Source organism: Styela clava, chromosome 10 (assembly GCF_964204865.1).
Source record: "Styela clava chromosome 10, kaStyClav1.hap1.2, whole genome shotgun sequence".
Lineage (NCBI taxonomy): Eukaryota > Metazoa > Chordata > Ascidiacea > Stolidobranchia > Styelidae > Styela > Styela clava.
The window spans coordinates 13,902,138-14,145,930 of NC_135259.1; the positions used below are offsets into that span (position 1 = coordinate 13,902,138).

The following is a 243,793-nucleotide window of genomic DNA, read 5'->3' on the forward strand; positions in this document are numbered from 1 at the left end:
AAGTCGTTCAAGAGGGGCTGGCAGAAAAAAGTTTGGGAAACACTGATTTAGACCGTCATATTCAACAAATACGTAACGAAAATTAGCATCATCTGGATGTACGTATTGAAAACACATTCATTCAAATGCAGATGGTATTTCACCAGGTAAAACTGCCCAAGAATCATATTCATCAACATACATAAATTCGGAGTTGAAATTGACATTGAATTTGAATTCACCGACGCTTGACGCAGTAAGATCGAAATTTTATTTTTCGTTCAGGCGGGATGATGAGAGTATACACACAAAATTAAAAAAATACTGTTGAACATATAAAATCAATTTTGCTTGAGAAAACATATTTATTTGCGATATTATCACATCGGTGATATTTGACGGTGATAATGACCTTATTCGCCGGACTTAGCCCCTTGCGATTTCTTTCTTTTTTCAAAGCTGAAAGGGATTCTCATAGGGAAAAAGGCTTCCAAAAAGTCGAGGATATCAAGACCAGCGTGACGAGGCACCCCAAAATAAAAAAGAATGGAAAAGTGCATCAAAGCAAATGGGGAATATTTCGAAGGGGACAAGTAGAGATGACTTAAGACTTGTATGTGTTAAACAATGTGGACATTGTACGATATGCATATAAATAAACTTCTAAATTCAATAGTCCCGTTTCATCAGGTTAGTGAATTTGTTGTCTGATAATTCTTAAGTCCCAGGTTTCGGTAGTTCGTAGTTAGCAGCTGAGAACCACATAACAGTTTAAAGTCAGGTGGAGTGCATTATTGTTTTTAGAGCATTATTTACTCATTATTGTTGTTTATTACTAACTAATATATCATTTCGAATAGAGAAATTTATGTGTCATTTATGACTCTAATGTGGTGAAATCATGTAATAACATAAATTAATTATTCCTGTCTCATTTTATCGAAATGAACTGATTTTCGTCGTGAAGTTTAGATCACAATGATGCCAAAGAATATATATCACTCCAAGGAGTAACGAAGAAAAAGCGAAACAAACGAATCCACAACTTCACGATTTCATTAAATTTATCAAAATATTTTTTTGGACTCAATATTCGAATTGTTTGAATGATTGAAGCCGGAAAGAAGAAATATGTATTAATATACAATTTGTAATCACTAGTATAAAATAAATAGTTATAAGAAAGTTATTTGAACCTTTTTAAAACAATTGAGAGATCCTTATCTATCATTCATTCCTGTATGTTGTTTTGAAACATCGTTGAACTAAAATTTCTGTCCAGTTTGCTATGGTACTATATCTATGATTCATATTTGCATATTTTTTAAAACTTTCTTTCGTTTTCGAGAATTAACATTTGCGTCAATGTCTCTGAGCATTAGTCTTTTGTTTATTTATTGCAACCATAGTATTTCATAACCTGGTGATAAGGTACAATCACATTTGCTAAAATCCTAAGAAATATTGCATTTGGTTCACAGTTGTATGTGAGTGTATTGGAAATAAAAAAGAAAATCAAAATTTATTAAATAAAACGAGTTTTAAATTTAAACAATGTTTAAGGATGAAGGGCATCCTTATGGTACAGACGAAAAAATATTTACTGATACAAAAAGATTTAGGAAACATACAAAATTGCATAATTTTTATATTTATAAAAAAATACAAAACATAAAATATAAAACAATAGTATCAAATACGAATGCAATCTTTGTATCAAAACGTATGGTAATGTAATTTGTGTATAACAAATATTAAATAGTGAAATTATCTGTGTTATATTATGTATCACAATTTGAACTCGACGTGCATATGGAAACTTCAGCCGCATTTTCTTTATTTTGCAGCTCTAAGTATGTTTCAAACGTCACATTGGACAGCACTGTACCAACTGCTCTTTCGTCAATGTTCGATTTCAATATATCTTTTCCAGAATTCTTATCATGCACATGTACGAATACATGATTGTTGTCAATATTTGAAATATCCATTGATTCACTGAGCCCGAGATATCCTTCTTTTTCCATCAAAAATTTATAATTTTGACCTTCTTCTTTAGCAAATGCGTAACGAAAAATAGCATCATCTGGATTTACGTATTGAAAACACGTCCATTCAAACGCAGATGGTATTTCACCAGATAAAACTGCCCAATAATTATACTCATCTACATCCAAAAATTTGGAGTTGAATTTAACATTGCATGGTAAATTTTGACGTAATTCATTTACATTAAATGAAGATCTCTGAATGCTGATGTCGGGAATTCTCGTGGAATACAAGAAAACACAGACTACCAACTGAACGATATATGTTGCACACTTCATCTTATAATTTGTTTAGTAGTTTTGATGTTTTAATGTTGATTCGTCTGTAGTAAGTTGGTATAATAACTATCTTTGCATTTCATGCTCTTTTTGTATGTTTTGTACGCAACAAATAAGTATTTTTATATCAGCAGGGTTTTGCTGATTATTTATATGTTGAATTAAATGTTGTTTCCAGCATCTAATTTTACATTTATTTTCACTTTTATCGACTTAAAAGGGCATACTTAAAAACTAAACTCAAGTTATTTCCTGTTCACCAAAGGTTGAGTTGGTTTCTAAAAGTTGAGTCACGTTTCCATACTATGAATAATACTAATTTTACATCTAGAAATTAATTTTAAATAGGAGTGGAATGAAAAAAAAATCTATGAAATATTTCATTTTCGAAATATATATTCAGTATGAGATGTTGATATTTAAATACTATATGGTTATATTTTACCAAACGAAAACAAATTAATCTAAACCATCACGTGAAATAAATTGATTTGATTTGCCGACACCGTGAATGCGATCAAATATGTGTTTTGATTAACACATTTTCGCGCAATGTTTCAATTGTCACACAACATAATAAAAAATGAATATATTTCAATAAAATACAAATAATGATATTTATGCGGTTTTATGGAAACGTATAACTGATTTTTATTAATTTTATCGATTTTTATTCTGATTGAAGCAACTATAAGATGTAATTTTATTTTGTATCAATTGTCCGAACGTTTTTCCTACATTGGAATACTATGTTTCTTTTAATTAAACATGGTTTGGCTGACTTTACCAAGTTAGTCGATTTATTATTTCATGTGGACGTCATTTTAAATTATCTAGATTGGTAAGATGAAATATATTATTTGTCATCTGGCAAACGAATTGACCAGGAAATAATCTATACGATGTATATCATACCATGCCCTTTCTAGCTAGCATTATGGCAGTTCAAAGCACAGTCAATAGCAGGAAACGAGATTGTTATGATCCATAAACATTTTATTCAATACCAATGCAATTAAAATGTTTGTAAAAAGTGTTTACGTAAAAAGTCTGAAAAGTGCCCAAGAAGTAATGAAAGCCCACACCTGAGATTTCACCGATCATACCAAAGCAATGACAATGACATTAGCTTTGAAAACTATACAATGTAAATAATATTTAACGCTTGTCGGCAGCTTGAAGCTACACGTTCCCTGGCATTTCAGTGAATTTTTCGATAAATGGAGGAAACCATTTTTGTTTAAACTTGCATTAAAAAAATATTTGATTTGACAAAACTTCACAATGAAACTATTTTCTTATGAATCTGATGAGATTCTGTTTGATTGAACTCAAACCATTATAAAAATCAAAGAGTCAAAATGGTGCAGATGGCGTGTTTACTACAAATTCAGCATTCTGTTTTCTGTTTGTTTAGATTGAAAGAATGAAATATATTATTTGTTATCTGGCAAACGAATTGACCCGGAAATAATCTATACGAGGTTTATCATATCATGCCCTTTTTAGCCAGCATTATTGCAGTTCAATTAGTTCAATGCACTGTCAAAAGTAGGAAACGCGCCTTTATAATCCATAATCGATTCAATGACAATCAACAGTATAAAAATATTTAAGGTGGCGCAAAAGCTTGAAAAAGTGCCCAAGGAGCAATGAAAGTCTTCACGTGAGCTTGTACCGATGATACCAGAGCAATGACTATGGCATTTAAAACAATAAACGATACAAGGAAGGTTGAAGCTACACGTTCACTTTTATGTCAAAGAATTTCCTGATAAATGGAGAGAGACATTTTTACTTGAATAATCGATTTTCTGCAACATTGTCAATCACTCTTCTTTGGGTATTTCTCTATTTTATTTCTGCAATTGCAGCCTTGAGTTCACCAATCGTTTGAAATTGTCCTGAAACAAATTTTCCTTTGATCACCTTGAATATCAAAATCTGAGAGGTTTCACTCCGATAATTAAGGTGCCCACTGGATGTCATTGCTGACTTTTCTCTCAGGAAAGCAAACGTCTGATTTGATGTATTGGGGGTCGCCTTGTCATGCTGAACTACTGCTGGTCACCGCTATCAATTCCTAAAGTCATGTGCATATTTTTCTTGGCACGACCACGTAATGTTCTGTATTCACCGTTTGAAATCATTCATTTTCCATGTCCTGACAGAAGGTGCGCTGCAGCAGATAACTAAGTGAGAGGTTCAAAATTTTGCCAAACTTGTTAGATTTATCATACGCAAACAGGAGTTCAAGCGCAAATAACAAACATTAAATGAGTTTTTTGAAGATAGTTAGTAAATTTTTGGTTTCCGTTTCTAGATAACCCTGAATGTCCATAAGCAAAAATGCACCACTATCATTGAGTTTATACTTTTAAACCCATATTCAGTCCTTCTGTGTTTCATCTTTTTGGCAACAGAATCAAACTGAAATATCTTCACGTGTGGGACGCGGGTCAAAAGTTTTTTTTATTGCTCTTGTCTGCTCATTCTTGATAGAGTGTGTTATTAGTGCAGTGTCTCCACTTTTACATATCAAGACAGATTCTCTCGACAGTGTCAGACGAGACTCAAGACTATTTTTGACTGTTATGAAGCCAGATATTATCAAGCTGGTGGTATTTCACTAAGCTCAACCTCCACATTATACTAATGATAAGTGAACAATAAAGTTGCTTTGACTTGAGGGGCGCTGGCTAGTTAAAAAGTCGTTCAAGAGGGGCTGGCAGAAAAAAGTTTGGGAAACACTGATTTAGACCGTCATATTCAACAAATACGTAACGAAAATTAGCATCATCTGGATGTACGTATTGAAAACACATTCATTCAAATGCAGATGGTATTTCACCAGGTAAAACTGCCCAAGAATCATATTCACCAACATACATAAATTCGGAGTTGAAATTGACATTGAATTTGAATTCACCGACGCTTGACGCAGTAAGATCGAAATTTTATTTTTCGTTCAGGCGGGATGATGAGAGTATACACACAAAATTAAAAAATTACTGTTGAACATATAAAATCAATTTTGCTTGAGAAAACATATTTATTTGCGATATTATCACATCGGTGATATTTGACGGTGATAATAACCTTATTCGCCGGACTTAGCCCCTTGCGATTTCTTTCTTTTTTCAAAGCTGAAAGGGATTCTCATAGGGAAAAAGGCTTCCAAAGAGTCGAGGATATCAAGACCAGCGTGACGAGGCACCCAAAATAAAGAAGAATGGAAAAGTGCATCAAAGCAAATGGGGAATATTTCGAAGGGGACAAGTAGAGATGACTTAAGACTTGTATGTGTTAAACAATGTGGACATTGTACGATATGCATATAAATAAACTTCTAAATTCAATAGTCCCGTTTCATCAGGTTAGTGAATTTGTTGTCTGATAATTCTTAAGTCCCAGGTTTCGGTAGTTCGTAGTTAGCAGCTGAGAACCACATAACAGTTTAAAGTCAGGTGGAGTGCATTATTGTTTTTAGAGCATTATTTATTCATAATTGTTGTTTATTACTAACTAATATATCATTTCGAATAGAGAAATTTATGTGTCATTTATGACTCTAATGTGGTGAAATCATGTAATAACATGAATTAATTATTCCTGTCTCATTTTATCGAAATGAACTGATTTTCGTCGTGAAGTTTAGATCACAATGATGCCAAAGAATATATATCACTCCAAGGAGTAACGAAGAAAAAGCGAAACAAACGAATCCACAACTTCACGATTTCATTAAATTTATCAAAATATTTTTTTGGACTCAATATTCGAATTGTTTGAATGATTGAAGCCGGAAAGAAGAAATATGTATTAATATACAATTTGTAATCACTAGTATAAAATAAATAGTTATAAGAAAGTTATTTGAACCTTTTTAAAACAATTGAGAGATCCTTATCTATCATTCATTCCTGTATGTTGTTTTGAAACATCGTTGAACTAAAATTTCTGTCCAGTTTGCTATGGTACTATATCTATGATTCATATTTGCATATTTTTTAAAACTTTCTTTCGTTTTCGAGAATTAACATTTGCGTCAATGTCTCTGAGCATTAGTCTTTTGTTTATTTATTGCAACCATAGTATTTCATAACCTGGTGATAAGGTACAATCACATTTGCTAAAATCCTAAGAAATATTGCATTTGGTTCACAGTTGTATGTGAGTGTATTGGAAATAAAAAAGAAAATCAAAATTTATTAAATAAAACGAGTTTTAAATTTAAACAATGTTTAAGGATGAAGGGCATCCTTATGGTACAGACGAAAAAATATTTACTGATACAAAAAGATTTAGGAAACATACAAAATTGCATAATTTTTATATTTATAAAAAAATACAAAACATAAAATATAAAACAATAGTATCAAATACGAATGCAATCTTTGTATCAAAACGTATGGTAATGTAATTTGTGTATAACAAATATTAAATAGTGAAATTATCTGTGTTATATTATGTATCACAATTTGAACTCGACGTGCATATGGAAACTTCAGCCGCATTTTCTTTATTTTGCAGCTCTAAGTATGTTTCAAACGTCACATTGGACAGCACTGTACCAACTGCTCTTTCGTCAATGTTCGATTTCAATATATCTTTTCCAGAATTCTTATCATGCACATGTACGAATACATGATTGTTGTCAATATTTGAAATATCCATTGATTCACTGAGCCCGAGATATCCTTCTTTTTCCATCAAAAATTTATAATTTTGACCGTCTTCTTTAGCAAATGCGTAACGAAAAATAGCATCATCTGGATTTACGTATTGAAAACACGTCCATTCAAACGCAGATGGTATTTCACCAGATAAAACTGCCCAATAATTATACTCATCTACATCCAAAAATTTGGAGTTGAATTTAACATTGCATGGTAAATTTTGACGTAATTCATTTACATTAAATGAAGATCTCTGAATGCTGATGTCGGGAATTCTCGTGGAATACAAGAAAACACAGACTACCAACTGAACGATATATGTTGCACACTTCATCTTATAATTTGTTTAGTAGTTTTGATGTTTTAATGTTGATTCGTCTGTAGTAAGTTGGTATAATAACTATCTTTGCATTTCATGCTCTTTTTGTATGTTTTGTACGCAACAAATAAGTATTTTTATATCAGCAGGGTTTTGCTGATTATTTATATGTTGAATTAAATGTTGTTTCCAGCATCTAATTTTACATTTATTTTCACTTTTATCGACTTAAAAGGGCATACTTAAAAACTAAACTCAAGTTATTTCCTGTTCACCAAAGGTTGAGTTGGTTTCTAAAAGTTGAGTCACGTTTCCATACTATGAATAATACTAATTTTACATCTAGAAATTAATTTTAAATAGGAGTGGAATGAAAAAAAAATCTATGAAATATTTCATTTTCGAAATATATATTCAGTATGAGATGTTGATATTTAAATACTATATGGTTATATTTTACCAAACGAAAACAAATTAATCTAAACCATCACGTGAAATAAATTGATTTGATTTGCCGACACCGTGAATGCGATCAAATATGTGTTTTGATTAACACATTTTCGCGCAATGTTTCAATTGTCACACAACATAATAAAAAATGATTATATTTCAATAAAATACAAATAATGATATTTATGCGGTTTTATGGAAACGTATAACTGATTTTTATTAATTTTATCGATTTTTATTCTGATTGAAGCAACTATAAGATGTAATTTTATTTTGTATCAATTGTCCGAACGTTTTTCCTACATTGGAATACTATGTTTCTTTTAATTAAACATGGTTTGGCTGACTTTACCAAGTTAGTCGATTTATTATTTCATGTGGACGTCATTTTAAATTATCTAGATTGGTAAGATGAAATATATTATTTGTCATCTGGCAAACGAATTGACCAGGAAATAATCTATACGATGTATATCATACCATGCCCTTTCTAGCTAGCATTATGGCAGTTCAAAGCACAGTCAATAGCAGGAAACAAGATTGTTATGATCCATAAACATTTTATTCAATACCAATGCAATTAAAATGTTTGTAAAAAGTGTTTACGTAAAAAGTCTGAAAAGTGCCCAAGAAGTAATGAAAGCCCACACCTGAGATTTTACCGATCATACCAAAGCAATGACAATGACATTAGCTTTGAAAACTATACAATGTAAATAATATTTAACGCTTGTCGGCAGCTTGAAGCTACACGTTCCCTGGCATTTCAGTGAATTTTTCGATAAATGGAGGAAACCATTTTTGTTTAAACTTGCATTAAAAAAATATTTGATTTGACAAAACTTCACAATGAAACTATTTTCTTATGAATCTGATGAGATTCTGTTTGATTGAACTCAAACCACTATAAAAATCAAAGAGTCAAAATGGTGCAGATGGCGTGTTTACTACAAATTCAGCATTCTGTTTTCTGTTTGTTTAGATTGAAAGAATGAAATATATTATTTGTTATCTGGCAAACGAATTGACCCGGAAATAATCTATACGAGGTTTATCATATCATGCCCTTTTTAGCCAGCATTATTGCAGTTCAATTAGTTCAATGCACTGTCAAAAGTAGGAAACGAGCCTTATAATCCATAATCGATTCAATGACAATCAACAGTATAAAAATATTTAAGGTGGCGCAAAAGCTTGAAAAACTGCCCAAGGAGCAATGAAAGTCTTCACGTGAGCTTGTACCGATGATACCAGAGCAATGACTATGGCATTTAAAACAATAAACGATACAAGGAAGGTTGAAGCTACACGTTCACTTTTATGTCAAAGAATTTCCTGATAAATGGAGAGAGACATTTTTACTTGAATAATCGATTTTCTGCAACATTGTCAATCACTCTTATTTGGGTATTTCTCTATTTTATTTCTGCAATTGCAGCCTTGAGTTCACCAATCGTTTGAAATTGTCCTGAAACAAATTTTCCTTTGATCACCTTGAATATCAAAATCTTAGAGGTTTCACTCCGATAATTAAGGTGCCCACTGGATGTCATTGCTGACTTTTCTCTCAGGAAAGCAAACGTCTGATTTGATGTATTGGGGGTCGCCTTGTCATGCTGGAACCACTGCTGGTCACCGCTATCAATTCCTCAAGTCATGTGCATATTTTTCTTTGCACGACCACGTAATGTTCTGTATTCACCGTTTGAAATCATTCATTTTCCATGTCCTGACAGAAGGTGCGCTGCAGCAGATAACTAAGTGAGAGGTTCAAAATTTTGCCAAACTTGTTAGATTTATCATACGCAAACAGGAGTTCAAGCGCAAATAACAAACATTAAATGAGTTTTTTGAAGATAGTTAGTAAATTTTTGGTTTCCGTTTTCTAGATAACCCTGAATGTCCATAAGCAAAAACGCACCACTATCATTGAGTTTATACTTTTAAACCCATATTCAGTCCTTCTGTGTTTCATCTTTTTGGCAACAGATTCAAACTGAAATATCTTCACGTGTGGGACGCGGGTCAAAAGTTTTTTTTATTGCTCTTGTCAGCTCATTCTTGATAGAGTGTGTTATTAGTGCAGTGTCTCCACTTTTACATATCAAGACAGATTCTCTCGACAGTGTCAGACGAGACTCAAGACTATTTTTGACTGTTATGAAGCCAGATATTATCAAGCTGGTGGTATTTCACTAAGCTCAACCTCCACATTATACTAATGATAAATGGACAATAAAGTTGCTTTGACTTGAGGGGCGCTGGCTAGTTAAAAAGTCGTTCAAGAGGGGCTGGCAGAAAAAAGTTTGGGAAACACTGATTTAGACCGTCATATTCAACAAATACGTAACGAAAATTAGCATCATCTGGATGTACGTATTGAAAACACATTCATTCAAATGCAGATGGTATTTCACCAGGTAAAACTGCCCAAGAATCATATTCATCAACATACATAAATTCGGTGTTGAAATGGACATTGAATTTGAATTCACCGACGCTTGACGCAGTAAGATCGAAATTTTATTTTTAGTTCAGTCGGGATGATGAGAGTATACACACAAAATTAAAAAATTACTGTTGAACATATAAAATCAATTTTGCTTGAGAAAACATATTTATTTGCGATATTATCACATCGGTGATATTTGACGGTGATAATAACCTTATTCGCCGGACTTAGCCCCTTGCGATTTCTTTCTTTTTTCAAAGCTGAAAGGGATTCTCATAGGGAAAATAGCTTCCAAAGAGTCGAGGATATCAAGACCAGCGTGACGAGGCACCCCAAAATAAAAAAGAATGGAAAAGTGCATCAAAGCAAATGGGGAATATTTCGAAGGGGACAAGTAGAGATGACTTGAGACTTGTATGTGTTAAACAATGTGGACATTGTACGATATGCATATAAATAAACTTCTAAATTCAATAGTCCCGTTTCATCAGGTTAGTGAATTTGTTGTCTGATAATTCTTAAGTCCCAGGTTTCGGTAGTTCGTAGTTAGCAGCTGAGAACCACATAACAGTTTAAAGTCAGGTGGAGTGCATTATTGTTTTTAGAGCATTATTTATTCATTATTGTTGTTTATTACTAACTAATATATCATTTCGAATAGAGAAATTTATGTGTCATTTATGACTCTAATGTGGTGAAATCATGTAATAACATGAATTAATTATTCCTGTCTCATTTTATCGAAATGAACTGATTTTCGTTGTGAAGTTTAGATCACAATGATGCCAAAGAATATATATCACTCCAAGGAGTAACGAAGAAAAAGCGAAACAAACGAATCCACAACTTCACGATTTCATTAAATTTATCAAAATATTTTTTTGGACTCAATATTCGAATTGTTTGAATGATTGAAGCCGGAAAGAAGAAATATGTATTAATATACAATTTGTAATCACTAGTATAAAATAAATAGTTATAAGAAAGTTATTTGAACCTTTTTAAAACAATTGAGAGATCCTTATCTATCATTCATTCCTGTATGTTGTTTTGAAACATCGTTGAACTAAAATTTCTGTCCAGTTTGCTATGGTACTATATCTATGATTCATATTTGCATATTTTTTAAAACTTTCTTTCGTTTTCGAGAATTAACATTTGCGTCAATGTCTCTGAGCATTAGTCTTTTGTTTATTTATTGCAACCATAGTATTTCATAACCTGGTGATAAGGTACAATCACATTTGCAAAAATCCTAAGAAATATTGCATTTGGTTCACAGTTGTATGTGAGTGTATTGGAAATAAAAAAGAAAATCAAAATTTATTAAATAAAACAAGTTTTAAATTTAAACAATGTTTAAGGATGAAGGGCATCCTTATGGTACAGACGAAAAAATATTTACTGATACAAAAAGATTTAGGAAACATACAAAATTGCATAATTTTTATATTTATAAAAAAATACAAAACATAAAATATAAAACAATAGTATCAAATACGAATGCAATCTTTGTATCAAAACGTATGGTAATGTAATTTGTGTATAACAAATATTAAATAGTGAAATTATCTGTGTTATATTATGTATCACAATTTGAACTCGACGTGCATATGGAAACTTCAGCCGCATTTTCTTTATTTTGCAGCTCTAAGTATGTTTCAAACGTCACATTGGACAGCACTGTACCAACTGCTCTTTCGTCAATGTTCGATTTCAATTTATCTTTTCCAGAATTCTTATCATGCACATGTACGAATACATGATTGTTGTCAATATTTGAAATTTCCATTGATTCACTGAGCCCGAGATATCCTTCTTTTTCCATCAAAAATTTATAATTTTGACCGTCTTCTTTAGCAAATGCGTAACGAAAAATAGCATCATCTGGATTTACGTATTGAAAACACGTCCATTCAAACGCAGATGGTATTTCACCAGATAAAACTGCCCAATAATTATACTCATCTACATCCAAAAATTTGGAGTTGAATTTAACATTGCATGGTAAATTTTGACGTAATTCATTTACATTAAATGAAGATCTCTGAATGCTGATGTCGGGAATTCTCGTGGAATACAAGAAAACACAGACTACCAACTGAACGATATATGTTGCACACTTCATCTTATAATTTGTTTAGTAGTTTTGATGTTTTAATGTTGATTCGTCTGTAGTAAGTTGGTATAATAACTATCTTTGCATTTCATGCTCTTTTTGTATGTTTTGTACGCAACAAATAAGTATTTTTATATCAGCAGGGTTTTGCTGAATATTTATATGTTGAATTAAATGTTGTTTCCAGCATCTAATTTTACATTTATTTTCACTTTTATCGACTTAAAAGGGCATACTTAAAAACTAAACTCAAGTTATTTCCTGTTCACCAAAGGTTGAGTTGGTTTCTAAAAGTTGAGTCACGTTTCCATACTATGAATAATACTAATTTTACATCTAGAAATTAATTTTAAATAGGAGTGGAATGAAAAAAAATCTATGAAATATTTCATTTTCGAAATATATATTCAGTATGAGATGTTGATATTTAAATACTATATGGTGATATTTTACCAAACGAAAACAAATTAATCTAAACCATCACGTGAAATAAATTGATTTGATTTGCCGACACCGTGAATGCGATCAAATATGTGTTTTGATTAACACATTTTCGCGCAATGTTTCAATTGTCACACAACATAATAAAAAATGATTATATTTCAATAAAATACAAATAATGATATTTATGCGGTTTTATGGAAACGTATAACTGATTTTTATTAATTTTATAGATTTTTTTTCTGATTGAAGCAACTATAAGATGTAATTTTATTTTGTATTAATTGTCCGAACGTTTTTCCTACATTGGAATACTATGTTTCTTTTAATTAAACATGGTTTGGATGACTTTACCAAGTTAGTCGATTTATTATTTCATGTGGCCGTCATTTTAAATTATCTAGATTGGTAAAATGAAATATATTATTTGTCATCTGGCAAACGAATTGACCAGGAAATAATCTATACGTTGTATATCATACCATGCCCTTTCTAGCTAGCATTATGGCAGTTCAAAGCACAGTCAATAGCAGGAAACGAGATTGTTATGATCCATAAACATTTTATTCAATACCAATGCAATAAAAATGTTTGTAAAAAGTGTTTACGTAAAAAGTCTGAAAAGTGCCCAAGAAGTAATGAAAGCCCACACCTGAGATTTTACCGATCATACCAAAGCAATGACAATGACATTAGCTTTAAAAACTATACAATGTAAATAATATTTAACGCTTGTCGGCAGCTTGAAGCTACACGTTCCCTGGCATTTCAGTGAATTTTTCGATAAATGGAGGAAACCATTTTTGTTTGAACTTGCATTAAAAAAATATTTGATTTGACAAAACTTCACAATGAAACTATTTTCTTATGAATCTGATGAGATTCTGTTTGATTGAACTCAAACCATTATAAAAATCAAAGAGTCAAAATGGTGCAGATGGCGTGTTTACTACAAATTCAGCATTCTGTTTTCTGTTTGTTTAGATTGAAAGAATGAAATATATTATTTGTTATCTGGCAAACGAATTGACCCGGAAATAATCTATACGAGGTTTATCATATCATGCCCTTTTTAGCCAGCATTATTGCAGTTCAATTAGTTCAATGCACTGTCAAAAGTAGGAAACGAGCCTTTATAATCCATAATCGATTCAATGACAATCAACAGTATAAAAATATTTAAGGTGGCGCAAAAGCTTGAAAAAGTGCCCAAGGAGCAATGAAAGTCTTCACGTGAGCTTGTACCGATGATACCAGAGCAATGACTATGGCATTTAAAACAATAAACGGTACAAGGAAGGTTGAAGCTACACGTTCACTTTTATGTCAAAGAATTTCAAGATAAATGGGGAGAGACATTTTTACTTGAATAATCGATTTTCTGCAACATTGTCAATCACTCTTCTTTGGGTATTTCTCTATTTTATTTCTGCAATTGCAGCCTTGAGTTCACCAATCGTTTGAAATTGTCCTGAAACAAATTTTCCTTTGATCACCTTGAATATCAAAATATGAGAGGTTTCACTCCGATAATTAAGGTGCCCACTGGATGTCATTGCTGACTTTTCTCTCAGGAAAGCAAACGTCTGATTTGATGTATTGGGGGTCGCCTTGTCTTGCTGGAACCACTGCTGGTCACCGCTATCAATTCCTCAAGTCATGTGCATATTTTTCTTGGCACGACCACGTAATGTTCTGTATTCACCGTTTGAAATCATTCATTTTCCATGTCCTGACAGAAGGTGCGCTGCAGCAGATAACTAAGTGAGAGGTTCAAAATTTTGCCAAACTTGTTAGATTTATCATACGCAAACAGGAGTTCAAGCGCAAATAACAAACATTAAATGAGTTTTTTGAAGATAGTTAGTAAATTTTTGGTTTCCGTTTTCTAGATAACCCTGAATGTCCATAAGCAAAAATGCACCACTATCATTGAGTTTATACTTTTAAACCCATATTCCGTCCTTCTGTGTTTCATCTTTTTGGCAACAGAATCAAACTGAAATATCTTCACGTGTGGGACGCGGGTCAAAAGTTTTTTTTATTGCTCTTGTCAGCTCATTCTTGATAGAGTGTGTTATTAGTGCAGTGTCTCCACTTTTACATATCAAGACAGATTCTCTCGACAGTGTCAGACGAGACTCAAGACTATTTTTGACTGTTATGAAGCCAGATATTATCAAGCTGGTGGTATTTCACTAAGCTCAACCTCCACATTATACTAATGATAAATGGACAATAAAGTTGCTTTGACTTGAGGGGCGCTGGCTAGTTAAAAAGTCGTTCAAGAGGGGCTGGCAGAAAAAAGTTTGGGAAACACTGATTTAGACCGTCATATTCAACAAATACGTAACGAAAATTAGCATCATCTGGATGTACGTATTGAAAACACATTCATTCAAATGCAGATGGTATTTCACCAGGTAAAACTGCCCAAGAATCATATTCATCAACATACATAAATTCGGAGTTGAAATTGACATTGAATTTGAATTCACCGACGCTTGACGCAGTAAGATCGAAATTTTATTTTTCGTTCAGGCGGGATGATGAGAGTATACACACAAAATTAAAAAATTACTGTTGAACATATAAAATCAATTTTGCTTGAGAAAACATATTTATTTGCGATATTATCACATCGGTGATATTTAACGGTGATAATGACCTTATTCGCCGGACTTAGCCCCTTGCGATTTCTTTCTTTTTTCAAAGCTGAAAGGGATTCTCATAGGGAAAAAGGCTTCCAAAGAGTCGAGGATATCAAGACCAGCGTGACGAGGCACCCAAAATAAAGAAGAATGGAAAAGTGCATCAAAGCAAATGGGGAATATTTCGAAGGGGACAAGTAGAGATGACTTGAGACTTGTATGTGTTAAACAATGTGGACATTGTACGATATGCATATAAATAAACTTCTAAATTCAATAGTCCCGTTTCATCAGGTTAGTGAATTTGTTGTCTGATAATTCTTAAGTCCCAGGTTTCGGTAGTTCGTAGTTAGCAGCTGAGAACCACATAACAGTTTAAAGTCAGGTGGAGTGCATTATTGTTTTTAGAGCATTATTTATTCATTATTGTTGTTTATTACTAACTAATATATCATTTCGAATAGAGAAATTTATGTGTCATTTATGACTCTAATGTGGTAAAATCATGTAATAACATGAATTAATTATTCCTGTCTCATTTTATCGAAATGAACTGATTTTCGTTGTGAAGTTTAGATCAAAATGATGCCAAAGAATATATATCACTCCAAGGAGTAACGAAGAAAAAGCGAAACAAACGAATCCACAACTTCACGATTTCATTAAATTTATCAAAATATTTTTTTGGACTCAATATTCGAATTGTTTGAATGATTGAAGCCGGAAAGAAGAAATATGTATTAATATACAATTTGTAATCACTAGTATAAAATAAATAGTTATAAGAAAGTTATTTGAACCTTTTTAAAACAATTGAGAGATCCTTATCTATCATTCATTCCTGTATGTTGTTTTGAAACATCGTTGAACTAAAATTTCTGTCCAGTTTGCTATGGTACTATATCTATGATTCATATTTGCATATTTTTTAAAACTTTCTTTCGTTTTCGAGAATTAACATTTGCGTCAATGTCTCTGAGCATTAGTCTTTTGTTTATTTATTGCAACCATAGTATTTCATAACCTGGTGATAAGGTACAATCACATTTGCAAAAATCCTAAGAAATATTGCATTTGGTTCACAGTTGTATGTGAGTGTATTGGAAATAAAAAAGAAAATCAAAATTTATTAAATAAAACGAGTTTTAAATTTAAACAATGTTTAAGGATGAAGGGCATCCTTATGGTACAGACGAAAAAATATTTACTGATACAAAAAGATTTAGGAAACATACAAAATTGCATAATTTTTATATTTATAAAAAAATACAAAACATAAAATATAAAACAATAGTATCAAATACGAATGCAATCTTTGTATCAAAACGTATGGTAATGTAATTTGTGTATAACAAATATTAAATAGTGAAATTATCTGTGTTATATTATGTATCACAATTTGAACTCGACGTGCATATGGAAACTTCAGCCGCATTTTCTTTATTTTGCAGCTCTAAGTATGTTTCAAACGTCACATTGGACAGCACTGTACCAACTGCTCTTTCGTCAATGTTCGATTTCAATATATCTTTTCCAGAATTCTTATCATGCACATGTACGAATACATGATTGTTGTCAATATTTGAAATATCCATTGATTCACTGAGCCCGAGATATCCTTCTTTTTCCATCAAAAATTTATAATTTTGACCGTCTTCTTTAGCAAATGCGTAACGAAAAATAGCATCATCTGGATTTACGTATTGAAAACACGTCCATTCAAACGCAGATGGTATTTCACCAGATAAAACTGCCCAATAATTATACTCATCTACATCCAAAAATTTGGAGTTGAATTTAACATTGCATGGTAAATTTTGACGTAATTCATTTACATTAAATGAAGATCTCTGAATGCTGATGTCGGGAATTCTCGTGGAATACAAGAAAACACAGACTACCAACTGAACGATATATGTTGCACACTTCATCTTATAATTTGTTTAGTAGTTTTGATGTTTTAATGTTGATTCGTCTGTAGTAAGTTGGTATAATAACTATCTTTGCATTTCATGCTCTTTTTGTATGTTTTGTACGCAACAAATAAGTATTTTTATATCAGCAGGGTTTTGCTGATTATTTATATGTTGAATTAAATGTTGTTTCCAGCATCTAATTTTACATTTATTTTCACTTTTATCGACTTAAAAGGGCATACTCAAAAACTAAACTCAAGTTATTTCCTGTTCACCAAAGGTTGAGTTGGTTTCTAAATTTGAGTCACGTTTCCATACTATGAATAATACTAATTTTACATCTAGAAATTAATTTTAAATAGGAGTGGAATGAAAAAAAATCTATGAAATATTTCATTTTCGAAATATATATTCAGTATGAGATGTTGATATTTAAATACTATATGGTGATATTTTACCAAACGAAAACAAATTAATCTAAACCATCACGTGAAATAAATTGATTTGATTTGCCGACACCGTGAATGCGATCAAATATGTGTTTTGATTAACACATTTTCGCGCAATGTTTCAATTGTCACACAACATAATAAAAAATGATTATATTTCAATAAAATACAAATAATGATATTTATGCGGTTTTATGGAAACGTATAACTGATTTTTATTAATTTTATCGATTTTTATTCTGATTGAAGCAACTATAAGATGTAATTTTATTTTGTATTAATTGTCCGAACGTTTTTCCTACATTGGAATACTATGTTTCTTTTAATCAAACATGGTTTGGCTGACTTTACCAAGTTAGTCGATTTATTATTTCATGTGGCCGTCATTTTAAATTATCTAGATTGGTAAGATGAAATATATTATTTGTCATCTGGCAAACGAATTGACCAGGAAATAATCTATACGATGTATATCATACCATGCCCTTTCTAGCTAGCATTATGGCAGTTCAAAGCACAGTCAATAGCAGGAAACGAGATTGTCATGATCCATAAACATTTTATTCAATACCAATGCAATAAAAATGTTTGTAAAAAGTGTTTACGTAAAAAGTCTGAAAAGTGCCCAAGAAGTAATGAAAGCCCACACCTGAGATTTTACCGATCATACCAAAGCAATGACAATGACATTAGCTTTGAAAACTATACAATGTAAATAATATTTAACGCTTGTCGGCAGCTTGAAGCTACACGTTCCCTGGCATTTCAGTGAATTTTTCGATAAATGAAGGAAACCATTTTTGTTTAAACTTGCATTAAAAAAATATTTGATTTGACAAAACTTCACAATGAAACTATTTTCCTATGAATCTGATGAGATTCTGTTTGATTGAACTCAAACCATTATAAAAATCAAAGAGTCAAAATGGTGCAGATGGCGTGTTTACTACAAATTCAGCATTCTGTTTTCTGTGTGTTTAGATTGAAAGAATGAAATATATTATTTGTTATCTGGCAAACGAATTGACCCGGAAATAATCTATACGAGGTTTATCATATCATGCCCTTTTCAGCCAGCATTATTGCAGTTCAATTAGTTCAATGCACTGTCAAAAGTAGGAAACGAGCCTTTATAATCCATAATCGATTCAATGACAATCAACAGTATAAAAATATTTAAGTTGGCGCAAAAGCTTGAAAAAGTGCCCAAGGAGCAATGAAAGTCTTCACGTGAGCTTGTACCGATGATACCAGAGCAATGACTATGGCATTTAAAACAATAAACGATACAAGGAAGGTTGAAGCTACACGTTCACTTTTATGTCAAAGAATTTCCTGATAAATGGAGAGAGACATTTTTACTTGAATAATCGATTTTCTGCAACATTGTCAATCACTCTTCTTTGGGTATTTCTCTATTTTATTTCTGCAATTGCAGCCTTGAGTTCACCAATCGTTTGAAATTGTCCTGAAACAAATTTTCCTTTGATCACCTTGAATATCAAAATCTGAGAGGTTTCACTCCGATAATTAAGGTGCCCACTGGATGTCATTGCTGACTTTTCTCTCAGGAAAGCAAACGTCTGGTTTGATGTATTGGGGGTCGCCTTGTCATGCTGGAACCACTGCTGGTCACCGCTATCAATTCCTCAAGTCATGTGCATATTTTTCTTGGCACGACCACGTAATGTTCTGTATTCACCGTTTGAAATCATTCATTTTCCATGTCCTGACAGAAGGTGCGCTGCAGCAGATAACTAAGTGAGAGGTTCAAAATTTTGCCAAACTTGTTAGATTTATCATACGCAAACAGGAGTTCAAGCGCAAATAACAAACATTAAATGAGTTTTTTGAAGATAGTTAGTAAATTTTTGGTTTCCGTTTTCTAGATAACCCTGGATGTCCATAAGCAAAAATGCACCATTATCATTGAGTTTATACTTTTAAACCCATATTCAGTCCTTCTGTGTTTCATCTTTTTGGCAACAGAATCAAACTGAAATATCTTCACGTGTGGGACGCGGGTCAAAAGTTTTTTTTATTGCTCTTGTCAGCTCATTCTTGATAGAGTGTGTTATTAGTGCAGTGTCTCCACTTTTACATATCAAGACAGATTCTCTCGACAGTGTCAGACGAGACTCAAGACTATTTTTGACTGTTATGAAGCCAGATATTATCAAGCTGGTGGTATTTCACTAAGCTCAACCTTCACATTATACTAATGATAAGTGGACAATAAAGTTGCTTTGACTTGAGGGGCGCTGGCTAGTTAAAAAGTCGTTCAAGAGGGGCTGGCAGAAAAAAGTTTGGGAAACACTGATTTAGACCGTCATATTCAACAAATACGTAACGAAAATTAGCATCATCTGGATGTACGTATTGAAAACACATTCATTCAAATGCAGATGGTATTTCACCAGGTAAAACTGCCCAAGAATCATATTCATCAACATACATAAATTCGGAGTTGAAATTGACATTGAATTTGAATTCACCGACGCTTGACGCAGTAAAATCGAAATTTTATTTTTCGTTCAGGCGGGATGGTGAGAGTATACACACAAAATTAAAAAATTACTGTTGAACATAAAAAATCAATTTTGCTTGAGAAAACATATTTATTTGCGATATTATCACATCGGTGATATTTGACGGTGATAATGACCTTATTCGCCGGACTTAGCCCCTTGCGATTTCTTTCTTTTTTCAAAGCTGAAAAGGGATTCTCATAGGGAAAAAGGCTTCCAAAGAGTCGAGGATATCAAGACCAGCGTGACGAGGCACCCCAAAATAAAAAAGAATGGAAAAGTGCATCAAAGCAAATGGGGAATATTTCGAAGGGGACAAGTAGAGATGACTTGAGACTTGTATGTGTTAAAAAATGTGGACATTGTACGATATGCATATAAATAAACTTCTAAATTCAATAGTCCCGTTTCATCAGGTTAGTGAATTTGTTGTCTGATAATTCTTAAGTCCCAGGTTTCGGTAGTTCGTAGTTAGCAGCTGAGAACCACATAACAGTTTAAAGTCAGGTGGAGTGCATTATTGTTTTTAGAGCATTATTTATTCATTATTGTTGTTTATTACTAACTAATATATCATTTCGAATAGAGAAATTTATGTGTCATTTATGACTCTAATGTGGTGAAATCATGTAATAACATGAATTAATTATTCCTGTCTCATTTTATCGAAATGAACTGATTTTCGTCGTGAAGTTTAGATCACAATGATGCCAAAGAATATATATCACTCCAAGGAGTAACGAAGAAAAAGCGAAACAAACGAATCCACAACTTCACGATTTCATTAAATTTATCAAAATATTTTTTTGGACTCAATATTCGAATTGTTTGAATGATTGAAGCCGGAAAGAAGAAATATGTATTAATATACAATTTGTAATCACTAGTATAAAATAAATAGTTATAAGAAAGTTATTTGAACCTTTTTAAAACAATTGAGAGATCCTTATCTATCATTCATTCCTGTATGTTGTTTTGAAACATCGTTGAACTAAAATTTCTGTCCAGTTTGCTATGGTACTATATCTATGATTCATATTTGCATATTTTTTAAAACTTTCTTTCGTTTTCGAGAATTAACATTTGCGTCAATGTCTCTGAGCATTAGTCTTTTGTTTATTTATTGCAACCATAGTATTTCATAACCTGGTGATAAGGTACAATCACATTTGCAAAAATCCTAAGAAATATTGCATTTGGTTCACAGTTGTATGTGAGTGTATTGGAAATAAAAAAGAAAATCAAAATTTATTAAATAAAACGAGTTTTAAATTTAAACAATGTTTAAGGATGAAGGGCATCCGTATGGTACAGACGAAAAAATATTTACTGATACAAAAAGATTTAGGGAACATACAAAATTGCATAATTTTTATATTTATAAAAAAATACAAAACATAAAATATAAAACAATAGTATCAAATACGAATGCAATCTTTGTATCAAAACGTATGGTAATGTAATTTGTGTATAACAAATATTAAATAGTGAAATTATCTGTGTTATATTATGTATCACAATTTGAAGTCGACGTGCATATGGAAACTTCAGCCGCATTTTCTTTATTTCGCAGCTCTAAGTATGTTTCAAACGTCACATTGGACAGCACTGTACCAACTGCTCTTTCGTCAATGTTCGATTTCAATATATCTTTTCCAGAATTCTTATCATGCACATGTACGAATACATGATTGTTGTCAATATTTGAAATATCCATTGATTCACTGAGCCCGAGATATCCTTCTTTTTCCATCAAAAATTTATAATTTTGACCGTCTTCTTTAGCAAATGCGTAACGAAAAATAGCATCATCTGGATTTACGTATTGAAAACACGTCCATTCAAACGCAGATGGTATTTCACCAGATAAAACTGCCCAATAATTATACTCATCTACATCCAAAAATTTGGAGTTGAATTTAACATTGCATGGTAAATTTTGACGTAATTCATTTACATTAAATGAAGATCTCTGAATGCTGATGTCGGGAATTCTCGTGGAATACAAGAAAACACAGACTACCAACTGAACGATATATGTTGCACACTTCATCTTATAATTTGTTTAGTAGTTTTGATGTTTTAATGTTGATTCGTCTGTAGTAAGTTGGTATAATAACTATCTTTGCATTTCATGCTCTTTTTGTATGTTTTGTACGCAACAAATAAGTATTTTTATATCAGCAGGGTTTTGCTGATTATTTATATGTTGAATTAAATGTTGTTTCCAGCATCTAATTTTACATTTATTTTCACTTTTATCGACTTAAAAGGGCATACTTAAAAACTAAACTCAAGTTATTTCCTGTTCACCAAAGGTTGAGTTGGTTTCCAAAAGTTGAGTCACGTTACCATACTATGAATAATACTAATTTTACATCTAGAAATTAATTTTAAATAGGAGTGGAATAAAAAAAAAATCTATGAAATATTTCATTTTCGAAATATATATTCAGTATGAGATGTTGATATTTAAATACTATATGGTGATATTTTACCAAACGAAAACAAATTAATCTAAACCATCACGTGAAATAAATTGATTTGATTTGCCGACACCGTGAATGCGATCAAATATGTGTTTTGATTAACACATTTTCGCGCAATGTTTCAATTGTCACACAACATAATAAAAAATGATTATATTTCAATAAAATACAAATAATGATATTTATGCGGTTTTATGGAAACGTATAACTGATTTTTATTAATTTTATCGATTTTTATTCTGATTGAAGCAACTATAAGATGTAATTTAATTTTGTATTAATTGTCCGAACGTTTTTCCTACATTGGAATACTATGTTTCTTTTAATTAAACATGGTTTGGCTGACTTTACCAAGTTAGTCGATTTATTATTTCATGTGGCCGTCATTTTAAATTATCTAGATTGGTAAAATGAAATATATTATTTGTCATCTGGCAAACGAATTGACCAGGAAATAATCTATACGTTGTATATCATACCATGCCCTTTCTAGCTAGCATTATGGCAGTTCAAAGCACAGTCAATAGCAGGAAACGAGATTGTTATGATCCATAAACATTTTATTCAATACCAATGCAATAAAAATGTTTGTAAAAAGTGTTTACGTAAAAAGTCTGAAAAGTGCTCAAGAAGTAATGAAAGCCCACACCTGAGATTTTACCGATCATACCAAAGCAATGACAATGACATTAGCTTTGAAAACTATACAATGTAAATAATATTTAACGCTTGTCGGCAGCTTGAAGCTACACGTTCCCTGGCATTTCAGTGAATTTTTCGATAAATGGAGGAAACCATTTTTGTTTAAACTTGCATTAAAAAAATATTTGATTTGACAAAACTTCACAATGAAACTATTTTCTTATGAATCTGATGAGATTCTGTTTGATTGAACTCAAACCATTATAAAAATCAAAGAGTCAAAATGGTGCAGATGGCGTGTTTACTACAAATTCAGCATTCTGTTTTCTGTTTGTTTAGATTGAAAGAATGAAATATATTATTTGTTATCTGGCAAACGAATTGACCCGGAAATAATCTATACCAGGTTTATCATATCATGCCCTTTTTAGCCAGCATTATTGCAGTTCAATTAGTTCAATGCACTGTCAAAAGTAGGAAACGAGCCTTTATAATTCATAATCGATTCAATGACAATCAACAGTATAAAAATATTTAAGGTGGCGCAAAAGCTTGAAAAAGTGCCCAAGGAGCAATGAAAGTCTTCACGTGAGCTTGTACCGATGATACCAGAGCAATGACTATGGCATTTAAAACAATAAACGATACAAGGAAGGTTGAAGCTACACGTTCACTTTTATGTCAAAGAATTTCCTGATAAATGGAGAGAGACATTTTTACTTGAATAATCGATTTTCTGCAACATTGTCAATCACTCTTCTTTGGGTATTTCTCTATTTTATTTCTGCAATTGCAGCCTTGAGTTCACCAATCGTTTGAAATTGTCCTGAAACAAATTTTCCTTTGATCACCTTGAATATCAAAATCTGAGAGGTTTCACTCCGATAATTAAGATGCCCACTGGATGTCATTGCTGACTTTTCTCTCAGGAAAGCAAACGTCTGGTTTGATGTATTGGGGGTCGCCTTGTCATGCTGGAACCACTGCTGGTCACCGCTATCAATTCCTCAAGTCATGTGCATATTTTTCTTGGCACGACCACGTAATGTTCTGTATTCACCGTTTGAAATCATTCATTTTCCATGTCCTGACAGAAGGTGCGAGGCAGCAGATAACTAAGTGAGAGGTTCAAAATTTTGCCAAACTTGTTAGATTTATCATACGCAAACAGGAGTTCAAGCGCAAATAACAAACATTAAATGAGTTTTTTGAAGATAGTTAGTAAATTTTTGGTTTCCGTTTTCTAGATAACCCTGAATGTCCATAAGCAAAAATGCACCACTATCATTGAGTTTATACTTTTAAACCCATATTCAGTCCTTCTGTGTTTCATCTTTTTGGCAACAGAATCAAACTGAAATATCTTCACGTGTGGGACGCGGGTCAAAAGTTTTTTTTATTGCTCTTGTCAGCTCATTCTTGATAGAGTGTGTTATTAGTGCAGTGTCTCCACTTTTACATATCAAGACAGATTCTCTCGACAGTGTCAGACGAGACTCAAGACTATTTTTGACTGTTATGAAGCCAGATATTATCAAGCTGGTGGTATTTCACTAAGCTCAACCTTCACATTATACTAATGATAAATGGACAATAAAGTTGCTTTGACTTGAGAGGCGCTGGCTAGTTAAAAAGTCGTTCAAGAGGGGCTGGCAGAAAAAAGTTTGGGAAACACTGATTTAGACCGTCATATTCAACAAATACGTAACGAAAATTAGCATCATCTGGATGTACGTATTGAAAACACATTCATTCAAATGCAGATGGTATTTCACCAGGTAAAACTGCCCAAGAATCATATTCATCAACATACATAAATTCGGAGTTGAAATTGACATTGAATTTGAATTCACCGACGCTTGACGCAGTAAGATCGAAATTTTATTTTTCGTTCAGGCGGGATGATGAGAGTATACACACAAAATTAAATAATTACTGTTGAACATATAAAATCAATTTTGCTTGAGAAAACATATTTATTTGCGATATTATCACATCGGTGATATTTGACGGTGATAATGACCTTATTCGCCGGACTTAGCCCCTTGCGATTTCTTTCTTTTTTCAAAGCTGAAAGGGATTCTCATAGGGAAAAAGGCTTCCAAAGAGTCGAGGATATCAAGACCAGCGTGACGAGGCACCCCAAAATAAAAAAGAATGGAAAAGTGCATCAAAGCAAATGGGGAATATTTCGAAGGGGACAAGTAGAGATGACTTAAGACTTGTATGTGTTAAACAATGTGGACATTGTACGATATGCATATAAATAAACTTCTAAATTCAATAGTCCCGTTTCATCAGGTTAGTGAATTTGTTGTCTGATAATTCTTAAGTCCCAGGTTTCGGTAGTTCGTAGTTAGCAGCTGAGAACCACATAACAGTTTAAAGTCAGGTGGAGTGCATTATTGTTTTTAGAGCATTATTTATTCAATATTGTTGTTTATTACTAACTAATATATCATTTCGAATAGAGAAATTTATGTGTCATTTATGACTCTAATGTGGTGAAATCATGTAATAACATGAATTAATTATTCCTGTCTCATTTTATCGAAATGAACTGATTTTCGTCGTGAAGTTTAGATCACAATGATGCCAAAGAATATATATCACTCCAAGGAGTAACGAAGAAAATGCGAAACAAACGAATCCACAACTTCACGATTTCATTAAATTTATCAAAATATTTTTTTGGACTCAATATTCGAATTGTTTGAATGATTGAAGCCGGAAAGAAGAAATATGTATTAATATACAATTTGTAATCACTAGTATAAAATAAATAGTTATAAGAAAGGTATTTGAACCTTTTTAAAACAATTGAGAGATCCTTATCTATCATTCATTCCTGTATGTTGTTTTGAAACATCGTTGAACTAAAATTTCTGTCCAGTTTACTATGGTACTATATCTATGATTCATATTTGCATATTTTTTAAAACTTTCTTTCGTTTTCGAGAATTAACATTTGCGTCAATGTCTCTGAGCATTAGTCTTTTGTTTATTTATTGCAACCATAGTATTTCATAACCTGGTGATAAGGTACAATCACATTTGAAAAAATCCTAAGAAATATTGCATTTGGTTCACAGTTGTATGTGAGTGTATTGGAAATAAAAAAGAAAATCAAAATTTATTAAATAAAACGAGTTTTAAATTTAAACAATGTTTAAGGATGAAGGGCATCCTTATGGTACAGACGAAAAAATATTTACTGATACAAAAAGATTTAGGAAACATACAAAATTGCATAATTTTTATATTTATAAAAAAATACAAAACATAAAATATAAAACAATAGTATCAAATACGAATGCAATCTTTGTATCAAAACGTATGGTAATGTAATTTGTGTATAACAAATATTAAATAGTGAAATTATCTGTGTTATATTATGTATCACAATTTGAACTCGACGTGCATATGGAAACTTCAGCCGCATTTTCTTTATTTTGCAGCTCTAAGTATGTTTCAAACGTCACATTGGACAGCACTGTACCAACTGCTCTTTCGTCAATGTTCGATTTCAATATATCTTTTCCAGAATTCTTATCATGCACATGTACGAATACATGATTGTTGTCAATATTTGAAATATCCATTGATTCACTGAGCCCGAGATATCCTTCTTTTTCCATCAAAAATTTATAATTTTGACCGTCTTCTTTAGCAAATGCGTAACGAAAAATAGCATCAACTGGATTTACGTATTGAAAACACGTCCATTCAAACGCAGATGGTATTTCACCAGATAAAACTGCCCAATAATTATACTCATCTACATCCAAAAATTTGGAGTTGAATTCAACATTGCATGGTAAATTTTGACGTAATTCATTTACATTAAATGAAGATCTCTGAATGCTGATGTCGGGAATTCTCGTGGAATACAAGAAAACACAGACTACCAACTGAACGATATATGTTGCACACTTCATCTTATAATTTGTTTAGTAGTTTTGATGTTTTAATGTTGATTCGTCTGTAGTAAGTTGGTATAATAACTATCTTTGCATTTCATGCTCTTTTTGTATGTTTTGTACGCAACAAATAAGTATTTTTATATCAGCAGGGTTTTGCAGATTATTTATATGTTGAATTAAATGTTGTTTCCAGCATCTAATTTTACATTTATTTTCACTTTTATCGACCTAAAAGGGCATACTTAAAAACTAAACTCAAGTTATTTCCTGTTCACCAAAGGTTGAGTTGGCTTCTAAAAGTTGAGTCACGTTTCCATACTATGAATAATACTAATTTTACATCTAGAAATTAATTTTAAATAGGAGTGGAATGAAAAAAAAATCTATGAAATATTTCATTTACGAAATATATATTCAGTATGAGATGTTGATATTTAAATACTATATGGTGATATTTTACCAAACGAAAACAAATTAATCTAGACCATCACGTGAAATAAATTGATTTGATTTGCCGACACCGTGAATGCGATCAAATATGTGTTTTGATTAACACATTTTCGCGCAATGTTTCAATTGTCACACAACATAATAAAAAATGATTATATTTCAATAAAATACAAATAATGATATTTATGCGGTTTTATGGAAACGTATAACTGATTTTTATTTATTTTATCGATTTTTATTCTGATTGAAGCAACTATAAGATGTAATTTTATTTTGTATGAATTGTCCGAACGTTTTTCCTACATTTGAATACTATGTTTCTTTTAATTAAACATGGTTTGGCTGACTTTACCAAGTTAGTCGATTTATTATTTCATGTGGCCGTCATTTTAAATTATCTAGATTGGTAAAATGAAATATATTATTTGTCATCTGGCAAACGAATTGACCAGGAAATAATCTATACGTTGTATATTATACCATGCCCCTTCTAGCTAGCATTATGGCAGTTCAAAGCACAGTCAATAGCAGGAAACGAGATTGTTATGATCCATAAACATTTTATTCAATACCAATGCAATAAAAATGTTTGTAAAAAGTGTTTACGTAAAAAGTCTGAAAAGTGCCCAAGAAGTAATGAAAGCCCACACCTGAGATTTTACCGATCATACCAAAGCAATGACAATGACATTAGCTTTGAAAACTATACAATGTAATTAATATTTAACGCTTGTCGGCAGCTTGAAGCTACACGTTCCCTGGCATTTCAGTGAATTTTTCGATAAATGGAGGAAACCATTTTTGTTTAAACTTGCATTAAAAAAATATTTGATTTGCCAAACTTCACAATGAAACTATTTTCTTATGAATCTGATGAGATTCTGTTTGATTGAACTCAAACCATTATAAAAATCAAAGAGTCAAAATGGTGCAGATGCCGTGTTTACTACAAATTCAGCATTCTGTTTTCTGTTTGTTTAGATTGAAAGAATGAAATATATTATTTTTTATCTGGCAAACGAATTGACCCGGAAATAATCTATACGAGGTTTATCATATCATGCCCTTTTTAGCCAGCATTATTGCAGTTCAATTAGTTCAATGCACTGTCAAAAGTAGGAAACGAGCCTTTATAATCCATAATCGATTCAATGACAATCAACAGTATAAAAATATTTAAGGTGGCGCAAAAGCTTGAAAAAGTGCCCAAGGAGCAATGAAAGTCTTCACGTGAGCTTGTACCGATGATACCAGAGCAATGACTATGGCATTTAAAACAATAAACGGTACAAGGAAGGTTGAAGCTACACGTTCACTTTTATGCCAAAGAATTTCCTGATAAATGGAGAGAGACATTTTTACTTGAATAATCGATTTTCTGCAACATTGTCAATCACTCTTCTTTGGGTATTTCTCTATTTTATTTCTGCAATTGCAGCCTTGAGTTCACCAATCGTTTGAAATTGTCCTGAAACAAATTTTCCTTTGATCACCTTGAATATCAAAATCTGAGAGGTTTCACTCCGATAATTAAGGTGCCCACTGGATGTCATTGCTGACTTTTCTCTCAGGAAAGCAAACGTCTGATTTGGTGTATTGGGGGTCGCCTTGTCATGCTGGAACCACTGCTGGTCACTGCTATCAATTCCTCAAGTCATGTGCATATTTTTCTTGGCACGACCACGTAATGTTTTGTATTCACCGTTTGAAATCATTCATTTTCCATGTCCTGACAAAAGGTGCACTGCAGCAGATAACTAAGTGAGAGGTTCAAAATTTTGCCAAACTTGTTAGATTTATCCTACGCAAACAGGAGTTCAAGCGCAAATAACAAACATTAAATGAGTTTTTTGAAGATAGTTAGTAAATTTTTGGTTTCCGTTTTCTAGATAACCCTGAATGTCCATAAGCAAAAATGCACCACTATCATTGAGTTTATACTTTTAAACCCATATTCAGTCCTTCTGTGTTTCATCTTTTTGGCAACAGAATCAAACTGAAATATCTTCACGTGTGGGACGCGGGTCAAAAGTTTTTTTTATTGCTCTTGTCAGCTCATTCTTGATAGAGTGTGTTATTAGTGCAGTGTCTCCACTTTTACATATCAAGACAGATTCTCTCGACAGTGTCAGACGAGACTCAAGACTATTTTTGACTGTTATGAAGCCAGATATTATCAAGCTGGTGGTATTTCACTAAGCTCAACCTCCACATTATACTAATGATAAATGGACAATAAAGTTGCTTTGACTTGAGGGGCGCTGGCTAGTTAAAAAGTCGTTCAAGAGGGGCTGGCAGAAAAAAGTTTGGGAAACACTGATTTAGACCGTCATATTCAACAAATACGTAACGAAAATTAGCATCATCTGGATGTACGTATTGAAAACACATTCATTCAAATGCAGATGGTATTTCACCAGGTAAAACTGCCCAAGAATCATATTCATCAACATACATAAATTCGGAGTTGAAATTGACATTGAATTTGAATTCACCGACGCTTGACGCAGTAAGATCGAAATTTTATTTTTCGTTCAGGCGGGATGATGAGAGTATACACACAAAATTAAAAAATTACTGTTGAACATATAAAATCAATTTTGCTTGAGAAAACATATTTATTTGCGATATTATCACATCGGTGATATTTAACGGTGATAATGACCTTATTCGCCGGACTTAGCCCCTTGCGATTTCTTTCTTTTTTCAAAGCTGAAAGGGATTCTCATAGGGAAAAAGGCTTCCAAAGAGTCGAGGATATCAAGACCAGCGTGACGAGGCACCCCAAAATAAAAAAGAATGGAAAAGTGCATCAAAGCAAATGGGGAATATTTCGAAGGGGACAAGTAGAGATGACTTAAGACTTGTATGTGTTAAACAATGTGGACATTGTACGATATGCATATAAATAAACTTCTAAATTCAATAGTCCCGTTTCATCAGGTTAGTGAATTAGTTGATTTTGTCTGATAATTCTTAAGTCCCAGGTTTCGGTAGTTCGTAGTTAGCAGCTGAGAACCACATAACAGTTTAAAGTCAGGTGGAGTGCATTATTGTTTTTAGAGCATTATTTATTCATAATTGTTGTTTATTACTAACTAATATATCATTTCGAATAGAGAAATTTATGTGTCATTTATGACTCTAATGTGGTGAAATCATGTAATAACATGAATTAATTATTCCTGTCTCATTTTATCGAAATGAACTGATTTTCGTCGTGAAGTTTAGATCACAATGATGCCAAAGAATATATATCACTCCAAGGAGTAACGAAGAAAAAGCGAAACAAACGAAACCACAACTTCACGATTTCATTAAATTTATCAAAATATTTTTTTGGACTCAATATTCGAATTGTTTGAATGATTGAAGCCGGAAAGAAGAAATATGTATTAATATACAATTTGTAATCACTAGTATAAAATAAATAGTTATAAGAAAGGTATTTGAACCTTTTTAAAACAATTGAGAGATCCTTATCTATCATTCATTCATGTATGTTGTTTTGAAACATCGTTGAACTAAAATTTCTGTCCAGTTTACTATGGTACTATATCTATGATTCATATTTGCATATTTTTTAAAACTTTCTTTCGTTTTCGAGAATTAACATTTGCGTCAATGTCTCTGAGCATTAGTCTTTTGTTTATTTATTGCAACCATAGTATTTCATAACCTGGTGATAAGGTACAATCACATTTGAAAAAATCCTAAGAAATATTGCATTTGGTTCACAGTTGTATGTGAGTGTATTGGAAATAAAAAAGAAAATCAAAATTTATTAAATAAAACGAGTTTTAAATTTAAACAATGTTTAAGGATGAAGGGCATCCTTATGGTACAGACGAAAAAATATTTACTGATACAAAAAGATTTAGGAAACATACAAAATTGCATAATTTTTATATTTATAACAAAATACAAAACATAAAATATAAAACAATAGTATCAAATACGAATGCAATCTTTGTATCAAAACGTATGGTATTGTAATTTGTGTATAACAAATATTAAATAGTGAAATTATCTGTGTTATATTATGTATCACAATTTGAACTCGACGTGCATATGGAAACTTCAGCCGCATTTTCTTTATTTTGCAGCTCTAAGTATGTTTCAAACGTCACATTGGACAGCACTGTACCAACTGCTCTTTCGTCAATGTTCGATTTCAATATATCTTTTCCAGAATTCTTATCATGCACATGTACGAATACATGATTGTTGTCAATATTTGAAATATCCATTGATTCACTGAGCCCGAGATATCCTTCTTTTTCCATCAAAAATTTATAATTTTGACCGTCTTCTTTAGCAAATGCGTAACGAAAAATAGCATCATCTGGATTTACATATTGAAAACACCTCCATTCAAACGCAGATGGTATTTCACCAGATAAAACTGCCCAATAATTATACTCATCTACATCCAAAAATTTGGAGTTGAATTTAACATTGCATGGTAAATTTTGACGTAATTCATTTACATTAAATGAAGATCTCTGAATGTTGATGTCGGGAATTCTCGTGGAATACAAGAAAACACAGACTACCAACTGAACGATATATGTTGCACACTTCATCTTATAATTTGTTTAGTAGTTTTGATGTTTTAATGTTGATTCGTCTGTAGTAAGTTGGTATAAAAACTATCTTTGCATTTCATGCTCTTTTTGTATGTTTTGTACGCAACAAATAAGTATTTTTATATCAGCAGGGTTTTGCTGATTATTTATATGTTGAATTAAATGTTGTTTCCAGCATCTAATTTTACATTTATTTTCACTTTTATCGACTTAAAAGGGCATACTTAAAAACTAAACTCAAGTTATTTCCTGTTCACCAAAGGTTGAGTTGGTTTCTAAAAGTTGAGTCACGTTTCCATACTATGAATAATACTAATTTTACATCTAGAAATTAATTTTAAATAGGAGTGGAATGAAAAAAAAATCTATGAAATATTTCATTTTCGAAATATATATTCAGTATGAGATGTTGATATTTAAATACTATATGGTGATATTTTACCAAACGAAAACAAATTAATCTAAACCATCACGTGAAATAAATTGATTTGATTTGCCGACACCGTGAATGCGATCAAATATGTGTTTTGATTAACACATTTTCGCGCAATGTTTCAATTGTCACACAACATAAAAAAAAAATGATTATATTTCAATAAAATACAAATAATGATATTTATGCGGTTTTATGGAAACGTATAACTGATTTTTATTAATTTTATCGATTTTTATTCTGATTGAAGCAACTATAAGATGTAATTTTATTTTGTATTAATTGTCCGAACGTTTTTCCTACATTGGAATACTATGTTTCTTTTAATTAAACATGGTTTGGCTGACTTTACCAAGTTAGTCGATTTATTATTTCATGTGGCCGTCATTTTAAATTATCTAGATTGGTAAAATGAAATATATTATTTGTCATCTGGCAAACGAATTGACCAGGAAATAATCTATACGTTCATACGTTGTATATCATACCATGCCCTTTCTAGCTAGCATTATGGCAGTTCAAAGCACAGTCAATAGCAGGAAACGAGATTGTTATGATCCATAAACATTTTACTCAATACCAATGCAATAAAAATGTTTGTAAAAAGTGTTTACGTAAAAAGTCTGAAAAGTGCCCAAGAAGTAATGAAAGCCCACACCTGAGATTTTACCGATCATACCAAAGCAATGACAATGACATTAGCTTTGAAAACTATACAATGTAAATAATATTTAACGCTTGTCGGCAGCTTGAAGCTACAAGTTCCCTGGCATTTCAGTGAATTTTTCGATAAATGGAGGAAACCATTTTTGTTTAAACTTGCATTAAAAAAATATTTGATTTGACAAAACTTCACAATGAAACTATTTTCTTATGAATCTGATGAGATTCTGTTTGATTGAACTCAAACCATTATAAAAATCAAAGAGTCAAAATGGTGCAGATGGCGTGTTTACTACAAATTCAGCATTCTGTTTTCTGTTTGTTTAGATTGAAAGAATGAAATATATTATTTGTTATCTGGCAAACGAATTGACCCGGAAATAATCTATACGAGGTTTATCATATCATGCCCTTTTTAGCCAGCATTATTGCAGTTCAATTAGTTCAATGCACTGTCAAAAGTAGGAAACGAGCCTTTATAATCCATAATCGATTCAATGACAATCAACAGTATAAAAATATTTAAGGTGGCGCAAAAGCTTGAAAAAGTGCCCAAGGAGCAATGAAAGTCTTCACGTGAGCTTGTACCGATGATACCAGAGCAATGACTATGGCATGTAAAACAATAAACGGTACAAGGAAGGTTGGAGCTACACGTTCACTTTTATGTCAAAGAATTTCCTGATAAATGGAGAGAGACATTTTTACTTGAATAATCGATTTTCTGCAACATTGTCAATCACTCTTCTTTGGGTATTTCTCTATTTTATTTCTGCAATTGCAGCCTTGAGTTCGCCAATCGTTTGAAATTGTCCTGAAACAAATTTTCCTTTGATCACCTTGAATATCAAAATCTGAGAGGTTTCAGTCCGATAATTAAGGTGCCCACTGGATGTCATTGCTGACTTTTCTCTCAGGAAAGCAAACGTCTGATTTGATGTATTGGGGGTCGCCTTGTCATGCTGGAACCACCGCTGGTCACCGCTATCAATTCCTCAAGTCATGTGCATATTTTTCTTGGCACGACCACGTAATGTTCTGTATTCACCGTTTGGAATCTTTCATTTCCCATGTCCTGACAGAAGGTGCGCTGCAGCAGATAACTAAGTGAGAGGTTCAAAAGTTTGCAAAACTTGTTAGATTTATCATACGCAAACAGGAGTTCAAGCGCAAATAACAAACATTAAATGAGTTTTTTGAAGATAGTTAGTAAATTTATGTTTTCCGTTTTCTAGATAACCCTGAATGTCCAGAAGCGAAAATGCACCACTATCATTGGGTTTATACTTTTAAACCCATATTCAGTCTTTCTGTTTCTGTGTTCCTTTTTTTTGGCAACAGAATCAAATTGAAATATCTTCACGTGTGGGACGCGGGTCAAAAGTTTTTTTTATTGCTCTTGTCAGCTCATTCTTGATAGAGTGTGTTATTAGTGCAGTGTCTGCACTTTTACATATCAAGACAGATTCTTTCGACAGTGTCAGACGAGGCTCAAGATTATTTTTGACTGTTATGAAGCCAGATATTATCAAGCTGGTGGTATTTCACTAAGCTCAACCTTCACATTATACTAATGATAAATGGACAATAAAGTTGCTTTGACTTGGGGGGCTTTGGCTAGTTAAAAAGTCGTTCAAGACGGCGCTGACAGAAAAAAGTTTGGGAAACACTGATTTAGACCGTCATATTTAGCGAAAGCGTAACGAAAATTAGCATCATCTGGATGTTTGTATTAAAAACACATCCATTCAAATGCAGATAATATTTCACCAGATAAAACTGCCCAAGAATCATATTCATCAACATACATAAATTCGGAGTTGAATTTGACATTGAATTTGTATTCACCGACGCTTGACGCAGTAAGATCGAAATTTTATTTTTCGTTCAGGCGGGATGATGAGAGTATACACACAAAATTAAAAAATTACTATTGAACATATAAAATCAATTTTGCTTGAAAAAACATATTTATTTGCAATATTATCACATCGGTGATATTTTACATATTAGCCATAAATGTCACAAATAGTGAGGATTCATTGCAGTTTATCATCAGCAATCCGTGTCATGCTGCAATTTTTTTTAAATAGGGAAAATTGAGCAAGAAAGGTGAAAAATGCCAGATGCTATTCTGTAATAATTTAAATACTTGTAATATTTAAATTTTTGTGCCACAGTTCATTTACGTGTTTGAGTCTTTATATTATCAAATGACTTCTGTTAAAAGCAGGTAATTAAATTAAAATTCATGTCTCATATTTCAATAAGCTTGCTTTTTTGAGAATTGCTCACCACAAAAAACGACAACTCCCTATTTTCATGAAATTCGTCGAAATATTTTTTCTCTACTTAATATTCGATCTATTTGACAAATCAAGAATTTGAAATAAGTGTCCTAAAATGATTAAATATAAATATTCATTGGAATCACTTTGAAACAGTTGAAAGTGCCATGTCTAGCGGCTTGACTCGTGTCATTATGTATGTTATTTTATTACTGACCAGTTGGAAACCATATTCGCTATGCGATTCGCTTGATTTGCTTAATAAAGTTTGAGTCATATTTGCGGATTTTCCTGAACCTCACATCTTTCTTCGCGAATTAACATTTGCGTCAATGTATCTGGGCTTTGGAATTTTGTTAGTTATAACATTACTTTTTTCATAATTCGAAAATAAAGAACTATCCCATTTGCAGAAATAAAAAATTATTAAATTTTTTTGCAATTTTATTTATATCTAATAGAGTGATAAAGGAATAAATTTATAAACAATAAAAATGGTTTATGATCATGAGGTATTCAAGAATAATGAGTATTATTGCATAGTCGTATAAAGATATAAAAGGCATACATCGAAGAATACAAAATTGAAAAAATGGAACAAAAATATATTACAAAACCTCAAATATAAAACGTGGGTGCTCTTGAAGTATGAGAACCAAAATGGCGGACACCGGAACGTAGTATGTGTACCAGGTTGGAGTTAGGCCAAAATTTGATTCCAATTTTCCCTATTTTAGTTTTATTACCAGTTCGAGCACAAGCCAAATGACTCTGACTCGCAAAGTTTGAACCTAAAATTAAGGCCGAACCCCTTCCTGGTACACATACTACGTTCCGGTGTTCGCCCCTCTTGGTTCACATATTTCGAGAGTACCAAAACATGTTGTGCAATGCTATTAAATACAAATACATTTATTGTATCAAAATGCATGTATCAAAAATATTAAATAGTGAAAATATATGTATTCTATTGTGTATTACAATTTGAACTCGATATACATATGGAAACAACAGACGCCTCCTTTTTTATCGTCTTCAGCTGTAAGTAAGTTGGAGGATTCGGCATATCTTCGTACTGTTCGGTACCAACTACTCTTTCGTCAATGTTCGATTTCAATATATTTCCAAGACGTGACTCATCATACACATGTACGAATACATGGTTGTTGTCAATATTTGAAATATCCGTTGATTCACTGTGTCCAAGCAATCCTTCTTCTTTTTCCATCAAAAATTTATAATTTTCACCGTCATTTTTAGCAAATGCGTAACGAAAAATAGCATCATCTGGATGTATGTATTCAAAACACGTCCATTCAAATGCAGATGGTATTTCACCAGATAAAACTGCCCAAGAATCAGTTTCATCTAAATACAAAAATTCGGAATCGAATTCAACATTGCATTTCAATTCACCGTCATCTGATGGATTAATAACGAAATTTTGATTGTTCATGCGGGATGATAGTTTGAACGAAGACAGTCCGTTTTCAGGTAATTCATTTACATTAATGAAAGATCTCTGAATGATGATGTCGGGAATTTTCGAGGAATACAAGAAAACGAAGATTACCAGCTGAACGACATGTGTTGCACACTTCATCTTATAATTTGTTTACTAGTTTTGATTTTTTAATCCTGATTCTTCTGTGGCAAGATTGTATAATAAATTTCTTTGCGTTTTGTGTCACTTTTTATACGTTTTGTACGCAACAAACAAGTATTTTTATATCAGCAGAGTTTTGTTGATATTTATATGTTGAATTAAATGTTGTTTCCAGCATCTAATTTTGCATTTATTTTTACTTGTATCGACTAAAAAGGGCATACTTAAAAACTAAACTCAAGTTATTTCCTGTTCACCAAAGGTTGAGATGGTTTCTAAAAGTTGAGTCACGTTTCCATACTATGAATACTAATTTAAATTTAGAATAGATAGGAATGAAATAAAAAAGAATTGATGAATTATTTCATTTTCAATTTATATATTCAGTATGAGATAGTGATAATTAAATACTAAAATGATATTTTACCAAACGAAACAAACCTGCAAGTGAAATAAATTGATCTGATTCGCCGACACCGTGAATGCGATCAAATATTTGTTCGGATTAACATATTTTCATGCAGTGATTCAATTGTCACACAACATAATGGTTGTATATAATAAAATACATGTAGTGATATTATTTTAAATCTATGGGAGTGTAAAATCAATTGATTTTGAATGATTTTAGCAATATTTCAAACTTTGATAAGAACATCTATTTTAAGAACACAGTACTTTTCTTACATTTTTTCACATTGAAAACCAATTCTAATTATATTAAACCTGGTTAGATTGACTTTACCAAATTAGTCGATTTATTATTCCATGAATTTGTAATTTTGAATTATTTAGATTGGTAGAATGAAATATATTATTTGTCATCCGGCAAACGAATTCACCCGGAAATCTATTACATACGAAGTATATCATACCATGCCTTTTTTAGCCAGCATTATGGCAGTTCAATGCACAGTCAAAAGTAAGGAACGAGATTAATATAATCCAAAACGATTCAATGGATACCACTGGTATAAAAATGTTTATGTGTTACGTAAAAAGTATATATATTATAATGTAGTATACAATGTAAAAAATATTCAACGCTTGTCAGCAACTTGAAGCTACACGTTCACTTGCATTTCAGTGAATCGATAAATCGGAGGAAACCATTTTTGTTTAAACACTTGCATTAAAATATACTTGATCTGACAAAACTTTACATTGAAATTATTTTCTTATGAATCTGATGAGATTTCTTTCGATTACGGAAATATGTTGGACTCAAACCAATATGAAAGTCAAATAGTCAAATGGTGCAGATGGCGTGTTTACCACAAAGACAGCACTCTGTTTTCTGTTTGTTTGTTCATATCAGATTGTCATCAGAACAGAATTTACCATTGGACAAGGCAGCAGGTGGGAGCTAGCGCGCCGTAAGAATCACGGGCTTGGACATTCAATTTTGAAATACTATCCATTTTTCAGTAGTTCAATTTGAAAAGGCATTATCTTTAAAATTTGTTTAAAATTTCAAGAAATCGATATTTGCTTAACACCTTCGGATCACCTATGTCTTTTCTTAGGTGTGGCTAAAAAGAAACGGGACTGACGTCACAGATTGCGCAACACGATTAACCATTGGTAATCATCAACACAATTAACCATCATATTGTCAACGAAATTCGTCAAAAACGAAGAGCTTCCTGAGCAGGAAAAACTTGGATCTTGCATCATGACAATGCTCCTGCCCACACAGCCTTCAGCGTGAAACAGTTCTTTGTCTCAAAGGATATCACCACGTTGCATCATCCACCTTATTCGCCAGACTTAGTCCTTGCGATTTCTTTTTTTTTTCAAAGATGAAAGGGATTCTCATAGGGAAAAAGGCCTCCAAAGAGTCGAGGATATCAAGGCCAGCGTGACGAGGCACCTCAAAATAAAAGAAGAATGGAAAACTGCATCAAAGCCAATGTGGAATATTTCGAAGGGGACAAGTAGAGATGACTTAAGACTTGTATGTGTTAAACAATGTGGACATTGTACGATATGCATATAAATAAACTACTAAATTCAATAGTTCCGTTTCATCAGGTTATTGAATTTGTTGTCTGGTAATTTTTAAGTCCCGGGTTTCGGTAATTCGTAGTTAGCAGCTGAGAACCACATAACACCTCAAGTCGAGGTGGAGTGCATTATTGTTTTTAGTGCATTATTTATTCATTATTTATTGTTCTTTATTACTAACTAATATATCATTTCGAATAGGGAAATTTACGTGTCATTTATGACTCTAATGTGGTAAAATCATGTAATAACATGAATTAATTATTCCTGTCTCATTTTATCAAAGTGAACTGATTTTGGTCGTGAAGTTTAGATCACAATGATGCCGTAGAATATATATCACGCCAAGGAGTAACGAAGAAAAAGCGAAATAAACGAATCCACAACTTCACGATTTCATCAAATTTATCGAAATATTTTTTTTGACTCAATATTCGATTGGTTCGAATGATGCCAGAAAGAAGAAAGATGTATTAATAAACAATCTGTAATCACTATTATAAAAATAAATAGTTATCAGAAAGTTATTTGAATCTTTTCAAAACAAGTGGGAGATCCTTATGTATCATTCATTTGTGTATGCTGTTTTGAAACATCGATGAACTAAAATTTCTGTCCAGTTTGCTATGGTACGATATCTATGATTCATATTTGCATATTTTTTAAAACTTTCTTTCGTTTTCGAGAATTAACATTTGCGTCAATGTCTCTGAGCATTAGTCTTTTGTTTATTTATTGCAACCATAGTATTTCATAACCTGGTGATAAGGTACAATCCCATTTGCAAAAATCCTAAGAAATATTGCATTTGGTTCATAGTTGTATGTGATTGTATTGGAAATAGAAGATAAAATCAAAATTTATAAAATAAAACGAGTTTTAAATTTAAACAATGTTTAAGGATAAAGAGCATCAGTATGGTACAGACGAAAAAATATTTACTGATACAAAAAGATTTAGGAAACATACAAAATTGCATAATTTTTATATTTATAAAAAAAATACAAAACATAAATTATAAAACAATAGTATCAAATACGAATGCAATCTTTGTATCAAAACGCATGGTAAGGTAATTTGTGTATAACAATTATTAAATAGTGAAAATATCTGTGTTATATTATGTATCACAATTTGTACTCGACGTGCATATGGAAACTTCAGCCGCATTTTCTTTATTTTGCAGCTCTAAGTATGTTTCAAACGTCACATTGGACAGTACTGTACCAACTGCTCTTTCGTCAATGTTCGATTTCAATATATCTTTTCCAGAATTCTTATCATGCACATGTACGAATACATGATTGTTGTCAATATTTGAAATATCCATTGATTCACTGAGCCCGAGATATCCTTCTTTTTCCATCAAAAATTTATAATTTTGACCGTCTTCTTTAGCAAATGCGTAACGAAAAATAGCATCATCTGGATTTACGTATTGAAAACACGTCCATTCAAACGCAGATGGTATTTCACCAGATAAAACTGCCCAATAATTATACTCATCTACATCCAAAAATTTAGAGTTGAATATAACATTGCATGGTAAATTTTGACGTATTTCATTTACATTAAATGAAGATCTCTGAATGCTGATGGCGGAAATTTTCGAGAAATAGAAGAAAACACATATTATCACCTGAACGACATATGTTGCACACTTCATCTTAGAATGTGTTTAGTAGTTTTGATTTTTTTAATCTTGATTCGCCTCTGTTAAATTGGTATAATAACTATTTTTGCGTTTAATGCACTTTTTGTATGTTTTGTACGCAACAAGTATTTATTTTTATACCTGCGGAGTTTTGTTACATATTTATATTTTGAATTAAATGTTGTTTCCAGCATCTAGTTTTGAATTTATTTTTACCTTTATCAACTAAAAAGAACATAATTCAAAGCTAAACTCGAGTTATTTCCTGTTCAACAAAGGTTCAGTTGGTTTCCAAAATTGAGTCACGTTTCCAAAATATGAATAATACTCTTTTTTCAGTAAGAATTTAATTTAACATAGATGTGAAATAAAAAAAATCGTTGAATATTTTGTTTGCAATTTAAATTGTTAGTATGAGGTGACGATAATGAAATACTAAAGTGATATTTACAAAACGAAAACAAATTAATATAATCCAGAACTTGAGATATATTGATCTGATCTTACGACACCCTAACTGCGATCAAATATGTATTTTGATTTCGCGATTTCATATTTCCCTGCAGTGATTCAATTGTCACACAACATCATAATAAAAATTATATATTTGTTGAATAAAAAAATAATGAAATTTATGTGATTTTCTGGTATTGCCAAACTAATGCATTTTATTGAATTTAGCAATAATTATTTTAATTTGTAATAGAAAAAAACTATTTAGATATTTAAGTGTTTATTATGCAAATAGAATTATTCAAACATTTTCCTACATTGAGAAACATTGCTAAATTTAATCAAACCTGGTTAGATTGAATTTATCATTTAATATTATTCAGATCAGTAAAATGAAATTTATTATTCGTCATCTGACCGACGAATTCACCCGGAAATAACCTATACAAGGTATATCACACCATGCCCTATTTAGTGGGGCCGATTTTCGGATCCGAACTCGGATTCGAGTCGAATCCACGCATTTTTTGGACTCTTATTCGATTTCGAGTCCACGTAATCATTACCGAGTCTATAATCAATTCTGTTCGTACTAATTTGCGCCTATGTTTGTACTTTTATCTCTATAAATCTCAGTACATACCCTAACTGTTTAAAATTCGTTGTTAGATCTGTAACAATATTCTTGTATGTGTTATAAACCCTCTTAATGAAAACAAGAACAGATATTCAAATAATATAATGCATGTTAAAAACTACTGATCGCTCATAACAATGATGTCGCGCCAGTCGCTTCCAAACTATCTATCCTTTTTGGTATACATGTGGTACACAATAAAATATGTGTTAGCGCAATATTTTTGAGTTATCGATTCGCCTAAAAATGAAAATGCTCTGGATCAACCCAAGGTATAATTTCATCAATATCTCTTCTAAATCGAGTTTATTACGTGCAATCTTTTCCCTAAAAAGGGAAAAATGGAAAGCATGTAAAATTTTAGAACTTTTACACGAACTACTAAATTGCAACAGATGTACCTCATTGCATTGACGAGTGGCATCGCACTACCATTTGCGCACGCGACATGGTAAGTTTACGGCTAGAAGTATCGGGAATTATGGGGAAGCATTGCAGTCAAAATCTTTTTTTTTTTCATATTGAAATAGCCGCCCGGTATTACCGGAAGGAGATGGGCTGGAAGTCCAGTTCACAAACAAGGCGCATATTGACCCACGTTCACGTTTGTATTGTGACCGCCAAAAAAAGGGAAAAGATAATTCTAAAATGATTCAACAGCCATCTGCGGTACTATTGGGTAAAAAAATATGAGCTACGACGTTTGTTTGTGAGCGCACGTTACTGTAGCATGGTCAAAAACGTGTTTTTCTAATTTTCCATTGTGACGTCACGGACTCGGAAGATTTGATTCGAGTCCTTGACCTATTACTCAGATTCGTCGAATCTCTGTAATGACGGACTCGTCCCATGCCCTAGGTATTTAGCCAGCAATATTGTGGTTCAATGCACAGTGAAAAATAGGAACGAGTTTATTATAATCCATGATCCATTCAATGAAATTCAGTAGTACAAAATATTTATGTGTTACGTCAAAAGCCTGAAAAGTGCCCAAAAGGCAATGAAGTTTTCTTCTGAAAAACTTGATGAAATTCCATTTGATTTCCTAAATATGTTGGAATTAGATAATTACAAAGTAACAGGCAAATGGTGTCGTTAACAATTTGTTACTGAGGCGAGACTCATTTGCTGCATGTTCGTTCATATCTAATTGTGATATATAACATCTATTTTTAAGTATTGTAATAGATTTTTACTGGTTACTTAAATTTCAGTTTTGCTGACTGTTTTCAAAGACGCTTCTCAACGAGCTTGGTTATCGAGTGGTAGGATAGTACTGAAGTTCAAAATGGCTGAAATGCGGTCCAATTTAGCATTGTCTAGTAATGTGACTATACGGTAAATCGATCCAAACTTTATTGAAGTTTTATGAAAACTGAAATAGTATATATACGTATTTTCATGTCAAATATGTACTTGTCATACACCCCAGGCCAAAAATTACTTTGTTCATATCGCTAAGGACCACGTACATTGAAATATTAAGATTTCATATCCCTTTCGAAGTTTGAAAAAAGTTTAGGTGTTAGAAGTCCACAGAAATATTAAATCAGTCTAAAGAGGAATCTATGAATCTCAGGACTAATAATAATAGGCCTACTTGAGGAAGCACTAAATAGTTTATACGAAATTCCGAAAAGTAAAATTGAAATGTATACAAGGATTTTATTTCAGTGCTGAAAGATATCTCACACAAATGGCCTATGTATTATCACAAGCAACATGGAAATACACATGTGATATGATTTCATTTTAGCGAATTTGTTTTGAAAACTTTTTTTCTTGCACAACATTAACAATAAACTAATATCTAACACATACTCAAATAGTTTAATCCCTAGTATCTGACTACTTAAAAAAAACTCTGACCTGCGACGATGCCATGAAAAACAACAGCTTTAACGTAATATATTATCTGGAAATTAGTTAATATTCTTATAGCTTCCCGATACTCGATGCGATCCTATAACTCATTAACAAACTCTGTAATTAAGAAAACAGTTATATTCCTGGATTTTTAAAGCCTTAAGCCACAACATAGACTCACATTATCGAGTATTATTTATTATACAATTTCGGTATCATTACTGGGCCAATCTTTTAGTAACATTTCAATGGTCCCAACGTGTAGTATCCGTAGTACGATGATGAAGTTGTATAGAATCCATAGTGCATTCCAGTAACTGGAAGTACATTTTTATCGTATAGATATCCTGCATCCACTCGAATTGTTGAAGAACCCGCGTAATCACAGTTGCACTTGTAATAATAATAATTGCCAGGTTGACAGGATCCTGAAGTAAAGTGACAACGTTTTTGCTAGGTTTTTGTTCGGAGTTTGCAAAAAGTGCAGAATAAATTAGCAGAAATGGTACTGATACCATACTTTAACCAATACGATATTTAAAAAACTGCTCAAGTCAAGGCATGTGGCGAAAACTGTATCAATGAAATTCATGATAAAGAAGGAGTAATGAATGGCGAGATTAACATTGATCAATAGTCTATCTAGTACTCTAGTTGTGAAATTAACGATTTGAAATGTGGAAACAGCCCAAAGTAGCTTCGAAGATCGTGGTACCCACCTGTCTCTCCACAAGCGCAGTATCCATCATGAGTCGGATCAGCTCCACCCCAGTATGTCATTTTGTCTCCTTGTCTTGAAATCCACCAAGTGTATCCACTGTACAGCATTCCTGTTCCACGACATTGCCACTGAACAGAATATTCAATTTAAAAAACGATCCATGTGTACACTTTGTATCCAACAAGAAAGCACTGTCTGAATACATACATAAACATAGAAGTGTGCAATGAGTCTAATAGCATTTTTAATGATCTGTTTTTTTTTTGGCGGTTACTATACGTATGAGAGGGTTAGTGAACCCTGACAAATGTGGTGAAATGTACAAACAGACGGGTGACGCCCGCCTTAGTGTGGACTCCTCACTGATTATCTATTATAACATATATAGAAAATAAACGATACGAACTTGATACGAATTAAACATCAATTATTATCAATTCGAATAAAGTATAAACAGGTCTTTATTTTAGTCAGTACAAATTTCCCTCAACAACAGTATCCGCAAATGACCTTCGACTTGTTAAAAAGTCAAGTCTAACCTCAATGTATTGTTCACAGTTATTAGATCCGTTAATAAGAGCACCAATTTGAACCATAGTGGCATTGTAGTTGACTTCAATATCGTTGTCAGTATAGTAATAAAGTTGTGAACTCTGACTTTCTTTATCATGATGAACAACTGTTATCCCTGTAACAAAAGAAATAATGTGGTAAAGTCTATACAATAGCCCTCCTATAAATTGTGTAATTGCTGGTATTTTTTATCAACTTCAGAAGTCGAAAAAAAATCAAACAAGGGATATAATCAAATCAAGCTTTTGTGAGATGATCTACAATCTGTACTGACCTGTTCCAGGATAAGAATCCATATCGCAATAGACTTCAAACGGTTGAACACCAGCACCGGGAGCTATCGTATAGTATCCAGATGGGTTTCCGTCTGACTTGAGACCGGTACAATCTTTGGTGCTAACTGAAAATAGATAGAAATAGTCAAACTATGTGTTAAAATTGATTGTATTATATTAAGTACTTCTTCTTCTTCTTCTTGATCGCTAGCGTTTCTGTTGTTTACTTACGTTACATATAGAAATCACTAATGTTTTGCTGTAATCTATAATTTGACCAAAGATAGTAAATTTTAATTTAGTTTTAAGTTAATAATAATAGGAGGTTATGTTATATAAATATCTACGATATGTTTTTTTTTTCACTGCAGTTGCACTGATGTGAAAGTTTTTTTTTGTCGTATTTCATTTTAAAGCCTCAAATTTATATCAATCTTTTTTTTTTAATATGAGTTAGAATTATTTATTACGCCTTAAAATAAATAATGATAATCACGGGGTATATCGATAGTACATGTACACTAGATTGTGAATAGAAGTAAATATTTGGTCTCTTGGCGGCTAACTAGCGTTGTATAGTCCACGGTAGTTAGAGACGACTCCCAAGTGCCCACTAGTGGCGTTTTGTGCAACCGACAAAGTTACAAGTCTTTTTTACATGAAAACAAGTTTTACATGAAAACAAGCTGTATTGAGGTGAGTGTTTGGACTGCATATTCAATTGGCTTCACTGCTCTCCTACATTTTTATATATATGTAGTATATTAGAAACAACAGGTGTGTTGCTTGCCGAAAGGTACATATGATGGGAAAAAAGCCAACCCCAATACCCCCAACAACGATTTGCCGTGGCAGAGCAAAGCAGTGTTTGAATGTGCTCATTGCGATGTCTTCTAAATCTAATGTATAAGAGAAGAAGACAAAAATCATTGATATGATTGGCGCAATAAAGTTCAGTATTGGCGTTCAGTATTCATGCTTTTCATATTTTTTAGGCAATTAAACGAAAATAACACTACGCATTGTTTGTTTTCGTTTGAGTGTTCGCCGCTTCAAGAACTTGCGGGAGTAAGCGTGTTTGACGACGTTCTCGGAAAAGTGGCTTTTAGGGTTCAAAGAGATAATATTATCATTATATCAAATTGAGTACATGCCTTGTGTATGCTAAATAATACCTTCTCCCTTGCATTCCAATTTTCCAAGAGTGAAATACCCTCTTTCTTCAACTCCTAAAACGTCTCCAAAAAAGAGCTGAGTCGCAGGCAAAGTATCCTTTGACGTTAAATACCTAAAACATAAGTTTATAAATAAGCATCTGCCAACTACTAGTGTCGAATATCTGTAATCAGCTAATTTTTTAATTTATTTCTCTGGTTATTTAAACACGATAGCTTAAAAATGACGAAATAATTATGAATACTTTTAAACAAAACGTTTTGGGATGTAACATTCATTAATAATTCAAAATATCCAGGTTTATCCAAATAACAAATAGTCAGTTACAAAAATCACAATTATTTAACAAATTCATTTAAATTCATTACTTATATTTAAATTACATACGAATAAAACAAACGTAAGAAGGTCTTATATTTAACGATTTGAGATTGTCGAATATCAGTGAATTTTTGATATTTACGTATCATGTCATTTGACCTACCCGTCATCTTGTCTCCACACCAAGTCATTATTATCACAATTGCAAGTGGTAGCTTTCCCTTCGCATGTTCCCTTCTTTCCGCATTCACACATTTTGCTTCCTGTCAGATACAATATTAGCGAGCTTAATCAAATACTACAAAATTGCAACTGAATAAGCATAAATAAAATTTAAACCTGGATCAGCTCCAGCCCAGTAATGTTGCTCTTCGCCATCTCTTGACACCCACCACGCATAATCATTGTATGAAAACATCATTGATCCAAGACATTCGTACTGTTCGCAAACAAATAAAATAATAGTTTCAAAAATTGAAAAAAAAAGGAATTTTAAACACAGTTGTAAGTTACTATGTATGTATGCTTGTCATTGATTTCATTAGAATATAGAGAATGTAAACTTGCAACATAACTTATAATGACGAATCAAGAAAGTCTGAAACTCAGTTTTTCTGTAGATATTGGACACGCCTTGATTATTAATTGAATTAGTCAACTAATACAAAAATTACTCAGGATAATAAGACGCTTCATACTAAATTTTAGTTTGGGAAGTTCCGAATGAACCCCATACTACAACCAATGCTTGCAAGCTTAAAAGAAAATTGATACTACTATTTTATGTACATATAACTTTTCCTACAACTTACCGACAGATATTGTTGACAGGACCTGGATGTCCACATAACGGCTTGAATTTGTTCCCAAGTTTGATCGTATGTGACGTCATGAGAAAAACACCCCGGATCCTGGCACCCACGTACGTAAGTTCTTTCTTCAGAATCATGTCTAATAGAGTAAAATACAAAGTAATATGATTGAATTATCTTCCTAAAAAATAATAATCAATAAGACTAATCCAATTTACCCCAACATCGTAACCGCCCATTCTGGATCTGATGTCATGTCGCAGTATACTTGAAACGGTGGTATAGCACCATCGGCGCCGTCTGGATCTATTTCATAGTATCCGGAATCATAACTCATGAGTTTGTATTGTTCACACGATTGTTTCGCTGTGAATACATTCATACATATCATGAATGGTATATGTAATAAGAGATTGTCTCCACTAATTTGTAGCTTTATTAGCAAATATTTTTGAGAATTTCAACTGATATTTATAATGAAAAAATCGGACTAACAACGCTCCAATTTCCTGAGTTTGAACTAAAAATGAAGGAAAATATACTAATATATGATTGGTGCATTGCACAACTTACGACTTGTAAAGTTGATTGTCACTTCAATCTGTTCTACTTGATTTTGCAAACTTGATACCTGTGACTGCAATGCCGCAACCTGCAAGTTATAATTAATGGCGCGCTATAAACAGTTATTATTGTTTAAAAACAAAATTATGAATTGAACACACCAAATTGTAAAATGATCACTTCCAAATTTTGTATCAAAACATGTTTATTTTATTTTTATTTCAACACTCACCTGTCCGTTTATTTCATCGATCTGACTTTGCATATCGATACAGCATTGTTCGTCAATCGGTTCTGAACCTGCAATGGTGAGTGAACGTCACAAATGAATTCTCAGGTGCGTGAACATGAAAAGTCGGTCAGAAGCAGAGACAATTTCACAAAATTTGGTTACCGGTACTATAATGGACATTCTTACCAGAACCAAATTCTTCATACGACCAGAAGTTGTCAGCCTTTGCTTTCGTTGTCCAAAGGCATAAAGCAATCAGCAGAGTGCTGAATCGAAACATTTTATTTTCCTCACTTCTTCTACAGTGGTATCACGTGAATTCTGTAGATTATGTGACTTCTTGTAGTACTACGCTTACCTTTATACAACCTTACACGACGTTATTTATTTCATAATTCTATCCCATCTCAAGTTGTGTTGGTTGATAAAAAACCACATTTAATGATTAAATATTCCGAGGCAATACAATGTTTATTTTACTTCTATATTGGTAGCGTTATCAAGTCGATACCATGGTATCGGTTTAACAGTTGCAAGGATTCCCATTACCAAGCAAATATCGTCTCCAATTGCATAATATTAAACTTTTATGACCTCACAACCATTTACCCTCATTTTAAAGACTCTCGTAGAATGGCGCTTGTGCATTGAAGTGAAAGTGCATTGAGCTCTCAAATCATAAATTGACTCGAGACGAATCTCGTATAAGCTAAGTTATGCAAATCAATCTTGTAAATATTATTCTGAAATCTGCTCTATGTTTTATCCATTCGTAACTGACGCAAAGCGCTTTTGAATTTACTAATAAGATTGCGTATTCTGTATGACTGTTGAACTAGGTTTTATTTAGGAAAAACTTTCCGATTGTTTTGTGACTATTTTGTGGAAGAAATATATTCAATATGTGAAATTGACTTCAAATATTGCTTTGTATCGTATAATTTCAATATCTTTTTAGCAAATAAAATGTTATTTCAAACACATTATGCTATTTAACGCGTTAAATTCAAAATGCTGGAATTTTTAATAATTGATACATCTTTATCTTAGGCATTATGAATGTTTTACTGGCCTGTCCGTTCAACGCCAACAAAACAGGAGTAATACAATTGTTCCATTGCTAAACACATCATTTTCTAACTATTACGAAATAATGCTTTTATATATATTATTCATATGTTACGTATACGAACTATATTGTTCGAATATTTCCCAGTTGAGTTAGGAAAATTAAAATTTTACATAAAAGTAGACTATGGTGCAGAAACAAAGGTAGCATGTAAAATTTGCTAGATATGCCAAACTAGTATGTTTCGAAATATTTTCACTGTTTGTTTGTCACCATATTGTGTTTTCCGTTTCTCGTAACTGCGCTGAGAAAGTCTGCAGCTGTTTAGGTGAAACTCTAGTTTCTGGTTTTAAAAATACCCAATTTTATTTACCAGCGAGTGACACAAAACAATTTAGCATCTGTATATCATAATTTTTTCAAAGTAGTTACGTAATAGCAAGCAACAAAACGCCCGATCATTTTGAAACTTGTTTTAGTCAGCAAAAAGATTAACACAGACGAGTTCTCATTTCAACGGGAAAATGATGGAGAAGACTTTATTGCTGGCTTCCTTAGCACTAACGATCAACTATTGTTTAACAGCATCGGTGACAACCTCAAAACCAAGAACGACACCAAAACCAAGAACTACAACAGGCATGATATTTTTTAATTTGTAAAATTGATGAAAGGAGCCTTGAGTTTTTTGGCTTGTGTTAAGGTATCAATTTAGAAATATTATAAAATTGAACTTAGTTTAGCGGCCCGTTCGTGTCAGCTACCTCACAAATCAAGTTAAGTTGACAGAACGGGTATCTTAAACTACTAACGTTTTAGAATCGTAACTAAGCCTACATAAGACATAGAAAAATAATTAAGATAATTCAAATGTCGGAAGTTGATTGAGTACGGGTTGGAAACGTAGTTTAAACGTGATTTAAAAGCATATAGTAAACATAATGCAGTTTTATATTACATTGGGTTATAAAAGTTTGATAAAGCCTTAAAAGCATTGTTCGGTAAATTAATAAATGTTTTCCTGCAGCCGTTTCCACGAGTGGACCATGCTGTCCGGCATTGCAAACTGAACTTGACAGGCTAACTGCTGAGGTAATTTCGTATTTGATGTATATCTACAAGTTAGTTTAAATATACAGTAAATAACTTATATGTAATATATGTCAGCATGTTACCGAGTGTTGTTTTTCATTTTTCTATGTAATTTAAATTCGCCACAAACACACCTATGTGCAACACATTATTTGAAAAATTATGAGAACGAACAGAAGCCCACGTGTAAACATAATTAGTGAATCACGTAAATATAATCTGCTACACCAAAAATTTCAAATTCTTCCCTGTATTTTCACGCAACCTTATTTGTTGAAGGCATCAGCACTACAAGAAGAAATCATTTACCTACAAGATCAAGTTGATAGAATTGAAACAACTGTAAATCATCAGGATGGTAAGAAATTGTCGCCGTATGGTTGTGCTTACAAATTGTTTGTCAAAAAAATATTACTTTAATATTTTCTATTATTACAGCAAAACAATCCTGCGACGAGTTTAAAAAAATGGATTTTTCATCCGGTTATTACGATGTTGATCCAGATGGTCCTGATGGTGAAATGGTTCCATTTGAGGTTTATTGTGATATGGACTCGGATCCTGAATGGGCAGTTACTATGCTCGGGTTAGATCCGACTTGGTTGTATACATGTCAAGTTATTTTAAAATCTTTATTTTTTTGAGAAATTGCAAAACTAATGGTAAGAAAAATAAAGTTAAAACAATACCACAATTGAAACAGTTTGGTCTAATATTAACGTCGTTTATAATAAAAATAACATAAATGTATTGGTGTATAACTTAGCAAACATAGAGTATCTACAACTAAATATAGAAGCCCATTTTTTCAGGCATGACTCGGAAACGCGCACGCTCGTAAGTGGTTGTCAAGATCCAGGATGTTTTTCTCGTGACGTCACTTATCGACAGTCCTGGTCTCAGATTCAAGCTGTAATGTCAACATCGCAAACCTGCCAGCAATATCTTTCGGTAATCTAAAAATATATATGTGTGTCAATTTTCCCGATAGGTTGCCGCAATGCTTACGAAGTAAAAAAAGTCGTACGAAAAGTACGATTTCCAAACATAAGAGCAATAATCAAGTATTTGATTTCCAAGGTCGCGTACCGGTGCCGTTGAGACCGAAGCACCGAAAATTAAAAAAAAAAATACTAGTCTTTTATCCACTTCTTCGAGCTTCTTTGTATCGAAATTGATTGTTTGTATAGAAAAGCAATTTTTCTCAACATCAGCAACAACAATTTAGCAAAAACCATATGTGTCCGTCTCAAATAAACTTTACTCAGGCTAGGTAACAAGCACTCAATATCAATTGGCCCATATTAGACTAATGCAAGTATAGCAGCTATGCAAATTAAAGCCTACGGTTCCATCGTGAGCTGAGATCTCGATAATAATGTACGACTATCCTGATCTCTCTGATAATTCTCCGGGGCATTCACCAGGTTATAAAATATATACTCTATTTTTTCGATGCGACTTTTTTGTATTAAAATTTTATACAGTACGAATGCTACGGATCAATGTTATTCGAATACTCCGATTATGCTTGGTGGGTCTCACGAGATGGCGTAAATCAGTACTATTGGCCTGAGGCAGATGAAGGTATTAACTAAATTTATGATTGAAACATATTTTGCTAAAAAAGAAATATTATATTTGCGAAACATAGTTAAACTCTTGAAGCTCCAGAAGTATTTGTATCAAGATGGCGCACAACCTGAACACAGTATGTGTATCAGGTTAGGGTGCAGGTTGTGCGCCATCTTAGTGCCTATACTTCGGGAGCGCCAAACTCTTTGCAATCTGAGAAAATGTAACCGACTTATGGGTACTGCAATGTGTTTTTTTGCATTGCGTTAATTGATTTGCATGAACAAATGACAATGCACTAAATAAACGGAATTTTTTTGATGCGATGCCAAAAGTTCAGCATATTAAATTTAAGTTTTACTATAGTCTCGGCATCCTTGTACTGATTTTTAAATAATACTTGGTACATATTCATTAAAGGAAGCAGAATGTGCGCATGTGGAAAAAATGGAAATTGTAATGGGACATCAACAACTTGCAATTGTGACAACAACGACTTTCAGTGGAGACAAGATGATGGGTAAAGTAGCTAATTAGTTTATGTCCGTCATAATCGTTTCAATATCGCAATTCAATAATACTGAAGATAAATATATACAGTCAAGTTTAAGATCTTTTTTTTAATATTTAAATTAATGGCCTTTTTTATATAAGCTGACGTTAGTAAATGCTCTGATGTAACCCGTGGGAATGATTGGTTCTAGGTATCTGACAAAGAAGGATACTCTACCAGTAACTCAATTGAATTTTGGAGATGTTTTAGGAATAGAAGAAAGAGCTTATTTCACTCTGGGAAAACTTGAATGCAAGGGGAAAGGTATGAAAACATTAGTTTTAAATGCAGTTTGTTCATTTCTCTGCTACTACAATAACTAATGTAGTTCTAATACGTTTGGAAGTCTCTGTATATACGACAGACGCGAATGGAAGAAATGCCATTCACAGAAATGCCTTCAAATGGCTATTGTAGTTAATGGTTTCAGACTATCCTTTTAGAAAAAAAAATGCATGGATGTAAACTTTATACTCTTTAATGTTTGCTTGTACATAGGTAACTGCTGATTGAACGCCTGAATAACAACTCTTGTATATTCTCTCCCGGTTATTGGTAGAAAGCCTAGGTCAAAGTGAATATGTGAAAAAATGACGCTGGCGTAAAGATGAAAGTTTGTGATATAAAATCAAGTCGAATGTATGGATAAAAAACGACATAGATATGCTATCCTATATAATACGGTATATCTACACCAGGCATTATGAAATAGCATATATATTCTGTTTATTTACACAGCTGGGTAGGCCAATTAAATATATTGGCCGCTACAAATATAACAGTAATTTGCTTGATTCCAATTTTTAGCAAGCATTTCAACTTGTGCTGGTCTGAAAGAAAGTGGAAATCCGACAGGGTATTATGAAATTACTCCAAGCTCAACCGTTGAACCTTTTTCAGTTTATTGTGACATGGATTCGTATCCAGGAACAGGTTTGTGGTGTCCATAACATTTTTTCTCGGACCATAATTACTTGAATTATGTATATTCTTCATTATTAAACTATTATGTTATTATGCAGAAAAATTCTCCCTATACTTTATTATTGCAACATTTTAGATTCTCATTTTACAAGTGTTTTGGGGCGTTGACAATTATTAACTGATTTACATGCTCATAACCATTATTTTCATTAAAATACACAACCACGTGACGCTTACAAACAGTAATTGCTATTTTAAGCTAATTCAGCTTTTCCGGGATTAATTTTTGATTATGGCAACTAAACTAGAGATTATCGGAAGATATAACGACAATTAAAGTTCTTCATTCACAACTAATATTTGGAATCACAACTGAAAAATTCTTTAAAGATTACAATTGTTACGTCATCGTTGACCTTTTTCTGATTGGTCATCGTTACGGAAATAAACAACGAAATCGATGCTCGGGGAAACGCGCATGGTCATGACGTTAACTTAACTTAAGTTGGCAGTTTACCAATTCCATGGAACAAAATTTCATTCAGTATAGTATAGTTCAGTATAATACACTATCATCAAATGCTTTCAATTCTCACACTTCCAGGAATAACCGAGATCGACCACGATAGCTCGAGTGGATATATTGAATACTATGACAGTTCTTACAACAAAAATATACAAGTTGATTATGACGTATCAATGGATCAAATCATTGCCGTGATGAATGTTTCACAATATTGTGAACAATACATTGAAGTTAGTAAAAGCTGAATTGAATGTTCTATAATTATAATATATCTATCTTGTAAAAAACGTGAACAAACTCAAATATGGACACACAAAAGTCGGCTCATACTTGACTGGGCTGAAAAGATTGACAGTCACGTGTGACGAAGGCGGTCAATCGTGTAGGAATAAAAGTGTTCCCCCTTAAATAAAAATCGGCAAAATCTCGGGCGAAAAATTGAGTCCCAAAGATAATAGTAGTTAGTGATTGATATTCATTTTTTTCTGATTTATTTCAGTGGCGTTGTTCCAGAACCGGGATGTTGTACAATGACAAAAACTGGTGGCTTTCGCGTGACGGAGACAAAATGAACTACTGGGGAGGAGCTGCTCCCGGGCATGATGGATATTGTGGCTGTGGAGAAACTGGTATGAGCGTATCTTAATTGTGTAATATAAGCCGCCTACCAAAAACTAGGGCGTAACAAAATTCTTAATATTACAGGATCGTGTCTGCCTGGAAGCAGTTATCAATACAAATGCAATTGCGACTACATCAGTAAGAGTGACAGCACTTACCGTGTTGATGGAGGTTATCTATACGATAAAAGTACTCTACCTGTGACTGGCATGACATTTTCATCAGATTACTATACCTACGACTACTATTACGGTTATACTTATTATTACTCGAAAGGATACTACAAACTTGGAAAACTTAGATGCTATTAAACTACCAAACCGGCGTATATATGTCTTAATGCTCAGTGCTTTTGTTTGTATTGAATGTTGAGGTAAAAAAATATAATAAACCTGAGCTATATACAATTTGAATATATGTTGTTGAGTACTAAAAAATATTTCGGGTAAATGAACTGTGAAACCGATAGCCATTATATTCTGGGAGTAAATATTTAGACACCAAGGTTCAATGCCTAAAATCAATAATAGCCTATTCCGCCGACATATGAATATGATGGTTCACATCAAATTTAATCCAACCGCCGTGAGGCCATAGTGGAGCAATGGATTTGTAAAAAAGGCCGACGGATAGAGACGTAGTGGCGCATGATACATAGAACGACTTAAATTACGAGTTAAATATCGAGATCCATAAAAAAAAAGAATGATACCTTTTTATTTTATTACTAATGGGAATTTTAAATCTATAGGGTTATTAGTAAAGAAAAGCGATTTTCTTAAATTGTTTAGAAGTCAACTGCCGACGGATACCTATTCTTCAAAAGATATATTGTTATATAATATAATACGAAACCAGAATAAATGGTTGGTGCATAAGCAACATGCCTACGGCAGATACGAAAACTTTTCAAATCCCACAACTAACAAACAAACAAACCAAAAAAATGGAAATGTATGAAAATTTATAACTCTGAAGATAAGGTTAGCACACCGATACTCTACCTTACAATACAAAAAAAAGAATTTTTATGTCACGTCTTATATATCAATAAATTAAAATAAAAAAGTGTTGAAAAAATGGGAGAAAGGCACAATAAGAAAAGTTAAGCTACTCGCTAGCTCACTTTTTTACAAAAACAAAAATTAATTTTGTGATGGTCACAGACGAAAAGTAACTTTGGAAGTTTTGTGATCCTTCATAGTCAGAACAACAGATCCTTCAACTGATATGAAATATTTACAATGCCTCAATACGGAATCACAACAGTTTGAAAACGCAAATCTACGCTAAACACAGTGTACTTGATATGCAAAATAAAAAAATTTTAACTTTGTATTATATCCTAAAAAAGATAATACATTTCCTCTACATATATTTTGTATTCCATTCGTAGACCAGAATTTGAACCCATAAAAAGTAAAACGGGAAGCATACAAACTATTTTGAATAGACCAATTTTCTGATATTGATAGATTCCTCGGAAGCTTTCAGTCGTCGAAATCCGAAACAGCAGACATTCTGCCACCATCTATATCCCTGATTACAATTACAAAAAAACACTGATATCAATCTGCAAATCCTTCCTGTAATTCTGTGAATGCCGAAGTAATTCTTTTTAACTTAGCTTCCATATTTTTCTTCTGTCGATCAGCATCTCGTAACACTTCTCTCATTTCTTCTTCTACTGAGTGAACCTGAATTGTTAATCCCAAGGATAACATATTTCGTCGGTTGAACATAGCGAAAGTTGAACCAAGAATGGCCAAAATCGAATAATTTACTATTTCTAATTCTATATAGAAATTCGAATATAGAATATCAAATACATATTTAAAATTGCTTCATTTACATCAGAAAAATTTTACATAAATAATTTTTACTATTACGTTGTAAATTTCGAATTGTGTCAAAACATAATTTCTCACTATTTTCTCACTTCGCCAAAATTTAAAATTTCGAGAACGATACCTTCTGCAGAAGAAAATACTCTTCGGAAAAAAGGTGTTTTTCATCTCAATAAACCATAAACTGGGAATTCGTACCATGAAAAAATTTCTCAATATATCTATATCCTTGGTTAACAAGATTCAAATTACCTTTCTCTTCATTACTTCTAATTCATTATCATGATTCTTTTTCATTCTTCGCATTTCTTCTTCATGAGAACAATTTGCTGTTTCTAATTGTTCTCGGAATGCACCATCTACTCTTTCCATTCTTTCAGTGAGTAAGCTAGAAAAAGAAAAATTGTGATTTGTAACTATAAGACTAATTAGATTAAGTACAACAGCAAGATAAATTTTTGTACAATTGCTTCAATAATCATTCATGGCTTTGAATGTGTGCATATGTGGATAGGTTTTGTTAAATTGTTGTTGTTATTCGTCTTGTCAGTAGGCTTAGAACTGTTGTTGGTAAGTTGTTAAAATCGCTTTCAATTTGGTTTTGACCACAATGTAAGACCAAGAATGCCCGGGCTAATATGTGTCCGCATTTATCACTGAATCATTTGTATTTTTTGCTGCTCATGCGTGTATGCGACCGGCATGTATTATCAAAATTCTCGCAAGGTTTCCTAAACGGCGAAATTACCTATCTTATCAACTACCTCCAATTTTCCAGTACTTAAAGTTGAAAGAGGTCCATTAGATTTATCTCACCAGCCATGTACAGAAAGTAGATTCCAGTCAATTATTTGAGTAACGTAAGTTTATCACAACTTACTGTTTAGCTGAGATTGCATCATCTCTCTCTTTAATCAACTTCAACTCCTTTTTATCAAAGGTTTCTTTCATTTGTCGAACTTGAAGCTCAACTTGAGATAAAACTTGTCCTTTTTCAGCCCATTTTTTCACCAATTTGCTATTAAACAATTATAAATACAATGTCAAGGACACTTCGGTCCCAATCAAGACAGTAATCATGTTCAGCATCACAAGCAAATTGTATTTAATTTTGTAAGCTACGTCATGATTAAAATTTCAATCCCATAAACCATGAAATGATTTAGGGCCGTGAAGTCAGGAGTTGGGAGTTTTTACAGGGCACCTGGGGGTCCCATATTATCTCTGGTGGGGGTTGTTAGTTGGTTAGTTGCCAGGCCACCGATAATACAGTACTGTAAAAAAAAAAAATTTCCCCATTATGTATCAAGTTTAATCAGATATTACTCCTTTGAGTGTTGCTGCCAGCTTTTGTTCACTGCTACTTTCCTCACCCAGGGGAATTTCAGCAAAACTTATTAGGTTTCCATTACTACTAATTTTCCAGCATAAATTTATACTTCTAATTTATACAATTCCTAAAATAAAAGACAAAATCACACTTCCATGCAATAAAACTAAAAAAAATAAATTTTCCTGAATAATAAATCCCCTGATGTTTGACTAATCTCTTGCCTAAAACCTTGTTTAGGGCAGAAATGATAATTTTCAAAATCAAAGTTTCACAAATGTCACTCATTTACCTGTGAACTTGTTTTAAATTATCAAATTCTTTTTCAGAATCTAAAAGTTGTTCTTTTAATTCTTTCTTTCTGTCTTCTAAGATGTTGTTTCGTTCACTGAGTGATGCATTATCCTGTTGTATAAAAGTGCTAAACTAAAACCAAATACTTGAAAAATATTGCTAACCAAAAAAGGTGTTAGTTTAGGCTTAAAATGTAGGTGAACAAGTTTGACCAGTGGCGGTCAAGTATGGTGGAATAAAAAGTGTTCCCATTTAAATTAAATAAAACAGCTAAACTTTGTGTAAAATATCGGATTCCATAGGACAAAGAGTGAGTTGAAGAAATTTTAAAAAGTAATAAATAGCCTTCTGGTGACTTCTTTCATCTTTTAGTAAAAATTAGTTTCGGAGATCAGAGATTATTTCTCAGCAACAACAAAATATTAGCAAAACGATCCATAAGTCCACTTCATGTCCAATAATTCTAAATTATCAAACAGATTGGTCAAGAATATTCCTGACAATAATAGAAAATTTGCCACATAATCACATTTAGTATTTCCCCACCAAAAATCAGGAAAATCACAAAAATAAGCTCATTTATCATAACCAAATCATAATTTTTTAAGAGTTTTAAAATAAAATTCACATGTAATGCATCCTCGATATCTTGCTCGAGTTTTTTCTGCAAATCAAGACTCTCTTGTTGTATTCGAGACATTTCTTGATCTTTTTCAACGAGTGCCTAGCAAAACAAGAAATTTATTAGGAATCACAAAGGTGAATCAATTGTGTAGTGAGTGAGTTACTTGAGTGAGTTTATTTAGACATTTCATGCATATCTGCGTAAATGTGAAAACCAATTCTAACTCTGGATTGACAATGATTTTCACTCGCAGTCACCTTCATGTCAGAGTTTTAGAAATTAACTAATAAGTCCAATTTTATCTATGAGTAACATATTTTCGACAAAAAAACATCAATCCATTAGCCATTAGGTTTACATACTTGAAGTATACCAATTCAAAAAAAACATGAACGGTAATGAAAAAAGATTATTATATTCGAGACCAATATTGTCTCCAACAGTGGTTTTCAACATTTTTGTAGAGTGAAATAAATAATAAAACACTCCTCAGATTTGAATAGGAACCTGCGGCCAGAAACAGAACTGTACTGCCAGAACCCTAGGGTGTTGTGGAATCTAGATTGACACACTAGATAAATAAATACTACATGAATATACTTGAAACATTACCTCTTTCATATTATGGATAGTATCTGTTTGATCGTCGACTATTTTAGTTTTAATTTTCAGAGCGTCAAGATCTCTTTCATTTTGTTTTCTCATCGATAAAATCTCTTGCATCAAACTTTCTATTTTAGATTCCAATCTTCCACGATCTTGTGCTAGTGACGCACCTTGAATGGAAAATCAGGTGCATTTATTTATCTTCGCAATTAACAAGGATCAAAAATAGAAGAGGATGAAAGTACAAAAATTCTTGTATCAATTTTTAGTTTGCAAAAGAATAGATTGGAAAATCGAATGAACAATGTATTATTGAATTGCAATTGATAATGTCCCATATTCTCTGCAGTTGAATCGGACAAGAACACAAATCATATTTATATAATTACAGAATGACTGAAAAACCCAGAACTTCAAGAGAGAACAAAACATTTGAGCAAAGTGTTCCAGATTACTAAAATTTTTAGACACAGTCATACACAAACAGTTTTGCGGCGGTAAATAAATTTTCTTAATTGTGTCAACCTGTAGACATCGGTAGATATGTGTAGTTTATTGAAAATATGGTTATAGTGGAAGATTGTACACTGTTCCAGAAAACAAATAATGGGAAATAGCCTCAAAAACAAACTGGGCCACCCTCAGTCACAAAAAAGCTTTTATAAGGTTAATAAAGAAAATAGAGCAAAGTTATACCAGAAAAAGATATTAAAAAGATACAATATTAAACGCCACCTTTTACAGTTTTGAAAAAAAAAACTCATTTATGTAATAGTTTGATTGAAGGATTCGAACCTAATAATAAACATAAGCCACCACTTAAAATCAAACATAAAACAGGTACAGTTTTGAAACCCAAATCAAAAGATGGCGTCTGATCCATGATAAAAGAAGGTTAAAAAGTCTATTTCTGAAAATTGCGACATGAGGTACTTTGTTTTCACTGCGTTGTTATCAGATTATACAGAAAATATCAGATCAGAAATCAAAAAATGAAGATGAAGGAGAATAATAAATATCATGGAAAAACGGACATTCAGTGTGCCCCAAATATTAGATTTGAATGTAATAGAATAATATAAAAATAAATCAAGGAAAAAAAGTTTTCTATGGTCTGAGTGTGTACTAATACTAATATAGAACCAATTACCTTGTTGTGCAAGTTCATGACCCCATAATTTTCTCTCATCCCTCAAACCATCAACTACAGATTGTACTGCAGCAAGTTGTGAAATAAGTCTTGATTTCTCTTGTTTTACTAACTCTAATTGGACTCCTTTCTTACGACCTTCTTCAGCAGTTATTTCAAGGTTCAAAATTCTTTCCTAAAATGTAAAAAATTATTTTATGTTTGAATAAATTATATTAAGTAATGTTTGTTCGAACTTCACCCGCCTATACTCAGGAAAGCCTTTATGAGCGCACCTTATTTGCTATAAATCTTTCTTGAGAAGGAATTTTTCTTCACATTTCCTGTAGTATTACTAATATTCTTTAGTTGTTTATTATTACTATAATACTCTTTATACAATACTCTTTACACCTGTAAATTGTACATAAGCGGGAGTGCGACTTGCCCATATCAATAGCTAAGGATCCTTTAAAAATTGAACAAATAAAGTAGTTTTTATGCAAGGTGAGGATGGAGTAGAGAGTTCCAAAATAGGCAAGGATAGTAATTCAACAATAAGGTTGTGAACCACTGCTCTAACCACTAGACTACATCGTCACATCAAATTTTAAATATTATATTATAAATACTCAGAAAAATAAAGATAATCTTGATTCCCCCATGAATTAAGTTTTATATAATTTTGATAAAAAAAGGCATGATTATTCAAAGTGCACATATTGTTCAACAAAGTCGATTAGAAACTCAATCATTATGACAACTTTCAACAAAATGTTCATTATAAAATAAAAACTCATCAAGTCAGCAATAAAAAATTTCTATTTCCTTTGGATTTACTATATTCAGATTTACATATTTGAAGAAATTCCTATCGCACACTGTATAACAGAGCTGGATCAATTTGTAAAAATCAACCTTATATTGTTGCAGTATCTCTTGCTTGCTTTTTGATAGTTCCATAATTTTAATTTTTTGTTCCTTAGCAACAGCTGTCAGTTCAGTGATGATTGACCTTGATTTTTCCTCTTTTTCTTTAGTTCTACGATATGCAACCTGTATTCTTTCCAATTCTCCGGAACATTGGGTATATTGAGCATCAGCCTGAAAATACAGAATCCAAAATGTGTGAACACCTTCTTCATGTAGTTAAGAGCTGGAGAGTCCAGCAAAATTTAGCTCTGGTCGTGAATACTTGCGATGAGCAAGTTGATAAAGCTGTTTTTGGCAAACTTCTTTAAGTGAGGCCCAAATTTGAAATAGAAAAGAATTCAAAGCCCAACAATTTCATTGAAAATTTAAATTTAACCAAGAAATAAACTCGTTAGGGGACATTTAATTTATAATTGAAAATTAGTGCAAACGTAGCGGTACATGTTGTTAGCTTGCACAATTTTATCGATGCAATAAAATAACCGAATACGCAAGAATGATCATTCCAGAGTTTCCATCGCAATGTACGGTCAGTTGATAATTGAACCAAAGCCATTTGGCAAAAAATTTATATGTTATGTTGGAATTTTAGAACTTTTATGTGTAAAACTGCCCATAATTGAAATTTAATAGTTGAATTGAATAAAAGTAATAGCCGTCTAGTGAAAAATACAATCTTTAACCATTGGAAATATGAAAGCAATTGGTACAGTAGTTGATGAGAAAAGAGTTTTTTTCACCACAACAACAAGAAAAAAACTAACAAGATGAACATCAACAAAAAGAGCATAACAACAGAACGATCTACTATATGTATACTTTGTGTACAATAACAATATTTGTCATTGTACCTCACACATATGTATAAGTGCGTAACTAAAGTTTTCAGTCTTTTTGATCAAATAGTTCTATAAATCAGTACCATATATTAACTAATAAGGCATATTAGTTTAGACTAGTTTGACTATATAAATTTCAATATTCTTTATACCTTTTCATATCTGTTTGCTTCAATATGCAATGCTTGTCTGAATTCATCTTCCAACTCAGTGTATTGGTTTCGTAAAGTTACGATACATTGTTGGAGAGATTTGATTTCTTCTCGGTGTCGTTTTTCTTCCCTGTTAACTTCATGGGAAACTGCGTTTCGAAATTCCAAGCTATCTGCAGTGAACATATTCTCAGTTTCTTTCCTGTGTATATAAGGGAACACTCAATTTTTCTGCATGTAAACTTATTCCGAATTTGCAAAGTCAAGTAGTTTCAGAATTGAATTAATTAGAGTTGAATTTATGACCACACAGCAGTAAAGTTGACAATTTGCTGATTTGCCAAGATAAGTCGAGACAAATATAAGATAAGGCTATGGAATTGCGATCAATTTATCAATAGATGAAATTCCCAAAATTGATGATTCTAATCAGATGTCGATTGGATTTCATTACCATATTACTTACTAATCACAAGACACTGAAGACATGGCATTCATTTTCTGGCATTGTTTACTATAGCATTAAAATACCTTTATAAATTTGAAAAATTATTGCAAAGTCAAATAATGAGTAGAGATTTTATGGACACTCTGTATATTTCCCCAAAGCTCAGTTACTTTGAAGTTGATCACCACATTCAAAAACAGTTATCAAGACCCATATACCTATGTTCTTGTTCTCTTTTAATTAGAATTTCTTGTAATTCCTGTATGCGATGTTCTAATTTTGAATTCAATGATTTCTGAATTTCGACTTCTCTCATAGATGCAGACACTTTCATCTCGTACTCATGCATTTTCTTTGCCTTGGAATGAATAGTTCAAATTTAAAACTGAGATTAGCATTTTAGATTCATCCGAGGGGAGAGGAAAGTAAGACTTATTCATATGATGTATCAGGCCTCTCGTCCAGTTACCAGTGCATACCAGGTATGGAATTAGTTCACAAGTTATTTATTTCAGATGCATAGAATCATGGTGGAGGAAGCCGTAACCGACCAGCGGTTACATGAACCACTCTATGGCAGTGGAGAGCCAAGCAATCGTCTTACACATGAATATCCTCCACAGGATTCGAACTTGCATTCCTACATCAATGCCACAGCAAAAATATTCTGATCTTTACAGAAATTATATCGTCCTACCTGTCAGTAAACGATTGTAAATAAGAATTGTCTAAGAGTATTTTACTAAGGAATAATATCATTAAAATTAATGTTTTTTTGTGATTTTTGGTTTCCGATTTTTCAGAACATTCAATGCAAGATAACAGTTTCTGATACCAAATATTTGCATTTTTACCTGTGTTGCTGATATTTTTGATCTATCTGAGGAAACCTTCGCTAAATTTGTTTCCATTATGTTCAATGATTGTTGTTGTTCTTCTATTGTTTTCTTACACGATGCCATTTCATCAGACATTTCAGCCAGTTTTTCCTGCAAAAACAGTCCAAAAAACAAAGTTATAGTGTTCTATAAATATGATTGTTCAATAAAGAAGGTAGAGAACAGTATAAGTCCCAAAGAAACAACACTGGAACCCACGAAGTCCCAAATACGAGAAAATTTGTCATTGCTAACGAAAAGTAACCCAAAAGCTCCGCTTCAAAATATTGAAGATTAAAAAATGGAATATTTGGAATTTTAATTATTTTATTGATAAATCTTTCAAACCTAGTCAACACACTTAAGTGACTCAAACTGAGAAGTAAAGAAAACTCAACTGAGTGACTCACACTCATAGGTAGGTAGAGAAGACTCACCCAAGCGAATCACATCATAGGTGGAAATCACCTGACTCGCACTCAGAATAAATGAAACTCACCTTTAAACAACTCACTCTCTCTAAATGACTGTCCCTCAAAAAAGCATAAACTCACTCAAGTGAATCACACTCACAAGTTGAGGAAACTCACGCTTTAAAATGAAAAGGTAAATATGGCGGTATATCAGGAGTAGAACACGATGAGTAATTCAAATCAGTTTATGTAAACATTTGAGAAGAGGAAAATACTCTCAAAAGAATTTTTGGTCAAATATTGAAAATAATTTATGACAACATACTTTGTATTCTAATACTTCATTCTTCATTTCATCTGTATTTTCCCTTTCTTTTAATAATGCTTGCTTCAACCGTTCTGCCGTTTGTGCCGCCATTTCCTAAAATATTAAATAGGCCTATACATGAGCATACTTTTAATGTGTAAACAAGCGAGAGACAAACTAAACATATACTAGATTGAAAGAAGTTAATAAACGAACTCTCACCTGTAAAGATTTTCCCTCAATTTTATCCGAATTCATGTCTCGAACAAGTTGAGCTAATCTTTTTGCAGCTTGCTCTGATTTCCATCTTCTCTCTCTTTCATTTTCAAGCTCTTTCACTAAGTTCTGAAAAAAAGGAGATTCCCTTTGTTCAAATATGCATTCAAAATATACAGTGAATCTTTCCACTTGGATGCATATTATTAAAACATATATCAAGCATAACTTGAGGTTGGTAATCCAGAGATGGCAAATCTCAAGTCCGATTTAAAAAAACACACATCAATCTAGTAGAGTGGATGCTAAACCTTTTTTTATGAAATGTCTCACTTTGCCTATTTCGAAACTCTTTATTCCTCCTTAATAATACTGCAGCGAATACAAAACAAAATTGATGCCCGAAAAGGACAAAATTTCTCCCCGGTTGGGATATGTTGATCTAGAATTTTGCGTTTTGAATGATGAATTGTTAGCTAGTTACATACCCAACTGGACAGTTAGCTGTGACCCAGGGATGGCTGCGTTTTAAAGCAGGGGTCGGCAAACTACCGCCTGCGGAGTAAAATAATGTGACCCGCAAAGCTTCACTAAATTATAGTGACAAAACGGCAGTTTCAGCGTTGAAGTAAATTTATAATTCACGCTCGAGGCGTCGACTATATTCTTGGCGTAAAAAATTAAAACCTGACAATTTAGTGAACAGCGACTCATTTAACGAGCCTAAAACTTATCTATAAATAGACAAATGGCATCACGCAGAAAATATGATGCTATGTGCGAAGGGTTCAATGGCGCATGAAATATTCGAATAGAGCTACGATGCAATGCAAGGAGAAAATAAAATCCATATGCCATCCGACAGATGTATCACTGCTTGATTTTCATAAAAAGTATCCTCTTGAATGATCTAATCTTTATCCAAATTCGACAAACCATATGAAAAAATTCACATCGATGTTTGGAAGTACATATGTGTGCGAAGTGCGAACAATTATTTTCCAAAATTAACATTACAAAGAACAATCTGGAAACTCGGATTAGTTCCGTCCCCTCCCTCTGGATAAATATGTAAATCCTATCATAAATCTATAAAAACATTGAATAAAAAATATTCAACAAATGATATACTCTCAATAACTCACCAGATAAGTTTCTTTTTCTTCTGGACCAACATGTCGAGTGGATTTGGATTCTCCAGACTGTTTTCTTAGAGGTACTTTAGATTGTGTTTTTTTCTCTGAACTATTGGAACAAATAAATAAGAGAATCTAAATGAATATTTTCATACTCATACATTTTAGAATATTTATATACAATTTTAAATTAAAAGTGATTAATCTGCACAATAGAGTAAACGAGAATATCGGTCAGAGGCCGAAGACTTATCGATCGAAAGTTAGGGGATCCCCCAAAACAGCGCTCTTACTTCATAGTGACACCTTGTGTCCCATCACTAATTAATTAATAACTCGCTAATTATACGACATAATTGGCCCAAAATCAATAGGCTTCTGGTCCGAGATAAGATGAATGCACATGCAAAATCTGGAGCAGGTTCAATCTCGCTTTCGTGAGATATCGCGTGCATCTAACAGACAGACAGACAAATACCTATCAACATACTTACCGATTAGAATCGATAAGCAATTAGAAAATTTCAAAACGAAATAATTCATAGAGAATTTAAGAATACCAAACTATTTAAAATTGTACTACAAATGCCTCAAATGCAGGATAATTAGCATAATTAACATGTCCATTATTATACCTTAGTTTTTGTCTTGCACCGAATCCATGCTGCTGAAATCTTTTGACTGGTCTGATAATCTTTTGTTGGGGCGATGACGAACTTGCCTCCGTACTAGAATATACAAAGAAACAAACATTCAATGGCTTCAATTGAGCCTTTAATTGAGATAAAATAATATATTTTGTATATGAAAGTTTTTCTAAAAAAATAAAATATATTAGCCTTTCATGATTTGGTCGCTGGTCAGTTACCACCTCCACCACCAAGTCAATGCATCTGGAACAAATAACTGGCAAACTAGTCCCATACCAGACATGGACTGGTAACTGGATAAGCGTCTTAGCAGCTGTCCTTTCCTCCTTGATAAATATGTAAATCCTACCCTATGGATATCAAATTCACAGTTCCAAATAGATTCCAAAAAAAAAAATAAGTAATAATATTTTGAAAACTATAATTATCAGACATGTCATATTTTTAATCAGTCAAGAGAGGATAAAAGAATTATTATATATTTGAATATTCACTCCAGAAATAAACCAGTAATGCTCAGACTGCTATCCATGGACAGTATGTTTACATACTGCTATGCCTGTTTATATTAAAAAAAAAATAATTCATATGCACAAAGGAGGTCTAAAATATTCATCAATAGGATTTTTGAATAAATCACTACTATTACTAATACGATACCAGATTAAAATTTGCATCCCAATTTTTGATTCATTTGGAACAATATTTAATTGTATCATGAATATCCTGAAACAATGATAATATTTAACAATCAAAAGGCAATACTCAATAACTCAAGTATACGTGTGTTAATGACCAAATAAATTTGCACTAAATATCAACTACCTGATTATATTATTCCCTGACTGTGATTCAGTAGTGACCTGTTCTTTTTGAGTCTTCGTTGATTTTTCCTGTCTTGCAGCAACCAGATGTGCAAGTTGATCTTCGAGATATTTTAAACGAACTTCTTGATCTACCTGCACATCCTAATAAAAAGGCAGCAGTCATAAAAAATTGTATACTATATGACGGGGTGGACAACCTGCGGCCCTCGAGCCAAATGCGGCCCACAAAGAAAAATTGTGGAGAAGTGCCAATTTTGAATCATGCGGCCCACGAAACGATTTTAGTTTAACCTGGTACATGCAGGTTTATTCACCACATGATTCAAACCTGCAAACAAGCGCAGACTAACTAGACGTGTGATGGCAAGCATTTCCCTAGTGCCTAGCATGGCCCAATAACTGTAAAGTCCTTTGCAAAGTAGGAGAATTCAAATTTGATGATCATGTACAATAAGACTGGCCTTCCTTGTTCTCTTATCTGGAATCCATGATTTTGTTAGCTATACCCACAGTCAACCAGATAAACAGTAAAGAAATGGACCACATGATTACCTTTCTGCACCCACTTTTTAATATGATATTCAATGATTAATCAGTGTTGATACTTTTGAAAATAATATGGAATTATAATTTGTCAGGTTATTTTCATTTGAATATGTATCTGCTCGCAGAGCCTTTCATATTTTTTACAAGATATAATCTCCAATAAACCTAAAGTTACCTTTTCTGGTGTCAGTGTTGGGTTTTCTTCTGATGTAGGTTTATTGCAGACCATTGAAGAAATAATTGATTCAATTGAATCCTCATCCTTTGCAGCACAACTATTCTGAGGTCTGTTTGAATAATAACAACAGTTGTAAGTTATATTATCAGTCATTTCAATTACAAATCTTTATATAAAGTTTTCCCAAATTATAAGGATAGAGCCTAAAATAATAATCCCAGGATAAAATCCTGCTATAATATATTGTTTAGGTAATGACACACCAATTCCGGTTTTCGAAACCACAATCCTAATTAGAGCTCGACCGATATATCGGGCCGATATTGGGTGTTTGCCGATATATCATATCGCCGTAAACCGCCGATATATATCGGCCATACCCGGCAAGCGCCGGGCTGCGTGCTGCAACGGCTCTCGCCCCTGTGTATTTCTCTCGCTTTCATTTTGCGTTCGGTGTCTCTTCTAATTCCCGCTGTCCTATGATTAGCCATTCCATGCATGGTCATAACTGAAAAGTTATTATCTGGAGTAAAAATGACGTTTATAAAGTGACGTTTTTGAGAGAGTACACAATGAGAAAAAGGCAAATTTAGTAACAGCATTAAACGGTGGTTCTATGAATAGAATCGATTGGAAGCTGGTGAGTTAGTAATCATAGAAACATGGTACAGGTAGCTCAAAGCAATAATGTCAGTTCCGAATTTGTGACATCCACAAATTCAATTTTGAATTTCTGGGGTAACAGTTTTGTCTATATTGATGGTTATTTATCATTTTGCTGAAAGTTAAAAAAAAATCTTAATCCATTATTATTGACTAAATAAGGTATTGAGAGTCTCTGGAAACAAAGTTATTAAAAATTTCACATGTAACTGCACATATGCTATCACAATATCGAAGGATCTTATCACGATTCACTTTAAAATATATCAATTTATAATTTTTTATTACCCTCAACATATGTCCAGAATTATATTTAAAAACGTCTGATTAACAATTCTTTTTCTTGGAAATAGCTAGACTGATATTGAAGTAGCAGGAAAAGTTACAGAATAACATTTGTTCGAGCATTAACTGAAGTTAGTTAAATAAAAGTCTTGCTGCCATGATAACAAATATCAAAATGAAACTACAGACTCACAAGGTGCATCATAAAAGCGTGGCTCAAAATATGATTTATATTAATATCGGCATTGCGATATCGGTTATCGACCACCAGCTAGCTGATATATCGATATCGGTATCGGCGTCAAAAAGTGATATCAGTCGAGCTCTAATCCTAATCTAACAGCGGTTGCTTATGTAGAGCCTTGCTCGGGGTAGAAAACGCATAAAGATGTTGTATGAAAAATTTGAAAAATGAAAAACTAACAAATATCTCACCTTGATTTGACTTTACATAAAACTGCATCAATATTTGGAGTTTTCATTTTTATTGTAGATTTATCAGGAGATGATTGTGACTGGCTGCTGCTAAGAGGATCTGAAGTAAACTGACACAAAACAAAAAGAGCCAAGTTAAACCTTGTTTTATGCAATAAATACAATAGGATCAGTGCAGATATTGGAGTCATAATTTTTTTACAACCAGATGAACGTGAAAACTGAGAAGTCACATTCATGCATGACATACATTAATTTTTTTGTACAAACAGCTCTAAAAAGCAGGGATAATATGCCCATTGATCAATGTCTAGTCATGCCAACCTACCTAACATACTACAACAATGGTGATGGGGCATGGGTATAAATCTGAGACTTCAAACCTGTTATCAGGGCTGGAGAGCCGGAGCCTAAAGCTGTGGCATTTTTCGACATTTAGTTGGAGTTGTAGCCCAGTATACCATAATTGATGCAGATGAAGCTTAAAGAAATTTTAGTGACTTTAGTACATAACCATCCACTTATGTCACATTCATAAATTTCCAATATCAGATGAAAATTCAGAAATTTGAGCTTTTCAGAATAAATTTTTCTAAATACTTAATTTCCAATGCTAATTTAAAAGCTCATTTTGATTTGATTAATATAAATTTGCAATTTCAATTAGAAACTTGAAACCCTTAAATAATGATTTGAGTCCCTGTGCCTCAACATTGACTTTGGGCTGATGTTTTATGGTTGGGGTCATAATAAAAAACATCAATGGCTGTGGAGTTGAAGCCCAGTTTCAAGGTTAAAAATAGGCTGAGGTTCCACAGACAGAGCCATTGTGATTTTAAACCTGTCTGTCTCCCAGTGCTATCTATGATGACAATGACAACATACATAAAAAATTACCTCTACATCTCCCAATGATAAATCTAATCCTAGCATTTCCATTATATTGTCAGGAGTTTGAATCATAGGTAAATTGTTTCGATCCAACTTATCTAATGAAGATAACTGAGGTAGGAGATTTAAAATTTGACTTCTGTAATCTGAAAGCAAATTGAGATGTTTTGGTAAATAGTTTTAATGACTTAACTGGCTAACACATCTCCCAAAAATGATATTTCGAAATTATTTGGGCAGAATTCACAATTAAATAGGAAAAATATTTTCAAAAATTCCATATTTTTCAGGAAAATTTACTCCAAGCACAAAAATGCATAATCTTTTAAATGAGGCACCCATATCTTTGACTGAAATCACAATGGAGGGCTTGGATGTATTTAAAAATTTTCAGAATTTAATGTTTAGCTGTTGTGCAAATATTCATTGACACATTACTTGAAGCAGTTCAGATTGATATGGTAAAAAAATTATTGCTTTCAAAAGTACCATGCATATTTTCAATCTAAATTTGAGTTGTTAATATTAATATATCTCATTTGAAAAATATCCCTTTTTAAATAAACTTTTTCTAAAAGAGATATACTGTGCAAATGTGGCCAACCTTTTTCTTTGCACACTGGATTATCATGTTGATCATCAAAACTAAGAATGAGATGTCGTAAAGGTAATATTCCTCGTAGATGTGGTGTAACATCCGAGATATTTGAAATCTGGTTGCCATGGAGTTCAATTGATTGAAGTTTATATCCTGGACCTAGAAAATAAAACCAACAATTATCTAATTTTGAATCAAAACATAATTTTAATATGATAACTTGACATGATTAATTTGATAAAAGACATGATTTTTCATTTGGTAATTAAGGTAGCATTCGTAGCAAGCTCAAGAGTTTACACCCTTTCTCCAAAGCAACTAAGCTTATATTGATAATTAAGCAGATTTTTGATAATAAATATTATTAAACAAAGAATAGTACAAGTCATGAGTTCGATTTCGCTACTTACACCGCATTGCTACAAGGTGTGTATAACGCAAGAAAACAAATGAAATAGTGCAAAAAATTTTTTCCTCTCTTAATAATTATTAGAAATGAGTATTTCGATGGTCCAGGGCAGGGCTTTTTTGTCAGTGGGCCAAATAACTAACCTCAGACATACAGTCGGGCCACACATAAAAAATTGAGCAGGAAAGGCAAGAGAAAAGAAGCGGCTATCGCTGAGGCTTACAATAATAAATGCACGAGGCAACATGGCGATTGGCGAAACATTTAACCCAGCGACAAGAGCAACAAAACACATATTTTTATCTATGTGGGTGCCTCTTCAAACATAAACTGTCGGATTAGGATTTCATGCTTGATGGGGAAAAATCCAAGTGTTAATTAACAAGGGTCACACTAAATAGCTTGGCAGGTCGGGTTGTGGCTCGCGGCCTATTGGCTAGAGCGTTTGGTACCTCTGTGTTGGTATCACAGGTTTCAAACTACGCCAATTACTTCATTGGGGTCTAGTGAAGTAAACGCCGTAAATCTGTCTGGTGCTCAGTGACAGACATGTTTAGTTGATATTAAACCCAATCAATTTCCATTTAAGCAGGTATGTCCCATGCTAAATATGGTATAACGTTCCGCGCAAGACTGACTTTTATTTGAAAAAATAGAAATAAAAAACTGTAGCAGTATTTTCACATCACATTTTTGTTTGCATTATCCACTTGTGGCGGGTACTTCCAGTGTGCAATAAATGAAGTAGCTAATGACGAACTAGAAATATTTATATTCTCAATATTAGCTCATTATATTGTTACTAACTGCCTCGATTTTAGCCATTCATTCACTTACCATTCATTTCACTGAATCCTCTCAACGTTTTTATTTTGTTGTATGAAAGATTTATTGATGTTAAATTGACTAAAGTTCTAAGTCCTTGAAGATCTGAGATATGATTGCAGGCCAGATTCAACACACAAAGAGATGAGAGACTTTGTAAGCCTGACAAACTTTGTATTAGATTTGATGACACATCAAGATCCTAGAAAAGGAAAATTATATTTATAAACTTATTTCGACGATTAAAATATACTCATGCAAAGTATGAAATATCAAACCATTGACAATCAAGCAATCACAATTGTCTGAAGGCAGAAATGGAAGTTTCCACTCTTCTCATTCTTAAACTCGATAACTCTAAATAAGGATGGTATGCTCATACCTCAAGAGCCTGACATGGGTACTGGTATTTAAGTATTTGGGAAAGTTCTGGATTTTTAAATTGAATTTGAATGTCAATGCTAGCTTCCGTTGTAGTTCTTTGCTAAAAAAAATAAATTTTTCCCTTCTGTAAATCGGATTATTTTTTCCCCGAAGAATTCAATGATGACGTTATTAGATTGCGCTTTTTTGTAGCATTTTGCGTAACTTCATTATACTGTATTATTTCCAATATTGAGGGACATCAGTGTCCAGACGTCTCCCAAAGGAGGGTTGTTTGATCATCGGTAAAATGGGTTTATCTGAAACGAGACAATGTTGCGCGATCTGTATAGTGTGCCGTACTGGTGGAGGAAGCCGTAACCGACCAGCAGTTACCGTGCGTTGACCACTCTATGGCAGCAAAAAGTCCATTAATCATCTCGCACATAACCATCCCAGCCACATGGGATTCGAACCTTCATGATGAGCCACACCGTGAAGCCGCGTAACAGCTCAAAGGCCTAAAAATTAAACTAAACATTTCAAAGTTGAAACTTCCAATCACAATGACATGCCTGGTACCGGTATTGAAAATACTGACCTTCAATTTCCGAAGATTTTGCAATCCTGAAAAATCTTTGATTGAGTTGCTATGAACATTGATCGATGTAACATCCTCGTGCAAACACAACGAATGAAAAGCCGATATATTAGCTTTTATCGCGCAAACTTGACTGGATAACGACATTTCACTAGTCTATTTACTAATAAAACAATCACCTCACTTTAACTCAGCTGCAAAAGTGAAAGCAGAATGAAAGCGATTGTTTACAATTTAGTTTCCAAATCAACCGCCGCTGACTCTCTGGCGGTCTCTACTGACGATATATCAATAGGGAGAGAAGGGGAGATTTATTATTTAGTCCAGGTGTCCGAAACTACGGGGTCGCGAACCAAATTTGGGTCGCGAAGCCGTCCGCTCTGGGTCGCGAAACAATTTAAATTTTCCATAAATATGAGCATCGCGTTTGTGTAGCGTATTTATGTATAACAACTTTATAAATCTCCGATTATATTTGGGAATGTTTCCCCGAGTATACACTTCCTTATTTACTGCCGTAGGCCAATGGACCTTTCCCCGACCTTTGACCCCCGAAAAATTCTTCCTATACTTTACCATTGCAAAATTTTCGTGACTTTTTTAGGAGTGCTTTTGCGAGTTGGCGCCTGTAAAATGGGGTATGTGTTTCAAACCATCATTATGATTCATCGAATACAACAATCTGTTTTTTGAAAGTACCGGTAAAGAATTTCAGGCTAGTCTATCACAGCTATTTCTACACTAATTTTTATTACTGCAATCAAATTAAAACCCCTAGGAAGACAGAGTGATCATTGAATTATCTGATTTATATTTAAGTTTCCGAAACACAACTGAAAACTAACTAATAAAGTTCCAAAACGCGAAAACGAGGTACTGTTTACAACCACACTTGAAAATCTGTCTGAGGGAGAAAAGTGTCTGAGCGGATGCGAAAAAGGGGCATTGTTACGTCACTTTTGCATCTTGCTGATTGGCCAATGTCACGAAGTAAACAAGGAAAACGATGCTCGGGGAAAGGTCTATTGATCAGCATAAGTGCAAAATTGGAGTAACAATACACGTTTCAGAAGCGCTCAGATACTTTTTCCATTCAGACAGTCTTTCGTGGTTGTGAATATTATCTCGTTTTGGCGGTTTTCGCGTGTTGTGTGTTAGTTTTTAGTTGTGTTTTGGTAAATATAAGTCCTATACTGGCAAAACCATTCTTGAAATAAGTACCAATAATTTCGCAATGATAGAGTGTAAAGAGGAAGAATTCAAGAGAAATCAAAGTCGGGGAAACACTCGTTACTTAGTTGTTCGCATTGTTATACCCTACTACGTAGACTTTAGGTCAGGGTCATCCAAACCCAGGCCCGTGGGCCACATGTGGCCCGCCGCTTTATTATCTGTGGCCCGCGTCACATTCGAAAGAAAATCAAAAAATCGCATTTTGTGTTGTTTCATAATAAAATTAATCAGAAAAATCTTCTGACATATTGTTACATCAATAATGTCACTCAATGGACTAAGGTTATGGCTTGCTGCGGCAACTAGTGAAGTTGAATGATGTGCTTGGCAGTCTAAATTATTATCTGGCTTTCTATCTTTTAGGTCGGGAATATATGCTAACAATATAGGCATCATAGAAAACTAAAAATCAAATGCGGATTCTATTAGCCTGGGATCGCTATGTCTGATAACTATGTGTTTGCACAATGAAATTTTTTTTTTTTTTTGTATTGCACTGTTTACCTATTCTTGGCACTATTGTGGCCCGCGAACAATGCAAAAATTATTTTGTGGCCAGCGAAGCGGACAACCTTGGCCCACCCTGCTTTAGGTTCTCAAAGTGCTCCGTGCGGATCCTCATGACTCCGTTGAAGACACTTAAGGCCTCCGCGAGCTATTCGTTTACTTGAAAACTGTTCTCGACCCACTGCCCTATCTCAATCTACTTACCTCTATCTATCTTCGACCCACTGCTCGACCTCCTTCAGCTTTCTTATCCTCGACGCACTTCCCTATCTCCATCAACCTTCCTATCTTCGGCCCTCTGCCCTATCTCCCCAATTTTCCCACCCTCGCACCACCGCTCTATCTCCTTCAACCCTTTTCTTCTCCACCCCCTGTCCTAGTTCTCCTAACCTTTCTATCCCCTTCAACCTTTTTATCCTCGACCCACTGCCCTATCTTCCTCAAACTATCTATTCTCGACCGACTGCCCTATCTCCCACAACTTAAGTATTTTTGACCTACGGTGCTATACTATTCAATACCTGACCTAACGGCGCTTTCCAATGTGTTATACTGGTCGTGTATGCCAATGAGATGATTCAATCTTACGTCGACAAAACATGATTGACGGCATTCGTATATGTAGGCTGGAATTTCAAATGGTAAACAATAACCATAAGTGGCAGTTTGAAAATGTGTTACTAATTGGGCTGCTGATGGTTTCTTGTTGGAGATGACGGTTTTCTAAATTATAACAAGCCGTTTTGTGCCCTTAACAATCGGCCATGTCGTGGGTCTTGTGGCGATGTGATGCTGATCCGAAATAAGCGATGGTGCTCTGGTCCGTGAAAGGTATTTTTCTTAAACGTTTTATAGTAAAAGCGATGCCGAAGATTACGCATGAACTGCGTCCTTTGGAACTTCGGATAAGAAATTGCAGATAAGATAAGATCGATTTTGGGACTATACGCTGAATTAAAGGACAGTTGGCGACGCTAGCTACGACAAAACATTTCATGGCATACAAATAGTTTAGAAGGAAATATACTCACTGAGCGATTTATATTTTTGACTGTTTTTGACTTTTCAGCCTTCTCAGTCAAGTAAAAAAATTTGTATATACACCTATCTGATGAGTTGGATTAAAAAATGCAGGATATGGCAGAACATTCGTTGAAAAAGACCAAGCGTGCAAATATTTGAATATTTCCTCATCATTTTGCCCTGCACGAAAATACCGGCAACAACGAATGAGTTACTGAAAAGGAACTCAAATAGGTCGGTAATGAATGGCCTGTTAAAATCCTAAAAACAGTGACTATAAACCCGATGCCACCAGTAGCCTAATTAGTAGCACATTTTTAAGCCACTGATTATGGTTTTTGATTACCAATTGAGATTCCAGCCTACATTTACGAATGCCGTCAATCATGTTTTGTCGACGTATGATTGAATCATCTCATTGGCATATTCGACCAGTATAACACATGGAAGTCCCAACGTGGTAGAGTTTGTTTTGACTATTAGGTCGTGATTATAGCGCCGTTAGGTTAGGTGCCGAGTGGTATAGCGCCGTGGGTCGAATATAAGTAAGCTGAGGGAGGTAAGACAGTGAGTCGAGAGTGGTAAGTTTGAGGCAGAAAGTGCAGTGGATCGAGGATAGAAAAGTTTAGGGAGATAGGGCGATAAGTCGAGGGTAGAAAGGTTGAAGGGGATAGGAAGGTTGGGGGAAGTAGGACAGTGGGTCTAGGATAGGAAGGTTGAGGGGAATAGGGCGGTGGGTGCAGGATAGAAAAGTTGAGGGAGGTTGAGCACTTGGCCGAGGCGAGATGGACGCAGGGCAGCTTGAAAACTGTTCTCGACCCACTGCCCTGTCTCAATCTACTTACCTATCTATCTTCGACCCACTGCCCGACCTCCTTCAGCTTTCTTATCCTCGACGCTCTGCCCTATCTCCATCAACCTTCCTATCTTCGGCCGTCTGCCCTATCTCCCCAATTTTCCCACCCTCGAAGCACCGCTCTATCTCCTTCAACCCTTTTCTTCTCCACCCCCTGTCCTAGTTCTCCTAACCTTTCTATCCCCTTCAACCTTTTTATCCTCGACCCACTGCCCTATCTTCCTCAAACTATCTATTCTCGACAGACTGCCCTATCTCCCACAACTTAACTATTTTTGACCTACGGTGCTATACTATTCAATACCTGACCTAACGGCGCTTTCCAGTGTGTTATACTGGTCGTGTATGCCAATGAGATGATTCAATCTTACGTCGACATAACATGATTGACGGCATTCGTATATGTAGGCTGGAATTTCCAATGGTAAACAATAACCATAAGTGGCAGTTTAAAAATGTGTTACTAATTGGGTTGCTGATGGTTTCTTGTTGGGGATGACGGTTTTCTAAATTATAACAAGCCGTTTTATGCCCTTAACAATCGGCCATGTCGTGGGTCTTGTGGCGATATGATGCTGATCCGAAATAGGCGATGGTGCTCTGGTCCGTGAAAGGTATTTTTCTTGAACGTTTTATAGTAAAAGCGATGCCGAAGATTACACATGAACTGCGTCCTTTGAAACTTCGGATAAGAAATTGCAGATAAGATGAGATCGATTTTTGGACTATACGCTGAATTAAAGGACAGTTGGCGACGCTAGCTACGACAAAACATTTCATGGCCTAAAAAATAGTTTAGAAGGAAATATACTCACTGAGCGACTTATATTTTTGACTTTTTTTGACTTTTCAGCCTTCTCAGTCAGATAAAAAAAATTTGTATATACACCTATCTGAGTTGGATTAAAAAATGCAGGTTATGGCAGAACATTCGTTGAAAAAGACCAAGCGTGCAAATATTTGAATATTTCCTCGTCATTTTGCCCTGCACGAAAATACCGGCAACAACGAATGAGTTACCTAATAGGAACTCAGATAAGTCGGTAATGAATGGCCTTTCAAAATCCTAAAAACAGTGACTATAAACCCGATGCCATCAGTAGCCTAATTAGTAGCACATTTTTAAGCCACTGATTATGGTTATTGATTACCAATTGAGATTCCAGCCTACATTTACGAATGCCGCCAATCATGTTTTGTCGACGTATGATTGAATCATCTCATTGGCATATTCGACCAGTATAACACATGGAAGTCCCAACGCGATAGAGTTTGTTTTGACTATTAGGTCGTGATTATAGCGCCGTTAGGTTAGGTGCCGAGTGGTTTAGCGCCGTGGGTCGAATATAAGTAAGCTGAGGGAGGTAAGTTTAGGGAGATAGGGCGATAAGTCGAGGGTAGGAAGGTTGAAGGGGATAGGAAGGTTGGGGGAAGTAGGACAGTGGGTCTAGGATAGGAAGGTTGAGGGGAATAGGGCGGTGGGTGCAGGATAGAAAAGTCGAGGGAGGTGGAGCACTTGGCCGAGGCGAGAGGGACGCAGGGCAGCTTGAAAACTGTTCTCGACCCACTGCCTTAACTCAATAACTCAATCTACTTACCTATCTTCGACCCACTGCCCGTCCTCCTTCAGCTTTCTTATCCTCGACGCACTGCCCTATCTCCATCAACCTTCTTCCTATCTTCGGTCCTCTGCCCTATCTCCCCAATTTTCCCACCCTCGAACCACCGCTCCACCCCCTGTACTAGTTCTCCTAACCTTTCTATCCCCTTCAACCTTTTTATCCTCGACCCACTGCCCTATCTTCCTCAAACTATCTATTCTCGACAGACTGCCCTATCTCCCACAACTTAACTATTTTTGACCTACGGTGCTATACTATTCAATACCTGACCTAACGGCGCTTTCCAGTGTGTTATACTGGTCGTGTATGCCAATGAGGTGATTCAATCTTACGTCGACAAAACATGATTGACGGCATTCGTATATGTAGGCTGGAATTTCAAATGGTAAACAATAACCATAAGTGGCAGTTTAAAAATGTGTTACTAATTGGGCTGCTGATGGTTTATTGTTGGGGATGACGGTTTTCTAAATTATACCAAGCCGTTTTATGCCCTCAATAATCGGCCATGTCGTGGGTCTTGTGGCCATATGATGCTGATCCGAAATAAGCGATGGTGCTCTGGTCCGTGAAAGGTATTTTTCTTGAAAGTTTCATAGTAAAAGCGATGCCGAAGATTACACATGAACTGCGTCCTTTGGAACTTCGGATAAGAAATTGCAGATAAGATAAGATCGATTTTTGGACTATACGCTGAATTAAAGGACAGTTGGCGACGCTAGCTACGACAAAACATTTCATGGCTTAAAAATAGTTTAGAAGGAAATATACTCACTGAGCGACTTATATTTTTGACTGTTTTTGACTTTTCAGCCTTCTCAGTCAAGTAAAAAAATTTGTATATACACCTATCTGAGTTGGATTAAAAAATGCAGGATAGGGCAGAACATTCGTTGAAAAAGACCAAGCGTGCAAATATTTGAATATTTCCTCATCATTTTGCCCTGCACGAAAATACCGGCAACAACGAATGAGTTACTGAAAAGGAACTCAAATAAGTCGGTAATGAATGGCCTGTTAAAATCCTAAAAACAGTGACTATAAACCCGATGCCACCAGTAGCCTAATTAGTAGCACATTTTTAAGCCACTGATTATGGTTTTTGATTACCAATTGAGATTCCAGCCTACATTTACGAATGCCGTCAATCATGTTTTGTCGACGTATGATTGAATCATCTCATTGGCATATTCGACCAGTATAACACAAGGAAGTCCCAACGTGATAGAGTTTGTTTTGACTATTAGGTCGTGATTATAGCGCCGTTAGGTTAGGTGCCGAGTGGTATAGCGCCGTGGGTCGAATATAAGTAAGCTGAGGGAGGTGGGACAGTGAGTCGAGGGTGGTAAGTTTGAGGCAGAAAGTGCAGTGGATCGAGGATAGAAAAGTTTAGGGAGATAGCGCGATAAGTCGAGGGTAGAAAGGTTGAAGGGGATAGGAAGGTTGGGGGAAGTCGGACAGTGGGTCTAGGATAGGAAGGTTGAGAGGAATAGGGCGGTGGGTGCAGGATAGAAAAGTTGAGGGAGGTGGAGCACTTGGCCGAGGCGAGATGGTCGCAGGTCAGCTTGAAAACTGTTCTCGACCCATTGCCCTATCTCAATCTATCTTCCACCCACTGCTTGACCTCCTTCAGCTTTCTTATCCTCGACGCACTGCCCTATCTCCATCAACCTTCCTATCTTCGGCCCTCTGCCCTATCTCCCCAATTTTCCCACCCTCGAACCACCGCTCTATCTCCTTCAACCCTTTTCTTCTCCACCCCCTGTCCTAGTTCTCCTAACCTTTCTATCCCCTTCAACCTTTTTATCCTCGACCCACTGCCCTATCTTCCTCAAACTATCTATTCTCGACAGACTGCCCCATCTCCCACAACTTAACTATTTTTGACCTACGGTGCTATACTATTCAATACCTGACCTAACGGCGCTTGCCAATGTGTTATACTGGTCGTGTATGCCAATGAGATGATTCAATCTTACGTCGACAAAACATGATTGACGGCATTCGTATATGTAGGCTGGAATTTCCAATGGTAAACAATAACCATAAGTGGCAGTTTAAAAATGTGTTACTAATTGGGTTGCTGATGGTTTCTTGTTGGGGATGACGGTTTTCTAAATTATAACAAGCCGTTTTATGCCCTTAACAATCGGCCATGTCGTGGGTCTTGTGGCGATATGATGCTGATCCGAAATAGGCGATGGTGCTCTGGTCCGTGAAAGGTATTTTTCTTGAACGTTTTATAGTAAAAGCGATGCCGAAGATTACACATGAACTGCGTCCTTTGAAACTTCGGATAAGAAATTGCAGATAAGATGAGATCGATTTTTGGACTATACGCTGAATTAAAGGACAGTTGGCGACGCTAGCTACGACAAAACATTTCATGGCCTAAAAAATAGTTTAGAAGGAAATATACTCACTGAGCGACTTATATTTTTGACTTTTTTTGACTTTTCAGCCTTCTCAGTCAGATAAAAAAAATTTGTATATACACCTATCTGAGTTGGATTAAAAAATGCAGGTTATGGCAGAACATTCGTTGAAAAAGACCAAGCGTGCAAATATTTGAATATTTCCTCGTCATTTTGCCCTGCACGAAAATACCGGCAACAACGAATGAGTTACCTAATAGGAACTCAGATAAGTCGGTAATGAATGGCCTTTCAAAATCCTAAAAACAGTGACTATAAACCCGATGCCATCAGTAGCCTAATTAGTAGCACATTTTTAAGCCACTGATTATGGTTATTGATTACCAATTGAGATTCCAGCCTACATTTACGAATGCCGCCAATCATGTTTTGTCGACGTATGATTGAATCATCTCATTGGCATATTCGACCAGTATAACACATGGAAGTCCCAACGCGATAGAGTTTGTTTTGACTATTAGGTCGTGATTATAGCGCCGTTAGGTTAGGTGCCGAGTGGTTTAGCGCCGTGGGTCGAATATAAGTAAGCTGAGGGAGGTAAGTTTAGGGAGATAGGGCGATAAGTCGAGGGTAGGAAGGTTGAAGGGGATAGGAAGGTTGGGGGAAGTAGGACAGTGGGTCTAGGATAGGAAGGTTGAGGGGAATAGGGCGGTGGGTGCAGGATAGAAAAGTCGAGGGAGGTGGAGCACTTGGCCGAGGCGAGAGGGACGCAGGGCAGCTTGAAAACTGTTCTCGACCCACTGCCTTAACTCAATAACTCAATCTACTTACCTATCTTCGACCCACTGCCCGTCCTCCTTCAGCTTTCTTATCCTCGACGCACTGCCCTATCTCCATCAACCTTCTTCCTATCTTCGGTCCTCTGCCCTATCTCCCCAATTTTCCCACCCTCGAACCACCGCTCCACCCCCTGTACTAGTTCTCCTAACCTTTCTATCCCCTTCAACCTTTTTATCCTCGACCCACTGCCCTATCTTCCTCAAACTATCTATTCTCGACAGACTGCCCTATCTCCCACAACTTAACTATTTTTGACCTACGGTGCTATACTATTCAATACCTGACCTAACGGCGCTTTCCAGTGTGTTATACTGGTCGTGTATGCCAATGAGGTGATTCAATCTTACGTCGACAAAACATGATTGACGGCATTCGTATATGTAGGCTGGAATTTCAAATGGTAAACAATAACCATAAGTGGCAGTTTAAAAATGTGTTACTAATTGGGCTGCTGATGGTTTATTGTTGGGGATGACGGTTTTCTAAATTATACCAAGCCGTTTTATGCCCTCAATAATCGACCATGTCGTGGGTCTTGTGGCCATATGATGCTGATCCGAAATAAGCGATGGTGCTCTGGTCCGTGAAAGGTATTTTTCTTGAAAGTTTCATAGTAAAAGCGATGCCGAAGATTACACATGAACTGCGTCCTTTGGAACTTCGGATAAGAAATTGCAGATAAGATAAGATCGATTTTTGGACTATACGCTGAATTAAAGGACAGTTGGCGACGCTAGCTACGACAAAACATTTCATGGCTTAAAAATAGTTTAGAAGGAAATATACTCACTGAGCGACTTATATTTTTGACTGTTTTTGACTTTTCAGCCTTCTCAGTCAAGTAAAAAAATTTGTATATACACCTATCTGAGTTGGATTAAAAAATGCAGGATAGGGCAGAACATTCGTTGAAAAAGACCAAGCGTGCAAATATTTGAATATTTCCTCATCATTTTGCCCTGCACGAAAATACCGGCAACAACGAATGAGTTACTGAAAAGGAACTCAAATAAGTCGGTAATGAATGGCCTGTTAAAATCCTAAAAACAGTGACTATAAACCCGATGCCACCAGTAGCCTAATTAGTAGCACATTTTTAAGCCACTGATTATGGTTTTTGATTACCAATTGAGATTCCAGCCTACATTTACGAATGCCGTCAATCATGTTTTGTCGACGTATGATTGAATCATCTCATTGGCATATTCGACCAGTATAACACAAGGAAGTCCCAACGTGATAGAGTTTGTTTTGACTATTAGGTCGTGATTATAGCGCCGTTAGGTTAGGTGCCGAGTGGTATAGCGCCGTGGGTCGAATATAAGTAAGCTGAGGGAGGTGGGACAGTGAGTCGAGGGTGGTAAGTTTGAGGCAGAAAGTGCAGTGGATCGAGGATAGAAAAGTTTAGGGAGATAGCGCGATAAGTCGAGGGTAGAAAGGTTGAAGGGGATAGGAAGGTTGGGGGAAGTCGGACGGTGGGTCTAGGATAGGAAGGTTGAGAGGAATAGGGCGGTGGGTGCAGGATAGAAAAGTTGAGGGAGGTGGAGCACTTGGCCGAGGCGAGATGGTCGCAGGTCAGCTTGAAAACTGTTCTCGACCCATTGCCCTATCTCAATCTATCTTCCACCCACTGCTTGACCTCCTTCAGCTTTCTTATCCTCGACGCACTGCCCTATCTCCATCAACCTTCCTATCTTCGGCCCTCTGCCCTATCTCCCCAATTTTCCCACCCTCGAACCACCGCTCTATCTCCTTCAACCCTTTTCTTCTCCACCCCCTGTCCTAGTTCTCCTAACCTTTCTATCCCCTTCAACCTTTTTATCCTCGACCCACTGCCCTATCTTCCTCAAACTATCTATTCTCGACAGACTGCCCCATCTCCCACAACTTAACTATTTTTGACCTACGGTGCTATACTATTCAATACCTGACCTAACGGCGCTTGCCAATGTGTTATACTGGTCGTGTATGCCAATGAGATGATTCAATCTTACGTCGACAAAACATGATTGACGGCATTCGTATATGTAGGCTGGAATTTCAAATGGTAAACAATAACCATAAGTGGCAGTTTAAAAATGTGTTACTAATTGGGCTGCTGATGGCTTCTTGTTGGGGATGACGGTTTTCTAAATTATAACAAGCAGTTTTATGCCCTTAATAATCGGCCATGTCGTGGGTCTTGTGGCCATATGATGCTGATCCGGGATAAGCGATGGTGCTCTGGTCCGTGAAAGGTATTTTTCTTGAACGTTTTATAGTAAAAGCGATGCCGAAGATTACACATGAACTGCGTCCTTTGGAACTTCGGATAAGAAATTGCAGATAAGATAAGATCGATTTTTGGACTATACGCTGAATTAAAGGACAGTTGGCGACGCTAGCTGGGACAAAACATTTCATGGCTTAAAAATAGTTTAGAAGGAAATATACTCACTGAGCGACTTATATTTTTGACTGTTTTTGACTTTTCAGCCTTCTCAGTCAAGTAAAAAAATTTGTATATACACCTATCTGAGTTGGATTAAAAAATGCAGGATAGGGCAGAACATTCGTTGAAAAAGACCAAGCGTGCAAATATTTGAATATTTCCTCATCATTTTGCCCTGCACGAAAATACCGGCAACAACGAATGAGTTACTGAAAAGGAACTCAAATAAGTCGGTAATGAATGGCCTGTTAAAATCCTAAAAACAGTGACTATAAACCCGATGCCACCAGTAGCCTAATTAGTAGCACATTTTTAAGCCACTGATTATGGTTTTTGATTACCAATTGAGATTCCAGCCTACATTTACGAATGCCGTCAATCATGTTTTGTCGACGTATGATTGAATCATCTCATTGGCATATTCGACCAGTATAACACATGGAAGTCCCAACGTGATAGAGTTTGTTTTGACTATTAGGTCGTGATTATAGCGCCGTTAGGTTAGGTGCCGAGTGGTATAGCGCCGTGGGTCAAATATAAGTAAGCTGAGGGAGGTGGGACAGTGAGTCGAAGGTGGTAAGTTTGAGGCAGAAAGTGCAGTGGATCGAGGATAGAAAAGTTTAGGGAGATAGCGCGATAAGTCGAGGGTAGAAAGGTTGAAGGGGATAGGAAGGTCGGGGGAAGTAGGACAGTGGGTCTAGGATAGGAAGGTTGAGGGGAATAGGGCGGTGGGTGCAGGATAGAAAAGTTGAGGGAGGTGGAGCACTTGGCCGAGGCGAGATGGACGCAGGGCAGCTTGAAAACTGTTCTCGACCCATTGCTCTATCAATCTATCTTCCACCCACTGCTCGACCTCCTCTTATCCTCGACGCACTGCCCTATCTCCATCAACCTTCCTATCTTTGGCCCTCTGCCCTATCTCCCCAATTTTCCCACCCTCGAACCACCGCTCTATCTCCTTCATCCCTTTTCTTCTCCACCCCCTGTCCTAGTTCTCCTAACCTTTCTATCCCCTTCAACCTTTTTATCCTCGACCCACTGCCCTATCTTCCTCAAACTATCTATTCTCGACAGACTGCCCTATCTCCCACAACTTAACTATTTTTGACCTACGGTGCTATACTATTCAATACCTGACCTAACGGCGCTTTCCAGTGTGTTATACTGGTCGTGTATGCCAATGAGATGATTCAATCTTACGTCGACAAAACATGATTGACGGCATTCGTATATGTAGGCTGAAATTTCAAATGGTAAACAATAACCATAAGTGGCAGTTTAAAAATGTGTTACTAATTGGGCTGCTGATGGTTTCTTGTTGGGGATGACGGTTTTCTAAATTATAACAAGCCGTTTTATGCCCTTAATAATCGGCCATGTCGTGGGTTTTGTGGCCATATGATGCTGATCCGAAATAAGCGATGGTGCTCTGGTCCGTGAAAGGTATTTTTCTTGAACGTTTTATAGTAAAAGCGATGCCGAAGATTACACATGAACTGCGTCCTTTGGAACTTCGGATAAGAAATTGCAGATAAGATAAGATCGATTTTTGGACTATACGCTGAATTAAAGGACAGTTGGCGACGCTAGCTACGACAAAACATTTCATGGCCTAAAAATAGTTTAGAAGGAAATATACTCACTGAGCGACTTATATTTTTGACTGTTTTTGACTTTTCAGCCTTATCAGTCAAGTAAAAAAAATTGTATATACACCTATCTGATGAGTTGGATTAAAAAATGCAGGATATGGCAGAACATTCGTTGAAAAAGACCAAGCGTGCAAATATTTGAATATTTCCTCATCATTTTGCCCTGCACGAAAATACCGGCAACAACGAATGAGTTACTGAAAAGGAACTCAAATAAGTCGGTAAAGAATGGCCTGTTAAAATCCTAAAAACAGTGTCTATAAACCCGATGCCATCAGTAGCCTAATTAGTAGCACATTTTTAAGCCACTGATTATGGTTATTGATTACCAATTGAGATTCCAGCCTACATTTACGAATGCCGCCAATCATGTTTTGTCGACGTATGATTGAATCATCTCATTGGCATTTTCGACCAGTATAACACATGGAAGTCCCAACGCGATATAGTTTGTTTTGACTATTAGGTCGTGATTATAGCGTCGTTAGGTTAGGTGCCGAGTGGTATAGCGCCGTGGGTCGAATTTAAGTAAGCTGAGGGAGGTGGGACAGTGAGTCGAGAGTGGTAAGTTTGAGGCAGAAAGTGCAGTGGATCGAGGATACAAAAGTTTAGGGAGATAGGGCGATAAGTCGAGGGTAGAAAGGTTGAAGGGGATTGGAAGGTTGGGGGAAGTAGGACAGTGGGTCGAGGATAGGAAGGTTGAGGGGAATAGGGCGGTGGGTGCAGGATAGAAAAGTTGAGGGAGGTGGAGCACTTGGCCGAGGCGAGAGGGACGCAGGGCAGCGGATCGAGAATAGGAAAGTGGAGGGAGATAGGGCAGTGGGTCGAGGATTTGTGTTGGGATGACTGGATAACTTCACTGGCTTTAAAGTCTAAACCAGAGGTTGGCAAACTTTTGTCGTTCGCGGGCCAAAGTTGAAGGTTGCAAGTCATTGACGGCCGCACGTATTTTTAGAAAGTTAAAAACCAGGAATTGCCAATTAATCACATTTTTCACCCAGATTTCAGTTAAATTTCAAGCAGTGCGCGAAGACTGATCATTTGAATATTTTCAGCGTCATTAAACCATTTGCGCTCAGCATCAACTTTTTTTACGTTCTGTTGCCATTTTCTCTAATTATAATCAATTATAGGCTTGTTAGGTTATAGTATGATTTAGTTTCTCAAAACAAATTCTGTCACGTAAAGAATATAATCGTCAATAAAACTGTTTTGGTAATATAATTCAGTGAAGCATCGTGGGCCGGATCCGGCCCGCGGGCCGTACTCTGCCGACCCCTGATCTAAACCCTTCAATGGAAGTTTGATCATTTTACTGTGTCGGCCGATATTTGTCCCATCACTGCATCTAGAAATCACTGATACATAGACCAAATTCGATATGAAGGTATCAAATATAATTGGCTTTATAAATGCAAACTCTTAACAACGAGACATTGCGATAATCCTAAGAGCTGAAAGAGCAACTCAAAAATACGAGTTCAATTCATTCATTGCTAGTAGACGGTTGAACAAGTATTTCATGGTTGCCGTAGTATATTAGTCAACTCAAAGGCGAGAAACGATTAACACAATTGAATCAATATAAGAAGACATTTTGAATTCTCGGGTCGGCCATGGATTGAATATTTTACGCAACAGAAATCTCGTTATAAATTACGTTTTTTAACAAGTGGTCCAATCGCGATTAGTGTTGCTCGGGAATTTTCTATTCTGAACCCCCTTCCTTTTAGAAAACCATGGTTGCTGCGCCTTTAGTTATAGATAATGGTATATTTGAATCACCGTCGTCAAATTTTATTAGTGACGTTAATGATTCTTCACAGATACAAAATTAATCAAGTCAATTTTTTTAAGTGATCTAATAGCTCGCGGAACCTGAGGCTCCGTACGGAGCACTTATAGAAGTGGGGATCAACGTCCGACAAAAGACTCATCTTCTCACTCTCATCGGATAGAAATACATCACTCAAACCATACGTATAAGCGGAATAACAGCGAATAATGTATAAAGATTGGTTTCACGTGTATTCTCATAAATGATGATTCACGTCCTCAATGTGTTGTTTGTTCCAACGAACAAACGTTCCTCATGTTATTACCAACGAAAGCTTGAAAGCAGCGATATTGAAACGCCATCTTACAGCAAAGCATCCAAAATTCATTAAAAAACCAATACATTTTTCCCGCCTATCAGCGTTTTCATACATAAAATAAAATTACAGATCAAGGCTAGAGGTAGAAAAATATATTCGATTTGCCGTCTCCCAAATTAAACCTCGATTTGATACGTTGAGTATTATACACAAAGCTTATAATTTGCATTATTCATAATAAACGCTATTATTCACAAGTTTATGTGCTAAGTTTCACATAATTTTGTGCAAGAAAAATGCTAGTGTCGACAATAGTATTAAAATCGATATCTAATTACATGTTTACCCAAATGCTTGGGTCGCGAGAAGTTAGGAAAAAAAATTTTGGGGTCGCGCTAAAAAGTATAGTTGCGGATCCCTAATTTATACAACCTGAAAAATACATACTGTATACTGTCATTCAGTGTTTTTTATCGAAACAGGGACAGTATATTTCAATGAATCAGAAAATATCAAAACAATATCTTCCGAATCGAATATTTTTATATCATGCTGTCTGGGTGCAAAATAAATATAAGTAAATGCCATGCATTATACTTGTTTTCCCAGCATGCAAGACCGATTACGGAGATTTTGAAGTCAATTATTAGTATGTGTAAAATATAGGGGTGATTGTGCAATACTTTCGAAATGGTTCTGAAGAAAAATGTGATGATTTTCATGGGATTAAAAATGAGATAGACTTCAACGTTATACTTCGATTGCCTCCTCACAGCAGGGTTAATATTCTCGAAGTCGGAACATTTTATTGGTCAAAATGAAGGTCGGCTAAATGTTTAGTATATGAAAACGCCGAAATTTTGTGTGAAGAATTGCTTTATTTTCATGAAAAGGTATCGTAATAAAATCTTTATTTAGAATAATAATAAACTGAATATGAAATTGAGACAGTATAGTTCAAAACGAGGCTACTCTATCAACTAGCGTCAATTTCGGCTATTGGTATTTGATAACTTTCAATCATGCCTTGTTTCAGTATACATTCAAACATTATTTCGAGGCATTACAATAATCCAGAGCTTGAATAATCTCATCAAATACTATCATAAATAATATATTTTTTATAGATCAACATAGCAAAAAAACGTGGTCACTACACAGGATATTTTAATTTTTGTAATGAAGCCAAACTTTGGAACTCTCTTCCCTCAAATTTGAATATTAACTGACATACTTGGATCGTGTTTTTTTATGAATAGCTGTTCACTTTCTGAAAATTGCATGGTCATGCTTCTTTTATTGGTTTGGGATCATTCTTATTACACTGTATGACTTTTGTTTTCTGCGTGAGTGGTGATATATCCTGATGAGGGTTGTAGACAGCATGCTATAGTTCCTGCAAGATACCAAGTATTGTAACTAAGCGAGCAGTCGAGCTATATTGGATTCCCTATAATAAATTTTTAGTTTTGTGATGGTGATTTTAATTTGATGTGGTTTTCTAGCTCGTAGTGTAATGTAATGTAGTGTGATATGATCAAAGTTGTGTGTTTTTTGCATGGTGTGCCAATTGTGTCCCAAACAGAAATTGCTTTTGGATTCTCCAAACATCAATATAAAGTGATAAGAAATTAATGATCAATACCTCCTAAAATCAATTTAACAATTTCATTTATCTCATAATAATTAATAGGTCCCTACATATCCATATATGCAGTCTTTTAAACATCTACTCGCAGATTTTTTCGTTTTTCAGGCTACGTCACAATCATCGAATGACGTGAAATATGTGAACAAGTTTCGGCAGACTGACTCTGATGAATCTTCCGTATTAAGCTCAAAGGATCCTATGAAAAAACATCTTCCATTCCTTTATCCTTGCTCCCACCCTTCATAACCAATAAATTACAATACTTACCTCAGTAACAATCCCCCAATCTAATTGTATTATACTTAAACTGTTACCAGTAGTATTTAATATTTGATGTAATCTGGATTACAATTTGGCAATATTTTGGCATGTCTTTGGTGAATGAAAAGGTTTAGCGCACCTCTTCATGCACTCAACTTTGGCAACTTTGGTTGGGTAATTTGGCATTTGACTCCAATTATATTCAGCTTGGCGAAATCATTTTTTTGTCTATATACTAAATACTGTTCACTATTGTGTGGGAATTTTTATAAAATTATTAAAATGGTGTGGCAAACAATTCTTATTTTTTTTTCACATTTCATTTTTTATTCTAATTTCTATTTTACATGTTTATTTTTTATTTTTTGGTTACCATATAATTTATCTAAACTTCTTCCCTTTTCTAATTTTATTAATGCCCTATGATTGTGTGTGTGTGTGTGTGCAAGTGTGAATGATTTGATTCAATAGTTTTAGATGAGTGAACACGTACCACTTCTTTTTGGCAATACCTTCCATCTTATGGACCATTCCCCGAGCACCGACTTCCTTGTTTACTTCGTGACATTGGCCAATCAGCAAAATGCAAAAAGTGATGACACAATGCTCCCTTTTCTCTTCCGCTCCGACACTTTTCTCACTCAGACAGATTTTCAAGCGTGGTCGTCAACATTACCTCGTTTTCGCGTTTTTAAACTCTATTCGTTAATTTTTCTGTCGTGTTTCGGAAACTTAAATATAAATCAGATAATTTAATGATCACTCTATCTTCCTAGGAGTTTTAATTTAATTGCAGTAATAAAAAATTAGTTTAGTAATAGCTGTGATAGACTAGGCTAAAATTCTTTACCGGTACTTTTAAAAAACAGATTGTTGTATGCAATGATTCATAATGATGGTTAGAAACACATACTCCATTTTACAAGCGCCAACTGGCAAAAGCACTCTTGAAATAGCCCCGAAAATTTTGCAATGGTAAAGCACAGGGAGATTTTATTGGGGGCCAAAGGTCAAGAAAAGGTCCATATTCTGTACGTTTTAAACCTTGTCCAAGGTTTTGTCTACTCTCCTGATTTCATAATCAGTTCTTATTAATTTGTTTTGTCAACCCTTTTATCGCCGTTTTGCTGATTATGAAGTCAAAATAAACTTATCTTATCTTGTACCCAATGTGATTGACTATACTGTAGTCGTAGTTGACCAGTGCTCTTCTTGACGAGTTTGATCGTCATGCAGTCACAAAAATATTGTCTTGAAGGAAAAACCATATCCTACGCTTATACTATACATCTGAAGTGAACTATTTTTTGCTGCGCTGTATCTCCTGCATTTCACAGAAGATACCATTTTACAATTCGCTGTAATGAAAGTTGGACTTGATTGATCCTCTATATCAGAACACCTATCATGATTGGAAAAGCAATGATCAGTTGGATGGAGTTCATTGATGCTTTGCTACTTGCAGCAGTAGATGCTGAATAATGATTCAAAGTTGAATAATTCTGAATGTCCTCCGCGTATTCTGGTTTACAGTGTTCATCTTTGATTTATTTTATAAAAGTGTAATGTTGAATAAAAAAAACTATCTTTCCAAAATCTGTTGCGCATTGAATATTCATTCAACTCATTGGGAATTGAAAGAGAATTCAAAAACATTTAACAACGGGCATTTTAGTTTATTATCAATGCATAACAGTATCAATATATTTATAAAATCAGAACCATAAACTTTGGTCCCGAAAAGCATATGCTGTATTATTTTACATGATCCAATCTTAAGCTCGAATTTGAGAAGATTGCATTTTTTTTTGTACCATGAACATTGTTTCTCGAAACTTTATTATTTGCTAATTTATATTGACTTAAATAAACGTTGCTTTTAGTCTTGCACCATTTACATATAATGTTGTTGTGTATTCCACAACTTGAATTATCCACTTTCACTTAATTTATCCTCCAATTACTGAAAGATATGTAGAATTCGGCTAATACCACATTTGCCTATGACTTGATCTTCGTACTGTCTGTCTCTACTCTTCTGTCTCTGTAAGTTGTTAGCTACTTTGAAAACCCTCTCAAGTAAATAATGATAAATTAAACTATCACTGGAATTCTGATCTGCTATTCGTTTAACTTTTGAGCATTATAACCTGCTTAGTTAGACAAATAGATCTGTGCAACAAATTTTCTCAACAAATTATCGGATATATATTTTTTTTTTCATTAAAATTAGAAAAAGAAGTACGAAGCACATTGCAAGATAGCATTTCGTGCTGAACAATAAAAAATATGTCACCTACTCAATTGTGGTGAAATAAACATTTTACACTATTCTATCGCTGTAAAATCGCTGCTGTGAACATTCATGGATACAACAATTTACAAGTAGAATTAGTAACAATTTATACATTCGGTTTTATTGCACAAACTTGAATGCATAAAACCATTTTATAAGTATGCATTTTAATAATATTATTATTAGTTAAACAAACGCGAAATTAGAAACAGTTCAAGTGGAGGATGTTTGTAAAACAGTTAATGACATTCAAATGGACCTTCATAAAAGATTTATTCAGCTTGAAATTTGTTTGAGACAATCATATATAAAATCACATATAAAATATAAGAGCGTGATGAAGATGAATCACTATATGTTTATTCCATTGGATAGGATATACACATTTTTCCCGGGGAGAGGAGAGCCGATAAGACGGCTTATCCATATGACGAACCGCGGCCTCTCGTCCGGTTACCATTCCAAGTCGGGTATGGGATTAGTTATATTGTTTGTTTTCGGGAGCATGGACTTGGTGGTGGAGGGAGCCGTAACCGACCAGCGGTTACGCGAACCACCCAACGACGGCGAGGAGTCCAGCAATCCTCTCGCACATAACCATCTCCACATCGGATTCGAACCTGCGAACCCACGCAGAGTAATTAGAGGTGCGGTGGCGAGCGTATTCCTAACGCTTAACCCGTTGAGCCACACCGCCGTGCCATTCCCTAACTTTAAAATACGAAGATAACTTTCGAAGTAAGATTTGTTGAATCGCATATGTTATATCTTATGACTTATGGGATTAGCCAGGTATTTGTTTCAGATACATGGATTTGTTGGTAGAGGAAGCTGTAACCGACCTGTGGTTACGTATACCATCCCACGGCGGTGGCAGCAATCCTCTCACACATAATTATCCTCCACGGAATCAAACGTTAGAACCCATGAAAGTAATTTAATTTGAATGAGTTGCAATATCAGTTTTAAAATAAATAATGATTGAGCGTATAAAACTGGTACGTAATTATGGGCAAAATATCCTAGGATGTAGCAATTAGGACATTTAATCATCCAAACAGTGGCCATCTGATTTGATTCTCAACAAACCAGACATAAAATCTTCCTGGTTTTTAATTGTTCAGTATCCATTTTATGATTCGTCACGAACAGCTGATTAATTATCTTGTGTTACGCAACAATTTCTTTTAAATTTAAATACCCAACGGATGCATAATTTTCTTTGTTGCGTCACAAATAAATTACAAAATAATATCCACTTGGGGCGCTCCTGCTCTTCAAACAGACGTTGCTGGTTGCGCCTTTTAGTCTTTGTGTTTGAATTCTGGACTTTGTTTATTTTTTGCTCTACGATAAGTTGTAATTGTGACTATACGCTGTTGTATTTTATCGCCCTTCATGTGTTCGGCAGTGCTACAATACAATTTTTATATGGGTAATGTATATTTATTTTCTCCTATCGGAAATCAGACCATGCAATAATATTCTGAAACTTCCACAGCGATCAATTATTTTAACTGAAATTGGAATTAACAGGCAAAAATAATAATCGACAGGAATGAATTTCACAATTTAGCTTTGTTAATAGTCTGGAAAACATTATAGACTAACCTACAATCTTATGTCAGTATTTATTTTACGGCATACCCAGATATTGCTCCTCGTTTTACCCATTTTACAGTCTTAATGCTGTAATGTCACCGTCAGACGGTGTTTTTTTCATATATCAGCATATCAACACAGTCAGACAGTCATGGAATCTTCAGATCTTATGTGTCTGTGTGTGCCGTACTGTAATAAATTATATGTTCGCTCTTTGTATACATACTGAAAATACAGAAATATGTCCTTACATGCAGACAAATTCTGCAGTCATTCTTCTGTTCTCCAACACAGCGCAATATTTTTTAATGTCGTAGTCAGATAGTAGGGTAGGTAGATAATTTGCATCCGGGTACAGAGGTAGCAAATTTTAAGAGTTGTTCTTTTCATATGCCCCTATGCAGCTATGCCTGTATGCAGATATGGCTGAATGGTATAGGCTGGGATGGTCAGCTAATTTGCACTTTGAATCTGTGAATGTTTTACAAATAAAAGTATTACAGTATTATAATACTTCATTCGAAAAAATACCCTTTTATCAATTACTGAATTATTACTATGGTTGTTGGACAATTACAGAATTATCAATCATCTCTTTTATGTAGTATATATGATATCATTTTTGAACAGTTAAGCACTTTTAAATTTCATAAGTATTTCAATTGCCTTCACAGATTATAAATTATTCGTAGATCAAAATGACTAAAAAGATAGTTACTGCACATGATATTTTTATGTTTGTACCCAATCTGATTGGCTATGGGAGAATCGTGCTTGCTATAGTAGCATTCTACTTTATCAAAACAAATTATATTATTGCTGCCGCGTGTTATATTCTCAGTGGATTCCTAGATGCATTTGATGGTCATGCAGCTCGTCTTCTTAATCAAGGAACAAAGTTTGGTGCAATGTTGGATCAGTTGACGGACCGTGCGGCCACAGCTTGTTTATGTGTGGCACTTGCTACATTTTACCCTCAATATATGTTCTGGTTTCAAATGAGCTTAGCACTTGATATTGTAAGCCATTGGATGCACTTGCATGTTTCTCAGCTTGGAGGAACAAGTCACAAAAGCATTGGTTTAGAGGGGAACCCGATCATGCGGCTGTACTACACATCCCGGCCTGTATTGTTTGCAATGTGCAGTGGAAATGAATTATTCTTTGCCATGCTGTATCTCTTGCATTTCACTGAAGGCCCGTTGATAGAATTCGCTGGATTGAATCTCGGTCTTGTCCGATTGGTTCTTTACCTCAGTACACCCATCATGATCGGAAAAGCAGTGATCAGTTTGATACATTTGGTTGATGCTTCGCGAAGACTTGCAGAAGTGGATGCTGAAGAACGATCCAAAGCTGAATAGTTTGAAATAGGTTTGCTTATTCTGGTTTACTGTGTTGAAATCTTCAATGTATAAGAGTGCAATATTGATTGAAAAATTTGCGTTCAGGCAATTTGAAATTGGTTAATTCGGAGATGGACTGACATGACGTGTTGGAGCTGGGAAGCAATTTCAGTATAAAAATTTCTTTCAATCGAATCTGTATTTTTAAGTATGATTTATTATAGTAGCTCTATTGCCTCTGTATTTGTTCAGCAATTTCAGCAAAAAATAATTCGTTTATCGAATCTGTATTTTTAAGTATGATTTTATTATAGTCGCTATATTGCCTCTGAAATTTGTTATATCATTGCACAATGAATAATGGATCCCCGTTTTTTATTCTGCTATTTATTTAGATGATTGGTGGTTATAAACTGATTCATTATACAGCAAAATGATTCGTAATAATCAAAAATAATTTGTAAATTTAACTTATTAAATTAACATTTCAACTGATTTAAATTAACACTATAATTGGTTTATATATATATTGAGATCTTCAGATATAAAAGTAGGCACTGTGCGAATAACTGATTGAAACAAGAACATGTTTTAGTTTTTCAAACTAGAATGAATATTTCTGGTATAATATTTGTTTGAATTTGAACATTATAGAATCTTCCATAATATTTTGTAATTTAAATCTAAAAAACTTCCATTTACCTGAGCAAAATATTGTGCATAAAGTTTTCATTTTTGCACCTTCGTGGTAGGTATTGTTATAATATACATCTACTTTGTATTCTTCGTGCAGGAAGTCTTCGTTTATTCTACTCCTGTACATTACTACTCAACTATGCTATCATAATAAATACTGACATATTCGCGGGCTGTAAAGTTGTATTATACGTGTATCTGTTTGTGTTTATTTTTTTTGTTGTTTCTTAATCATGTAAAAAAATAGGACAAAATAATTAATTTTATATGGTATTTGAAATACAAATTACGTGCATAGATGGCAAAAACTGAAAAATTTGAATGTTTTGGAATTTTTGATAAAATATTTGTATACAGAATATGCTCTTATTAGATCATGTACCATTTTTAGTTATAGATACCATAGTTTCTATTTTCACAAGCATTTTGTGCTAAGCAAATCTCAGTTTCATTGGTAAAACTTTCTAAAGTTAATTTTTTTTGTTTAAATTTAAAAAAAATTCAGTGCATAATTTTTGCATATTCAAATATTTCATTTCATTTGGACATCTCCAGGTACTTTTATTTAAAAGATATATATATTTTAAGATCAAATATTTTTTCTCGAATTTTTTGAGATATGGCGAAATAACTTATTTTGGAAAATGTGATAGATTTCAGTTCCCGAAGCCTTGCTTTGAACAAACACCGAAATATTCTAGTCTACCTTTTTGTAACCTTTGTTTCAACATACTGTAATTTCTTCATTTTTGCTATATTTATTATTCTTTATGTTCGAGCAGTTGTTTTAACTTCTGTAGGTCAGATTGGTCCAGTTCCTATTATGTAGATGGGACAGCTCTTTTAGGTAAAAAATTCAAAACCTGAAAAAAAAATTTGTAATTTTTTCCATAATTATGTTTAATTTGTTTTATTTTATGTATGCAAATATCAAGCTAATGTAATCTGCTGTCTACCATGTCTCCCACAAATTGTTGGAATTTACGAGTGACTGCTGAGGTGAATCAAGGAGGAAGGAGATACATGGAAGATGTGACGGCAGTGCAATTCGAACGTGCAAAACAAAACAAAAAAGTTGTGGAATATGCCGCATTTGCTATATTTGATGGACATGGCGGCAAAGAAGCCGCACATTTTGCCAGAGACAATATTTTAGACAATATTAAATGTCAAAAAGGATTTTTTTCTAAAGATGTTGAACAAGTTAAGAAGTCAATAAAAGACGGATTTATCGCAACACATCACCAAATGTGGCAACATTTACCCACATGGCCAAAGACGTATAACGGACATCCCAGTACAGCAGGTTTGTAACATACCCCATAAATAGGAATCAATATCATGTTTGAATATTTCAATCATTATCATAGTTATTCATTATAACAAATGTCTTATCAATAACTTATGACTTAGCTGCATGCCAATGGGAAATTTATTTATAAATATTCAACAATAGAATGCGTGATTTAAAATCAGTATTATCGAACATATATGCTATTGATGCAACATGCTTTAAAAGTCAACTAATCAATAGTATTGATGTTTGATATGTTTAGTTACATAATTGTTATCTATGCAGGATGGCCAAAACAGAACCAAGTCTTTTGGAGCTTTCTAGAGAGACATAACTTTTGTGTCAAACGTCGTGAATTACTGAAACCTCTGGGTAGCCTACAATTTTATACACACAAGAGAATGTTGAATAAATTGTCTTCATGTTCTTAGAAGTTATTAAAAAATTTATGGGTTCCATTTCTGGGGCCACCCTGTGGTATTGCTTGTTGTCTCTGAGAACAGATGACCAAATATTTACCACTACTCACTGGAATATGTACAGCATCGAAATATCCTTATTTCACCAATCTGAGAATTATAAATCATGAATAAGGATGTTTAAATAATCTGATATGCTGGAAATATCCAATTAATTTCGGATGTCCATAGACCGTATGTGTAAATTTTTGTGGTTTAATTCATGTAAAATGACTAAATTTTACATAGAAACTAGCTATTTTTATATTCTGTTATCTTTTAATGTTGGTACATCTAGAATTAAATAAAAAATTCAATTAGGAAAAAAATATGTATTGTTCACAACTTGCAAGCCAGAAATAATTACTAAGTTAACTAAATCATTTTATACCAGCTGCCAATGTGGTATAGCTTATATTATATTGTGAGAAATTCTTCATCATATTAAAATATTGTGATACCTGCTTTTTTTGTTTTTAGGTACAACTGTTAGTCTGGTCCTTATCCGAGGAAACAAGATGTACGTTGCTAATGTTGGTGATTCAATGGTAGTCATGGGAACAAGAGAATATCGCTTCAAAAATAATGCCAGGGCTTTTCAGGTAAATTATTATTTTTCACAAAAACTTGCTGTTATGTTGACTTTTATACTATTAGCTTATATAGTTTCAGCCAAACTTACGTCTACTAATAAAATATACAGAAGTGATTCTAGTTAATATTGTTTATAGGGTGGTCATCAACAGATTATCTTTGTACATATTTCAAGATTTCTCGTTTCTGTTTATGATATACCAAAGAATTTGTTTATTTAGCACTTCAAAAATATTAATACTTTGATGGGTCATTCAAAGCTAACCTATACTAGTGTTGCATTACAATGTCGATGCTTTTTGTCATCGTATTAGAACCTTTGTTGACTGTGTGCCTACCTCTGTATACCATTACAGCTGTGTGGTGTAATTTAGTCAATTATTCTGTATATTGTGTAAAGAGAAAAGATGTCAATATACGATACTCCCATTTCACAAACCATTGCTCAAATTTAATAAGCAATTAGGCTGAGTCTGTATTGCAATTGCTTTATGTTTTGTTTAGTTTCTATTCTTAATTTACCATTTATACAAAACAATTTTATCAGAATGTTATATTTTTTTTATCTCGATGGTATTAGTATATTCTTGAATTGAGTGTTCATTTAGTTCAATATTTTCATTATTTCGTGGAGTTTTGGAATTTGCCACCTTCAATATTAAATCCAGTAGCTATGTACACTGAAACTTCATTTACTTATTAGGGATAGGTCACACTTCACTTGCACTCAATCAGAGTCATATCTGAGCAAATTTATGAGCAACCACTGAAACGCCAAGACCCACGAAAACGATCCTGGTGCCAATACACTCACACTTACCAATACTATACTGATTGGCAGAAGTATTGAAGCAGTTCAGGTCCATAACAATCAGTAAAAATGCTCTAAATGGTTCTGTTTTCCCAAATACTTATCACAGTTCATTTTGATTTAAAATTTTCGAATATTGTCCATAAGTCTTACACCCATGCAGATAGAGCAAAACCGTATTACGGACTTACAGTATTTCCGGAAATATGCCAATAGCTATGTGAATGATTGTGAAAAAATTAGTTGAGCAATGCTGAACTAGGAAGATACTAATCTTTTTATAATAGTTACTCCTTAAGTTATCAGTGGCTTTTTAATTAAAAGAACTTTATTCAGAAAGTGGGAAGGAAAACACCTCATAAATATGATGGTGCTATGTGCTGGTGATATCATTATATCATATCTATTCCAGGCTATGGAGCTGACCGTTGATCATAAACCTGAATTACCAGAAGAAAAAAAAAGAATTGAACACTGTGGAGGATGTGTTATGAATAAAGCTGGAGTAAATAGAGTCGTATGGAACAGACCTAAAATAACACACAGTGGTCCAATCAGAAGGTAAAACATTTACGATAAATATTATGGTGCAATGAGCCGAAATAAAAATAATGAACTTTTATAATCTCATACATTATTTTTCATTACTTTGTGTTGTTAAATACATGGAAAATCCCTGATATATACCAACTTTCACAATGCAAACAATCGTATCAGATGCATTTCAGTGAAATATCAGTATTTTGTGTTGTTAATTACGGTTGCTGAACTGTAGTATATACCAACTCTCACAATGCTAACATAGTATAATTTGTATTGAAAAATGACAAATTTTCCTTTTTCTAGAAATATATTTTATCAAAATTTATTTTTTAATATATTTCCTTCCAATTTCAGCTTGTAATACTAGTCAAGTAATTTTCAATAAGCTCAATGATCCCCCTTGTTATGTATTGTTATTTCTTGTTTAGAAGCACAAAACTTGACAGAATACCATTTCTTGCAATTGCACGTTCACTCGGTGATTTATGGAGCTTCAATTCAGAATTAAATGAATTTATAGTATCGCCAGTACCTGATGTGCATTGCTATGACTTAGTTGATGGAAGAGAACAATTTATTGTACTTGCAAGTGACGGACTTTGGAATATGGTAAATTTTGTATGAAGTTTACATCGATTCTGATGTGTTTCGGTAGAATATTAAAAAAGGCAGTTTTTTATCTGATGTGAATGAAGGAATTCTTTATCGTTTGTCCAAGGTATATTTGTGCAAGCACACATATTTTTATTAAAATGACAGTTTGTAATTCGCAGTTGACACAGCTTGCTCTAAACTCGGCTCTGGACGAGTTGTATCTCAAACGTGATAAGTTCGGTCGAGCTATTATCTTCCTGGTTCAGTATAGGTCATTAAATTTGTTGAACATGTATAATGCGCCGTTAAAAATCAGCAATTTTACATTTAAAATGGCTGTCAAACGATGTCAATAGTTCTTTCAGTTCGAATCTGGTATATTGAAATGGTTCCTCATTCAGAAATGTCCCAGTTTTGGTTTCAAATATGGCCCTAATCACTCAGTTAGATTATGTTTATCCTGCTATTCCAATAGAGTGAATGCAATTGAGATGACATGAAAACAAACCAAGGCAGCAGAAAAGGCCAATAAGAAAACCGGAAAGAAGTGACTGGAGGCATCTAGCGTCCATCAACAGCCTAAACCTAGAAATTAAGATCACATTTAATAGTTCATCATATATTAAGTTTTTTTGAATAACTAGGTTCGTCCTTATGAATCTGTCACGAGTGCTGGGACATTTGATCAAAGAAAGCAACAAAAATTAGTAACTGGTACTCCTGCACATGAATTAGTACAACTAGCATTGGATAGATGGAAAATGCGGGCGATGAGAGCAGATAACACAAGCGTTATTGTTGTTTATATTGAAAGAAAGAAAATGGAATCGACTGCTAAGAAAAGGTTTCAGAGAAAATATATTTTTTTAATGAAAATTGTTGTGCAAATTAGGTACATTGCGAAATTGGTTTCTGATTCCTCCATTTTAGGTACAGCCCAAGGCTGTGAAAAAAATTTACACAAAACTCCATGCTATATAAAAATGACTCAGACTTTCGACTCAGGTTGATGAAATTTGAGTCAGAGACTCTAACCAAATTTTGATAATGGTATTTTTTTGTATGGACACATTCTTTAATAGTCTTCTGAGAATGCTTTTTGACTTTCTGTGTGAAATTTTAACTTCCAAATTCTGAAATTCCAACAACGACTTCGAAGAATTTAAAATTTCCATACTCCCCACTCCACGTCCAACAACACGACTAATAAGAAAATCTTTTTAAATCAATACTCATATCTGAAAGAGACATTCATTTTTACTTATTATAATATGATCAATGTGAATATAGGGTTTTATATATTCCTATTATCCTCCTCAGAGGTTTGTCTATGTATGGTTGAGTATGAACTATCATTGTTGTATGATCTGATGGGTTGCCCTTGTGAATATTTAATATATTCTAAATTTGGTGATACATTGAAAATTTGATTGTTCAGAATGATAAATTGAAACGATTCGATTATTCGATTCATTCAGAGCGGGGGTCGGTCCAGCTCGCGATGCTTTGAGTAATATAATTCGGCCCGCTGAGTAATATAATTCGGCCCACAATGCTTCACTGAATTATAGTAACAAAACGGCTGTTTTGACAATTACCGGTATATTCTTTATGTAACAGAATTTATTGTGATGTGAGACATGTGTAGACTAAATTATATTATAACCTAACAAGTATATAATTCACTATTACTCGTTTAATGAGACTATAATTTGATAATAATTAGACAAATGGCAACAAAACGCAGAAAAGTTGATGCCAAGTGCAAAGGGTTCAATGGCGCCGAAACTATTCAAATGGAATTTTTTTAGTTGCAATGCAATGAGGAAATAAATCTATATTCTATTCGAGACATGTATCACAGCTTTATTTTTATTAAAAAAGTTTTCAACTTTCAACTTTCTTAAAATATGTGTAGCCCGCCAATGACCAATGACGAGGAACAAAAAATTGCTGACCACTGATTTAGAGCATCTAGAATTCTAGAGCATCGTTGCATTGAATACATCAGAAAGCACTGGCTCATACTTTAACACCCTACTCTGATTTTCTGTTGTACATCTGTCTATTGAAAACTAACACTCATATACACTTTTTGAAGGGATACTTATTCTGAAAGTTGGACAAGTGCAAGACTAGAAGGCTCCAAAACTCCAGATGACAACATGCCCTATCGAAATGCTGACAAGGAAACTGAGGTTGTTAACTCAGATCCACCTACACCAAGACTTGAAGATGAAACCAGAACTGGTTTGGTACCTGTTCCCCTTGGTGGTAAGTAGGCTTGTTCAATATTTATTCATCATATCTTCTTAGTTGTGAGTGAATCATTATTTTTATTTTAATAGCATTGTCCAAAACATTTTGAATAATGTAACAACAAACCTATACATATGAATAAAATATTTTTCCAATAATTGAAATGAGGAAAATTCACCCATCAGTCATAAAGTCAATCTACTTTGCAGCTAAATCAAGAATCTTTTTGGGTAAAATGTTGACATCCGAAGGGTTAATATATTTCAAATTATAGAAAATGTTACATATTATCTATTACATTATCACCTTATTACTTGGATATGAAAGTACCTATGAAAGATAGTAAATTTGACTGAAGAAAATTTTCTGAATCCTTGTGTATGGTTGATTTCATGCATTTCAATTCAATTTCCCCTCTTTTCAGCTCCCATTCCACCTCAAGTTGAAGCTGAATCATCTGATTTAAGTTCCAAAGGTATTGGCTAAAGTTTTAAAGACCTATATTTTTCAAAGGCATTGTCAACAATAGTAGAAAATGTGATTTTTTGAATGTTGTTTTGTTGCCAAGTTGGCAGAGCTGTGAGGTTGTAGGTCCACTGATATTAGAATTGGAGCAGACATCATATGGTGATAGATTTAATTAAAATTTTCGATAAACTCAAAAAGCATCAAGACTAAAAAAATTCAGCAGACAATTAAAGAAGGTTTCCATATTCTGAAGTTTTGTTGTCAAAAACTTTTCTTTGAGTTTGTTGCTGTGGAACCACTGTTGGAATTTTTCTCACGGAGTCTTGAGTTGTTCGTTGAATGACTCAGGATATTTTGTTATGTGATCAAAAACTCCACGAAATTGTAATTGGACCATTCGGTTACTTGGCGCATCTCGTTTTGTGCTGAAATCTTCATACACAAATCGTTTTCCAAATGCATTTCTTGTGTTTAGATGTGGAGCCGCTTCAGGACAGCAGCATATCTTCATCAAGTGGTGATATTGATGAGAATCGCATTTGCAAACCAATTCCAAAATTAGTTCGATCTAACAGGAGGAACAGGCTTGACGACATGATGTCAGAATCGACCAGTGAAGGTATGTACTCTGTAGTTCTGTACTCTTGCTCGGTGGGTTGGAATCTCCTTAAAATAAAAAGAATGAATACTAGTAGTAATGGAATTTCGAAGAAAAATAAATGGTATATTTAGAATCCATATAATTGCTGCATCAGTAAGAATACCTTGTTTTTCGATGCATTTTTGTCTTTCTGATATTTTGTATGTTGATGGTTACACAGTAGTATTGAATGACATAAAAATGAATAAATTAGAATCAGAGAAGAATTTTTTAATTTCCCACTCAATAATGGAAACTCACCCCCAGAATTTCCCACTCAATAAAGGAAACTCACCTCAGAATAATTTGACTTAAAACCACTTAAATGCCTTGGTCTACTGAAACCATACAGAATCGCTGTACCCGTATTACATACTACATGAATTTTACGGTAAATGATTGAACTGGATTATCTTGCTCACCCTACATGATTCTTGTATGCCAATCTTTAGTGTAAGCAAAGTACAAAATTCTCGTTTTTCCACTGTGTCTAGCAGTATTATTTTTTATTAATAATAATATGGCTAAATTTGTCATATGGTTAAATATTGCCCTTTCCACATAACATCAGCGCAGCAAAGCTTAATTAAGTCCTATAAATCATATTCGAAATCATATTCGAGTTTTTGGTTCAGTTAGTTTGGTATCATTGGTACCTATACCAATTTTTGTACAGGGGATGATATTGATAAACCAAGCAGTAGTAATATTGCCGAAAATCAATCTGGAAACGACGATGATACTTCAGGTCTGTGCAGTAAACGAGACAGTAGGTTTTGTGTCGTGGATTGTGTTGTATGTTATCGAATCCTAAAAGTTATATTTTTGTGTATGTTTTCACAAATTATGATTTTTACAAGATTGATATTGCAGCATGCTATTTCTTTGCCAGTTTTGGTGGAATTTAGGTTTGATTTCTAAAATCCTCTCATTAATATGTGTAATGCCCGAATTTTATTATTTTAGAATCAAAACCAGTACGTAGAGTTACAAGGAGATTATCCAAAGATATTGAAAAATCGACGAAGCGATCCACAAGGTACTTCTAAACTTAATTTCGAACAAACCTTTTTATTATACGTTTTTTCATGTTTTTTACCCCAAAAAGGGCTCTGTATATTTATATATCACAGGTTACTGCATCTGGAACAAATAAATGGATTAATTATTCCCATACCTGAAGTTGACTGGTAACTACACGAGGCACCGTGGTTCATCATGCGATTACCCATCTTAACGACTTTCCTCTTTCATAAGATAATATCCTGTCCCATATGTTAGGAACTCAGATGAAGTTTCTTCGATTTCAATTCTCAGCGTATTTTGTAACGAGAAGAAAATTCTAAACTTGTTTGTCTTATGTAGATCATCACACGGCAAGAACAACGATGACAAGGAAGGAGAAAAGAAAGCTGTTAAGCGTAGAAAATCTGAAGAATTTACAACAACGGCATCCAAGTGTCGCAAGATTGGTTCACCGTCGGAGAGGGCAGGACGAACTGAAACTCGTAGATCGACACCTGCACTTGCAAAAACAGCCGCAACTATCAAAAGAAGAACAGAAAAATTGGGAAAATCTGCACAAACGTCACTTCAAAAGAGACCAAACTCTGCTGAAAGACTCGCAGTCAAATCACAAACAGCTAAACCTGCTCCAAAACTAAACCCTGTTGCAAGACGTAAAAGTGAACCTGTCCTGGCGCGAAGAAGTACTCGTGTTCCTAAAACTCCAGCAAAAATTTCGAAATAAGCCGACCAGTTTTATCAATTTCTGCCAACCAAGCTAGATGAAGTCTAAAATGTACCAGTACCTTTTTTGCTTTTCTCATTACGAGGATGCTTCTCGAAAGTGTATAGAAATTATTTTTACTGCCAAAAGAATTGCAGCAATGGGAAGCCGTTCTCGCTTTTAGTAGTTATTTTAATATCGATTTTAGCTGTATTTTAAAATTTTAATTGACTGAATTTTCTTTCTATAAATATTAGACTAAAGAAAGTTTGAAAGCCTCATAGCTTTGTGTACTAGCTTTGATGACAAGACCCTGAAGAAAAACTGCACTTCATCAAGTTATAGACCAAACTAAACCATTTGATGACCAATTTTTATTGCTTGGTTATCCAATTTTGTTTTACTGGATGTCTGGAGCTATTATTTGTCATTTCGTTAATAAAAATCATTATCAGTATTCTTTTTGAAATGGATTGTTGCCACTCAAATTGTTGTTCTGTGTAATCAGTTTGTCTTTTGTCGATGAAAGCTTTTCATTTGTTTCTATGTTAATTTTAACTAAATTTGTAATGCTTATTATTTACTGTGGTAGAATCCTAATATAAGAATGAGCTTTTCATGCAAGAAAACAGGCCGTTTTTTTTTAATTTCCGACTTTTATGGGAATATCAGCATGACAATATAAATATTATTTCATCACTTAATTGAAGACGTTTATTCATCAAGCATGCATGGAAAACTATTTATTTTTAAGAAACATATTCTATCATTGACTTCTAATTCGGATATACATACTTTGTGTACTTCATTAAGTTAGGAAACTACTTTGGCTAAATTTGGGTGTTTGGAAACTTTTTTTCTTATGGCTGTTATTATAGCAACGATTACATATAATGATAGATTTTGAGTGATTTTCTACAAAACAGATCAGTTCAAATATTGGAAATTAAATCTGGTACAAAAATCTCCTCATGTTGAGTGTAGGTTAAAAGCCAGTGTTTTACATAGCTTTGGTGCACAATCAGTACTTTATGTGCTGTTCTGGTTGCGTATTTAAAGGTAGCTTTTGGTTCCTTTTATTTACAAACTTACGATTAATAGAACATTTTAATCTGTTGTTTTTGTGACTACGTTTTGTGTTTTATTTAAGAAATTCTTTTTATTCTTTTCCTGTGCAGGAGTTTTCTCTGTTTAATGTCGTTTTATATGAATGGATTTCCAACTGCACTCATTTCATCTCTGCTGACTGTAATTTGCTTTTTAATATTGAAATTGTTAAAATATGTTCTTGTTGCTTCATTTTTTTTTCGAAATGCTAAAAAAGTAGTGATAATGATTGACTAAATGTTCTAATGAAATTTTATTCAGAATTTTGTTACCGATGGTTTTATGTTCTCCCTCATACCTTTGTCTTTACACTATTGTAAACAGTTTACTCCACTTCATATTTCATGTGAACGTCTTTTATATTTCAATAAAACTAGGTTTAATCAATGCGAGTTGATAGAATCATCGACATCCTGCTATGCCACGCCATACAGGTGGCGATTGGGGCTATTATAATTATAGGATAAGTTCGGATATCTGTAATTGTTACTATCCGGATTACAGATATATCCGTATATGTCGTATTATAACTATCCGGTTAAACAGATGATACATAGCATACGTGGCGTTGATTGAACATGCGCTCATTTTATACCGGAAACCCAATGGCAAAAACAGCGACAGGAAAGTATAGTCATCAAGACTGCCCCAACCTTGCACCCAACTCTTCAAGGATATTCAACTGAATTCGTTTACAGCCTTGTCTATAGTTACAACCTATTTTTATAAAGCGAATGCGCTATTCTATTACATAATAATCACATTTAGCAGACTTGACAAGAAGTATCAAAATCACTAGTGAGCATATGTATTATTTACTCTTTTTTATTATCCAGTTAACAGTTTCAAAACTATCTGGATAATCCAACCCTAGGACAGGGTTTTCCCAATTGTGTGCCGCTAAGCGCGGTCGGTCTAAACTCTGTGTGCCGAGAGAGATTCTCGGGTGTGCCTTTGAGTTTTTCAAATTAACAGGATTTGTGTTTAGTCTGATATCGTGTCCGGAAAATTCACCGTATAAAAATAGCCGCAAGAGCATCTTGCTGTAAAGAAAGTATTCGTGATAAAAACAGTTTTCGAAGTACCCTTTTATTTAAAAAAGATTCGGTATTGAAGGGCTAACCCTATATAAACTGTTTTTATCACAAACACTTGTTGTACAGTGAAATGTCTTGCGGCGTTCTTCATGCTATCACAATTACGAAATCTCCTCCGGCAAAATTTTCTGTGGCGCATTTTCCTAGAACCGTCTAGCAGTATTCACTAAGTTTACTTGATATTTAGTTTTTCCAATGCAGGGAATTGTTTGTTTATTCAAAACTAAGTTTCATGTTGAAGCATGGAAAAGTATTTTGTAAAACATGATCATAAGCGAAGTGAGATACAGTTCGGCGAAAGTGTAAACGCTAATATAAAAATGTTTACATTCAGTACGAGTTTTTTGTAGCTTAGCTCCAAGGCTTTGCAAATGTGAATTTTCTGCTGTGATAGAAATTAGGAACAAAATCGGGGACAAGTTCTGGGAATCGACGCAATGCGAGTCTGCTTGGCAATGACGTACCTTTGTTACTTATCGATCTTGATCGGTAAGTATGTTGATAGGTATTTGTGTGTTTGTCTGTTAGATACACGCGATATCTCACGAAAGTGAGGTTGAATCCGCTCCAAATTTTGCATGTGCATTCATCATATCTCGTATCAGAAGCCTATTGATTTTGGATGAATTATGTCGTATAATTAGCGAGTTAATAATTAATTAGTGATGAGACACACGGTGTCGCTATGGAGTAAGAGTAGATGAATCGAAACCGCAGTTTCTGTTTTGGGGGATTCCCTGAATTTCGATCGATAAGTATTCGGTCTCCACCCGATATTCTCGTTTCAACCTTATTAGTTTATCAAATATATCATTTAAAACTTTTTTTGTAATAAGTGTGCCGCGACGTTGTATAAATTTTTTACGGCCTCGAAAGCTTGGAAAATTTGAGAATCGATGCGCTAAGAGGGTTCGGGAACCTTTTTGTTCAAGAGAGCCAAAAAAGTTCCTATTTTCAATTGCATTTTCATGTGAGCCATATAAAAAATTTTATCACCAAACTTTTCATCACCATGTCTTAAATTTTTACCCAAAAGTCAACACATACAATGTCAATATGTATTTCATGTGACTTCTGATGCTGCATATTGTCGCTGAGGGCCTTGAACGACTGACCGTTCACATGCAGCACAACTTTAAATATCGATCGGCTTTGCTAGTTCAATATAAATATTACAAATATACAGTACAAACGGATGTAAGACTTTTTTTATTGTGCCGCAACTCTATCGCTTTGTTATATCACAAAATATGTTTCAAAATCCTCTAGTTTTGTCACGACTCACGATGACAGTCGGGCAATTCTCTGATATAATATAGACATGCGCAGAGCGCGCGTTTTCAAACGTATTGGCAAATTTTTCGCCAAATTTGGCTATAAAAGAGTTTGAAATCAGGTAAAAATAGTAAGCTCAGCCTTGCAATATTAGATTTCTCTGGGTGCCATATGCCGTCACAAAAAGAGCCATATATGGCTCGCAAGCCGTTGGTTCCCGTCTTCCCGCTCACTGCACTAAGGTCTTGTAGTGTGCCGCCAAGTTGTATGTGCAAATTTTTTACCGCGCCGCAAGTTTGGAAAGTTTTAGAACCAATGCGCTAAAGCAGTGGTTATCAAAAAAATTTTGCTCGCGGCGCACTAAGCAAATCAAAAAAAAATGCGGCACACTTGTAGAAAAATAAAGTTAGCTTTAGACAAATTTATTCTGCAAATGTTCATGCGATGGGTGTGCCAATTTTGAGAAACAAATAAGATTGAAACGAGGTTCCGTCGCTGTCAAGCGCACCCGCATTTTGTAGTCAATTCAATGAAGTCGCTCCCCTTTTCTTTTAATTCAGTCAAAGCAGAAAATCGGTGTTTACAGAGCCACGAAGATGCAAATGACAGATTATTTTGATGGCTTTTGCACCGATAATTGAATAGGATTTGTAAGAAAGTAGCTTAAATTCGTCCAACCATTTTGGGGAAACAGTGCATAAAAAAACAGGTAATTTCGTAAACGAATAGCTTATTTTTAAAAATCTAAACGGCACACCTGGTAATCACTCAGTGCCGCGGGCACACAGTTTGAGAGACACTGCGCTAAGGTCTTGAAATTGTGCCGCCACGATGTGTAAATTTCTTACCCGCCGCAAGCTCAGAAAGTTTGAAACCAATATGCTAAAGTCTTGGAAGTGTGCCTCGAATTTTTTATGACATTCCCAAGATTATTACGCAATAATCAAGATGAACATTATTCTATAGCGATAGTAATGGGTGTAGTTTGGATCACACATATAAATATTTATAAATATGTATTGTGTGATACTTGCAATTTGTCTGATGCCAATTTGTTTACCCAGTACAGCTAGGTATTTTGCCAACGTGAACCTATGGATGGTTTTTATATTTAAAAGCTAAAAACGATGAATAGTTGTTTGCAATTGACCCCCGAAATATTGTTTTAATATTATTTACTGTCGAAACGTATAATGTTTGCGGATAACGTATTTGAAAAACTTTGATTTGTAATAAAGTGTATCGCGACTTTTTCATTTCGTTATTATTGTGCCGTAGGCCGAAAAAGACTTGGAACCACTTTCTTAGGGCTTTTTAATCATCATCATTACATCTCATTGTTATATCATAAACGTTATCGCAGCATTATTGCCTGTAGCTGCATAAAAGGTATAATACTGTAGTTCCCTTATTAGATTCAATTAATGCAAAGTGAGACGAATAATAACTTTATCTGATATTGGTGCAAGAGAAAGGACCAGAAAAGACCAATTCATCTTCGCCATACTACGCCCATATTGAATGTATTTAGTTAGAAAAATTTTGAAGGTATTACGAGAAATAAGAAACCGCACTGAGGCACACTGAATTATCGCGCCTATCGGCTATTAATGAAGTCACGGGATGTTGAGATTTCGTTCCTTTTTTGTATCCCCGCGGCCCAGAAAGTCCAGATACTGTACTTGTTGTCCGGTCGTAGGGTTCAAAAATACTGAAAACTTGGTATTTTTCATCCCGTGTTCCTTTGACAGTAGCCTCTGTGTTCCAAATTACCTATACAGTAAATATATATATATATATATATATGTTCATTCATTACGGAGTTGATAATCTGATAAACAAAATTAGGAGGTTATAGTATGAAAACACCATTTTGCACAAAAAAATGTAAAATTATGCACGCGCACTCTTTTTATGAACGTTTTGCCCATGACCAGATTGAAGTTCATTCTAATCGGCAGAACATGCTATTTCTATATGCTTCTATGAATAGAAATCAACGTCTAGTATTATTTCGAAACTTCTAGCTTCTAAACTTAAAATAACATTTTGTATGATGGCTATGAGTACTTGTAAAATTCTGGTTTTATTCAATGCCTTGTTTTACATTGTTTCCTGTCAAAACTGTGGCCTTCCGGAACCCCGGGACAAAATCGACTGGAGGAGATTGAAGGGAATTTGGTATAGATCCATAGTGGAGAGAAATGGCGCCAATGATTGTGTTGCAATTGAAGATATAAAACCCACAAGTGATGGTTTTAGCTCTAATTTTTTTAATGTGAAATATCCTCAACATTTGGTGTTTGTGGACTGGATTCGCACTGGTTTCGAAGTATACAGCAGACGTGCAGAATTTGAAAGTTATATCCAAGACGTGTGTCTGAATGGTGGTCAAAACCTTATCTTGCGTAACGCAACACGAAATTCGAAAATTATTGAATTCAGGAAACATGTCGTCTTAACCAACTATAAACATTACGTCATCGTGTTGGGCTGCGGTCAAGGACAAAGACACATCGTGGCCCATACTCAGCGCAAGCGTCCAACAATCAACGATATGCGCCTTATACACAACAGAATTGCAACCATCGGGCATGGCTGGAATGGAGAGCAGTTGTATTTTACTGGTTGTGTCAGTGGAACAACCGGGGCAAGCAATGAAACCCTTTTCCCAACTAAAAACTGATCTAAATGGAAAGAATTTCAATAGGTTATAATATTTACAAGCATTTAATGGTACTTATCTGGTAAACAAACTATAGGGATATATATATCTCATTGTTCTACCACAAAGTTGACATACTGTTTCCAATTTTAAGAAGTATGATCTTTTTGTAGATTCCCTTTTTTTACTGTAATACAAATGTAGAATAAATATTAAAAAATTTTTCAATTTCTATAAAGTGAAGAATAGACGTACCACTCTGTCAAGAAAAAAGTATCCTTGTATGATAAGCCATAACATTGCCTGGTCTTTGAATCACTTTTGTTTTACAAAAGATTGTTACACAATAATTGTGTTACATATCAATCACATTTGTTTTGCGTATTTTGTGATGGGATGGTAAAGTTCACTCTTTCACAGCCCAAAGGGCTCTCCAACATGGTCCAGGTGAACCCACAGGGATCCACAGCGCGATTACAGGCGGTCCACAGATAAAGTGCTAGGTATTGGACACGTGAGTGGACCTGTGGATCGTTTTAATATTTTGTTGTTGTTGTTCTTAGTAATTTTCGTCTTCATCATTATAAAATCGCTTTTCTCTTCGAATTTTGGACCAATTGCTTTGAAATTTTCAGTAGTTGAAGATTGATTTTTCTGCTAGAAGGCTATTACTTTTATTTCTTTCTAAATTTTCTATGAATCCTATGGGATCTAATATTTCATCCAATATTTAGCTGAATTACTTTTTAATATGGGAACACGGCTCATTCTACAAATTGTTGCTACTCGAAACTCGGAAGTTTTTGAGGGTACGGTACCGGTAACGTCAAAGGCAAGGACTGCTTCGCTCTGGGCCACGTGTCCATATATTTCACCCAAAGTGGCGGTTTGTCCACTTTCGTGTATTCCCCGCGGTCCAGACAATTGAGATGCTTTGAGGAGTTAACTTGCTGTATTGTATACCGACCCTTGGGCTCAAAGTTATTGAAAATTTGATGTTCCTGATCCCATGCTCCTTCATTTGAAGAGATCGTGCGTAAACAGGACTGCTGTGAAGATCATAATTCATGTAGCTACATTGTTGCTACAGTATCCATATCCTTTCAAATTGCATATGCAGTATATATATTAATTTATTACGGAGTTGATAATCTGATAAAATAAAACGACAGCAGCAATTGCCACTGCGTAATGGGAACAATTTCCGACCTCCGACGTACGCTATTTTTATGATCTTTTTGCACATGAAAAGAAATAATCGGCGGAATGAATATATTGTAATAAGTAGCCTGAGGATTAATTACTTTATCAACAGCATCTGCAAAAAAGAAATTACTAATGTGAGCATATGGGCGTGAGGATATTGGGACTCAACAACAATGATGTTAAAAAGGAAGTCATTATAGCAAATGCAGGAAGTGGAACCTAAAATGCGGGACGTCCAATAGAATTTTCAAATTTCAGCAAATCATTTTCAGTTGCTTCTGCAGTATCTAGCCAAAGAAGAATCAGTTTAAATTAATTTTCATATTTACTAAAATCGTAGGTTTAAATAATCTAGGAAGATGTTATAAAAGTATGTGTTTGCGAGTTTTATATAGTAAACTAAAAGACATTTATTGCAATTTTTCTGTGCATTATATTGATTTAGTCAAGACAGTTCATGATCAGTTATGCGTGATAAGAACAATTTCAGCCCAACAGTCGGTGCGTCTCTTCAAATCAATTAAAGCCTATAAAGTTAGTATGAAATCAGCATTTTGCAAAGATACCGGTTAAATTATGCTCACACGTTTTATGATATATAATACGCAAATTAAGAAATTTGGATATTTTCTTTATCAGCGGAAGTTCTTGTTATTATTACTTCTATATGATTCTAAGAATAAGAATGATTTATATATATGTTTATAGATCCTAGTTTCCAAACGTGAAATAGTGTATAATGGCTGTGAGAATTTCTACAATTCTAGTTTTATTCAACGCCTTGTTCTACATTGTTTGCTGTCAAAACTGCGGCCTCCCAGAACCTCAAAGAAAAATCAACTTCAAAAGATTGAAGGGAGTTTGGTATAGATCCGTATTGGATAGGGACGGGACCAATGATTGTGTTGCAATTAAAGATATAAAGCCAACGTGTGACGGTTTTAGCTCTAATTTTTTTAATGTGAAATATCCTCAACATTTGGTGTTTGTGGACTGGATTCGCAATGGTTTCGGAGTGTACAGTAGACGTGCAGAGTTAAAAAATTACATCAAAGAGGTTTGTCCAAATGGTGGTCAAAACCTTATCTTGCCTAAAGCAACACGGGATTCGAAAATTATTGAATTTAGGAAACATGTCTTCTTCACAGACTATAAAAACTACTTCATCGTGCTGGCTTGCGGACAGGGAAAAAGATTCACTGTGGTACATACTCCGCACGAACGCCCAACAATCAACGATATGCGCCTGATACACAACAGAATTGCAGCCATCGGGCATGGCTGGAGTGAAGAGCAGTTATATTTTACTGGTTGCGTCAGTGGAACAAATGGGACAAGCAATGGGACCTTTTTTCCAACAAAAACTGAAATAAATCAGGGGTAGTTCCAGGACAAAATAAAATTTACAAGAAACCAATGGCATTTATATGGTGAAAGTGATATATTATTCAACCACAAATTTATGATATTATTCTGAGTTCTATATAAAAACATGATTCTTTAGTATTCCTGGTTTGTCATACTGTATAAAAAATATGGAATAATTGTATGAGGTATTAATTTACAATTTCTACAAATTGACCACCCACGAGGTCTCACATTTATGGACTCCTTGTCTAATAAAGTGCTGTCCAATGCCTTTTCCAAAACTTCTGATTTATTTATAAGGCATAGCAGTATTTAACAGCACATTTCCTTGTCCTTGAGGTCTATTGAATCATACAACGAGCCTACTTTTTTGGCTTTTCGTTACGAAAGATCAAACTTAACACTTATATAGGAAGTATAGAATATTTTTCCTGATTGTTTCTTGTTTTTTGTGTGAAATCCAGCGATATAATGAAATCTATTATATCATGAAAATATATTCGGGCTATCATGATGTTGGTCAGCTAATGAAAATGACTAATATTTGGCGATAGTGCATCAATTACTGGAGCACCAACAAGTTTTTTGGAAATGATAAATTTATCGAAATCATTTTCTGAAAATCTCTGAAAAAGATGATGTATCAACAATTCCTAGTTTCCCTTTATACTGCAAATATATTAATCAAAACCAAAAGAGAAAAAGGAAACATAATTACAGCAATTGATTATGCAAACTAGTAAACAAATATAGTTTCACAAATCAAGTGCATTATCACAAAAAAAAAATTTAGTTGTTCTCTTTCAGTCTCTGTTTATATTCATTTAAATTGCATGGTAAAACCTACAAAATACTCCTAATATTTGGTTACGTTTGCTCCAGCTTAAAGGATTGATATTCAACGCAACCAATATTATTACATTAGGTCGGTTTCGCTTCCTTTGAAACAGGTAAAGAGGAGATGCTTCTAACAATAGCGTTCACAAACATGAAATTGCTCATGTGAGCATATGGGCTTGAACATGTTGTATTTCAAAATTTTAAACTCAAAAAGGAAGTTCCTCTGGGAGCATTAGGTTTGCTACTTTTTCCCTTGACGAAAAAAATGACCAAATATAGTTTAGGGTTGCATCCGAAGAGTCTTCATTAGTCAATCGTGAACACGCCCGTTCAGAAAAAGAACATGAGAAGATGTTATAGGATAACTCTTGCCATGTTTTTTAGGGCGAACGTAGTGAGTGTAAATATTGGTGTCGTGCGAGAGACTTTTATGATGACACCTCACAAATTTCATCAATTGCTTTTGCAATATATATACAGCAAAAAGAGCATCTGCTAGGATAACTTTTTTATATTTACTAGAAACCTAAATTTTGACTATTGATAATTACTATCTGAAATGAATAAATTCACGTGTCTTTTGGTATTCAACTTTTCGGTTTACTTCACACTATGCTATGGGTGTGGACTTCCAGAGCCCGAGAGAAAAATAAATTGGAAAAGATTGAAAGGAACTTGGTATAGATCCATGTTACAGAGGAACAACTTCAATGACTGCGTAGCAATCAAAAATATAAAGCCCACAAGTGACGGTTTTACTTCTAATTTTTACAATTTGAAATATCCTCAACGTTCGGTAATCGTGGATTATGTTTGAAATGGATTCAGAAAATACACGACAAGGTCGGATTTGAAAAGCTATGTCAAAGAAGTGTGTTCGAATGAAGGCCGAAGCCTTATAATGCCTGACGCAACACGGAATTCACATCTAGTTGAATTCAGACAATACGTCTTCTATTCTGATTACAAAAACTACGTTATAACTCTTGCTTGCAATCAAGGAATAAGACGTATAGTTGGACATACTCCACATAAGCGCCCAACAGCCGAAGAAATCCGCTTGATTCACAACAGAATCGCAAAGATAGGACATGGATGGAGTGAGATGAAGTTGTACTTCACTGGCTGCGTGAAACCGTGACAACAAGGATGCTATCTTTCCTATGAAAAAGATTTTCAAAAACGCTCACATTTCACAGTTTAATAAAAAGATGACATTATTGCTGTTTCTTGAGCATTTTACAGAAATATATGTTAAATTTTGGAACATGAAAATAATTGTCGCCAATGTGTCTGGTAAATTTTGTATGCCAATTTTACGGACCATAAAGCGCTCCCCAAATACGTTTTTTTCTCAAAATTCTATTCTGTGCCATAAGCCCGCGCACCTAAAGTATTTATGGATCAGTGCTTTATTGACTACATTCCAAAACCAGCACCAGTGCCAGTTACGCCTCATAGCCTGGTGATGTATGAATAAAAAACTAATCAGAGCCATTTATTGGCAGTGCGCCTCCTAACCCGGTGAGCCTTATGGTCCGTAAAATATTGTGATTTCGTTTTATTGTTGCTGTTCTATCAGTTTCCTTGTATGCTTGATTTATTAGCTTTGGATGATTTGATGACGTACATATAATTGAGTAATAAACGGAAATATAAATGAACTTCAATTATATGTTTAAACTCATATCGTCGCTGCGTTATGTCAGTAATTTTTACACATTCAAAGTATAAAGCAACAATTTGGAAGTTACTGCTGAAGATATGTTAGGGTAAATTGTATAATTTTTGAAAAAATTCACATCTTTAATTTTCTGTTTTATCCAGTTTAGAGAAACAAACCACTTGAAGGAAAAAATAACATGTAATATTGAATATCAGGGCCGAAAAAACTCCTTCAAATTTTGAAAATTCCCAATACACAATTTTTTCCCCTAAAAAATGAATTCCTCAGTACAATTTTTATTCCTACTTAACTCAATAAAATTTTATTAGCGCAATGGAATTTATTCAGCTATTTTACAACTTTTCAAAAGATAACACCCAATGTAGAATGACGACAAACCTTTTACGAGAGAAAGGTTAGAATACTAGCTTCACGTGAGAAAGGTGTACGAGTCCCTTTTTGTAACTATTGTTGAAGATCCGAGATTTCAATTTTAACCATGTCATTCATTTTTAAAATAACATAGAAAATTATAAACGAAAAATTGACAATGCAACGCATTTAGGAGTTTCGCTTATATCGAGGGCACTCGATTGTCTTACCTGATAATTAGTTAGTTCCGAGTTATTCGTGTATTTGTTAATTATTCATATAAACTTTAGCTACAGTCAAGACACCAAAACACTATTTTTTACAGAAAAACAGTCGCCTATAGAGATTTCTCAGGTGAAAATATTACCCAAATCTATCTTTTGTAAATGTGGATGCGCACATTAGCACAAAGAATGTTCCTAAATGTCGTTTTATTTCAAATAATACCTTTCCTTACCAGAACATTATTGGCAAAGCGCCTGGTTTACAGACAGCCTTGATCTATGGTAGGAACCACTCCCAAATCCAAAGACGACTGTGGAATGTCAATTAAAGCGTGTTAGGTAACGAATGCTAAATTGACTCACTGTCTTTTCATGGTAATCGACTGTAACCACCTACTTCCAAAATTTTTATTTCGCTCTATTGTGAGAATAGAAAGGTGTAACTCACTAAATATCTTTTATTTGCCACGTCAGATGCTTACCAGCTGTATACAAAAAGAAAATTGTAACTCACAAAACTTTTAGACTAAATGCAGTGATTTTATATTTGCTCCATACACATTTTTGAAAAAATTCAATTTGTAATGTTTCCTAAATTTCAAGTTTTCTCCGAATCTATAGTTTGTTTCATTGTGCATGAGCGCAAAACTTCTTCTCATCTAGTAATCTGTCTTGGGACGCTTCTTCACCCATGCAGCAATTTCAGGAATTTTGTTTATGCTTTCATAGAGCTTGAACAATTTTGGTGCATTCTTGAACGCATCTTTATTCTGTCCAAGTGCAAAATACCCGTATGCCACCAGTGTCAAGTCTGCAAGGCTGATCTAAAAAATAATATTGCGCCGTGAACAAATTGAATTTGGCTATTATTAGTTTGCAACGACTGAAAACAACTGATTCGGGACAGTTCGCCTTTTTAATTTTTGAGATAAAATTGTTCATACTTTTTCAAAGATGAGTTAAAAATGAGCTTACCAATATTTTATATCAACTAATCATCGCTTGTTTTTAAATGAAGTATAAGGAATCATTTTTATTATTTATTTGTGTAAACATGAAAATAGACTAGAGTTGAAACAATTTTTATTCTGAGAATATTTGTGACGGGAACTACGGGTTTAAAATATTCAAAAACATTTGGCATATTTTTCTCGACAAAAAACTAGATTTGCAAAACTTTTACCTGTAATGTAGTATATTCACTAATTTAGACGTCAAACTAAATTTCATTAAATCGAAATAGATTTTAGAGTCTAACAAAACCAAATCGACCATCCTTTTTCTGAAACTTATAGTTTTTTAAAAAATTGAAATAAAATTTCTCAGAATTTTAAAGTAGTTTTAAAATGGTATATATACTGTAACACTCACTTTCGTTCCGAAAAATCCTGTCTTGAAAGTATCTTCTTGGTCCACTATTTTTTCAATTTTGGCAAGCATACTGGGTATCGTTTCATCTTTGTATTCTTGCAGTTTCTATTGGTAATTGTAAACAGTATTGAGTGTTATTAATCTTAAATTCTAATTCAACAGCAAAATGTGTTTCGATAACCCGGTAACAACTGTTTCATTTGACGCATGCAGCATTTATATATTTCATTTTCAAATCATTAGAACAATCTAGGAATCTTTTATTTGTAATTCGACGAAGAAAAATAAACAACACTATATTTGTGAGCAAGTTTCAAATGAACGATTTAAACGAGTTTTCGTTGTGAGTTGACTTTATATTTGCCAAATTTTGACATAGGGCATATATACGATCAAGGGCAAAACAACATTTTATTAATCTACATTATTTTCACTTTTTTTGACACCGTTTTTCAATTGTACTCAACAACATACAGGTTTCCAAAAATACTGAACCAGGTCATCTGAAAGATATTCATTCTATCTAGAATTCTAGAGTTAACATAACTTTTATGCAATATGTCCTAAATTAAGGAAACTTCTGGGTTCAGTTAAAAAGAAATTTTCTTCATTTTCGTAGACGTAATTAAAAAAATTGATGGGTTTAGATTTTTACTTCTGTGCCATGCGGTACTGGCCTCCAATATTGCCAAAATATCCTTACCTTTTCGTCTCCTTGCGCCTTCACCCACTTGTCACCAAGGTCGTCCAAGCATCCACAGAACATGTCAACAAAGAATTGTTCCATGGTACATTCTGGAGTCAGCCCATATTCTCTGGCAAGATATCGGGCAATTGCCCCTGATTGGCCGTATCTTACACCATCAAGTTCAAGAGCCGGCATTTGTTCAAGTGGCATTGCTGCAATAAATTAAAATATTTATATATATTATTGATTGAAAACCACTAAAGTTGGCTTAGTTACAAAAAAATCAGTCGATGACAAATTGCAATTGTTATATTATAGGTGCGGATGTCAGCAAAGTATAGGCATCTCACATTCTTTGATTTCTTTAGAAGCAAAATCCTCCCATTTATATCTCTTATCTTCATATTCAACTCCTTTGTAAGCAAATATGAGTCTTATCACTTCGGCACGACCTCTGGCATCAAAATAATGAAGCTTGTAGGCAGGCATTGCTTAAAGACAGTTAAATACGATAATACGTGAGACCTACACGAAATAAAACAAAATCTATTTTAATAAATATTCATTGACTATTAAAATGACAAAACGTTATTACTTCTGAAATTAGGGTTTTGGAAGAGATTAAATTTTAAAATTTTTACAATCAAATGCGATTGCAGTAATTTAAAAAGGTAATCATGTAAACAGTTTTACAACTCGCAAGTTGCACCTTCGCGAAAGAGTGCTTACCAGCAGACATAATACCAAATTGTATGTGTTTTAAGATTTTCTGTTATAGAAAGAAAGAATATTATCAGATGATATATATTATGCAATGCCTAAACATATTCATGAGTTTCATTCAAAATTTAGTTGCTTCGTAGCAGCGCAAAGCGCGATAAAAACGCACGGCCCATCCCACCTCACGTTCTGTCTGTCTGGGTACATTCGAATGTTTCATCGACTTATATGCCGACCTGGGTGGAGTTTCCTTTTTTTAATATTGTCTACTTTAAGAAATGCACTCTTTTCATCACCTCGACCGAGACGATATTTCTTTCTCTTGAACAAAGTATTTTATTTAAGACGCCTGACAATGTTTAAATAAGTTTCTGATTAATTGTTTAGTTTAAGATTTTTGCTAACTAGTCCTACATCAACCTTCATCTTAAAATAACGCGTTTCCAGGTAGAGGATATATATTACAGTTATCACTGAGTTGCTGACATCTATACAAAAATGTAGTTATTATGAGCTATGGAAAACAAAATATAGTTGAAACGTTGCAAATGGTTACCCTGAGGTAAAAAAAAAAGTTGACAAAAGAATTTTTCAATATGAATTCAATTTATCGAATGCAAAATTCGAATACGTTACTTAAAAAGTATCTATTTTTACTTTGACCGCTGTTTCTTCTTATGTATTCATAAACTAATTTGGCTGTGTACCAACTACTAACATCTTCCATGGAACAATACCAATTCATTGTATGTCCATGCAAGTAATTGAGCTTGAATACTTATTTGAATTACCTTACAGTTTTACATAACAGAGGCAATCAGACATTTCATAATTACCGACAAATCTTTTTAAATAAAAGTATATATATATATAGTAAGTTATATGTACATCAAAGACGCTTGTTTGAAAATTGGACCCTTATTTTTGTACCTGATATAGGGTACATGCCATGGCCGAGAGTGTGTGAATAAGCTGTATAAATTTCATTTAAACGAATAGCAAATGTTCGTTATGACTTTCAACACAATGGGTGAATGTGAACAGGAATTTATTCCGTGGGCGTAGGCTAATAGTAAGGTGAATTGGGGTTCGTGACACCCTTGTGAGATTTTATCAAAGTTTGCATTTAGCCGTGAAAATCGGGTCACGGTTGAGCTGAAATTGCGATGAGTCAGCAATACGTATTCTTACGAAATAAATCAGGGAATAATTTAAGCACGGAACGATGATGAATATGTCATTGATTCTCCATTTTAATGGCCCTCTCATTCTTTATTTTAATTTACAAGTAAATCATACGGCAAAGAATTATTGCATACTGTGTGCCAAAATTATGTTATCGAATGTCGAAGGCCTAAGTTCGTAAAAGAATATAAGTAATATTTGTACATTTCACTCAGATATGGCAACATTGCACTTTCGGCATAAATATTACATAATACTGTAATAAGTATTAACTCAATATCTATATTGTTAAACTAGTACACAAGATTACTTCCACTGAGTGGTAAATACCCAAATAATTTTTTTTAAGAGAAATTGTTTCGTGCTTGTAGTTCTCATATATATTACAGTAGCAAAACGCAGCAACGCCCCAAAATTTCGCCTTTGAGGATAATAAAATTCTTGTGATTTTGATTTTTCCTCGTGGAAAACGTAATTATCGTTTTTATTTATTTGCGATATGTTGATGTGATAAAACTGAAAATTTTGAAACTAACATTTTTCTGAAAACATTATTGAAATTTGATTTTTGTAAGCTTTCTTTTTATTATTTTAGTGCGCCGTATTGGATGATTTTTTGCAATTTCACAAGTGTCAATATACAATATCGATCTCCATAAGATAATAACAAAGAATAAGGACAAAGTATCGCACATATTTAGCCAGTCGACAGATGTATCCAGTATGATTATTTTACATTGAACGCAACTTCAATATGAAGTCCGATCCGTCTTGTCAACAAAATTGGGTGCTCCAGAAGTATATGTACCAACATGTGGGTAACTAACTTTGTTTGCCTATTTTACATCAAGTTGTGTGAAGGGACTGAAATCTATGGACAAGGGGTATATTCACTTGGCTAACACAGACAGTCCCCAAACTTGTAAGAGAACTAAAAGAAGAAAAATCGGAATAAAATTATGGCCTTACCCTAACCTGGTACACATACTACGGGAGTACACAAAATTGACCCAAATAAAATCTATTAAATATTCAAATCAATTCATCTGATATGCAATTTAAAATTTTGTTTTTTTAGTATGAGATCATAATATAGCCCGATTTGTGGCTAGTATATATCATACATATATAAAAACAATAACTATAATATAAAAAGGCAAAAGGACTCATCAGTTTTATAGTATTCTAGAAATGTAGCCAGGTGATAATGTTAAGCGTTGACAGGCAGTCAGTGAGATATTTTCTAACAGAAAAATATTAAAATCTTTCCTCATAGTTACTTATGCTATTGATAAAAATGAACACACGTGCAATACCATTTACAAACATGTTTAAGCACATATTTTCAGCTATTTATTACCATAATCAGGTCTTGACTTTATATTGAAAGTGGCAGTTATCACCCTTTCCATCATTCAATCAACAATTTCGAATTCTTCAGTTCGCTCTATTACGACTGTTGTATCATAGTTCATCTGTGCCAAATCTGTTTCAGTCATAGTTGAGAATACATACGTAGAAAACAACATTTAAGGCCATGTCAGGAATTGCGATCGAACGAAATATATTAATTGTATGTAATACGGTATTGCATAGTGTCAGCAATCATTAAACATCACATAACTACTACGATATTTATTCTTTGATTAACTACAGTGTTTGAGATGGAAAAAAAGAAGTAACATTATAACTTTATTTTGGGTCAAAAATTAAGGTTAAGTTAAGAAACTATGATTATTTACAACGAGACAAGCTATTGCTAACGCGAAAGGGCTGTAAGCGATATTTCCATCTCACCATACTAGGCGGAACTCTTTGCTCCAATGACCTTGACAGACTAAACAAAACATTTTATTCGTTATGGATATGAATGAATTAGGCGTAGACCTGGTAATCAATTTCAATGTGTGGTAATATTGAATAGTTTCAAAATTTACGCGTCTTAATGGAACCAGTTAAATGAATATATTGATGGCGAAATATATATGCTCGTCTGAGGACCCAAAGCGCTATTTCATTTGTGATGTAAATGATCAACGCCAACTAAGATAAAGTATCATGCCAAACTAAAGCTGCCCAACCCGCGGTGTACGCCAGGCTAATTATTGTGGCCGTGCTATAGATGAGTTTGTACTAAACTGCACTAAACTGCTAAAGTATACTTCGAGATTTAGTTGTGATTGTTCCGGCCATCCACATCCAAATGTCGGTTCTCCTTATCACACAAGTATCAAGTCTTGCGTCCTGGTGGTATCGATGTTCATTTTTTTTTTATTTCTCGCTGATCTGTGCGTTTTTTTTCGACAAATTCGAAAGCTATTGTGTGTTTATTGGCTACGAGACGATGAGAAAAATCATAGGAATAAATTTTGAGACCCTAAATGAATTTTCTGGTGTGAAAGTGGCTCGCGACACTACAAAGTTTGTGCAGGCCTGTGTTAAAACTACGCATGGTGACTGGTTACTGTAGAACATGGACGTATTTTCAAGCATAAAGCGTAATCAATCGCAGTTAGTAGTATTTCTAGTTTTACTTTAGGTTGAGTCGGTATCAAACGCTTCATATCAAATATAAAACGTCTGGGAACGTTTTAAGTAAACTGAATATTTTATACAAAATACAGCTCTAATACCTGTAATTCATTTCAAATGTGAATGAAATTTTGTGTAAAAAATTCGACAATAAGTCATGATGAAATTAATGAATTTTTGTTTTAGTTGAAGTTCTGTTATAAGATGACGAGTGGCTCCCAAAATTAATGAATAATGTCACAACCAAGGCTGTCCAGAAGCATAGAAAATTTCCAATCAACTGCGATTTCATAGGCTCGGACACAATATCGGCCCAATTGACATTGTATTATCACAATAAATATTATTACAATGATATAGAGAACCACGAACTGGTCCGAAGTCAATTGCAATCTTTTTTAACCTTAACAAAAGTTTCATTCCAATGATTACCCAACGAATAGACGATATGGCTTTCAACACTATGTGGGAGTATAAACAAAAGTTGTTCAAATCCCTTTCTCCTATAACAAAAAGAAATCCTAAGTTTTTATTTCCGTGGGCGTAAGCAAATATCAGAGCCAAATATGATTCATAGTCACGTTGTGATGTTTTATTAAAGTTTGCTTTCAATCGTGAACATCGGGTCATGGTTGAGCTGAAATACCGATATGTTTTCTACAAAAAATTAAGTGAATTTTAAGCATGAAACAATGATAAATAAGGTATGACGGTTTCCAATGGTCGTCACGGCCCAACTGTCATCTCTATGCAACCAGCATGGCCAAAATTTTTGAAAAATTACGTGTTAAAAACTTTGCGCTATTTTAAGTTAGAATGCCAAATGTTATCGGCAAAAGGTTCTTATAGACAGACAATTTATATTTGATAATACACTGAGATTGTAACAATGCATATTTGACTTAACATTTTTTACAGAATAATAGTATTGTCGGTTCAGGAAGTACACTATACGTATGATTATTCCCATTGAAGGTCTCACTGTCTTATTTTCTCATTTTCTAGAGGAGATGAACATCGCATGACAGGGAGAGTTGACACGAGTTTGCATCAAGGTTCATTTCTCCAAACTCTCTTTTGTCACGAAAATGTTCGTCAAATCTAGACATCTGTTCTTTCTTGATGTTTTTATTTGCCTTCTTAACGTAAGAAAAGATGAACGTCCATGTTGGAACCTCAACCTCGTGCTTGTTTTATAGCAATATTTTAAATTACTAATCCGATTTATAAACAACTGTATGTAATTCAAAAAATTGTATCCTGCACATAAATGTCACATGTATTTTGCCGGCTGAAAGATGGCTTCAGTATGAATATTTATTCGCAAATGCTCATTCAACAGGATGCCTGGACATGGAACAGTACATTGTGATTTATTCAAACTTACGATAACAATACTTGTACAAAATATTTTTTTCTTGTTTTGCAATATTTGTAGTTTATTTATTTTTTTATCGGTGTAAGTTGAATAAGATCGTATCTAATTCTTTTCACGGTGAGTTTTATCCCTCGTTTAAAAGTAATATCAAATGCATCATGTTACATAGCCGACAGTGGAAAGATTTTTGTCCGGTTCTCACTCTACTTTATCAGTTTATTTTCGGGAAATAATAATAATTTCGTTCACAATAAAAAGAATAATTCTCTGCAAAAAAGTAGTTCAATTTAAAAGACTCCAAGGAATTTTTCAAGAGCCATGAAAGTAACTTATAAGGTAATATATTGGCAATATGCCCATACGCTCCTGTATTTCGTTTTTTCCATATCGATGCATTTCGTGCACCATTTTACGATATACCTTCACAATCAGGGCGCTCGCAAACTATTGTATCTTTGGCGTCCCCCGGGCAGCCAGAAGCAAGGCCATTATCTGACCGACAAAATCTCATTCGTGAAATTTCTCCAGATCCACAAGTAACGCTACATGAACTTGATATCCATGGTCCCCACGAAGAATGTTCTGAAAATATATATTTGCATTGAGTTGTGATTAATTTGCACTGGAGTATTAAAATATTTTTGTTGACGTCTGTATAATTGATTACATCACTTCAATCACTTTGCCATCGTGTTGGCATTGCAAAAAATGATAAATATATGCAAAAGTGGGTTACAGAAAAATCTAAGATATAATTGACTACAGTCGTGATATTGGAATCTGTTATTGTTTGGGTCGCCTGATTAGGCTTCTCTACAACAATCCAGAACATGATATATTAAAAATGGGGTACTCCTGAAGAAAGCGCACCAAGATGTCGCACAACCTGAACCATAACCTGGTACACAACCTGAGTTCAGGCTGTGCGCCATCTTGGTGCGAATACTTCAGCAGTTAGGCGATCGATTATATACAACGAAAAATGAATGGATATCGATTGTCTTATACAAATAGACAACAGAATATTAATTACTATATTATATACGTTATTGTGCAGTTCAAAAAGTCACTTAGATTATAAAAAGTAGTAATTTCTTGCTTTGGCCTAAATATTGCTCAAGGTTTTTCAAAAGCCTAGATAGTATTGACATTACCAACCATCCAAAAAAAGAATTCAACCAAATATCCTTCTCGAATGTTATTTTTAAGATTGCTACACAAATAGTGACAGTGTCTGTGCGAAATGGAAATACTTTGATACATGCGAAGGCATTAAAGAAGCAGGAAATAGCACCGCGCAAGTAGTAATGGCAGACGTGTGGATGAGTGTTTCAAGCCTTGGACGGGTTCTTTTTTTCTGTAATAATTACTGGAGAAAAAGTTAGGTTCACATTCTTCTGTGTAATCTTAGTTTCAGTGTCATGGAATGAATTATCGAAACTGTATCAAGATTAACTATACCCTCACATTCGGGATTTTCACACGCTATCTTATCTGTAGAGTCACCAAGGCAACCCACAGCTAATCCTCTATCAGATCGACAAAACCTTATTCGTGAAATTTCTCCAGTTCCACAAGTGACGCTACACTTGCCAGCTATCCAGGGTCCCCAAGTAAATGCCTCTGGGAAAAGGTTTAATGGTGTATTCAACGACTACTTGGGTTTTTACATTTTCCAATGTTTATGTATAATGTTTCATTTATTTAAATTGAAATTATAACAATTGAAGTTAAAATAAAACATGCAGTTCACATTGCGATATTGTTGGATTTTGCTGAATACAAATAATCGTTTTTGTTTCACTGGCATTTGAATTGAGGTCAGTGCTTACAATTCTTCTTTTATTGGTTAGCACGGGCTTGTCCTTTATCCATTTATGCACTATCTTCAAAAATAATAGAACCCGCTATCGCTATTTCAAGGCGATTCTCGAGAGTAGATAATTTCACTTAGTTTTATTCACCTTCACAAACAGGTTCTTCGCACGCGACTTTCTCTTCAGATATGCCAGGGCAGTCATCAGCCCTTTCTCCATTCAGCCTACAGTGTCGAAGTCTGAATATTTCCCCATTTCCACAAGTGACGCTACATCCGAACGACAACCAATCTCCCCAGGCAGATATTTCTGTCCACGAAAGTATACATTTGTTGAAATCCAATAATTGATGATTAAAATAAGAGTTCAATGTTAAACGAAGGTCAAACAACGAAGATCAAAAACGCACATTTTCTGATGAAAATCCCGATAGTGTGACCATTTTATCTTGAAAGAAGGCAAACTCTCTATATCACTAGAGTATTTTATTAACTCATTTACGTCAAAGTGAAGACAATTTTTAATGACATGTTAACATGTATTTGGTACATTCCATTTCGTGCTCACTTTCGAAATTAAAATGGGAAAAATGACGTGCCAGAGTAAAAAAAGCGAATTAAATAAGCTAAATTTCGAATATTGTAGGTCTCATGGGATATTGGAAAAAATAATAATGAATAATAAAAAAACTGCCAACGAGGTTTTGGATAATATGCTACAGGATGATGAACATAATTGTGTTATAGTTACCTTCACAGCTGGGCTCGTAACACTTTTCGAACATGTTTGTAATGCCTTCGCATTTTCCATTGTCCACATTCCCGAGCGGCGATTCACAATGTCGTATTTTGATAACCATTCCTTCTCCACACGATACACTACATTTCGAAGATGACCATGAACTCCATGCGTATGTAGGATCTATAAAAAGTATGTCTAAATTCATTTGCAAGTACAAGTTGAGTGATTTTGCTGAATTGGTCTCTATATATGTAGGCATATGCAAATATGGAGACGGGGTGTGGCAATTTTAAAATTCGATGCAAGCACTACTCATATATACATAGCTTAATTTACAGACTTGATATTTCTCCGCCTTTAGTCCATACGTAGCACTGTGCCGTATACGTATGTTTCAAAATTAGGTATTAATTAGTAGTAGACTATACATAAGTTAGTGAAACCATGAAGTATATTGCCATTGTAAAAGTGCTAACGAAAATGGAATATACAGACTGAAGCAAAACTAAATATATGATTCTTTGATACCAGTAGTGTTAACTAAAAGTATTTCACTTATTCCAATATGTTACATATTTTGTACTAATTACAATCAAAAGCATTCTTACCATAAAACACGATTGAAACTTCCCAATTTGAGTAGCGAATTGATGTAATTCCATTTCTCGTGGAACCTTCATACCTGGATAACCCGTCAGTTTTCCATACTGTAAATCTCCCACCCTCGTTTGCTATAAAATAATGAGGTATATAATGAGTTAATTTTTACCGATATTAGATTCTCAATTTACCTGGATATATAAAACAAAACACTCAACACTCTTAAAGTATACTTAATTCAAAAGAATAATATTAACTTTATCACGTTTTATATTAGTTTTTTAGATTTTTTCATTTGAATTTTATCGTCTGGCAACAGCACAAACTCACAACAAAAAGTTAAATGTAACAAAACAGAATTGTTTTCTAACTCCTATTCCCACCATTAATAACTCCACTGTGGGCAGCAGCAGTGCATATGTAGGAATCATCTGTATAAATATCAGTTCCCCATAACACAGGTTTCTCCCAAGTTGGAAGTGGGCATCCAGGTGGACAAATAACGTCAAACTTAGTTTCCAAGAATTCGCTCGATATTGAAGTACATGATACATTATCTTAAATACAAGAGTAATATATGAATATATATAATTCAGTTGATTATAATAAATAATTCTCATAATAATTGTTCATTATTTACTATTTGAGGTACAAGTCTTATTATCCCGTGATATAATGCGTTATGGTTATTACATACAACCCTTGAAAGTAAAGAGATATGTGGCAATCTAGCGACCCATAGCACTATTGCAAAACTGCATATTTTGCAAAACAAATATAATGTAGCAAGTGCTGTAAAACTGTATTAAACGGTTCTAGGAAAATTCGCCGTAGGAAATTTCGCCGCATAGGAAAAATCGCCGCAAGAGCATTTTGCTGTAAAACAAGTATTTGTGAGAAAATCATTTGGGTTCTTGAAGTCCCTTTTTATTTAAAAAAGATTTGTTATTTAAGAGCTTACCCTTGTTTTTATCACAAATACTTATTTTACAGCAAAATGCTTATGCGGCGATTTTTTATGCTGCGAATTTTCCTATGCGGCCAAATTTCCTACGGCGAAATTTCCTGCCGCGAATTTGCGGTCACTGTAATAGACACCATAATATCACACATATAAATTTTTGATCGTGAAAAACAGCTTCTAACGTTTTTGATATCTGCAATATGCACGAGAAAGCTGCAAAATAATACTGCAAAAAAATCTACACTGACCTGAGCATCTTCTAGAGTTGAAACATTTTGCGTACTCGATCGGCGACTCTTTTCCGCATAATCTTGAGAAAACGACTTTTTTTCTTTTCTCCAAACATTTTCGTGTTCTATTCATATAGCCTATGCCACAATTAACGCTGCATTCGCCTTCCCATGCAGACCATAAATATTCTAAAAATTGAATGCAATGTATTATTAATGGAGCATGTAAATATAAATATCAATTTTCAACATTTGCAATGGCTTTCTACTTTTCAATGCTTTTGCTCTTTACAAATTTACGAAACTGACGACAAAATGTTCAGCAAGAGTTTCCTTTTAAACGTTCAAAACATTAATTTTGTATTTAGAAGTAAGAAAATGTTATGATATATGACAACATGAATTATAGAACTAATTTTAACTTGTTTCAAAAAAAATTTTCATTCCAACTCATTCATTTTATGGAATATATGACTGATTTATTTATTGACTTTTGTGTTATTGAAATTATTTTTTGGATCCGGGTTAATATTGAGAATACCATTAGACTAAATCAATCGCATTATCATTTTGGTTTAATATGTAAGTAATTACCCATTCCCAAGAATATAGGTTTCAGAGAATAAAGTTCTTACTTTCTTATTATAAAACAACGTAAATTAGTAATATTTATATATATATATATATATATATATATAATATGATTTAATTTCTATGTAACCATACAGCCTGTAATGCATTCAAATATATATGTTTACCAATATATTATACTGTATTGAAACACAGAATTTATATTCCAGTCTTACTTGGCACTCCCATCGCATCACAATTTGGCAGAAAGCACAGGTCAATGTCGAAATCAAATCCACCACATTTATCAGAATCAATTGTGTCGTTATCTTTATCGAGACAATATCGTTGCATTATCATTTCTCCTTCCCCACAAGTAACAGTACATGTTTCATCCCACGAACTCCAATGATATCCTTCGTGAAAAGAGTTGATAATTTAATTTCTACGAGCTTTTATGAAAAACATACTAGTATTTTATCTGAATTTATTCTCACCTAGAGAAGCTTCTTCAATTGTTTCGTTGATCCAAGTCAAAAAATTTTGCACTTTTGTATAAATACCCGGTAGCTCTTTCGCCCCACAATGTATGGGCCCAAAACTAATTATGCCGTACAGAAAACTTGTACCACTTGTTTTGCATATCAAAGGACCGCCGCTGTCTCCTCCACACGTATCTGCACCGCCTTCTGTGTGTCTGTTGAAAACTTATTTCATCACAATTGCGATTAATTAAAGTGCGAATAAGTGAAAGTTGAAAAATAGCAAGTTGTGAAATAATTACAAAAGTAATTGTGTCCCAATGCAATCTATTGTAAACGATTTTCTTGAGTACGTAGTTTGTTGTTAAAAAAACAACTTTATTTCTGTCGGAAATTTAAAAAAATATTTATAACTTCAATATCGAACCTGGGTGATTGTTTGACTTGACTTTTGCCACCATGCTTTGTCAAAAATCAAAAAAAAAATAATAATAATTCACATCGATATATTTATATTGGGGTTTTACGTTACGATTGTACAGAATTGGTGGTTTCAAAAATAAGGGTATTGTGAAGTTATTTATCAAAGAAATGGGGGCAACACAGATTGTTTGGTACTACCGTAGTATGTTTACCAATTTAGGGTTAGGCCATAATTTTATTTTGTATAATCGAATTTTCAATTGCGCTTCAGTGTTTGATGAAATAATTAGAGTTGGTCTGACGACTCAAACCTCAATATTGTCTCCATTAAAATAAATTTCGCTTGTTTTCTCAAGTAACATCTTTTCCCTCTGTAAATGTTTGTGGTCATGAGAACTACTTTCAAAAAATAGCATAATTAATCATAATTTGGCCTTCAATCAATAATGAATCCTGAAACTGCATGTTTAATTTGAGATAACATGAAACACTAGTTTCAATATTATACTGTATATTATTATTATTAGGTACTTCTCATACATAGGGCACCAAAGTCTCAAGTGCCCGGGGTCTTTCAAAATGTTAAAAGCATGATCCGGCCCTGGACAGGATATACTGAACTTTTGAATTCTAGAAACCTTCATTACCGTATCGTCCACCATACAAGTATGAATACTGATAAGTTTATAACAATAAAATGAGCTCACAGAAGAGAATTAAGTATAGTCGGTGTGTTAACACTTTTGTTAATAAGTAACTTAATTAACACTTTTCTGCTTAGAGTGGTTGAGAGGGGTACAGCTACCATACCTATATCCCGGTATCGGTATTTCGGCAAAAAATCATTAGAAATATTGGGCGTCAATAAGTAACGGTACACTACATTTAAAAATACTGGTAAAGTATGTATAAAAAAACAAATATCGGATTTAGTGGCGACTGACGCCTTTTAAGTATTGAAGTTACAGTGAAATGCAATTCAAAACAATTAATCACTGATCTTTTCAACAGTAGTGTTAAAAAGCGTAAGTGGTTTAGCGTTTAAATGGCATTTCACAGTTACTTTCTGAAGTTACGAAAAAATGGTACTTAAAAAAAATTTAATGACTGACCGTTTTTAACAGTAACACTCAGTAACACTGTTAAAAAGCGCCATTCGTTCATTGTTTAAATGGCATTTTACCGTTACAATTCGAAGTTACTATAAAATTCTCTTTGAAACTTGTAATGACTGACGCTTTTTAACAGTAATACTGTTGAAAAGATCCAGTCATTCAACGTTTGAACAGCATTTCACCGTAACTGTAAAATGGTGATAATATTTTATTTCACTGAAGATATTAGTTTGGGTTACACCGCTCTAACTCAATTTTAGTGGTTCCCAAACGGTGCCAATACCTACAATACCCCATTACCTACAATAGAAAAGACACCTACAAAAGAATCAGACATCAACATTGTCTCGGTTGAAAAAATTTAGCTTGTTTTTCTTTCTCAAGTATCATCCTAAATGTTTATAGTCATGATAACTATTTTAAAAAAATATGAAAATAATCATAATTTGGCTCCAATCAGTATAAATACTGAAACTTACTTTCAACTTCAAATAAAACGGAACACTAGTTACATTCCTATTATTATATTTCATATATAGGACACCAAAGTCTTGAGCGCATATGGCCTCTAAAGGCAGGATTCGGCACCGGTTATACCGGGTGTACTCAAGCTTCGTTTACTGCATTGCTGCAGCACGGGTATGAGATAACCAACCTATGACCAAATGTCCTAAAAATCCGCATTTGTTTGTATATAATCATTCGTTTTATGCCACTTCGTGGTCAGGGTTACAAACGAGAAGGCGCCGGATCTTTTGTTACGGGGTTTCATTATTAATATTCACTCTCTTCTCTAGATTTTTAGAATATGGTTTAATTTACTAGAGTACCTAACGAAATATAAATATATAGTCTCTTGTTCAATATAGAAAACTGACCCGGCACAGACAGTGTTTGCTGGAATCGTGGTTCCGTGTTTTTCGTGCCATTCCTGACATTGATTATTGTCTATTATTTTTACTTCGGCTTCTTGTAAATATTGATGCAAATTTCCATCTGTTTTGAAAACAAGAAAATAATAGTGCAGATACAACTAGTAAATTGTAGAGAAAAGGTTAATTAGTTTTATTGTGACGAAACACTTTTGTATTTGTTGTTGTATTTGTATGTTAAAGATACAAATATAATTTAAAATCCTGAACGGGAAATTCTGTTCTATTATTTTTTCATTTCTCGTGTACATACGCTCATCATAACCCCATCCGGCAACGGTACACACTGTTCCTTCTGGTATATCAATTATTTCGTCAAATGCATACGGTACAGGTGAAGAGTATCCCATGTATTCTGGCCAAGGAATTTTGATGAGACAAATATCATTTGTTAAGTCCCTTGATTGAAAGCCTGAAATAAAGAAAACATAGCTAAAAAAATTTTCGAGATTTCATCAAATACAACACCATTCAATAACAGACGAGTAATATTAATATTTACCTTTGTGACAAATTACTTTTTCAGGCTTCGTATTAACTGCCGTGGCTTCTGGTGCGTCCTTGTCTTTAGTATTGAATGATATTCTTGTTGCAAGTTTTCTAAAAATGTTATTTTCGAAATGAGTTGTATAAGTTGTCAAATAGTTTCTATTTTAAGGATAAAACAACAATAAAATATACGTAATGTCATCGAAGTTAATATTCTTGCCCAACGAAACGACAAAAGCTATGTTTAATTTTTATTTACCCGTCAAAGCAATGAGCAGCTGTTAGTATCCAGGTTTCTGATATTAGACTTCCACCGCATTGATCTGCACCATTGTCAAGCTCGATAAAAACCTGCCAAGGCCACGATTCCGCAACAGCTCTGACTCCTTTTGCGACCGGAGATAAATCATTTGTACAATTTACTTCGACTTTATACGTTCCGTCACAGTGTATTTGTTCCACAGTTTGGTTTTTAACCAAGCATTGTCTTTGAGTTACTGTTACTGAATTCAAGTCAACTTTCCGGTAGGAGTCGCAGTCCGATGGTTTTAGCCATGCTCCCCATGTACCTCAATAAAAACAAACACTGAATAATGCTAATTTCGAACGTTTATGATTTGAAATGTAGACTTCTAAATACATATTCAACAATCACAAAAAAAATCGTGCTTATATTATAATAATTTTAGTATTAACTATTATCTTTTATCACAGTTAAAACACGCTCCAAATCATGTTGACCAAAGCCCATAAAGATGATAACAATTTTCTAAACAGAACACATCAGAAAAAACTTTATAATTAATATTATCAAAACGATATAATGATTAGCAGCCTACACACATACCTTGGGCAAGGTCAGGTTCCGAAGCAAATGAAAGCGGCAATTTGGAAATTGATGAGAAACACAGAAAGATTAGTAAAATATTAAACATTACAATATATATATCTCAATAGTAAGCTATGAAACTGAAATATATAAAATCTATTTATGAATTTGACACAAACGAGTTATGACTCATGCGTGTTCATCACTTTTAGCGGTATGCTTCAGTTTCAGTGTAAAATATTTGAATACATATTAATAGTCGTTACGTTGCTTAGAAGTGCAGTATGTGAATTAGCATTGAAATAAAATAACTTGTTTAATTGATTGATTACCCTCGCTCGGTGGCTCTTAACATGTTTCCCATTTTTGCTGCGCACTTCGCTTCTAGAGCTGCTTAGAAATAATAATGTTCTCAATCTTTAACGACTAAAACTTTCAAAGCAATTGGTCTGGTATAGTTGATGAGAAGCGCGATTTCTTCATAACGATAAAAAGAAAATACCAACAACAAAAACAACAACATCATATATAATTACAAAACGATCTAAAATACGTACATTTCGTGTCCAATAAATAGAAAAATTACATAAGTCGCCCAAGCATACTGCTGCCGTTGAAGCAATGAAACTCAGTGATATCTTGTTGCTTTTTTATTGTGCTGTTACTACTGACCTTACAAACTATACGAGTAGTTATCCTCTCTGCTCAGCCATTGAAATCCCTATAGAAGAATATTGGAACGAATATATGTTGTTTTCCTGAAGTGTTTTGTTTCTAATTTCGCCGTAAGCAACTTTTGAATATCAGGCAATGAATTAAAATTTAATCTTATTACAGAGTAACCGCAACATTTTTTGTTTCTTTCCTCTTACATACTTATATGTTGGATTTAGGCCAAGTAAAATGTAAACGTAAACGATACAATCTGCTAATAAGACTGATCTCAACATCGTCGCATATGAAAATTATACAAAATACAAAACAAATAAAAAATCACTCGTCCCACATTTATTCACAGAGTGCGATGAAAATACAGAATAAGTATGCGTATGATGAAAATCAGTGAATTATTTTTGTATCACTTTTTTGGCTCATAGATGAGAAATATGTGCTATGCAGCAATTCTGATCCATTTGAAAGCGAATTATAGAATGTGATGCCAGCACACAACTAAGCGACGAAAGTATACTTTTGTATATACTACAAGTTAGAATAGGTATATATATATATACAGTACAAAAATAATGCGATAAAGGAATTCAGTTGGAGAAAAAAAAAAGATCCGGAAAATAAATGAATCTGTTAGCAGCGTCATCAGCCTCGAGTCCTTGAATCGACTAGCTTCCTCGAGTATGGGCAGCCGTTTGGTGTATACAAAAGACTGATATAAAACGAGCATTTCGATAAATGAAGACAGTAAGTTTCTTGCACAGTAAGACCTTTGCCAAAACAACATTCGATTTTTGTGTCATTTTCCGGTTTTCTGTAAAATTTATCTCCTATTGAGATGACAGAGGATATCATCACCGTGTTGCCTAACTGTGATTTTTTTCGATAAAATGCTTTAGGTTTTTTTACTGAAGTTTTTCATTATTTGAGGTCTGATTTCTCACAGCAAAAGTAAAATCGTCTGCGTATTGGTCTAATTTGTGCTCGTGACGGCCTCGTTTTATCCCATAAATGTTTGAATTTTGGAGTACAGATCTTGCGGAATGCTCAACACTAATAGCGTAGAGCAGCATACTCACGAAGCGGCATTGCTTTAATGCCGCTGCAGATTGAGATATCACTTGTTAGTCGACCATTCACGTCAACTTTTTATACAACTTTTTATGTCCGAGTACATATCTTTAATAGCATTACATTTCTTGCATCCATGTCCCATATGTTTCAAGACATGAAATAAGAAGTTATGGTTAACCTTATCGAAGGCTTTCAGGTTATCGATTAAGATGATTGTGCCGAGTGTGTCTTTTTCTTTGCGATGCTTTATTATTGCATCGATATTATGGTGAATTTCATACATGCTTCTTTCAGGAAGGGAGAATTTCTGGGTCGGTGTTATTATAATGTCCATTGTAGGTGGGAGTCTTTTAACTAAGATTTCGGAAATAATTTTATAGTCCATATTAAGAATCGTTATCGGTCTCCAGTTTTTTAGGTTTGTCTCGTCGTTTTTCTTAAATAACTTTTGAGATGGAGGATGGGTTTGAATAAGGGCCGAAACTGATAATGTTATTATTATTTTGAGTGAACTGGATTTATATTAGGTCCCAAAAGGAAACATAGAATTCGTTGGAGAGCCCGTCCATACCTGGCGAGTTTCGAAGAAAGTTGATGGCCTCATATATCTACTCACTCGAGACATAATGTTCTGAGGTAAGGATTTTCTCTCTCAGAAATTTGGGTATGCCCCAGCAGTGCCAAATAGTGTTGCTGATATATATCATTGGTTTCATGTTCTTTGCCCCAAATGTTTAGTAGTATTCCTCTACCACCGACAGCATTTCATCCTATTCGCTGGCTACGGTGTTGTTTGAAGAGATTAATCTTTCTACCGTTTGTTGCTTAGCCCTTCTTTCGATTTTAACATAGAATGTTTTATTTGGTCGTTTATTTTGCTCTAGTACAGTGGTTCCAAGACTTTTAAAAAAAAAATTCTATGACGAACCCCTAGCAATTTTTTCAATGATTCCCGGACTTGTGCACTAAAACAAAACGTTAAAAGATCACAACAAAAAAACAATCCGCCGTATAGTGAAACGAACAAAAGAAATGGAGGGGGGCAACTCCAAATGACATGTGTGACATCCAGCCTGTTTCGATGTTTGCTAAACGCGAAAAAGGGCAGTCTTAGTTATAGGATAGCTCTGCAGTTAGTCAACTTGTGGTGACATGAATTGAACTCTTTCTGTGATCCCACAGCTTTGTGACATCACCATGGGACAGCGTGACCGAAACAGAAAGTAAAGAATCGGGTTAGCGGTGATTGTAAAGCAGCAAAAGGCGACAAATGTGAATTTGCAAATTTAAGGACTTCACTTTTGTATTATCAAGCTATTAGCCATATTACAGATTTCCTTCTCGGACCCTCCGAAGGTGCTTCACGGACCCCGGAAGGTCCGCGGACCCTAGTTTGGGAACCACTGCTCTAGTACATCCATATATATATTTGATATATGATATTTGCCAATATCAGGTCCAACTCTGTTCGCTCGTTTTGTAGGATTTTCAAATGAGATTTTAGATTTTCAATTTTAGATATATTTTCCGATTTCCCTGATAAGTATGTCCAATTGTTTTCTGAGATGAGCCGTATTATTCTTTTTGTTTTGTGTTTGGAATAGGCGACTGTTACTTTTTTAACTTTATGTTTCAATTTATCCCATCAGTCCTGTGTGTAGTCATAAATTTCCAGGTCGAATAAAGTAGATTCATAGGTGTTCTTTATGATGTTTATATATTCTGGATCTTGGTACAACGACAGATTATTGCGCCATGTGCCCCTACCCGAGCGCACCTTCCTGGCTTGCTTCAGTTCAATTGTTGGACATATTAGATCAGTGGTTCTTAAACTTTTTTGAGCGCGACCCAAATCTGAGTTTCACGAATACTCGCGACCCAATCCTAAATAACGCAAAGTGTGTTTTTAATGTTAGTACAGTTTGACTCAAATACAGACAACTATTTATTAGAAACAGTCCATTGACTCAGTGAGATTGATGAAACTGAAATTTTCTTTTCAATATATATTCAATACACAGCTCTATTTTACTGAGCGCAATACGCAAGTTGTCACGGGAATCGATGCGATTGCGTGCTTAGTTTTAATAACCGTCAGTGCCAAAAATCCTCGCTCGAACAAGTGCCTTGTCGCGAATTGTAGCAGAAACCTCGTCCGCTGTCCGTCGCAAACACGACATCCTAGCTGGCTTTTGATATCTCTCGCAATATACAACTTTTTACTCATCAAATGTGCACACACTGCTTCGTTCGCGGTAAATGGTGACTCGAGATGAAGTCACATTTTCTCTAGATATTGAATACTTTAATGTTGAGATGCGAGTTTTTTCATTGCGTCGTCTATTACAATTTACATTACCAAAAAGACACCCGTTTTTAGTTATTTTAATCCACTAAGACGAAATTCCGCGAGGTCAACACAACGACAAGCGACGTGCATGGTTACCAATGCCATAAAATAATACACGTGACTGGCATATCAGAATTGTGATGTAACAATGAGCTCAAGACAGTTCTTTCCGTGAATGAAACTTTATATTCCATCAGTTTTAAATACCAGAGTTTAGAAGCTAAATTGAAACATTGGGAAAGCTGAAAATTCGTCCTTCTCCTCTTAGATTTCCCTTGCATTGACGACCTTGTCGCGACCCACTTTTAAACCTTCCGCGACCCATGTTTGGGTCGCGACCCATACTTTAAGAACCACTGTATTAGATGGTCGGATATAGCGTTCATTGAGAAATCTATGTTCGAAATTAAGTGTTCCAAGTTTAATGTGTTGTATATGTTGTCAATCCCACGACCATGTGATATGGAGATGAAAGTAAAGACCTGTTTTTTTTTAATATTTTTTCTGAAGGTGTCGAAAATGTTGTTTGTTCTGATGAAGTTTTGAAAATCTTTACTGATGTGCGAAGTTATTTATCAAGTTTATTTATTATTTTATTAGGTTATTTATATTTAGGATGTCAATTTCTTCCAAGATGAAATTGAAGTCTCCCACTATAAGAAAGTCATGTGAGTCACAATAGTTGGTAAGGACATTCACCAGACTTTTATAGAAATCCCTATTGTGAGCGGGGCGTACACGTTGAATATTTTTACTATTTGAATATCGATCTATATTTCGATGCTGTCAGGTCGATATTTATTGTGCACAGCATAATATGTTGTTGGCAAAATAGTATTTTCAATTTTCACCATGATTAGAGTTCCCTACCGAAATTGTGTATAATATTTATCAAATTTGTCCAATTTATCATAATCTATATTGTAGCCCAGAAAGTTTGCCCAAAGTGAGGTTAGTGATTGATCCACCCTGCGCGCTTCGTGAATGCATAGTAGGGTTTCCTTGCTCAGTAATGCTTTTCAAATCATTCAAATGATGTTGAACACCATTGGCGTTTATAGATATTACATTAAAGCCGGACATTGCTTACAAATCTCAGGTAGTAATATTATAGGCCCATATTGGAACTAACGTTTGTGGTAGTTATTGACATATTACGGCTCTAAAGTTACACGAGGTCATAAAAGGGGTCTAAATAGATATATGTTTATGAGTACGAGAGAATTTACAACCCACGCTTATGCATTCATTCATTTTTTCTTTTTTCCAGTCATTTTTCCTGCCGAGATTGTCGAGAAAGATGACTCCGATGACGTAGTTTCCCTATTTCTTTTGCTTGTGTATTTCGAATTGTCAATATTTTTGCCCGTTAAATCTACAATGCTTGTTGAAGTTGTGTTATTTTCCAAATTAGTGGGCGCTGACAAGATTGGCTAGGGTGAATCACTAAACAACGACGGTGTTGAGTCGTGTCTTTCATAAATATGTACCAGTACTCTGACGTACGCTCTTCCTTTCGGAGGGGCCGAAGAGGCGTATTACCTATTGTGGACGTTTGTTTTAGTCTTGATGACATTCTAGTTTGTCTTGATTGTTGTGGGGTAGTTTTTACCGGGCTGATGACGTCTCCGGCGCCGGCGTCCTCACATTCTGGCCAGTTACTCAATTCGTTCAAATCAGAGCTCGAAGTTGAGAATTCGTGTATCTAACTTTTTGTCATATTTTGATTGTCTTTCGTGTTTTGTTTCTCTTTTATCGAACCGGTAGTTGATTGTTTTTGTGCCTTGTCAGGGTCGGAAGTGTCTTCTTCCAATGCGGGGGCTATTTCTCCGCTTTTATCACCCTCATTAGGGGCGTGGTCGTTCTTTCATTAAGCGACGTGGTCGTTCCTCATGGTTGGGTGAATTTGGGTGTTAGTTGCTGTATGTTGTCTGGGGGATCCTTTTGTACAGCGGGCAGTCGAGGCTTCAAATCTTTCTTTTGGTGCTGCCTTAAGGCTTTGTCTTGGGATTGCCCATGTTCCCGCACCTTGTAGGTCAGAGAAGTCTTTCTCTCGCACGGCACAGTTTTTCCGAAGGTGTCCGGGTATACTCTCAAGATATTCAGGGTACCATACCAAAAGTTTGCCACACCATGTTAGATGACGCGACTTTGTGTGTTTTAAAACTTTGAGTAATATTACGAATCTTTTCGATTTGCTTTTCATATTTAACCTCTTTCCCGTAATTTAACCACGTGTCCTTTAAATACCTTTACAGGCTCTCTCTCTCTCTCTCTCTCTCTCAATGTTCAAATTGCAGCCCGTTATTGCCCGCAAGAATTCCTGATTTGATTTGTCGTATTTTTTCCAGAATTTCAACCGCGTCGCGCCGATATTTCACGAAACCTGTAGCCTATGTCCAAGAGATCTCTGTTCACACATAAAATTTGTGACTACTGCATATTTAGATTTTGACGCGTTACGCGCTGGAAGATCATTACCTATATATATTGAATAGCTAGGTCGATTGATTACGCGAGTTCTACGATAAAACTAGTGTAATTAACGGAGTGTTCCGTTTTGTCCCCTAATTAGATTCCCTGAGTGGAACTGACGCTGAATAGGCTACTGCTCGCGTCAGTGGTTCCACGTCCAGCGTGTAGTGTGTACTCGTGTCTATGTTTTTAAAATAGCTTTATTCATGGTTCCGCTTCCAGGAGCATCAGTGACCTAACAAATAGCAAACTTGTGAGCTACCAATTATGGTGATTCATTACCATTTGGGATTGCACCCTACATTTAAATGACCTGGCAAATGATGTAAGAAGTGCTTTTCGTAGATTTCAGACATATTTGCCATCATTTACACTCACTGAAGCTATACGTTTGTTTCATATTCAAATATACCCAAAATAATGCCGTCAACCTTATTGGCTTGTTTCGTCAACGTACGCTTCAATTATCTCATTGGCATACCCGAGTCGTATGAAACGAGGGTCGAGGACAGGAGGTTTGAGAGAAATAGGACAGTGGGCTGAGGATCGAGGATAGGAAAATGGGAGAGGTAGGACATTGGGTCGGGGATAGAAAGGTTGAAGGAGGTATGGCAGTAAAATAGGTAGTGGGCTGAGAATAGGAAGGCTGACAGTGGGTTGAGAATAGGATAGGAAGGTGGGAGGATAGCACAATAGATCTGGAATAGAAGTGGTGAGAGAGAAAGGGAAGTGGGTCGAAGGTACGAAGGTTAAGAAAGTAGGGCAGCGGGTGGAGGTCAAGAAATTGAAGGAGATATGACGGCGGGTGGAGGATGGGAAAGTTGAAGGAGATAGAGCAGCGGGACGATAATAGGAAGGTTGAAGGATATAGAGTATTCACAGTAGTGTGTTAAGGGTTATAGCTATATGGTAACGGGTCGATCTCCCCGAGGATCTCTACTTTAGTTGCAGTTGTCTTAAATAGGACTCCCAGACTATGCTATGGATATAAAATAGGCTAAATTTAGCTATCAGTATTGTTAAACGGAAGTATCGGAAGAAATTTTCTGGGGTCAAAGTTCGGGGAAACGTTATTAATTATTATTATATATAATATTTCCCATGGTTATTTTGCAAAGGGTTTTTAAGTTCCGGCGTGTGCCGACAGGCATGGTTTACTATCGCGCTAGAAAATCTGTCGGATCTGAAAAAATTTCGATTGTTACGCGCCGGCGGGCTTTATGAAAATACAGTATGCCGTTTTAAGGGAAAAAATCACAACTTGGGGAAACCTTATGCGGTCATAATTTTGAGGGAGTTCTATTTTTTATTCGAAATAAGGCATAAAAACTTACATTTTCAACAACGTTGTCATGAGTCGGTCATTCAATTTTTCGGAAGTGAATCTAGATGGCGGTAATAGGACGCGCCGTGACAAATAACTCCAGTGTGACTTTTGGGTGTCTGTCTGTCTTGAACCTCCTTGTTGTGCTGTTTATTTCGCATATTGACGAGTCGGTGAGATATTTTATAGCGAGTGATAGGCCAGGGGTTCCCAAATTGGGTCGGAGTGATAAGTAGGTAGGGTCGCAAACAGGTGATGTGGTCGCTGAGGTATGGTACCATGTTAAATTTAGCTGTTTGTACTACCGGTATGGCTCACTGTAAAACTGGCCCATAGCAGGCATCGCTCCATGCTCAGGCTATAGAAAATGTAGATGTTTATTGCAGTATTGTGACATCACTGTTTGGTTTTAGCATATTTTACTTGATACCACCACATGACCAAACTCAAAAGTCCAGTAAAAGAAGCTCTAAAGTTTCATTGAAAATATATATATACCGTATATATTGACCTGCGGTCGCACTGGACACTTGAAAGTTGTCCTTGTGGTGTCATGAAAAAAGCTTGGGGACCCCTGGCCTAAACCAATACCGGTAATCATTGTGATAAAGTCTGGAATCGACGAGGGCAATTTGAGATATCACTATTCAAAATCCAAGTGTAGTAGACTAGGGTCATTGATCCAAGTGCAGAAGTGTGATAGTAGACAAGGGTTACCACTGTACCACTACCACAAGTGTTAAAGAGTCTTCTGGTCTTTGAAAGGAGTCACATATAAGATTTTGAACCACTGGCATAACTGCATTTACATACAAAATTGACATGACAAAGAGCGAATGTTAGAAACTTCAAAAAAAATTTAACATTAATTGAAAAATCTACAAAGATAAAGCTTCTATTTGAGCTGATTTTATATTCAAAGTTTGGAGCTGTTTTCACTAAAGTATTTCTAAGTTTATTTCAAGTCTTTACCGTTTCGGTTACAACCTTCAATAAATAAGACTACCGGTTGAAATAATGTCAAATTCATTGCCTGTTCCAGTATTCACTAGGGCGCTAGCTATATCTGTATATACAGGAGAGCTCAGTTTCTAATTCTGAGATGTCCCAATTTTTGATTCAATAAAGCAAACAATCTATTGTCTCTATCGAGGGCGTCTGGCATGACTGCAAATGCAACAGATAACATATTGTCGGTTTGTCAATTTGTGTCTATATATGGATGTGATCTTGTAAATAAGGGATTTGCACTCACTGTTTTAGTTGATGTCTTTCAATGTGGGGCTATTTTTGGAATCGAACAACTGTGATATGCTGATATAACTGTTGAAAATCCTTATGTGTCTAAACTATTCAACTATCCTAAATCATGTGTGATCAGGAAGTTTAAATCAGTCCAACCTGGTAAAAATGTGTTTTGATTTGCCTCGATTTTACCAAATGCGTTTCAATGATAAAATGTAAAATGTGACTTCATAATATATTGTTTATTTTTGAATAATTAAGTAAAAATATATTTGTCCTAATAAAAGCATCTTTCTGAGCTTATTGATATCAAAAAGTTTACAATCAAAATTAAAGCAGCATTTCATTTTCAAATCATAGTTTGAAAACTCTAATTTCTGAATTCTGGAAAATTTAAACCAAATTAATTTATGAATTTTTATATTTCTAAACATTCAGTACCTCGCAGTATTATTATTTTACTGAAACTTCGTGAACTAACTAGTATGGTGGAATAATGGATACTTGCGTCACATGAATGTCAACTTCTTATTTTTTGGAAACGACCAGTCCTAAAACAATAATCAATGGAGTTAGGGCGTCGACCTTTCCCATTTGGATCATTTAATCCAACTCGACAAAAACAACAAGTTGCCCAGCAACAGAATGTAACAAGACAGCCAAGATATATACAAGCGATGAGGTATGTAACTAATAACTCTTTTTTTAGAGTGAATTCCTTCGTACTGTACTATTCATTGGTTTGGATTTCCTATTTTGAGGAGGCTCTAGTTGTATTTTCAATGATCTTATCAATTAGTATATTTTCAGAAATACTAATTTAACACTGATTGCAAAATTTCATGTATTTTTATTTTTTGTCTATTTTTTCCTCCTATTTTAGTAAAAAACATAGAGAGACTAGGGAAAAAATGTATAGCATGTTCGCAAAATCCTGCATTAAATTAGCTAAAAGAGCTTTGTGTGCTTTGTGCAACTAATAGTGACCACATAAAAGTGCTGCTTAAAATAAAATGAACCTTGTTAAGATAGCCCATTGAGAAGTGATTTGATAAGCAAATTTTGACTGTAATAGGACTTCATGAACACTCTGTATATCTCAATCAAACAATACTCCTTGTTCCTTTTCTGGAAAGTTTCATCAGTTTTTTTTTTGTCATTCTTGTTTTCCAGCCCTCCAATGAATGGTGGAAGTGCAGAGTCACAAATTGCAAATTTACAACAATGTATATCAGCATATCTCGATTCAATCCAGGTGCGAACATTTGTTTTCTATATGTTAGCCTTAGACGTACTGTATTGTTAATTTATTCAACTTGTTTTTGTTTGTGACTGACAATGTCTGGAAGACTTTGTGTGAACTGAGTGTATTGGTTAAAAAATCTTTTTAGAGAAAATTTGAAATTTTCGTTGAAATGAAGTTTCTTTCAAACTCTTTGTTTTGCGTGAGCATCGGTTAATTCAAGTGTGTATTCCTTTATTGTTCAAAACGAGGGTGTAATAAACAAACTATAATTTCTGATTACCCTGTGTGGATTAGAGGGTTCGAATCGAGTGGGAAATAATTATGTGTGAGATGATTGCTTGTCAGATACAGCTTCCTCCACCATCAAATCCAATGTTCCAATAGGCTGAGAAAAGCGGTACCGGTAGTTGTGATATTTATAAAATAAGTATAATAAAATCACATTTCATTTTTTAGAAATTTTTGTAATCAAATAACGAATAGCTATCAAATAGCTTAGTAATTTATATGATAATGTAGTTTCGATGAAAATCTTATTGAATATCAATAAGGATGATTATATGAAATTTTCTATTGGCTAAGAAGAAAAGCATTTAATTTGCTATCAATGGAACCAATGCCAACTTCGGTTTCGATTTAATTATAAGCTATTCTGTCAGAACACATGATCATTACGAGTTGGTCACTGCTTGTATATAGTTTTGAAGATATAATTTTTCTGTAGTTGCCATGTAATATTTTATACAGCAAGTAAACTATTATATACAAATGACTGATTATAGACTGACAATACTCTTTGCAAATCATTTTATCAACCATTATTTAAGATTGCAATAATGCCTGGTTATGATTTCAAACGATTACACCAATATCCTATTATTATAAAATGTGTATGGCTCAATTATGGCCCGAATGTAAACAGCACTCGTTATTATTATTAATAATGGCCTTCTCTGAATGCGTGTTGATTTGGGAATGAAAGTTGTGAGTTCTCAGTGAGTGAACTCATGATGCATTGAGTTCATTTTCATTACTGAGTTTGTTTACAATGTTGACTATTGTAGTAATAATTAACTCTCCTCCATTTTTCTTTCTCGTTTGAATTTTCTGTGTACAAAATTGAATTTTCTTATTTACGAAAACACTGTTAGCTTTAATGTTTTTTTCACTGTTGTTTACACTAATCTCGCTCAAGGCTGCGTAAAATGCCAGATGAAAGATAAAACCAAAATTAGCCCCGTTGTGTTCGCAAATCACCACAATTATGCTCTTTACATAGGTGTGTTCTTGATACCAATCTCTAGTTTTGAGGCACGATCTATTAATGAATAGTAGTAAACCTTATTAAGACATGAAAAATCTCAGATGCGTTGGTCAAATAAGTTCATTGACGTATATATTTTTAGTTGGAATGTCAATATCACATATTTGTGGCATTTATTTTTCTACTGTTCAACATTTTTCATTTTATCTAAAATACTTTTGTATGAATAATCAGTTTTTCAAATATGTTCATATCTAACTTAAAGTTATAAGTTAACGACTGCCAATCAAGTCCAAAAGAAATCAAATAACAAAAGTAGATTTAAAATAAGTTAATTTGATAAGGTAACATTCTGATTTTATGAATAATTTGGAATCTTTTTATATAAAAAATTTTCAATTTGATGCATATAATATCTGATGCTCAAAACAAAAAAATAGACTTTGCTAGCTTTTATATGAAAATAAAAATTAATCGAAACTATAATGGTCATGTCAATTTTCCTGCAGTTTCATTTTCTATAAACTTACATTAGTTTATGCAAATTTATATTTGAAGATGATCAAATTTGAAATATATTCTGTATTTCACAATCACAGAATAGTAAATTATTTGTGCCAGTCTTGTCTTATGACATAGGCAAATTGCAATCAAAACAGATAGCATATGTAAAATAATTTTTTTATCGTACATTTATTCATATGTGACCCAACAAATAATTAATTTGCATTTGCTCTGTTATTCAGATGGTTTGCCGAGCTGGTTCTTGGCTTTCAGAAACATTTTCTTATTTACTCCATGAATCATCCAGTGGTGCCTTGGCTGACGACATGAAATCAAGGTTTTCAGGAATGCTTCAGCTTTCTGTTTCTACAACCGTTCAGGTATTTGTGGATGCTTTTACCACTTATTTTTAAATTTGAACAGAAAAACTAGTAGCAAGGTTTTGTATGTACCGTTATGTCTTGTTTCATTTCTGAAATGCGTTCGAATTACTATGATGTTATCTCAGGTTAAAGTCTCAAAACCTCTGGTTCAAATCTTATTCCCAGCACCTCACCCTAGTGTAATAAATTGGATTGACACTGCCAAAGCAGAAAGATTTCCATCTTGCCAAATGATAGTAGCAGCTGCTTGTTCATGACCGTGTTCAGAGAGAGATGAGTGTATAAAAAAAAATCTGATTACGTAATGCGCCTGAAATTTGGTCATTTGGTATCGACTTTGAACATGGCTCCATTTAGTAGTGTGTAATACGATATAACGAAATTGAAACGTTTGGATGAATTGTTATATCTCATCCAACTATTCATAACAATTTAAAATTTTTTTTAACTGTTTGTGCACTGATGAAAATTTTTGAAGCATTTTGTGTAAATTATGTTGTAGTTCCTAATATGAGTTGTTTGGATTTCAACCTGATGCCACTATAGTTGAGTCTGACGCTTTATTAACCACTGAGCCACCACATCGATAATTGTGGATCAATGCGATTTGGCTATTTATAGAAAGTCATGTACAATTATGACTGTGCATCTGCAACTATCAGGATGTTTTCTATTCCTATACAATAGATGATATCTGGCCTCATTATATGCTTTAACTGGCTCATCAGATTTTCTTTATTTCAACATATTTTTACCTATGGGTACATAAATCTTAAATTTTTGTCATTTCCAGGCAAAGAACGAACTGGCTAGAATCCTAATGGAGTTGTCTCTTCCTACGTTGAATAACAATAATCAAGTGCAAGCAATAAAAGATTGTAAAGCTCATAACGCAAAGGTAATAGTTTATTTCAGCTGCTCTATAGATGCTATGTAATGATTGGTCTTCAATATGGTGTATAGGTAAACTTATCACTCACTTATATATAGGTGATGTCCAAAATGAAGTTACCAAAATTCGAAATCCATTCTGTATTGAAAACTAGTTAATTAATGTAATTAAAAAACAATTGATTTGTCTCAAATATGACATTTAACAATAGTAATTTAGCAAGTGTAATTTGTGTAAAATTTTAGGAATGGGCATTTCGGAATAATTTACTGTACTAGATAATTAAAATATTATTCAGGATAGCGGATCCTATTCTATTTTAAATTGCAACCTAAAGCTGGATTGAAATTTTTAAAAAGCAAAAATTCAAAAGTATTAGCGTCATTGTATTTATTAACAGAAAATATTCTGGACATCGGATTTTATTTCATACCAAACACCAAACAGGCATATCTGGTCTTAATAAATTAAACTGAGCAGGCCTATATACCAGTAGCTTAATTTTGCTGTATCCCAAATAACAATTGAAAATGAATTGAAACAAGAAATGTGAAGATTTTAGAACAAATTTTTTGAAAAATGATATCAAGTTATACCGTGATCGCTGTAAAATCATACTGTTAGGCTGGGGTTATGGTATATGGGGTTTTATAACATCAGGGATTGTTAATTTGACTTCACTTTATACACTTTATATTAAGGAAGGTTTGTGACTGAACACCATTCTATATCATTGATAAAATCCTATTCAGATTTCATGCGTACTTTTTGTTCTGGAATGTTCAATAGCCTATACTTGACATCGGGCTATTTCATGGTGAAAAATGGTTTGAATGGTGAAAAATGGTATTTTTAATGTCAGAAGCATTTCAATGTGTGTATACAATATTTAAATCAGTAAGCCTATATTCCTTGTGCAAATTGATAGCTATTCATATATGCAAAATTTTTCGGCTAAGTTTTGCTAAATGACAGGTTTATTATCACGTAAAACCCAAAATAGCAGCTATTCATTACGGTAATTCACTATTAACGTTAGTCTAATCAATAACTATTGGAACAACTTTTCCATATCTAGTTTGCTTTTTCGATATATGTATTAATCTTAATTTATTGTTTCAAACCCGTAAAAATTATAATTACGAATTGGTATTGCATGGCATTGAATTAAATTTGTGATGACAAAGATGTCCAAAACCGAACCAATTTATAATATTAATCACAAAAAATTGATTTTGAAATGTACCATAAGTAAGTAGTAAGCTGAATATTATCCTGTTAACTTTATTATTGAAATTTTTATCAAAAGTGAAACCTTTAATCTTGTGTCATTGTGTGTCAGATTTTAATTGCCTAATTAAATGGCAAATTGTTGAGGATATTATTGTATATCCTCAAATCAAAATAATAATTTTAAAATGAGTTTGAATATACGATTTGTCTTAAGATTTGATGTTTTATTTAAGGATGATTACGAATTAAAAACAATATGCAACAAAATGCTGAGATACTTTTCCAAGTGAAATTTTTTTCTGAATAAATCAGCCTAAACTTATTCTTAAATCATTTAATATAAAAAAGCTGTAAATGTCCAAAGGGATTAAAGATAAAATCAAATGAAAATCAACACCTCCATGACTGACTAAAACTTACCAAAACAAAAATTTTCGTATTTCTTCACACAATTCATCATGAGGAATTTGTAATCTTTTATCCAATTGTTAATATAAAAAACAATTTAGCTTGTTTATTCATTTTTTATTTTTGAATGTACTATTGTGCACAATGTTCAAGCAAGCAAAATGTGGGAATTTTTCGAAAATCAACTTAACGTAATGCACAAATGAATTATTAAAATGGAGCCAAAACCGCTGTACAGTCTTACGTCACGTCTGAATGGTGCCGTAACTTCATCTTGCTTCATTACTGTAACGACCTTTAAAATATCTATTTTTAGCTCATCCCTGTTTTTTTATTTTCGCTTTCCCTTATGTGGGATTTCAGGCCATTTGCAATATATCTTGATTTGCCGAACAGTAAGATGAATGTTCTAAATTTTAATAAACATTTTTATAAGGTATGGTTGGTTATCTCAGCTTTGTCAGCAATACAATGTCTTATAATTAGACTTTTATACTATTTACAATTCAAAGATGGGTCGTTACTGATGAAGTATTTCTTGTCATAACTAGGAAGATCTCTGGATAATTTATAGTTAACCTGATAAATAAATGCTTTCTATAATAATAAAAAGATGGACCATATTGGATAAAAAAAATCATTTTTTATCTACTGAATATATTTCAATTCCTAATTTTTTTTAAATCGGTCATTTTCAGTTTATCAAAGTTTCAATTTCGAGTTTATTTTAAACTCTGAATTATTATGTCCAGTCTTGTCATGCTTGAATTGAGATCACCTTGTAAACAACAATGTCCGGTAGCCTTACCATAATAGTCTACTTATTGGTTTGTAAACCTGATACTTTAAATTTCTGTAGTCATCACATTATTGTCTAGTGACTCATTGACTTATCCCTACCTGATTTTAAAGAAAAGTATTTTCTCTTTGTTTTATGCCTGACTGGCATTTCTGTTTCAGGAATTGTTCACTGAGTGTTTCAACATTACATTATCCGCCACATTTTAAGGCTAATATTCATATTATCCTCTTTATTTGAGAGCTAAATTTTCGCTATTTTGCCTTCGGTTTATGTTTTTTTAGTCAAAATTTAATATCATTTTTTATCATTTTTTCCTTGTCTGAACTCAGAGTGACGAATTAGTTAAAATTTATGACCGCGGGACGTAAAACCGACTGGAATATAATTTTACTTGTGTTATACAGTTTCATAAAGTTTTAATATGAACCCATAATTTTCGTTTTGGTTGCTTACGGGTGTTGAACAAATATTTTCCCAGACTAAATCCCCATGAATCTTTCATAGAAAGGAAGTAGAGCTGTTGCCAAAGGCCAATGGTCATTCTCATGCTTGAATACTTTAAATGAGAAATTAAAATTCCATTAGGTTGACTATCTTCTGTAAACATTTTTTTGACAACTTAACCAGATATAGGAAAAGATAATAACCTTATCTTATATTATCACAAGCTTTCAATAATAAATATATGGGACAGGGCAATCGGCCAAGAAAAAGTTTTTTGTTTCAACTTCAAGTTTATATTATATATAAGATATTGATTGATCAATTCAATAAAGTTTGAACTAAGCTCATTTTTGGGAATTGAACAATTTGATATATTCAGAAATTCCTGATTTTACAGAAAATTTTACGCATAAAAATTGACTAACATCACTATACTGCATTCAGTCAATATTTTTGACCACTGCACTCTTGTTTTGATATTAACTTAAATTTTGCTTTCAACATTGCTCAGTTTAATTTGGTCTTTTTTATTCAGGTTTTAGAGAAATGTATACACTGCCTTTCCATTGTTCACAATTCATTTTTCAAAGTTCAACTTAATCTAAAAGATATCAACTTGCAGGTAAGATGTGGAATTGTTTATAAAGTATTTTCTAGCTATCAATGAGGCTTTTATAAGCAAAGTTTTCCAGGTAAAAGGTTCTTGTGACTTGCTCATTGAATTCCATTGATTAGAAAACAAGTTGACAACCTTTTTGCATTGGGAAACAGTTTGAAACCAATTTTTTTGTAGAAGGACTTTTTAAAAGACACTTTATTTAGCTTTTTTTCGTCTAACCCAACTCCATAATAACAGCAATTACAGCATATTCAAGTTTTCGATATTCTACTATCTAGCAGTTGCCTATCACTGTACAAGAATCAATAAGAGAGAATCAATTGTCATTTTGTACTCTTCATCTGTATGCATTAATGAACTTCTTCCATTTTGAATGATTTTGTTAATGCATTTAACAATATTGTTGATTATATATTTTGGAATGACATTAACATACCCGGTTTTGTCATTCTTTATTTCAGAGATGTTAATTTTGTTTTTGTTTCATAAACATAATATGCAATGCAGGATAATCGAAGACGTGTTTCCTAAAAATTCAAGTTATATAAATGAATTTGTTTTACTCAGATTATAGTTAAACTAACAGTCTTATATGTAATTTTTAGTGGGAAATAAGTATCCTGAAACATTAAATAAAAATAATGATAGAAACAAAAATGAAAACATCCATGATACACCGGTGGTATAGCAGTTTTTCTATTTGTCTTGTAACAAACTCATTTGTTTGATTTCCTGCTTTATTTTCAATATTCAATCATATTTTTCCTACCATGCTTCAGGCTGAGTTGATACCATCATCAGAAAGCAATGATACCCCGACACAAGCACCAACGTTGCCTTGTAGTAATGATACCACAATTCCTTCTTCTATTGAAACACCTACAATTGATTTTACATCTGAATGGACATCATTATGCGATACACAATCCAATATCAAATCTTGGTTTGCTCTGAAAGAGGTATTTGTTTGTTTATTTGCTTTATTTATTTCTTCTATGATTATTTTATGAACTGTTTTTATCCAAACATGACTTTCGGCGCATCGAGGCTAAACTCGACACTTTCTGACTTTCATACTGCCATGGCAATTTAGATGGGTTTATTAATAATAGACCAGGAGTTCCCCAACTGCTGGTATTATGGAGACCGTGAAGGTGTTGACTATTTGCGAGCCCCACAATAAAGTTAAATTACTTTATTTAATGGCTCGGATGTATTTGCTGCTTTATATTTAGGAAATACACTTGACAAACATATTAATAAAGTAGGCCTAGTGTTGACATGCGGCAAGTATGGCGTTACCTTGCGGAACTAATAGATAATGTCATACTGAGATTACTGCCTTGTTGGCACATTTTGACACTATTGTAATCAAATTTTATTAAAGCCATTATTGCTCTTATGGACAGTTACAAAATTAGCAGAGTCAGTATTTTAATAGGAAAACAAATAGCTTGAGGAGCTCCCTGGTTGCTCTCACATCTTTAGAAACTTTAATAAATGCAAGTAAAAATTTCAATTTGACAGAAATGATCAAATTGTCTACTTCCTGCCAATTTTCATATGTTATTAAAATCAAATTCTGCACATTGTATATTCACCAACAATTGCATTGATACTTATTGCATTTCATGATACTCAAAATTTGGTTTATTGAAATTGTTAGAAAAGTTTGTTATTTCATAATTAATAAAATTGATTTCTAAATTATTTTTGTTTGTTACAGCGAAATGGATCACTCAGAAAATACATCGGACTCACCGATCCTGAGATTCAAAATTTATTGAAATCGGACTCTGTATCGGACTTGTACATGAAAAAACTAAACCAGAAAATTGATACTGCACTTAGAGTAAGACATTCTTTAATATTATAGTTTCAATAAAAAGTTAATAAAACAGTTTTGGAATGAATAAATCAATGTTGGATTTCTTTGACAATATTGCTATCTTTCATTAGTTTGTTGATAAATACCAAGTCTTTTGAATGAGGTTTGAGCTGAATTCATTTAAGAACTTTCAAATATCTGTAAAACTGTTGTGTAGTTTCAAAGGTTTGTGTTTAAGTAAATTTTAGTTTAAATGAGCTAATTGGCAAATGGTATTTTGTCTAATTGAAAATCTTTAGATAATGGGTGACTAGAATCTACCTTGCCAATTATGGGAATATATAGCGCGTTCATAAAGTACTGTTTTAAATGAAATTAGGTAAAATAAAATGCGTTTTGTGCAACTAATGGTGGCCATATAAAGGTATATTGAATGAAGTAAAAAAACTAAAATGAACACTGATTAAAATAAAAACAAACCCAATGAGATAGGAGATATTGCGAACTGACATCATACCAAAATTTGTAATAGTACTTTATGGAAAAAATCCGTACTTATGTTAATATATATATAGAGAGTGTCCGGTTTTATATTCATTCACTTTCAACAAAGAAATCATAAAAGTCTATGTAAATTCAATTCATTTGAATTCGAAAGTTAATAAGATAAAAAGTGAGTTTATTACTTTCAATATTTTATAGAATTATGAAGTTGGTCTCCGTGGATTGCCTTCTGAATCTGTCATTGTGTTTGGTGGTTTTTATTCTTCTCCTGACAAAGCCAGACTTGCTTTGAAAGGTTGTTGCTCCCAAATGGAAATGGAACAAGTAAGCAGAATTATTATGTCTCGACGTTATGTGGTTTTTATGTGTATTTCTCATGTCTTGAAATGTAAAGCACTCGTAGTCAAATTTAAATACTAGTTTGTGTATGCGTTTCTTTCATCTGAAAAATTTGAACAATGTAGATATAAAAAAGTAACATACAGGTAAAATAAAATGTGTCAATAAAATTTTTCCTTTGGATTTTTCTCGACTATAAAATATTAAATATAGATGTTTCGTAATGTAATTTTGTAATATTGTTTTGTAAGCATTATTATAACACTGCATCCACCTATTTTTTTTTTACAATTTATCCCCTTTTTTTTCTATTGCTCAGGACATTCAACGATTACCTGTATCTCAATTCTTACATTGTGAACTTCCGCTCATGACACTCACAGTCAACAAAAAAGATTTTCCAGCGAATGCAAACAATTCATCTTCGAATATTAATCAGAAAAAGGTGAGCCTGCAGTCTTTATTCATTAAAAAAATGATTGTATATACCTTACTGTATAGGATTATGTGACTGGAGCAGGGGTCCTTAAACTGGCCCTAGGGGGCCTTGCAATGGTTTTCTCGGGGTCACCTACGAATGCGTGTACTATGAACCTTTTGCAAGAATTTAAAGTGAATTTTCCTAGATTTGTTTTTCTTATATTCATAAATACCTCACTTCAACTCGTCAAATAAAATAACTGAAAACCTCGATGAATTGAAATTAGTTTCTATATTGTTATTGGAGAGCAGAAGAGCATAAAATGTTAAGAGTATTCTGAAGGGGACCATGGATCATGAAAGTATGTGATAACCATCGAACTATAGACTTGAAGTAGCTTCTGAAGTTGCCTAGTTGTCTGTTTTTTTAAATTTTTGGGTGGATGAAATTTTCCATTTTCAACTTTGCCAAGAAAATATACCGTATTTGCTCGTTTTGTAGCCCGGGCCCATATTTTTTTCAACCAACCCACTTAGGCCGGCCCTTATTCAAGCACGGGCGCTTGTTAATTTCGATCGTTACAATAACTAATATATTGTTATTTCCAGTTCTCAAGTACGATTTAAACGAGAATAACGAAAATTTTGACTTTTTCTACGCACCGCAGGTACAAAGGGCAACCGCAGGGCAAAGTCGCTTTAAAAATGTCAAATTTTATAGGGTTAAATTTTGTACATGTCATGATGATACTTCAAAATACATCTGTTTTAGGATTGTTAAAAAGTGAAATTCGCCAAATAATTAACACCAACCTATCTGATATAAGCATCTCAAAGGTGGATTAAGAATATCTTAAGATTACTCATATGACTTCAGTGGTTTCAAGAATAGTTCTGTGTGAATATAAAGTGAAGATTCTTTGAATCAAAAATTTGAAAATGGGTCTTCTAATTACCAGGGTATACTTGAATACACAAGATTGCACTAGTCGTAATATTGTTGACTATATGAGAGCAAAATCAATAATTGCTCCCAGTAAGTGTAGATTTATACAGAACATATATACAGCGTTACCAGTATGCCAGTATCTAAAAATACTTTCAATCAGTACTGACTTTATTTTCAACGAGGCGTAGAATTTCATATATTGAAAAAAGTTATGTATATCATACATGATATCATTTTATTCAAAATATGGGGAAATAAATTAGGATTTAATCGAAAATTGGATTGAAATACTAGAAAATAACTTTGAAATATCTTGATACATACCATCAATATGCCCAAACACCTCTCTAACTATTGTTTCCCATTTATTCAGAATGCCATTCGCCAACTGATTCAATCAACCAATCAGAAACTTAGCATCAGTGAGACAGATGAACTATCATCGGAAATACTCGGAGAAATTTGTCCTGCTAGATGGAGAACACATGTTAAAGCTAGCTTACAACTTCTATATGGAAATTCAGGCCTTGTGAGTGTTTGATATTTCTTACTTAAATTGTTATTATGGCAACCTTCGGGAAGCAAACAATGGTATATATCAGCTCAAACTTTTTGTTCGTGCGGCGCTAAATTATCACTGAATCAAAACAACTCACAGCGCACTGACACGAAAAAAATTGCTGTCTTTACTCTTTACATAAAACTCAATTTTGTAATCGGTAATGTGTACTTTATGTCTCTTATAGTTTGTAAACCTGTAGGCCTAAAAAAAAAATGCAAAAGGTCAACTCCTCTTCCTCATCTCTGCCTGATTTTTCTTGGAAATACTAAAAACTCACTCGCTAGTGGTGTATATCATTATATCACCATCAAGGGAGTCTAAAACGGTCTTATTTTGGACTGATGTTCATTGATATTTCAACTTCATAATTTTAGGAAAAATTGAAAATAAATTCATTTGAATATGTCATTTGCAAAAATTATTTGTCAGATTTAATGAGCGTGGACAACTAATTTCCAAATCATTTAATTGAAGGAAATTTCATTTTGTTCATTATTTGATGAGTAATATGGCTGCTGGTTAATGTGGCTACTGGTTTTTACTGTATACTTATACAATGCGAACACGTATTCAGAAATCGCATCTGAATTTTGAATCGAATCATAATTTGATACATATTCCATTTAAGGTTATTCTGGATACCATGACCAGTGAATCAAAAGACAAGCAAAACGCCATCATTTGTCGCAAAGATTCTTTTATAGTTGTTGCTGTCACTTCAACTTGGTAAGTGTATATTTAGAATTGTGAATTTGAGGAAATTTTTTTGATATTTTTTTTAACTGTGTCTAATTTAAAAACTTCAAAGCATTAAGATATGCTCCTGTTATTGATCACGGCTAGGTGAATTTGCTCATGATGACTTTCATGGTATATGAAGTGCTTTAACTTCATTGGCATTTTTGTAATTTCTATGTTTTTTGTTTACTCTCGCATTGTTTATCACGTTACTCTGCACCTGGTTGGCCTATTGTCAGCTTTTAAATTCATCTAAGTTAGCATTGTATGTTAGAGATTTTTGATTTATGTTCTGATAGGTTCCTCCTCTTCTCACAAAAATAAGATAGTTTGGGTGAATCCTAAGAGATTGAAATGTTTTTCACATCTCAGCTGACCTGCAGAATCTGGGAATATTTACATCAGACTCTTACTCAAAGACTCTTTTGAGTTTAAAAATAAGATTTCTACTCCCAATATAAATAAAAGCATGTTAAATTCATGCTCCATAGTCATGTATCCCTGTATTGATCCATCTCTTCATATTTTATAGGTGTATCAAAGAAGATCCCGGTACAATGTCATTGTTGCAACGCAATCTTGATCCAGAAAAAACTCTGGCAACTATCAATGTACGATACATATCAGTGTTTAACAATAAAGCTACTGCTGAAAAAAGGTCAGTTGCAGGATATTTCGAATAAAAATTGCTTTGTTGTGCTCTCAGAATCATACAATTTTTTTATACATCTATTTATGTGATATTATGATACGAAATGGACACCCAATCAAGCTTTGGAAATATCTTAATATATAAAGGTGTCTAGTGATGCTGTAATAATTCAGTTATGTAATTTTTAAAATCAATAATTTACTATTTCAATTATAACCAGTTTCTAATGTTACCCTGTACGTAATGTTAAAATATTTTTTATGTATTCAGATCCGAACCTGGAGTATTTGTGGAGACGTTCGTTCAAACAGGAAGTCAAAACAGAAGAAGAGCATCCCAATCTCTTCGGGCTTTACAAACATTATCTGGAATGCCTTTGACCCCAATGTCATCATGTTGGTTGACCAATCAGCCTCCAACAGAGAATTCACCCGTTTTATCCACTCGTGTCCTGTCCGGGTCCGATGTGGAGCCTAAAAGAGAAAGTCCGCGGACTACAAAATTAGTGAAAAAGACAAGTTCGGTGAAATCGGAAGGCGGAGAATCAAATTCGGGATCGGAAAGACGAAGGAAGAAGAAAATTGTAGTTGAAATCAAAGAGGGCGATACTGCTAGCGAAGAAGGTATTTTAAATTCGTGAATTTATTCCGTGATGTATTATCGTTTTGAGGAAGGCTGCGATTTTATTTTCAGTTTTCTATTTGTAACAAATTCATAAAAATGTACCATTGTATTTTTTTTTTTGGTACTCCCATAGTGTGTGTACCCGGTTAGGGTTATGCCATATTTTTATTTTGAATTTCCTTATTTTAGTTCTATTACGAGTTCTGGGACTGTCTGTGTTGACCAAGTGACTGTGTTAGCCCATGCCCATAGGTTTCATTCCCTTTACACAACTTGATGTAAAGTAGGCAAACATAGTAGGCAAGTTAGTTACCTTCGTATTGGTACACACAATTTTAATTCATAGGCATGAATCTTAATAAACCATGACTTAGCTAAAAATCACTCCAGATAAACCATGACTTTTTTCTCATAAATTGTTAGCTGTATATTGCCATTTGGTATCTTAATAAGCAACGCAAAGATCTTTGAAAATTTTTGAATATCAACTAAATTGATTTGATAACCTATATTTTAGTTTGTTAATGCTGTTGTAACAGTTTGCAGAAGTCATTAAATATTTTCTATTAAATAACAGAAAAATCATCTGACAATGATGACTCTGTGAAAGATGTCATTAATTTATTATCTGGAAGTTCACGACGTGCGACTCGCAGAAGATTTCAGATTGAACGGGAAGCTAAGGAAGCTGAAACAGACGTAAGAAAAAAATTTTTTATGATGAAATTCGATTTTGTTTATATTTGAACAAGTCTGTTTGAGGGATTCCAAAGGGGATGACCAAAAACCAAATAATCCAATATATCGAATATATTCTGATATAATGTTTTTGAATATGGAACATATTCTAATCAGGCTATGTTGAACTAAAAGGACATAGGATTCAATCTGCGCATTGAGTTATAAGTTTGTTTTGGCCTTATTTATTTTTGTTATGGAATTAGATGATTCGCTGATTTTTAATCTCTTACACAGTAGTTTGTATTTATCACCAACTCCTAAAATTTCATAGGTAACGGAAGTTCAAGTTTACAAAATAAACTTAAGCATGACATCACCACTTTAGCAAAAAAAATTTGAAAATAAGCTTTTTTATGTTTATAGCTGCTTAGAAGTGAACATGTCTATACTAAAAACATGTGATTTGGCGATTAAGTCGTGACATGTTCACGTAACCTTTTTATCGGAAGTGACCTTGATTAACATTTTGAAAATTGAATAATGAAATTTAACTATGGACCTTTGATGACAGGGCAGTAAAATTTTTCATGTTATTGATGAACGATCATAATATTAATTTTATTTGTTTTGGTTGGTTTTTCAGGAGATGAGTGAAAACATTGAGAAAATTCTTGACTCCGATATTCCGCAATTGCCTGAAGAGGAAGCGCAACCTACTTCCACGAAGGATGAAAATGTAACCAATCTGACCAGTGATGATATTCAATCAAAAACGGTAACCTTCACAATATTTTTTTAATTTAAAGTATCGTTTGAAAGACTTATCTCTCCAATTTAGCATTGGCTACCCAGATTACTACACCGATTCTAAATGGGATGATTTTTCTAAAGAAAATTGTAGTAAATTCGATATAAAATTCTTTAAAATGAAATACTTTTATACAGTGTTCCCTCTAAGGTGTGCGCGTGCGCGAGCGCACACAGCTTTCAGAGGCCGCGCACATGCATAGATTTACTGCGCACAGACGTATTTCGATGTAATGTAACAATGTGCTCGGTTGGCAGGTTGAGAAAGTTTGTTGTTGGCCCACTTATTATCCGGTTAGAACGCCAAAATTTCTTCATTGGTTTTTGCACAAATATTAGTCATTTCCAAAAAAGTGCGCACACACCAAAATTTCTGCGCACACATACTACAAAAAATTAGAGGGAACATTGCTTTTATATCAAATTTTGACATTTTTGTTCAATTGAATCCAAATTACAATCTTTTAAATATTTCGGATATCCTTTAAATAATCTTATCTGTATTTATCAGTTATTAAACTTCACCTATTAATGAGATTTATATGGCTAATCGAGACAGTGGCTATGTCTAGATATATATCATTATGTTATTTTGCATTTAGTAAACAGACTGCTTATCAGCACATTTTTCGTTTTATAATGTAGTCAGATATGTATCAGCGCCTACCCTTTGTTGCTGAGTTAGTATCTTTACGAGCATGGTACATTGCTAAGAGTGTGTACACCATTAATGAGTCATACTCAATCGTTGATAACCAATCCAAATTATTGAAATCTGGTGTCTTAGTCTGCTTATTTCCTTGGCATGGCTCATTGTTAAAGTATACCTAGATGGTGCTTTCACAATAATTCATGCTTGATTGTCAATAAAAAAATTAAATCGCTGAAACCAACTATAATACAGAAGGAGAAGAAGTTCATTAACGCACGGTAGCGTTGGTATTATCAACACCTTAACATCAGCCTAAGGCTACATTCTTGTGTACACAGGAATTTTGATTACGGATTTTAAAAATTTTAATTGTGGTCCGGTGTGTTTTCTAAATCATAGAATAATCTCTGACATTAGATCGTGTGATATTGATTTTTCACAAGTAATAACTTTTCAATCCTTTATTTTTTCGACAGACCTCAACAGCTCTGCGAAATGATGAAGGAGGAGCCTCGAACCCTGTTTTACCAATTACAGGTTAGTGAGTGAAAATATCGAAAAATGTATATTTTAGATTTTAATACATGCTTGAAAATTAGAAAGCAAAGATATCAAAGTTTTTTTTAATTCATAATTTGAATCTAAAATGCCTAAATAAAAATAAATAAAAAATTTGTGTTATCAGAAATGTGCCTGGTTTTATTCCAAAAATAAATAAGGTAGTCATCAATTTTAACATATTTTTTGCTTGGTTCAGCATTCGCTTTGAACTGCTGGTGAACCGCATAACTGTGGCTTATGAAGCCAAGTAACCCTCCCATGTTTTGTCGGTGGGTAACCGTCAAGTCTCCCGATATTGGAGGAAAGCTTACAAACAGTTCAGTGGTCAAAAAAGCTGGTCTTAATTCATTTGGTCAATAAATGAACTACTTCAGTGTGGTACAAGTACTGTCTACCATATTGAGCTGTAGTTGTTAATGCAAGAAAAGTTGCAAGAACAAGTTTCTCATTTATACAGACTTTGATTAAATCTTCAACACACATTTTTCTTCTTCGTAATAAATATATTATGTGTCACCAAATCAGTGAAAAAAAGTTTTCCCTTACTGACATTCATCCTATCCTGAAACAATCCTGCAGCTTATTAAAATTACCTGTATTTTATTCTACTTTGAAAAAGTTTGAAATATATAAATATTAAGTTTCATATTTTTCTATTTTCAGATGTTCATTCCAAAACAGACAACGCCATCAATGTCACTCATTCACAATCATCGATGTCGCAATCCCAAATTAATTTGTCTCAAACACTTGACGTCATGAACCAACCCCCGTCACCATTTCATCAAAAATCTCGATCTCAAACATTACCCGTGTCTTTCAATAGCGTCCAGCCTAACATTCCCATGCATCAGTTTCCGAAGTCATCGTCAAATACTTTACCCCAATTACGGGGTCAAAACATGGGACCACCCCCTCATATGGGACCACCAGGACATATGTTTCCTAATTTAGCCCCAAAACAAGCAATGACTCTACCGAGTAACTTACAAGCGACTTTTAATATGAGAATGCCCCCACCTGACCCACGTCAATATTTTCAACAGGAATTCAGCCCCCATCATGTCCCAATGTTCACCCAGCTTCAGCAGAGTTCATCACCCAGACCATCAACCCCAATGTATCCCAACTTGAATCCGAATTCCTCGATTTCTTTACCCCGTACCCCTAGTCCCGCACCCATTAGTCAGCAGCACCATCCACGACAAATGGTTAGACCACCGAGTAATAGACCACCCATGCAACATGAGGCTCCGCCAAATATGGGGCCACCCATGACCCGTTATCCGCCACCCACTGGTCAAGGGGACGGGGTTCAGAGTGCGTCTCCTGGTAATGTACAAGCCTTACTCCAGCATTTCAATAGTCTTGCTGTGAATGCCAACATAAAACAACAAAAGCAACAAATCATGAACGAAAATCAAAGTTATAATGAAAATGTAGCTATACAGCAATTACTTTTACTGAGTAAGTACCATTAGTGATACCAATTTTTGTGAAATTTTATGAAGCCAAGTATTAATAAGGGCTGGTTTACGAATACTACATACAGTTTTTCTGGTAATCAGGGAACTGAGTTTTTCTTCATGTTTGAAAATATGTTGGGAATGGCGAGTGAACTGCAAAACTCTTTTCATGCTTATTTCATAAATATTATAAAGAACTGTGATCTTCGGAACTTGTTTTTCCAAATTGTTTTCAGAGTGTCATTCTCTTTGGCTGTGAACTCTCATCCATATGAAGTTTATTTTTGGAACTTCAGTTATTTACTACCTGTAGCTGTTTCCTGATTGTATTTACATCAACTGCTTTCAAGTATCACGTTGTTCTGTATTCACTAACCCGCAATTCTGAATTCTTTATCGTCTATTCTTCTCACTAGCTCTTTGCACTTCAGTGCTTTGAGCAGATTTTGTGAAAAAAATGAATTGAAAAGCAATTTTCCTTCTTTTAGGCCAGAATCAACAAAACCAGGAAAATTTGGGCCAAATGCAACAAAACAGCAATAACAACAACATTCCACCTTCTATGGTACCCGGTCCTGCATCAGAAATCTGTCAGAGACCTCAGTGGGACTTGGCAGGGAATCGTTACCCTGTTAATGGCAGTCCGAATCATCAGCCACACCCAGAAAGAATACAAAATCCGCAAATGATGGGAGGAAATTTGAGTGGATTAGGAAACAACATAAACGATAACACTAATTTAATAAGAGCTGCATTGCAGGAACAAATGAGACGACGCGAGGTAAAAAGAATCAAAAATTTGTATATTTGATAGATGCTTTTTACTCTGTACAAGGCTCTTTACAAGCAGCTACTGATATTGGCTGTCTAATTTTAGTACGCACTGGGGAAGTGGGTTGCATGGGGTTTTAACCCAATAGTTGTAGCCTGTGATACAAACATGGTTATTCAAAAATAGGAATTAAACCTGGGATCGCCAGACGCTGAATTTATTGAATGTAAAAATAAGTTGAGCATAGTTATTTGTTTGTCTGAGAAATATACCTGTGAACAATTTGTAGTTTTGCATTGAATTTTTATCATGGGTGTAAAATGTTGCCGAAGCCAACTTTAAATCTTGAACCATTGAGATAGAAACCTATTTAAACATATTGCAACCAGGCTTATTTATAGTAATACATGCATTCATCTCCAAAGTTATTTATTTAAGGAAATGACAAACAAGGAAGGATTGATGAGATCAGAAAGTCCTAATGAAATGGATCAGTTTGTAAATGTTTCATCAGCGCAAGGATCTTTGGGTTTGTTTTTTATACCATTCATATATCAAAAATGTATTCTGGTATAGAAGCTTAGTTCAGATGAGCAATACTGAACTGAATGGACTCTGTCTTTCAAACACAGTAATTTCTTATGTATCAGTGGATGGTTGGATAAAGAGTTTTCTTTTTCAATGTGTAAAAATATGTCTTTTTAACCAACATACGCTTGTGTGAACAAGGCTTCGCAATTGGGTAGTTCAGCAAACTTTTTGCATATCAAGTGTTATCTCACAGGATTGGAACCTGCAGATCCCATGTAATATCAGATCAATATTTGTTGAAAATATAATATTCTTGTATATATCTTTCTTACTAACGAGCTTAAAGCATAAGCTGTCTTTGAATTATTTCATTATTGAATTATGTTATTCAAATATAGGTCCGATTGGAAGTCCTGTAATTACAAGACGTAAAACAAATGAAATGTCACCGCCATTACATCTTGCAACTCAACAACAACAACAAGGCAGTAATACTTGGCCGTGCATTACTGATCTTCCTGAGCAAACAGTACAATTTTCTGGAGGTAGGCGTAAAATGTCTTGTATGTTTTGTAAAATCAGTAATATCTTAGTAAGTACAAAGTGCATTATCAACATGGTTGTATACAAATGATTTGATTAGAAAGGTTTCAAAAAAAAATCATCAAAGTTGACATATATCAGAATAATGCTTTAAAATATTTAATATTGAGAATATGAGGATTACAAAAAAAATTTAAAGGGAATCATAAAATATTTCACAAAAGGTTAAAAAATAGTACCTTGAATGATTTCAATGGAATTTCATTGTGATTACAATTTTTGCAGTTGATCCTGAATACGAACAATATGTTGCTGGAATAGCAAGAAATGCGATTCATCGGAAGTTGACTTCACAACAATCTATTGATGAACAAGATGGAAAAACAAAATGTAATACTTGGGATTTTAATAAACATAGGTAAGTGAATATAATGCAATTATTATTCTATAGATCGGGGACAGGGGTTCCTAAACTGAAATACCTTGGTCAAGTCATGAGATATTTTTGAGTGAATTGGAAATAGCAAGGCATTTTGTAGAGCCTTTTATCTGTCCTAGAACAATGCAAGATATATCAATTTTGTTAAAATAAATTATGAGATAAAAGTATGATACATAGCATTATGATAGTTTATGTGCACAAAACGAGGTTCCTGAGGTAATGAAAAAAAGTTTGAAGAACACTGGCTTAGATGAATGTAGGCTGTTCTAACTATGTGATTTTTATAGATTACTTAAATCATATTTCTTAGTTTACGGATTGGCTTTTATTACTTTCAGTGATTCATGGCAGCAAGGTGGAGGAACAGATGAACTTGGAAACAATTTATTCACTGTTTTCAATACTCCTGACATTGTACAACATTTGAGAGGGTATGTTTTCTTATGAAATGGCTTTTTGCTGTATATATGATGTTGCCATCTTGAGGGATTTCCGCTCCCCTGGGATAAATAAGTCAATAAAAAAGCCAAATAAATAAACCTTGTGTTTGATTTTTATTGTTACTAATCGGTTTTGTGATTTGTATTATCAGACGAGAATTGATTGAAGATACTCAAGCTGGAAATCCACCGGATATTACTGTAAGTAACTTTTACAGTTTTTATTCACTGAGAAGCGGAGCGTGATATTTCAGAATTCCTTTTTAAAATATATCATGAAAAAAAAGGGGTTAATCATCTAGACTAGGGGTGGGCAAATTATGGCCCGCGGACTTTGAAGCCCACAAAAGTGTTTCATCCGGCTCACTTGTGTCTGCGGAAATTACGACTAAAGTATTATAATAGTATAAATTTCCGTTCAAAATATAGATCTAAATCACGTCATAATAGCTCCGATTGTTACATTGGGCTTCTTATCCACAATAAACTTTATCCTGGTTGTTGGACTAGCTGTTACTCGTAAATAAATGTTTTTTATCATTTTTCATATTGAGCTTCGAGCCTCCGGCCCAATAATCAAGTCTATTATCTGTAACCGGCCCACTCAGAAAAGTAATTGCCCACCCCCGAACTACACCTATCATAAACAAAAATAACAAGATGGCGGCAATTTGAAAATTTCTTCTGGTCCGAGTAGAACAGGGGTGGGCAACCCCTGGCACGCCTGCCGAACTTGACACACGAGCCCATTTGGCACGCGAGCGAGGCCTCGGAAACTAGATAATTCTCCTTCACATAAAAAATTTTAAGACTCTGAATTATCTGATGAAACTCGGTGTTCGTTTATTCATTATCGTTTAACAATCCGTTATCTATTCAAACTCTCTTTGTTCTTTCATGACATCTGGCTACAAAAAAAAATATTATGATGTAACAAATGAGTGCTCTGAGAAGAGCGATTCATTTGGTTACTTTCTTACATAATATAGTTCGTCTGTGCCACCCTTTTTCCTCATTTCTGCTTGATTTATGAAGTTGTAAAGGTCATGTTGATTAGAGTTTCTTGCTAAATTACTGTTATAAATTGATTTCGAAAGAAATATGAGAAATAGGGAAGGGAATACAAGAGAGGTGTGCAGAAAACGAACTATTGCGTTGGTTGCATTGATTGGAATGCTATTCCTGAAAATTTTTCATGTCTTAAAAACTTTGCAACTGCATTACTCTCTGTTTTCATCTACATGTGCTTGTGAATCTCTGTTCTCAGTTATGAACTTTATTAAGTCTCGTAATAGGAGTAGTGAGTAGTTCGTGTATTTCTCTGAAAGTTACAAAATATAAACCCAATGTAAAATCTCTATCAGCGGTAATGCAGCAGCAGAAGTCTCACTGATATAGAATATGAAAAGTAATCAATTTGTCGGACTGATATACTGAATCTGTCTGTACATTTATAAGGTTTATTATTGTGTATTGTTTTTAAATTTGGCTGGCACGCGGAAGAGTTTTGTCAGTAAATTTAGCCGTTTGATTTACATTAAATTTTTGAATTTTATAGGATGGTAATGTTGACGCATCACGCACAGGTACTTGGCCACCGTGGCAGCTCTGGTCTAATGGTAATACCAATCTCTGGAACTGGGGTAATGATCTGCTGGGCAGCTCACCTGGTAATGGCAACAATGAAGGACACACTTAAAAATATTAAGACTTTTGAAAACAAACAGTACATTTAATATGATTTTCTAGTAATCTATCCCATAAAGAAATTCTATTTTCATATTTCAGTTTGCTGGAAACAAGTAAAACAAGTACAATTCTTGGCGTTAGGCAGTGGTATAATTTTAGTTTTGTAATCTGTTTTCTGATTATTACACTGAAAAGCATTGCCTTCTTGAATACAGGCATTTTGTATTATTATTTTTATTGTTGTTTTAGAATTATCGTTGTAAATAGTCAGTTGTACTGCTGTTGAAATTTTCCTTTTGAATGAAAGTTCCTGATTTTTTTTTTGTAATTTTTAATTTTTTTTTTCGTTTGTTTAAAATTTCCTTAACTACGTCATGTTCCTATCGAGCTGAGCTCCTCTATTTTACTCTGTTGCTTTTTATCTACATATTGTGCTTTAGATTTACCATTGTTATTTTCCATCTTAATTCCATGTTTCTGTGTTTGTATTTGGTCGAGCAATACTTTTTTGCATTCAACGTACAAAATATTTGTATGCATGGGTGTCCAGTTTGTTGAACCAATGAAAATGATTCTACGAGTAATTTCACATTAAAAAAAAAAGTTGAAATTTCTGTATGATATTTGAATTGCTCAAAATGTGTTTTATAATATGCTATTATAGGAAACATATTTATCATAAACACATTCTTATTTTTGATGTATCTGAAAACAAATAACTGGCCAACTAATGTTATACTTGACATGGACTGGGACCCATACGAAAGGCTGTGGTTCGCTATAATATTGAGCCATCTATCGACTTTCCTCTCCCATGGGATAAATATGTAAATCCTATATTGTTGATGTAATCCGCTGTTTGTTGCAAATCATTCAACTGAAAGGTTATAATATTTCTTCATCTTGGTTTGGCTTTTGTCATTATATCGAACATGCATGCATTAATTTTCAGGAGTTAATATTTGAATATATAATATTATAAGTAAAAATAACATGATCTCTTTTAACGAAATAGTAAGTATATTTGTGAGCTTTCGTTAGATCATGGTCTAACGAAAGCTCACAAATATACTTCCTATTTTGTTGAAAGAGATCATGTTATTTTTACTTATCACTTTAATACTATCTCGTTCAAGCATCCTTGTGGTGAGTACCACATACGGATCCGAAGTAGAAAGTAAACAAGGAGAAAAGACCTGCAGTTCAATACACAATATCCGAGTTCCCTTAGTATATAATATGAGTTGAATATTTCAATCAAATTTTAGTCAAGATATTTAGATTGTTAATTGCATTCAATAATTGAACTATTAGCTAATTTTAAAGTGACCGTCAATATATCAGGTCTCTCAAAAAATTAGCTTTTGGCTCTGAGAGCATTTAGATGTTGCTGATTTACTAGTATGAATATCAGAATTATAATGAATATAATATTTTAGATGTTAGTCTCTATTGATTTACGTATTTATATCTACATATCATTGTAAATTAAAGTGAATATAAAGATCAAATTCCATGGTTGCATATACACAAGAAATATCCGGTTTCAACTAGTTTTTACTAATGTTTTCTTGTCTTGATTTTTTTTATTTGCCAGCCACAGGTGGCTGTTTTTGATTTTAATTTTGAAGTGTTCCTTCTTAGTTTTTTTTTATGGAAATTAAAACCAAGCAAATGACATTTTTTTTGTGCCATGTTACAGTGAATTTAATTACTTACATGTGTAAATAGACATTTTCTTTTAGTAACACAAGAGCAATTGATGACTTGAATTTTCATGTTTTAAATGAACTAGGGGTGTTTCCTAACTCACATTTTACTAGTCATGTTTTAATTATATTCCTTGATTAAATTTGTTCACAAAATTGGATATAAGAACCCAATGTATTACATTCGTTTCCATAATTTATATCATATATAAGAATTACGGTATAGTACATACAATGCAGCATAGATGGTGAATCGGACTGTTATGTTGGATATTCAATCAGTTCTATGTAGACTTCGCAAGTTACCATGGTTTGAATCCAATGCCCACCATTTGACCATCTGTGTAATAAATTGGGTAGTCATCGCCGAACCCTTGTGGTACTAAATAAATAGTTTCTTCGTACATAACATTGGAGCTAATTTGCTAGGACCAGGATCTTCCCAGTGTCCACCCAATTTATTTCACCCTAGCCCCCCTGCATGATGTGGTTTGCCCCTGAGATATTGAACCTGCGATTAAGGCTTAAAAATTAGACAAAAATCGATTTTTAGACAAAAGATCATAAACCAACAAGAAAAAAATATTTCTAAGTGCCATATTTCATTTTTTGTTAATTTTGTTTGCCTTTTAATATTATTGATATTCATATTCCATGATTTTGATTAAGTTTTATCAACAATACTAAATAATTCAGTTTTGTATGCACAAGGCATATAAAATTGTGAGAAATAATTATTATAATAACATTTTCGTAGGATAAAAATTGAATTCAAATAAAATTAAGTGTTTAATGGTATAAAAGCAAGCAATTTTGTTTTTTGAAAAAAATTGCAATAACAATAACATATTTACAATTTTTGAGCAAAACATTCTATTTAGAATACTTAAGATCAAAATTTATTGCAATTTTGAATTCTAGATTTCTACATGAATTTTAGGAAGAGCCACACTTGCATATTGGTTTAATAATGTTATGAAAGTTGTTATGCCTTGTGGACCTTTCTTCCTATACATATGATATTGTGGTAAATACTTTATTTTTGTGTGTGTACCTATTAAAGAAACTTATTATTATTAACAATATGCTCTAATAACTTGCTTTGGCTGGTCCTCTGTCCTTTTTTATTTTTGATTATTTCCATTTTTATTATTTGTAGAATATAATAACGTAGTACTATTGATATCCTTGGTTTCTGTTTTTTAATTTTAAACTGATAATTGATTTTCAAAACTACGTTTTCATTTTTGAGACGCCCAGGAGGCCTCTCTATCTCTCTTTCCTAAAAAAAAATTTGTCTCAGAGCATACTTTCGATAATAAGAGCATATTTTATTAATTTTTTGACAAATATAAAATGTGGATATTTGTTTCTCAAACTTTTTGTAGGAATACCCGTGGAAGTTAAAAGAGCAAGAAATTTACTCCATAATCATTTTACACATCTTTTCCTTTTTTTTTGTATGAGGGGATTCCACATTGTCACTCTGAAAAGGGCTTTTGTAAGCATTCCGTTGAGAGACATAGAATCCAGATTTCTCACCATTTTAGCATATTACACCTCTAACAAATGGAGGATTTGGGTTGACTACTGCATGATTTTGGACGTTTTTTTATTCATTCACCTTCGTAGTGAAGGTGTCGCTATCCAGCAATATAGTTAGTACCTGTACATCTGTTGTAATAAAAACAATGAATGAAATGAAAATAAAGTGCGTCTTCATCATTTGGTTCCATAAAACTTTCGACTCTATTTTCCGAATCTTGATAATGAAATGTTGTCGGACTATTAAATCTATTGGTCTGATTCCTTCAAAAACGCCAAATCCGGGGCCTTTGTTTTATTGAGTGTCTTCATATCGTAAAATAACTTTAAATATTATATGTCTCCAATTAAAAAATTCAGATCATAGTTGAGATTATGATTTAAATCCTTACAATACAACGAGATTAGTCTTCATTTTTTTGGGGGTTCTGTTGTATTATGACGCCACAATATGTTTTCCGTCTCCGGTATTTCATCATGCTTGTCCAAACCTGAAAAGTAAAAAGTTCCTCGCCAGGTCGGATTTGCCTCATGTTAGCTTTTCTCCGATCCGATCCTACTTGCCTTGATCGTTGATGACGTATATCTGGTGCTTTATTTGCATACATATGTTTCGGTTCCCCTTTTTGCCAACTAATATGCATTTTTATTTGTGCAACTACTAATATTCCTTACATTGATTACTAATATAATACGTTGGTGATGATAAATAATGTGACAATCGTATTATTGTTTTGTATTAAAATGCTTAATAATGAAAGCATCGAAATGTGTGTTAATTCTTAGAATGTTTGGTGTCTGGTTTGTATACAGAACTGCGCGATACGGCAGACCATCGTACTTGGCTTACACACTGGTATTTTAATTTTAGGACGTTCAAGTCGTAAAATGCTGCACTGCGGGAGTAGAGGAATTGGCGATTAGTTACGCGATCGAATTATGACACAATCGGCATATCCAACCGATCCCCCGGCTTGCCGCACCTCTGGTTACCCTTTGTGGTTTCGCAGGTGCGAATCCGTGTGGGGTAATTATGTGCTAGACTAGAGGATTGCTGGACTATTCTCAGTAGTGACGTGGTTCACGTAACCGCTGGTCAGTTACGGCTTCATCCACCATCAAGTCCATGCATTTAAAAACTGGCTAACTAATTCCGTACCCGACATGGGCTGGTAACCGGACAGGAGGCGGTGGTTCGCCAAATGATCAAGCCGTCGTATCGGCGGGTTCCTCTTCCCAAGTATAGATGTCTTAATTGTATCCTAACCCTAATAAGAGTAGCCGGATGGCTCAAATCAGGGATCGGTCGGCAACCTACGGCCCGCGGAGTAAAATGATCCGCCCCGCGATGCTTCACTGAATTATAGCGAAAAAACGGCGGTTTTGGCGATGCATTTTTTTATAATCCACGCTTGAGCAGTTGATTATATTCTTCACGTAAAATGTTACCAACGTGGTTTCTATTGTCGTTGGCACTCGCTACTCGGAAGCACTTCTAAGTTCACCACTTTCCCTTGTGTTCAAAATACGAGTTACGCCTAGGATCATTACAGATTCTCAGCTTAAAAGCAATCAGCAAAGCTCTCATTTTATTTGCTATATTTCAACATGCCAGGAAGAAATATTAAAGCCTTTTCCGAATCAAAAGATCGATTTTAACAGCACTAATATAATGTGTTTTTCACAATATACAATTGATTTTAGAGAAAAAATATACATAAATTGGAAAACATGAACGAGCATCAGTTTAGCACTGAATCTTTAATATGATATATATTAATGTTAGATGTTTTTGTATGTAAATAAAACAATATTTCTTTTTGCTTTCAGTCGCTAATAATTGGGAAGCTGGCATCAGTTGCAATTGCACATTGGTTTCCTTTGTTTCTCGACATCAAAAGGTATCCCTTGTCTCCCCAGTATTTGCTATAACTGTAAAAAGAGTAAATAGCATGGCTAATATTTCCCTGCCTACAAAACTAATAATTCACTGTAGTCTATGCTTTTATAGAGCTAAAACTATTGGTGCTTTTGATGAACATTCAAGCAATATAAAGGTATATATATTGTACTATTGCAAAGAAAGTATTTTGTCCATAGGTTTGCCAGTCCGACAGAAAGTCACATGTATATTGACTGTTAACCCGCGAATATTTCTAAGTGTAGCAGTATCACCGATTCGAATAATCGTCAACTCCAGCATCCGAGTTACATTAACTGAGATGGGATATTTGGAAACTGAAACAATCCTATAATCGCGAACGGCAGTAGCTGCCTTAATCTCGTAAACTGCCGGTACAGATTTTTTATGACAACAGTCTTTCAGAACGAAGTGTGAAGTTTTTCATAAAAAAAGCATAATATATAGCATAATTGTATTCTTTTGCTTTGTGCTTTGTCTGATACTATATTAGTTGGACTAATATCAGTATTTATTTAGACACTCCCGAAGTATGTGAACCAAGATGGCGGACACCGGAACGTAGTGTGTGTACCAGCTTAGGGTTAGGCCATAATTTCCTGTACAAATGCTACAGGAGTCACTTGACTAGTCCCCGAACTCGTAATAAAACTAAAATAAAGAAAATTTGAATAAAATTATGGCCTAATCCTAACCTGGTACACATACTACGTTCCAGTGTCCGCCATCTTGGTTCACATACTTCGGGAGTACCTTTCTTTATTTAGTTTACCTGTTTTTGACAATCCAGTAGTCATGTCCATCTTCGCTGCCGTAACCAACGACAAGAACTCCATGGTTCACATACGTCGTGCTGCAGTTCGGTTCATCCAGAATACCTACATACGAAAATATCACTTTATAATAGTTTAAAATTGTCGTCAGCTACAATTTTTTGCATTTATCAGAGCCATATCCTTTCACCTGTTTTATACAGCATAAACGAGTAATGTCCAGCATCTATCGCCACAGATATCGGACCAACTGTTGCAACGGCGTCTTTCAGTGCATTTTCGTTCCCTTGCTGAATCCATTCGGAACCATAATCCATTTGGACATTGTTGTTAGGATCGTAGTGACACTGATCACTTTGCTGATAAATATACAATCAATCATTCATTTTATTCAGAACGATTGAAATCAATTGCCTTTCTACAAGAATTAGCATTTGAGATGGAAATTAATTTAGAGCAACTAGCTGAACATCTTTGAAAGTAGCGAGATATTCTTAAATATGCCCGAAACACATTATTCTTACAACCTTCTATACTGGCTCATTTTGGATATGAATCTAAAATAAAAGACTAAAAATTATACTCACTTAGTGCTCGTAGACTCAAGATAAAAATTAAGCAATTCATACAGTAGTAGGTTAACCATTTTTGTTACTATACTTCAGCTTCGCTTTATTTTGCCCAATGCGTAGTATTAGATTAAAAAACTTAGTTTTGAGTGGTATCACTTGTTTTTGGTGTTGTTAAAATGTTGTTTGATCTATCTTTTGATAATTACATTAGGAGTACCTTTGCACGGTAAGGATAATTTTTATCGCTGTCAATTCCCATCTCTCTCCGGACACAATCGTAGGCAGTCATTATTGATCCGCCATTACATCCATAGTTACCTTCATCTCCTACACAACAATCTACAAGATTCTGGACACTGATATCGACTAGAATGCCTAAAAGAAGAGAAGAATGCGAACGTCTACATCTGGGATGGGCAATTACTTATATAATATGCTACAGATAATATACTCGGTTACTGGGCCGCAGGCACAAAACTCAATATGAAAAACAGAATAAAAAACAGTTCATTTACAACAGCTAGGCTAACGTTTATATAATAATAAGAAACACAATGTAACAATCAGGGTCACTATGACATGTTTTTCAATGATGTTTTCAACGGAAATTTATATCCATAAAAACTATGGCCATCATTTTCAGATGTCACAAGTGGGCCGTAATTTGCCTACAAAATCGTCTACATAGACGCGAAAGTAGAATGACTTGTGAGTAGGGTTGCCAACTATGAAAAGTCTCAATAAAGGACATAGATTACCGTCATCATTTATTTTGTAACTTGCAGGAAAGAACAATATAAAACAATAAAATACAAATTTTATATACAAGCTAAAAAGATTTAATAAAAAATCTTCATGTGTTTTTCATTTAATGTTTATTTAACACTGACCCAATCAAGCTCTAAATTTCCAGTTGCATAATTTTATCATTGTTAAAGTTATATATGTTAGGACCCTTTGCTGACTTCAGCAATTGTGGGTCACTGTCGAAATCAATAATATAAGTAACTGTGCCATGTTCCAAGCTAAGATAGTGAACACTGGAAACATTTTCATGTTTTTGTGATTTGAAGGATTAGTTTGAATGCCAAAAAATAACGGAATTTTCAGATATCGAACTAGAATTTACTCAAATCTTGAAGTGTTACCACTCGCCATCTTCGGAAAATTAATGTCAATTATTTGAAATGTTAATAAAATTGGTATTTCTTTGGCTATTTGAGCCGGACCAATACGAAATTAAAAGGAATAATTAAAAGCTTCAAATAAACGGAAGCGATTTAAGAACGGAACAGTATCAAACACAGTACTATAACTATCGATATTGGAAAAATAAAGTACAATTATCATCCTAAAAAGGACAAGGACAAAAATCTCAAATAAAGGATTGTCCTTTGAAATAAAGGACGGTTGGCAACCCTACTTGTGAGTAATGCATCAAATGTCATACAACGGTGCGCTTGTGCATACCAACAAAATTTGAACCGTAACATCGGGCGCGTAAAACTGGTAGAAAATTTGAAAAAGGGAATATATATAAGTTATACCCTCCTAGCGACTTGATTCATCTTTAAGTACAGAATATTTTTAATCGATTGCTCAACAACAACAATTGGGCAAAACAAAGGTACGTATCCAATGACAAGGAATTGGAATTAAAATATATAGATATTATGGATTTTTTGAAGGCGGAAATACATCATCTTGCTGACTGTCCTACACCTACCTGTCCTATTTTTGTGTTGTCCCTCAAGTGCTCCAGCTGCTGCAAATGCCCAACAAGATCCGCATCGTTTCTGTTGCAGTGTAAGATAAATGTTTCTCAAATTTAAATAAAATGTAATATTTGTGGTAACGTGGCATGCATCTGTCATCAATCAATTTCATGATGGCAAGTTGAACGTGATTCAGCTGAATAATTTACTGATAATATTTGAAAAGTAGGATGTATATAATGAATGACAAATGAAATGAAAATAATTTTCAGATTGCCGGCAACATCAAAATAATGCTTAAAACTGTAAGTGTTAAAATAACCTGATTTTTAACCGAAGTTACGTAGCCGCGTTCGCGCCAATCGATGGAATCCGGTACTGAACCTTTGCTGACATACATTCTGTTTGATTGGTGATGAGACCGTTCATGTAGAGTGGCTTTGTTGTAAATGTCATTGAATTCCGCAATATCCTGTAATAAGAATGCAAAAATGAATTAGTATATATATATATATGGATATACAAGTTTTATTTTATTAAATTATAATCCTTGTCATTTCCGCAATTAATATTTAAAATGCACAAAATTTGAAAATAACTCATCAATTTAACTCGCTTCAGTTGAAGAAAAGTGTTTTTCCTACACCACATAACTAAGTACTATTTACCTATAATACCTAACTCAACAGCCTAAGCCCTAAACTACCAACCAAAAATGAAAGAAGGTTGGTAAAACCTATCAGTTGTAGAGGCTGAAATTGTCGACAGAGCTGATTTATGTGAAATGGATTGGTGGCTTATTACAATAGTCTAGACCTGGGGTGAACAGGGTTTTGTACCAGGGGCCAAAAATTTTACTCACCTAGTCTGGCGGGCCATGTAAGTGTGACGTAAGAAGTTACATTTCATGAACAATATTTACAGTGTTACAAAGCAAAGGTGGAAAACAATAAGCCTCGTGCCCAAACTAAATTTAATCGCAATCTCAACATATTCTTCGAGCTATTTTCAGCAAAAACATAAAAATTTGTTTTCAGTTTGGTTGTGGCAGCATCAGGCGAGCCAGATTGAATTACCCAATGGGCTTGATTTAGCTCGAGGCCCATACTTTGCCCATGTCTGGCCTAGAGTATTATGTAATATGATTTCACTAATATTCAATATGCTTACAAGATCTGCAAACTTGTTCAAGTGGACTTCAAAAGATGAAATTCCTTGTTGATGTTTTTCGTTTTGTTCATTCACGTACTTCAAATTTTGTTCCCAAATTTTTTTCCTTAGATTTTCTTCCTATTCAAATGTATAACACATGATTGAGCATTTATCGAAGAGTAAAGTGGGAAAAATGTAAAAATTCTTTGCAGAATAAAAAATTACAAAGAATTTTTAAGTTCCCAAGAATTAGTAAAATAAATTAGGCACCGCAGATTGAAAATAATCGACTATTAATAACTGCCTTTATTTTCACAGGATTATAAGTATATTTGAAAGTGAATCAAATAACCTCTTAAAAGCAATTGTAAACACTAAATTGTCAAAAAATATATACAATATTCGAAATAAAATTGCTCTCTCATACTTATACTTTATAATGACAGTAACACGCTGTCCGCTGATTATTTCAAATATATAAATATCGTTGAAAGCCAGTTTAATTTTGTAAAATATATCTCATGGTAAAAGTATCTTCTATATGGCACTCACATTTTCTGAAGCATACAACTTGTTGTATTCATTCTTCCATTGGACAAATGCAGCGTCAACAAACATGCTGTCTATGACATTGGTAGATTGAGGTCTGCAAAATGTCGAGCCGAGCAAAGTCAAAAATATGACGCAGAGACACAATTTTTCCATTTCAATACCCTGGGCAATTATGCCTCAGTTAGTATTAACTAAATATTTCTGTAATATTTTAGTAAGAAAAATAGGTTACCTCTAAACTCGCAATATTCAAAACGTAACTAGTTCTGTAACAATATTAATGGTTTGGTGCTAGTATGAAAATCCTATTTTTGTATTTGAACGTACCAAAGAAACGACAAACTGTAGTGAGTTTTATTGAGTCCATTCTTTATTTCAGATATATATAGCATTTATTTCTGATATAATTATAAGTGAATCATAATATTTTTTTAGGTAGAACAGAGTGATTCAAAAGTGAACATAACTACATTTTTCAATATATGACTTAATTTGTTTTTTTTTGTGAATTTTGTAATAAGTTGCAACCATCTATTTATCAACTTTATTGTATATCCTAATTTGATTTTTGAAAAATTATGAGTTGCTTGGTAAACATATGGCGTCATTGTCATGACGTGTATCAATTGTCATAACAAAAGTATTTGAGTGCTATATGAAATGATTTATACTTTGACATCAATTGTCATGACAAAAGTATTTGAGTGCTATATGAAATGATTTATACTTTGATTATTTCACAAATATCATACCAAAAAGATTGATCAATTATCAATACAGTTGTCACATCTTAAAAATATAGTTTATTCAATAATTTGACTTCGTCCGGAGGTAAAGATTGATGTGGTATGTACATGGTCCTTAAGATCGCCCGCGTAATGTAGAGTTGATGTGATTTTTTTATTTTATTATTTCTTATTACATTCACAGATGTATTCACCCAGGAAATGATTATAAAAAATAACCTATATAAAATACAACTGACTCACGTTTGCCTCAATCTTTTTTTAATTGATGTTTAATATTGGTCAATAATGAAACACAAATTTGAATTACTCATGTATGCAAAATAAAGTATTATTCACAAATAATTTAATAAATACACTGGTCTATTGCAATACTAGCAAATGATATACCTCGGGTGTGCTTTTTTACACGTTGCATTGGTATTGATATAAATAATGTGAATTTACTGCAAATGATAGCAGCGGCGTCTTGTGCAGCGCCTTGGTTCGAGTGTTTTTAATATAAAAAGTTATATGAAAAGTAGACCGACGCTTCTGTAACTTTGGAAAAAAAGGTACATTTTGGGTATGTTTTGGGGGGAAGTTGACTTTGATGACCGTCGTATCACTCCCTCTTGTCTATGATAAACTAATTTATTACCTATTATTAATTTTATTATTACGATGACTGTTATTTTATTTTGGTTGACGAAAAAATAAATCTCTCTCTCTCTCCATTTTAAGAACGAAAAATGAAGTTTATTCCCAAACTCTCTTTCAATAGTTGAAACTTTACTTTCTTTCGAAATTTCTGAAACGTGAATATCAGAAAATGCAGTATTTACCATCACTTATTGTACAAGATGTCCATAAAGTCTCTTTTCACTTGAAAAAACTATCGGTTCACCTGTATATACACAAATCAAATGACAAAACGCTGACACGATTACCGCGCTTTCAAACCGTGTTTTATATTCCTTCTCTCATTCCCCGATTTAAGTGATTGAACGAACACCAACTTTTGCAATATAAGGATGAATACTGCGTCCATAAAGTCTCTTTTCACTTGAAAAAACTATCAGTTCGCCTGGATATACACAAATCGAATGACAAAACGATACGCTGACACGATTACCGCGCTCTCAAACCGTGTTTTATTACCTTCTCTCATTCCCCGATTAAGTGATTGAACGAACATCGAACACCATCGTTTGCAATATAAGAATGAATTTAATTACCAACTAATGCATGATTCTTTGAAATAAGTGCATTTATATCTAATAGAAAGTGCAGTTTCAACTCTACCAGTGAATATTTAGTGAGTACTCCAATCAAAAAGCCCTAATAAAGTGTGGGCCAAGGTTGAGGGGATTTATTACAGTATGCTCTATATCGGGGCACTTCAAAATGGCGTTCCCGACCACGTTTAAATTTTTTCAGCACTAACTTATGTTGGTACAAAATATTGATCAAATTTGAAAGAAATTTAGGAACCAGTACCGAAATAGTGCCAAGATTCGATCTTTTCAGCGAGAATATGCAAGCACATCGGTTTCATCAAAGGTATCGTCAATTTCAATATTGATCTTCAATGTTTTCTGTATTATTAAATTTTACTTATTTTTCGCTTCAGTTCTTGAGGGTCGCAATAAAATTTAGTCGTCTGTGTGCCTACGGTAATTAATCAAAAATGAATCATTATATCAAGATTTGATCTATGCATATATTAAAAGAAATGACAAATACTGGTTAAATATTATAGTAACCTGTTTTTTGTTTGTCATGAAATATAAAGAACAGATACCTATTTCCAATTCACAGATGATTCGATTTGTTAAACAAAATAAAAACTAATTTTATTTTTGTAAGCGTACCGGGATAAACATGCTGGTAAATGCTGCAAGAAGGGACGGAAAAATAGTACTTAACGAACATAATATAATGAATAAAACAGTGGAACATATGCTGGAACTCATCGAAAAAACAATGCAATATATAATATTACTTCACACAAGTTTGAACTTTCCATCTATTTATAGAAAAAAATGAACATGAAAAAATGAGTCAAGAAATATTGCTAGTGGGACGTATAATCAAATGAAAGTTCTTCAAAATAAGCAATTTTTGTTGAAATTTTTTGTTAATTTCCGTTGATGATAGAAACATTTTTTATTTTATTTCATATAATTCAAAATAAAAAATCAATATTGCTCCATAATTAGTATACACAGCAGAAATCAGTTTTGAAAATACTGAATATTCAAGTCTTAAATACTGACCAAGTACGTTTCAAGACACTCACAATCTGAGATCTATCTATCTATGTCTAATGTTATGTGTTGAAAGTACAATTAATAGTGTTTACGATTTGAGTTTTCATGAATTGAAATTTTCAAACTCAAAAACAGTAAAGAAATAAGGATCTTCTACAAAATGAAATTCAAGTAAAACAGTGATTTTGTGAGAAAATACTGCGTTGTTCCCTTCAAACTTCACCGAGATCAAAAATATTGGGATAAAACTGAAATATTTCAACTGGAATTTTTTGTGAGTAAGTTGTCAATATTTTACGCAGAATTGAAAAGATGTCGCATTCCCAATATTTAGGTAGGCGACTAGATTTAATCAAAAAAGCAATTAATTTTACTGATTCATATCGGTAATCATAACACAACAAAAACATTGAATCACTATGTTAAAGGGAACAGACACCAAACTACGTTTTTTTTTTTTGATTATTTAATGCAGTGCAAAAATATAAAAATGTACGTTGTTCATTGAAGGTATTATTTCTTTTTATTAAAAGAATTTCTCAACTAGGAAATAGCGATCTAGGTATACCGAAAGTATCGGAGGCCATCTTTAGATCTTGCTTGGAAAATCGTATTATTGGAGAGCTATGCTTGATCTATGAACTATAAAATAATAAACTGAAAAGTCCAAATTAAAATTAAACTTTGCTGACAATCTTCAATTAACGTTATCATAAGGATTTGGTGATTTTTTGTAAGATGGAGGTCGCGATTTTGTATCGTCGATGACAGAGTGTGGATGCTGGGATTCTGAAACAGATAAAAATCATTTATTTGTAAATTAAAGGAAATTTTGTGGCGCGATGGCCCAACGGTTAAAGTGTTAAACATAACTGAGTTGGCATCGCACATATCATGTTCAAGTCCCATACCCACCGCCCCCCGGTATGATAAATTTGGTAGGCAACGCCGAAACGGGGGGAGAGTAGGGTACTCATGAAAATAGTGACCCTTACATATCGTTAGATATTGATGACTTATACAAGTGCTGTCAAATACCGTATTCATCAACAAATTGACTTGTTTTTCAGAATGAAAAGCGCGGGTAAATGTCGTATAAATAAATTCAAAAATACAGATTTTGTTGTTAGCAAAACGGTTGGATATTAATAGCCCGTAATAATACTGAGATGACGTGGTTAACATTAAAATCAAGTCGCCTTTTTTGACTTTTTCTGGTGGATACTTCATATTTGAAGAAATCACGGTACTGATCGCCTTAGCGACTCACACGAAAATGGGTTGAGCACAGCCTTGACGAGAGGGGTTGCATTTGCCGGAATAAAAGCAGTGTCCCCACGAATCAAAATAATAAAAAAATAAAAACATTATGTGAATATCGTATCACATACGAAAAACTTTAAATGTGAAGATAAAAATATTGACAATGGTTATACCTTCATGTTCAAAATCTATGTTAGAAAGCTCAGTCGACCTTGTTGGCGACGGTTGTGCAGAAGATTGAGAATATGGTGCAGGTGAAGAAGCGTTCTTGGTGTAAGTACCTGTAGCATATTGTCTCATTGCTACGTCATCAGCATGCGATATCTTGTGATTACCACGCTTATCTAAATTTTGCATACAACGTGCAAAAGTGAAGTAAAAAAACACTCAACACCAACTAAACTAGTGGAACTAAAAAAGCCATACACACATTTGAGTTGTCTATTGTCCAACCGGCCTCTCCGAGGCATTTTGTCAGATCTCTGCTCGGGGTGAAGCAGGGAAACAAGTAAGTACAGGTGCCCCAAAAGCATAGAACCCATCAATAGCTAATATGATTAGTTTTTAGAATATTGGCAAAATCAAACAAATATTATTTGCATTCTAAAAATTCCTGGTGAATTTACATCAGTTGTGAAGGGAAATTTAAAATGTGTTTTTTATAATTTAGCAAAAATAATTAGGAATGAGAGAAGGCTTTTAATCTTTTGCACAAGCTACTCAACCAGTGAAAAACTACGAGTTAAAAACTAGACAATTTCTAGTGGTTTACTAGCATTGCCAAGGAAAATGTAGAGTTTCGCGTTTCTTATTTTTACATCAAATAGAAACAATAAAGGAGACAAAACTTGGGCGAATCACAAGAGAAAAGCTCGGAGGAGGAGAGAACTTTTTTGCAAAAAAAGAGAAAAATCAAGCACTGACAGCAAACAAAGATCAAATACCGAATCCGCTACAATTCATCACAATTCACAATGACTTACTCGAACAAGGTCCTTTCAACACGATAATCACAATGACCGCGATCAGTAAAAGTCCTCCAACTACAGAACAGGCGATTATCACTGCCAAGTTGCTGACAGGTGGTGGTACAGGGTCAACTTTGACTGTGGTTGGGGTTTGCTTCGTCGTCACAATGGCTTCAGAAAGCTATCGAATGATAATTTTATGTTTTTTGAATGGTATTTAGTTTCGAGATATTGCAAAATTTGACATCACCACAATTCAGCTGCATGTTTACAAATATTTTAAAACTGTCTCGGCGATGGGATTCACATAATTGTTACGAAATAATTTCATAGAATAATATGCCATTTCGTCCGCCAATCAACTTCTCCGTAAGGTTCCACGGACTGAATGTGAGCTAATTACTATTCCGAGGACGTCATTTTTCTAGTTGATTCCAACTAACGGTTCACGGATTAATTATGAAGGAGACAATGTTCTTTGAGGAAATGAAAACACGACAACTTCACTTTGGGTGGGTGCATTCGATCTGCACTTCTCAGATGATGATCGTAATTTTGTACAAATTTGCAAACTAAAAAAACGTATCGAAAATAGACTCTCAAGTAATCAACTTACCGTGAATGGATCAGTTACAGCGTTTAGCGCCGTTTGTCCAATAGGATAAGTTACAGTGATTTTTAATACAAATGAACCAGCTAGTGAAATGGTCAGATCTGAGAAAAATAAAAATGAATTTACTGTAAGCATGAATGACATTCAGACATTTGCCTCCTCAAATAGAAAACAATCTGTATCAGACTATTCCGGGATGGCTTCGGAAATTTCGAATTTCACATCAATTAGACTTACTTTCAAACGATGCAATCCCTTTATCAAACTTAGCTATCGTCGTCCCAGATAATTTTGCAGTGGTATCTCCACTCTGTATTGTTACTGTTGCTTGCCATTGGTCCCCTTTATGTCCCAGCACAATATTATTCCCAGCATTGTCAATACCAGTAACCTATTGAATGGTAATGTTTATGATTCATCAAAACCAAATTAAAAATATAGAATCTATGGTATATGGGTAGTTTCGGTGCATTCATTTGGGGTGCGGTGGTTTGTGTACCAGCTGATTTGGCCATAGCCTATTATCGACAAGGTTTTAGGCGCCAAATAAATATGACTAAATGAAGAAAATAACATTGCGGTGTAATGATAATGACCTAACTTTATTTCATTTTTTTTAAGTTACTATATTATTTATTAAACTACCTGCAGTGTCGGTAACATCACTGATTCCGCGTTTCCACCTGCAGGTTGCTGAACAACCTTTAATCCCGCGGGCACAAAGTAACCGATTGTTTGATCTTCGTCAGTATCTGTTGTGTTAGTAATATTCGCGTTTCGCTGAATAACATAGAAAACAGAATCATTTGTATGTAGTTAACAAGGAAGCTCTCATTAAGTATTTCTACCGAAAGTATTTACATACCACGGGTGGTTCTCTTGGATCTACAACACTCAACGAATCAACTTCGGTTTCAAGAGCTTTTGCTAACGTTCCTTGTTGCAATGCATTGGTAATTGAAGACGTGGTTCTGGCAAGATCCTGTGTGAAATGAATATACAATTTAATGAATATACAATATGATGGTACAAGTACGACTGTATCTGTCTCAAACATGGAACATGCTGTTTATATTGAAGCCACGTTCGATTTCTACGAAGTAATTCAACTGCCAACCTAAATAGTTTATCCATCCACGTTTTCATTTTGACTAATATCTGGAAAAAAGGGGAATAAAGCTATATGATATTAATTAAGGCTCGCATTATGATTGCACAAGTATTTTTTTGCTGGCCCGGTAATAAAAATTATATGCTAGAAAGTTGGAAACCTTAAGCGCATACCTCTAGTGATATTGATGCTGGCGTTGTTCCACCTGTACCCTGTGAGAAAATTACCAAACTTTAAACCATAATAGCAGCTTTAACTAAAATAGCTGGACCATATATTATTAGAATATTGAAAATTAAATATTACCAAATACATAACAAACATGATAAACTGGTGCGGGTGCTGTAGGAGTTTTATGTCAACATCAGACAAAATTCCGATTCCGATATTAAAAGTATTCGATTCTTTTTATAATATCTCATTTCTTAGAATTGTTTCAGAATATCATGGGTGAAATTTTTGTGTGCGAATTTACCGAACATCGTATTTCAATATTTATATCAACTGATGTATTAAAGTACCGGTGCTGCTGTTGTGGATTCGTTTGATGTTGACGTCGATTCTTCAACAGTGGCTGCAGGTGGGTCTCCAATTTCAACAGTTGCCTGTTACATAAAAAACATATGTATGAATATTAAAAACGATAGTCTACAGCAGAGGTCGGCAACCCCTGGCACGCGTGCTAATTGTGGCACGCGAGAGGATTTCTCATGGCACGCCAATCGATTTGAGCCATATTCAAATATTTATTTTCGTAGTGCGACAAACATTCTACAATTGAACAAAAACATAACAAATCGACAAATTCATTGAAAAAACATGCAATATTTAACTGCAATCGACGAGAGGCCGAAATCTGTACCCCATATCGGTGTAGATGAGCGTGTGCAAATTTTTGGAAAACTGAAAAAGTCGCAAATACCGCGTGCGATTGCTTTTTGCTAAAATTCCTGATTGTTTTTATCAGCGTGACGTGTTATTTAGGTCGTAAACACTTTTAGTTGGTGTTTATTCTCCCTGAATCACAACAATTATTTCACGACAACGATAATAATTATTTTATTTTTGCCCAGAATTGAAATTCGCTGAGAGTTATTATACAATCAATCGAAACTAAATACAATTAGCCATTAGGCATGTTTATCTCATACTTTTACATCAAAAGATTGAGTGGTATTTCAGACTAATAATGTTTATATTTTGACGCAAGAAGACGTAACCGCGAGTTACGTTGGACACAAAATTATATCAATATAGAAAAAAGTTTTAGATTCTCTTAGCTGTCATGAAATGAATATTTTACTGGAGAGAAAAATTGGTATACGCTGAAAAAACTTGGCTTTTTTAACGAGCGCGTAATCGCGGCGACTGTTTCATAGCGGAATAGAAATTTTCGGTTTTGAAACACCCCTTTTCGAAAATTCTGACTGCGCGCCTGGCTGATTTTCATCATTTCACCGTGAGCTACATGTAACCCTAACAAAAACGATGAAATAAAGGCGCTCCGTAGTATGTGCACCAAGATGGCGGACACCAGAACGTAGAATGTGTACCAGGTTTGGGTTAGGGCATAATTTTATTCCAATTTTCCTTATTTCAGTTCTATTACGAGTTTGGGGACTAGCCAAATGACTCATGTAGTATTTGTACCTGAAATTATGGCCTAACCCTAACCTTGTACACATACTACGTTCCGGTGTTCGCCATCATGGTGCACTTACTACGGGAGTACCAAAATAAATTTTATCTTCTTTAGTATTTATAGCTATTTCATTGTTTCTGGCTACAAAACTAATCGCGAGTGGCCCTAATTAATACCTATTACTTAAGTCGTCCAAACACAGGTCGGATGTAGAAATGCCGTATACCAAAATCTCTCGTAAGCTAGTTTCCATGCACGTTATCCAATAAAATGAATTTGTTTCTTATCCGCTTACTATTCAAATCAGGTAGTTGGGTATGCAAACATACACATAAAAATGTTTGGCACGCGAAGGTGCTCAATATTCATAAACTGGCACGCCGAGCTCAAAAGGTTGCCGACCTCTGGTCTACAGACATGTCAAGATTTCTGTGCAAACAAGACATGTCAAAAATAATCGGGGTTTATAAGCCAAAAAATCTAACGTTAACTAGATATAATTTGATTCTAGTTTCATGAGACAAACTTTAGGATGTTTGACGATCGGCGCTTCATGTTTAAATATACGAACACGCTTCCCACGCAGTCATTGATGATCGTGTGTTCATATCTTGTGGGGGTCTATTGTGTGCTAGAGGGTTGCTGGATTTATCGCCGTCAGTGTCCTAAGTAACCGCTGATGGGTTAAGACTTAATTCACCATTGATTTTACACATTCAAAATGAATAACTCGTTGAGTATTCTCATCGACATTGACTGGTAACCGAACGTGAGATCTTCATTCGTCATATGATTTAGTTGTCTTAACGATTTTACTCTCCCGGAATAAATATGAAAATCTTATTCTATCCAATTATCTTTACTTACGCTGTAACTTTCAACGGCTCGTCGTTTTCTACCTGATGTTGATCCTTCACGCACAGCGTTAACAAGTCTAATTTTGCTTTCTGGGATCTGTAATGAAGCAAACAGATTTGGAATTAGCCGTCTTGATAGTCATAATTTAGAGATGTACCGATGTATCGGTATCGGGTATCGGTATCGGCAATATCGGCCATTTTTTCGGTATCGGCCATGTATCGGTATCGGTTAGATTAAGGCCGATATTACCGATATATTTACCTTTTTGATATGGTCCAGAATGTTTTAAAAGATAAGTTGGAATACAACCTTTTAATTTATTTTTGTCTGGAGAGATCGTGAGCTATGAGCCATACATGTCCCCACCCCCGCGAAAGCTATTATTTTAGCTATTTATCAGCTAAACTAGCTCAACTAATTTGGCTATTTTGGCTGTCAAATTTTTATATTGACATTTTTAATATTACATAGTTTTTATGAAGAAATATATCAACACAGCACATAACAAAAAGCAACTAGGCGCCCAGTTTTAAATCATACAGTGGAATTGGGGTCCTTCCTTATTAACGGCACATAGACTTTTGGCACGGGTATAAATTCTGTCTGTTTGTCGTCAAGTACGAGTGTCATTTAGTCCGTCGACATCGATAAACTAAGTTCCGACACAATTATCCCACTACACAGGTATTAATTTCAATTCTGCTTAACTACACGATTTCTTTATAGATATATTGACTTGACCGCCCAGCCCTAGACTGTCTCAAAATATATGATAACAATTGTAAAATATTATAAAATAGTGTAGTAAAAAAACATCCTCAAGGGTTGGTGGGCCTTCTTTTTGTCGGTGCTGATTGATATTCCTTCATGTTGGCTTTGACTTATTGCGTCGACGATTACGATTAGCCACTAAATTAAATATTTGTAAAATGCTTTTAATTTGAACGTAGGACGGCGGCGCTAGAATGTGTGGGTGATATTCGATATTCTTTTAAACACGAATAACGATATTCGAAGCTCACGATATTAACATTAAATTCAAATTGGACATCCCGGCTTATGAGTTTTCTAATTGAACACCGAGATTACTAGCGTTAGTGTACAATGTATCTTAATCAGTTACAGCATATGGATACCAAACATTAATTTCGTATTATGTGATATATATATCTTTTTTTTCGATCTGAAATAATGTGTACTATGACGACGCTTAAAAACCATTGTTTTAACCCGTCTGCCCTACACAGCATACCTAATTAAGTAATAATTACGTAGTATCGGTATCGGAATATCGGCCTTTTTGTAGTATCGGCGTATCGGTATCGGTATCGGCGTTTTTAGCTGATATCGGATCGGTATCGGTATCGGCGACAAAAGTGGTATCGGTACATCTCTGAGTCATATCACAAAATGAAATGACGAAACATCTTACATCTAAAAACAGTGCCAGATTCTGAATCAATTTCCCATTGTCGAAGAATTCATCAGGAGATACAGCAGGAAGATTGAAGGTGATAACAACAACTTCCGCTTCTTTAACCAATACGGGTGTTTCTCCAGACAACGTAATGTGAATAATTTTTGCTGCTCTGTCAAAATAATTTGTTCCGACATCGTTTGTGATATTCGGTTTGAAGATGGCTGGACTATCAACGGGCGGCGGAGCAAGGACGTCCTGACCTGAAAAAAATAAAGAAGTCTATTATGTGTATTTATTTTTATGAGAAATGCCTAAACATTTACTCCGAGTAAAGCTTGCTAAAACCGGCCATTTCCTGCTAAATCTAATTAAAACCAGATTAATGAATGTGGGATAATAATGGCGTGGGGTTCAATTTTACGGTTTAACCGGCGACACCAATACAATGACATCATAGCGTTTTAACCCCAAGTCAATCACCCATTTCAGCCGACTTGCACTTCAGCAGCGAAATCGTGGTAAACGTGTTTGGAACATAAACGGAATCTCGAGAAAGATGATTAAAACACTGCAAAACTTTCTACCACTGCAGTGTTAATTAACCAAAAGCAAGCCTATTTATTCATTCTAAAGAAACGTACAAATTACTAAATACGCGAACATCATTGTTGAGATGTCTGACTTTCGCCACGCGTAACGATATAAAATAAAATTAGTAAAAATGTAATGCAAGATTTGAACTATTCATTATGATGACCTGAGACAAATATACTTAATTTTATAGTTTGTTCTAGAATACTAAAATGATGGATGAGACTTGCCAACTAGTCAACTTGAAATTAATTCAAACCTCTTGTGTCGTCTATTCTCTTACCATTTTCATTCGTACGAGAGTTCGTCGATTTTACATATTCATTATCGACATAAATATCCAGTCTTTGTGGTCTTGTGTAAAATATTTTCATAACCATTTTTGTGGTGGCTTCTTCATTTAACATTCTTAATTTGAGTTTTTGAGGGTTGGTTCCTAAGAATACAAATTAAGATGATATCACCAATTTGAAAAATAAACTTGATTTTTAATTGGCATGCACTATTAGAATTAGTTGGGATAAGCTGGTACCTTTATTGTGGTCTGCATGAAAGGCCCTATATACAATGTAATGTGTGGAACAATGTTTAATCTTTGAAACTAAATATTTATACTTTTTCGTACTTTTTTAGAACATATAAAAGTTTACTTTCCGTTGAACGGATTCCTTGGGATAGAAGGGAAAAATTAAAATTTGTTTTTTCGTATTGTTAAACAAACGTTTATTTTAAGCGGTTTTTCGTCAACATTCACATTGTAATATTATCAGATTTGATGCTATTTCTTTTGCACGTAACTCCCTAAATAAAAACATTTAGCAAGTATGAAATAATACAACAATCAAAAGTGTTCACCTGAGAAATGCATTTCGTATGTTTTCTCAAACGCAACAATTGTCCAGAATGTCGATAATCTTTCTTGGCAAGTGTATCCAGCACACCAACCATGATCTTGTGGTCCTAGAAACAAAATAGAAAATGTTAGGAAATTGTATAACAAATTATATGCATTTCCAATATCGTAGCACCAGCGTAATTTTGAAAAATATTTGTCGAAGGTTGCAAATCATTTTTCGTTTTGTAAACCAATTATGCACCAATGGTGATGATCCGTATGTTAAAGAAACGATGTCCTCTTCAATTCGGACATCGTTTCTTTAATATAATATATGCAGAGATTGCAATTACCGTTATTTAAATCAATATAGCTGTTTGACATTAGGCCGACAGGTGAAAGTCTTCGTGTCTCTGTGTCGTCATCTAAACTTTCAATAACTAAAATTCCATGTTTGTATCCTAGACATTTCCACGCTTGCCATCGCTGATTCAATGTACAGGTTGCATCACTTGTATTAGCTCTGTGGAATGGGAATATGTTATGAATGGAAATACTGCTTTTGTACGAACAACTACTAATTTGAAGCATCGTTCTTATAGATAAATTGGATTTGATGTTACCCGAAGCAAAAGAGCAACATTTACATTCAAAGAATAACCTTTTTTAGTAATTCACAAGGGCACGAATGTGGCAATAAAAGCAAAAAGTTCTGTGAAAGTCTATCAGAAGTTGTTTTAACCTTAAAATTCCTTTGTTGGGTACGATTTCATCAACAGGTATTCTGCTGCCGTCCGACTTTGTTAACATAGTCTTTGGAATTCTATAATCACCAAGACCTCGTCGTGGGTCACCATCCCATTCGTACTCAGCCTATTAAAGTGATGAAAAAAAAAAGGAAAATCTTTGGCAAAATTAGCTGTAATAAGAATTTCTTATTGCCTGTTGAGAACAAATTACCATTTTGATTGGATTTTTGGTCCTTAACATGTGTATATTGACTTATGGTATGAACTAGATTTTTTCAAATGGTGGAAGATTACAGAAAATGTAATTAATTTATTCTATATTTGTATTGTTCCTATATTAGTCGCAGTTTTTCTCGTCGTATCTCTACAGAAAATGATCTTTCGAATTTCGATTCATATCTTCAAAATTAGTTTGTTAGGTACGTCTTTAATATAATTAAGGTTAAAGAAAGTATGAGTCTTTTATTGATTAGAATCAGTACGCTTTCAGATGTGACTAACCACAAAATCCTCAGGGTCAGATTCGGTGGCAGGGCTAGAGTTCGGTATGCGTGGATACATTCAAATCCTCAAAATCTTTATGATTAAATACAAACCGCACCTGTGGAATAGCAGAACCTGGTGATCCAAGTAATGAACCATCTGTATCTTTAATGAGAGCTTTCTTCATTCCATCACACTCCATATCAACGCAATCAGATGGGTTTATGGCTCTTAATATAAAAAATTGAGAAATGATCATTTAAAACTGAAATTCGTGAGACCAAACTATAAACTGAACTATTAAAAGAAATCGAAAGATATCTTAATCACTCTAAAATGTTAGTTTGGAATATTTTTGGGGGTGTTTCACAACTTGAATCGAGGCTATATTCCACCAGCCACTGATAGCCATAGGTAAGAATCTTCTATTTTGGGAGTGAACGGAGTCTATCTGGTTCGTCATTGACTATACATAACACTCTTGTGTGGCATCTTTAACGACATCTTGCGACCTCACATAGTTATGTACATTGCTCCAGAACTGAACCAAAAACATCGCGCTACTTTTTACATCATAAATAAATACCCACCCGATTGATGGCCGATGGATGAAAAGTCGTGAATCTTCAGGACTATTTACAAAATGTAGACCAGAAACAGATATTGGATGAAGAAAATCTTCAATTTTTAGATTTGTCATGATAGCAGAGTGGTCGGATGAGCATGTCGTTTCGCCGAAATTTACAAAAGTTAGATCTGAAAAAAGAATATACACCCTTACAAATACCGAGTTGTAATTTTGTCATTTGATAGAGAAATCTAGTTGTTAATAATGTCTTTCATACGAAGATATTATGGAAAAAAAAATGTTCTGCCGAATTTGTCGTGATTTGCATCACAGATAAAAAACGTCGTGTGTTTGGTAACTTTCGCATCACAAAATAGTCTAACTGTCTCTCGTATCGTGTAAATACAACATACCTTTCAAAATAGTTTGGCCGCCTATTGCTGGATAAGACAACGATCCTACAAATGGTTTTGATGGAGCTGCATTTTGCCCAGAAATAAATATTGGCCACAACACTCCCGCTCTTGCCTTGTCATTAGCGCCAGTTCTTGGTTTTGCTCTTGCAAGCACAGAATTTTGCACGTAGTCCGTTGTAGTGGGAAGTGTAGGACAATAGTCTGAGTGAAAAAGAAATTGTAAAAATTTTGGTATTAAACTTAACAGAGAAACAAAAACTCATTTCCGAAAGTGGCTATGTTATTTAAGAAATAGTAGTTGATTTATGTTGTGGTATAAACTGATATAACTAATCTGCGATGCAGAATTAGTCGCGACGCGAAGAACATCGACATTTAAATATCGGATGTTGTTATACAGATAAGAGATATACGAGAATATCGGTCGGAGATCGAAGACTTATTGATCAAAACTGCGGTTTCGATTCATGACTCTATAGTGACACCGCGTGTCCCATCACTAATTAATTCATAACTCCTAATTATACGACATAATTCATCCAAAATCAATATGCTTCTGGTCCGCGATATGATGAATGCACATGCAATTTGGAGCAGATTCAACCTTGCCTTCTTGAGATATCGCGTTCATCTAACAGACAAACAAACAGACAGACAAATACCTATCAACATACTTACCGATCTTAAGATCGATAAGTAATTACGAAGCAACAATTCTTATTTAAACCGAGCGTATACCAACAGAATTCCAAATCATGGTTTAATCAAAATTTTCACAATACCAGTTCAGAACATTTTTTCAATAAAACATTACCTGCTTTGCTGACTGCCACTATGGTTGAACTTTCAAGGTGAACGTACTTATTTTGCATGGCATGACTTAGTGATGCTGGCCTGAAAAAATTAAATTCATGTTTGAAAGTTCAACAGCATATTTGGAAATTTTTGTCAAGCTCCCAACCTTTTACACTCGTTGCACTTTTTCGCTATTAAGTTTTTGAACATTTTTTTTAGAGAATTCCTTTTATGTGATATTTATTTCATCACGACATTAACTAGAATAACATCATGTTTCGCGTAACTCAATGTTTGGCAGGTAAATGTTTTTTTTCTTTTGCGTCAGTGGCCATTTGTACCGTCTAAGTGAGTTAGTTCTGAGCAAGCTGTGATCTTGCCTTGATCCAATATAAATAAAAGATTGGCCTGATTGTCCACTAAATTTGTGTATCGGGTCGAACTGTTCGATTCGGGTTCGGATTTATACAGGATTCAAATTATAGTTTGGCATCAGCAAACGAAATATGTTATCGGAATTTATTACAATCTAAAATGATGGACTTTTAAATTGTAAAGATAATTTATACGGACAACTTGTATAAATCACCAATAACCAATCATAAATATTTTAGAACTCTTACGCGTATACAATTGGTACAATTCCAATCGGACTATCCGTGATGAGAAGTTCGCTCATCTTGACAGATCCACTCCCTTGGTAATATACAGCATAATCATAAGCAGAGTGAATATTGAATTTGCTGATCAGAGAGCAGGAGGGAAATCCTGACAAAAAAAGAAAATATTTCTCATTGAGCACAAACCATTTCTAAACACTTGACAATGTCGCTAAGAGGCTATTGTTTCTGTCTAAGACAAACGAGTCTCGAAATTTCCTTTTTTTTGCTGGTTTACCTATTTTCACGGTCAACCTTCATACGACATTTTACGTAATAGTTAGTACATTTCTTCAACATTTTTCAGACATTGCTTCATTTGTTGCAATTATCGGAACAAGATTCTTTTGAACACGACTCCAAAACATCAATAATTCACATAAGATCACACTCTTAAGAGACTGAACACTATTTGATTAAATGAGCTATTCGGTATGTCTTTCATTTATTGTGATGCGCAGTCTAGATCGACAGCTGAGCATTTAGTGCAGCATTCGACATCATTTACCCCATGATAGTAATTTTCATCATTTAATATGAATTATTTCAGATATCAGAATTATCACATACCATCTTTGTTCATCCATATTCCTTGTAAACATGCTCGAGCTGTGTTCGTTCCCCAAGTTACACTGCCCGTTGTTGATGTGCTAAAAAGAATGGTAGATGAGTTAAATTGAAGTGTAGCACGCTTTTTCAAGGTGGGTAAACAAGTTGAGATCTTAACGTTTCCAAAATCACATTTTTGAGGTAATATATAAGCTCCAAAGTATACATGCCAAATTTTTGGTTTTGGCCGTTCTAACTACTGTATCATATTTGGTACTCGACAATGGCATACCTTATTACAGGGTGGTTCAGATTCAAACCCAGGCCAATCAATCATTATATATTCGCCGTAACACTTGCTAGTATAGATAAACAATTGGTTTTATATGGAGTTAGTCTATCCTTTCCGGCGTCGCGAACTTTACTGGTTCCCGGCCGCAGTGGCGAACGTGCTGAGAGCCTGAGAAGCATCCAAGTTTGGCCTTATGACGTCACTTAAGCATTTATAATGCTGACGATACCCAAAGTAACTCACAAGACTATGAGGTTTTCTTGAGCTGAGCTGTGAGGCAGGTAATCGCGTGGCAGAACTACTTTGTTATGCATTGTCTCTTTTTTGTAATTTGCAGTACAGAATTGACAGTTGGAGTTTGGAGGGGAAATTAGTCAAATTGATTATCTCATGTCTAGATAGGCAGCTTAGCAAAATCTTTTCATTTGATTTGCTGCTTATACTTTCGGACCGGTAGCCTATCATGACAGTCCAAAAAGTGTGGTTATTTTCAGCGTTTAACTCACATACGGGCCAGCTAGCTAGCTAAGGTTATTGCCAATCCTATTTTATAACGATATTTGATATGGGATGAAAAATAGGCTACTTGTTTGTGGAAGACAGGTATTGTCCACAATGCTTGATATGTCGATGCAAAAAGAATACAATCTAAAACGACATTACGAAACAAGCCATAAAAATCAGTATGAAAAATACGACGGAGCTGCAAGGGAAGTCGTTGACTTGAGAAGTAGATAGGACAAGCAAATAATTTGTATCCATGCACGAAAATTACTTTTTCAGGCCAGAAGGCATTTTACGAAGTTTCTCTGATACCAGCAAAAAAATGGAAAAGCGTTCAGAAATTGTAAAAGAGTGCTCAATAAAGATGGCCCTTACTTTTGATGAAAAAAATTGGCAAAACAATTTGAAACTGTGCATCTCCCACACCAAAACGCTGCAAGAAGAGTAATGAAAATAAATGAACATGTGTTTGCAATAGTAGGGATTGTTCCACTCCACGGCACAGCAAGCGGTTCAGACGTTTATAACAGTTTCTTATTTCATGGTGGCTTTGGAAAGTACTCAAGTGTTGTGACAGATGGCGCTCCGGCGACGGTTGGGAAAAACTGAACTGGTTAGCCTGTTAAAATGATGGTGTGAATTGCCCAACTTTCCACTGTATTATCCACCAAGAAGTATTATACAAAAAAGTCTCGCATAGAAAGATAAATTTTATTCCTTGAAAAAACAATTTTACCCGAGGTCGGGATAAGACGGGTAGCTAGACACAGGACAGCAAATGTTCCGATTCCCGTCCGATAAACAACAGCGTAAAGAGTGGATCGTGAAGAGTCGGAGGGACAAATGTTCACCATCGCGCATGCTGCATTTGGTTTTGTGGGCAACCTATTTGATGCCATAATGAGATGCAACCTATTTGATGCCATAATGGGATGTTTTTTCTATTTATTAAACGACTTCAAATACTTTCCAGGCTGGCTCATTCGCACAGTTAGGGCTAGTTCACACTGGTGCGAAGGTTCACGTTGAGTTGCGAACATAATGCAACGTAATTGCGTTGAGGGTGCTTGTGGGCGGTTGGCAAGATGGGGTATAGAAATAACATAACGAAGAAAAAAAGCATAAATGAAGGTTGGCGAAGAAAAGGGGGTTGGGGGGTAAGTGTACTTTATGCTTACAGTCATGTGAAATCAAATATAACCTGAAATAGGACATCTGCTGACATATTAGTATTTTTATTCTACAGTGAAAGAATGCAAGACAAGGTGGAGGTCATTAATAGATAGGAGGTATAGGAAAGAGAGAACGCGTTTGTAGATATAAAAAACAGTTTAGTTAGGGTTTTTGAACTCAAACAGCGAAAGCAGGATGTGGGATGTAGTTTTACGAATATACTATTCAATACCATCAATGTTCAATTTTTTCGTCTTCTTGGATGAAAACCTATTCTAATTAGTCGATTATATGTTTGATAGAGACATTTTAAAGACACGAAACTAGAAAATAACAGAAAAGATGGTAAAAAAAGTTAAAACCCGAAGCTGTGACTACAATTTTTGCGTTTTCTGGTCGTTCGAACTAGTTCGGAAAAAATATTCACAATAATAGTACGATTGTGACGTCACCGTAATTGGATCGATTCAATTAGATCTGAAATATAAGAATCAGACACTTTCATATTTTGTGTCCTGCGTCTGGCCCTTATATAATATATGTACTTAAGCGCGAATACCGTTATGAGATTTAATGCTGAGGAAAGCGCTGGTTACTATAGTATTAACTGAGCTAAATCGCGACGAAGAAGCAGTGGTTGGAGAAGTTGGCGCAGATAACCTGGCTTACGAGAAAATGATTTCATCATGATATCTAACATTTAATCGGCAGAAATACTGGACATTGAAGCCATCTGGTTCCAAAGAGATGGAAAAACAGATTTATTCAAATTTAACATTTTCTTCCGGAATATGGATACCCAACTATTTTAGCGTTGTAGGGAACGAGGAGACGGAGTGGAATAACAATAATAGTTCCGATTATACGATTCGGAGGCCGACAACTTTTGCAAAAATAACATAGACTCCACCGAAAAAGTCACCTCAGGAAGAGTAGGGCGACGATACAAAACAGCCCAATAAAAACAATGGCTTGATACTTTTAATGAAGCAGACGATGCCCACCATGTGGAAGTAGAAGTGTCCATGACCATCAAAAACATTTTAAAAGAAATGGAAGAATTGTCAATAGTGAATCAAACCTAATCAAGACGACTACTGAAGACATTAGCGGCAGTGTTTAACAGATTAAAAACGAGGTTGAGAACAATGGTGCTCAATCTCAAATGAAGCCATTGCAGTTGACGAAAAGAATGGCTTTTTCCGACAACTATCTAAATCTTATTTTATTAAAAAATTTAGAAAAAAGAAATAAACATGACACACGATTGAGCCTAAGCAACGTTACACCAAGGTTCCGAAACTTACAGAACATAAACAGGCGCTTTGTTCTCATTAGGATACTGTTTTTTTTTAAATTTCCTCACAAAACAAATTGATGAAAGAGGACAAAACTGAATTGGGCTCGTTAGGGAATTTATCATGCTTTCTATATAGTTAATGAAATATATACCAGCGCCAAAGCTGTCCCGATGTCTAAAACTGACAATTTTATGTGCCCTTGTCGTCACACATCACTCAGCCTCCATAGGAAAAGAATGGCAAGACCATGAAGAGAGTGGGGGAAAACTGAATGAACTTCATTGAGACAACTGTCCTTACTGTCGACCGGAAAACGGCGCAGTGGAGTTGTAAGCCAAGCTGTACGTATGGGAGCCTGAACAGAATATTTAAATACGGTTGTGACGTCACCATGTCTGGTCATTTCGTTCAGGTATAAAATATAACAAACAGAAACTTTCATATTCTGTGTCCTGGGCCTAGCCCATATATACTACCGGTAGCCTATATGTAACTTACTGAAACGCGAATACTGTTATGAGATTTATTGCTTACGAGAGCACGGGTTTAATACTTCAACTACAGTATTAACTGAGCTAAATTGCGACGAAGAAGCAGCGGTTGGAGAAGTCGGCGTAGATAACCTGGCTTATGAGAAAATGATTTCATCAGGATATCGAATATTTAATTAACGGAAATACTGGACATTGAAGCAATCTGGTTCCAAAGAGATGGAAAAATAAATTTATTCAAATTTGACATTCGCTACCGGAAAATGGAGATCTAGCTATTTTCGCGTTGAGGGGAACGCGGCAACGGAGTGGAATAACAGACTCGATTTGAAGTCAAATATAATCTGAAATATGACATCTCCTGAAATAGCAGTATTCTTATTTTAACAGTGAAAGGAAGCAAGACGAGGTGGAGGTAATTGAAGGACAGGTACATAAGAGAGAAAGCGTTTGAGAATAGTGGGTGGGTGGGTGTATATAAAAAATATGGGGTTAGAGTTTCCGAACTCATACAGCGGAAGCAGGTGGGAAAAGCATAATCTCTATACCAATAGCCTAATGGCACTACAAAACAAACAAGGTTTGAAGGTGCGTCAACGCAATAGTGTGTGAACATATATATGTGAGCTCAATTTTTTCGTCTTCTTGGATGAAAACCTATTCTAACCTTGTATTCTAAACCTATGCTTGTAGATTAGGTTTTTGATAGAGACATTTTGAAGACACAAAGCTAAAAAATAACTGGAGAGATGGTAACAAAAAGTTAAAAACCCGGAACTGTGCTTACAATTTTTGCGTTTACTAGTCGTTCGAACTCGGTTCGGAAATAAATTCCTATTCCATTTTGTGTTATTTAAATTATTTGGAATTTGTTAGTTACTCGGCGATGTTCTACTTCATCAAAGTTACGGTTATGATTGATTATATTTCACGAGTGCATTTACGTTATCAAAATAGATGTGTGGGACCAGACAACAATAATGGTTCCGATTATACGATTCAAAGGCCGGCACCTTGCATTTGAAACTAACAGAGACTCCACCGAAAAAAGACACATCAAAAAGACATGGGCGACGATACAAAACAGTCTAATCAAATCAATGGGCTTGATACTGTTACTTAATTCGAAGCCCTATCAGTGTAAATTGACTTTCGAAATGAATTTATTAGAAGACAAAATTGAATTGCTCGTAAAGGAATTTATCATGACTTCTAAAATCAAATCTAGAAGTTACAAGGAGTAATATTCAAAATATAATATCGATGTTCCCGAGCTGAAGCAATATTAATAATAAAACGACATCAGCAACCTGTACGCGTCCCCTTGTGTCTGTGCTAAAAGGCACGCCAAATTTGGGTCTATGAGATTATATGCTGAGTAGAGCACGAGTTAATACTTCAACTATAGTATTAAAGGATATATTGCGACGAAGAAGAAGTGGTTGGAGAAGTTGGCGTAGCTAACCCAGCATACGAAAAAAAGATTTTCACCAACTTTACATTCAGTTAATGGATAAATTTTCAGTCACATTCTCAATAATTTACAAATCAAAAATTGAGAAGGACCTGGAGTTACGCAACGTTGCGGCAAAATATGATTCTGCTAGGCCTCTTGATAGGATTTCAAATTCACATCACATTCGAATAAAAAATCGCCAACCTTCACTGCGAATTCTGACAAACCAAAAGTCTGTAAATTACAAAAACAGCGTTGAATCGGCAATTTGTGACCCTTGTAATTGGGTCACAGTCATTTATGACGTTGTTTGTCATCGGTGAAGTCATTGGTATTGCTGCGAGTCAGATAAAGGCCAATTACATGGAAAATTCAGGGGCCAATCGTTGCAAGTGACCAGACTGTCAAAACATGACGCCATCAATTGCAAGCTATACTGTGCCGCAAGGAAGGTTATGAGAGTATTCACTATATTGTGAATAAATTAGTTATTTATGCTAAATTTGCTTTTTCAGAACAAAATAAAGCCCTCACAATCGAAGAAAACATAATGCTCCCAGTTTATCCTGATAGGAGATCAAGAATATGACACACACACTTGTACCTAAGCAACGTCACGCCAAGGTGCCAAAACTTGCAGAGGATAAACAGGCGCTCTGTTCTCATTAACATAATTAAATAGGATACTGATTTTTTAAATTGCCTCTCAAAACAAATTTATCAAAAGAATACAAAATTGAACTGGGCTGGATAGGGAATTTATCATACTTTCTATAGTTAGGAAATATATATCAAGCGCCAAAGCTCTGACGGTGTATAAAACTGACAATATTATGTGCCCTTGTCGTCACACATCACTCAGTCTCTACTGGAAAAGAATAGCGAGAAACTGGATGAACTTTATTGAGACAACTGTCCTTACAATTTTCTGCTCTTAAAGAAGCGTAAAGGGTCTGCAGAGCCTGCGTTCAAAAATAGTTTTTTCTGTTGTTGTATGATCACTAACCAACCAAAAATAAACTATGAAAGTTACAAGTGGCAATATCGAAGAAGGCTGGAACTGGAACAATATTAATCTGGTCGATTCTCAAGTTCAACACATCAAATGTTAATACAAAAGTACTTTCTAGCAACTGTTTGGAACGGAACGTGACAAAAGCGGTGTGTTTCAAGAGGAAAACTCAAGATTCATGTTAACAATCATACAATAAGTAGTTAATAGACAGACCACTGTTTCAGCATGTTCCGTCTGATTTTAGCTACAATTAAAGTAATTTAGTAAAATAACATAATGTTGAAACCATGGCGATTGATGTTTTATAACCATAGTACAAATTGGTTTGCCTCGTAGTCAATCTTCATAACGTTAGGAAACGAAGCGGTACGACGTCTATTCAAGGTGATTCTAAAATCCACTATATTCAACTTTTTTAGGTTTTCTCCTTGAATGTCAATTTTTATATTGAAATTATAGAGATGGCCGAAAAACCGACGCTCTAGTTGCAATCTAAGCTGTACGTACGGTAGCCAGGGTTGCCAGATCCTAGCGATCAAAAAAAGCCAAATCAAGACACAAAAAAGCCAACAATTTTACTAAGTACAAAAGCCACATGATTTGTCAAATTTTAAGCCCTTGACAACGTACTGATGATGATATAGAGCCATCAGTTTATTCAGTGAGGCACACAAATAGAAAGTAAAGTTCCTATAGAACTGTAGAAGGTGAAATAAATATCAAGCGGACTGAATTATCCTACCATTCAATATATACAATACAAGGTACCGCTTCAGTATGTAATATACCTACATCTTTCTACCTAAACTTGTGATAAGCCTTGAAAAATTCTCCCTATATCGTATATAGAAAATTTTTTCACTTTTCAAATTTATAAACCATCAATTTTATTAAAAAATTATCTAACCCCGTGCCGCTCACAGGTGGACCACTGATTTCTAATTCAGTAATTTTAGCGTAGTTAATCACATCGTTCGTGAGACTAAATTTTGATTACTGCAATTGCAGAATTAAACTAAGGCTCACATATGGTATGGTTTATCAGGCATAATGAAAATTAAGTTATACAACTACTTTTTGGAAACAGAGCTAAAAACTGACAAATAACACGCAAAACTATAAAATCGAGGCAACAACCCTGCTTGAACATCTGTCTGAGCAGCTGCAGAAACTGCAACTATTTCTTATTGGGTATGGTTTTAAGAGTTAATGTAACAAACAAGGAAATCGATGCTCCAGAAAAGCAATGTTAAAGTAGCTAAGTACAGGTAATAGGCTATTGTTCAGTTGTTACACACTAAATATTGTATTTCATATGATTTTAATATTAGACACTAGAATAGACTTAAAAAGCCAAACGGAAATTCTGACGCCAAACGCGCTTGAAAAAGCCAAAAATGGCAAATTTGGCGTTAAAAAAGCCAATATGGCAACCCTGACGGTAGCTTGAACAGAATAATTAAACTTAAGGGGTGGTACTGGTACGATTGTGACGTCACCGTGATTGGGTCGTTTAGTTGTACAAAAGAAGAATCAGGGCCTGGTCCATATATACTACCGGTATATGTACTTAAACGCGAATACTGATATGAAATTTAATGCTAAGCTAAATTGCAACGAAGAAGAAGAAGTGGTTGGAGGAGTTGTCGTAGCTAACCTTGCTTTCGAGCAAAAGTTTTTCACCGGGATAACATTCAACGGGTGGAATAACTTTCTGGACATTGAAGCCATCTGATTCCAATCAGATGGAAAAATACATTTTATTAAATTAAACATTCTCAGGCTGGAAGATGGATTTCTTGCTATTTTCGCGTTGAGGGGGACGCAGTGACGGCGGGGGACAACAATAATGGTTCTGAATATACGATTCAACCTTGCCTTCAAAACTAACAGAGACTCCACTGAAAAAGTTACCTCAAGAAGAGATGGGCGCCGATACGAAACAGTCCAATAAAATCAATGGGTTTAATGAAGCAGTAGTAGCCGATCATGTTAAAGTAGAAGTGCCCATGACCGTCAAAACATTTTGAAAGAAATGGAATAATTGCCAAGGATGAACCAAACCTTAGCATACAATCTGCTACAATGATAGAAGTAAACCTAATCAAGTCGACTGCAGAATACATGGGCAGTGTTGAACAAAATAAAAACGGGGTTGAGCACAATGATGCTTCCTCAAGTGAAGCCATCGCAGCTGTCGGAAAGAATGGCTTGTTACGAACACTATCTCAATTTTCTTTTATTCAAAATTTAGAAAATAAGAAATAAACATGTTTTTTATACTACATTGCATTGTTGTGTATTTATTTGGGATTATAGAGCACAGGAAACATTCGATGGAAAGAAAAAGACACACGATTGTGCCCGCGCGATCCAAAAATGACAATATTATGTACCCTTGTCGTCACACATCCCTCGGCCCCCACCAAAGAGAATGGCGAAGAACTGAATGAACTTTATTGAGACAACTGTCCTTACTATTCTCTAATCTTGAAAAACTCGGGAAAAAAACATAAAATGGAGATCAATAGGGTCTGCAGAGCCTGCTTTCAAAAATAGTCTGCTAGAAATTTGCGTGTTTTGTGATTGTATGAACAGTAACAAAAATAAACTCTGGAAAGAACAAGTGGTGTTATCGACTTCAAGATATATCATGTCACTGGGCTGGAACAATATTAATCTGGTCGATTCCCAAGTTTAGGACATGACATAAAAAGTTAATCTAAAAGTATTTTCTCGCAAATGTTTGGAATAGCACGTGACAAAAGCGGTGTGTTTCAAGAGGAAAACTCAAGTTTCATGTTAACAATTAGTAGCCGATAGACCAATGTTTCAGCATATGTCGTCTGACTTTTGCTACAATTAAAATAATTCACGAAATAACATAATGGGCGATTGATGGTTCATAATCAAAGTAAAGAATGGTTTTCCACGTAGGCAATCTTCATTACGTTAGTAAACAAAGCAGTACGACGTCTATTCAAGTTGATCATAAAATACAGAAGATTAAACTCTTTTAAGTTTTCTTCCTAAACGCCAAATTTGACATTAAAATTCCGTGCATTACCGGAGAACGGACGCACTGCAGTTGTAAGCAAGATGTACGTACGGTAGCCTGAACAGAATACGGTGGTTCTGGGTACGATTGTTACGTCACAATTAAAAGGTCGTTCGGTCTAGGTCAGGAAAATAACAATGAGACTCTCTGGTGTCTCTGGTTTTATGAGATTTAACGCTGAGGAGAGCAGAGAACGAATTGACACTTCAACTATAGTATAAACTGAGCTAAATTGCGACATATAAGAAGGAGCTGGTCAAGCCAACCTGGTTTACGAGAAAAAGATTTTCATCAGGTTAACATTCAACCGATGGAGAAAATTTCTGGACATTGAAGCCATCTTGTTCAGACTCATCCGAGAAGATTGAAAAAAGATTGATTTAAATTTGAAATTCCCCGGCCGAAAGATGGAGATCTTGCTATTTTGGCGTCGAGGGGAACGCGATGGCGGTATGGGACAACAATAAAGGATCTGATTATATGATTCAAAGGCAGACGCGTATTACCTTGCCTCCAAATATAACAGAGAAGCCCCAGTCACCTCAAGAAGAGATGGGGAAATCAGTAGAAGCCCATCATCGTAAAGTAGACGTGCCTATGACCGTCAAAAACATTTTAAAAGAAATTGAAAAATTGCCAAAGGTGGAGCAAACCTTATCAAACGTACAATATGCTTCAAAAGTAGAAGAAAACCTAATCAAGGCAACTGCTGAAGATATCATCGGCAGTGCTGAAAAGATTAAAAACGAGGTTGAGCACAATGATACTCCCTCATGTGAAGCCATCGGAGTTGATGGAAAAAAGAAGGCTTTTTCCGCAGACTATTTAAATTTTTTTCTATTAAAAAATTTGAAGAAAAAAATAAACATGTTTTTTTACTACTTTGCATTGTTGTATATTTATTTAGGATTAGGCCAACAAACATCTAATAGGTAACAGTTTGGGTCGATACAGAGAGTGTAGCACATGCGCGGTATACTACTTTAAACACGTAAGAATTACCATAGAAGGCGGCATTGAAGAATAGGAAATATGTGACGCGCGAGTGGCATTACATATTGGGCGCTCCAGAAGTATGTGTACCAATATAGAGGTAACTAATTTTGTTCCCTTATTTTACATCAAGTTGTGTAAATGGACTGAAACATATGGGCATGGGTTATGTTCACTTGACTAACACAGACAGTCCCCGAACTCGTAATAGAACTAAAATAGGAATAAAATTATGCGCTAACCTGGTACACACACTACGGGAGTACCATCTATTGTACCCCGTCAGTTAACTTGTAGCCTTCAGTATTACTTATAATGGCTCTTAAAACAACAGTAGTAAAGGCTTTTAATGCGATCAATTTATCTCTATATATATATAATAAAATGTGAATTGACTGCTCTGAAAGAAAATAGGTAAGAATAAATATTGTATCTATAGTATAGATTTTATGCTATAAGATATATCTTATGGTAGTATACTTACTCGTCGCAATTATGTCCATCGATACGATATCCTCCTCTCTCGGAGCCAGCGACAACGTTATCCGATAGCACTGGCGCTGTTGCTAAATTCACCTGCACAGACAGAATATAGTGTATATAAATTGGAATTTAAAAATCCAGTCTAATCAAAATTACAGATATTTAGACTAATTCCGTTGAATTATATGTGAAACTAATTTATTGGAGCTTTCCAATATTTTTGTACAAACGAACTTTACCAAAATATATTAAAATGAGGATGTGATTCATGTATTATATATTGATATCAAGTAACTTCTCTTGAAACAGAAGTTGTTGGCTTGACTATTTTTTATCAGCGCCTATTTTACTACATTTTTTATGAAACGCAATTTTTTATGGACAATCACCTCAATCGCGGCTTTCCATAGCATAATATCATCTTCCATTCTGTCTTGATAAACAGATCTAGTACGGACCAGCATAGCTAGATTATCCTCAACTCTGTAAAACAAGTTTTATTTCTGACTGTTCGTTGATTGTGCCAACATCATGTTTAATAAGACTATTGGTATATACTGCGTGCAACGTATTGTAGTTTCTAATACTCTCCCAATACCCGCGCAGGGTCCGAAGGTGCATCTCCAAACACATTTATCAGGAGAAGACAAAATTCAATTGATATCTTTAGGTAACTGCAATTTATCATACATTCTATAGATACGGAAATATATATTAAGCGCCAAAGCAGTCCCGATGTCTAAAACTGACAAAATGGTTTTATACATTGGGTAGCGATACACAATAATAATAGTTATATGCCATTTAAGAAGCCAATCAGAAAACCATCCACATATCGCAGCAAAATGTGTGTTACAGAATGTGACAGTCAAATTTACTTTATTTGAACATTGTTCAAAAATTAATATATTCACATACCTCACTTGATCGCCTTCTACTCTTATCGCAGGGCCAACTGTATGATGAATAATGTTTCCTTTTACTTCCAGTAAGCTGGCACCAAACACTCCAATAGCAGTGTTAAAACCATGATGAAAAACATTACGTTTCACGAAGGAAGGCTTAATGGTATCGACACTTCCTACAAAGAAGTAATATAAAGAATTTTGTAAAATAACGAAAAACTAACTTTTTCAGCTATTCCCAATGGGTCGATATTTAAAATCTTTTAAAAAAAGCTTACCTATTTTATAACGTAGTTTAAGTTTGGCAGAAAAATCACCGGGCGGCTAGAGTATAGACTAGAGGTTATAATTATATATATATTATATACATATTTAATATCTGCTATTTCCTAATCCCGAATATATCATATATAACCAATTTTCACTATTTTGACAAATTTTAGTTTACATTGTTCGACGAACGTCAGAAAGTGACATGTCGAATCAGGTGTAATTTGACACTAATTTTTACTATATGAAATCGATTGAGAGACGAAGTCTGTTCGAGAATTTTTGGCATGGCATGAGTTCGCGCCGTTACGATAAATATATTAGTCATATTATAATTGTATATTAATATTATAATCCAACTTTTAAGGCGGGAAACGGCTTGGATTTCCAGAATTCATCTTTTGAATGAGCCAGCGTACATTATATGAATACTAAAATAATTGACAAATTCACACTATTATTCACCCACTATTTTGGCCTAGAAATTATATCAGCGTAATTGTACAAAGATTGCGTGGTTAAGTTGAAAGAATTGAAAAAAAAAATGTTTCCAATTTTTCACCTGTATTCAAGAATGCCAAAGAATATCTCGGATCGTAATTATCGATAAATCCTTCTTGTCCTGTATGATAGAATTCAACGTTCTGAACGCGTGCGTAGCCCCTGAGTAAAAATAATCAGTTTAGGCTATTAAATTATTCCAATATAATCAGGGTGTAAAACTAGGCTGACAATTGTAACGGTCTGTCTTTTTGCGTGTAGTTAGAATCAAAAGTATTCATGAAAGATTCTAAAAAGTAAAGTAACTATACCTCCGACTTAATTTGTAACTTGTTAAGTTGTAACTTAATTTGTTACTCAATAATGAGTGAGTGAGTGAATCATCTTTCTGTGATCTTTGATACTTATGTTATTTTCATTTTTAGTTAGAATAGGATTTTCTCGTGTCCACTTTCTCATGTAAATATTTCATTCAACAGTTCACCTTGTAGTGCCTACTCCAGCGACAAGAACTCTTGCTCCAAATGAATGAGTATACAAATCATTATAATCTTCTCCGATTACTTTAATATTTCTGGTAAGTAAAGCAACCTCGGCTCTAATGTCATAAGATTGTTCCACTCCACTTTTATCAGTATATGTGAATGTATCAGCTGTAAGCAAAAATATTCTTGTTGTCAATGTGTTCAAAAATACGGAACTATTTATCCTTATAAGAACGTTGAACTAGATGATGATTTTAGCACCCTATCTGTGCCAGCAATCGCTCGTCGTCAGCTCTCCTCTCCTCGCGAAGAAACAGTAAATTTTATCTGAGCATGATAGAGATGTGATAACAAATAAATGATGAAACTGAAATCAAAATAGCTCACCCATATGATCAAATTTCAATGTCGCATTTAACGTAAGAGTTTTGGCGTTTATTTCAGATATTTTGAAGGTTTCTGTTTCCCATGGATCAGCACTGGTAGTAGCAATAACAATTTCTTCGCCTAAAATATAAAATGATATTGCAATTCTACATGCATACATTCTCGTATATAGATGAAATACAATATACAAAGCAAAAACGAATCTTCATTAACGCCCACTTAATCTCAAATTAAGAGCATAAAATGTTGAACTTGGAGCCAAATTCGTTGGCTTGGAGATAAAAACAAACTACCGTTTGGTTTGAATTCAAACCGAATAGTAGTATACAGGAATATAAAGTATTTTCGATAGTGTACAGCCACACAAAAGCACTTATCTCCCGATGGAAGTACAGCCAGAAGTAGGACAACATACTACGCCTCTCTTGAAATATTCAGACTCACCCACAGACCAATCACTTGGAGAATCCACCAACGTGATAGAATTTTGACCAGCAGTGACAGCAGAAGCCAGATGAGTCTTTGTAAGCGTTCTTGTGCGACCATGTAAGTCCAGTCCACCCAAAACACCTAGAAAATAGGATATGAAATCAAAATGTTACCCTGAATTTGAAACAAAAGAATTATTAAACAACGCTATTCATTCGTGTAGTAAAAATTAAACTACGAAACTTAACCTCTATTTGCCAACCATGGAGCGGCAACAAAAAGCTCGTCGTCAATATTTACTGGCAGTGATCAAATCCTTTTCGAAGAATTAGTTAGTTAGATCAATTACAAATAGGAATTTAAGTGTTAAATATTTTTACATTTTCATAAAAGTAATTAGGAAAATTTTTCAATTCTATTTTTTATTCAGAATAATACTTTATATATAAGGTTAAGTTTGTTTATTATGTATTAACATACGCACCGACTAATCAATGATATGCTATTAAAATATCTTTTTTTCTATAATAAAATGATTGTGAAAATTGAAAAAGGAATAGCAACAATGACAAGACAAGAAAAATTTCAGGTATTAGGTATCCTATTTACTTCGAAAATAATTTACCAATAGCTTTCGATCCGACAACAACTCCACCGTTCAACTCAACATCCTGTGTATTAATATCGCCGCGTAACACAAGACTGAGTTGTCCCTTGAAGGTCGCATCCTCCCAACCAACTATTAGTCGTCCGCCCTGAAACATGAAAAGAGTAAACGACGTTTGCAAGTTGAATATCATATCAAATTAATTAAATATTTAAGCGTATTTTGCAAGCGCTGGCAGCTCCCAGAAGCACAACGCGGTTTGCACAACAATGTATTCCTAGGACATCCAGTAATATTACGGATTGACACCAACTCATAGATAGAATAATATACCAACGTTACTTCATCTTTTTGTATAACCAATCGGTTATGCTGTCAGAATAAAAAATATCTCGGACCGGCACCGGTCCGTCGACCAGCGGTTGAGAACCACTACACATGGTTAATAACCATACATGATAAGAATGTAGTCTTCTATACCCAAAACCGTTAAATATAACCATTTAGAACAGGGGTTCTCAACCTGAGGTTCGCGAACCCCCAGGGGTTCACAAGAAGATCTCCAGGGGTACTTGAATGACAGTCGAGTTGTTGTGTAGTGATTTTTTTTTAATATCCTCTATTACTACCATAGGACAATGCGTGTCCATTGAAACTAGATGCCAATTGAAACGTAGATTTTCCCTGATGTTGCGTTGTTGTGATCGTGGCGCAACAATGTGAAATTCGAGGTTTTGCATGCAAACTGTGAAATCTCTAAAGACAGCGTGCTGCGAGCATTGGATAAGTGATTATGCTCATTGAAACTTGGGAGAGATTTTATAAATTCATTAGTTAGGCAGACGACAAGGGCAATACTATCAACAAGACGATTCAATTTAGTTAGATTAGGTCAATAAATTGGTGTTGCAACAAATTGTTAGTCAATATATCCCAACTTTGTTCGGTGTCTGGTTTCCGGGGGTTTGCATTGATTGTTTCGTGATTCGGGGGGTACTTGACAGTAAAAAGGTTGAGAACCCCTGATTTAAAACATTCATACTAATCTAGTTTTTTTTAGCGGGGGTGACAAACACTCAACAATTTTATTTGTATTTTGCAGCTAATTGGATGATGATAAGTCGAATACGCAAAAAGTTTTTGGTAATACATGAGGAATGAAGGACATCACTAAGAAACAGAACATTTGCATAATAGACAAAGAAACCTTGGTTTATTCATTCATATAGTATCAAATAAAGTTACATACCATAATAACAATATGAGTAGCACTCAATGTTAATGACAAATCTTCATCATCCCAATCTATTTCCAAAACGCCCTCAATCCACAATTTATTCATCTTGGGTAAATTTTGTCGCACAACCATCCACGTACCTAAAATAAATAGAAAACGAATGAGAGGAAAATAGAGCTCGGAAATTATATTACGGCTAATAATTACCCCCAAAGCGTCCTATACTGCGGCTGTCAATATCAGAATTGTCTGATATTTTGTTAGTCAGATATAGAATATTAATTTTGACCTCAATTAATTCATATTAATATCATTGCTGAAAAATCATAAAATATTGCAAAGTTTATGTAAATTGAGATTCCTTTGCAAAAAAACATGTATATTTTGACGAAAAAGTAGTAGTACTTATCTGAAACTTGAACTTTGTTTCATTTGGAATTTATATTGTCTATACATAGTATACTATAAGTACTATAAGTACTAGAGTATACTATAGTATACTCTATACGATATATTTAATCATTTATCTTTCTGTCTTTCATTAGTACAGTATATGCTTTTGTACATGTTTTTTTATTAGCATGTGTGGTCTTTAATATTTGTCATACTGGAATTCCCTCCATAAAAATTCACTGAAAATAATTTCTATGTCGTGAAAAACAAAAATTTCATTGTCAATATACCCACCAGGTTCAATCCTGATATCTTGGTTATCTGGAGGTGTTGAAGATGCTGCGTTGCCATTTACAGTTGTATATTCTCCGTTATTTGTCTTCCATTCAGATGTTACATCCCAATATTGAACGTCATCTGGTCGCTCTCGTGCAGGAGGCAAATTGTTCGGATCAGGCGGAGGTATACATTTCTATAAGTATATAAGTATGTAAAATACATTAATATAATAATTTGTTATGAATTATTTTATTTTTAATGAGTTTGATTCTGAAGAAAAAAAATATTATTTATTTGTAGACTTCATTAACATGGACGCAGTCTTAGTCGAGACTAATGTTATTCCATTGGGGATTATGATCGTTGGATCGCGTGTTGAAGATCACAGGTTCGAAATACATTTTACAAACTCATCCAACGAGGAATAAGGTTGTATTTGTAATCAGAAATATTCTAGTCCTCATCAATTGCGATTTTGACTACGCCCTAATCATAGCGTGTTATCGATATCGAATTAAAATGTAAATTTTACTAGCGAGGCTGCTGGCACATATCTGATTAGAATAAATAAACTAAATAAAAGCATATGAAATACTGTATTTTTCTGTTGTTTATGCATTCATTCATTTACTCACCTCATAAAAGCATCGGTATACACGGAAATTGACGTCTCTGTTGACTGCATTCGGTGTGGCGGATAAAGATGATATAGCTCTCTTCTTTCTGCGCGATGGCTTATCCCGACCAGATACTAAGTGTAACAAAATTTGAAAGCGTTGAAAAGAGTTTGAAGAATAACAAAATAATTTTAAACATTCCAAATCGGACAGCCAAGATTGACTTCCGAGATTCGAGAGAAAAAAGACAAAGTTGAAGCAAAATAGAAAAAGGGGAAAGAGGGATAGGAGAGAAGTGAAAAACGGAATCATAAGATTTCGAAAATTGTATCTTACCAATGTATGATAACGTTTTCGTGTTTGGTTCAAAATAGTAATCTCCATGGTAATTGTTTGCGCATGTTACCATTCTATCTTTTTGGTAATCATCAGCATCACCAGCTATGAAAAATTTGTCTGGTTTTTGAGTGAGATTGTGTTGGACAATTACACAGTCATTTTCCTGTTAAAAATCCACAGAGAATTAGATTATAATAATTTAAATTATGTATTTTGTACTTAGCAGCAGTTACCTCAAAATTATAGAATCCGGACGAATAAGAAATGTTAGTTATCTGCTCAGCGCTGTCAAACACCCATTTGTACGTTTCGCCGTCCATCATTGTTCCCATCCAACCAAATTTATGAGTTAATCGTTTCTTGCTGTAGAATTTTCGGTAGAATATTTGAATACAATTGTTGAAAAAGTGAAGCTTTTAATATATACGATAGTGAGTAGTGTATGGAAATGGTGTTTAACACATCCATAACTTATGTATAATTTCAAGATAGAAGTGACCTTAAAGATACACTCTGACTTGAGGTGTGAAAACTACGCTCTTCCGAACTTTGACTCAGTCAAATCGTGTGCAGCGTTATCGGAAGCGAAAACGTTACACACGCCATAAAAAATGTATATACTATTTATGAAAAGTAAACAAATCAAGCTGTCATTATAAAAAGGGCTGTACAAATAAAAACAATCGAAAAATCGGTAATATTCCAATTTAGCTCTTGGCATTTCAGTAGCGGTTCGTAACATTTTTCTCGTCTACACGAGTCTCTTTCACTTCTGGGTGAATGCGTGTGACCTTTATTGGAGCAAATTCTCTGGAAATGAATAGGAAATGGATATCTAGAAACGGAATTAATTTGAAACATATCGTACAAAGCTACTCACGCAAATGGGATATACGTCACACCATATTCGTTCGTGAATTTTACATATTTTGCTTCAAGTGAAGTTGGATTAACGGTATTGAAAGATAATCGATGAAATTTAACTGAACCATCACAAATAACACCTAAAAAAAAGACCAAAATGATAAAGTTGTCTCTAATTCAATAGTATAAAAATATATAAGAAATAATGTAAAGTTGACCTGGAAATTCTCCGATGTTAAATCCACCAATTTCTGGGCAACTTGTTTTTGATATTGTAGGATTGTAAGGAGTGATCACTGAGTGCTTCCCTGTTCCAGACAATGTACCATCTCGATCTCGAAGAATAACCTCATGTTCCCACCTGCAAAAAAAAATTTTTCAATGATCATATTCATATATTTATATTTCTAAATAACATTGAAGACTGTTTGAACAAAAGTGTTGGAAAGATTTGCAGGTCATTGCGACCATTAAACTATGGAGCTTTTCAGATGCTTGAAGATTTGCTCCAAATAAAAATTCGTAAAGATCCTTGATGAATACCTGCCCTAATTTGACAGAGTGTACGATGTTTAAAACTTGTTTGGCATGGTACGTTTTAGATTTTTTACCTTTGGTTTCATTTTTAGTGAGTCCAAAATTAATTGACACACGCAACCGTGTATGATACAAGCTTACAGGTCTTTTTGGAGTTTATTTAGTAAAAAAAATTATTCTAATATTTTGAAAACATGAAACGATTTTAGGCAAAAAAAATGTGAAAAATTTGCATACGAATCGCGTTTGTATTCAATTGTTTAAATAAATTATTCCAAGTACCTTTGGTTATTGCAGATAGTCTAGTCACTCTAGCACACTACCAATAAAACTGTATTTATAGATCATTATTTATAACATAATTATCAACCTGAAGGCCGCCTTGTTTGGAGAATTTTGAAACGAAATTTGTGAGAATCTTGCTTCCCATCCACCACATAGAACACTACATGTTCCGTCAATAGAAGTTACTCCAATAGCTGCAGTTCCAGACTCATCAAAGTTAATAAATTTTGTGTTGTTAACTTCGTACCCTTCCGTGAAAGGCAGGATAATTCCACGTTTGGTAGAACCACCTTGACAGCAAAAATATGAGATCGTAACGATGATATAATACTGCTGACTACTTTTTAATAATTCCTGATGAATGGACATGATTAGTGAAGGTAGCAAGCAGTGGGCCAACCCATATTACTCCAAAACCAAACTTGAACCTGGAGTGAAGCGTAAGTTTATCTACTTCTAACATACAGTGGAATACTTTTTATCTTATAAGGGTGATAAAATCGAAATAAAAATAATCTATCATTCTGTAAAGATTAAATTTTTAGGCAAAAATGTGCAAAATTTACATACGAATTTCTTTTGTATTTGATTGATTAAAATAAATTATTCCGAGTACCTGTGGTTATTGCAGATAGTCTAGCAATAACGAAAGAATCGTATGTTCCAACTTGACCCCATTTTACGTGTTTGTCAACAACAAGCTTTGTTTCAATTCCAGCTTTCTCGTTGGCCGCCATGATGAAGTTGTGAAACTAATGATAAAAGATAATTTTGTTTATTTGTTAGGTTTAGATTTTATGGTTGTGCAACGTATTAAAGGGACATAATAAAACAAAACACATTTAAAAATAGGATTTCAGTATTTATCCCGTATGTAATCGATAGGCGGCTTAATCAAATCGTGAAAATATCGCCTCTCGTTCACCATTCTAGACAGTATTTTAAAGTTTATTTTGATTTTTTAAATTATTCTGCCCCAAACGTCGCTTAACTAGATTCTTTTTGACATACATTTACTTTATTTTATCGTTATAATAAAACAAGGCTTCAAACATCTATTCCACATTTTATAAAATCTTTATCAAAATATAGCTACTGAAGCACAGACATCAAATTTCAAAACATTTAGGTTTTAGACTTAATCAAGAAAACTAAAAGTAATGATAAGCACCTGAATAGCTCCAACATTCACGAGTTCGGCACCTTTCTCGCAGTTCCAAACCGTAAATGAGTCATACTTCACAACATTAGGTTCAGTTGATCCACATGAACCATCAGCTTTTGGAGTATATGCCTTGAAAAATATACCCATCAATTATTTATTTTCTCGTTTCTATGTATTTTATCCTATTTTATCCATGTCTAAATGGAGTACTATAAACTTTTCTACATCTCTGAAACTACTGTGTGGTGTTGAAGTTTAGTGCATTTTCTAGGAGTGTTACTAGTTTGTCATATTGTGAAACCGTACCCTAAAACCGGGGAACTTCGGATGATTTGACTCTACTTGGTACCACTGCTTAACGCTATTTATTCCCAAAAGATATTGTATCTCAAAAGACCACCGTTTACTTGGTTTTGCAAAGACTGTAAAAACATTTTACCTTGAACACCCAGAGACCAAACCATCCTTGGCTGTGAACAGTGTTATTTGCAAATTCCTGCATTGGGTGTAATTGTTGACAGATGTTAGGATCAAAAGAAGGTCCGTCTGGATGTTGATGAATTCTGTACCAGAAGCCGAAATGAGTTCCACCTATAAAAATAGTAAAAAGACGATCGGATATAATTCTTGACGAATGGGTCATAACTAGGACTGGGAATTTTAGGGAAAACACTTTGACCGTTAACTGGGTAAAATTAACCGGTTAACTGCAGCGTGACGTTTGGCATGATAACTTATAATTTTAGCTTGTTACGTCACAACGGTTACAAAGCAATTTCGGATGATCTTATCCCGGTATCGCTCAAAATTTTTCACGAATGAAGACAGTATCATGATCGCTCTGCTGCAAGAAATATGCAACGTACTTCGGACATATGGAAGTATTTTAGTAAAACCCGAATCCGTTATTTTCATTTATGGGATAAATTTTCATGTTTCGACATGCGAATTCCACTCTGAGATATCATTAATAAAAACAGCATCAACTGCGCACTTGTTGGATGACATTGAATATACGATTTTGCAATAAAATCGTAAACAATATATTTCAACCGAAAACTGATTCTGAATTTATCATTGTCAAACGATTAACCATTTTTTCTAATCTTTTAGCAAGGTAATACAATGGATTAACCTGCTGCAGCATTGTGTCGAAGAGTGTTGTTTGGGTTTGTTACCCAGAATGCTGCGGGTGTGATATCATCATTCTGTAGAGAAGTACTTTGCCTGCAAAACACTACTAAGTTGTATTCAATTTTATTCCCGTGTTCTATTCCATCTTCAATGAAAATGGTTCCTCCCATTGTATCGAATAGAACATTATGTTCGATGAGTAGATGATGTGTTTTGTGAATGGTGATCCCTCTGTTCAATGAAAAAAAAAGAGTTTGAAACATTGACGGTAGTTTCTGTACCAGCTTTAGATAAAACAATTGATTGAAGGATAACTTTCGGCGATTAGTACGGATCGGAAACATTAGAAATTGACTAAATAATTGAAAGAGATGCAACCATATGCAGACAATTAGGGAAAGCGTTACCCTAGCCCCATCAGGATTTCATTTCACTTTGATAGGCTTGTCCTAGCTAATAATTCCAGACGTTTATTGACCCAATGGAGACTCTAAGCGAACATGTACATTATCCAAAATGTGCAACACAAATAGATGGTATTTGCTATTCGATCAAATATGGGCTGCAAAAACGTACAAATATTTTCTTGTCTTGCTGTATTTTAATTTCCAGATGTCGATGGAGCAATAGAGTGTACATGGGTAAAGATGTGGGATACTAAGTATCAATCAAACAAACGAATGGTATCAGAAAATGTACTTACCGATTAAACGTTTTATGAATTGCGCATCCCCTGACATAATTTCTGTAAGATACATCACCAAGCATATGGAAATGTATCGGATATCTTCCAAGTCTGAAAGCTTGTCCCATGTGTCTTAATTCTACATACTCGATTCTCGCACGAGCAATGTCAAGATCAGGTGAACGATGGTGAATCATGATTTGTGCACCAAACTGGTCAGAACCCTCTTCCTCCCCAAATCTTCCCTGATAGTAATTATTTATAATATATTAGTTTTTATGTGAACATTTATGTCTGACAAGTTTAATAGTCGGATTAACAAAATGGGTTGCAATAAAAGTGTATAATTGTTTATAAAACTGAAAAAAGGCTGAAAAATCTACAAGCGAGATAATTATTGATTTTCATAATTGAAGTTACAAGATTTTACTCAAACTACAAATTGCATAATAATTATTTAACATTCAATCAAACAGTCAACCACACTGAAATCCCGTTGTTTTCTGCCAAATTCTAAAAATTTTAGGAGCTATTAAAATCGAAAACTGATTTTCTAAGTATATATGAGATATTTCTCCATGTCGCTGTATGAATTTGAATTCTTTTCTCTAACTAAGCAATTTTCCATTATTTAACAGACATTTTATTGTTAAAAATCGAGTTGAGTTACAATTTCAATTTGGAGCATTTGAAAATGTTGACAATGAAATTTATCCAATGAGTTTTAGAATAATATAATAGTAAATTACGAATATTTTCTCCGAATTTTAAACTAATTATGTTTAGTCATTTATTCAGTTTGTATATTTTATTACGAACAAATCCAACTGAATTAGGTCATTTTAACATAACTGAATCCCAAACCTGGAAGCATGTTTGTGTTGCAAATTCTCCTGTATTGAATCCAGCATCACATTTAGGTATAACATCTTTTGCCCATTCCATATGCTTCGATCCTTCGATTACAATGTTTCTTGTTAGTAGTCCAACTTCAGCTCGAGTTTCAACGGTAACACCTATAGTACACGGTGAAAATATTGTCAGAACAAACAAAGTAATAAACTACTCATTCTTTGACGTGACATGGTTTTGGTTCGTAATAAAGATATTGTTGTTCTATCTAGACTCAGATATTCAACAAAACAAACAACAAAATTTCTCGCGGGGAATTTCTCTCCGGTTGGGAAACGTGGGGCTTCAGTGAAGTACTACTTGGTGGATTTTAACGACTGACTTGCGGTGCAGTCAAAAGCCAGAACGTGGTAATAACACTCTGGGGTAAAGCTTAGAGATATCGTTTATATTATGAATAGATACTTTTTTGCTTTCACTATCTAAACTAGATAATAAAATAATGATACCGTCGAATGTTTCCGAAGCTGATATGTGAGTGTACTCCAGTGGTTCAGTTAATGTTATTGTCTTCTTATCTACAGCAATAGATTTAATAGTTTTCTGTTCGTTTTCTCTCTGACTATGCCGGTCACCTGCATAAATTTAATTTATTGTTAAGTAATAAAAAAGGACCTAACATGGGTTTGACCTATTTCAATCCAAAAATATCTTACCGGTACTAGCAATTGCTATTTCATCTCCGGCTTCCCAAGTCACAGCTTGTTTTAATTTTATAGTTGAACTTCCAGCATTTGCTGTTTCTGATAGATGTGTCCATGTAATTGGTACGTGCCTGTGGATTGCAGAATTTAGTTATCAATCGGAAAAAGATGTTTAACGCTTCTCAAAAGAGGCATTCAAAATTTTCGAATGACCAGGGTTAATAAATGTAAAACAATGATTGAATAAACATTTTGATATTATTCATTTTCAAATAATTTTTTATCATTCACGATAAAACATTGTGTGGACTATTTGCACATATTTACTTGCAAATACATTCATCAACATCAACGATTATGGCGATCTTTTTTAGACCAATTTTCGCGAATGAAAACTTTAAAAGAGAGTCATGGCTACTAAATGAAGAAAAGTAGAGTAAACTTGGTTCATTTTTCTTGTTTATAGTATAAGGTAGTACAGTATTCGTATTGGACTTTGTACAATACATCTATATATAATGGAATTTATGCATATATATATATATATGATTTATCTTAGAATGACGCAAAAATATCACAGCCAAGTGGGGGATTGTTCATGCAGGAGTATTTTGATAATGAATAAATAACTCTCACATTTCAATCAAATAGTATTAAAATAAATAAGACATGTCGAAAACTGAAAATTTCGTGCGAAAAACTTTTGAGTATGAAGGCCTGAGCATATTGAGTGTTTGTCGTTTTTCTTTGATAGCATTAAAAATAACAAAATTCAACTAACTTTCCGTGTAAATCTAAAGTTCCATTCCTAACTCCGATCGTTTTTGTTCCATAAATTGGTAATTCTGGAGATCTCAGATGACCATGCAATGTAATGCGAGCTTTGTGTTGAAATGGTTCTACTTCGGTTCCAATCTAATATTTAAATTGTTAGTTTCGAGATTTGAATCTATTCAAACTTATTAATAGCTGTTGTGTATATGAGGGAATTATGTATAATTTTTTTTGTATATTTCATATATTCACCTGCGTGAATAATATAAGACTAAAAATGTCAACACATACGGTAGTTACAATAAATTGTCAATTGACGAAAAAATATGAACTCGGCAAAAAAATAGTTCACGTGGAGTGGAAAATTATAACGAAAACAATACTGTAGATAAAAATCGGATTTTTTCATTCTTTTCTAAGCAGTATCGAACTTACCGTATTTTCAGAGTCATACCAACCAGCACGACACTAAATTGTGAATGTCACTGAATTTTGTAACCGATATCTATCTATCCCCCGAGATGGTTTGTAAAAAGAAATATTACAGAAACTCAAATGCCAATCATACTTGTAACACGCCTCCATCAGTTATTAATATATTTTCAGTTTGCACGTGGATGTCTTTTTCGTCGAATATAACTACGCCCCCCATAATCAGAAGCATCTTCAATACTGGGGTATCCACGTCCATAACGAGTGTCTGTCCGGATGGAACAACAACAAAATCACCCGCTACAGGAGGATCCTGCCCACCCCATGTCCATTTGGATGACCAGACATCTGAGAATAAAAAATAGAGACTAGTTTGTATAAATATATATTGACATTTCTATGAAATAGTTTAAGATGTACGCTATGCTACAGTAATATTTAACAGCGAAACGTTTGAACTAAACTACTGGCCTACGAGGGCCTACGCATCCACATATCAAACATTTTCAATATTTTTCCCTTACTATATATACCTCTCACTCCTACTCTGTAATCATCGTTCGCGATCTTATTGCTCGTCACAACGAACCTTTCACTAAAAACAAGTGTGTAAAAAATACGACTGTCTTTACATACCAACATAGTAAAATTCTACATCCTTGTTGAGAGCTTTCCCTTTTCCACTAATTGTAACTTCAATAATTGCTTTCAATGATTTTCCTCTCGCATTGGTTGTACATTTAATTTCAGTACTAGATGAACTGGTTACCGTACATGAGACTCCTCCAATCGTTACATCAACCTGTTTCGGTACATAATGAGTAAAATGGAGGAGGGTTCTTGAACTTTTTTACTATGAATATATGTTTAAATAAAACAACCACATATATCCCACAAATTTATTTTGTGATTTACGTAAGCGCCAACAATTTGTTATTTGAACGATGAAAAAACACAGACATAAACTAAAAAAGGGGCGAAAGATGAACTTTTTCAATAAGACACCTATTTGCTCTAACTATTATTATTATTTTTCAAGGACAGCAATATTTTCTATTCCAATGGGATTTGAACTGCAAATGTATGACCTGCAATTCCAACGCAGTTAAGCCTAACGTTTTAACCATGAACCAAACCATCGTACTTGGTAAGTTTTAACAATTCCATTCATAAATGTCAAATATTTTCAGTTACCTTGGATGGATCAGAGTCGAACAAAGTACCGGTGATCGTTATGTTTGTGCCTCCTTGCGTTCCACCCCTGGTGGGAGATACTGCTGTTACTCTAGGAGTTTTATCTGTTGCAAACGTGTAGAGGCTTGACCCGGTTGCTGATTGACCATCTACAGTAGCAGATATATCACATACTTTGTCCGAGTCAGTTTTGGGGTCAGGATCTGTGATAAAAGTAGATTTATATGTTTAGCGGTGTAGGAACAACAAGTATGCTTCGTTTATTGAATAAAATATTTCTCACAAAAGCATATAGATTAAACTCGAACTCTTTTAATATCAATAAAAAGATCTTATTGCAATATACGCCAATGACAAAAACATTACAAAATGTTTAAAATATGTATTATGTCTGGCACACAGTAAACTAACGGGACATACATACATATACATGTACGAATGACTCTGCGAATACGCAATAAACGTTCCTAATTCTCAGTGACCGCTATTCTGTTTTCAATTTCATATGTAAATGGACTAAGTACACAAAACTTCTATTTGAAAAGTCAGTGGTTAAACTCAGTTAGAAAGGAATTTATAACTTACCACTTGCTAATTTACATAAGATATGATCACTACTCGCGCTTGTTCCTGGCGTATCATCGTTATGTACACATGTGCTGTTGCAAACTTGAAGTTCAGTCATACTGCTGAATCCTCGACCTGACACAGTTAAAATATCTCCGCCGGCAAAGCTCCCTGTCGAATAGAAAATACTTTTCAATATTTACCAATAAAAGAAAAACAAATTCAAATTTTTTTTATTTGTCTTTCATGTCAGGAGTGAATCAATGAATACATGTTCTTATCAACTGAAAAATTCTATTTTTCTTGTAGAAATTTGAGTAATGATTTTATATTACAATCACAAAAGATGTTACTGAGAAGTGCGGTTGGACTGTGTGGGATCTCAACAATTGCCATAAATAACTACTTAAAATATAGCTTTCATATTGGTTGGTTAGGAACACAGTCGAAAAAACTGGCGTAAAAATTGGTCATAATCATTGCTAATGACCGCTGCGAGACGCTCGGATGACTAATATATGAATAGTTTAATTAACCTTAACTTATATTATGGAAGAAAACGGCAAATTAGACATATAACACAACCTCGTTCTGGAGTTGCACTGGAGATCGAAAAAGTGTAATTGAACGTAAGTGATGACGTTGCATTTCCCAAAATTCCAACCTTAGCAGTAACAGAATAAGTCCCGCCGACATGTTCACCCAGAACACAAGTTACCTGAAGTTAAAAAAAAATCCATAGCTTGTTATCTGTAAAAATTTAAGATGGAATTCAAAAGCACACTTTACACTGCCTGTAAGAAGCAGATATTTTATAAGTACCATACAATAAGTTGTTAAATTATGTTGACGCCAAAATAAATACTATTGCAAAGATCCTTACCGAAGTTTCAGTTCCCACAACATTAGTACATTCAGCGGTTCCTACGTATATTTTCGTATTGTTTGGTTCCAGCTTTGTTCCATTAATTTCTACTTGATCTCCAGGATCGCCTTTAAGTACATTTGAAAATTGTAATGAGTTACAAAGAATTACGTTGGCTTACACTCCCATATTTCAAACTAATAGATCAGTTCACGCCAGGAGAAAGATACAAAACATATGAGAATTGCGGTCACTTTCCAGATTTTAAAAACATAGCTGGGCATTAATTGAGGAAATCCTATATTCTCAAAAGCAAAGACTAGCGAATGATCTACCTGAGCCAGGAGAAACAGAAGTTAGTGACGGAGTCACATCGTTATGATATTCAAACTGTAGACTCGAATATGTTTGACCATTTGATGTCACCACTACTGTGCGAGTTCTTGATCCGCTGAGCACAGGAGTTTCGCATTCCATCTAATAATAAATATATATAGTATACACATTCAATAGTTTTTATTTGTTAAGTCGGAAGACATTAATTAAAATTTCATATTTTCAGAAATTTAAAAAAATACTAACATAAATGGGAAACACCAAATGATATTGTACATAGTAATAGCACTGTTTTGCTATTCAAATTTTTGAAATACAATGCTAAAACAGTATGTAAAGAACAAACAATCATGGTTTAGTCTGCCTTTACTACTAGTCATATAAAAAATTATACAATGTGTCCAAGCAGTTTTAAATGATTTCTTGAAACAAAATATCTTACCCAGAAGTTTGTTAACGTTGCTTTGTTGATTTCACACACTTTGTTTGAAAGTTTTACACTAACAACATCAGAATTGAATCCGTTACCAACAAAAGTTAACATTGTGCCACCCGCTTTACTGCCGTTCAATGGTGCCATGGATGTGATCAAAGGAGGACTTAAAGATGAAAAAGGGTTAATTGAAAGCCATAATCTAACTTTCATGCCAGAATCATTTGATTGAATATAGCTGGGAAAAAGCAGAATATCTATCGTAATAGTCTATTGTACATGAGAGTATATTAGGTCGGTATATAGGATATTGATGAATTGTCCTGTTTTGTTGCGTTGTGATACATATTCGCTTACCATCTATAGATTCTATGGCATTTGCATGCGACTTACAAAAAAGAGAGAAGTTGTTGAAAAAGTGAAAATGGTTTGAGAAAAAGAAAAAATGGTAGGAGACAACACCACCAAAATAATGAACAAATTTGTCATAACTTACCTCGAAATGGTTGCTGGAACTCCAGAAAGTTTGGCTTTTCCTTTTCCATCTATACTTACAGATATTGCGTGATTGCCAGCTGGTAGTTCGGCCATGTTGCATTTTATTTTAGATGATGTTGAAGAGGTTACGTTACAGGTTTCAGATCCTAAACAATTATAGGTTTTTATAAGATTACTCTATTTTAGAAGGTTATTGATTAATGAAGACAACGTGGTGTGAATGGCACGACAGATGGTCAAATAATGAATTTCCTTCCTAGTTGAGACTTTCATATAAAATCTATGGCCGTACATACGGCCCATACTCGACAACTACCAAATATGGCTTTTAGTCTGTGACAGACCGACTCTTGGGTTATAGCTATACCTAGAACATGGAAAGCCAAAAGGAACCATCGGAGACAGGGCAGATATTGTTCTACCAACACAAATATATACTTCAATTCTAGGTAATATTACTTACCGACTTTCACATGAACTTTCGAATTGTCCGAGTTGAAAGAAGATCCATCAAAAACTAATTCAGTATCGGACGCTGTTACACTTGTTGGGTTAATTGCTGTGATTGTGGGTGTGAGGCTATTTTTGTATTCAAACTCACATGTTCCGATGCATTCAGCAGCTTGTCCACTACGATATACATTTTATTTTATTTATTATTTTATTTTCAAATTTCATTTTTTCATTAAATTCAGAGGAAATATATATTAAACCAAGCCCGTTGTCTTTGATCACCGAATTGAAGTTATGAAGTGCATTGAAGAATTGTTGAACACCATCAGGGGGATAGCTCGATACGAATCTTTGTGTCGATAAACTTACGTATTAAATACTTGTTTGATTATAAGCGCTTCACAATAATAAAAAGTGTATTTACTCAATTTGAAGGGAGTTTTTAAATAAAAATACATGCTTTTTCATTCAGTCTGATAATCGATGTGCAATAGTAATATAGTGAACATCATACCTAATAGTTACAGTAACTTCGACTTTTGTTTCGACTGAAGATATCGGACTCAGACATTGAATTAAGAAATAGGAAGATGTTTGTACAATGCAATTATATTGACTAAACATTACAATCATCTGACTAGCCTGAGTTGGAAATCCTGAACCTGAAATACAATGTCAAAGACTTCAATTATGTAGAATTCTTTTCCACTGAGCTGTTTTTATGGATATATTGAATTAAACTGCTTCGAATCATTTGCTTGAGCCTGTCATTCTAAAAAGTTTATCAGTACTTTAGAAAATTTTCAGAAATCGTTCAGGACTCACTTCAAATGTGAGATTGCTCTATTTCTAAGTCAGTGCGCTGAACAAAAATTCTAAACTTCCTATGAAATAAAAAATGACGTCGCAATTTGATGTTTTCAAAACAAAACCATTGAAAAATATTGAAAACGGATAAGAAAACATACCTTCAATATTGATCAATGCACCGCCGCCGAGGGAACCAGAAATTGGAGAAACTGACTTCACACTTGGAAGTAGAGTGAATCTTCTGTGCGAGTCTGATTTTATTGTTGAAATCGTATCTCCAAGACTTTGTACGTTTACTTTTACCTATGGTATGGAAACATGAAGTATAAAATTTGATTGTTCATAAAAACTATGCAGTGGTATTAAAGGGATTTCGTCTTGTTTTTGGCATCCTTATAAAAACACATTTAGTTTATATATGTCGACAACATGCTAAGAATTTCATAGCTTGCTGACGGCGAAATCTGCCAAACCAAATACAAATTGAGAGAGTTATATTTGATGGCAAAGTTACTCTATTATGGAAGCTGTTACCTTATTATGGAAAAAATATTTCTCGTTAATGTGCATTCCAGATAATCGGCAAAAATTTTTTTTGTCAACAATTTAAAAAAAATAGAGCGTAATGACAAGGTTATTTGAGTTTTGACAGTCATGTAATTCCCATGCAAGTGTGTATATTTTTTTCTCATATTGTTTCTATCAAATATAGATACGACTTTTTCTCAACTCGCCGACCCAATTCCTTCAAAACGACAAAATTTCAACTCTGAGATTTCAGAGCAACTTAGTCTAAAAACTTTTTCCGTCCTAAAAACGTGCGAATTTAACTGCAACAGTGTCATCAAATACTTAATATTTGAAATCTAATGTTTGAAAATGTACTTACATGATAAGCCACATTGATGGATGTGTTGCCGCTAGGTTTTGGTTTGCATTTTATTGTTGTAGATGTAGATGATATTAATTCGCATTCGTATTCATCAGGATATCCACTTGCTATCAAAACCTTGTTCGCGCAGTTTTCAGTACCAAATCCCGATCCTACAAATTCAATAAATATTTTAGTTATTGAACATTAAGCAGGTATAACCAATTTGTATAGTACTCCCCAAACAATTTGCTCTAGGTAACTTGGCAATGAACAAATGAGATATCGATCGGAGACCGCCGACTTATCGATCTCCCGAAAATTTTTTCGAAATAATTCATCCAAAATTAATAGGCTTCTGGTCCGAGATATGATGGATGCACATGCAAATTTGGAGCAGATTCAACCTCGATTTTGTGAGATGTCGCGTAACATACGAAACTGTCTAACAGACAGACAAACAAACAGACAAATATATATGTACCGATCAAGATCGATAAGTAATAACCACCGATACACAATATTGCTACGGTTAAAAGTCACACAACCTTTTATTGTAATAGTGTTGTCTGTTGTTCCGTTGTTGGGAGAAACTGATGTTATAGTGGGAGTATAACAAGGATCTGTGCTCAGTGAAAATTTTGAGGTACTCGAGGTAGGTGTGCATCCGCTTATTGATGTTACTTCACCACTGCACGAAGAAGCTGCTCGTTTTTTTCTTTTGACTGAAAAGATGAAAAGAGCATTATGAATGCGAAATCGCTGTTTTCAAATTTTTCTATTTCACGACAGGATTGTGATTTTTGTGTAGACGAATCGACACGCCGCTATGTTGCTTCGTGCTAATAAACTAGTTTGATTTGAAAAATAATATCAATATGACTATAACAACAGTGCTATTTAAAACATTTCTGATTAGGAATTGCTCACTCTGTTGCATGTCTAAAATTCTAGAGCCTATTGATAATCAATGTCAAATTTCATTAATCTGAGGTAGGTGTGAACTTTACGGTCTAGTGACCAGAGCGTTAGACCCGGGGGTTGGTCTGGGGAGGGCCACAGGGGTAGCCACCCCGGGCAGCACGTTGTAGGGGACAACATATCCAGGTGACTTCCTCTTTGGTAATACATGATTTCATCTTATACGTTTGAGTTTGTGCTTAGCTTGATTTTGTAATTATCAATAATACAAACATTTCACTTCATCATATATAAGATACAGTATATAATAAGTTTAGTGGCTTATATTTATACTTGTTTAGGAAAGTATTTCAACCAGCAAAGTTATTATGTTTAGAATTATTGCCCCTTATAATTTTTACCGTAATTTATTCATGTAGAGAAAATTTATCAACTGACCTTCCAAATAATTTGCCTCGTGGTTTGATACTTTCACGCTCAATTTATTGTCTGAAGACTTTGGCGACATGACGTTAACTGATCCTTTCATGATGACGGTTCCCCATAAATCATGATCAACTTTTCCACTTGATAAATAAAACTTCCCTTCATTGTTGAATGTGTAACTGAAAGATCCTGCATGAATAAAAATGATGATCCTGCATAAAAACTGTCAATTATCTACTTTTCCCGAGTGGCCCAAGGATAACAATACGTGGCTATATTTTGAGGGTACATCTAAACCTTTCCAGGCGGGAAAACAACATTTTAAAATTTCTGAAATGTTTCAAGTTACATACCGTATGCGTATTCACAATCTCAAGGAATTAAGTTACAGCAGCAATAAAATGTAAACAGACGTTAGGGCGACTTTACCCATTAAAAATAAAACAAATCTTTCATAAAACGGCTCTGTTTGCTGTTCACTTAAGATGTTATTTTATGTGAAACATGGTGATTTATGCTCATTTTAGAACTACATTTATTGACTTTAGTCTAATTATGAATCAATCAATCAGCTGATCATGTGATGTTTTGTTTACAAATGAGCTCTCAGCATTTATGCCCATTTTTTTATTGACAATGTAAATGACACATTTCAAATTTATTTTTTTCAAAACATCTTACTCGATTATTTAACCTTCCATCCTACTTTTGCTTTCCATGTATTTTGTCCCGGCCTACACACGATTTCAAATTGTTACAATTTGAATAAAATCCATACTCACTTTCTTATTTTCATAATAGATTCAAAAAAAGCAATCAAATTACCTTCAGCACTTTTGGCCGCATTTGATTCAAATGTTACTCCGTCATATTCATCGCTTTCAGCTGACGATGTGGTGAAAACTCTGGCACCATATTCCCATCCACCTGGCGCTCCATCAATTTTCCATTTCCAGGTTACGGTGTCTCCAACATTTATATCAAGCGTCATAGGATCCCATGAGAAGCCTGGACCCAAACCTAAGTTGAAGTTAATATTAATTGAATAGTACCTATGATAGGTAGTAAAATAGAAAGTTTATTCTTGTCCGGAGGTACAAGAACCATTAAAAAAAGTATAGTTAAAATTACTAACTTTCATGCGTTCCATTATTCGTAACAACGTATGTTTTAGTCGCACGTCCAGACGTACAAACAATCTCAGTTCCAGATATAGATTCAATTTTACAAATCGAATCTCCAAGTTTCACCTGATTACAAAAAATAGACATATTGGATACCATGACCAAAATAACAGATATTGGTTTATGTAAGCCTGAAATCAAGTTAAATCCCAGGAAATTTAACACAATAGTATTTTGTTGTAAGTATATGATGCAATGGCTACGATGACAATCAACATTCTTCAACCTGGTGGTTAGACTGTTGTGCTCTACTCTGTTGGCATCGAGGGGCAAAACATAAGGTCCGATCTAACGCCCACTCCCAACAGTCAAAAGTGTAATAACTCGAGTACACAATGTGGAACGAGAATTTTTCTACTATTTGAAATATAATACCGCGTACATTCCGGAATTTAAACGGTTGGAGGTATTTTGAGAGCGTGACATGAAAGTATTAAATTTGTAATCTTCCACGGATAATCTCCATCCATTTTTGACCCGAATATACAATTACAATACCAAGTATAATATTTAATGTGTATCTCGTGAAGTATTTTCAGGTATTTATTTACCTCTGTTGTAATCTCGTTAGTGAATCCATTACCATTTATAGTTACTTTTGTTCCACCACTGTTTGATCCTGTATTTGGCGACATACTGGTAACTTCTAGTTTGTAATTCACTGGAGGAATGCTGTTAACACTGTAAAAATATATCAACAACTCATAGAAAATTCGTGAAGATTCAGAATTTTTAATTACCCGTGAAGCAAATTTTTGATCGAAATCTAGCAAGGTCTTCCGCGACTTCTGTCACACAAATAAATTTAGGAGTATATTTATTTTCGTTATCAATTTTCCTAATCTTGTAATATGTAATCTTGTACTTAGAAACCAAACTGAAACTTTGCTACCTCATTAAAAAACAGCCAATTTTCCGATGGCAAAAAAATAGTTTTCTGGGGTTAAAGATCGGGGAAACATCCATTAAATCTAAACGCAGTGGTCAATTTATATTTCAGCAACAAAGCGTGATATTCCCACCTTGTGTCAGCATATCCTTCTCCTTTGATGACCACAAAGACTTGATATTGTCCGGGTGGAGCATGTGGTAATGTACATGAGATTTTCGTCGAGGACCATACAGAAACAGTACATGATTTTCCAGCAATCAAAACTGTGGCCATTTCCGCGCTGCTACCAAGGTTGGTTCCACTTATTGTTAGATTACCACCTCCTAGAGTATAGAATGCAGATATAATTTTATCGAGTTACATTTTTTTATATTTATTCACTTTGAAATGATAGTTTTTATTGAGAATTAAGTGCAAATACAACTTTATTTTTCATTTCATAGAAAGAAATACAATTTTCCGACATAAAAGTTGAACAAAACCAATATCCAGTGAATGTTATTTAGTGTTGTTCGGGAAAGTATTCGCAAAATTAAAAAGCATTGCATTTAAAGTACTTTGTTTAATGTCTGTATATATATAATATGAGAATATATATATATATATATAATTACCAGTCAATGTTGAGGTTGTAGGTGAAATGCTGGTAACAATTGCGTCCGTATTTACATACTTATAGGTGAGTGATCCTAAAATAACTGATCCATCTTGAACCGTGATTTTTACTGTAGAAAATTTTTTGTAAAAATGGACAAAAAATATTTGAAGAAAACATAAATGGATTGACGCTTAACTAGGCGTTAAATATAACTATTGCATATTATTGACTGTTCTTCTGTACTATTGATCTGATATCGAAATAATATTGTAGCAAGAGTGAAGATAACTATACTAATTGATTTAAAATGCTTGATGCACATCAGCAAAACTCTTGAATAATTCATAGCGAATTGTTGACATTGAGTTCTAACCCCGCCTATGGGTATAGTACGATACAATTTTGTAATTTATGGATAATTTGCTAGTATTCACAAGGTATGTGGAACAAAGAGGATCAAAACTAAAAGGCACAGAGGACTAAACTCTACTCGGAACATTGAATAAATACTGAATAAATATAACCATTCATCTCAAAAAATGTCACAAATCGGAAAAAAACAATAACACATTTCCTTGTGAAACAAAACTTTCATTTTTTACTACTCAAGTTTTCGAAACGCACTGGTAATTTTTATCCAGTCCAACACAAAATTTGCAATTTTTTTTGTACTCACCATCCGTTACCGATACCGATGCTTTAGGTGTCGTACATACAACTTTAACCGCGGTTACACTTTTTACAACACAAGGTTTATTGACAAATGTAAATGTGGTTGTTGCAGAAAACCCGTATCCTGTGATACTGACATCAGTTCCACCTGAATATATGGTAAAATTTTTGTACTGTAATAACGGAGAGAGGTCTCAAATATATATAAACGCTAAGGTCGAATGTTAAATGACCACTCCCATTTTTAACAACAACAATCGTTACAAAAACAACAATTTAGCAATACGTGTCCCATAAACTTACCCAGTGAAATGATTCATTATGAAATGAATTGCTATTGTTAGACATTAGTACCTCATATCATTTTGGCGACGTTTGAATGAAACGGTGGTGATATTTATTATGCCGACCCCCGTTTGCGCGACAGAAGTTCTGAATCTCAAGACTGAATAATCGATCGTGAACCAGATTGGGTTTGGATTTCACTGAAAATCTCACAGAACAGATAGGTGCATCTGTGTTCATTCGCGCTGGGTAATTGCTTTAAATAGCGATTGGATAACGTGGAATTGTACCTTTAAAAAGGTACAAATGTAGGCTACAGATATAGTACAAGTACAAATGTAACCTGATTGAATTGAACTATGAATTACCAGTAGAGAATCCACTGGATGGGCTTATGGTTCCCACTCCTCCTGATACGGTAAATGCCAATGACACATTTTCATTTTGTTTCTTGGCGAAACCTTTACCTCCAACAGAAAGAACTACATCATATGTTCCAAGAGCACCATCTCCGAGCTGAAAATAGGATGATATTCATTCTTACATTTATGGGTATCAAAATTTCTAAGACAACGTAGTCGTATAATTAGAGCGAATATTTGTAATTACAGAAATATTCAAAATTTTCTTACAGCACAAACGACTTGAGTATCTGTATTTGTTGTGACAGAACAATCCGCTTCGCCAACTTTGACTGTGGTATTTCCTCCAGATATTGCAGCTAAGTTTGTTCCAGTAATTGTGATTGATGTAGATGCGTGTGAAGAACCTGTGAATATTTGAACGTTTTACTATTCATAATCTACAATACCTTTTTAACCATAACATATATATTTAAATAACTCTGTCAGCAACCGTTATGTGTTTTGGAGAAAAGACTGTTTATTAACTAGCAATTTATTGGCATAGCTGGAAATACGTTTATGTATGTAAACTTCAATAGCACACGCATAATTTAATTTTAGATTATTGTACTGCACTGTTGCAAGCACAGATTTAGAAATATTTATATCTGGTAACAAATAAAAGTAGTGCATCAGTATTGATGGTAGATTTTATATCAGACACTGTTACCTGACGACGGAGACATTGAATTAACTATTGGTGTTGAATCAACCGATGTCGTAAATTCACAATTTCCGATACATTTGGACGGATACCCGTTGATAAATACTTCTACCTGAAAAAATTAGTTTAAAAAAAAAAATTTAAAATATTTCAGCAAACTAATAATAAATAGTTTTACTAATCTCGTTGTGAAAAACAATGTGTTGCAGAACAATACCAAAAATGACAAATTCAAAAGCATAATATTGTTGTCGCCAACCTGAGGTTTATCGTAAGCGATTCTAAGCATATCTCCTGTCATTGGGTTGTGGAAAATCCCGCCATCTTGTGAGGTCCATATTCTACCGGTGATATCAGATGCACCTTCTATCTCTTCCATTCGTAACTAAAAAATTTAATTAATTAATTTTTGTTCAATCGTATCAACTAGAAACATATATTAAAAAGATAAGGGAAAATATCTATTTAATCGCTTCAAAAAAGTTCAGTCTCAATTTTAGATTTGCTTAATTTTCTAGGGTGTGCTTTGAAAGTATTAATAAAATGTTTCATAGGCTACTTTGTGTTAAATTGTAGAATTTTTACGAGAAGGCGATCTAGAAGAAGCAATGCATTACCTCCATTAATGGTTTATCCCCTCCGTTAGTCAGCCATTCAATTCCATAATCTCTAGCATGGCAACTTCCTCCTCTCCACACATTCGCTTGACCAAATCCAGGAACCTCATTTTCGAGGAGCTCTTCAAATTTAGTCACAGGTAGATCGACCGGAATTTCTAGAACAGAATATCTTTCCAATCATTTCTTATTATATATACTTTACTACTACTTATAAATTACTTTTTTATAATTTAATGGCTAATTTGGCTCGAAATATTCAATTTAGGGTTACGACCGTATGTAATTAAAAGTAGTGAATATCGAGGCCTCTGGGTTGCGCCCATGTTCCGGTTTTACAATGGAGAGCAATGGCATGGAATCCGGTTGTTAAACTTTTGTGGTGATCACACTCAACGTATGAACCAGGATGAGTGAAATGATGGACGAATTATTTCATAAACAAAATTAACTTTCAGTCTGACATACTGTTCTTTGCGTTCCAGTTGTGATAGTTATGATTTTAAACGACAGAGGAACTGCAAAAAACTAAAAATTGTCTAATTTTCTTTTCAGTGCCAATTACCAAACCAATAAATAGTCAAATTCTTAATTTTCAAACCTGTTACATTGTAAGATTTCCCATTAGGAAAATGCACAGTGAGATCAAATTTTCCGGACATGGGAAAGCTTCCGGATTGTATTCTTGTGGCAATAAAACTGACTCCACTTTCCCAACTACTTTCTCTTTGAGTTAATTTGTCTTTGGTTGCAGCGGAATTAGAAATAAATGCTATCTGTGAATATTTTAGAAAATATGTAGTAGAAAAAAACGTAGTGTTAATAGAGAAAATGCAGTAGATGAGACAAAATGTACCGATATGAGAGGAATCATGTTTCCACAGTTATATGTATCAAGCTCAATTTCGAAAGATCTATCTCCGGTCGATTCTCTGATTGTAACTTTCGACAGTGGTTCGCCATTCGCTAAAGCAGGAGGTGTACGAACTCCAAGAACGCCTGAAAATATTAAATATTATACATTGATAACCGAATGCATATTTGATTCTGATGAATTTCAACAAATACCAACCTAAAAAGTAATGGTGCTCTCGTTGAATTCAGGACCACTTGAAAAAAGGTTAATTAGCAAAATTTCGTTTATATCGTTATTGTAGTAAAAATCTAACTGAGCTAGATAAGATTGATTCTTTAGTGCAATGGGTGAAAATTTTATTTCTATTAGACTTTTCATTTCATTTTAGAACGAAGATAGTCATGTCGATGACGTTTCCAATAAAAAAATATGCCTGAATATCATTTGCTGCGACTATAGAAGATTATATTTGACAAATTATAGAATATCATTACAAAATTGATGGTAATTGTTTACAAAAACACAAATCTCTTAAAACTTTTTGGATGAAATTTATTGAATTTCGACATCCTTTACAATTAATATACAACTAGGAAAAAATCAATTTTACACTTAATCTCAGTTTAAGCATTATTCGTTATATAGTGTTTCCAAATAACAAAACCGGTAATTATATTACTGGTTGAAATGAATCAAACGCAAACTAAGAAAAAATCTAGGTTTGAGAAGAAATAGTTGTCCGCTTTTACTGCATATCGTACCTTCCAGATCATCAGTTGTTTTAGAACTTCCGATTGTGATCGCATCCAACCAATAATTATAATCTCTGGAATGTCTGTAGAATTTAACCATGGTCAAAGTAACTTCGTCGATGTATGTTAGATCAGAACGGGAATGAAGAGCCTGTAAAATGTTAGTTTGATTTTGTAAATTTACCATGACATTCAACTGTTTAAAAAAAAAACTGTTTAATCTGTTTTAGACATACATAATTTCAATAGGATCGTTAAGAAGAAATATATCTGATTTCAAGTGGTGATAACATACAATGTTTTTTTCTGCACATTTAGCGATGTATAATCTTACTCAAACGCCTGACGACGCATGTTCGAGTAAACTTGCAGAATTCAATTCCAGCTAAAGAGTTTTTGTAGGTGGAATACGTCAAAATGTAGCTCAAGTTGTAGTGTGGACAACAAATATTATCCCTTCGGAGGAATATAACATAGAATTTATAATTACAAACCTCTGAGATTAAATCTATGCATGAATATCTCCATTCTGTATCGTGTGTTACTAGAGGTGACGTCACAATGTGAGTTGTAGTTTGAGTTTTTCCATTTCCTCTGAAAGTTCCTGTGAGATCCATCCTATCCGACATGCGACCACGGTGAGCAAGACATAACTGCAAAATGGGTTGTTTTGAATTTGTGGTAAAATACAAATTTGAAAATGTAGGATTTTATATAATATAAACCTGTCGTGTTTGTTTAATTTATTGTTGTGTTACGGTATGTTGTAAATTTTAACATGCCATTGCTTACCAACGTCGACAATGTTAGGTATCAAAATAACAGCACCGGTAATACGGATTTGATTCCATATATTCTACATTATAAGGTGATTTCATGATTTATTATTGACGTCATCTGCAATTTTAATTCAAGAAGCCGCCGTGTTCTTGGCTGATATTTAAAAAAATAATTCGACTTTGGATTCAAACCGAGTTTTAGAATGCAAATATGTCTTGACACTGATATAATTAATTATATCAGGTTGTGCGCCATCTTGGTGCGCATACTACAGGAGGTCCCATACCCATCTATTTTGCACGGCATCAAATGCTTTGTGTCTTGTTTCAGGATCATCTGACGTTCTTCCTGCGCGATATATGATATCAGGATTCATTAGAGATGTAGTTCCACAAAACGCTTCGGAATCCTAAATGAAATTGTCAGATATAAAGCAACAAAAATATTGTGTTCTTCCGTAAATTCTCTCATTCATAGACCCGGGATTCAAATTGCAAAATGTAATTCGACTGATAGGCTCGAATATATGATACACATATATTGATTTGAACCAATGGTTGTAACTGAATCATTTGAAGAACACTTGATACCATTTCCAGAAAATATTGACAAGGACTATTTGTCTTTCTATATTCCTAATTAATTTAATATGCACTATTATTCCATAATTATGGGTGTTTATTTATTATGGGTGTTTCCTGTGGTTCCACCGCTCATCTTTTTTCATTGTTTATTTTGCAACACATACCTGCTTTCTACTTCCCCATTGGTCGCCATATTTTGCAGTCTCAAAATCTCGAGTTGTAATGACAGATGATTGTCGTAAATCAGGGAGAAGGAATGGAGGACAATAGGCAGATCTTGTCGCTTCTAGTGCTGTATCCAAAGCTTCAACATCAGCATTTTCCGCAATGGCCGCGGTCATTCTGTTCAAACCGGCATATAAATATAACACATTTGGCAGTTGAATTATTCAATTCTGATTGCATTTGAATTTTGAGTGGTGAATGTAATTTACTTTCAATTTATATTTTATTAAATCAGAACCAAAAAAATAGATGGAACATCATACGTCGGTACATTTGTGGCGATATAGATCAGAGGTGGCGAACATTTCTGATGGATAGGTCAAAAATTATATTTTTCTTGTGAAAATGTTTTTTTTTTGTGACGGTGAGTCATAGATATTCAATTCAAGTCCCCATGAAGCATGAGCCATAAAGTGATCAGTGCCTCGCCATCCCCAATATAGAATATGCTGATATTAGTGCTGCTATCACTGCTATCACCTATAAATCACTGATTCAATTTTAAATGTTTTTGTCTTGGCGCAACTATTCGGTCTTGGCGCAACTATTCTTCACCCCTACTTCTCAGAATTCTCAGAAAACAAGTAACAACATGCAGAAATGTAAAATCGTATAAAAGTCGGCAAAGATTTCGAAGAATCCAAAGAAAAGTTTGTCATAGCCTTACCTTCCACCAAGTCTTAATTTGAAAGACTTTCTTTCTGAAACACCCTTCGTTTTCTCGCTGATAGAAACAGATAATCCTTGAACGTTGGACGGATATTTTTCATAGCCTAAGGTAGCATAGTCACCTGCATGAAGAAGTTTTTGTAATAAGGAAAAAATGGGGAGTTGTTACATGTTGATATTGATAATATTACAATTTCTTACCCATGACTAACTACCCTTCATTAGATCGCGAGTACATACATGTGCTAAGATAATGCACAACTTCTTCGAACTCAAGGGGTATGCATAGGGAAGGATTAACTGTCTAGCAGCCAACGAGAGGCCGTGGTTAACCATACGATTAATTCCTCCTTCAATCAATCAAGTCGGAAGTATTAGTATTTCAGATTAATGTGTTCTATCATAAATCAAGAAGATCACAAAGCTTAGAACATACAGTCCTAAAAATTCGAACTAATAAAACAACTCGAGCATCTTTTTATTTTACCTCTTTTTTGTCTAAACTCAACCGTGTATTTTCTCTGACCACTAGATGTTGCAACCGACACAGCGATGTTTTCGTCTTTCAGAGCAAAAATGTTGAGTAAATGGGTTCGGACAGATGACGCAGAAGCCTGTAATGAAAAAAAGTAACACGCAATCAAAATTAATCAAAAGCGTTGATTGAAAACAGATTGTCTAATTATTATCGGCCTAAACATTCTATCTCATGCCCCAGTATCTCAAGATTGCTAGAATATACATAAGCAACGAGTAATAAGCCCTTTTTTATATTTCTACTTATGATTTTAGGTTGTCACTTATATATTCTGATAATTTGTTCCTATTTTTCAAACTTTCTCGGATCCTACAAAATATTTCAAATCTATCCCAATTACCGTTTTTTCAATCGAAATCCAAATGAAAAATGAAAACTTACATCTGCTTGTATGAAGAGTGTTTTGACTCCTTCATATATCAGTCTGTAACCAATATTCTGACAAGTTCCAGTATTGAAACAAGAATGAGAAACAGTAACTTCCTGAACTTCAATAGCCCCGGCCTGCCTAGACCACGAGGTGAAGTTGATATTCTGCAGCAAAAAGATGATTTTTTCTTAATATTTTCACTTATATTAGTAAATGTATACTGTCTTTTGAGAGATATACAAATTGACGATTGTCGCAGATAATATACCGGGTATCTCAATAATATTGAGTTTCTCTGTGTCCGGCCTGCACAATACTTCTCCCACTTTCCCAACACGTGCCTTACGTGTCTCGCACTTATTCCACACGTGTCTCAATTATATGAATGCCTTTTTATATGTTTACTCAGTTTCTCAATTGCTTTTCAACACTGACTAGTCTTGAAAGCATAACGGAGTATAATAAGAAAAATTATGTTAGAGTTAGCGACATTCAAAAACGAAGCAAATTGTTAGGAAACAACAGATACAGTTGGAATACAAAAAACAATATCTAATTGAAACAACAAGTCGCCCCCTTGAATATTTTATTTCTATATTATTGGACCTGAAATATTATTCGCTGCTTCAAATACCTTTTTGAACATTGATTTTTGGGGGTTACTTGAAAGCAGGAAATTAAATGATTAAAAAAATAGCCTTGCTTAGAACTATTTCACCGTTTTTGATAACATTTAGCTAAAAGAGGTTGTATTACAGTATACGATTGAACCATGTGCTCTGTATTTTTGAGCGATATTCACAATTAGGTATACGGTTACGATTACATACACATACAAACACTTTCTTACTTGTATTATAGTTGTATGGTTTTGCTGATAAAAAATCAGATAAAACAGTTAAATAATATTTATTCATCATTCATTAAATCTAGTTGAAATCTGTCGCACTACACTATATTTGACTTTGACATTATATCACTATATTATTTCGTTTGATCGAATACTACATACGGAGTTGAGCATCAGATGCCTGTTAAATGCAGGCCAATTGTAAATATAACTATCTCTGCCGTACAATTATCAATTCTCATTTGACAAGAATTAGACTCATGGAACAATCTGCATAATTGTTGTTTTTGTTGCAATCAGAGTTTTTATTCTGAAAAATTGCTTTTCTCCGCAACTGCACGACTAATCGATTTTGAATAGGACTTAAATTCCACCAATACTCAAATATGACAACAGCGTACAGAAGTTTTTTTTACATTTTAATATGATTTTCACTTGAGTCTCACGGGTCTAATTTTCCCCTCCGAATTGAGCTGGTTCTGTGTGTGTATTGCGTCATCACAGGGGATGTCTTCGCGTGTATTCACCGATCTTTTCAATAAACTGGGTTTATTTATTATTTTACCGATACCTTTGTATTTAAGTATTGTTCTTTCCACAAATATAGGATTTGAAAAGATACTGGTTAACATATAGCAACAAAATAATTACATGACTCTGTTAATTAAACGACGACACACATATATACATACTTGCTCTAATAACACGGTCCCATTTTGATTTGGCTTGAATTAAATTGAATGATATAGCGTTAAAAGGCTTTTGTTATATTTGTTTGTCATTGTAGTATTTTTTTCTAATAAGCTAGACAACTTTTGACAAGTAAAAATCAAAAATCTTAGGATAAAATCTTTTATTCGAACCCATCTGGAACCAACATGTGGCCCAACTAGTTTCAACAATTGATTTATATATTGGTCTTCACGCATTCACATTGTATAGTAGTGGAATATTAAAGTAATCATATTGAAAATTTTTGAAAATTTTCTATTGATAATAATGATTGATCATCAGCTTTAAACTTAAAAATAAGCAATATAAAAATTCATAAAATCTATCGTGAAAAATGAAGAATTTGGTGATAGTTTCAAGTTTAATTATTTCTCATTTGTGAATATATTTTCAACGAAAATCAAACCTGTTTTTCTTTCAGGAATTTTGCTGAGAAATCTATAATCTGAACTTCGTTTTTGGCGTCAATAGATTGAGTTTTTGTCAGTGTTGTTGTAGCTCTTAACACAGCGACATATAAATGTGCTGCACCTCCGTACTCACGATTGGTACTCACAAAGTAACATTGTTGACCTGAGTAAACATTGCTGTTATTGACACGATCACTATAATGACACGAAGTTGTATTTTTAATCAATTATTTTCAAATTTGAACAATTTTATTCTTCAAAAGTGTTCAAAAAACAATCTAAAATGAAAGAGAGGTATGAAAACTACCTTTCGTCAGTTGCATCCAATCCGAAGATTGGCCATGACCACTAAAAGATGAAGTAGCTGAATTGCTATAAGCAACTTTCGTCTGTAAAACAAGAATTAAAAAATTACAGCTCCAACTACAAAACTAATGAATCAGAATATTAATTTTAACAAAAGTTGTGTTTAGACATTTTGAGCTTTAATCTAGAGCAAGCCAAAAGCATTAATTGAATTATGTCCCAATCGAGGACAAACACAAAGACAAAGTGACTGCACAGTGATTATAGTTTACTTCCTTCATAACAAAATAACATACATCAAAACACGAGTCAAGCCGCCAAATACGGCACTCTCAACTTTTGAAAAGATTTAATTAAAGAAACATTTAGTAATTAATCCTTTCGAAAATAAAATACCAGATTTTTCTTGCTCCCTTCGCAATTCATGAACAATGATCCGTGGTCGTCAGAAGCAATCTTGAATTTATAACGATCAGTGTGCGGTGCTACGAAAACACCTGAATACAATATATAAATTCATTGTAAACAGTGGATTTCAACAAGCGGTTTGTGGCTGCAAAACGTACTATAGAATCCTGAATTAAGATTCAATATAAGATCTATACAACAATGTTTGAACAATTTTCGAATAAATTTATTGATTTTGATAGCATTCCTATTTCTTCTTGCAAAATAATACTGCTCACAAAGCTTCGTTAAGTTGGAGGTATGAGCAATTCTCACAAAAATCGAGATTTGTTCGATAACCTGAGTTCTCAGTGGAGAGAGAGACGACTTATTACCAACAATCATCCACATTTCTTTCGAGTTGCTACGATACAGCGTGCTGTCAATAAGTTTTCGAGCGATTTCAGTAGATTCAGAATCTTGCTGATTACTAAAATGGCGTTGATGAACTTAGAGGTATCCTAAAAATCAAATGATTTCAGCCTAAATTTCCCATAGTTTCAAAATTATTCTAACCTGTGTATCTCGCCACAAAATTATCTTTGGTTGTATTCCATTTCCATGCAGTATTATCTACGAGTTTCATTCCTTCGTAATTTGAAGCATTGTTGAGAAGTGTAAGCGTAATTTCATCATCTACCGTTGTTTTATTCCAAGTCTCCAACACGACGCCCCGAGATCCTAAAAATTGTAATTTTTTTTAACAGATTGCTGGCATACGTCTAAGTTGTGAATTCAAGAAGTCTAATATTCGAATAGATAAAAATAAATACAATTACAGCTTTGTCCCCAATCTCAGTAAAATATGATTCTTCAAGTACCGAAAAAATATGCTAGTACATGTATATGTTATTGTTAGGATTTGTTAATCTTGGAAAAACATATCACCACAAACCTATATAGTAATCCTTTTCTGTTCCAGGTATTTTTGATATACATTCAACTTTGTCGCTAGTCATTGTTCCTTCAACAACGTCACAAGGTTCACCCCCAATGAGAACTGTGATTGGTTCATCAGTGTCATCGAAATTCTTTCCTTGAATTGTTACGCGTGTTCCACCCTCTGTGCTGCCCACTTTAGGTGAGACACTAGTGATTTCTGTGAACATTTACAAAATCTGTTTTAGGTCCAAAAATGATTAGTCAACAAAGCTTCGCCTAATTTGTATGAATAATTTTTTGTTGTTGTATGTAAACATTAATTCCAATAGTACCTGTACCTTTTCGCGCAATGGGTATTCTGAATTACAGAAAGAAAACTAGAAGATGCCTATCGACAATGCATACTTCATAAAAAAGCGTGTTGGAAAATTGAATATCGATGACGGATATTGTAGAAACTTTGAATTCCTTTTTAAAATTCTTGCTCATAGAACATTTGTTAACAGATATAAAACTCACCCGCGTATGTTTGAAAATTGTAGACTTGGTCTTTTCCATTTGTTTTCATTTGATTTATATCAATATCGTTTCTTCCAAAATCGTCCGTTAACATTATGCTAACGTTTTGAGCTCCTACAAGTATATAAACACGTTGTATTGGAATTGCATCATGTTGGGTACGCGCCATTTTATAAGTATTATTCTCGTAGTCATTTCTTAAACTTACCGACGTACGATCCTTTAGTTTTACATGTGAATATACCGTCGTCTCCGTCATCGTTGAATAATTTTAGATTGTGAAATACGTCTGGTTCTTTTAGAAGATCACACGTTTTCCCACCAGCATATACTCTAGTGATGAAAATTAAAAAAAAAAGAGTAAAATTATTTTTGTGCACGATAATTATTAATATAAACAATCTGTAACCAGGTTTACGCGAAGAAAAAAGATCGTACCAAATAAATTTTTTACCGTACAGAATGTAAGAGGCTTCAAATTTCTCCTTTGAATAAATTTTTCGGCATCACTACACACATCTGCTCGGAGCAAATATTTTACAAAAGTTGCCATTATAGGGTGCGTCCGCTCGTATGAAATTTGTAAACTGGAGTGAAATCTAAATGCCAAATCCGAGCGCCCATGGACGCGACGACAAGTACAAGCGAAACCTAGGCCTCGAATCGATGTGTACAAATATGCCAGAAAATGTTTTTGAATATACTGAAGTTCGTTTTTCTAATTATTGTGGTCAGAATGACTCTAATACTTCTTGGGTATTCCGGAACAAGTCGTTTAGCTTTTGTTAATTATCACAACGCGCATTTCGTATATAAATGACAATACGTCGTATGTGTGAAGTACGGTGGAATGGTGGCTCGGTGTCAGGGTTTCGCTTCTGGTTTCAACGTACTAAGTGGACGCACCCTTACATTTATCAAAAGCAGGGGTTTCCCGAACCGCGGCCCGCAGACCAATTACGGCCCGCAGGAAAGTTTAAAATGGCCCGCCGAACATTAGTGAAGCTATATCGTGAATAAATACTAATACGTTTAACAATTTAAATGTGTTCTTCATTTTGCGTCGTAGATGCCGCCAATTGTTACGTCATCACAATTTAAGCACGGGTATAATGATAAAAATTCAATTATACCGGCATCCTGTGTATAAGTACCGGTATTAGGATTACGTACGGCAGTATTTTAGTTATCATCTCTATATTGAAAACGCTTAAAGATGTCACAAAAACGAAAACTAGATACTGAAAACAGACGTTTTTTGAAAAAAAGGCAGCGTTCTTATTTCTTTATTGAAAAGAATCAAACTCCAGCGATTTGTTCTCCTTGACAAAAACTATTCCAGTTCTGAAGGAATACAACATCAAGCGCCATTATGAGACGAAGCATTCTTCAAATTGATCAGTTGACGCGCGTATTTTTAAATTTAATTTATTGCTAAATTCATACAAAAGTCAAATGAACATGTTTAAATAAATGTCCAATGGAAGTGAATCCACGTTATTGGCCAGTTATATTGTAGCCTACAACATCGCTAAAAAGAATCGTCCGTTTAATGAAGGGAAATTTTTTCGCGAATGCAAGCTGCAAGTTTTATCATTTCAAGTCGTTTCAAACATAATGTAACAAAACAAACCATGATTCGCTATCTGGGGACATCTCGTACAACCTCTGCGTCAGTGGATAATATTTTTAGTTCAGCTGCCTAAGCCATATTCACCAGAGATAACAGTGTTCTAAAAACTTCAACTCCATACTTAATTAGATGTCAAACCTTGGGTGTCGCTGCTTAATAATCAGTCCCCAGCGACTACCTTTCCCAGTAAAAATGTGTGTCAATTTTACTTTTTTCATAATTTCGTTTGTTATTTTTGCTGGATTGAAAAAATAAACTTGACTTTTATATGTATTTTGTACTTTCTTTGTCAGAATATGCTACGTAAGTTAATACCCTGTACATTTTATAAAATAGATTTTTATACAAAAAACGTAAATCAAGGTCTTTTCGTACATTTTCGCCATTGTTCACGAATAGTTGCAGGTATCAAAATCAAAAATAAGATATGAACCGTACCTTCGAATAGAGACTTCTCGACCATTTTCATTAGTTTGATTGTTCGGGCCATAAATAGACGTAAAAATTCGTCCTCTGCAAGTTATTAAATCACCGGGAGCATGAGCTTTTAGCATCGGATATGGGACTTCTTCTTGGTCTTGTGTGACGTAGCATTGGTCCAAATATGGCGTTTTATACCAACGCGTCTGAATAGAGATCACAAATAATAAAAGGTTTATTTCAATTGCTGTATTATTCACATCTGTATCCGGCTTAAAATATGTTTCTATGGAACGTCTTTTATTTCAATTCAAAACTGTGTTCCTTTAGCTTGGGTTTGTAATATTCTAAGGCAGAGCCTTGAATTTTCTATATCTGGCATTTTTTGTTTTAAGATCACACTCTCGATCTGTTAGTTTTATAAGTTAATTAGGAGTCGGGAAAAAATTTCAACGGACTTCAAACTCCGAGCCGTTGGACAAAAACGACTACAGCTCCGACTTTTGATTGAATTGTTTTTTACTTTAACTCTGACCCCGTTTCTCCATTTCAGATTAGGAAAAAAATTAGACTTCCACTTCAGCTCTCAATTCAGAAGAAGTCGAATTTTCATCACAAAAATATAGAGTATGCACGCCCTAGTTGTATCCTGTAAATGCTTAGTTAACTAAATGCTTTTCATTATTCGTTGGAAAACTTGACTTCAATTATTAAGTCTGAAATACGAGCAATTCGGCATTTTACACTGGCCCGACTTCGAAGGATATGAGTCTGACTCCGAATGCAATACCAATAAAACACTGCTGTCTAAAGTCATCATTTCATCGTGTACTGAACACACTGGGCAGTGTTTAGTGCTCCCTACGGAAGCGAGAACCTATACAACCAAACGAGCTCGTTTACTAGTAAGCGGTAATTCGTTAGATTATAAACCAATAAAAAACAAAAAAATTGTTATTTGCCCTTACAGCGAATCTACATCTCCAGCTCCATGGATTCCTATTGCAATTCTCCCGGAACGGTACAAGCACACCGTCAACTTCAACTTGGATGTAATACCAGGTATCTCTTCTCATTGGCCTGGAATATATACATTATTATTTATGGTTCATGTACAAGATATTTTATTGCAAAAGTTAATATTGTAATATCGTATCCTGTTTCATTTCGACTCCCAAAATCGGAAATTTCGAATTCTATCACCAACCCCACGCCCCCATGGACCATGGAAAATCAAAATTTTGGCTTACGCATCGTCCGTTACATGACAGATTTAGAAAACGACTCCAGAGTCCATGCACTCTCTTATCTGGCTTCAAACTGTATCTTGAATACTATTAGGAAACGCTGTTAACTAAATATGCCATGTGAAATAATGCTGCTGACAGCAAATGCCTTCAACTTACCGTGTGTAACAAACAATCATGGTCTCGTGACTGGCATCGTTCTCCACGTCGCATGGCACGGTTTCGAAGTCACTCAGGAAATAGGCTTTGTTTCCGAGTTTTGCCTGGCTCGCAGCTGAGTTAAAATTTCCGCTTGAAGAAAATCCTACAATTAAAATATTTTTTATAATTATATATGCTAAAATGAGCATAGTTTTATCAGTTATATCAAAAATATCAGAATCGAATGGGCCGAATTTTAAAAACACAAGAAACTTTGAAAGTGAATTCAGCTCTTCACATACATGTAGAAAAGCCTACAGATCTTTCAAAACACGACATACGATACAAAAAAATATGGTTTTGAAAGTTTGAAATATCGGTTGAATTTGACTTATACCGATACAAATGCCGATGTATCCCATCAGTTGTTGCCAATAACGATAATCTGCTAAAGATATAATCAAAACAACTAAATGATGAGCCAAAACAAAGTTACGTGCATAAAAAACAAGATAGTAACCTTGACCGTTGATGTATACTCTAGTTGCTCCCATATAGCTTCCTTCGTTTGGAGTAATAGAAAATATTTTAGGTGGTATTTGCTCCTCTGCATAAATGCCAAGTATCAGTGCCACGAAAAAGATGGGCAAGACGAACGCTCTTCTTAGCGCCATATCCACCCTTACTTCTTGAGAAGATGAGATTGAATTTGACAATTCCTTTTTCTATACTTAAATGCTTTTTCTAATCTTTGTTACAAATTTTTAAACGTCGAGTAAATAGATGCTAAAAAATAAACATGTGTGACCTTTCGTAAGACAAAATATACCTTATCCGAACGAGAACCTTGTGCCAATTTTTAGGTTTTTCTTACTAAATTACAACAAATAAAAATATTTTAAAACTGTTTGAACTGTTCAAGCTGTTTAAAATCGATATGAAAGCTTGTTGTTTTTATACATCCGCCATTTTTAACAATGCTCATATTATTCCGTTGTTGTCTCATTATCTTAAATGAGAATATTTCAAATCGCAAAGCTCATACAATATTGTATATATCCTCTGTTTGTTTGATCAAATTTTCACAAGGTGCACAACAATTAAAGTGCATAGAGTATTTACCGAATGCTACGTTTTCATGAATCATCGTGTAAAACATAATAGAAGTGGATTATTTTCACATCATTAGCATTTTAATTGGAAGTCTTGGAGTACAAACGGATTCACACACAATTTGATCAAAACAACCTCACTCTTTAACGACAAAACATT

General features: G+C 34.2%; 10 protein-coding genes across 13 annotated transcripts; 4 read left to right on the forward strand and 6 right to left on the reverse strand.

Moving 5' to 3' along the window:
* Positions 1-44,222: 44,222 nt before the first annotated feature.
* On the reverse strand, positions 44,223-49,143 carry LOC120338192 (uncharacterized). The gene is made up of 12 exons (XM_039406135.2): positions 48,871-49,143; positions 48,685-48,752; positions 48,462-48,540; positions 48,107-48,254; positions 47,889-48,027; positions 47,416-47,515; positions 47,240-47,339; positions 46,755-46,867; positions 45,579-45,704; positions 45,271-45,419; positions 44,730-44,859; positions 44,223-44,438 (listed from the first exon to the last, which is right to left on the reverse strand). The coding sequence occupies exons 1-12, from the start codon at positions 48,962-48,964 to the stop codon at positions 44,245-44,247; spliced, it is 1,440 nt and encodes a 479-aa protein (XP_039262069.2). The 5' UTR covers positions 48,965-49,143; the 3' UTR covers positions 44,223-44,244.
* Positions 49,144-50,619: 1,476 nt separating this feature from the next.
* Positions 50,620-55,426, forward strand: LOC120337791 (contactin-associated protein-like 2). Of its 3 annotated transcripts, XM_078117225.1 has the most exons (10): positions 50,620-50,845; positions 51,125-51,203; positions 51,284-51,796; positions 52,333-52,432; positions 52,841-52,940; positions 53,125-53,237; positions 53,781-53,906; positions 54,502-54,653; positions 54,923-55,052; positions 55,129-55,426. In XM_078117225.1, exons 3-10 carry the CDS (start codon positions 51,761-51,763, stop codon positions 55,353-55,355), a joined length of 984 nt encoding a protein of 327 aa, XP_077973351.1. In that variant the 5' UTR covers positions 50,620-50,845; positions 51,125-51,203; positions 51,284-51,760; the 3' UTR covers positions 55,356-55,426. The 3 variants fall into 3 exon arrangements, with proteins under 3 accessions (XP_077973351.1, XP_039261613.2, XP_077973352.1); XM_039405679.2 differs by having other exon boundaries at positions 51,125-51,796; XM_078117226.1 differs by having other exon boundaries at positions 54,923-55,271.
* Positions 55,427-55,991: 565 nt separating this feature from the next.
* Positions 55,992-73,712, reverse strand: LOC120338089 (leucine-rich repeat and coiled-coil domain-containing protein 1-like). The gene is made up of 22 exons (XM_039406024.2): positions 73,469-73,712; positions 72,517-72,706; positions 71,277-71,429; positions 70,679-70,818; positions 69,782-69,891; positions 68,396-68,507; positions 67,673-67,815; positions 66,833-66,925; positions 66,207-66,306; positions 65,068-65,190; positions 64,864-64,959; positions 64,102-64,236; positions 63,466-63,605; positions 62,800-63,001; positions 61,794-61,979; positions 60,897-61,071; positions 59,753-59,916; positions 59,144-59,239; positions 58,514-58,626; positions 57,772-57,909; positions 57,144-57,279; positions 55,992-56,741 (listed from the first exon to the last, which is right to left on the reverse strand). The coding sequence occupies exons 1-22, from the start codon at positions 73,613-73,615 to the stop codon at positions 56,613-56,615; spliced, it is 3,021 nt and encodes a 1,006-aa protein (XP_039261958.2). The 5' UTR covers positions 73,616-73,712; the 3' UTR covers positions 55,992-56,612.
* Positions 73,713-94,558: 20,846 nt separating this feature from the next.
* On the forward strand, positions 94,559-95,416 carry LOC120337249 (CDP-diacylglycerol--inositol 3-phosphatidyltransferase-like). The gene is made up of 2 exons (XM_078116734.1): positions 94,559-95,287; positions 95,365-95,416. Exon 1 carries the CDS (start codon positions 94,612-94,614, stop codon positions 95,275-95,277), a length of 666 nt encoding a protein of 221 aa, XP_077972860.1. The 5' UTR covers positions 94,559-94,611; the 3' UTR covers positions 95,278-95,287; positions 95,365-95,416.
* A 1,453-nt stretch (positions 95,417-96,869) lies between these two features.
* Positions 96,870-106,839, forward strand: LOC120337247 (protein phosphatase 1D-like). 2 transcript variants are annotated; one of them, XM_039404976.2, is made up of 11 exons: positions 96,871-97,261; positions 98,188-98,309; positions 99,525-99,673; positions 100,084-100,264; positions 100,894-101,093; positions 102,351-102,523; positions 102,933-102,983; positions 103,452-103,595; positions 104,293-104,364; positions 104,583-104,655; positions 104,982-106,839. In XM_039404976.2, exons 1-11 carry the CDS (start codon positions 96,913-96,915, stop codon positions 105,364-105,366), a joined length of 1,899 nt encoding a protein of 632 aa, XP_039260910.2. In that variant the 5' UTR covers positions 96,871-96,912; the 3' UTR covers positions 105,367-106,839. The 2 variants fall into 2 exon arrangements, with proteins under 2 accessions (XP_039260911.2, XP_039260910.2); XM_039404977.2 differs by lacking the exon at positions 104,293-104,364 and having other exon boundaries at positions 96,870-97,261.
* A 10,766-nt stretch (positions 106,840-117,605) lies between these two features.
* Positions 117,606-119,751, reverse strand: LOC120337941 (hematopoietic prostaglandin D synthase-like). Its single transcript, XM_039405850.2, has 4 exons — positions 119,575-119,751; positions 119,240-119,436; positions 118,537-118,641; positions 117,606-117,989 (listed from the first exon to the last, which is right to left on the reverse strand). Exons 1-4 carry the CDS (start codon positions 119,711-119,713, stop codon positions 117,825-117,827), a joined length of 606 nt encoding a protein of 201 aa, XP_039261784.2. The 5' UTR covers positions 119,714-119,751; the 3' UTR covers positions 117,606-117,824.
* Positions 119,752-124,304: 4,553 nt separating this feature from the next.
* LOC120337114 (uncharacterized) lies at positions 124,305-134,370 on the reverse strand. The gene is made up of 13 exons (XM_078117305.1): positions 134,250-134,370; positions 133,662-133,971; positions 133,416-133,513; positions 133,167-133,325; positions 132,860-132,977; positions 130,459-130,658; positions 130,198-130,377; positions 129,410-129,580; positions 128,581-128,754; positions 128,206-128,328; positions 127,607-127,777; positions 127,004-127,165; positions 124,305-125,621 (listed from the first exon to the last, which is right to left on the reverse strand). The coding sequence occupies exons 1-13, from the start codon at positions 134,335-134,337 to the stop codon at positions 125,449-125,451; spliced, it is 2,127 nt and encodes a 708-aa protein (XP_077973431.1). The 5' UTR covers positions 134,338-134,370; the 3' UTR covers positions 124,305-125,448.
* Positions 134,371-143,785: 9,415 nt separating this feature from the next.
* LOC120337527 (uncharacterized) lies at positions 143,786-170,386 on the forward strand. Its single transcript, XM_039405339.2, has 24 exons — positions 143,786-144,050; positions 144,542-144,623; positions 146,625-146,762; positions 147,559-147,663; positions 151,080-151,166; positions 151,943-152,122; positions 152,890-153,015; positions 153,694-153,819; positions 154,154-154,279; positions 155,577-155,732; positions 156,394-156,491; positions 157,036-157,161; positions 157,426-157,778; positions 158,357-158,478; positions 159,104-159,235; positions 160,396-160,456; positions 161,144-161,947; positions 162,435-162,727; positions 163,157-163,247; positions 163,648-163,794; positions 164,078-164,210; positions 164,573-164,665; positions 164,827-164,875; positions 166,233-170,386. The coding sequence occupies exons 1-24, from the start codon at positions 143,935-143,937 to the stop codon at positions 166,371-166,373; spliced, it is 3,885 nt and encodes a 1,294-aa protein (XP_039261273.2). The 5' UTR covers positions 143,786-143,934; the 3' UTR covers positions 166,374-170,386.
* An 813-nt stretch (positions 170,387-171,199) lies between these two features.
* Positions 171,200-176,551, reverse strand: LOC120337535 (procathepsin L-like). The gene is made up of 9 exons (XM_078116932.1): positions 176,535-176,551; positions 176,303-176,464; positions 175,769-175,888; positions 174,921-175,070; positions 174,610-174,679; positions 173,101-173,258; positions 172,502-172,670; positions 172,311-172,416; positions 171,200-171,549 (listed from the first exon to the last, which is right to left on the reverse strand). Exons 2-9 carry the CDS (start codon positions 176,453-176,455, stop codon positions 171,444-171,446), a joined length of 1,032 nt encoding a protein of 343 aa, XP_077973058.1. The 5' UTR covers positions 176,456-176,464; positions 176,535-176,551; the 3' UTR covers positions 171,200-171,443.
* Positions 176,552-178,237: 1,686 nt separating this feature from the next.
* LOC120337116 (fibrocystin-L-like) lies at positions 178,238-243,302 on the reverse strand. Its single transcript, XM_078116733.1, has 92 exons — positions 243,042-243,302; positions 242,540-242,684; positions 242,102-242,213; positions 241,152-241,339; positions 239,289-239,413; positions 239,081-239,194; positions 238,575-238,778; positions 238,196-238,360; positions 237,629-237,729; positions 237,234-237,315; positions 236,923-237,089; positions 234,946-235,098; positions 234,514-234,640; positions 234,025-234,148; positions 233,297-233,474; positions 232,835-232,957; positions 232,263-232,421; positions 231,778-231,919; positions 231,017-231,159; positions 230,762-230,936; positions 230,161-230,318; positions 229,803-229,928; positions 229,550-229,655; positions 229,108-229,244; positions 228,844-228,991; positions 228,195-228,338; positions 227,535-227,645; positions 227,051-227,243; positions 226,580-226,709; positions 225,980-226,094; positions 225,670-225,864; positions 224,857-225,033; positions 224,046-224,222; positions 223,516-223,670; positions 222,785-222,929; positions 222,331-222,478; positions 221,827-221,993; positions 221,362-221,509; positions 220,875-221,031; positions 220,432-220,573; positions 220,115-220,224; positions 219,817-219,949; positions 219,250-219,402; positions 218,665-218,867; positions 218,107-218,272; positions 217,607-217,818; positions 217,046-217,179; positions 216,277-216,395; positions 216,070-216,195; positions 215,573-215,724; positions 214,727-214,953; positions 214,025-214,254; positions 213,329-213,480; positions 212,896-213,018; positions 212,341-212,476; positions 211,810-212,014; positions 211,121-211,263; positions 210,919-211,042; positions 210,272-210,401; positions 210,036-210,201; positions 209,718-209,833; positions 209,098-209,275; positions 208,423-208,550; positions 207,192-207,321; positions 206,582-206,707; positions 206,138-206,257; positions 205,750-205,918; positions 205,327-205,427; positions 204,508-204,670; positions 203,979-204,072; positions 203,591-203,682; positions 192,845-192,924; positions 192,239-192,383; positions 191,635-191,714; positions 190,818-191,021; positions 190,427-190,592; positions 189,955-190,066; positions 189,347-189,477; positions 188,958-189,127; positions 188,625-188,729; positions 188,053-188,205; positions 187,191-187,438; positions 185,765-185,851; positions 183,777-183,860; positions 183,429-183,467; positions 183,010-183,126; positions 182,790-182,924; positions 182,382-182,535; positions 182,148-182,245; positions 181,547-181,712; positions 180,737-180,907; positions 178,238-180,089 (listed from the first exon to the last, which is right to left on the reverse strand). Exons 1-92 carry the CDS (start codon positions 243,193-243,195, stop codon positions 179,998-180,000), a joined length of 13,158 nt encoding a protein of 4,385 aa, XP_077972859.1. The 5' UTR covers positions 243,196-243,302; the 3' UTR covers positions 178,238-179,997.
* Between the last annotated feature and the right edge of the window lie 491 nt (positions 243,303-243,793).

Excerpts from the sequence above, each read along its gene's own strand:
- LOC120337527 (XM_039405339.2), top strand. The coding sequence starts at position 143,935 with ATGGAGTTAGGGCGTCGACCTTTCCCATTTGGATCATTTAATCCAACT. Across the intron at positions 144,624-146,624 it reads CATATCTCGATTCAATCCAG|ATGGTTTGCCGAGCTGGTTC; the intron begins GTGCGAACATTT and ends TCTGTTATTCAG. Across the intron at positions 163,248-163,647 it reads ATCAGCGCAAGGATCTTTGG|GTCCGATTGGAAGTCCTGTA; the intron begins GTTTGTTTTTTA and ends ATTCAAATATAG.
- LOC120338089 (XM_039406024.2), bottom strand. The coding sequence starts at position 73,615 with ATGTCGTTATCCAGTCAAGTTTGCGCGATAAAAGCTAATATATCGGCT. Across the intron at positions 70,819-71,276 it reads TCCAGTGTGCAAAGAAAAAG|ATTACAGAAGTCAAATTTTA; the intron begins GTTGGCCACATT and ends ATTTGCTTTCAG. Across the intron at positions 59,240-59,752 it reads CTATCCATAATATGAAAGAG|GCACTCGTTGAAAAAGATCA; the intron begins GTAATGTTTCAA and ends TTGTTTTGCTAG.
- LOC120337535 (XM_078116932.1), bottom strand. The coding sequence starts at position 176,455 with ATGGAAAAATTGTGTCTCTGCGTCATATTTTTGACTTTGCTCGGCTCG. Across the intron at positions 172,671-173,100 it reads ATTATCCTTACCGTGCAAAG|CAAAGTGATCAGTGTCACTA; the intron begins GTACTCCTAATG and ends TATATTTATCAG. Across the intron at positions 172,417-172,501 it reads GTTTATGCTGTATAAAACAG|GTATTCTGGATGAACCGAAC; the intron begins GTGAAAGGATAT and ends TTTCGTATGTAG.
- LOC120337791 (XM_039405679.2), top strand. The coding sequence starts at position 51,761 with ATGTCAACATCGCAAACCTGCCAGCAATATCTTTCG. Across the intron at positions 51,797-52,332 it reads CCTGCCAGCAATATCTTTCG|TACGAATGCTACGGATCAAT; the intron begins GTAATCTAAAAA and ends AATTTTATACAG. Across the intron at positions 52,433-52,840 it reads TTGGCCTGAGGCAGATGAAG|GAAGCAGAATGTGCGCATGT; the intron begins GTATTAACTAAA and ends TATTCATTAAAG.
- LOC120338192 (XM_039406135.2), bottom strand. The coding sequence starts at position 48,964 with ATGTTTCGATTCAGCACTCTGCTGATTGCTTTATGCCTTTGGACAACG. Across the intron at positions 48,753-48,870 it reads GTATGAAGAATTTGGTTCTG|GTTCAGAACCGATTGACGAA; the intron begins GTAAGAATGTCC and ends TCACCATTGCAG. Across the intron at positions 46,868-47,239 it reads GTGTGGAGACAAGATGACGG|GTATTTAACGTCAAAGGATA; the intron begins GTAGGTCAAATG and ends CTTATGTTTTAG.
- LOC120337941 (XM_039405850.2), bottom strand. The coding sequence starts at position 119,713 with ATGCCTGCCTACAAGCTTCATTATTTTGATGCCAGAGGTCGTGCCGAA. Across the intron at positions 118,642-119,239 it reads AGGCGCAAGGAGACGAAAAG|AAACTGCAAGAATACAAAGA; the intron begins GTAAGGATATTT and ends AATTACCAATAG. Across the intron at positions 117,990-118,536 it reads CAGGATTTTTCGGAACGAAA|ATCAGCCTTGCAGACTTGAC; the intron begins GTGAGTGTTACA and ends ATTATTTTTTAG.
- LOC120337116 (XM_078116733.1), bottom strand. The coding sequence starts at position 243,195 with ATGGCGCTAAGAAGAGCGTTCGTCTTGCCCATCTTTTTCGTGGCACTG. Across the intron at positions 219,403-219,816 it reads CAGTGCAACTCCAGAACGAG|GGAGCTTTGCCGGCGGAGAT; the intron begins GTTGTGTTATAT and ends TCTATTCGACAG. Across the intron at positions 217,180-217,606 it reads CTGATGGAGGCGTGTTACAA|ATTGGAACCGAAGTAGAACC; the intron begins GTATGATTGGCA and ends TTTAAATATTAG.
- LOC120337247 (XM_039404976.2), top strand. The coding sequence starts at position 96,913 with ATGTCTCCCACAAATTGTTGGAATTTACGAGTGACTGCTGAGGTGAAT. Across the intron at positions 100,265-100,893 it reads GTGACGGACTTTGGAATATG|GTTCGTCCTTATGAATCTGT; the intron begins GTAAATTTTGTA and ends TTGAATAACTAG. Across the intron at positions 102,524-102,932 it reads GGTACCTGTTCCCCTTGGTG|CTCCCATTCCACCTCAAGTT; the intron begins GTAAGTAGGCTT and ends CCCTCTTTTCAG.
- LOC120337249 (XM_078116734.1), top strand. The coding sequence starts at position 94,612 with ATGACTAAAAAGATAGTTACTGCACATGATATTTTTATGTTTGTACCC.
- LOC120337114 (XM_078117305.1), bottom strand. The coding sequence starts at position 134,337 with ATGTTTAATATTTTACTAATCTTTCTGTGTTTCTCATCAATTTCCAAA. Across the intron at positions 133,972-134,249 it reads GGAACCTGACCTTGCCCAAG|GTACATGGGGAGCATGGCTA; the intron begins GTATGTGTGTAG and ends GTTTTTATTGAG. Across the intron at positions 132,978-133,166 it reads CGGATGGGGTTATGATGAGC|ATGGAAATTTGCATCAATAT; the intron begins GTATGTACACGA and ends TTTTCAAAACAG.